The sequence below is a fragment of the Anabrus simplex genome, chromosome 3, assembly GCF_040414725.1.
Source record: "Anabrus simplex isolate iqAnaSimp1 chromosome 3, ASM4041472v1, whole genome shotgun sequence".
Classification (NCBI taxonomy): domain Eukaryota; kingdom Metazoa; phylum Arthropoda; class Insecta; order Orthoptera; family Tettigoniidae; genus Anabrus; species Anabrus simplex.
Window position 1 is genome coordinate 234,538,892 of NC_090267.1, and position 288,358 is coordinate 234,827,249.

Below are 288,358 nucleotides of genomic sequence, written 5' to 3' on the forward strand. Positions count from 1 at the left end.
ATTGTATATGACTATGAACATGAACTAACGAATAGCAGATTTATGTTAGAAGGTGTTAGGAAATAAGATGTAGGTCTACTTAAGTTTCTTTAAAATTCCTGCAGCAAGTAGGTTTTCAAAACATGTATGGAACTTAGCAAAATAAACATGTATGGAACTTAGCAAAATAAAAACACTGTACAACGTTTTGACAAGGTGGAACTATATGTTTTAATTTGAATAAGTGATAGATTAGTTTGAAGTTGATATGGACTGAAATGAATCAAACCATTATGGTTAAAATAATAAATTTTAGTGCAGCCCCTGTAAGGCTCTGATGAAGGTGGTCAGTGTCTGCTGTGCATACAAAACTATGCATTAGTGTGGTGGGTGATAGTGTTGTGGGGAAGTAGGAGACAGCACAAACACCCAGCTGCCTAACCAAGGGCTGAAAGGAAATGTTATAACTTTGAACAATCAAACATGCCAGTATTTGCTGTATCGCAATAGCTATGCCATTTTAAATTACTTGGGGCCGATGACCTTCGATGTTAGGCCCCTTTAAGCATCATCATCATCATTTTAAATGACTTAGTGAGTTTTTCACAACACCTTTTATATCTTAGACCAGAGACTTGCTACGAAAATGCAAAAGGTAGTAGTGTTGAGAATTATATGCACTAAAAATTCTAAAATATGCATGCAAATATGAAGTGTAAATTTTCAAAAATGCACCAAATATGCCCAGATATGTTACATGCCCTCACAAGTGTAAAGAATATGATATGGAAACAAAAGACATTGTATATAACTTATCAATAACACATATAAATTTAACTACAACTAATACTTTAATGCAATTTTTATATATTTAATATATACAAAGGACTTATTATAAGATTACAAAAGCAGTTAATTTTTTAATAGATTTGTTTTGAAAGTTAAATATTTTATAGGGATTGAAATACAATGTTTCTATCTTTTGTCTTTATATTTTTAAAACTTTATATTACTCACATTTGACTCTAAAGAAACTCTTGAAGTGGAAAGAGCATTGACCTACGTTATATTTTATACACGAGTATAGCTACACTGAATTCTGTAATCACACTTAGGGGTGGTTTCTTAGCATACTTTCTGGGAAGCAAAGGCATTGATGATTACAATAATATCCATGGATGACACATTTTTGATAAAGACATTCCAGCATTAAAGAATGATTACCTCAAAATAGTAAACACATGCTCTAACAAACCGACGAATCACAAGCCCGACCCCGCCCCTACTTCTCCAATAGCCATTCCTTCTTCCCCTCCACCTACATCCCCTTCCACAGCTAATATGAGCCCCAAATGCACTCATAGTAGAACACAGCAAGCCTTCAGACATATTGGTATGAGACCTCCACAACAAAAATAGTAAGTACTCTTTCCATATACACACCAGGCATTCCTTCATACACACACTATACTTATATTACCTTATCTTTACAGACTACAACCACATAATGGACATAGACGAGAGAGGTGTCACCACCAACAGCTTCTAAATTCAAACTCAAGACCTGTAGTTTATTATATAATTAAAAATTTACTAGAGTACATCACAGTTGGATACAAAAAAAAAAAAAAAGTCATGACAAAGGTCCATACCAATATGACACATATCAGCCTTAGAACAATCAATTTCGAAGATTACCTCATACAGCTAAGTCAACATGACATAGAAGCAAAGGAACCACACAGAAGATAGAAGAATGGAATCTAAGCAATAGGAACTTAAATTTTAATAAGTGTCTAACTTATAAATACCAAATTTTAATGTGTTAAAACTTTTTAAGTATTTTATATTGTGGCCCATGTGTTTTAATGTGTTCAGTATACTCATGTCCTAACTTATTGTAACCTTCACCTTTGACCACAGATATTTTAACTTCACACTACTGTATGTTATATTTTCATCCCCCATTAGACATCCGGATGTCTAACATAATAACAACTTGTGATTTTGTCTAATGGCTGGAAATTAATCATGTACTAGCTGATGATGGCCGTGAAGGGCCAAAATTGGTACTAGTGTAATCTATTTACAATATATTAAGTATTGATTGGTGGAAAAACACATTTCTTGTCTATACATTGAATCTATCAATACGGAAAATGAAATTTATAAATAATAAAACCAGTAGAACTGGACAGTCCTGGCATTGCGTCAGCCTGCTACTCTGACCTTCAACATTCCTTGTACCTTATCAGCAGTGCAAGCTTGACTTGCAGCCGAAGTGGATGTGTAGTGGTGTGATTTGTTTTTGCAGTGCATAACTTGAAATATCAAGTGGTGCCATTATTGACCCCATGACAGCGTAAGCGTTTGTATGTTACGTTTTTTAACAATGTCTGCACCCATGACACTTCGTGTAATTTTGAGTATTATTTAGTATTGTTCTTTTCTTTTCAGTGGTATTATGGCTTCTACATCTCGTGGACGTATGCCTGTGCTTGATCCTAATTTTCCTGACTTTGTAAACAGTGTGTTAGAACAAGATGAAGGTAGTGATGGAAGTGATCACAAAAACGAAAATGATCCAGATTATAATATTCTGAACATAATACCGATTCTGAACAAGACTATGATTCTGATGATGCTAATAGTGATACAATAAACCAGCCCAATAGCAGAACAGTTAATTTCTTTGATAAAAATAGATACAAATGGTCACTGACTGAAACCACTAGGAATGTGAGAACACCTGCGCCCAACCTGATTATCAAACTTCCTACTGTCAAAGGGCCTGCAAATGCATTGGGGGATTCAAGCAGTCCATTACAAGCATGGGAGTGTTTGTTTAGCACAGATATGTTAGATGTAGTAGTCCAGTGCACTAATGAGAAACTTTCAGTTTTCTGCCCGAAACAGAACTGAACTAAGGGACACCAATGTCACAGAGCTTAGGGCTTTTTTTGAGCTTCTGTATTTCAGTGCTATATTAAAATCTAACCATGAAATTATGGAATCAATGTTTGCCACAGCTGGTACTGGCAGGGATATTTTTCGTGCCATATTATCGAAACAGAGGACCTCGCTTCTCATATATTGTCTAAGATTTTACGATAGTACCACCTGAGATTAAAGGAAGAAAACTGATCCTGCTGCACCAATATCATGGATATTTCAGAGGATGATTGAGAATAGCCAGAATTGTTACAACATAGGTTTGTATGCATGTATAGATGAGATGCTTGTTGGCTTTCAGGGTAGGTGTAAATTTAGGGTGTACATGGCAAGTAAACCAGAAAAATATGGTCTGTAGATCATGATTTTATCTGACGCCCATAAAAATTAACTTCTAAACGCCTGCTTATATACTGGAAAGGACAGTGATGGTGGTGGTTTGACAAATGAAGAAAAGAAGTTCACCAAACCAACTCAGTGCGTATTGAGATTAGCAAAGCCACTTAATGGTCCGAATCATAATATTACAGCCGATAATTATTTTGGATCTATGGAAGTGGTTACAGAGTTGAGGAATCGCAACCTGACATACGTGGGGACACTGCAGAGAAATAAAAAAAGAAATACCACCTGAATTCCAGCCACAAAGGAAATGAATTGTGGGTTCAGCGCAGTACGGATTTACAAATGATCGTACTCTAATTTCTCATGTCCCAACAAAGGGTAAAACTGTCATCTTTGTTTTCAGCATGCATCACTCAAAGAGTACCAATCCTGAAACCGGCAAGGAGGAAATCATTTCATTTTATAACAGTACCAAAAGTGGAGTAGATTCTCTCGACCAGAAGTGTGTTATGTACAGCACAAGTAGACGAACATGTAGATGGCCCCTTGCTATTTTCTATGCCATGCTGAACATAATTGTAGTAAATTGATACATACTACACACATCATTCAAGCAGTACACACCTATTTCTTGATTTGACTTCATAAAAACACTGGCTACACAGCTTTTTGAAACGTATCTCAGTGAAAGACTCCGTATGGTAATTTCCAGAATTTTGAAAAAGCCTTGTCCTAAACAGCAAGTAATTGCTCAAGGATTAAAGAGGAAACTATGTGCATTGTGCCCTCGTTCTACTGAGAAGAAGACCAACCTGTGTTGTGTCAAATGTGATCGCCCAGTCTGCCAAACTTGTCCCTCTGTAGTGTGTACAGAGTGTGGAGATGATATGTCATGAATATTGAACACTTACAAAATCAAGCTAAAAGAGATTTAAATTACATTTCATTATGTGTAACATAACTGCAACTACTTGACATTACTATTAAGATAACATTTTAAAATTTGGTGATAATTATCATATTCATAATATATTTTTAAAATATTCATGTTCTATTGGTTAATTTTCATACAGAGTCATTTTCTAATAGCCTTTAATGTGCCTTCTTTTATGAGAACTTTATTAAAAATGTTACAAATTATTCTGGTGTACATATATTACAACATAATTGATTAATGATTATGATATTTTAAACAAAATGAAGCCTGTTATAAACCATTAATTAACGTGGTATCATTTTCGACCCCACAACAACGTATATTTAACAGATCAGCCACAACAACGTTTGAAGGTTAACACAATAATTTACAAGGAGATGCAACTATCCAACAATTACTCAACATACACACTGCAAACAGACTTTTTTGGTCCATTCTACAAACACATCATGATGTCATCTTTCCCATGGAGAGTGGCATTTGGGTAAAGTTACTTTTTTCACTTCACTTTTTCTGGCAAAGTCTGCAGGCCCTTAAGCTCCGGGCCTGCTTCATCGGAGGCGTTGTAGGCACTGATGTTACAGCTCTGTATGAACTAAATGTAGAGACTGCAAACTTTCTATTGTACAGCATACATGAAAAAAAAAAAAAAAAAAAAAAACCCACTGTCAACATAACGAAAAATTCAAATTTAAAATTTAAACTTAAACACACAATGGAGTGGTTTGTGATTGATATCATATCTACATGTGACCTTGCTGTAGTGGGGAGGCTTGCATGTCCCAGTGAAGCAGGTAGCCAAGCCGCAGGTACAACCATATCGGATGGGTATCTGTCCAGAGACCAGACTAACAAGTTGTTCAACAAAAGTGAGGTAACAGTCTGGATGATTGACTGATATGGCCGTGCAGTAATACTCGCGATGGCTTAGCTGTGTTGATACTGCTACATGACTGAAAGCAACAGGAAACTACAGCTGTAACTGACTTCCAAGGACATGCAGCTCTCTCTGTATGAATGAAGTACTGATGATAGCTTCCTCCCATGTAAAATATTCCAGAGGTAATATAGTCGGATCTCCAGGTGGGGGCTACACGAGAGGGAGCAATAATCAGCATGATGAATACTGGCATTCTGCCAATCAGAGCATGGAATGTTAGAAGTTTGAATTGTGGTAGGTTAGAGAATCTGAAAAGGGTGATGGATAGACTAAAGTTACATGTAGTTGGTATAAGTGAAATACGTTGGCAGGAAGAGCAGGATTTTTGGTTAGGCGACTACACAATTATCAACACAAAATCAAACAGGGGAAATGGTTTAATAATGAATAAGAAAATAGGACAGCGGGTAAGCTACTGCTATCAACATAGTGAAATGATTATTATTGTCAAGATAGACACGAAGCCAGTGCCCACCAAACTAGTGCAGGTCATTATGCCTATTAGTTCAGCGGATGATGAAGAAATCAAAAGAATATACAAAGAGAGAGAAGATAATACAATATGTAAAAGGTGACGAGAATCTAATTTGATGGGAGACTGGAACGCAGTGGTAGCCCAAGGAAGAGAAGGTAATGTAGTAGGAGAATTCGGGTTGGGACAAAGGAATGAATGGTGAAGTCAGCAGGGTGAATTCTGCACTGATCATAATTTAGTCTTTGCAAATACTTGGTTCAAACACCACAAATGATGGCTGTATATGTTGGCAAGATCTGGAGACACTGGAAGATATCAAATAGACTTCATTATGATTAGACAGAGTTTCATAAACTATGTGTTGGATTCAAGACTTTGCCTGACCACAACTTGTTGGTCATGAAATGCCATCTGAAACTGCAGAAATTGAAGAAAGGAGGGAATGCAAGAAGATGAGATCTCAACAAGTTGAAAGAAAAGAGTGAGAGAGATTGATTCAAGGAACATGTTACACAAGGACTAAATGGAAAGGCTGAAGGAAACACAATAGAGGAAGAATGGACAATAGTGAAGACTGAGGTTTCTAGGTCTGCTGAAGAAATGTTGGGAAGAAAGGAAACATCAAGTAAGAATCACTGGCTTTTTCAGGAAATACTAGACGTGATTGAGGGACGATGAAAGTACAAGAATGCAAAAAATGAGGAGGAGAGAAAAGAATACAGGCTATTAAAGAATGAAGTGGATAGAAAGTTCATGACAGCTGAGGAAGAATGGCTGAAAGAGAGTGCAAGGATGGTGAAGTTTGTATGGTCCTAGGAAAGGTAGATGCCGCATACAGAAAAATCAAGGAAACATTTGGAGATAGGAAAACTAGATGTATGATTATTAATAGCTCAGATGGTAAACCAATTATTGGGAAAGAAGACAAGGTAGAAAGATGGCAGGAACATATCCAACAATTGTATAAAGATAAAGACGTAGATGATATGGTTCTAGAACAAGAAGAGACTGTTGATGCTGATGAAATGGGAGATCTAATTTTGAGGTCAGAATTCGACAGAGCTTTGAGAGACTTAAATTGGAACAAGGCACCTAGAACTGATGGCATTCCATCTGAATTTCTAACAGCCTTAAGAGAAACCATCATGGCAAGGTTATTCCATTTAGTGTGTAAGATGTATAAGACAGGAGGAGTGCCATCCCATTTTTGGCACAATGTTGTTATACCTATTATCAAGGCGTTACTAACACGTGTGAAAACTACCACACCATTAAGTTAGTATCTCACACCTGCAAAATTTAACACATATTATTTACAGAAGAATGGGAAGACAAGTTGAAATTGAAATGGGAGAAGATCAGTTTGGCTTCAGAAGAAATGTAGGAACACATAAAGCAATCCTGATTCTACGTCTGATCTTAGAGGATCAAATTAAGAGGGATAAGAAATTGCTGAATGGTATGGACAGAGTCTTGGTTAAGGAGTACAAGATAAAAATAAATAAGTCAAAAACAAAAGTAATGGAGTGCAGTCGAACAAAATCAGATGATGCAGGAAATATTAAATTAGGGAATGAAGTCTTAAAGGAAGTAGATGAATATTGTTACTAACGATGGCAGAAGTAAGGAGGACATAAAATGCAGACTAGCACAAGCAAGGAAGGCCTTTTTTAAGAAAATAAATTTCCTCACTTCGAACATTGATCTAGGAATTAAAAAGATGTTTGTGAAGACTTTCATATCGAGTGTGGCATTATATGGAAGCTCAGAAAGAAAGAGAATTGAAGATTTTGAAATGTGGTTTTACAGAAGAATGCTGAAGGTGAGATGGATAGATCGAATCGCGAATGAAGAGATACTGAATTGAATTGGTGAGAGGAGATCGATATGGCTAAATTTGACGAGAAGAAGAGATAGAATGATAGGACACATTTTAAGACACCCAGGACTTGTTTTCAGTTGGTTTTTGAGAGAAGTGGAGGGGGTAAGAATGATACGGGTGGACCAGGTATGAATATGACAAGCAGTATTCAAACAACAACAACAACAACCATATATACTAGAGTTTGTGAGGTAGGGGTACCTACGATAAGCTTATACACATACATACGACATTAGTCACACAAATACTTTTATTTATTTTACCAAAATTGTTACACTATTTACAATAAAAATACAATAAAAATTGTGATATTTAATTTTAAACTTTGCAAACATTGTGTGATGTTTGTATTAATGTCCCACATGTCCCTGATATTCAGCAGAATTTTTCAACCTTTGGTACCTGAATGCTCAAGCCGGGACCTCCTCTTCGAGTACCAATAGCGTTTTGCTAATTGGCACAAATGTTTCTCGTATGAAGGGCTAACAACTGGTAGGCCTACATGATTTATCTGATTTGACTCGAGAAAAATTTTCTCTATTTTTCCAGGTTATGGCCTTTGTTGGACAGACTATCCAAAAATGGAAACAGTATTGTTAGGATTCAATAACCGAGTACAATATTCCAATAATGGGTGTACCATTGTTACATACGAGTGTTTATAGGTGAGGGAGGTGGGAAGATCTTTTAAATACGTTGTTATCCAACCAAGTCTTTTCAAGGATTTTTTTCTTTTACATATTTGTTCAGTGAGATCATTGAAGTTCTAGATACTTGTGATTAATATGTTTGTTTGTTACTCTAACTTTATCTGAGGAAATTTGATTAACTTCCCACAATTTATAAATCTAGAGAACAACTCAAGTGTATCAACACAATCAATTATATGTTTGTAAGATTCACACAGAGCTTACTGAACTAAATCATGCATAGTAACATGCATGTAGTGTGATAATCAATCAATCAATCAATCACTACTGATCTACATATAGGGCATTTGCCCAGGTGGCAGATTCCCTATCTGTTGTTTTCATAGCTTTGTCTTAAATCATTGCAAAGAAATTGGAAATTTATTGAACACCTCCCTTGGTAAGTTATTCCATTCCTATAAATGAATATTTGCCCCAATTTGTCCTCTTGATTTCCAACTTTATCTTCATATTGTGATCTTTCCTACTTTTAAAGACACCGCTCAAACTTATTTGTCTACTGATGTCATTCCACGCCATCTCTCCACTGACAGCTCGGAACATACCACTTATTAATAAATAATAATCGTATGGCCTCAGCTACCGTGTGCAGACATTTCAATTTGACGCCATCTGGCTGTCTGCTTGTCAATTTCGACGTTCCGTTTTACTCTAGGCCCCCACTAGATGGCAAACCGAGTAAACCGAAACCCTCTTGGGCGTCTGTGGCTGAGATTAATTTGATACAATTAAGTTTATTGAAGTAGTCAACCTTTTCAATACAGTACATTGATGAGAATGTTTTTAAAATATACATGATACTTAAATTGAAGATGGTTTTCTGTAGTTTCCCATTTTCACACCAGGCTGTACCTTAATTAAGGCCATGGTGACGTCCTTCCCAGCCCTAACCCTTTCCTATCCTATCCTCTTTGTCGGTACGATGTAAAGAAACAAATAGTACAGAGAAGCCTCTGTGACAGTGTAGTCTTTCCTTTCCGTCTTGTTTGTTCCCGGGGACTAAGACATTTTATTTTCAGTCGATCATTATTGTGTTAATCCATCTTTGTGAATAGGAAATCTTTCCATCTTTGTTGATAATCATTATAATTTCGTGTGGCTATTTCTAGCCGAGTGCAGCCCTTGTAAGGTGTAAGTAAGTGCGTGTTATTGTGGTGGGGGATAGTGTTATGTGTAGTGTATGTTGGGGACAGCACAAACACCCAGCTCCCTAGCCACTGGAATTAACCAATGAAGGTTAAAATCCCCGACCTGGGCGGGAATCGAACCCGGGACGGGGGACCCTCTGAACCGAAGGCCAGTACGCTGACCATTCAGCCAGCGAGTCGGACATCTTTTTTGATAAGTCGCAGGCAGATAATTCCATAGTTCGTCAACCATTTCCCTGGTCTAAAACATAGGGGCACTGCCCATATGCACTGTCGAGGATCTTAGTCGACACTGGGAGATGTTAATTAAGTGTGGTGTGCTTCATCATCGGGCATTTGAAATTCCAGGCGTGTATAGGAAGTCATTCAGACAGATGCATTACTTCCACCCCACTCAGCTCATAACACAGATAATATGTTTCCTTCATGTTGTGGCCGTCGCACAGCGGCACGCGGACCGGCCAGCCAAGCTGGGTAATCCCGCCGATGGCGGACACCAGTCTCGCTGAAGCCATTGTGGAGTTTGCTTCCTTCGTGCTCGGTGCTTATAAATTACGAGTAATATCACTTATTAAGTCACTAGTGTTATCCGTCCGGGTTTGTACAGTTTTCATGTCTCGACATGATTACACATTACCACAAAGAATTTTTATGTACAATTCGTATGTGATAACAAATTCTTGCAGAGAAGTTAGAAGGCGATTTTCAACACAATTTCCATGTGTACCTTTGCCACACAGAGAAACCGTGCGAAGACTTGTAAACAAATTTAGGGAAACTGGGTCTATTCTCGATAGAAAGCGAAAGGTAAAAAAGCGTGTGTTTACTGAGAAGTTGGACAAAGTTGCGGAACGTGCAGAACATATTCCTCAGAAGTCCCTGCGATGGCTTGCACAAGAAACAGAAATGTCGATGACCTTAGCATGGCGAGCTACTAAAATCCTGAAATTGCAAGGGTGCCTAAATTCGTCCTCTGCCTTGCAAGGTACGACTCCCATTTGCATAATACCTAGAAGTATGTTTCATAACCACAACTGTTTATCTCTTCCATTGCAGATACTTTTTTTACAATTTGCATTAACCCTCGACTGGCGTTGAGGGGTCTTTAAAGATACCAGTGACTTTGTACAACCCTGGCTCTCCCTCCGTATTCCGTTCTGGCTATGGCCGTTCACTGTAGCTATTACTTAGTGCAAGGTCAAATGCTATCTGGAGTTGTAGCGTTTAGTAAATATTGGTTTTCTCAGGAACTTGATTTAGATATTGTGTGGTGCCGTTTACAGCCCCACAACGACGTTTGTGTTACGAAGTTTGTCGTGACTTAAAATTTTGTAAGAGCTCATATTTCATTCGAAGTGCGTGTTTGGTACTTTTTCTTCGTGTAAGCCTTGCTATGGCTTCCATATCTCGCCCTGGAATGTCAGTGTGTGATCCTAGGATCGCAGTGTTTTAGAGGAAGATACCGAAGGAAGTGACGACAGCGATCTCTCAGATGAAAATGATCCAGATTACAATCCCGAGCACGACACGGATTCGGAACAAGAAGAAGGTGAGAAAGACGAACAGGGAAGTTTCACGGACAACCTAGACGTCCATAACCGGCCGTCATCTTTCTCTGGTAGGAACAGATAGAAGTGGTCAGCTACCGAACCGAACAGGCAACTGAGACGTCAAAGTCAGAACATTATTGTCAGACTTCCAGGTGGTGAAAATGACGTAAATTACTGTGAAATTCAAATGTTTTATAAGTTTTGTGTACTATAATATTTAAATGTACCTTTGGATTTGCTTTTGAGCAATGGACATTTAAAGTTTGTTTTCATTTAAGTTTAATTCATGGGAGTGCGATTTTCTTTTAAAATCAGTGACGGTAAAAGAAGTGTACATTATTTCGCAATATATAATCGGTAAAGATATTAATTTCTCATTGTAGGTAATGCAAAAGGTATAAGGAAATATAATTGGCATGTATTTATTTTTGAAACTTAAATAAAGGGTGTTTGAGGTCATCCATTCTATGGTATCATTTTCGACCCCACAATGCAGTTTACGTACCAAAGTTTTCACAACGCCAGGCGAGGGTTAAGTTATTGAATAACTCATTATCCGATGTAATACATTCACATTGTCACAGTGGTGAAGAATGATCAGGTGTTGTACAAAATTACTATACTCTTTCCGAATGACCGTCTGTGCCTCTCACTCGAAGGCATCCCCTTCGATTCTCATCGTATTCAAGAATTTTCAGTGTGGTGTTTGTATGTTCAGTCCTCAGCCCTGAGGCTGGCTGGATCCTCATCAGCTGTCATAGCCTAAGCATCACTGAAGAGGCGTACTAGGGAAATTAGGAGTGAGGTAGTTTCCCGTTGCTTTCCTCACCGAGCCAGAGTTGCTATTATTACATATCAGTCTGCCAAGCTAACTGAAATGCATGCACCAACCAGCCTATGAGCAACATTTTCACACCATTCATAACGGACTGGCTGCATAAGGAATGGCATTACTAGTATCACTCATACCTCAGTCACTTTCATATTGTCAAAGTCAAGGATAAGACAGAGACAGATCTATGAAAGTAACAAAATTGCTCTAGCCTATACCAGAAGACATAGTGCACTGTAAACACTAGGTCCTGCTAGCAAAGGCAGCCTTAAAATGGGTTCATTCAATCATCAGTTTCAAAAGGACTACCGAGGAGCTACCTATTTACAAGAGGCAACAGATGTGATCACGAAAAGTGAAAACAGACCTTAGGAGTCGTCTCGCATATTATGTGCCGTCTAAAGGCGAGTATAGACATGCGCGCCTAACTCTGTAACGTAACCACGTCGCGCCAAGGTTGAACAGGGCTATGTTTTCTATCCCGCAGTGCAGCAGCCTATATTTTTTTGCATTATGCAACCTAACGGAAACCTAGGCGATGGTGGCAAACTCAGCTATATTCACGTAGAACTATACATAGTGGTTCAAATTTGCTGGCTGACATGAAGTTTCAGACAGTTAGTGGGCATTATACAAATGTTACTAGAATGCCACCTACAGACTTTGAAAACCTCATCCCGAATACTGGATACTGGCCGCAATTAAGCGACTGAAGTTATCGAGCTCGGTGAAACTCGTTTTACAACACGAAACATGGTGATGCGTTTCCGTCTTTTCCCACCGGGCGAGTTGGCCATGCGGTTAGAGGCGCGCAGCCCTAAGCTTGCATCCGGGAGATAGTGGGTTCGAATCCCACCGTCGGCAGCCCTGAAGATGGTTTTCCGTGGTCCACAGTAACAAGGAAATGTACTTTTTACTTTTCCGTAATTTCTGTATGTATGTATGTATGTATGCATGTACGCGCATCATGAGAAAACGGCTGAAGAGAATTTAATGAAAATCGGCATGTAAAGTCGGTGAATGAGCCACTATAATCTAAGCTATAAATAATTTTATTCACGCTGAGTGAAATGGTAGTTTAGGGGAAGGCCAAAATTTTCATTCTCAAATATTTATGTTATTAGTGGTCCTATCGATAGATAATACATAACTAAATTTGTGTAGAATTAAATTTCCGATTGTTTATGTCTCATAGATTTTACCGTACCGGCTATGATAACAGATATATTCATGAATTTGTATTTTTGTTGCGAACTCCACATCACGCCGAACCACGAGAAAATGGGTAAAAATAATTTAATGAAAATCGGTATATAGAGTCGGAGAATAAGAAACTACAGTCTGAGCTGTAAACAATTTTATTCACCCTGAATGAAATGGTAGTTTAGTGGAAGGCTCCTAAAATTGATTTTTTTAAAATTCCGATGTTATTGGTCCAATCGAAAAGTACTACACAACAAAAGTTATACATAATATAATTTCCGATCATTTATGTTTTATTCAGTTTTGCCGTACCGACTATGATAAGAGTGGTATTTCAGAGTCGGAAGAAAACTAAATGTTAAGTCGTACAATATCGAAAGCTCATAAAATTAATCAACAATAACATTACATTGACCATTGTTTGTTGTGATATTCTTTGTCTCTTGTGTTGCCCCTCATTTCCAATAGATGGGATTACTGCTGCGTACCGAGTATAACGGCCTGCCTGAATATTGGCAGGAGATAGCTGGAGAGTTAGATAACTTTGTTCTTTAGCATGCCATTCCTCTGGTTCATACATTTTCTGATAATGCTTGTACGTAACAAACTGGTTCATCATAGTACTCCAGTTATTCGACCCCTACTCTGAGGCGCTGATTGGAATGAGCAGCGTCCACACTTAATGGAATAATAGCAGAGGAGTGTTCACGGCTCATGGCTGTCTGCGGTATAGTCATTACAGCTTTGGACTGTTAGATCGGCAGCATAGTAGGCCTACTGTCCGTGTGATTTTTCATTTGATCGAATGTTTCATATGACAGCATAGCTTTTAATCACGAGATCCTACTGACGTCATTGTAATGACCTATATTGATTTCAGTTGGGAAAAACCACTAAGACAGTCTTTCTAAGGATGTAAAAAAAGGCAAGTGTAAAAAAGGACATAAAGGAAAGTGAGTGTCTGCCATTATAATGAAAACTCCCTTGATCGTGACTGATGGTAGGTAAGAGGGCCTGCCATTGCAATTAAAATTCCCTAACCCAGAGTTCATATAAGAAAATATGTTTGGTGACTTCCCCGTCGCGTTTCTGGGGTAACGTTAAGAGCTATGGAATTGAATACAATCCTACTCACAACGTGTACACTACCGGGCGAGTTGGCCGTGCGCGTAGAGGCGCGTGGCTGTGAGCTTGCATCCGGGAGATAGTAGGTTCGAATCCCACTATCGGCAGCCCTGAAGATGGTTTTCCGTGGTTTCCCATTTTCACACCTGACAAATGCTGGGGCTGTACTTTAATTAAGGCCACGGCCGCTTCCTTCCAACTCCTAGGCCTTTCCTATCCCATCGTCGCCATAAGACCTATCTGTGTCGGTGCGACGTAAAGCCCCTAGCAAAAAAAAAAACGTGTACACTACCTATATTCTGTATAATATGTAGAATTCAGTAGCGAAGCACGGGTACATCAGCTAGTACTTCTATAACTTTTATAACGTCGTTGGTATTCGGCTCCATAGCTAAATGGTTAGCATGCTGGCCTTTGTTCCAGAGGGTCCCGGGTTCGATTTCCGGCCAGGTTGGAGATTTTAACCTTGGATCGGGGACTGGGTGTTATTGCTGTCCCCAAAATTCCTGCAACTCACACATAACACTATCCTCCACCGCAATAACACGCAGTTAAAGATGCCGCCCACCCTCATCGGAGGGTCTGACTTACAAGGGCTGCAACCGGCTAGACATAGCCACACAAAATCATTATTATTACGTCGTTGGTAATGTTGACTTCGCAGAAACATTGTAGTGTATTAGTCCTAACAGCTAGGTAGTAGAATTTTGGGAGTGAACCTGTCAGTCATGTGAGAGTCTACTTACTGTATAGGCAATAGCATGCGATCGGTTATGAGAACTCTTCCGTGTTCTCGCAGTAAGGTGGCCGTTATAGTGGGTGAGCCACGGCCATCTTGATATATAGAGGCCTGCTACCAAGAGTTGTGACGTCACGCGTATAGTGCTCAGTCTCAGTCGTCGCGTGTAATTCCTATCTTGCTCATACGATACTTTTTCTCACAATGTGGCAAAAGAAATGCAATAATAAGCCTATAAACACATAACATCGAAGAAACACTATCAAAATAATACATACGACAAATATATGCACTCAAGGTAGTATAGGGTCTGTTACATATCGTAAAATGTTCGACTGAAGGGTCCTCACCTGGACTGTACGCTGATGGTGACTAGGTGAATTGTTTTCTCTCAAAACAATGTCATTATTTTATACTTGTTTGACCACATAATTTTGTTAATTATTTATGAATAACTGTTAAAGAAAATATTTCCCAAAATATCACAGGGTGTTTAGGGGTTGTTAGGGTGTTTAGGGGTTGTAGTAAGGATGTAAAGGAGAGTGCATATAAGTCTCTGGTAAGACCCCAACTAGAGTATGGTTCCAGTGTATGGGACCCTCACCAGGATTACCTGATTCAAGAACTGGAAAAAATCCAAGGAAAAGCAGCTCGATTTGTTCTGGGTGATTTCCGACAAAAGAGTAGCGTTACAAAAATGTTGCAATGTTTGGGTTGGGAAGAATTGAGAGAAAGAAGACGAGCTGCTAGACTAAGTGGTATGTTCCGAGCTGTCAGCGGAGAGATGGCGTGGAATGAGATTAGTAGACGAATAGGTTTGAATGGCGTTTATAAAAGTAGGAAAGATCACGATATGAAGATAAAGTTGGAATTCAAGAGGACAAACTGGGGCAAATATTCATTTATAGGAAGGGGAGTTAGGGATTGGAATAACTTACCAAGGGAGATGTTCAATAAATTTCCAATTTCTTTGAAATCATTTCGGAAAAGGCTAGGAAAGCAACAGATAGGGAATCTGCCACCTGGGCGACTGCCCTAAATGCAGATCAGTATTGATTGATTGATCTTGGTCACAACACTCATTAACTCATCACCACATACCAACACTTGTCACAGGTTTTCCAACTTTCATTATCAAAACATTGAAAGAAACATCCCTACGATTTCTACTGTTTAAAAATGCATCATTGAATCAGGTGCCAAGGTCTCAGTTAACGTGTAGCTCTCCACAACAAATTAAAAATAGTATAATGGTCACTAGGCAAACTGTTGCTGTCTAAAATGACATTATATTACACTTATTTGAGCACATAGTCTTGAAGGTTAGTTCGTCATTCTGCAAAATACCCTCTCTCCTTTCTTCTAGCGATTTTCGTTTGGCAGGTGTCGGTTGAGAAATATATAACGGTTACCCAGGAAATATAGTTGTCCCTGCATCGTCAGTTAATTTTGGCGTTACCCTAGGCATAGTTAAAACTGAACAGTCTGATCTTTTTGCAGTGCCGACTCGAATAATGTGATTTTCGGAAAAATGTTTAATACAGACACAGGCATATACTGGGATCAAAATTAGTTCGGTGTATAGCATGAACCCACTTAGCTCGCTTTTCCTTATGCTAGGAAACGCAAATGTTGAGATAGCCACCTCCTTGTTTGAGCGGTAATTGGATGTACATCCAGGCACACTACGCCTTCGTCCCGTTTTGCAAAAAGGAGCATACACTACACTAACACATTATAATAATAATCATCATAATTAAGTAATAAGCTTTAGAGTACTTAAAATTCATAATAGCTCAGTGAATTCACCTAACCTATCACAAAACCTAGGAATACTTCCTAACACTAGGCTTCTGAAATTACAATGCTATAGTATTTAACACATACTATTGCTGAAAATACGTCTTTTACTGATGCGTTTTCATACAGCTGTCACTTGGAAACACCTCTAATAACGTTGAAATAACAACAACGTGCTACCAAACCACCACGAGAACAAGACTCGTACCTCCATACAATGCACTAAAAGGCTGACGTCATCACTATGGAACTGTCATGTGTAGCAGGCCAGAATTTCGAGTTGGCCGTGGGTGAGCGGATCATGTGTGAAACGTGCGCGCTGCGGAACTCTTCTTCTTCTTCTTCTTCTTCTTCTTCTTCTTGATATTTGGTTGGGCTCTGTATTTAACTAACACCCAGTTCCAATACTTTATAAATGAAACACTTTCGAACACTCAGAAACTTTTAGTTATGGTGACTAATAAATACTTTATCTCACAGGTGTTAAAACTGTGGAATCTGGGAACCACTTGTTTATGATCATGTATGGATTGAACCGTAGCACTATTCAGAAGTACTTTAGTACAAAGATCACTGGTATGGGTGAAAATCTACATCTTGTGGGTGTAAGGTTAATGGACGTAGGAGTAAGCACGTGGACACAAGGTACTATATCTTCACGCCGAAGTGACCCATCTTGGCGTCTTCTACTTTGACATACGGAACGGGTCTACAATTTGGAAGGACAGAGAATAGAACACAACAACTAAAGGATCTAGTATTAAGGATGGGATAACACAAATAGAGGGTTGTAATGTAGATATTGCGCAAAGTGTAATGAAAGCTTACCAATGACGTGTGATATGACGAACGACGTGTTACCCTCTGCGGAACTCAAATGGCAGAGAAGTTTAGCATTGTTTGACATATCGGTTGGTGGGGAGCCCTGCTTAACGGCATTACAGTGCGGGGAGGTATGCAGTCTTTTATGTGACTGGACGCCAAACGCACATGTGTATTTCCGAGTATAGAGTATACAGCCTGCTGGGAAAGCTGAAATGGGAAATAATAGACCTAATTATTCTATTCATCAACGGGTGTTCATTTATGATTCATACGTTCTTACAGAATCTGCACGTACTGTTAGGAGATTATTTGAAGAGAAATTCCCCGGTGTTCGCGTTCCAGGTCTTACTACGGTTCATAACTTGGTAAACAAATTTCGTGCTACTGGAAGTGTTAAAGATAAGAGGCGAAATAGACGACGCACAGTGCTCACGGAAAGAGCTCTGAAGGACATTTCAGGCTGTTTGAAAAACTCCCCAACAAAATCTCTTCGCCGTCTTTCCCGGCAAACGGGAATTTCCTACACATCCGTACGAGCGGCTGTGAAGTTTCTGAAGTCAGTGGGTGAGTACACGGCTTTAAAAGTACAAATGCGGTAGTCATTCTAATGCGCAGGTTTGACTGCGAACTCCTGTTGCCGGCTGCGTGCACGTTTCACTTCAGAAGAACGGCCTGTAGAGGACTGCACCCTCTTACGTCTATGCAGCCTTTCTGTGTTCTGATAGTGAGTAACATGAGTTCACGTCTGTAACTCATGTGGTCCCGTAAATGCACATTAAGTTGTGCCTGTACTAAGAAGCGTGTCACGAACCCTTTGCCTCTTACTACGAACACAAAATCCTTACATAAATAAAGGCGCACAGGAGCTGAAACCCTTTAGTTATAGTAAGTAATATGAATAAATGTGTGATTATAAGGAAATTAACAGAAAACATTGTATTATAGACTCAAAGGGTGCAGTGATACTGCTCGTGTTACAGTTAACTTATTCACGGGGAAGAAAAGCTCGCAATCAAATTATTGTAACATCGAGGATCCATCAGATTTTAAAACTGGGAAATATCTCATCCTTGGCTGGTTTTAGAATTCTCCTTGTGCTGTTCAGAAATAGAAAATCGTGGTGCCCTTAAGACAGCCATAACAAGTTGAGCCGTAGCTATGACCAGACTGCCCTACCATGACTGCTTTGATAAGCAGCTGTCAAATACAAAGCTTACTAAGAAAATGGTTTACAGTATTACAAGCTCACAAAAAGTATATAACCAACAGAATATTAATGCTCCCAGTTATTAAAAATAAAGCATGCCTGTAATAGCTAAAGCCAGCAAATATTTAAAGGTACAAAAATATCTCCTTACTGTTCCGTATCAGAAGCAGCCACAGGCTCGTGTCTCCTGTACGGCGCATTACTGAACAAAACTAATAAAGACATATCCTACTCAGAGTACATAGGAGTTTTAAGTATCGTTAGTGATAGTGCTGCGAACTCAATACCCTTGATAAATTTTGCGTCTAAATGAAATTTTCTCCAAAGTTCACAAAACAATTTGTGATTGTGCATCTTGCTCCTACAGTATGTTAATTCCAGTACTTCTATGAACTCCAGATGGTATTCTTGAGCAGATATTCAGAGAACTATGCGGTCAAGACGACTGAAGGAAAGTGAGTTAACTCACACTGCATGCAAGAAAAAATTATTTTAGTTTGTTTTCTATATATTCATTTTTACAATATATATATTTGTTAAACTGCATTTACCTACGTTTTCCATCACGTGACTATGAATACAATCTAGTTTATCTGCGTCTAAATTAAATTTTCTCTGAAGTTCACAAAACAATTTGTAATTGTTCATTTTTTTTAATTAAGAGAAACATACGGTAATGAAATTAGAAAATATGTCCTTGTTAATGCAGGCCGTAAATACAGTCTAGGGTTATATAAAGTGATTGTCGGAGTTTCGTAATTTTTTGAGGCAGACGATTATTGCCGTTGAAGTGATGGATTAATAAACTCTCGAAGTTTTGTTCTGCATCAACTGTAGTTACCTCAGTTACTGCCAGATGGCATTTATAGTAGTGTTTACAAATTGGCGGTCAGTGGTAAGAAAAAAGCGTTTTGTACTGTTGAATATCATCAACATCAGTACGTTACCATAGTCCAACACCATTTTCGAACAAAATATGGGAAGGATCCACCCTCCGACATCTCGATTCGCAGATGGAACGCGCAGTTTGTGGACATGGGTTGTTTGCGTAAAGGGTGAAGCAATGGGCGTCCCTCCGTGTCAGAAGTGGAAGTGAGCCGGATCAGACAAATTTATCTCTGTAGCCCTAAGAAATTGACTAAAAGAGGCAGTTAGAAACTGAGTGTACCACGAAGTTTTCCGTGGTTTCTCATTTTCACACCAGGAAAATGATGGGACTGTACCTTAATTAAGGCAACGGCCGCTTCCTTCTCGCTCCTAGCCCTTTTCCTATCTCGTCATTGCCATAAGACCTATCTGTCTATCTGTGTCGATGCTATGTAAAGCCAATCGTGAAAAGAATATTCCTTTTACGCATGTTACTGTTGAATGTTGAATGTAATTTCAGTCATTGAACTTTTATCTTTATACACAAGTTCATCAGTGGTTTCCCATTTTTCACACCAGGCAGATGCTGGGGCTATACCTTAGTTAAGGCTACGGCAGCAAGAATATCACAATTATTTATTAACACACATTCGTAATTATTTCAAGGGGAAAATGATTTATTTTCGCAATGTTCCCATAATCCCATTAATTTATCTGAAATCTACAGCGATCATCAAACCAGAGTTCGTGGCAAACTCAAACGAGCCGTGGTGACGAGAAGAAACAAGCTGTATTCTCCAGGTTCCTACCGGTCCTTCCTGGTTGGGGCAGCCGTTGTTGTCTTCAAGAAGGGATTAGGAAGTAGCCTCATTATCATTAAAAACAGGAAAGAAATTAAAAGCAGGCAATGGTTTTCCTTTCCTTGCTTAAGTATTATAACAGCTACTGAAATGTATTTCCATTTTTCCATTTTTTGTTTATACTATTTGTTTTACGCTGCACCGATACTGACAGATCTTGATGGCGCCGGACTGAGTGGTTCAGATGGTTAAGGTGCTGGCCTTCTGATCCCAACTTGGCGGGTTCGATCCTGGCTCAGTCCGGTGGTATTTGAAGGTGCTCAAGTACGCCAGCCTCGTGTCGGTAGATTTACTGGCACGTAAAAGAATTTCAGTGGAACAAAATTCCGGAAAACCGAAATAGTAGTTAGTGGGACGTAAAGCCAATAACATTATAATTTATTAGATCTTATGGCAACGATGGGCTAGGACTGGGAAGGAGCAAACGTGGCTTTAATTCACGTGAAGGCTAAAATTCAAAACAATACTTTTATTTTATCGTTTAATCAGACCTGGCATCCTTGAAGGAAAATCAGTGACATGCGAGGCCTACATATTATTTTCTTTGGCGTTTATTTTGAATGTTAAATAAGTAAAGATGAGGTTAACTTCTCACTCCAAAAATAAAGCAGGTCCTTCGACACCCAGAAAATTAAAACTTTCTGTTAAAACACTCAGGAGGAAACACAAGTATAGGCAGTCGTCGGAGAGTATAGACAGTACAGTATACGCAGTAGCTGTGTCCTGATCCAACATGTGAGGAAAGGGCAAAGTGTATGTTGCATTTTCTTACTTATAGTAATACGTTTCAGTAAAGTATTCCTATTTGATAGTATTGCACGCATTCTATTGAATTTTAGTGTATTTGGGTGAATATTAGTATGTACGGTTTTACGATAAAGAATATGGTTTTTGAATTTCTCTACGGTTTTTCAATTTCCGGAGTTCGGCCATACTGTTGTTGGGATATTGATCTGAAAATGTAATCATTTCATGTACTCCATATGTATCTTTTTTTTTTTACAATTTGTTTTACGTCTTACTGACACAGATGGGTCTTATGGCGACGATGGGATAGGAAAGGCTTAGGAGTGGGAAGGAAGCAGGCGTGGCCTTAATTAAGGTACATCCCCAGCATTTTTCTGGTGTGAAAATGGGAAAACAACGGAAAACTATCTTCAGGCTGCCGATAGTGGGCTCGAACCCACTATCTCCCGGATGCAAGCTCACATCTGCGTGCCCCTAACCGCATGGCCGGTGTGTGTTGTTTCTACAGTCAATCTTGAGTGAATTAGAAACCTCACAAATGGCGTCCTAATTTTCTTTCAACAATGTATTTAGAACTAAAGATATTAATAGGAAAAGCTGTCGCTGAAAGAATTTCGTCTTAGAGATGATTTCTGGTATGGATTTATGCCATGGCAGGCGAGACAAACTGGAACGCAGAACTGAGAAAACAGAACAACGTCCTCGCAAAACGGAATGTTCCTCTGCAGTTTCTCATACCTATTATTTTGGGACGAGAGAGTATTACACTGCAGTGGACATACAGAGCCATAGCACACTGAAAGAATCGTATGCAGTCACGGATCAGTGAGACACAACACGCACGTGGTTCATTATCGGTACACTGGACATTGGAAGCCGAAGTTCCGCTGCAGCGAGACATACAGAACCATAGCACACTGAATCGTACACTATAACGGTCCACCCACTCTCAGCTCATTTGAAAATAATACCCACTTGCATTCACTGTCTTCTTCTTACAGGGAAATTACAATAATACATCGATTTATTTGCAATGTTAAAATGTAGTCAAAACATAATTCCAAAGTACCTAACTAGGAAATAGGTTATTATATTTATTTGTATGAATCAGTATTATAACTTCTTCTTCTTTTCATGGGGCGTCTAAATATTAGTTCCTAATTAGCGTCGACCTATACGATTTTTTGCTACCATATTTTTCCTTCATTCCCACCTAGATATACCTGCTCCCTTCACAAAGGTGCAGGTTGTTCTTATTGGGTCTGCTTGGATTTTTTCTCTGCCTTCACCTGGTAGTCCTAGAGTGGAGAGTCTGATTCTACCCAGCGCCTCACATTCGAAAAGTATGTGTTCAGATGATTCCTCTGCTTCATTGCATTTCCTACATATATTGTCTCTTATTACTCCAATTCTTTGTAGGTGTTTTTTTCAGATGGCAGTGTCGTGTGAACAGTCCTACTATCATCTTATATTTTCTCTGCTGAGTTTCACCAGTTCTTTAGTATGCTTCTTGTTTGGTCCTTTTATCAGTTCCTTTGCAAGCCTGTATCCTGGAGTATTTTTCCAGTTCTCCATTTGTTTATTTTGTGTCCCTTTTCCTATGTAGTGTCGGGCTTGTCCATAGGAAATCCCGCATACAGGTTCTGGGTCTACAAAATGTGTTTCTGCCCCTTTCCTGGCCAGTTTGTCTGCCTTTTCATTTCCTTCTATACCTGCATGCCCTGGTACCCACATTATTTTGACAATGTTGTACTTTGAGAGCTTCAAGAGAAGTGAATGGCAATACCAGACAATTCTGGATATTATCCAGACTGCTTCTAGTGCCTTAATGACCGCTTGGCTGTCCGTAAAAATGAAAATGTTCTTATTCGTTTAGTTCATTTTCAGATTTTCTTCAAGACATGTTGTGATAGCTATCACTTCCATTTGAAAGACTGTAGTGTGTTTGCCCAGGCTCATCTGGATTGATCCCTCAAGTCTTCCCCCGTTGATCCCTCCTCCTGTACCATCCACAGTCTTTGAGCCATTAGTCCACCCCACTATATCTTCTTTTTCAGTATCCATTTGTTGAAATCCCAGTCTTCTTTTTTTTTATTATCTGGGTCTCAAACGGTTTTTCAAAGTTGTACTTTGGTATCACATGATCAGACGGCATGTGTAGAACTTCCTCTGTTATTACTCTGTTAATTTTACAGTGTCCTAGATTGGGTCTTTGTGCATTCCAGCACTCTGATTGTGCCAATCTGTATGAACTCATTCTAGCCTGTCCTTTTATGAAACTGCATAGTGATGGGAGGTCTAGTAAAGTGTTCAAGGCTTCTGTCGGCGTAGTTCTCATAGCCCCAGTTATGGCTATGCATGCCATTCTCTGTAGGCTATCCAATCTTCTGCTGACTTTTCCTTGGCCTACTTTCTGCCACCAGATGATTGCAGCATAGGCCATCAACGGTCTAATGATCATTGTATATATCCACATTACCACTGATGATCTTAGGCCCTATGTCTTCCCGTCAGCTCTTTTACATGCATACAACAAGTTCTTGGGCGGGGTTATGTTCCTTTCTATATATGAATTCCAGGTTAGATTTTTATCTAACACTACACCTAGGTGCAGTGCCTGTTCTTCCATATATGTATATCTTGCCCAAAGAGCTTCAGTGATCTCTTTCCCTCTAATTTTCTCCTTGTAAAATGGACCAGAGTTATCTTGTTCGGGTTGACTAATAGTTGTTCTTCCCCGCACCAGTTCTCCACAAGGTTAAGTGATCTTTGCATGAGGTCCTGGATACAACTCATTACCTTACCTCGTACGAAAATCACTAGGTCATATGCGTATCCTTGTGTATAAAAACCTTGTTCGTTGAGCATAACCATTCTTTTGTTCACCACGAGGTTCCACAGCAGAGGAGAAAGAACTCCTCCCTGAGCACAGCCTCGGGTGGCCCTAACCGTCAGCGTTTCTTCAAACAGGGTTGCTTTTATCTTCCTTCCGTCTAACATGGATTTAATCCATGTGACAGCGGTTATACTTACCTTGCTCTTTTCCAGTGCTTTGATCATAGAGTCATAGGATGTATTGCTGAAGGCTCCTATATATAGAAATGCCGCCAGTGCAATTTCTTTATATTCTAGGCTTTCCACTAGTTTACAATCCAACTGGGGGAATGCTACTTCGGTGGATCTACCAGGTCTATATGCAAACTGATTTTCATATAACGTTGAGTTCAGTTGCACCGTTCTTCTGATATATTTATCCAGAATTTTCTCCATTGGTTTCAGCATGAATGAGGTTAAACATAATGGTCTGTATGCTTTGGCTTGGGCAGAATTTGCCCTTCCAGGTTTAGGTATGAATACTGCTTTTGCTTCAGACCATGATTTCGGCACATACCCTAAAGCTAGACTAGCTCTGAACAGGTCCGTCAGGGCACTGACGAGTATCTCGCGTCCTTCCTGTAGGAGTATCGGAAGTATCTCACCTGGCCTCGGAGCCTTTGTAGGAATTATTTATTCGTATCAGAAGCAATACATCATATAAATTATTAGTTAAGAATGAGAAATAATTAGATAGGCCTAACTGGTAAAAATATACCAGAGGTACATTCAAAGTAACCATTATATCATATCGGACTAGAATTTGGCAAGATCTCGACCATTTGGTGTAGTTTTCACTAAATCTTGCATGGTGCAAACGAGAGGGCAGGAATTGCAATTAAGGAGGTGCGCCGTGGTTTGTTCTCTGCAGACACACGGGTTGACTCCTCAGACAGACCCCACTTCTTCATATTGTTCTTAGATCGACCGACCCCAGACTGTAGCCTGTTCAGACTCTTCCAAGTAGACCACGACTCTTCATAACCGGCTGGAAGAGTTTCAGATGGATCCATCCATCCATTGAGATGAAGGTTTCTGGATCTCCGGGAAGTTTGTCTTGATGATTGAGGTGAATCCGAAAGGCACTCAGTAGAATGAAGAAAACTTCTCGATTTCAGTCGTTGTTGAGCAGGTTGATAATCATGTAATAGATGTGTTTGGGAAATGTCTGCTTTACATTTTTCATGTTTGACAGTTACTTCACGTCTAATATCTGGGAGAGCAATGCCAGCCAAGCAATATACTTTTATCTTAGGCAACCAGTTACAAGCCGGCAAGTTTCATTTAAAGCAATATTCACCTGTTTGGCATGACATGATCTATACCAAACAGGCCATGCATATTCTGCTGCAGGGTAGCTCAGTGCCAAAGCAGTAGTTTTCATTGTTTGAGCTTGCATTCCCCAGCTGGTACCGTATAACTTGCGAAGAATGGAATTTCGCGTAGATACGTTATGTTTCGTGTTAAGACAATGTTGTTCATACGTGAGTGCACGATCCAGAGTCACCCCTAGATATTTAGGTGTTGAGCAATGATCCAAGAGAGCACCGTCCCCGAAAATCTCCAGTTTTCTTCTTCAAATTTCTCCCTACAAATTTTGGGTATTCTTTAAGTGTAAAGCGCAAACTTGCGTGTTTGAGGTGTTGATTTAGATGGTTTTCTCTGTAGTATGGACTGAGTTCATCTAAGGCTTCCATTAGTCTCCTTTCAACACTCTCAAACTGATCACCCTGTGTGACAATAGCTCGATCACCTGCATAAATGAAGCTTTTGGTTCCTTTTGGCAAGGGTTGATCATTTGTGTAAATATTAAATAATATTGGAGACAAAACACTACCTTGGGGTAGGCCATTCCTGAGGTTCTTCCAACGACTATGTCGCCCTTGGAAATCTACAAAGAATCTTCGATTTTCAAGAAGACATAGAAAAAACTCAGCCAGCTTCTTGTCCTTTGTCATCTTATAAGTTTACTCAACAGAATTTGGTGACTAACTGTGTCATAGACCGCAGTTAGGTCGATGAAGACTGCTCCAGTTATTTTCCGATTTTCAAAACCATCTTCAATATATTGGGTCAAATGGAGGATTTGTGATGTGCAGTTCTTTCCTCTTCTAAAACCAGCTTGTTCTGGGATCAAATGTGGTTCAACTATTTTTTAAGCCTTACCAGAATCATTCGTTCTAAGATCTTGTATAAATGACAGAGCAAAGAAATTGGCCTGTAATTTTTAGGATCATGTGGATCTTTTCCTGGTTTGAGGAATGCTATAACTCTAAATTTCCTCCAAATTTTGGGTATTCTGCATGTTCGAATGCAAGTATTAAATAGATTTAGTACCCATTCTCTAGTAACAGGTCCAAAAATTCTTGATTTGTTGAATACAGATTTCATCTACACCCGGAGCCTTTCCGTTTTTACTGATATTTATAGCCTTATTTAGTTATGCCATGGTAAAGGGATTAGAAAGCACACTGGTCTCTAGTATGAATTTTGTTTTAAGGACATCCACTTTTGTTTTAGAACTGGAGTTTACATACTTGCCATTTTGGACGAGTTGGTGAGCAATTTGGTTTGCAGATACATTACAAAGAGATGGTGCTTTATTAATATCATTACTGAGACGCCTGAGTAGCCTCCAGGCCTTCTGACTCCTCCTATCCATGTTAACCTCTTCCATCAATTTTAACCACTGTTCTCGTTTAGTCTCTGAAATAGCAGAGAAAAGTTGTTGTCCGCTTGCAATAGTTTAGCACTAGAAGGATCCCTTTCATACAAATTGAAGTAGTTTTTCAGTAGGGAAAATGTTTCCTGGCAAAGACCTTGTATGTAATTAGTTCTGCATCCTCTTGGAATGGCTTCGTTAGAACACAATCTAATGGCATCAATAAATTGGTCATGTGTCTCTGGTATGGGACTGATCATACTCATCTTTTTATCTAAAGAGGAAGTGAAACATTCCCAGTTTGCCTTTTTGAAATTATATCTTCTCTTAAAGTAAACACTCTGTTGTCTGACTGCGGCTAATATCTGGCATATTATGAGATGATGTTGTGTGTTGGGATTAGGAAGGCAGACAGATTTCATACACTGATGGGCAATCCGCTCACTCACAAAAACAAGGTCTAGATTATATCCACGTTTCCACCTTCCACTGTTGAAGGATGAAGGAAGTTTGTTTTCATGAATAAGGGACAGTTGGTGTGATTCTGCCCAATACATAACAGCTTCTCCATTCTCATCATCATGTGGATAACCCCATATAATGCTGTGGCTGCTGAAAACACCCACAAAGATGGACACTTTTTGCAAATTCATATTATCGGGTAGTCTGAATGAATTGCTTACCTTTGGGGGTTTATAAATGGAAAAAATGATAGAGTTACTCAAATCTATTGCAATAATTTCTATGTCATTTTCATCTGTGATGGAGGTTGCAATAATCCTGATATCTGGTTTAGTGAAGTTGGCACTCCCATATTGGCCATGAGGACGTTCGGCTGCCCATCTCATTCCAGAGATTTTAGGACGTCATTGATTAACATCCGTATGAGTTTCTTGTATACATAAAACATATTTCATGTAAAATATCTTCCTTACAAGAAGACAGTCCTTCATTGTTAAGGGAAATAATTGTTAAATTGGGCCCTGATAAGAGCCTTTCCCTACTAGAATGAATCATTTCAGATAGTACTTTAATGATGCTTCTGGAATGCTGACGTTCAGTTCAGTAACGGAAATTCAATTCCGACTACCTATGCAGGGGCACAGCGAGCAGGAATCAGCTTCACCCCCCTTTATAGGATGAAACGTGTTGAGTGCCCATTTTACTTGGTTATATTTTATTATTCTGTTGACACAGTTCCAGTCTGCTCTTCGAGCTCCGGTCTCTGTTCCAACCATTTCTTCTTCTGTCATCTCCTCAGACTCAGGGAAGTGACACGCCATTAGTATCTCCAGCGCGTCCCTCTCCGCCTGAGTAAATGACCCATCTGGTTTCTCCAGTGTTCCCACTTGATTTATATGGGTTGCTGTCAGAACCTTCTGGAGCTTGCTGTTTCAGTGCGTGATTCCACTTTCTCACAGAACAGTCTCCAAGATTTTCGTTTTGCTTTCCGTATCTCTACATTATACTCAGTGAGTTTCCTATGATATACGACCCACATACCATTTCTAGATGATATTCTATACAACACCCTAACCTCCTTTTTTCATTTCGGCTAGTTTGTTTTTTCACCACCTTACTTTTTGGTGTTTTTCTTTTCTTTGAGATGACAGCTGTCATGGAATAAGACTATAATGGCCTCTTCTAATAGTTCCACTGCCTCACCCAATTCTTTCTGTCCTCTCGCGTTAGTTGGAATTTTTTGTACAGCCTTCCCTAGAACTTCTCTGTATCTGTCCCAATTAGTTCTTTTTGGGTCTCTGTATGTCTCATTCCAACATAGTCTTGCATCTATTGCAAATTGGATGTGCTGGTGCTCTGCCAATGATGGTTCCTCCAGCACCTTCCAGTCTTTAATAAAGTTTGCAATATGCGTAGTGCTTAGTGTAATGTCTATTACCTCCCTACGATTTTTATTTATAAATGTAGGCTTGTTTCCTCATTTCCAATAATCAACTCTAGTAAAGACTCACCTCTTGCATTGTAGTTCGTGCTGCCCCATGCCGTGTGGTATGAATTTGCATCTGCTCCAAGGACTAGCTGTTCACCTTTCCTCTTTGCGTTGCAAATTAGGTTCTCAACTTCTTCTGACGGGGGCAGATTAGTTGAGTCATATGGGAGGCATGCAGAGCCTGTGGTTATTTCTCTGGGTCCCTCCCAATTTCCAAGTTTAATCTTGGCCACGGTTAAGTCCCGTGAACAGTGTTCCTGCAACATAAGACATTCACAAGAAGACATGTTCTGGGTATTTCCGCTGTTGTGTCGTACATAAGCTACCTGCAGATTCCGCCAGTCCCGCTACTCTGCCCTTGACTACCCATGGCTCTTGAATAAGGGCCACGTCAATAGCCTTGGACTTGAACTTCCTGGCGAAATTGGCCTCAGCTGCTTTTTTATGCTAAAAATTGTCGCGAAGGTCCTTTATCAACATTGGGTTTCGTTTTTCCCCTGATGACTTGAAACTTGATCTGCCCAAGTCTGAGCTTAGCCTTAAGACTTCTCTTTTTGAGCTCTTCAAAGTATCTTTCACCAAGGGCTAAAACGACTGTCCTTCCTGTCTTGTCGATTGATGTGGCATTCAGCACTCTCCACTCTTGTGTTAGAAGTTTGGTATCGTGCTGATTGATTCTGACAGCAGTCTGCCCTACTGGAGCTTCTGTTGCCATTCCTCGTTTTGAGTCGGCGACAGCATGTCCAATTGGGACTTCTGTCTCCATTTTTCATCTTGGGCTTGTTCCCGGATCTGTTCTACTGGAGCTTCCTTGGTTTTCCTTGATGTCGAAGTTTTTGAAATTGGTTCTTTATAAGCATCCATATTTCAATCGATCATAGGGTTTTTGCCCCTTCTAGGGTACTGAGTGCCGTTCTCACCATCCGTGGTGAGGCATACAGCCAGTCATTGTCCTGCCGCAACACAGGCTCTCCGTAGCAGACCACGCCCCTCAGTAGTCCATCCAGCGGTCCGCTCCTCGCCCCAACCTAGACAAGTTTGTTCCCCCTTCAGTAGGCCTAATCACGTGGTCTCCTCTTGGCATTATCATGACTGAGTTCACAGCCATGACTTTCACCCTAGGTTGGGATCGACCCTTTCCCAACCCGCGGCTAATCCAGGCTGCGTAAAGCAAAGTGATGTGTTGGTTCCAGTGCCCCGCAGTGAGACTTCACCTCAATCACCAGCCGCACTTCACCTGAACCACCGTATCATCCGCGTGGAGGAACCATGGATGCCTCTCTAGCATGTGTGGGCGAGAGTATTATAACTTACTTGTCATTCGATAATTTATTCAATTCAACTCTCTAGCCTACCCTATAACTATGATTTATGCTCATGACCACTCGAAATTATCTGCTTTATATAGGGAAGAACCGCTCAGTATTCTCTCAGTTCCTATGTCGCATCATTGCACAAGACTTCAATCACCGAATCACGAGATGACCGGTGTAAGTGGACATTGAGAAAGTGAGTCGACAGACGCAATATCTATGTATTGAAACAGGAACGCCCGTAATTTAGCTTAGTGGAGAGCATGGATTAACGCCAAGGCGTGCACGGTTCATGCTAAGAGAGTGTAAGAGAGAAGGGTAGTGCAATGAGTTCATTTGAAAGTGGTACTTGTAGTTTATTCAAGAAAACATAGAAATTATATCACCTTTTACAGATGAATGGTTTGAATGTCCTCAAAGATGTGGAGAGGGCGTCGTCCCTCGGCGTCAGCGTCGTCCCACGGCGGTTGTCAACCCTCGATGTTGAAGGAGACTCGAACCTGGGGCGGTCGTCTGGTGATAGTGCAGCGTGGAATAGTTGATTAGCTTTGTATTCCACCAAAGTCCCATGAAGGGAGTAGAGAAATGTAAGACGTTCGCACAGAATGTCAATAGAATCTGATACGACACTTCTCTACCGCACTGCACTGCAAGGTGTGGCAAGACACTGTTTATTAGCCGAACAAGTTCCACTGAAAATGGTATTGAACGCACATTACTTTTGGAAAAAAAGAAATGGATTCAAAATCACAGTTCTGTGAAAATAATAGAAATTAACACTGTCCATGAACTAGTCACTGGTGAACTTGAAGTGATATGCAACGAAAAATAATCTGGAACGTTCTGAGATTCAACTGTACACAACTTCACTCAATCTCAGTGCGAAGAAGAAAAATAAATTAAGTCCTACGGACTACGTACTGTTCGTAATGTGTACGGAGAAGCAAATGCAAACCTAGCACACACACACTTGGAAATATATTAAAGTTTCTATGAAGAAAGTAAAGAAACAGTTTATGACTCTTAAAACGCGGTCTCTTGAAAAAGAACCGAGTTCCATTACAACACAGTTTTAACCAAAAAAATCACATAGTTTCTCAGAAATAGATTCTCCACTGAGGCACAGTTTTACAAGTCGTTTAACACAACTTCTTGGCAATACATGAAGACACAGTCTTTCACGAGGGGAATTAACATAGTCCCTTGAAAATAAATAAAGGCACCGTATTTCACGAAGCGAATCAACACAGTCTTTGAAAAGAAATGTCGGCACAGTCTTATGAAAGAAAATGTTAGCACGGTTCTACGAAGTGAATTAACACAGTCTTTTGAAAATGAAGGTTGGCACAGTCTTATGAAAAGAAATGTCGACACTGGTTTTCACGGAGTGAATTGACATAGTCTTTGAAAAGAAAGGTTGGCACTGTCCTTCATGAAACAAATTAACACTGTCCTTTAAAAGAAGTGTACTTTCACTAGGGCACAGTTTCACGAAATAACTTAATACAGTCTCTTGGAGAGGAAACAATGTTTCACTAAAGTTGTCTTTACGCCCTAAGCACAGTTTCAAAAATATCTACCGATTATTGTATAGTCTGCAATACAAAATTCACAAGACGAAAATAATGTTAATCAGCTCGACAGATCGATATACCGAGCTCGATAGCTGCAGTCGCTTAAGTGCGGCCATTATCCAGTATTCGGGAGATAGTGGGTTTGAACCCCACTGTCGGCAGCCCTGAAGGTGGTTTTCCGTGGTTTCCCATTTTTACACCAGGCCTTAATTAAGGCCACGGCCGCTTCCCTCCCACTACTAGCCCTTTCCTGTCACATCGTCGCCATAAGACCTATCTGTGTTGGTGCGACGTAAAGCCAATAGCAAAAAAAAAAAAAACAGATCGATATTATAAGTGAATAAGTATTCCGCTTGCACGTGAAGTTAGAGTCCGATGAGAACATGTTCGACACTTGTATCGCGTACTTTCTATCACCGGTCCTTAGCCGGACAGAGTAACGGGTTGTACTACACCAGCTGGCCCGCACGGCGTGACGGCTGTTACACGACGAAAGCACACGCACTGTCTACTCCGGTTTCTTTTCCATTTCGGGGGGGCCCCCGAAGCCCGCTCCCCCCGCGTGACCATCGACTCAATCTACATGGCCTCCGACATGCTATTAGTTCTAAGAAGAATAAGATAGCAGGGAGGAGTGGACGTGTGATACTACAGGAGTATCTGCCTGTCCCCATGCTCAGCATGCTACCAGGCCAGATGTGGTGGTGGGTATCAATAGTGGTGTAATCAGGTAGTAAGGGTCAGGACAAAACCACATAGGCAGAAATAGAAAGGTGCCTACATGTAAAACCTGACATTTTATAGATAGCACATGCAAGGATGTGGGTCTGGAGAGGTCCAGGTAATTGTGTTAGTTGGGAATAGGTATCATGCACAGTCATAAGCTTATTCCTCGCCATGCCAGTTATTCAGGGGATCAGTCCTTCTGGGCACTGCTGTGACTAGCGCGGGCCGTGCCGGTTGCCGAGCCATGCGGCAATAGCCACTAGTGCCCGCCGCACCGCCCGACCCCCTTGAGGTCCCTCGTACCCAGTCTCCTATCCCGGAGAATGAGGCCAAGCCCGCCGAGGCGTGGACATGCTGGATGGTTGTGGGACATGGCGCCGGGCCTCCTTCCTCTCTGCCCGCGCCATGGCCCGGTAGACAGGGCAACTGCGATGGGAGGCCGGGTGGCCCCCCGAGCAGTTGGCGCACACCGGCGCCTCCCTAAGTGCTGCGCAGGCCGTGTAGTGGTGATCACCACCACAGCGGTTGCACCTCACCTCGAGCCCACAGCTGACCTGACGGTGGCCCCACCTCAGACAGCGGAAACACTGCAAGAGCTGCTGAGGGGGACGTTTTACTCTCACCTGACTGCCGCTACCCGCTGAGGTCCTCTCCTGATTGGCTCCTCGGCTGACTGCTGTCCTGGGAGCAGTCTTGGGTTGCGGCTGGGCGGCCATCTCCTGATGGGCCGGCGTCGCCTTCTGCTTCCTGGTCCGGCGTTGTCTTCCTCTTCTTCTTCTTCCCGGGCGTGTCTTCCCGGCAGGGGAAGAGGCCTCGTCCTGGTGGCCCTCCTCCCGGCCTGGTGACCCCGGGGTAGCTGGTGGTTCCGCTGCGTCGCCGTCTTCTTCCTTCTCCTGGCTGGCGGCGGCGGCGTCGGTCGGTGCTAATACTCGACTGCGTTCCCGGTCCTGGGGGGGGGGGGGGCACATCGAGGTCTGCAGCTCGACAGACACGATAGCAGGCTGGGCCTGGGTAGCAGCCTCCGAACGCCATGGGGCGTCCTTTTCCACTGCTGTGCTGCTATCCGCCATCAGGGGCGCCTTGCAGGATTGCGCTCGGGTGACCGGCCCTTCCTGGTAGGCCTGGGTCTGTGACCACTTCGACTGTCTACTCCGGGGCTGGCGACCTCCTTATATTGCTCAAGGTCGGACGGCCAGACTGGAAATATGAGCTTCTTTAAAAATTTATAACTCGGCCATCCTTCCGCCGATTTTCATGAAATTTTGGGCAGTAATATTTGTTGTCCAGGCCTATAAGGTGACGTTCTTCAAATCCCGATCTGACATTCTGTTCGTGATATAATGACATAGAACCGAATGGAACTTTCGGCTTGATGTCCCTTGGCCTTGGATGGTACCCTGCAGCTAGCGATTACTTGCATGCTGTCACCCATGATGCCTGCGCGCTCGGCGCTCGTTTTAAACCCACACAGTCGGGTGTTATTGCGTTCTCCTCAAGAAATACATGAGCGGTGAATGCTGACATGGCATTCCGTTTCATCATAATATAAATGTATGTATGTATGTATGTATGTATGCATGTATGTATGTATGTAAATGGCACGTCTCCTCCTAAACCACTGGAGCAAAATCAAAGAAATTTGGTACACTCATAACTTACTATCTGGAGACGTGGGGGTAAGCCATCCCTAGGACCCTTAGGGGGGTTCAGGGGGGTTATATATATAATTAATAGAAAATAGTGTCGCATACATAATTTTGGAGTTCGCTGACATGAATAGTGACACGCCGGATTTTATAAAAGTCCAAGTCAGCCCCCTTCGTGAAGGGGGCAGGGGGAAGTGATATTTAAAAATAATCGATAATAGCGTTAAGTCCAACATCAGCGCCGTTTGGAGTGGGGGGTCCGAGGGGGAGTGATATATACAAATAATCCAAAATAGTGACGAATCTATAGATTTCGCGGTCGCTGAGGTGAATAGTGACATTCCGGATTTTTTTAAAGTCCAACTTCAGCCCTCTTTGGGGTGGGTGGCGAGGTGTTAGTGATATATGAAAATAATCGAAAATTGTGTCGAATCCATACTTTTCGGGGGTTGCTGAGATGAATAGTGTCACTCAGGATATTTTTAAAGTACAAGTTCGGCCCGCTTTCGGTGGGAGACGTAAAACTATTACCTATTATCTGGAAAATATAACCTATATTAATAAATGGAAGTCGGTTTGGAACGATGTATATACGTAGTATACTGTACTGTACACACTGACTTAGCAAATGTCATGAGATAGTCACCTAATAGCGTGTGGGGCCTCCTCTGGCCCTGCGAACTGCAGTGAGACGCCGTGGAAGTGAGTCGACAAGTCCCTGGTAGTCCTCTGGACGCAGCTGACACCAAATCGTTTGCAGAGCGGCCGCCAATGCTGGTGTGTTCGTGGGTGCAGGATCCATGGCACGGATCCTGCGTTCCAGGACATCCCAGTTATGCTCGATAGGGTTCATGTCGGGGCTTTTGGGTCGCCATGGCAGTCATTGGACCTCCGCTGCATGTTCCTGGAACCATTCCCGGGCGACGTGGGGGCGATGTGGCGGCGCTTTATCATCTTGAAACACCGCAGAACCGTCTGGATGCTGAAAGACCAAAAATGGGTGGATTTGCCTCCGAGCAGCTCAACATACCGCGTACCATTCAAAGTCTCTTCCAGAACAACTAGGGGGCCCATTCCATACCAGGAAAATGCACCCCAGACCATAACAGAGACACCAGCGCCCTTGACTACACCTTCGAGGCAGGCGGGATCCATCGCTTCATGTGGTTTGCGCCATACACGGTGCCTCCCATCGGCATGGTGCAGTTGAAATCGTGATTCGTCCGACCATATCACGCTACGCCATTGTTCCAGTGTCCATCCCTGGTGACTGGCGACGCGTCGTTGTGCCCGATGACGTTGGGTTAACAGTGGTACCCGTGTGCGGCGCCGTCTCCTATACCCGGTAGAACACATGTTCCTACGGATTGTCCACTGGGAGACGTGTCTAGCACGGCCTGTGTTGAATTGATCCGCGATTTGTTGCACGGTTGCCCGTCTGTCACTGTTGGCAATCCGTCTCAGATGTCGCCGGTCTCGGTCATCGAGGGTGGCTGGACGGCCGGTCGTTCGTCTGTTGTGGACGATGACACCCGCATTCAACTATTCACGATACACCATGGACGCGGTTGATCGTGTGAAGCCGAATTCCCGCACCACTTCCGAAATCGCACTTCTCATCCGTCGGGCACCGACCACCATACCCCGTTCGAACGGTGTCAGCTCACGACGACGTTCCATGTTACATACACCTGTCACATGCACAACCACTGATCACAAGGTCTCCTATACAACTGCCGCTGGCACAGGGGGCGTGTGGTGCGCAGACAACACACCTGCGCATCAGTGCTCCGCTATCCCATGACATTTGCTCAGTCATTATATATAACATAGGGTATAAAAATTAAAATAGACATGACTTAATGAGGCACTTCCAGGCATCCTAGAAACTTCAAACTTGGACTTCAGGATCCCTAGAAAAATAGAAAATTTTCAAAATACCCTGAAAGGCCTCGTTGGGAGTCTCAAATTTGGGGCTGAGCATAAGAACGCAGTCGGATATATTTTTATCCTAAACGATAACCTATAGGTTTCATGGGCTTAAAAGTTTCCTGAAAGTCCCTATTTTTAATCGCCTCCCCCATATCAAGATGGCGGCATAATCTGCCAGACGAGCTAGAAAATTGAAATGTAGAAAAATTACAGCTTTTAGTCTGTAACCGACGGAAAAATTACGAGATGTTTAAATTTTTATTTTAACCCCCCAAAAATATCGAAATATGGAGGCAATTTTAAAGACGGCGAGGACCTTCCTTTTGAGGTATTTGGTGGCTAAACGGTAAGTCGTATCGAAGAACATATGGTACATTCTCGGTTCAATTTGGAGTGACCTACATCTTTGGTCCTATGACTTTGTCGTATCTCTATCCCTTATACGTTAAATTTGGCTTTATTTCTGGATTGTAGCCTACGCATTTTTCGCACTTTTTACACGTGTAATTGGTAGTTTGATTCACTTATCCGACAGATAGGATCATCAACTTCTACGTGAACCTTTGCCCACGCAGTAGTTATATGTGTACCAAATTCTATGTATGTAGCTGTCACATATGTGTCCGAAAGGTAATTCACTGTGAGAAAACCTTATCAAAATTTCACTGTATTGAACCTTTCTAACTCAATCTTACCCATAAATAGATGAGTTACGAGAACATATCATAGGACCAACCATTTAGACCGTTATATATGGCGTCTTATCGTAGGTCTACAATCCTTTTGTCGATATGATGTATCTTTTAGAGCAGTTAATCTTCAAATGAAGGTATAAATGCACATACTTTCGTATGTATGTCTATATTTATTCATTGAAGTCGATTTGTAGCGATACAGAAAGGGTGTGCGTGCCTTTGTAATTGATACTTTACAAATCGATAATGACACTCAGCGGGGTGGTGTCTGCTATTGTAATCAGTACTCCCCACATCGACTTTAACTGGCAGTATGAATGGGTTTTTTCTCCAACTCCTGTGTACCATTGTAATGAATACTTTCCTTCTCGATATACTGGCAGAAGGCTAGGGAACATGCAATTTTTTCAAAACTTTTTTACCCGATTGTGTTTAGTAGTAGGCAAGGGGGATCGCCATTATAAACAAATTTACCCGTCTAAAATATGCTTGACGTTAGGCATAGTGGCCTGCTATTATAATGGAAACTCACCAAATCGGTGAGAGTGGCAGTAAGCTGACTGGCATTAGGAAAAAAGGCCTATCATTATATTGATAACAGCACAACTCAATTTTGACTGGCTGTAGGGAAGGTGCCTGCCATTATAATAAAAATTCCTCGATTGTTATCTGTCTGGAAGTAGGAAATGGGGCCTGTCATTGCAACGAAAACTCCCCAAATATATTGTCACCGCGCAGCAGGCAATGGGGCCCGCCATCATAATGAAAATTCCCAAATCGACTGCGAACGGCAGTAAGTAAGTGGACCTGCCGTTACCGTCACAACTCCGCAACGTGCTCTTTACATTAGAAGCAACGTATGTGGACCTCCCTATGCTGATTCTCGGATAACGCTCCGAGATATAGAATTAAAAAGATATCTTATTCACTGCACGTACAGTAATTTACTTCGATATCCGTATACAGTATAGAATACCATAGCGAAGCACGGGTACCTTTGCTAGTAGCTTAAATAAAAAAGATGTTGAATCAGAAAACCAGTGGGCTACTGTACATCTCGAGTAGCCTATGAAAAATGTGACGATTTAAACAATTCTCTGCTGACAGAAAAATATATATTTTCAAAGAAGACCGAGCAAACTGGCCATTCGGTTAGGGTCGCGTAGCTATGAGCTTGCATTCGGGGGATGGTGGATTCGAATCCTACTCTCGGCAACTATTAAGATGGTTTTCCGTGGCTTCCCATTTTCATACCAGGCACATGTTGGTGGTGTACCTTGATTAAGGCCACGGCTGCTTCCTTCCCACTCCTAGCCCTTTCCTATCCCATCGTCGCCGTACGACCTACCTGTGTCGGTGCGACGTAACGCAACTTATTTGATTTATATTTAATATGTAGGCTACTTATTGTGAATACAGGTATTTTTACACCTAATTCTGTATGTATAATAGAGTTGTGACTTTCAGAGAACTGTAAAAAATCGCATGTCTGTGTAGAAAATGTAAGCTGTGTCGATTATTATTATTATTATTATTATTATTATTATTATTATTATTATTATTATTATATTACGTACGTAATTTTTGTACTATGTCTTACTATAAGGAGGTATAGATACACCAGATAGGTATTTTTCATGTGTTCTATTTTAACTTATTCGTCTCATATTAATATGTAGGATAGTTATTGGGAATACCTACACTTATACATCTTAATTCTGTATGTTCATTGGAGTTGTTACTTCCTGAGAACGGCGGAAAACCACAAGTGAATGTATAAAGTTTGAGTTCTGTTAGTTTATTATTATTATTATTATCAACTACGTAAGTTTTGTACTGTAATATAATAAGCATGTATAGTACTGCATTTCATTTTTAAATTTATTTGTTTATTATTATCTACTTACTGTGAATACAATGAAATGTCCATGTACTTTAAAATCGTTAAAGAAAATACTAGGCAAACAATTGATAGGGCATCTCCCACCTGAGAAACAGCTCTAAATGCAGATCATTGATGATTATGTGTACAGATATTTTTTCATCTAATTCGATATACCTCATGGTGTTTTCGCTGTAGGGGAAGGCATTTCATAGAATGAAAATCAGATGGCAGCAGCAAGCACTGAATGTTGTTGCTGCCGTCTTATCAGTACACACTACACAGATGTAATAGGAACGGTGACTCTAATGTGCCGTGAATCGGACAACAGTATCGATTCAGGGACGTGAACGAAATGAAATGAATCGATTCAGTAAAATGAATCGAATATCCCTGTACTAAGTTCTTTTAACATGCCCATACCGGCGAAATCTCCTCTAGCAGCCTTTCTTCAATAGGAGCTTTTCCCATCGTGTGATCGTTTCGTTTCATACACTCATGCTCATAAAAAAGAGAACACCTTGAAAGACTAGAGATAGGAAGTTCATATTCACAGGACATGTTCATTAGTATGTTCTGCAGAAACGATTAGTATTTCAGTCACCTGGGTTCAGCATGTGTCTTGTTATCTAGTAGGCAATGGATCCTCCATGGGCACTGATAACTTGTTGCGTGCGTAAGATGCGAATTGCGTCCTGGGGTATAGCCATCCATGCTGCATTCACTTGGTTCCACAGTTCATCTTTGGTGGTTGGCATCGGGTCGCATTGCCGCACCCGTCGTTTCACCATATCCCACACATTTTCGATTGGCGACAAGTCTGGTGATCGGGTGTGCCAGGGCAACAGTCTGACATCCTGTGACAACAAGAAAGCAAATGTTCAAGCAGCAACATTTGGTCGCGCATTGCCCTGCTGAAATATGGCGTTTGGGATGTCGTGCAGAATGAGTATCGCTACGGATCGCAGGATGTCATTCGCGTAGGTTAAACTGGTCACGGTGCCCTGGACACGCACCAACTGTGATTTGTGGTTGTACCCAATAGCACCCCACACCATAAGCCCTGAGTTGCCGCTGTATGTCTTGTGCGAATGCATTCAATGTGATGCCTCTCCCCCCTGTCTGCGGCGAACCAAAATGCGGCCATCATTTTCAAACGAACAGAACCTGGATTCGTACGAAAACACTATCTGCTGCCATTCCTGTCCCCAGTGACGTCGTTTCGTATACCATTGCAGTCTAGCATGTTGATGCACATTAGTCAAAGGTAGGCGGAGAAGTGGAAGACGCGCCGGTAACCCTGACCTTAATAAACGGTGACGGACTGTCACTCCTGATAGTGTACGATGTGTTACACTATTCCACTGTTGCGCCAGAGCCGAGGAGGACGCAGATCTGTCTTGCAGCGCCATTCGGATGAGGTGTCGATCTTCTCGGGAGGTGGTCTGATTGGTGCGACCAGACCCATCTCGTCGTGTTCTACGGCCTTCTGTGAACCATTCTGTACCCACCCGTTGCAATGCCGACACACTTCATCCCATACGAACAGCAATTTCCCGAATGGATGCATCACGTTCTCTTTTGCCAATAATGTGCCCGCTTTCAAACTCACTCAGTTGAACGGTACAGTTCTTGCATACGTCTGCGAGGCATCCTGCACGTCAGCTCAAGTCACACTGATCCATTACCTTCGGTTTACAGCGACAACGAGAGCCGCAGGCACATTTTACCAGTCGGTGATGGTGCGCTGAGATATCGATGTGGACCTTGAACCTGAGAGCATATGGTTTGGATGCTAATCATTTCTTCAGAAAGTACTAATGAACATGTCGTGTGAATATGGCATTCCTCTCTCTAGTCTTTCAAGGTGTTCTGGTTTTTATGAACATGAGTGTATTTTATCCAGTAGGCTGATTCCCAAAGACCATATAAGTGTACTCATTTCCACTCCTTGCACTTTTTCACCATGGTCAGCACTCGCTCACATACAATGCTGCTGGTCTCACGACAATGTGATGAACCTTGGACTTAATCTTGTTCGTGTCACAAGTACGCTTTTAAGATCCCACCACTTAGGCCATATGTTTCTGTATCTGAACCGTGCATATTCCTTCACCATAAATTCCTGATCCCAAGTGTCTGAGTGAATGTTCTTTAGCAAGGTATCCACCGTCAATTTAGATGGTGCCTTTCTCATTAGCTAGTCAAGGTACTCTGTCTTTTTGATGTTTAGGTCTAGTCCATATATCATCAATATGGGGTTGCCAGATATCCTGTATTTCACGCGAGAAAACTCTACATTATTCAGCACACCTTAGTTGTATCCTTAGTTTTTCACGCTTCGTCAATAGTTTCCTTGTTTTTTAATTGGAATTTCTCCGCTGACAGACCGCATGGGTCCTGTTTGAAGGTTCGCCAGCCCCATGGTATTCGGGTAGCGTGCCTGCTTCTTACCCGGAGGTCCCCCGTTCGATTTTGAGGGCATTCGTTTGAAAAATCGTTTGGGGGACTCACATAAAAGGCCAAGTAAAAGACGTGTCCATCCATATTCACTTACAAGAAAATTCAAAAGACCTCTGAATTTGTATGTTGAGTTCTCAGTCTGAAGGATGGTTGGATCCCCAGCATATACCACCATATCCTGTCATAGATAGCCTAGGCATCACTGAAGAGTTGGACTACGTAAATGAGTGAGGCAGTTTCCTGTTGCCTTCTTCACTGAGCCAGAAGTTGATATTACATGTCATTCTACCAATTTCTCACAATTCGTCACAGGGACTGGCTGCATAAAGAATATTGTTACTAGTATTACTCATACCTCAGTCACATTGTTAAAGCCAAGGATGAGACTGCTACAGGTCAGTGTAACAAATTTGCCCACACCAGAAAGGCATAGTGCACTGGATACGCTTTGTTTAAGGCTGGCAACAGCCAGCACTATTGCTGCCCCAGTCCAACTAAACTCCCTCACTGACTGTCTGTCCAAATGTTACTGTTTGGGCACCCCCCTCGGGGGTGCCTTATTTAATGCCAGTACCGGTGCGCCTGATTGCGCTCCTCTGCTGGCCTGTTCAGAAGAACCGCCTCAAGGGCAGTGTCCTGGAGCTTCAGACTCTTGGTCGGGGATACAACTGGGGAGAATGACCAGTACCTCGCCTAGGCGGCCTCACCTGCTATGCTGAACAGGGGCCTTGTGGAGGGATGGGAAGATTGGAAGGGATAGGCAAGGAAGAGGGAAGGAAGCGGCCGTGGCCTTAAGTTAGGTACCATCCCGGCATTCGCCTGGAGGAGAAGTGGGAAACCACGGAAAACCACTTCCAGGATGGCTGAGGTGGGAATCGAACCCACCTCTACTCAGTTGACCTCCCGAGGCTGAGTGGACCCCGTTCCAGCCCTCGTACCACTTTTCAAATTTCGTGGCAGAGCCGGGAATCGAACCCGGGCCTCCGGGGGTGGCAGCTAATCACGCTAACCACTACACCACAGAGGCTGACATAATAAATTTATAATAGGTGATAATAATAATGATCTTAATAATGATATTGAAGTAAATCATCTGTATTGTGATTTGCGGTAAAGTGAAAATAGGGCAAATCTCGACCCTCGCTTTGTGTGGACCATGGTTGAATAAGTTCTAGGATATCGAATTTTTTACGGACCAGCGGCAAGGGCCGAGCCTGGATGGTGACCCATCCAAACCCTGACCACGCCCGTTGTTGCTTAACTGTATCGGGCCCTGTCGCTGGATTGTTCGCCGGAATGTGTGCATTTAAATCACACATTCGGGTGTGTCGTTATTGGTGACACTGTTTTTAATTTAGAAAACAGCTTGTGAAATTGCAGCAGTTTTTGCGTGCATCCCGCCTAGGCATCCTGTCTGTTTCCAGTGCTTCTTTTTAGGTGGAAGTGATTTCTGTTTTGTGAGGGTGTATTGGATTGATTGAGGGTTTTGACTGTAGTAGGATGTGCGTTGGCTGTTGTAGGAGGAAGTGAGGAGTTTTCGTGGTTCTTACGCTGGACTTGGCGGGGTTGGTTGCTTGGTGGGGGCGGTTACTTGGGGGTGTCATGGTGTTGCGGGGTGGGCGTTGGAAGTGGCCTGGCTTGGGTTGAGATTAGGTTTAGTAGTAATAGCTGGAGCAGGGTGGTTGCGTCTGGGGTGGGTGGGGTGGGGAGAGTAGTGATAGGTCCCGGGTTCGGTTGCGTGGGTGGTGGGATCGGTAGGCTGAGTAGCGGGGGTGGTTGTGTGGTTGGATGTAAATGTCTGGATTGTCTGTAGTGTGCTTTTATTGCGCTCTTGATGAATGGGCAGCCAGGAAACGAGGCGGCATGACTGCCTTGGCAGTTGGCACACTTCGCCTGGTCCCTTGACACCTTACAATCTGTGTGGCGGGGAGGACCACCACACCTATTGCATCTGGTGGATTTAGAGCAGGAACTTGCTACGTGGTTTAATTCCAGGCAATTAAAGCACTGTGTGATGAAGGATGAGTGTGAAGGAACCCGGGTTCGGTGGTGAGGTGGTGCTGTGTGAGCAGGTTTTTTACGTCTGCTCTTTGTGTGTGGGTGTCTGTGAGGGATGGCTGTGGGTTGGTTTGAGCTTCTGTGGATTGGGTGGGTGGTGGCGGTGGTGGATTGGGTGGTGATGGTTCTGGGTCGGTTTGGACTGTTGTAGACTTGACAGGTGTAGGTGGCGGAAGAGTGGGGGTGGGTGGGGGAGGGGTTTCTAGTGGTTTAGTTTGAATTAGTTTAGTCTTGGTTTTCGGGATCGGTTTCTGTTTATCTGTTTGGATGGTTCTGGAGCGGATTGGTGGTTTGGGGTCGGTTAAGGTGCTGGCGTCATGTGTTTCTGGATAAGATGCGCGGGTGAAATTTGGGTTGGATGTGCAGTGGAGGGGGTTGATCATAATGGGTTGCGGGAGTCCTGCATTCTGTATAGTTTCCATGATGATGGAGGTAAATTTGTTCTTGATAGGAGTAATTAGGAGAAGGTTATTGTGGGTTTCTTCAGCGACTGCGATGAGATCTTCCAGGATGGGTTTGATTGACTGTAGTATGGCTTTTCTGGCAAGTGGGACTGGTCCGGATGTTTGGAGTGGTATTATTAGGACGTCACATTTTTCTGAGGTAGGGAATGGGGAGTCAAAACGGACGTAGTGAAACGGGGTTTCATAATCTTCTTCTGTGAGAGGGGGTTCGGTTATGGGACTGGTAGATGATTTCCAGGACCAATTACTGTAATCGAAACTGGAGTCGGTACTCATGATGGGGATGGGAAGGGCCGGGGTTCTGGCTACTCGATCCACCAGAATTATCCCGGCTCAGGATTAGGAACTGTGGCTTGGTAGGGTCAGAGGTGGTGTGAAGCAATGGAAACGGTCAAACTCTTTTGAGGACCTGCGTCTAACTTGGCGCACTCAGTGGGCACCAGTCGTATCAGGTTTAGTTTTAATTGGATCACGCCAAGACAAGATACGAACTAATGACCGTACTGAGCACTAGACAGAATTGCTCGTTTGCCCGTACAATGGTAAGGCAGGCTGGCTGATATGGCTCTTGGTCTTGGTCCTGCCCTCTGATTGGCTGGCAGGCTGAGCGGAGGCTCGGGGTGTCTCTTGGTGGCGGCGAACTGGCTTCTGGCGGGGTGCTGGCTCGCTCCACGTTCGGTTATGTCACGGAGAGCCCAGCACAGCCATTGAGCTAGCACCCTGCACCAGCCAGCTCACCAGCCGCCAAGCGACATCTCAAGCCCCGCTCAGCCTGCCAGCCAATCAGAGGACAGGACCTGACTGTCTGTTCGCGACTAGCTTCCATTTTATATCCTGATCATGGAGTACAAGAAACTTCGGGGCTCGGCTAGAGACGGAACATTCTCGTTAACACCTTCCATAAGACACGCGGGGAAACCAGACGAAACTTCAACGCAAGAAGAGGCCGGCTGGGAGCTCGCCGGTCTGACTCACTAATCCCTTCCAGGAAATATCGAAGGGAGCTACGAGAGAGCTGGCACGTAAGAGTACATATACTGCACGCGGTGTCTGTTAATATTATTGACATTTACAAGTAAGAGGCGGGGACTAGCTGGCCGTAAAACACGTTCAGTTCCTTGTAAGAAGTTGAAAAATGTAAATTCGAGACTCCCGCGTCTGGAGAAGTACGTAGTATGAAAATTCACACAGCCTATACTTGGAATGAGTATCAAGTTAATTCCTGGGGACAAAGGTGTCCGGGCAAACACATAACCACTCTATATCACTTAGTACCAAGGTTACTGATAGTGGAGGTCTTTACCTTCGACTCTTCAACGACCTTCATGGCCTTTATGGAAATGGCTTTGCGCTTACATTTACAAGTGGATTGATCGCATTTTCTTCGTCTTATTCTCCTTAGCTGCTGTGTCCATCATTGATGGGTTAGTCGTATACAATTGCAGCGGTACTGTCATCTTTTTGAAGTGAGTGGCAGCAAAAGAGACAGAACACACTTGAACTAACAACAGTCAGTGTAGTGTAATGTTGTTGTTGGTAGGTTTTAGGGGCTCTGGAATGCGTGCTTGAGCATGTAAAAGCTTATTTTATGAAGAATCTTTAGAGTTACGAAAACATGCATATGACATTTCGAAAAAACCGAATTTTAAGTACGCATTTAAGCAAAAAGAGCAAAGCCATCTCCATACAGGTCGTGAAGACCATTGGAGGTGTGGAAGGTAAGAGCTTCTTCCACTATCCCTAACCTCGGCACTAACGGTAAGTGGTACAGAATTGTTAGCTGTACGCCCAGCAGTCTTTACTCTTAAGTATTAACCTGCTTCTCATTTTTGGAGTAGGCTGGGTGAACCTGAGGGCTATGTGCGCATTCAGAAGTGGAAAATCTCGTTTTTTAATATTTTCTACTTCCTGACGGAGAGTCGAACTCACGTCCTTTCAAAAACGCCTCTACTATCTCGGCTAGGTAACAGCTTTTAATATAGACGGTGAGCTTAATTTTGTAATAAGACTAACCATTTGCCCATTTTGTTTAGCGAATAAAACGTATGCAAGTTCAGCAAATACATATAAATAGCCGTAATTTTGAAAAGATTAATTGTATTGAAAAAGCAGAACAGGCTTTTATTTGAACTGATTTATCTGAGATATATCCATATCAAATTTCAGCTCAATTGGTCCTGTAGTTCAGGCGTCACTGGACGAGAAAGAAACGAACACCATTTCATTTATGGATATTATGCGAATATTTGCGAACAATTTCGCAGATTATTCTCAGATCAATATTGTAAAATAAAACATTGTAATGTGATAGTTCCCTCGGAGAATGTTTGTGCAAAATTTTTATGAAATTCTGCTCAGGGGCGCGATGCTTCAGAAGACAGACAGAGTATTTCCTTTTTATATACAGAACGTATTCTTATTATTATTCTTATTATTCTTATTATGAACCGGGCTGAGTAGCTGAGGCGGTTGATCTCTGACCTGAGCTCAAGTTGGCGGATTCGGTTCAGACTCACTCTGGTAGTATTTGATGGTGCTCTAAACGCCAGCCGTGTGTCGTTATATTTACCGGCACATAAAAGACCTCGTGCTGGACTAAATTCCGACTCCTCGGCGTCTCCAAAAACCGTGAAAGTAGTTAGTGGGACTTAAAAATCAACATTATTGTTTAAATAGAGGGTTGTGGAGGCGCTTCGTTTATTCACAGAACCTAGCAGAATGGACGCTGAGAGGCATGTCTATTAAGCCTTCAGTTTGGATGCTGACTGGATCCTCAAAACGCATCACGAAAAGTTATCGAGAAATTGCAAAAACCGATGGCAGTGCCATCATGAGGTGTACAACGCACGAGAAGGAATAAGGTAGTCTGTCGTTGCTTTCCTCGCTAGGCCAGAAAGTGCTACTGCTGCACGACCGACCCTGTGAGTGGTACCTTTCATAACATCCAGACGCACTAGTCGTGCTTCCAATATCACTACTCAGCACCAGCCATGACCTCAGCAGGTTCCTTACTATCACAGCCATAAATATGATCGAGCTTCAGTGGAAGCTACACTTTATTTTGGACTGTACCAACTGCATCCATAGCCGGGCTCAGACGGTTGAGGCGCTGGCCTTCTGACCCCAACATGGCAGGTTCGATCCTGGCTCAGTCCGGTGGTATTTGAAGGTGCTCAAATACGCCAGCCTCGTGTCGGTAGATTTACTGGCACGTAAAAGAACTCCTGCGGTACTAAATTCCGGCACTCGGCGTCTCCGAAAACCGTAAAAGAAGTTAGTGGGACGTAAAGCAAATAACATTATTATTAACTGCATCCATAAAGAAACTGCGGGCTACTGAAAGGCGTAACAGTCTATAATAATAATAATAATAATAATAATAATAATAATAATAATAATAATAATAATAATAATAATAATAATAATAATGGATTATTTATGGATTTATTAATATATTATTATTATTATTATTATTATTATTATTATTATTATTATTATTATTATTATTATTATTATTCGTCACTACCTGTCAAATTACCACCGGCCGCCACTGGTAAGTTCCCATCTGACTTTTGTCCTCTGAAGTTGTGTAAGATCAGCGCCCTGTTTGGCATTGCAGTATCGGTTCAACCAACCAGTGAGTGGATAGCGCTAGCTGGATTCCAGGGCTTCGTTCGCGCGGTAGGTAGTTGTATGCATTCAAGCAGTCTTTGCCTCGAGGTTGGAGTGTGCGGTGCTTCGCTCGGCTGCGAGCTAGAAATGCTGTGTTGCCGAATACTCGCGTTATGTAACTCCTTTTTGCTCGTTCTGGTTACGGTATGGCTAGAAGTTGCGCAGTACAAACTTTTCTAAAATTTCTTCTAGCTGCTTTTGGATTATTGTGTGTTGTTCACTGCTAAGTAATTGCACTATGTTCGACGTTGTCCAAGAACTAGTGGAAAGGAAACATTTCTCGTTAATGGCTCACGCTGAAAAGGTAAAAGTTATTAAAAATGGAAGACCTAAACCGGCACTTCCAGACCTCAAAAGCGAACAAAAAGAAAAAAATCGAAGTTACACGAGGTGTTTCAACAGTGCTAGTTATAAGAAATTTCCTTGGTTGACTGGTTCCATTTTCTTGAATAGACTTTTTTGTTGGCCATGCTTGCTCTTTTCAACCGAAGTCACTACTTGGACTAAAAATGGTTTCGCAAATTTAAATTATTTTGTTACTGCATGTGAAAAGCACCAAAAGTCTGGTAGTCATTTAAGAGCGTATGCTGCTCTTCAGGTCTTCGATTGTACGGAAAATGATAACGACTTGAATATTCAGAAGAAAGTCGAACATACTTTGCACAATGAAAAAGTTAAAGAGAACAGAATGATCTTAAAAAGGCTGATAGATATTGTGATATATTTAGGTAAACAACTGAGTGTGTGTGATAACTATGATGAGTCCAAGGGCTCGACTAGGACAGGTTTATGCTTAGAACAACTGGAATTTTTGGCGCTGTATGATCCCGTTCTGGCAAATCATTTAAAGACCAGTGTTGTATTCAATGGTGCTTTCCATCTCATTCAGCGTGGCATCATTGATGCTGTGGCTAGTGTTATTACCGACAAAATCAAAGCAGAAATACGACAAACGGATTTTGTTGCAATTCTACTCAATGAAACTTCCGATGTTGCTAATAAAAGCCGGTTATCAACGGTAATAAAATTTGTTGACATTGAAGGGAACTGCCAGGAACGCTTTTTGCATTTCAGAGATGTTAGTACGGAAAGAACTGTGCAAGGATTATTTCAGCATATCACCAGAGTTGTGGAGGATTTACATTGTTCTGAAAAATGTATAGCTCTGGCAATGGATGGAGCCGTTGTTACGGCAAGTGATGTGTTCAGTCTTCAGAAACAAGTGAGAGAGAAATACAAGGCAATAACGTTCATGCACTGTCATGACGACCGACTTAGTTTTCTGATGTCGCAGGCCACCAGTTCAATCAGAGAATGCAGACGATTCTTTATTTCGCTTTCAAGTATATCTGGTTTCTTTTCTAACTCTTCAGGTAGAAGAGATTCTTTAAAGAAATTCATGGCGAAGGAACATTCAGATACCCTAATAGCTAAGTGGAATTTTTCATCAAAACTGGTGAATACAATCAAAGTACATAAGGGTCACCTGATAAATTTTTTCCTCTCCATCGAAGAAGAACCTAGTAACTGGTCACCCGAGGAAGTGATAGCTGCTTCAGGGTTTGTTCGTTTTCTGTCCAGATTTGACACTGCATTCTTTCTAATAGTTTTCCACAAAATATTTCTACTTATGGACAATCTTTACCAGGTATTACTGGATAAGTGGATGGAAATGTCTTTCTGTTATAACAAAGTTTCTGAATTTTTGGAAGCTCTACAGGCAATTCAAGATGAATGTTTTGATCAAATCTGGGCTGAAATTCAAAATGATGTGGACGAAGATGCTGAACCGAAAGTAAAACATCGTAAGAAAGATACTGATTCCTTTAAAGGAATATTTGATGAAATTTTGTGTACTATAAAGAATCAAATTAAAATAAGATTTGAACATCAAAATAATTTAGAATTTATCCGTTTGCTGAATTCAAGCTATTTTCCATCATTTCGAGCAGCATTCCCCGAATGCTTGATGTCAAATCTTTTAGTTTGTTATTCTGGCTATTTTGACCATATCCGTCTTAAGAACGAATTGAAGGTAATTTATACCATGGAGGAATTTAGCAACATGCCAGTAAGTGATATCTCCACGTACTTGAAGTCTAAGAATCTGCACATCGTGTTTACTGAAGTGTATAAATTAGCAGAACTTATTCTAACTTTCCCATTTGCGAATACACAAAGGAAATCTTCTGCTTCTAAGAGAATCAAAACTTACCTCAGAGCAACACAAGGACAAATACATACGAGTGACTTAAGTATTTTATCAATAGAGAAAGATATTCTTGTGGACCTCAGAAACCGCTCTGATGAATCTTTTTATGAAAACATCATTCTCAAGTTCATACAGAAGGAACAGAGGATGGAATTCGTGTACAAGTAATGAGGTAAGCCATAACTATGACTCGGCTTTCTGTGGCATGTTGTATTTTCATCCTGTTCTCTTTTTACAAAAAGTTAATTTCTAGCTTTTGTAAACATGTATTTTATGCCAATAATGTCACGTGATTTTTGTTTGTATCTGGTTTTCATGGATTTCTTTTCCTTACAAATACCGGTATTTTATGTTTAAATGAAGTTTGAAATTAACGGGTTTCACTAGCAGTAGGTTGTGAAAATATAGAGGACAAAACAAAATTAAGAATGTGGCCAGTGTGCTGCTGGTCTTACAAGCATACTTTGGGCAATATTTCATTTCTTTTGTGTCATATTTTGGCTTCGTTTATGGCATATTTCTAGAGTTTGTTGGTCATAGAAATTCTAGGCCTATGGTACCTAGTCAAAACAGTATATTTATGATTTTTGAATCTCTGGAAAAAGCTTTGAGTGGGTAAGTTGTATTTTAAACATTTTGCCCTAGCTTTTGCGTTATAAAACACGAATAATAATAATAATAATATATTATTATTATTATTATTATTATTATTATTATTATTATTATTATTATTATATATATATTATTATATAATTATTATCATTAATATATTATTATTATTATTATTATTATTATTATTATTATTATTATTATTATTATTATTATTATTATTATTATTATTTGCTTTAGGTCCCACTAACTACTTTTACGGTTTTCTGAGACACCGAGGTGCCGGAATTTAGTCCCGCAGGAGTTCTTTTACGTGCCAGTAAATCTACGGACACGAGGCTGACGTATTTGAGCACCTTCAAATACCACCGGACTGAGCCAGGATAGAACCTGCCAAGTTGGGGTCAGAAGGCCAGCGCCTTAACCGTGTGAGCCGCTCAGCCCGGCTAAAACACGAATGCGTCGTGTTAGGGTGGTTCAAGAGGGAATGGTAAATTGGACACAAATCCACATAATCCCGATTTGAGGAACGTACATTAAGTAAAAAGTGCGTGAGGTACGTATATTCCGCAAAGAACTCGAAGCAAAGTTAGTAAATTGAGCAAAATTTTTCCTTGCCACTTCTATATCCAGGTAATAACAAAATTATTCGGACACTTGCTATTTAATACTGCCATTGTCATATATTCAAATACATTTTGTAAACGAAATAAATGTATGTATGTTCAGTCTTCAGCCCTAAGGCTGGTTGGATCCTCAACAGCTCTGCCATCAGCTGTCATAGATGGCCTAGGAATCACTGAAGAGGCGTACTAGGGAAATGAGGAGTGAGGTAGTTTCCCGTTGCTTTCCTCACTGAGCCAGAAGTTGCTATTACATATCAGTCTGCCAAGCCCACTGAAATGCATGCACCGACCAACCCTATGAGCAACATTTTCATACCATTCATAGCAGGGACTGGCTGTACAAGGAATGGCATTACTAGCATCGCTCATACCTCAGTCACTTTCATATTGTCAAAGCCAAGGATAAGTCAGAGACAGATCAATGAAAGTAACAAAATTGCTCAAGCCCATACCAGAAGACATAGTGCACTGTAAACAATAGGTCCTGCCAGCAAAGGCATACAAAATAAATATTTAATGTATTTCATGAACATTTTTTGAACTAACAGTCATGATAAAAAGAAATGACTCATTTTCTCTAATAACCGGAATCTGAAAATAACAATAATTTCCGAACATCAAAATTATTCGGACACATAACAATGAAAATAAAGTTAACTTTAATACTCCCAAATGTATAACTGGTTAGACCACCATTCTGCTTTATAACCTCCTCCAAATGTTGTGGTATGCTGTGCACTAAATGTTTAGTTTTTCTGAGGAGATCCCTTCCCATTCTTCAAAGAGTCCCTTTTTAAGTTGTTCTTTTGTTTTTGGATGTGTAGATTGAACTTTATCAAAAGTTCAGCCCATAGATGTTCGATCGCGTTCATATCTGGAAGAAGTATTAAAACATACCTCTGATAACAATGACATTTACAGGAAGATACCAAAGTTGAAAACTAGAAAAGCAGCTGGAATTGATAAGGTTTCGGGGATGTACTAAAGACAATGGGTTGGGATATAGTACCATATCTGAATTACTTATTTGTTAATTGTTTGCATGAAGGAGCTATACCAAATGAACGGAGAGTTGCTATAGTAGTCCCTGTGTATAAAGGAAAGGGTGATGAACAGCTGAAAATTGCAGGCCACTCAGTTTGACATGCATTGCATGCAAGCTTTGGGAAAGCATTCTGTCTGATTATATTAGACATGTTTGCATAATTAATAACTGGTTTGATAGAAGGCAGTTTGGGTTTAGGAAAGGTTATTCCAATGAAGCTCAACTTGTAGGATTCCAGCAAGATATAGCAGATATCTTGGAAACAGGAGGTCAAATGAACCGTATCGCAACTGACCTCTAAAGCATTTGATAGGGTGGATCAAGGGAGACTACTGGCAAAAATGAGTGCAATTGGACGAGACAGAAGAGTGACTGAATGGGTGGCTATATTTCTGGAAAATAGAACTCAAAGAATTAGGCAAAGTTTTATCTGACCCTGTAATAATTAAGAGAGGAATTTTTCAAGGCAGTATTATTGGACCTTTATGTTTTCTCATATAAGTTTACAGTATATAAATTATATGAGTAAAGAAGTGGTATCAGAGATAAGGCTTTATGCAGATGATGTTCTGTATAAAGTAATAAATAAGTTAAGTTACACGATTGTGAGCAACTGCAAAATGACCTTGATAATATTGTGAGATGGACAGTAGGCAATGGTATGATGATAAATGGGGTTAAAAGTCAGGTAGTGAGTTTCACAAATAGGAAAAGTCCTCTCAGTTTTCATTACTGCGTTGATGGGGTGAAAGTGCCTTTTGGGGATCATTTTAATGCCTACGTGTTAATATAAGGAAAGATCTTCATTGGGTTAATCACATAAATATGATTGTAAATAATGATACAGATCTCTGCACATGGTTATGAGGGTATTTAGGGGTTGTAGTAAGGATGTAAAGGAGAGGGCATATATGTCTCTGGTAAGACCCCAGCTAGAGTATGGTTCCAGTGTATGGGACCCTCACCAGAATTACTTGATTCAAGAACTGGAAAATGTCCAAAGAAAAGCAGCTTGATTTGTTCTGGGTGATTTCCAACAAAATAGTAGCGTTGCAAGAATGTTGCAAATTTTGAGCTGGGAAGACTTGAGAGAAAGGAGACGAGATGCTTGACTAAGTGGTGTGTGATATAGATGTTGATTCCCATAGTGAACCTGAAATATTTGTCCAGCTAACGCATTCCAGGTTGCCAGCATTTCGCCCCAGTGTGCTAAGTTGGGCTCATCAGTTGGTAAATAGCACACCCACCAAGACACATGGCCAGTGCATACTGTGGAGGCCACTGCATAGGCTACTTGGAGCCACCGACAGTGCCAATGCACTGAGAGACTTTGTCTCATTGCCAAAAATTGATGCTGCCTGGCCATCAGATGATATAGATATTGATTCCCATAGGGAACCTGAAATATTTGTCCCGAATGAGTAAATTTATATCAGGGCTTATAAAACGTTGTGCAATGTTTTGCCAAAAGATCATTAATAACGGAGATATCGACACCAGCTTTGTTTTTTATCGACGTGCAAGTCGCCTACGAGCGTCATATAAAATTTTTGAAATATCCTGCACCTGGCGAGCTGGACATGCCCTCGGACACTCCCGACACTAAAATCGTATGCCATTTCAGTTTTGGTTCTTTTATAATGGAACTATAGTAATTTCTGCTCGTAGTATAAAAGTTCAAAAAGTTCAAACTGTTATAAGTTCAGATATGCAATTAATTCATACATCGGACAAATACTTTTTGAAATATCAGTAAAACTTAAACTGCAATTTTTTGTAAATGAGAGCAGGTACTGTTTTCGTATCAGACAATTCGCTGGCGCAAGGTCGTGTTGACTAGACACTCAAGCTGCTTTGTTGTTCAAATCACAGCCACACAACTGATACCGTGTATTCAGGCAGGTCTTGTAAATACAGGGTGATGTATCTCTTGACTTTGCTACCTTTTTATGACAGGCGAACCAAAGACAGAAAACAAGGAGTTGTGTTTCAAAATAAATGCAATAACAGTGTTAATTACAAACATAATAGGCGACATAAATAAAGCTTTATTGCCTCAGTTTTGAGAGTAGGGCCTACTTAATAATTGAGGAGACATGAAAGTAACACAGGAAAACTAAACAGGTCCTGCTAGGAAAGGAAATGATTATCGTTGGAGTTAAGGCTTGTACACACTTGGATATATAATCGAACGATTTCTGTATCTAGACCAGGGCCTCTCAGGGTGCATGCGCGTGGTGCATGCACTGTGCACGGTGCAAAAGACGACTTGGCTTGGTTGACCAGAGTGCAGACCCCCCACTCCTCGATTTGGAGCAATAGCGCTTGCTTTCTCTTTCCTCACGCCTGTCTCGCTCGCTCCGCCTGTCTCCCTCTGCCCCACTTGCGCCGTAGCGCTCCAAATCCGATATGAGTTGAGCCGAGTAGAGCCGAGCTTAGCCGAGTAGCCCAGAGATGAAGCGTTGATCCGAGCCATGCCGAGCGGCACCGGTGCACAGTGCACGGAGCTCTTGCACCTCGATCTGCACGCGTGAGGTTTTGGGCGTTTGAGAGGCCCTGATCTAGACAATGGAACGTTTGCTTTTCCTACTGCAAGGGTCTGAATCAAGAGGTAGCAGAAGCACAGACTTTGACAAGGAAAGAAGCAGTGAATCAGGGAGCAGGGTAAGTACTTTAAAAATATTTTTTTATTTTCAATTTAACTTCTATGCAAGGATATAGACCAGAAAACAATGTTATTAAAATGCAGTGGATAAATATTTATTAATAATAACAAATTGTAAACAGAAAATATTATGTTAGTATAAATATGTGATTGTTTTATAATTTGTCAGCTATTTGGGCTAAAATTTAGTAACAATCATATCGCCATTAAACCTCTCCTTCAGGCAAAAGGTAATAATCTCTGAATTCATTCTGCATTTCATGTAAGCTCATAGTTGACTTTCGGGGTAAATTTTGGAGATCGATCAAAACGGTATTTTCTTTCATTTCTTTCTGCCATGATTCCTTAATCAGGTTTCCATCTGGATCATATGAATTAAAAACACCAGCTGGAGAGTAGTTACTTCTTGATACACTGTTTCTGTGCAAAAATTTATGCAAATAAATGTAAGCTAAAACAATGAACTCTGTTATATTTGGAGCCAGAGCTATCAGTTTCAGTAATACTATAAATTTTGATGACATGATATCAAAAAAATTTGTTCATGCCCTACTCAGTCTGTAGTTGTAGATCCTTTCTGATGTGAATGCATCATCTGCCACAAAAACATATGGGACTGGATATGTTCTTCCAGGTAACATGTCAAAACCTGGCACATTTAGGGAATTTTCTTCTGGTTTTCGGTAGGGGAAGTGTAATTGAATATCCCACTATCCAAAATTCATCTTTGGTATTAAACATCAGCATACATGAAGTTGTAGTTACCATCTGCTACTCCAAGCAGCACAATGCTGATTGTACCTTTGTAATTATAGAATAAGCTACCAGTGTTTTCTGGAGCCACTATTTGAACGTGTTTCCCATCGACACTGCCTAAGCAATGAGGGAAGTTTCATCTAGTATTAAATTGTTCAGCAATAGCTCTCCAATCAGTTTTGGTTTTCGGCAACTGGAACCAACTACAAACACAGGTTCCTTCAATTAATATATAGGTACTATTATTTATTTATTTATTTATTTATTTATTTATTTATTTATTTATTTTATTATTAATTTTTTTTTACAAGTTGCTTTACGTCGCTCCAACACAGATGGTCTTATGGCGACAATGGAACAGGAAAGAGCTAGGAGTGGGTAGGAAGCGGCCGTGGCCTTAATTAAGGTACAGCCCCGGCATTTGCCTGATGTGAAAATGGGAAACCACGGAAAACGATCTTCAAGGCTGCCGACAGCGAACCCACTATCTCCCGAATATCGAGCTCGATGGTACTATTATCTAGTTGTATGGTCTGTTCACTGTGTATGTCCTTCAATATGTATTTCAGATTAGTGAATGCTGATAGTAACGGTAACCATTTCCTTTTTTCAGGACTCCTGTACGAGTAACTCTAAAGAAAACCACAGAAAAGCAAAACCAAAAGCAGTTGAAAGTGACCTACCCCTGTTTAAAATGCCAACTCATGGGAATAAGCGCATGAAAAGAGGTGTCACTCCTGTCGAGGAAGCAATAAATTGGATGAAATCACTTGCCTCATCCAGAGATGAACACAGTGTGTTTGGTGAACTTATTGCAAGCAAGCTGAGGAACTCCAACTGGCCAAAGTTGGGGATATCTTTGGCTCAGCACAATATACTTATATTATACTTTGTTTGTAAATGGGAATATATCGTCGTTGCCGGGACAAAACCTCCTATGTGAAATATTTTAGCTTAGAACTTTGGCCGTTAAGGTTCTGTCATCTAAGGTGCAATATTGTGTGAATATTGTCAAGGCATTCTCGCTCCTCATAATGTATGTGCTGCGGGTCAGTATATCTCCAAAAATATTATCACATAGGAGGTTTTGTCCCGGCAACGACGATATGTTGACCAAGTTCCTAGCATATAGCAACGTCCACTTCGTCCACGACTATCCAGTCTAATTGCTCAGAAAGTTCTGCCAACTGTGTTTCCTTACCTGCCTCTCAACAAAATCATAATTATATCGATCATGTTGTTTTTGATAGTATTTATACCTGCCTAAACACTCTGACTGAATTATAGTTTTTTTTTTTTGAAAATTTTTGGTACTGTAAAAGTAATTTTTACTTTTTCATGTTTTTTGAACTCCATTTATGTTTTTATAAATAAATTTGTATGATTGTTTATCTGTAATTTGTTATTATTATTATTATTATTATTATTATTATTATTATTATTATTATTATTATTATTATTATTATTATTATTATTATTTATGCCGGCCCTGTGGTGCAGGGGTAGAATACTTGCCTCTTACCCGGAGGTCCCGGGTTTGATTCTCGGCCAGGTCTGGGATTTTTACCTGGACCTGAGGGCTGGTTCAAGGTCCACTCAGCCGACGTGATTAGAATTGAGGAGCTATATGACGGTGAGATAGCGGCCCCGCTCTAGAAAACCAAGAATAACGGCTGAGGGTATTTGTGGTGCTGACCACATGACACATCGTAATCAGCAGGCCTTCGGGCTGAGCAGCAGTCGTTTGGTAGGCCAAGGCCCTTCAAGTGCCATGGGGTTTGGGGTTATTATTTATACAAACCTTTACAAATCCTTTTAGAGATTGTAGAAGGGCTTCACACACACTTCAGGCACAATCTATCAATAGATTTCTTCAGTATCTTGAAAGTGTGTATGAGGTTGGTGAACGATTCTCCACTTGCCAGAAAACGCAGCATCACTCTCAATCTCAAAGATGGTGGAATTGTTTCTCTATATCTGCTTTCTCTTTTCTCAGTCATTCTGCCTAAATTGCTGGGGTAATTCTTCAAAATCTCTTCGAGGTCAAACGGGTGAAGATTTGGAAACCTATAGAGTCTTCTAATTTCAGCATTGAAAGTAAATTACAACCAAAACGAGGTCCCGCCATAAAAGTTTCATGCCTCCACCAATGTTTCCTCTTCCAGATTTTTCATTATCCAAAATTATAACTGTGCAAACAGTGATCCCAACAAGGGCAGTCATATTTAACAACTAAGAAGAACAAGGCATTCGAGTGTGTACACACGACGAAGTCTCTAGACTGTCTATATACATTGTCTTTATGCTTGTCTATAGACAGTTCGAGTACATGTCTATAGACAATCGCTCGACTTTCTATCCAAGTGTGTACTACAGTCCTACCAACCAAATCTGGGCATAGGGACATAATACAGAATAGTGTGTTTAATTGTAATTACATTAACACACGTTACAGGCGTTTTAGGCTTTGTGATACAGCCACTCACCCAGATTCTCTACCCGTGGTGAATCGTTAGTCAACTGAAGACGGCAAAATATCAATAATAATTTATAAAATTCATCTAGTTAAAGAGAAAATAATGTAAGGAAATCTTTCCAGCTGTTGATGGTTCTGATGTCAAAAACCATGTGCACAAATTTTCTATGTATTGTGATATCTCTGTGGGTTTGAAAAGAAATATCCTTGATTGATGTAAAAAGACTGAGAATTTGCTGGAAGGTTTCACTGTCAATAAACAATATCAAAAATCACCATTTATGCTGCTTAACTTTCTGTGAATATGTGTTCAAAATTTCTTTGGTATGTCTCAGATGTTGCCAGAAAAGTGGCAAGTCAAAATTTCACAGTCATTCAGTCTTCATCTCCCCTTAAGATGTAAAGGTAGGAATTTGAAAAAAGCTGTTTAGTCTTATAGTTGTGAGGAGCATGAAAATCTGATGCAGATATGGTAATATTTAGTAGGGTATCAGTAATTTAAGTACTGTTGGCTAATAAATGATGTTAATGAAACAAATTTTAAGGTTACTGTACACTTTAAACCAGAACCAGACGATAGCCAAGCCAGTACTGTACGTCAGATGTTAAAGATTTAAAACCTGTGTCATAAAATATGCATGCTCATGGGAGAAGTTTGCTGTATGGGATCATCGTAGTTCAGTAGGTGAACATGACAAGGTGGTACTTGTAATATCCTATTTTCCGTGTTATTAGCTGTATGTGAGTTTCTTGCAAATAGTGTGTGGTTAATTTTTTAAAAGTTATTCAAAGTGAAATAAAACCTTGATTCCATCTCAGTATGTGAAATTACTATGTACTTAAAATGATCCCCAAAAGGAACTTTCACCCCATCAATGCAGTAATTAAAACTGAGAGGACTTTTCCTATTTGTGAAACTCACTACCTGACTTTTAACCCTGTTTATCATCATACCATTGCCTGCTGTCCATCTCACAGCATTATCGAGGTCATTTTGCAGTTGTTCACAAACTTATTTATTTCACTGTGCAGAATAACATCATCCGCAAAAAGCCTTATCTCTGATATCACTTCTTTACTCATATAACCTCCCCCATGGTCTGGTACCTTGACGTGGTGGGGAGGCTTGCGTGCCTCAGTGATCCCGAGAGCGATGCCGGCGGGAGCTTCGGCTCCTGGCAGGGTCACCCTTGCCGGTAAGGTCGAGAATGAGGGGCCAGACTAAATGACAGACCTTCAGCTGTAGGTCCTGAAGGAAGAAAATCTTTGTCTCAGGGAGTAGGGAATGAGAACACCACCAGTCCTGAAGTTGCAGCATGGCAGGGGCAGAGGCCAAAAGAGGGCAGCCCCCTCACTGCCCTATAGGCACTGTGGGCCCATATCTCACATGCCCGAAATAATTCTCATGAAAAGTCAAAACGAGAGATACACCGGACTGCTGAACCCGATGGCAACATGGCGAGGAAAAAGGATTATGAGATTTGGAACATGGAATATAAGAGGATTAGCTGGAAAGGAGAATGAATTAGTGGCAGAATTCGAGAGAGCAAGACTTGTAGTGCTAGGTCAAGGGGTAGATACAATGGTGAACGATCATGTGCTCATTTATAGTGGAGTTAACATCAGATTAAGGGCCAAATCAGGAGTAGCACTACTGATCCACAAGAACTTCAGAAACAAGATTCAGGATTAGAAATTCCACACGGATAGAATTCTAACGGTCAGCATACGATTAGATCCAGAGATGGAGCTGATGACATTTATTGTGGTTTACGGAGTGAACGACGATGTAAGAAAGGAGGAGAAGGATAGGTTCCACGAAGAGCTACAGAATGTGGTGGATGACACTCGAGGGGAAATCATTGTATTAGGAGATCTCAACGGCAGAGTCGGAAACTAGCCAGAGGGAAGTGGCGGAGCTGTTGGCCGGCATGGTGAGCCTGTGGTTAACAACAATGGTGAGAGGATTGTTGATTTCTGCGTTGCCAATAATCTCGTCGCAGTGAACACCATGTTCCCGCATAAGATGATACACATGTACACGAGGGAGGAACCCAGCCGAGATGAGCGCTCCATCATAGATTATGTGTTAGTGAAGAGAGATCACCTCCAGAAGGTGACAGACTGTCGAGTATACCGTGGCTATGAAATAGGAAGTGACCATTTTCCCTTGATAACAACAATGGAAACAACAGCAAAGGTACAGAGGAAACAACCTAAGAACAAGAAGCAAGAAAAGATTAAGGTGTATAAGTTAAGAGAGAACAGGGAGGTACAGAAGCAGTTCACACAGGAAGTGGAGGAGGAGTGTCAGAGGATAGAGGAGAGGATCGAGGAAATGGACCTGGAGGGAAAGTGGAACATGTTCAAGAAGATACTATTAGAAGTGGCAAGTAAAGTATGTGGAACAACAAAGGTGGGGGAGTACAAGAAAAGAACAAGCTGGTGGAATGGTGATATCAAGGAAGAAGTAAGAAAGAAAAAGGAAATGTGGAAGAAATACTTAAGAAGCAAGGATGCTGAGGACCATGAGATGTATAAGGAACAAAGAAGAAAGGTTAAAGACCTAGTGAAAACAGCGAAAAGACAGTCTTGGGAAGAATTCGGACAAAGAATGGAGAAAAATTATAAAGAGAACCAGAAGCTGTTCTATAGAGCACTGAAAAACATGAGAAAGGAGAAACAGTGCCCTCTAAAGTTTATAAAAGATAAGGAAGGGAAAATCTTAACAGAAGAGAAAGAAATAATGGAGAGATGGAAAGAATATTTTAATGATTTACTGAATGGAAATGGGAATGAAGACAGCTCATGGTCAAGTGAGGAAAGAGAGGAGACGGGGGGAGAAGGAGAACAAGAAGAAGGAGAGGACTTAAGGATAAATGAAATGCAGTTGGCTATTAAACAACTCAAGAATGGGAAGGCCCAAGGACATGATGGAATCGCCCCAGAAATGATTAAGAACTTGGGAAAGAAAGCAGGAAACTTTCTATTCAAGATTATGGTGGAGGCCTGGAGAACAAAAAAGGTACCTAGAGATTGGGAAGTAGCAGTCATCATCCCCATCTTTAAGAAAGGAGACAATCGAGAGTGCAGTAATCACCGTGGCATATCCTTGTTATCAGTGCCTGGGAAGGTCTTCTCAAAGATCCTGGAGACTAGATTAAGAAAGGAGGTAGAGGCTAAACTTGAAGAAGCCCAGTGTGGCTTCCGCCCAAATAGAAGCACACAAGATCTCATATTTACTGTTAGGATGGCCAGTGCAAAGCTACTGGAAAAGAACAAGACCCTTCATGCTGCCTTTATTGACCTGAAACAGGCATTTGACAGAGTCCCGAGGTCCAAACTCTGGAAAGTCCTAAAGGAGTATGGAGTTAGCAAGTCACTTTGCAGTTCAATCATGAGTCTGTATAAGAACTGTCGGAATTACGTGCGGACAGGAAATGTGAGGTCAGCAGAGTTCACTACGAGACAAGGAGTCCGGCAGGGCTGCAGTCTTAGCCCTCTTCTTTTCATCGTATACCTCGACCATATTATGAAGCTGTGTCATGAGAAAATCAAGAAATTGACGGTCGGAAATTATCTCATGCGACCAGTACGATTTTCTGACCTGGCATTTGCTGATGACCTGATTGTTGTTGCCTCCAGCGAACAAAACCTGCAGCACAACATCAATGTATGGGTGGAAGAGCTTAAGGAAAAAGGTATGGAGGTGAATGTGGACAAGACAAAGACTATGGTTATCAGCAGGAATGAGGAGAGACACTGTATCATGGTCGATAGTAAACCATTAGAACAAGTCACCAAGTTCAAGTATCTTGGCTCAATCATCAGCTCAGATGGGAAGATGGAGGAAGAAATAACAGAAAGAATAGGAACAGCAGGGCGCTTGTTTAATGCCATCCGAACAAACTTCCTCAACAAGAAGGAGATCTCAAAGGGCACAAAATTAGCCGTTTACAAATCCACCTTTATTCCCACATTGACCTATGGCTGCGAATCCTGGGTGCTAACAGAAAGAACCAAGAGCAGAATCCAGGCGACAGAGATGAGGTACCTCCGGAAAGTAGAGGACAAAACCAGGAGAGACAGGATCAGGAATACAGCCATCCGGAAAGTATTGAATATGAAGCCACTGGAGAAAACCATCCAAGAATATCAATTGAGATGGTTTGGCCATGTCCACCGAATGTCGACAGACCGCTTGCCGAGGTTAATGAGGGAGGTGAGAGTGGAAGGAAGGAAGGCTCGAGGAAGACCACGGAAGACATGGGAGGAGGGGATTAGAGAAGCACTGCAGGAGAGGGGACTCTCGGTACGAGAGGCCGTTGCCATTACCGGAGATAGGAGTAGATGGAGATTTCTCGTATCCTCGACACCTCATGGTACAAGAGGACCGGATTAAGTAAGTAAGTAAGTACTCATATAATTTATAAAGTATATAAGAATACATAAAGGTCCAATAATACTGCCTTGAAAAACTCCCCTCTTAATTCTTACAGGCTCATATAAAACTTTGCCTAATTCTCTGAGTTCTATATTCTAGAAACATGTCTAATATAATCAAAAAGAATGCTTTGCCAAAGATTACATTCAGTGCATATTAAACTGACTGGCCTGTAATTTTCAGCTTTATGTCTATCCCCCACTTCCTTTATACACAGGGGCTACTATAGCAACTCTCCATTCATTTGGTATAACTCCTTTGTGCAAACAATAATCAAATAAGTACTTCAGATATGGGACTATATCCCAACACATTGTCTTTAGTGCATCCCCAGAAATCTTATCAATTCCAGCTGCTTTTCTAGTTTTAATTTTTGTGCCTTATCGTAAATCTGTTATTGTGGGTAAATTTCAATATTTTGTTGGTATTAGTCACCTCCTCTATCTGGACATTATCCTTGTAACCAACAATCTTTACATACCGTACTGCTGACTGAATACTTCTGCCTTTTGAAGATCCTCACATACACACTCCTGTTGTTCACTAATGATTCCTGGAATGTCCTTCTTGGAACCTATTTCTGCCTCAAAGTATCTGTATATTCCCTTCCATTTTTCACTATAATTAGTATGACTGCCAATTATGCTTGCCATCATATTATCTGTAGCTGATTTCCTTGCTAGATTCAGTTTCCTGGTAAGTTCCTTCAATTTCTTCTTACTTCCACAGCCATTTCTAACTCTGTTTCTTTCCAACCTGCACCTTCTTCTTAGTCTCCTTACTTCTCTGTTATAATATAGTGAGTCTTTACCATTCCTTATCAGCTTTAATGGTACAAACCTCATCCCAGAGTCTGTTTACATTTTTATTTACTGTTTTCCACTGATCATAATTAATTTTTAAAACCTCACTCCTGCCTGTTTTGTCAGCCATAAGATACTGCCTATTAGTCCTACTTCTAAGACCTAACTTTCTATCACATTTATTTTCACTACGACGAAAACAGCTTTGTTGTTCGCTAATACCTTCTATTACTTTTGTTTCTCTATAGAGCTCATCTGGTTTTACCAGCACCTCGTCAAGAATATTCTTCCCTCTATTTGGTTCCATCACTTTCTGAATCAGCTGTCCTTCCTATATTAACTTATTTGCCATTTGTTGTTCATGCTTCCTGTCATTTACATTACCTTCCCAATTGACATTCAGTAAATTAAGATCACTCGCTACAATCCCTTTCCTTTCCATATCGTTTTTCACATAGCTGATTATCTTGTCAAATAATTCTGAATCGGCGTCAGCACTAGCCTTTCCCAGTCTGTACACTCCATAGACATCAAGTTGTCTGTTATCTTTAGACATGAGCCTTACACCTAGAATTTCATATTTGTCATCTTTAACTTTTTCGTAGCTTACATTCTTTCACCAGAATGAATAATCCCCCTCCTACCATTCCTATCCTATCTCTACGATACACACTCCAGTTCTGTGAGAATATTTCTGCATCCATTATATCCTTTCTCAGTCATGATTCAACTATTATAATATCTGGTAAGTATGTATCTATTAAATTATTTATTCTATTCCTTTCTTTACAATACTCCTACAGTTCAACACTAACATTTTTATGTAATTCCTACTTGACTTCCAGATCCCTGTATCTTTACACACCCCCTAGACCACCTCGTTTTCCTGAATGTACCTCTCTATAACCCTTCTAAACAAATTTCCTAAGTTATACTTACCACTGCGGTTTAAGTGAAGGTCATCTGAGCACAGATCCTGATCTCCTATCCACCCATTAGGATCTAGAAATCTCACTCCCAGTTTCCCACATACCCACTCCATAGTCTGATGTAAATCCTCAATCACCTTCCAGTCAGTATCCCTCCTACACAGTATTCCACTGATAAACAATCTCTGCTTCCTTAAACTTTACCCATGCTCAACTATGTTGCACTTCTACCTGCTTGCCTTACGTTATTAGTACCAGCGTAAAATACTACCACCTTCTTCTCTCCCTCCTCCTTCTCTTCTCCTTTCCTCAACATCTGCCTTAACCTGATTCTTGGATGACACTCTACTCTGGTTCCCTTTCCTCTACATATCTAACAATGGAATGCCCCATGACCAGAGCCTGAACCCTACCCACCTCATGTTTTCCCGTCCCCTCCTGGTCAGCCGTATCTTCACTGCTGTAGAATCTACTTCCTCCTCTATTTTCTCCCTCCCATGAACCTCTTCCACCTGTCTTTTCCTATCCTCTACTCTACATTTTCCTTTCCAACCTTTTTTCTTTTCCTCCTACTTCCACATTTCTCAGCAACAGTTCCCTGTTGTTCTGTCTGCAGTGACTCGTACTGATTTCTCAAAGAGACCTATTCTGCTTCTGAATAGAGCCCTTATCCTGCAATGTCCTTCCCCTTAAAACATTACACTGCATGTCTTTTACAATTCCCCCCTTTCCTTCCCATCCCTCTTTTACACCTACTGCATCCTGTACATTGTTTGAAGGAGGCCTAACTTCCTTCCTGTCTTCTGAGAGAATCCTAATTATCCCCCTCAAACTCTCCAACTTCTTCCTCTTTGTCATCCTCCTTAATGCCTGGACACACCGACAGTTCCTACACTTGCACTCCTTAGCCATTCTTTATGGAAAAATGAAAAAAAAAGGGAGGAAAGAAATATTGTCTAGGATAGTAGGCCTACACAAAGGTCATTTGACAATAAGGTAAATAATATACTACACTACAATACTACTTAGTCGTACTAAATTCTTATTTTACACCACCCTAACAGGATGAAAACTGCCATTAATTACCGAATATCAAAAGGAATACAAAAAATTACACAATTCTATACTGCAGTTAAGCCAATCCTAATTAAAGCAACAGAATTCTAGTAAGAAAGTTTCTACAGATACTTATACTATACTGCACAAATATTTCACAGTAATAGAATAAGTCACTAATTTCTAATAAGATACTACAATATACAACACTAATTTTAAACTACGTTCAGATGTATCCTAATTACAATAGGTTATTACTAACCAGGTGTTGGATAGCAGAACTTTCCCAGGAGCAGATGTTTACTCTGACCACAACTTGTTGGTCATGAAATGCCACCTGAATTTGAAGAAAGGAATGCAAGGTGGGATCTAGGCAAGTTGAAAGAAAACAGTGTGAGGGACTGTTTCAAGGAACATGTAGCACAAGGGCTAAATGGAAGGGCTGAAGGAAACACAATAGGGGAAGATTGGACAGTCGTGAAGAATGAGGTCTCTAGGTGTGCTGAAGAAATGATAGGAAGAAATGAAAGATCGCCTAAGAATCAAAGTATAACTCCGGAGATACTAGACCTGAGTGATGAAGGATGAAAGTACAAGAATACAAAAAATTAAGAGGGCAAAAAAGAATACAGGTGATTAAAGAATGGAGTGGATAGAAAGTGCAGGACAGCTAAGGAAGAATGGCTGAAGGAGAAGTGCAAGGATGTTGAAGGTTGTATGGTCCTATGAAAGGAGGATGCTGCATACAGGAAAATCAAGGAAACCTTTGGAGAAAGGAAAACTAGATGTATGAATACTGTATTAAGAACTCAGATGGAAAACTACTTCTAGGGGAAGAAGACAAGGCAGGAAGGTGGCAGGAACATATTTAACAGTTGTATCAAGGTAAGGATGTAGATGATATGGTCCTGGAACAAGAAGAGGCTGTTGATGCTGATGAAATGGTGGAACCAATTTTGAGGTCAGAATAGAGTTTTGAGAGACCTAAAAGGAACAAGGCATCTGGAATTGATTATATTCCCTCTGAATTACTGACTGCCTTAGGAGAAACCAGCATGGCAAGGTTATTCCATTTCTTGTGTAAGATGTATGACAGGAAAAGTGCTATTCGATTGTCGGCAAAATGTTATTATATCTGTTCCAAAGAAAGCCGGTGTTGACAAGTGTGAAAACTACTGCACCATTAGTTCAGTATCTTACGCCTGCAAAATTTTAACACGTATTATTTACAGAAGAATGGGAAGACAAATTGAAACTGAGTTGGGAGAAGATCAGTTTGGCTTCAGAAGAAATATGGGAACATGTGAAGCAATCCTGGACTTGCATCTGATCTTAGAGGACAGAATTAAGAAAGACAAGCCCAGGTACATGGCATTCAAAGATCTAGAAAAGGCATTCGATAATGTTGATTGGACCAAGCTGTTTGAGATTGTAAAGGTGATCGGGATCAGATACCGAGAAAAGAGAATTATCTACAATCTATATAAAAATCAGTCTGCAGTGATAAGAATCGAGGGCTTTGAAAAAGAGGCAGCAATCCAGAAAGGAGTGAGGCAAGGCTGCAGTTTGTCCCCTCTCGTTTTCACTGTTTACATAGAACAAGCAATAAATGAAATCAAAGAGGAATTTGGAAAGGGTATCGAAGTTCAAGGAGAGGAAATCAAAACACTGAGATTTGCTGCAATGTTATTGTTATTTTATATGAGACTGCAGAAGATCTGGAGAAATTGCTGAATGGTATGGACAGAGTCTTGGGTAAGGAGTACAAGATGAAAATAAATGAGTCAAAAACAAAAGTAATGGAGTGCAGTTGAACAAAGTCAGGTGATGCAGGTAATATTAGATTAGGAAATGAAGTCATAAAGGAAGTAGATGACTATTGTTACTAGGTTAGTAAATTAATTAACGATGGCAGAAGTAAGAAGGACATAAAATGTAGACTAGCACAAGCAAGGAAGGGCTTTCTTAAGAAAATAAATGTGCTCACTTCAAACACCGATATAGGAATTAGAAAGATGATCTGGAGCATGGCATTGTATGGAAGTGAAACATGGACGATAACTAGCTCAGAAGGAAAGAGAATAGAAGCTTTTGAAATGTGGTGTTACAGAAAAATGCTGAAGGTGAGACTCTGATGAAGAGATACTGAATCAAATTAGTGAGAGAAGGCCGATTTAGCTAAATTTGACGAAAAGGAGAGATAGAATGATATGACACATCTTAAGACACCCAGGACTTGTGCAGTTTGTTTTTGAAGGAAGTGTAGGCAGTAAGAACGGTAGGGGTAGACCAACATATGAATATGACAAGCAGATTAGATCAGGTATAGAATGCGGTAGTAATGTAAAAATGAAAAGATTAGCACAGGATAGGGTGGGATAGAGCGCTACATCAAACCACTCTATGAGCTGATGACTCAAACACAACAATTACTAAGCACAAACAGAAATTGCATTTAAAGTTTGAAATTCGCAGGAACTAAAAGATTACCAACAAAGCTAAATGTGTAGACAGATTATTATTCGTTATTTTTATTTATCGTATGATGAATCTATGTACACACATGTATATAGTTCAGGGTAAATGTGCGTAGTCACAAGTCCGTACAATATTATAACTCTAGGTCTAGCATTTTGACCCAATCAAATGCTTCATCCGATGTGCGGTGAATGTCCATCTGCGTTCCTTTGAAAGCTCGAATTGGGCAGTCAGCAACAATGTGGTGGATTGACTGAGAAGATGCACCACAATCACAATCTGCAGACCTAGTCCAACCCCATTTGCACAAGAGATAACCACATCTGCCTTGTCCAGTTCTTATCCGATTATTATTAGTAGGCTACTAATCTATCCTACTATGCTCTGATAGAAATGAACATTGCCGTTTGGTTTAATACTGAAGTATCGAGAGGGTTATCATACATAAAGATACACACGAATATATCAAGCAAAATACTATATAATATACCGTATTTACACTACAGTTCTCAACTGAAATGTGGTTATGTGATTTTTACAGCTAGTGGATTACTACTATTTTACCGGCGGCGAATGCTGGTCATGAAAGTCAGCCTTGCTCTTCCATTCGTGAAAGTTGGTGGGGTGGGAAATGCATAGTTCTGAATGAATAAAATTTATAAACACAATAATCGCTAAATCACATGAACATTTTAATCATCGGTTGCATGAACATGCATTCAAACTGGTTACGTCACACCTTCAAGAATGGCCAAAAGAATCAGGCACATTTTATAATTATTAACAAATCATGACAAGCCAGTGATTATATAATTTAAACAAGTAAACGTCAAACTATGTACACAGAAAAATTGCAACTATTTATTAGATCTTCCTACTTGAAAACAAACTTTACTCTGCGGCTTCTCTTTACAAAACCATCAATAACTTCATCATAGAAAGAGGACTGTAATCTAATTTTTGCATCAATCCTTTTTCAATCGACAACATAGCTAATGATGATAGCCTCTCCTGACCTTGAGTTGATCTGCAATATGTATTCATGAAAAAGAACGTTCTGCTGAGGATGTACTAGAAGGAATTGTTGCTACAAGTTTGATGAGCTTGAAAATTTCTGGCATACCCATGTACAGTTTATTAGTATGCATAAACTGCATTAAGTCTGAAACACTTTTCTCTTTAAAATCAGAAGATGAATACATCACACTTAATTCGGTTTTTAAGCGAACAATGTCGAAAAATGACCCATAGGTCTTTTCTAGGGCAGTAACATCACTGTCTGGAAACCTATTTCTGTGCTTCTCAAACAAATCACAATCCAACAGCGAGAAGAACACAAATTTCTTTATGCATTTAAAACTCTCTCCTATTTGGACAAATACATTGTCAATAATTTCATTGAATAGACGTTTGTATTTTGATTTTTTTCTAGTTCATCAGTAATTCTTCGATTTTTAGAGCACGACTGCCCTCCATAAACATAAATTTCAGTATCAACATGTCCATACAAACTATCAAAATCTTCATCTCTCATAGACTGGATATTTAAAAAGAGCTACTCAACCTTCTTGCCACAGTACTGAATATCCAGACCTTTTGTTTGTAGAATATTGAACACAGTATCGGAGAATGAAAAAATCTTGGAGAACACTGCCAGCAGAAATCTAGTGTTGAACTTAAGTAAGAAGAACAAAAATCCTTGTGCTTTCAATGTAGTGTCTTCATCCCAGTCGTCTGAAGTATCCTGTACATGTTGAAAGAATTTCACCAGCGTATCATAATATTCCTTCACAGTATTAATAAGATGTGAAGCAAAATTCCATCTCGTTGGTGCTACTGTTGACAACTTCTTATGAACAAAATCTCGAAGAGCAGCTGTTCTCTTTGTAGACTTTGGAAAAAAAAAAAAAAAAGAGCAGCAAGTCCTGACATTGTTTGGAAGAAGTGTACATTCTTTGATTTTTGAAGCAGGCTGCTGTAGTGTTAAATTCAATAGGTGGCTATAACAATGCACAAATGTCGCATATGGATACTGGTCTTGAAGTTAGTTTATTAAGCCCATTCACATGACCGGCTAAAACAGCAGCACCGTCATATGTTTGAGTCACAATCTTTTCCTCGCAACTGAACTCTTGTAAAATAGCACGAACATGATTTTAGAGGGCTCCAGCAGTGCGATATTTACTAAACCAAGAAACCTCTCTTGAATTTCACCACTTTCATCTACAAAACGGAGTAAAGTAGAGAGTTGTGACTTATTAATAATATCGGACGTTTCGTCCAACATTATTGCCACAAAAGTTGCTTGTTTAAGCTCCTCCTTTATTCTTCTCACAATTACTGAACTTACTTCTGCTTTTAAATCATTTTGGATTGTAGACGACGTCCCTCTAAAAATGGTGGAGTCTTTCAGATGAGCTGCCAGAAGAGGATCATATTCACTTATAATTTGTAGAAGTTCGATGTAATTCCCTCTGTTTACGGAATTTGCATACTCGTCATGTCCGCGAAATGGTAGTTCCTGTTTTGCTAAAAAAACACACTGCATCGATCAGTCGTTTAAGTACCTATGTTACGATTTTTCTTTACCTTTTCATTACGAAGTTGGTCACTGATGCGTTTCTGTTCATCCATCTGGTGGTCGATCCTTGTACGCCCAAAACTGCAAAAAACACTTCATATGGTTTGCAGATTTCTCATGTCTTGTAATGGACAGTGTCAAGGTGTTCAAATTGTCAAAGCCACTTTTACACCATACACCGTTATCAGCAGAAAATAGTAAACACGGCCGGCAAAACAGTCTATTCACTTTCTTGGACCCTGCCAACCAATGCGTATTATTATATTGAGATACAGAGAACGAACGTACATATTCTCTATTTTTCTCCCTGTGCTGTGTCTTTAAATCTGGCAGCGCCGGACAGGGCCTGCTATTCTTAATATTGTCTGTTTTCTCTTGGATAGTCCTTCGAGAAAATGGATTTGATAACAAGCTGTCAATAATGCACGGTTCGGAACCCATTGCAGCACGTCAAATCATTCAGAATAGATGATCAGGAACTTACAGTACACTACTCACTGACACAACACACTAATAGATCTGTGGGATCTGTGGATGCTTGCTTGCTTGCTTGCTTGCTTGCTGATGCTTATGGGCTGTGTCTACGACAATCTGTGGATCTGTAGCTCCCAGACCAGAGCTTCCAACTACACATTACACACGTGACAGCTTGCAATCGGTCTTGGAGAGAAGAAACCTGCGCGCGCATACATTTCTCGCTGTGTCGACAGCTCCGCTGAAGCTCCTAAGACACGAGCAAATCTCGCTGGACTCGCCAAGATATATGCAACATGCGATTTGTATAATGCAGATCTGTTACAGATACGGTATATATTGTAATTTGTTTTTACTCGCCTGCTTTAGAAAAATATTGCGCAGCAAGCGTAGCATGCTCGGAGAAATCGCCCCTGTATTTTACCTACTACACGGGACGGAGAATAAAAGTGTCCTTAAATGCTGAAAAATAAGAGATTGTCTACAATAATTTCTCTAAACAATTTTTTTAATCAAAACTTCGCCGGGGACTTGAATTGCGGTTATTGAGATACCGGTATAGGAATTTGATTACGAGCTTTTACTCGATGAATAATCGAAAGTGCAAAGTACAAGGTATGCCGGGGTCTTGCATCTACAAATTATCAGATTACAGTAGGCCTAATCAGCTGATTCTTGTATTTGTTTACTCAACTACCCTCTACTCTTTGATCTCGTCGGAATGCAGCAAACAATCGTCAGCAATCGTGAGTAATTCTCCAGTGAAGTACCGTGTACCTATTCTCCTTAACTTATTTTTCAATCGATGTTTACAAGCGTATTGTGTTATTTAATTTAATAAATTATTACCTTCGTGATAGTCTGAATGGATATCTATCCGAAATACCGTATCTATTGTCTGCTGGAATGTAAAAACTGTGGAAGTTAGAACTCCTTATGATAATCTGTCTCTGTATTATACCTACATATATTTAAATGTTACAAAAGTGAACACTATTACCTAAATTATTTTCTAAACCTAATTTCGAAACCAAGTTTAGCTAGCCTACTTTACCTAAAACACGTAATCTACCGAATTTGATATAAAATTCAAATAAATATCACTACTCCCAATTTCTACCAACAAGCACTAAATACCAATATTTACCTAGCAACAAGTGGATCACACACACACAAAATTAAACAATTACAGTGGGTTTTACCTACTTTATCACTACGTTAATGTAAGAGCACTCACAACAGCCAACCGTTCACAAGCGCGTCCAACAATGGACAGAGAAAGATTCACAAGGAAGACAAGCACCTACTTGAGACCTACCAAAACGCAGAGAGAAGTTTCCATTGAATGTTTTTAAGTAGATATTGTACATTACATTTGAAAATTCAGGGTATTTTACCTAGAACATCTCATGCATGATTTTAACATTTCATTATTCTCTTTGGAACTGTAATGTGATTCTTTAATAGAAAAAAAAAAACAGTGGGCCTTTATGGCTTCCACAACTTTTCCTGGAATTGCATGTGAGGCTCCCTCTAAACCTTTTTTATCAGTAGGACATTGTCCTTCATACAGTAGATTACAGAAACGGCGAACACGGTCATCTCTAATCCCATGTAATATACAAAACGCTTTCTTACAAACAATATACCGTATCGGTACCCAGTTGTCATATTATAAATGAAAGAGTTTTTCTTACAATTGTAGGGTTTTCTTGACGAGGTCTTCTGTTTTGTATTGCAACGGAGAAGATGAGAGACTGTAAATAAGCATCTTATTCATTCTTTGTGGACAACTGTGTTATTCTCATGTGAATTTCTTTCTTGGTATCACTAAGCATGTCAGTACAATCCTTTCTGCATCTAGTATTAAGAACAAATTACGGTACCGGTACATCATAGGTTATATTGGGTATGAAAGACGATATCTTTCACCATTTTCAACATTACAAATTAGAACGGTTGGAGAAGTTATTTTCAATTAAATTTTGCATCATTAGTATGCAAATATTAGGTTAAATATCAAACTTACTTTCAGTGGAGTTTGTTTCACTCTTGCTGTTTGTATTTTGTTACACTTATATAAATTTGTATTTCTAATTCCTTTTTTCTTTTCGACTCCAATGTCATTATCGTCTGAAGAAGACATGATTGCGCAACAATCGGAAACGCTTCTGTAAAAAAACGCAAAACAACGTGCTTCCCGCGATTAGTGAAATTCGTGTTGCCAACAGCTGATGCTGACAGCACACTCTAGCGGTAAAACATTGTTACGTTGAGAAACCCCGCAAGTCAGTGACTTACGGAGTTTTAAAACCAAAACGAATACTGGCGATCCCTTCACGGCCATTGTATACAGCAGACTTACGGGGGTTCCACACAAAATGATATATATACCCTTCATCATTAATTTTGTCATGTACGAAATATATATACGTAAAACTAAATTGTAAAAAAGGTGACCTGTGGGGTTTTAAAACTAACCGATTCAATTAAGGTACAGCGTACAGCCCTGGCATTTGCCTGGTGTGGAAATAGGAAATAACGGAAAACCATCTTTAGAGCTGCCGATGAAGGGATTCGAACCCACTTTGTCCCGAATGCAAGCTCAGCTGCGCAACCCTAACCGCACGGCCAACTCGCTCGGTTTCATATCTTTTTTGTTTTAAAATGCCTTTCCTCATATCAAGCAGTCCAGAAGATGCTAAAGGGATTAGGTACTGGTAATCCAACACCCAAAACATAAACATCGAAGATTGTTTATAATATCAGTGCTATGTCAAATTGTGCAAATTTCATAGTGCAGCAAATTCATTCTTATTCTTGAAAAGTGAATAGCAGAAAAGGAAAATCAAATCTCCCTTTTAGTATCGTTCATGGAAAAGGCTATTTGAAAAATAAAAATTGTTCTTTAAAATGTATATTTTTCATTAAGAGAACTATTTCAAGAGATAGGATAAATAAGTTATGGGTCTTTTTATAATTTGACACATTTTCATCAACACTCAGAGGAAATTAACGCAAATAAGGCCATCCAACATAGACATCTTAGTAACAGCAGATTCCATCTTTCATTCAGTAAACATAAACAAAAGAGGTCAGGGAAATACTTCGCCATTGTTATTCATTTACCTATCAGGGAGAATAAAGTCCTCTACACCTGCTTACTCTCGACCAAATATGTCATAAAACCTTCTCCTTAGGTTCCCTCAAGAAGGAGATCGTAGGGTAAGGATTATGGATATCGATATGGTAGCTGCAGCTCGGGGAGCGTTAGTGAACGTTTGGGCGACGACTTTGAATACGGCCCGAATTCTGAGTCTGTCGGTGACTCTGTTAACATAACTGTAAAAGCTTGTGCTTTCTCTTTTTTTTCTCGATTTTTTTATTTTTTTAAAAATTTGTATTAAGATAATTTAGAGTCACTTTAACCCTAAGGTCTTATCGTGACTTCTAACTGTAGAATTTACATTAAATTACAGTAGGGTGAAGAATGAATGAAGAAGAATGAAAAAATATAAAAGTGGTATTTTAAACTGAACAGTTAAATTTTTGAATGCAGACCAGTATCTTTGAAAAACTTGATAATTTGTTTGCACAGTGAAGGAGATGAGTGTGTCCCCTTAATATCCTTAGGTATACCGTGGTACTGGCGCCATTTGTCATACAGTGAACAGTCTGTTATGATGTGCTTCACAGTCAACACACTATTGCATGTTGTACAGATGGGAGGCAGTTTCTTCCCAAGGAGGTAGCTGTGACTTATCTTGGAGTGGCCAATCCGTATTCTAGTTATTAGGACTTGATCTTGCCTGTGAAGGTTGTGAAAATAGTGTTGTACTGTAGATTCCGTTGTTACTTCGTGGAGTTTTCTGTTCGAAGTTTGAAGCCATTTTATCTTCCACTGTTGGTATAATTTTGTTTTAGCATAGGCAATAATATCAGTGTGAGGGGTAGCTATTGTTAGATCGCCTAGCGGGAGGTAAGTAGCGTCTTTAGCTGCTTGATCAGCAGATTCATTGCCTTGAATACCTCTATGAGAGGGTATCCACACAAGGATGACTTGTTTGCCTTCTTTCATTATGTTGTTAAACAACAGTTGTATTTCTTGTACAAGGATGTGTTTCGATGATGGACTTTCTATTGCGTTTAATGCACTTTTTGAATCAGAAAAAATGATGGAGTTATTACAGGTGCTGGTTTTCAAAATATATAACATAGCCTGCTTTATTGCATACAGCTCATTAGAGAAGACTGTATAGTAGTCAGGCAATCGGTATAGCATGGTACGTTCAGGATATATAATCCCACATCCATTTCTTTCCTCACATTTTGATCCATCAGTATAGATTGCAGTGTGCCTTGGGTATTTATTACAAATTTCAAGAAATAATTGATGGTAGTGAGATCTGTCAGTTTCATCTTTGACACTGTAATTTATTTCAAAGTTAATTTTTGGAAGGGTAATAGTCCATGGTGGGACATTAAGAGAGTTGTCTGTGAGGAGTATTGGAGGGATATTTAAATTTAGTTCTTCAAGAAACTTGGCTATTCTGACATTGAAAGGCTGTGCTTGTGATCCTGATTTAATGAGTGTACCTTGATGCTTGTTAGGAAAAGCATACAACTTAATTCTTGATTCACTCGTAGTTGCTACCTTGAGCGCGTAAGTCAAACTACGTCTACGTCTAATTGTGAGTGGTGCTTCATTTGCTTCTATTTGAATGCTGGCTACTGGACTGGTACGGAAGGCTCCTAGAGCAATTCGAAGAGCTGAGGACTGGATGGAATCAAGGATTTTGAGTGAAGACATTCTTGCGGAATTGTATACAATGCTGCCATAGTCTAATTTAGCCCTAATAATGGCTTTGTACGTGTTCATTAGCACTTGGTAGTCTGCCCCCCAGTTCTTTGCTGCAAGGATCTTCATTATGTTCAGCCTTCGCAAGCAGTCATCTTTAAGGTTTTTCAGGTGAGGTATCCAACTTAACGTAGTGTCGAATAAAACTAAGATTTTCATAGTTGTTACTGTTTCAATTTTGTGATTGTCCATGTACAGCTCAGGGTCTTGTACAGTATGTTTACATTTGGAGAAGAGTATGCATTTGGTTTTAGTTTTGGAAAACTTGAACCCTGTAACTTTAGCCCATTTTTGGATATTATCAATTGATTCTTGAAGTAACTGTTGAGTAGTTAATTTATTTCTTCCTGCACTTAGTATAGTCAAATCATCGGCAAAAAGGCAAGCCTTTACTGGTAGGTGAATGTTGGAGACAATGCCATTTATTGCAACGAGGAATAATGTGACACTGATGACTGATCCTTGGGGAACTCCATTGTCAATGGTTACTTCATGTGAAAGAGTTCCATTTGTCCTGACTTGAATTCGGCGATCTTTAAGGGAGTTATAAATGAAGTGAAGCATGTTTCCTGAAATATTATGTTTCATCAGTGTTTCAATTAGATAGTCTTTCCACACCATGTCATATGCCTTCTCAATGTCTAAACTAACAGCTATGAGGTGCTGATTATTTAGGAAAGCTTCTCGGATTTCTGATTCTAAACATATCAGAGTATCTGTTGTTGAACGTGCTTGGCGAAAACCATTTTGTGCATCACTAAAAAAGTGTATATGTTCCAAATATCAGCGTAATCTCTTGTTAACAATTTTCTCCAGTAGCTTACACATTGTATTTGTCAAGGCGATGGGACGATAATTATCTGGGATCAAAATGTCCTTTCCTGGTTTGAGTATAGGCACTACAATAGCACAACGCCATTGATCTTGAAATAGTTTGGAACTCCATATATAATTGAAAATAGCAAGTAGATAATTGAGTGCACTATGTGGAAGCTGTTTTAAAAATTCATATGGAATGGTGTCTGGGCCAGGACTAGATCTGCCACATTTGTTGAGTTCTGTAACCATTTCTTGTAACTGTAAAGTATCATTATAAGCATAGTTCGGTGTAGGTAGAGTTTCACTTAAGTCTATTGGATCTCGAATTGTTTTCATGCGAAGAAATTCAGGTTCATAATTGTTATCGCTAGAGATTTTTGAAAATGATTTAGCCAGTTGATCAGCTATTTGTTGAGGTTCATTTACAATTGACCCAGCGACTGGATCTCTTAGAGAGGTAATACAGAATTTATTGTATTTGCCACTTATTCTTTGGATTTTATTCCACATAACTTTTTGTGAAGTTTGGCAGGTTAAGGAGGAGACGAATATTAACCAGGAGGTTTTCTTACTTAATTTTATTTTATTTCGTGCTATTGCTCGGTGTTTTTGAAAATTGATTTTATTTTCAGGCGTAGGATTTCTTTTGTATAGGTAGTAAGCACGGTTTTTATTTTTGATAGCCTCTTTACAGGAGTCATTCCACCAGCGAACCGTTTTCTTGAATGGCATAGGAGCTGTTTTTGGGATGCTCTGGTCAGCAGATTTAATTATTACTTCAGTGAAGTCTTGAACAATATCATTGATGTGCTTAGAAGGAAATTTATTTGTTGGAGATAGATCATTTAAATAGTTATTTACAATCTTTCTAAATGATTGCCAATTTGCCTTATTTAAATTCCATTTACAGTATTGGAGTTTTGATGTGTTGTCTGGAGAACTTTGATCATCATTAATTATGATGGGGAAGTGGTCACTTTCTTGTAGAGTTGAATAAATGGACCAGTTAAATAGTGCAGCTATGTCTGGCGTACGTATAGTTAAATCTATGCTACTGTATGTTCCATGTGCCATATCAAAACGAGTTGGAGCAGTTGAGTTCAATAATACTAGAGTAAATTCATCTAGTATCTTCTCTATTTCTTTCCCCCTTGCATCGGTATTGCGACTACCCCATAAACTGTTGTAGCTATTAAAATCACCCATCAAAATGAAGGGTTTGGGGAGTTGGTGTATTAGGTTTCTTAAATCATTAGCGTGAAATGTACTATTCGTAGGAAAATAAACATTACATACACATATAGCTTGTGGAAGGTATAATAAAACTGCGACTGCTTCTAAATCAGTAGTTAAAGGAACCTCTTGATGGTGTAAATTATTTTTAACATAGGTGGCTACGCCTCCACTTGCATGATTTGGATTAATTTGGTTTTTATAATGTACGTTGAACTGTCTTAAATGGGAAACAAAGTTGTCTCTAAAGTTAGTTTCTTGTAGACAGACAACTGAAGGCTGATGTTTATTTAGTAGAAGTTGTAAATACTCTCGCTGTGATCGAAAACTGTTGAGGTTCCATTGAAGTAATGATATAGTCATAAGAATGACAAACAAGTGTAGAGGGAATTTTATCATCATTATGTGAGGGAAGTAGAGTCATCGCTGGAGTAATCTGGAACTAAACTGTCAATTGCTTCACCTCGGTTTTCACTGCTAGCCTTAAGCAGTTTCTTGACTATTCGAGTACTCCTGTTCTTAATGGATTTTTCAGTGTAGTATGGATATAGTTTTTGAAGGGCTTGGGCTAAACCCTCTAGATCTTGGGTGTAATTGGAAGCTATTGCTGCAATGTCATTAACTCCAATACTGTTTTCAAAAAAGGATTGGAGTTGTAAGTAATTGAGGGGAAAGGACTGAGGGTTGGCTTCTAGAACTTGCTTAATTGGCTTAAGCATATCACTAATAGTTGTGCTTTCTTTTTCTGTCTTTGGTTTCTTGTAAGTTTGTTTTGTCTTGTGTTTCCCTGTCTGTACACTTGTCTTAGGTTCAGTTGTAAGGGGAGGTTCCTTATAATCAAGGTCTTTTCTGCCTGTAGTTTCACTGCTAGATAGTGATATTGGTCTCTTCGATCCAGCAAGATGAACACATGAGGGGTTTTGAGGGCATTCCAAATGAGAGGTTAGAGTCGTTTCGCCTGAGGGTAAAGGCCCACAGTTTTGATTTTGAGAACACTGAAGAGATGTAGATGTAGCAGTTGTCTGAACAGTAGTTTGTGAGGGAGTACAGGTAATATTTTCTTGACAGTTTGTTTTAATTTTTTGTGTATCCTCTACTAATTGGGGAAATTCTGTTAGATTGATCTTGCCACGAGAATGACTGTTTTGATTTAATGAGGAGCCTTCATTTATTATTTCATCATTATAAGGACAGTTTCTAGCTAAGTGCCCCTCAGTTTTACAAAGAAAGCAGGTGGGTGTGTCAGAGGATAAATAAATCCAGTAATTGGTACCCTCATATTCGATTTGGAGTGAGTCTGGAAGTTTGTTAAAGTCTTCGTTTTGAATATCAATCTGTCTCCGAAAACTGAGAATGTGAGAAAATCCGGGGATTGTTAAACCTGCTCTAATAGGTGATATCTTTGACATTGGTTTAATGCCGAGTTTGAGAAATACTTCTTCAATAACAATATTAGGAATCACAGGGCAAACATTGGATAGAATAACTCGTTTGTTTTTAGTTAGGAGAGGTCTTATTTCCAAGGAGACATTATTTATGAGAATCTTAGGATGTTTTGAAATTAATTCTTCAACACACTTTTGACTTGCAAGGAAGATACATATTCTTCTATTAGATATCCGTGAGACAAATCGGATGTTACTAGGGCTAGTGACTTTTCCAATTGCTAGTATATAATCTCGGATACTAATACCATCGCAAGATTCAATAACAATAGCTTGATCTTTGGTAGGGTAGGATTGCATTGCTGCAGAGTAACTTAACCTTGGATTGTTAGGAGATTGATTAAGTGTGTTAGGAACAGTAATAGAGGTTGTCATGAGATTACCTGGTTCACCGGTACGGGTGGGAATTATGCTTTCTTTATTCTGTCGATTCATGAGGTTACTTGAGACTTGCTGATTTTCATTATTTAGATTCATTGAGTTAGAAAAAACTTGCCGACCTCCATCAACAGAGGCGGCCATTATCGGTTAGCTAACAAGATGAGGTTATAGGTATGAGATTGATCCTTTAATGAACACTAATCTCCACAACGCAGATTTAAAACCACACTCACTACAAAAGTACTTATCAGCTTCACTCTGGTGCTTCAGACGGTAAATTTTAGCTTCGAATGACCGATTATTCAATAGTTCCAAGCGACAATATTACACGCGAACATCATGTAAGTCACTGCCATCTTGACTGTCTCGAAATTTCTTCCTCCTCTCTACGACGAGAAGTGAATTCTGCTAAATACATCTTGTTTTTGCGGGGAAAAAATAATTCACTTCCCATTTTTTCTTTCAGGGCGAACATTCAGCTGTGGCCAATAGGAGTTAATATTTCCCAAGAAACTCCTTGTAGAATAACAAATATAAAATATCTCAGCAATTTTTTGACAGTAGGATTTATTTTGCGTCATATTACCAAGTTTTATGTCATATTTTGGTAGCTTTTGGCATAACTGCACGCTTATACTGTGTCCTTCCTTCAAGAGTTTACGGTGCAATAAGCGCTGGGGAGATGCGCGGCCTGCTCTCCCCGCGCAGAAATTGCCCCCTCCCGGGCTAGTATGGCTGGTGTTCTTCTGCGATTGAGACGTGTTGATTCGACGCACGATGGTTTAGTGTATACTTACAAGAAGTTTTCATCATGGTTAAATACACGACTGAGCAAAGAGTATTTCTTGTTGAGACATATATCTTAAAGAAGAAATCGTACGACAAGTGTGTGCGAAAATTTCTTCGACGTTTCCCTGGGAGTACACTTCCATCAAAGCCGTATGTCCACGATTTGTTTAAAAAGTGGCGTGAGACGGGTTCTGTTTTAAACAAAAAGAGGCATTATGTAAAGAGAGTCCTTACGGAAGAGATACTTGAAGATATGCGAGCCAGGCTTCAAGAAAACCCCAGTAAACCTTCCAATCGTATAGCAGAGGAATGCGGCATTTCTCCAAGCTCAGCGTTGAGAGGGCTTAAAATCCTTAAATATAATGAAGGTATTAGATTTCAGATATCCAAAGTATTGTGTCTGTCATTACAAACTTCGATCTCACTTGACGAGTACTTGTACCTTTCCACTTATTTGGAGTTCGTACTTCTTTCTTTCAGTGCTGCAGTAGAGTTCTGTAAGAGCATGTGCTGGATAGTACGCCAATAGTGTCAGGCTGATGTAATTACAGAGATCAGGGAGTTAGGGATTGGAATAACTTACCAAGGGAAATGTTCAATAATTTTCCAATTTCTTTGCGATCATTTAAGAAAAGGCTAGGAAAACAACAGATAGGGAGTCTGCCAGCTGGGCGACTGCCCTAAATGCAGATCAGTAGTGATTGACTGATTGATTGATTTGATTGATCATAGTGTTGAGTCATGGTGGTTTAAAACTTTCCATGTTTTGAAAATCCATTCTACATACATTGCCTGTTAATTTAAATGCACAGGTTTAAAATTTCACTTCATGTTTTTCTGTTGTATATCCTTCACTACATTCTTTTAAACTTTTTTCAAACATGTCCCATTTATTATTTTTTTTAAATATACTGTATGTAGTCTGTCCAACTAACGGATATAAACAGTATATAATCTCACCCTATATGGACAGTTTGGGGTAGATATAAAGATAGCATTTCATTCTTAGTAGGCCCAAGAGAAACTATGCAGGGGAATGAGGAACAGGTTAACCACAACTCTAGGAGAAGATGGGTTGTCAGTATGTAACATTCCAATTAATTGGTTTAAAGTTATAGGCCACTATTTGATAGATGTTTTAGTACAAAATTGCATGAAACTCTGTAGAAAGTTACTTGTATTGCATGAAAATGATTTCAATCAGCCTTTTAGAATTTACACATTAAGGTAATGCAATAAACTTTACTAAGTACTGGTACCAGTATTTTGTTTGAACTTTTACATATTAGTAAGTTCACCTACTATACTAGTGGAGTTACAAGATTATACAGCATCTTGTTTGTTATTTAATTTTGAGTAACTTGCAGTAGCATAACTCATCATAGTATTAAATTTTTAGTAAGCCCAAGAGAAATACAGAGAGGGAGGAACCAATACAAATCAAAATCGCTTTATTTGCAAATGAGGTGTCTGACTTGGTGGCAAGTGATACACAAAAATACTTTATTATCAAGCTCTAAATTATCAAAAAAAGAATTTCCTAAAATACAGTACCATACTATACAATTTACACTAACAATTTTTCTATTAAACACACAGCTCATCCTTAATCAATTTATATTATTTACAAAATTCAACTCATATACAGTATGTACAATCATGTCAAATAATACTATACAACTGTTATAATATTTAAATTTTCATTACATTTTTTAAAATTTATTTTTTTACCCATTTTGGTACCTAACATCCAATAGCAGGTTAACAATGATTCTAGGAGAAGAAGATACCTAAGAGTAGAGTTTCCCATCATTTTGCCAACATTTCCCTCATCTGGCAGATTTTTTTTATGACTTGACATTTATAATACTAGATATCAAATCACACACTGTTATAATATTTTAAAACAGTAGTGATATAATAGACACCAATGAACAGAAATTGTTATAATATATCAGCTACCTTCCCATTTCCTCATGCAATAATTCATCCCAATCCTCTTTATTTTTTCCTTTTAGGCCGACCTTCGAATTCACACACGCGCACATACACAATAATAATAATAATAATAATAATAATAATAATAATAATAATAATAATAATAATAATAATAAAAGTTAAAATTCACACTTAGTATTTGATTGTTGCAGTTGACACTAAAAAGTCACTATCACCGACGGTAGAGCGCTGGCCTTCTGTGCCTAACTTGGGAGGTTCGATCCTAGCTCAGTCCGGTGGTATTTAAAGGGGGTTCAAATACCTTAACCTCGTGTCGGTAGATTTACTGGCACGTAAAAGAACTCCTGTGTGACAAAAATCCTGCATCTCGGCGTCTCCGAAAACCGTCAAAATGTAGTTAGTGGGACGTAAAACAAATAACATTATTACCCTATTATTATTATTATTATTATTATTATTATTATTATTATTATTATTATTATTATTATTATTATTATTATTATTATTATTATTATTATTATTATTATTATTATTAAATTACTATCTGACTAGGATGAGCACTCTAATAGTCCCGGCGGCGATATAATACTGTATTCAAAAGTTACTGGTAGATTGCATTGTTATATTAGAATGTCCATTGTTATCATGATAAAAGATTTATTGTTTCATGTTATGCATTCATTATGGTATTAAACATTCTGCAAATACATATTAAATTCATTCAAAATATTTCAATTGTTAAATTATAGAGACTGATGAATGGCTCGCCACATTGTCGTGGACAGTTTAAGGGTTTGAGCCTCAAAATATACTATACAAAACGAAAGTACCCCTCTCATTTTAAGAGAGTAGTTCATTTGTCTAAAGGAAAAAGGAAACTGTGTAGGCCTACTATTTTATGGAACTCATGTTTTTCAGACATTCTTTTTTTTTTTTTTTTCGTTTTCCCTCGCGATTCAGCAATTTTATCCAGTTTTCCCTCGTCCATTGGACATTTCCATCAGACTGCCGACACTGATACTGGTACTGGTAATCATTTTGAAACAGTGGAAGAAAATATGTATATTCAGGTTTCAACAGTGTACAGTTCATACAAATTAGGCTTACAAACTAAATACATATTCATTTCATCATTAGCTACAGTTTAAAAAATTGTGATATCTTTACAAGTTAGGATATTTGGGAAGGGTTAAAAACATTTTATTATCCATATTTTTCCATACCTTCAGCTTTAGTACATATTTTTACATATTTGAGGAAAAATGTCATATAAAATCTCAAATATTTCCAGGATAGGAGTTCTGAAGGCATCCTTCAACAATATGTTGGCTGTCTACCAGCTTCACTGTATTTATTTAATTCAACATTTTATTTTAAAATTGTCCCATATTTTATGGTTTCTGAAATAATTTTAAAATTTATTTTGCTAACATCATTATTTCAAATCTGGTTTCTGGTTCAATGAAATGTTTTGCTATAAGCATATCATTTCCTTTCTTGCTGGCTTTGACCTTGTCACTCAGCATGCTGTACCTAATGGTTAAACTCTTGTTCTATGGCTTTCATTTCAATTCTTACTTACGTGCCTAAGCAATAAATCTTTATCTGTCCTCTCTTTATAAACATGAAATTTAAAACAATACAGATATTCTTGACATTATTTTGCACCTTTTAAAAAAAATTGTCCATACTTTTTGAAAATTTTTAGCTGATATGTATGTAGACATTTAGCCATGGAGAAAAGTTCAGCAGAAGCTTCTACCTAAGGTGGTAACCAATCCACCTTCACCTTGAATGAAGCATGCAGGCTTTTGGATTCTGGGAAGCCTATGCCGACATGCATGAAGGTACCAATATAAATGGTCCGTTATTGGATATTATAAATTTTCCAGCTAACTAATTCCTGGTTGCCAGAACTTTGCCCCAGTGTGCTAAGCCGGGCTCATCAGTTGGCAAATAGCACACCTACCAAGATGCATGGCTAGTGTATACCGTGGAGGCCACTGCGTAGGCTACTTGGAGCCACCGGCAGTGCCAATCCACTATGAGAGACTTTGTCTCGTTACCAAAAATTGATGTCTGCCTGGCCATGAGATGATATAGATGTTGATTCCCGTAGAGAATCTGAAATATTTGTCCCGAATGAGTAAATTTATAATACCATTATAAATGGTCCATTATTGGACATTATAAATTTTCCAGCAAACTCATTCCTGGTTGCCAGTGCTTCACCCCATGGTGCTAAGCCGGGCTCATCAGTCGGCAAAGGTGTGCTAATTAATAATGGTGATTCTATTTTAGCAGAATTCGATTTGCAAGCTGAGAATTTTATTAGTATATTGTTTACTTGATCCTTGTAAAATATCCTAGGCAATATTTCTTTGTTCAGATTTTTTTAATTCACAGAATAAGTTATTTTATTTTTGCTCATTTTTCATTTTTCTGTAAAGAAGAGTAAAGAATGACTAGGGAATGAAGGTGTAGGGACTGTGGGTGCGAGCAAGTATTAAGGAGTCTGAGGGAGGAGTTGGAGAGTTTGAGGGAGATAATTAGGATTCTCACAGAAGACAGGAAGGAGGGCAGATCACCCTCAAACAACATACAGGATATGGTAGGTGTACAGGAGGGATGGGAAGGAAAATGGGAAACTATAGAAGACAGATAATTTGGAAAGGATTTTGAGGGCAAAGGGCTCTGTTCAGGGGCAGAATTCAAGACCTACTTTGAAGGAAAGGAAGGGGAAATGAGGAGTGAAGAATAGGAAGAGGGAGATGAAACAAGGCCTGTGAGGAAGAAAATGGAGGAGAAAGAAGATTCTGCAGCTACCAGAAAAGATAAGGAAGGCCAGGATGGGAGGGGATCAAACAAGGTGGGTGGGGTTGGGGTACTGGTCATGGGGGACTCTATGGTAGGCATGTGGGGAAAGTGTGTGGAGGAAAGGGAACCGGGTTGGAGTGTTAACTAAGAATTAGGTTAAGGCAGATGTTGAAGACAGCAGAAGAGAACAAGGAGAGTAAAGGAGGTGGTAGTTTTCACATTGGTACCAACAATGTAAGGCAAGCAGATATAAGTACCAACATAGTTGGAGATGTGTAGGATCTAGTTAAGGCAGTACAGGAGAAGTTTAAGGAAGCAGAGACTGTTATCAGTGGAATACTGACTGGAAGGTGATCAGGGATTTGAATGAGACGGATATGCGACAAACTGGCAATGAGATTTGTAGCTCCTAAAGGTTGGGTAGGAGATAAGGATCTGCACTCAGATGGTCCGCAGTGGTACGTTAGGAGGTTTGTTTATAAGTGTTATATGGAGGTACATTCAGAGAAACGGGGTGGACTAGGGAGAGTACAGGGATCTGGAGGTCAATATTAAGAATGACATAAAAATGTTAAACTGAAGAATATTGTAAAGAAAGGAATAAAATTAAGTAATTTAATAGACATATTTTTACAAGTGGACTCCGCCACAGAGCGGGAATAATGCTAGGAAGAAGAAGAATACAGTCAAACCTTGATATCTCAAATCGCCTGGGGGGGGGGAGGATTTTATTTTGGGTTATCGAAATTTTGGGATATGGAGGATTCTTCTTTTTGAGCATGTATAGCACATAATTGAATCTGGATCTATTGTTATTTAACCATATAAAAAGAAACTCAAAGTACTTAATCATTTCAATTACAGTACAACCCTTATTATAGCAACTCGTCAAAAACAGAATACCACACTAGAGTAGCATGAAACCTCCATTAACACTTTCTTGTGTGTGTGTGTGTGTGTTTTTAACTCTCAAGCTTGCTCTTTTTTTTTTTTTTTTTTTTTTTTTTTTTTTACAGTTATTGCTTTGAAAACACTATCTGTTACAATCAAAGAGCAGTAATGCCTGATCTGCTGAAGCTAGAGGAGAGTGCTTAACCTGCTCCAACTGCCTATGGTCAGCATACCAGGGGTGGACAGGTAAGCCACTGTGTAAGCAGACCGATGTTGGGGGGGAAGATGTACTGTACAATAAATGCTGTATTGCACAGTTAATGTTGAACAAATTCGAATTACAGAATATTTTCTTCCTCTAGGTAGGAAACTTCAGCTTTGAGAAACTGAAAAATTTGCATAATGGAATTTTGGGTAGCAGAGACATAAATATAGATGGAGAATAGGACTAACGGCCAGGAAATTGAAGTTTCTTAGAGGTACTGAAAATTCGAGTAATGGAGTTTCGAGATATCAAGGTTCGACTGTAGGTATATATTTTCCAGATATTGTAACAGGAGTAGAATCATGGCTGAGAAGTGATATTATGGGTGTGAAAATTTTCTCAGGGAACTGAAGTCTTTTATCACAGAGACAGGGTAGGAATGGAAGGAGGAGGAGCATTCATTCTGGTGAAAGAATAATTTTTAAGCTTCAAAAATGTTAAGGTTAAAAAATATGAAATTCTAGGTGTAAGGCTCATCTCTAAACATAACGGGCAACTTGATGTTTTTGGGGTGTACAGGGCTGCCAAGGTTGGGGGTGATACTGATGTGGAATTAATTGATAAGATAATCAGCTATGTGTGGAACGACACAAAAAAGGAATGTTATTGTAGAGGGCAGTTTCAATTTACCAAATTTCAACTGGGAGGGTAATGTGAACAACACAAAGTATGACTAACAAATGGCAAATAAGTTAACTTGGGAAGGACAGCTGAATCAGAAAGTGATGGAACTACTAGAGGGAAAAGTATTCTGGATGTGGTGCTGGTAAAACCAGATGAGATCTAAAGAGAAACTGAAGAAATTGAATAGATGGTATAAGTGATCACAAAGCTGATTTCATTTGTAGTTAAAAATAAATGTGATAGAAAGGAAGGTTGTAAAAGAAGGACTATTAGACAGTACCAGATGGTTGATAATTCCAGCTTGAGGAAGTTTTTTAAAAGGAGATATGATCTGTAGAAAATGGTAAATAAATATGTAAACAGTGTGTGGGTTGGGTTTAAAGCAATTGTTGAGGAATGTGAAAACAGGAATGTACCTTTAAAGGTAGTTAGGAATAGTTATGACCTGATATAATATAACAGAGAAGTAAAGATACTAAGAAGGAGGTGCAAGTTAGAAAGAAATAGAAATGGTTACAGGGATAATATCCAGATAGAGGAGCTAGCAATCAATAGAGTCCAATGCTTTATGTCAGATGAGTGTATTGGGAAAAGGGATTGTGTTGAAATTGTGCCATGTGTGTGTGGCTTCCTTAAAAACACAGTAGGTGGAAAACCCATGCAGTGAACAAAAGACCATAATTGGTTTGTACGCCGTGTGTACACTGGACATATTGTAGCTATAATCAATCAGTACTTTTTGAACCAAGGCACTCCCAGATGGAGGTAGATAGCATGCGTGTCATTGTTGAAAAACGAGGGGTAACTTGTAACAAATTAGACAAGGGTCTCCAACGTACAGTCGCTCAGAAAAAGAATTAGCAGTTATAAGGTACTCGCAAGTATACATTTCTCAAAAACAGTTGATAAATGTAATATTTGTTCTGGGTATCCTTAGATTTGTATCTACCGGGTGATTTATCCTTCGCTGTACCGCTCCACGCGCAGTTGGCCGAGCTCTGCAGTTCTCGTTTTACACGCCCCGTTCCCACGCTTGAAAGCCGGCCGGGAGTCGGAGGGAACGAGGTCAGTACGAGTTCAACTCTAGGAACGTATGCACGTGTTTTTGTTCTTGTATGTTAATTAAGTGTCCATTAGGTTATTATTTATTAGGTACCGGTAGAATGCATTGTATTAATTAAGTTAATATGGCTCAATTCAGGTATTCTATTCCCCAAAGAGTATTTATTTACGATTCGTATGTGGTTTCAAAATCGGCTCGTGTTGTACGGAAATTGTTTCAAGAGAGATTCCCTGATGTTCAACTTCCAAGTCGAAGTTCCATTCACAGATTGGTAAATAAATTTCGTGAAACGGGAAGTATTCGCGATAAAAAGCGTACACAGCCACGTACAGTACTCACAGAAGAAACTGTAAATAACATTGGGCATGCTCTGGAACGTTCCCCAACAAAATCACTTCGACGTCTTTCTCAGCAAACGGGAATTTCGTATTCCTCTGTTCGAACGGCTACAATATTACTGAAGGGAGGCAGTTCCAACATCCTCTTGCTTGAAAAAGGTGAGTAAATTTATCTTTTAAATGATTATTATTATTAGGAGGAGGAGGAGTAGTAGTAGTAGTAGTAGTAGACATGAAAGTTGCGAAAATAATCGCTGGTACAAACTGATTGGAAGAGTGGTACTCGGAATGAGAAGATAAAGGCTAAGTTACGAATGAACTCGATTGATGAATCTGTACGCATTAACCGGCCTCGGTGGTGGGGTGAAACGAATCGGGGAGGATAGGTTAATAGGAGAATAAGAGAGACCAAGACGGCGGTGTTTGGATTCAGTTTCTCATGATTTGTAGTTAAGAGATCTAGAAGTATACGCGGCCACAGAGCTAGTTACAAATGGAGGATTTTGGCGGCATTTAGTACATTCTGTAACAGTGCTGTGTCACATGAATTGTCGCTATCCCGATCAACAGTTCACAAGATTTTGCGGCGCATTTTACACTGGATCCCTACAAACTTCATACTGATCACAAATTGAAACCCACATATCGCTTCAAGAAACCTTCAGTAACGACCGCATTACCTCTAGGCATTTTCCAGATGCGTGGCCTTCAGTGGCGGCTCGTGGCTGTAAAGTATGGTGAAGAGCTATTACCCGTTCGGTTTCGAGTGACAGATTTAGGAACTTCTTTCCTTCTTTCTTTCTTAATCTGCTTACCCTCCAGGGTTGGTGTTTCCCTCGGACTCAGCGAGGGATTCCACCTCTACCGCCTCAAGGACAGTGTCCTGAAGCTTCAGACTCTGGGTCGGGGGATGTAACTGGGGAGGATGACCAGTACCTCGCCCAGGCGGCCTCACCTGCTATGCTGAACAGGAGCCTTGGTGGGGGATGGGAAGATTGGAAGGGATAGACAAGGAAGAGGGAAGGAAGCGGCCGTGGCCTTAAGTTAGGTACCATCCCGGCATTTGCCTGAAGGAGAAGTGGGAAACCACAGAAAACCACTTCCAGGATGGCTGAGATGGGAATCGAGCTCACCTCTACTCAGTTGATCAACCGAGGCTGAGTGGACCCCGTTCCAGCCATCGTACCACTTTTCAAATTTCGTGGCAGAGCCGGGAATCGAACCCGAGCCTCCGGGGTGACAGCTAATCACACTAACCACTACACCGCAGAGGAAGACAAGATTTAGGAACTACGTGTTGTTTTTGGTTGTTTTGTACTCGTACCTCGTACCTGTGACTGGCGGAGGGTCCAGCACGTGACCACGATTTATTGAATTTAATGTTTCATCATGACCACGAAAAGGTAGTTCTTGCTTACTTAAATAGAGCACTGCATCAATTACCAAGTGAAGGAAAATCCTATTTAAATGTACATTTTCGCTGAACTATACAATTACAATATACAGTCTGGCATTTTCCTTCAGGACATCAGAGATCGTATTTTGGATTGTTTCCAAAGTCTTGAAATCTAGCTGCCGTATTTTATGTTCTGCAGAGTCTGAGTGCTTATGTAAAGAACGTGTTATGTTCAAAAGGGCTGAACATCCTTCTTTATTCCAAACGTTATTTTTATTGATAAAAGGCAAGCAGGCCTAACAAAACAACTTCTGTAGAGCTGGAGAGGAGCACAACCGTGGAAATTCCTTAAACCACGATCGTTTGAAACTAAGATTGTAAGATTTACCGGAATGTTTCACTTCTTTTGTAGCACAACTTCATTCTGATCTTCGTTTCTCCAACGTGAAAATGGTGTTTATAATAAAATGCACAAAACAGCACAACACTACGAATGAATCACGATACGTAAGTATACTTGGGAGATCAGAAGAATGCACATGCCCGGTGAGGCACGGGGCAAAGGGGTTCTCACCAGCAGAGCCAGTGACGCAATGGTTACCATAGCAACTCCGCTACTATCCAGGCGACTTTATATTATCCTCTACTGACAGCTCTTCGCTCTTGTCAGTTGTAATCCAGCAAACTCCAAAGTGTGAGTCAATGTTTTCGTGTAGCAGATACGAGCAGATAAGAGCCGATCTGTCTGGGCAGAACAGGAAGTTCGTGCTCCCAGGCCACATTCCTCATTATTGCATTCTTCTCATCTCTGCATAGTACTCGTACTTCACACAGGATGACGCAGGGAAGACGAAACATTCCGTTCTTCCGACAACTTCTCTAGAACATTCCGCTATGTGGAAAGTACGCGGGTGACGTCACGATTGTCATGGCAACCGCCAAGGCCAAGCGCTAGGAGGGAGCACTTGGGAGGTAGAGGCAGCTGCGGAATCTCTCGTCTTCACTCAGTCTCACGCGCCGTACTGTAGCCGACAGCCGGCGCTTTCGTGAGTTCCCCTGGTTTTCATCAGGTAATGAGGTGCTCCAAACGCCGTACAATAAAACATTTTCTTTCCGTAAAACCAACGAATGTCATAAGAAAAATAAATTTAAGTAATTCATTATGGTAAAAATAGGTGGTGAAGTGGCACTTCACCTACTTCACCTGAAAAGCCACCCCCGGTGGCCTTCGAGGTCCCGTGACCTAAATCCACGAGACTTCTGGTTGTGGGGATATTTGAAAGATCGTGTTCATCAGGGACATATCCGGTCTCTGCCTAGCTGGCTGGCTTACGATGACATCTCGCTCTGATTTCATCTGTTATGCTGTGGGCAACTGTCAACCATGCCGTGTTACGGATGCAGCATGTTGAACTGAGTTCGGAGGCCATATTGAATAGTGTTTGTGACCATAAATGCTAATAAACCTCCCAGAACCACCGTTATCATGTGTTTGATCTTCCCTGCCTTTTTTATGTGACCCCTACCATACTAGGGTTGCCACTCTTTGATACAAGAAATAAGGGACATTTGCCTAAAAATACGCGATTTTTCACCAAAATAAGGAACAGTTCATAAATACTAGGTAATCAAACGTTAGGTACCAATTTCAATTAGGTTGTAATTCGTTTCATTAACAAAATACGATACTTATTGAAATTCGTAAATGAAACGAACTTGCACCCTTTTAGCAGTACATACAGTACAGTGCATCTGACATCTTCGATGAGCTTTGATAATTTCACAATTTAGGCTCTTTTTTTTTAAATGGAAGTCTACGGAAGTACTCGGCTGAAGACGAGGTAAATAACCCAGCATGCTCAGCCTTACCAGGAAATGGCGAACCATCGCGAGATTTCCTTCTTCTGAGGCTCCAAAGAGAAAAAAAACATGGAGCTACTTTGAACTTCAATGGCGCTCAAATCAAATGCGGATTTTTAAATATTTAGAGATAAAAAAGACAAAAGCTCGTTTTTACGGGACAACAGTTCATAATACGGGGCGCAAAATTTTCACCTCAAATACGGGATGTCCCGTACAATACGGGACAGGTGGCAACCCTTTACCATACAGTGACAGTATAATTATGTACAGTGTGGCCAACGAGTGCTTCATTCTGATTGGCTCCGCAATGTTTTAGCCAAATGTCCCGTCATCTGATTTAAACATACGTATTCCGCACTCATTATGCAATTTCAGCGAAGTACAGGAAACCTGTTTTAACTTTAATACTACCAAAAATATTTGTTTATTAAACACAGGGGATTATTTGGTATTATTAGTTTCGAAATGTGTGTGAATTTACGTATTTCTGAGGTCTGAGTTTTGAAGAAAAATATGTCCGGCTGTTGTGCTTCTGGATGCAGAAATAAATCCGGAAAGGGACTGAATTCCGGCACCTTGGCGTCTCCTAAAACCGTAAAAGTTGTTGGTGGGACGTAAAGCCAATAACATTATTAAAATTACGGGTATTTCTTTAAGTGCCCCCTCTACTCCGTCTTTAAAGATGTACTTTGCACCAAGCAGGTCGAGGCTTATTAATGAATTTTTAACATAAAACCAATGTGTAAAAAAATTACTTACGTGGTATTTGCAAGAGAGCTTTTCAATTATTCTAAACACCTGGACGAATTCCCAAGTTACTGGTATGATTATTTAAAACAGCATTTTTAACCATACTGGTTGAACTGTTCCATGCTAAGTCCCATGTCTGTATAAAATTGGAAGGAAAATACTGTCGTGGGGAGACTGATCACCAGGAACATCTGATTTATATTAAATATATGATAATTTCTCTTTCTTTCTTAATCCGTTTACCCTCCAGGGTTGGTTGTTCCCTCGGACTCAGCGAGGGATCCCAGTTCTACCGCCTCAAGGGCAGTGTCCTAGAGCATGGGATACAACTGCGGAGGAGGACAAGTACCTCGCCCAGGTGGCCTCACTGCTATGCTGAACAGAAGCCCGGTGTAGGGGATGGAAAGATTGGAATGGGTAGACAAGGAAGAGGGAAGGAAGCGGCCATGGCCTTAAGTTAGGTTCCATCCCGGCATTTGCCTGGAGGAGACGTGGGAAACCACGGAAAACGACTTCGAGGATGGCTGAGGTGGGAATCGAACCCCCACTCTACTCAGTTGACCTTCCGAGGCTGATTGGACCCGTTCCAGCCCTCGTGACACTTTTCAAATTTCGTGGCAGAGCCGGGAATCGAACCCGGGCCTCCGGGGGTGGCAGATAATTACGGTAACCACTACACCACAGGCGGACAAATATATGATAATACAATACAAAATAATGATTGATGAAAACATGGATGCTTAAAAAATAATTTAAAAATGCAGCGTGAAGTGTTTCTCATAAAATATCTTCTTGTTTCAAACTTAATGAAAAGTGGGCAATATTGTTATGAAATATTCTTGTTAAAAAGCTGGCCCGAATATTTGTCAGGCTAAACTCGGGGGAACTCCTCTCGTTCATATGTGGTGGACAGAGTTTAATTATGGAACAGAGCGCTTCTTATAATAATAAAAAAATGTCAGCATGGAACTCTGATGTCAGTATTACTGGTACTTATTCCTATTTCTGATGGAGTCTAGAAAGAAAGGAAAAACTAAATACGTATGTTGATGGAGAATAAGAAACAAGGTTGAAAAAAACAAATTGTGTAAATTATGATGCAATGTACTCATTCCCCGTCCTTCAGCCTCGTCCTGTCCTCGCAACAGGTGGAAGTTAAAGGTTAAGCATACATAATTCTAGCATGTATTGGTTAATTAGAGTATGGCATGATCGTCAATGTCATAAGTTTCTCTTACCACGGATGGCCACCAAGTGAGGTGATCAGAACTACTCTATTACGTGCAGTTAGTTTTTGTTTATAATACAAAATACTAAAATATTCCAGCTAACAAAATGTTAATGAATTAATATGAGACCAGCTTTGTCAATATATTTGTGTAATGCTATTTACTTCTTCAGTGCATCCTATGCCAGATAGTTTGCTTAGAGCGGCAGTTTCCTGGGGGCGCATTTTCTTTAATATTTCAATTCATATTAAAATTTGTTTTAAAAATATTTGGTGTTAAAACTTTCCATTGTTAAATGCTCGGTTTTTTTTACACGTTGTGATGTAAGACACATATTTTGTTGTCGCATCGTTGCGGTGAGCGTAAAAGAAAGCACGCAGCTGCATGTACTGTAGAACTCGTTCTAAATGAATGCTTTACTCCGGCGCGCGCGGTGTTATTCCTATGGGCGAGCTCCCCGCTCATTCCCGTGCACGGGAAGGGGAAGGCGCGGTATACCATCTCATGTTTTGTTTCATGACCCCGGTCTTTGTTTTGTGTTCGCGCGCATCCCTGCTAGCTGAACTTGTGCACGTTTCCGATGTCGCAGTCGTATTTCAGCCGTTCCCAAGTGTGTATGCATGTGTTCAGTTCTTTTCGTAATTCTGTAATTTGTATTCAAGGATATTATGGTACGTACGTTTACAACGGCACAGCGTGTCTTTATATACGATTCATATGTGTTATGTCAGTCAGCTCGTGAAGTACAGAGACTGTTTCAAGAAACATTCCCAGGTGTGGACGTTCCAAGTCGTAAAACAGTCCATAATCTTTATAATAAATTTCGGGAAACTGGAAGTATCCAGCCTAAGAAACCAAAAAAGCATCGTAGGGTTCTTACAGAAGAAAAATTAGATGACATTGGTCATCGTTTGGAAGATTCTCCTAATAAATCACTTCGTCGTCTTGCACAAGAAGTGGGAATTTCATATGGATCTGTGCAAAAGGCCACTAAATTATTACAAGACGAATCCGCACACCATACAAGAGCTGAAACACCATTCGTCAGGAATTGCCGGGTTTCCTCAACGAGAACTGCAGAGATTGATGAATATTCCTAACAATGTGCCAAAAAATGTGTGGAGAATGAAGGCGAGTAGTTTCAATTGCTCCTAACATAATTTGGTAAGTAATGAACTTCTTAAAAATGTCGCGGAATGGGCCACTACAATCTAGGCTATAAATCATTTTATTCGCGCTGAGTGAAATAGTTTAGAGGAAGCCCTAACATTTAATTCTCAAATATTTATGTTATTAGTGGTCCTATCGATAAATACTACATAAGTAAAATTATATAGAATTAAATATCCGATCATTTATGTCTTAAATAGTTTTATCGTACCGGCTATGATAACAGGGATATTCATGAATTTGTATTTTTGTTCTCAAGTCTATATCAATGCCGAGCCAGGAGAAAATGGGTGAAGGTGGTTGTGGTGATTATTGTTTTAAGAGGAAGTACAACTAGGCAACCATCCTCTATATAACACTAATCAGAGATAAAAGATGGAAGGGGTCCGACACTTCGAAAATTGAAGGTATCGGCCAAAGGAAGACAAGGGCCACGAAGGGCATGAACATGAAATATTCCCTAGGCCTCAATACGTTATACCGTCGCGGTATGAAAAGAACGAGAGTTGACTAAGTGGGGTCGGATAGGATAGATGAAAGTGAGGAGCCTGGCACAAGTAAGTGGAAGCAATGCCAGGACTCAGCTGAGGGCCCCGTAATCGCCAACCCACGCTCCAAAGTTCAGAACCCCTGAGGCCCCTTTTAGTCGTCTTTTACGACAGGCAGGGGATACCGTGGGCGTTATTCTACCGCCCCACCCACAGGGGGACAAAGGTTGAAAGAATTCAATGAAAATCGGTATGTAGAGTCGGGGAATAAAATACAGTCTGTGCTATAAATAATTTTATTCGCCTTGGATGAAATGCCATTTTATGTGAAGGCCCTTAAGTACAGGGTGCCCCAAAAATCACCGACAAAGCTTAGTATGTTGTGCGGGGTGGCGAACTGATCGTTTTTTAAGAAGGAGCCCCTGTCCGGAAATGCTCGGTTCGGGCGCTGGAGAGCGTCGAAGTCTGAGAACGGTTGTGACAGTTTGTTCCGATTTGGTGTCTTAATACGGAAGGTATGCAACCCTTTAACCATCTGTGTACTGTGGATGGACGACATTCCTACGCATGCGCTACATTCCTCCACACAGTCCTTAATGCGCGTCCTACTGCGTTGCTTTTGTACTGTTGTCTGCCAGTGCAGTAACGTTGTTAACAGCAGTGCCGAGCCGAACAGAGCCGAGCTCGGCTCGAACACTGCAGTTTGAGGAGGACATGCGACAATGTTCGAAGAGGTCCTATCTCCCCCAGCACTCGGCAAGAGACACAGGCGCTGCACACAAGTATAAGTGCCGTGTGGCGTGTTTTCCCTGAACAGCAGCTCCATCCATACCATCTGCAGAAAGTCCAGGCATTTCGGGAGGAGGACTACTCACGACGAGTACAGTTTGCTCAGTGGTATTTACACAACAGTGCATACTCCAGCCACAATTCCCGAGCTTGGTGATATTCACGGAAGAATGCACTTTTACCAACATGCACAACATGCATGTTCAACGAACGAAAATCCGCGTACGCACGTGATTCGAAATCACCAACACAGGTTCGGTATTAACATCTGGGCTGGGATAATTGGTGACCATATCATTGGGACATATCTACTGCCAAACAGACTGACAAGACAGCTCTACCTCACATTTACGAGATATGTTTTGCTTTCCATATTGGATGAAGTCCCACTAAATGTTCGGCAGGTAACGTGGCTACAATACGACGAACTCCAGAACACTTTGATGTAAATGTGCGGAATCACCTCGACGTCGCAGATCCAAATCGATGGATTGGTAGAGGAGGATCAATTCCATGGCCAGTACGGTCGCCAGATTTGACATCCCTCGACTACTTTCTCTGGAGTAGTATGAAGAGTATGGTGTATGACAATCCTATAACGTCAGCGGAGGACCTTATTGCTCGAGTCCACGGAGCGACTGAAATTTCTCAAAGACAACCGCTCGTATTGGGTCGTCATGTGCGTGAGGTTCAGCAACGCCGATGTAGGCTCTGCATTGACGTAGGAGGTAGACATTTCGAACCCCATTTGTGATGAGTCCGATGCGCTACTTATGTTGGGTTTATTGACGACAGTCGGAACGCTCACCCATCTCACACTTCAGGCTACAGCGTCCAAGCCCTGCGATTCTGGGTATGGGTTCCTTCTTGAAAACCGATCAGTTCGCCTTCCCGCACAACATACTAAACATTGTCGGTGTTTTTAGGGACACCCTGTATATGCACTAAATACCTGTGTTATTGGTTCCACATAAAATAAGTAATAAAGAATACAATTTCCGATCATTTATGTCTTATTCAGTTTTAACGTCCTGACTATGATAAGAGTGGTATTTCAGAGTCGGAAGAAAACTAAGTGTGAAGGCCTACAATATCTTGTTTTTTTTTTTTTTTGCTAGGGGCTTTACGTCGCACCGACACAGATAGGTCTTATGGCGACGATGGGATGGGAAAGACCTAGGAGTTGGAAGGAAGCGGCCGTGGCCTTAATTAAGGTACAGCCCCAGCATTTGCCTGGTGTGAAAATGGGAAACCACGGAAACCATCTTCAGGGCTGCCTATAATGGGGTTCGAACCTACTATCTCCCGGATGCAAGCTCACAGCCGCGCGCCTCTACGCGCACGGCCAACTCGCCCGGTGCCTACAATATCGAGTGCTCATAAAATTGATCAACAATAGCATTACATTGACCATTGTTTGTTATGATGTTCTTTGTCTCTTCTGCTGCCACTCATGTCCGATATATAGGATTACTGCTGCGTACCGAGTATAGCAGCCTGCCTGAATATTGGCAGGAAATAGCTGAGGATTTAGATAACTTTCTTCTTTAGGATGCCATTCCTCTGGTTCATACATTTTCTGATACTGCTCATGCGTAACACACTGGTTCATCATAGTGTGACTTCTCAAATGAATGTAACGATATATTTGAATGAAATAATAATTAAAATGAAATACAATAGAATGCTTATGAAGTAAAATACTCAATCGTCGGACTATGTACTCACACTTAGTACTTACCTGTTTACTTACACATATATATTGTTGATGGGCGCCAGCTACAAATAGATGTAACGATAATAGAATGAGAGTCTTGAATATCTCTAGGGTGTGAGGTAATAAGTTTACTTTGACAGCATAACATATAGGTTCTGGGAAAAGGAGTTTGGCGTTCGGTTTCCCCATTAAAATTTGAGGTTATATGATCTACTATTGAAGTAAAATAATTTATTTGATACTAAACAAAATATATTTTTTAAATCCTGATTTCAGCGAGTGAGATTTACTGCGATAATTCAAAAGATAATATAAAACTCTGAAATTATAACTGAAGAAATACAGTACCTTCAACACTTTGAGTGTTATTACGACGCATTCCTTTGAACTGGTATCAGCTATAGGTATCTCAAACCTAATTTGGTGATGTATCATGTTAGTTTCACAAATGAGATATAGTATGGCTTGAAACAGTATTTACACTTCACAATCAACTTTACAGGTAATTTGCTGATAACTGTTAGTCTGCATTACGACGACTCAGTATTCGGTTGTCACCGAACTGACACAAGAACTCGACCGAACAGATGCACGAAACACACTCTGAACATAAATCAATTTGGTCACTGACGATTACGTATCCATATCACTGCTCCCCATTCGTCTTCTTCCAATTGACTCCAATTGACTTCATGGCAAATCTCTCCATTCAACTCCTTCCAACCAACTGCTTCCAACCAACTGAACTATCCAACTGACTTCTCCAACTGACTGCCGCTATAGGATACAGCCCATATATGTAGACATAAGTTGTCACATGGTATAACACTCACGTCAGAGCTCAAAATAGATATGATGTCACTCCCACCCAGCTACAAATGTTACATATTGTGTTGAAATAGCCCCAGACGAACTTTGGAATTCCCTAAATATGATCTCATCGCTAAATGCATACAGTGACAGAGCGATGACTCGACAGTTACTGTAACATATTACACCGAATGGAATGTTTTAAAAGGTAGTATCACAAATAATATATCCATATCTGATATTAGGCATCAAGTCTCACTCTACATTATTTTGATGCTAACACACACACAATATAATAAATTAACTACAATGAAGCAAGCGATAATTAATACATAGCGAAATCAGATTATAGAATTGAATCAAACAATAATAATAATTGCAATAATAATAATAACAATACAAATGCAGATATAATAATAATAATAATAATAATAATAATAATAATAATAATAATAATAATAATAATAATAATAATAATAATAATAAAGATGAATGCTTGTAAAGGGATTTGAACCGTTACAATAGTATTTCGGTAATTCGATGCCTACTCTGAGGCGCTGATTGGATTGAGCAGTGTGCACACTCAACGGAATAATGGCAGAGGAATGTTTCACAGCTGTCTGTGGCCTGGTCAGTCCAGCTGTGGAACTTTGGACTGTTAGATCGGCAGCATAGTACAGTTCGTTAAAAGTGAGAAAATGTGTGAATTTTCATTTGATCGATTGTTTCATATGAGAGAATTGCTTTTAATCGCGGAATTCCTATTGATGTCATTATAATAACCTATGTTGATTTCAGTTAGGAAAATCACTAATACATTCTTTCTGAGAATGCAAAAAGGCAGGTGGAGAGTGAGTGTCTGCCATTATAATGAAAACTTCCCAGCTTGGTTGTGACTGATGGCAGGCATGAGGGCCTGGCATTACATTGAAATTGCCTAAACCAGTCTTCACGTGAGAAAAAACGTAAGGTGACTTCCCCGCAAGGTTTCCGGGGTAACTTTAAGAGCTATGCCATTTAATGCAATCTTACTCAAAACGTGTACATTACCTAACCTAGAATTCTGTATACAATATAGAATGTCGTAGCGAAGCACGGGTAGATCAGCTCGTCTTACAATAAATACTACGGGACTCGGGATAATTAGAACATTATCATATAAATACCATATGTAGGGAGATAAAATACAAAATGATAGGGTAATTAGAAAAACTCTTGCATAAATTGATTAACACTCTATAATGTGTGGAAATGCAGAAATAGCATTAGTTACTTTTTGGTATTTATATAATAATGTTCTAATTACCCCGGGTTCCCCTACCGGTATCCATTGTTGGTATCTTCCAGCTTTCTGTTTTAGTTCATTATCATCTTACATATTTTGTTAATTTCAAATTTTTGTAACAGTAATTGCATTTTTTTAACGTCTCTACCGTCGACTTCAGCGGAGCGGTTGATTAGTATGTATGTACAGTATGTATGTATGTATTTATGTATGTATGTATGTGTATGTATGTTGAGTCCTCAGCCCTAAGGCTGGTTGGATCCTCAACGGCTCTGCCATCAGCTGTCATAGATGGCCTAGGCATCACTGAAGAGGCGTACTAGGGAAATGAGGAGTGAGATAGTTTCCCGTTGCTTTCCTCACCAAGCCAGAAGTTGCTATTACATATCAGTCTGCCAAGCTAACTGAAATGCATGTATCAACCAACCCTATGAGCAACATTTTCACACCATTCATAGCAGGGACTGGCTGCATAAGGAATGGCATTACTAGTATCACTATGCCTCAGTCACTTTCATATTGTCAAAGCCAAGGATAAGACTGAGACACGTCAATGAAAGTGACAAAATTGCTCTAGCCTATACCATAAGACATAGTGCACTGTAAACACTAGATCCCGCCAGCAAAGGCATGGTTGGTTAGTCGTTGACTTTATGTTTCCCAGACAGCGGGTTCGATCACAGATGAGGATGCAACAGTTTCCTGTCGTAGGCTTCCTGCGGAACAAATCCCACACCCTGGCATTAGTCTGTTAAAACCATGAATAATTAGGACGGACTTCACTCACATTAATTAATTAATTAATTAATTATTAATTCTAAGGAGCATAATCGTTGGGATAGCCTATACACAATCGACTTTATGTCTGATTTTTTAAAATATGAACTTTCAGCTGGGCCAAATCCAAGACTCCAATAAAATGGTGAAAACGAGAGGAGGAGGTAGAATAATAATAATAATAATAATAATAATAATAATAATAATAATAATAATAATAATAATAATAATAATAATAAGTGTTAGTATTTATATCGAAGTGGGTAAATAAAGGCCTATGCCAGATGGTTTAATTTTTGTCTGTCACATCACGGGAAAACGAATTAGTGGACTTTTATGCAATTTGGTATTACATTTTATAATAAGAGGGAGTAGAACGTTATATAAATACTGTTTTAAGGGATCGGTCGGACGGGGCTTCAGAGGAAGTCTAAAACATAAAACTCGATGCATCTCTTTTAGACTGGTTTTACAGGAAGAGAATTACAGCATTTATTGTTAAGAAAATAATTTCAAACTTTTTTCTTTTTCGATACAGAGAAAAATAAGAGAAATATCAATGGTGGTCGTTTGTTCAGGCCAAGTACTAAGAACCGATAGGCCTAACCATCGCTGTGGAATGTTGCTATGGAGATCATCGCGTCAGCGTTTTCAAGGCATTGTAGGAGAAGTGGTGGTATATACTTTCTAATCACTAGATTGCGTGTCAAAAGCCTGGATTCAGTTTCAAAGCTCTCCGCAGTGTACAGTTTGAATACTAACCTGATACGGGATATTATGTAGTAATTTTGTGATCCGTGTGAAAGGGAAGGGGGGGGGGGGGGACGAGAAGACAAGACGCCCTGAACACAAAGAGAATTAGATGAGCTGAAATCTACGTTTATAATATCACTGCATTATCATTCGCATGCTAAGTTTTGTCCCATCGACGACGGGTAGCCTACAACAAGCTAATATTTTGTTGTGATTTTTGATATCTTCTACCTAATTTTCTCTGAATCACTTTTCACCATTTGGCCATCAACCTTTTTTATAGCGGAATGCGAATTGTGGCTGATTTCTTTTTGGCAAGTTCCTTCACTGAGAAATATATTAATAATTTGGATTTAGAATACGGTAGTTCGTAGTTGTAAGCTGAGAGAACAAAGGACGAGCCTCGGCCAGCAGTTTGTTCCAGGGAGACAAAGCACAAGGGCCTCCTGCTATTAGTGATGACGTCACGTACGCATGACCAGTGTGGCGTGACTCTCCAGCTGGCGTTCTCTACTTGCGGCGTTGCCACGATACGCGGGGATCAAGTTGGCAGACAGGATACGAATGAACGGACATTTTACTGGACATTTCGCATTAAAAAAAAACATTTTCATACAAATACATATAATAATAATAATAATAATAATAATAATAATAATAATAATAATAATGGCGTATGGCTTTTAGTGCTGGGAGTGCCCGAGGACATGTTCGGCTCGCCAGGTGCAAGCCTTTTTATTTGACTCCCGTAGGCGACTTGCGCGTCATGATGAGGATGAAATGATGATGAAGACGACACATACACCCAGCCCCCAGCCCCCGTGCCAGAGAAATTAACCAATTAATTTTAAAATTCGCGACCCTGCCGGGAATCGAACCCGGGACCCCTGTGACTAAAGGCCAGCACGCTAACCATTTAGCCATGGAGCCGGACAATACATATATGTACATGATCGTTAAGATGGCATTATATGTAAGTGGTCTGACACCGTGGTTAGCCGGTTCGAGTCCCATTGGTTAAATAAAAAAAGTCACGATTAGAATGTTGGCCGGCTGGCAGAAGAGGTGGTGGTATACTTTTTCTAATCACTAGATTGCGTGCCAAAAGCCTGGATTCGCTTCCAAAACTCTCCGCAGTGTTCATATGGAATGAGGGCGTATGACGCTGTTAATGATGGTTCGTCCGTCGGATGGAGACGTTAATACATCGTGCTTGGTGTTCGGCTGCGTCCCGGCACCAGGATCCATCCCCTTCTTTCCTGCTAACACGTAGGCGTATTACGTCATCTGCGGAGATTCACTTATTTCATACCCTATCCCGTACAGAAACGCGGCAAGCCTTGAACATACGTACAAAACATACACGATAATAATGTTTTTGGTTTTACGTCCTATTAACTAGTTGTGATGATTTTCGGAGACATCGAGGTGCTGGAGTTTTGTCCCGCAAGGGTTCTTGTATATGCCAATAAATCCATCGACACGAAGCTGGCGTATTTGAGTACCTTCAAATACCAACAGACTGAGCCAGGATCGAAACTGCCATGTTGGAATTCAGAAGTCCAGCGCCTTTAACCGTCTGACCCACTCAGCCCAGCACAATACATACAAAAACATATACTGTATATGGGGGGAAATCAGATTGTACGAATGAGAACTTGTTGAAATATTAGGAAAGTATTCCAAGTAAATAGATCGCTCAATGTAAGAGAAAAGGAATTAATTAACACAACACATTATACAAAATGCAGACATCGATATGACATCTAGCACATTTGTATAACGTCGACAGGACTATGTCCCTAACTTTAGAACACCAGTGAGAATTCCCATTGTATGTGCACCCTTGTCCCGTTTCTCTACGGGGCTGGATATGAAGTGAAATGAATCTGTTAATTATTGGTAGGTAGATAAGAACTAAGGAATAAGGAAAAAATGTACATAAACCTGTTAAAATATCTACATATTTCGTGTTCGTTGTAAACTACCTCACCCTCATCCTGGCTATTATGCCTCATTTTGGCGTCGCCATTGGTTGTTGTCTTTTCTGTATAACTACATAACCTTTGGTGGTGCCTTTTGAGGATCCAACCAACTTTCGGGCTGATGACGTTACAGACAGTAAAATAGTCACAATTTTATTCCTTAACAAGACAAGGCACACTCATCTCTTTCGAAGCGTGGAAGCAGGGATGTTTTTAATAATAATAATAATAATAATAATAATAATAATAAAAACAATAATCTATATAAATAAAATAGCAACGACGGTGTGTCTGTACATTGACTATTTTGGCGAAGTTTTCGTTCAGTTACCCGTTTCAGGCGTAATAATAACAATCTGCATATATAGGGTCTTTATTTATGCTTGGCAAGGACTTTCTCGCTCGACCTTGTCCGTCGATGACAGGCCGCTATCGGCCGCTGACGCTCGCGGTTTTCGACACTTCCTGCAGTTGCTGAGAGCCGAGCTCCGAGATAGGGTGTTCAATGAAGCTACTGTGTACTGTATGTCGTATTGTATAGTGTTTTATTGTGATTGTGTATAGTGCTGTAATGTATGTGAAATATTCGTTACGTGAACGTGTATATCTGTACAATACTTACATTAAGTGCAGAAAATCGTGCGCTAGGACAAGACAAAAGTTTCAAGCGAAATTTCCAGGGAGACCCATTCCTATCAATCGGACAATAAAACAACTGGTCAAGAGATTCAAACGTACAGGTTCATTAAACAATAAAAATAGACGTAAAGGTCGTTATCTCCTTACTGAAGCTAAATTAGATGACATTGGCGAAAGATTGGAACACACACCACAAATATCACTTAAGCGTTTGGCGGAGGAAACTCAGGTATCTCATACTTCTGCCTGGAAGGCTAAAAAATTATTAAAACTGAAACCATACAAGACTAGCGCAGTCCAACATTTACAACCGCTAGATGGTGAGTAAAATGCATGATAATGATTTTGAGCGCCGTATTCTGCCGCACATACGCACGCGCGGTAGCCGGCAACTGAACCGTCACTGGCGGCCAAGGTCGAGCGAGAAAGTCCTTGCCAAGCATAAATTAAGACCCTGTATTTTAGCTTTTGTGTCTGTTTGTCCGAGTTCTTATAATTTGAAAACTACTGGATATAGTTGTACCAAACTTCATATTTAGTACCCACCTGTCCTTGGGTAGGTTTTAGGGCCAATATTGTTTCTAAATCCCTGAACTGACTGGGGGTTTGTACGAAACCGTGATTTTGCACTCTCACAAAATATGCACAACCAAACGTAATGGAAATCTACCTGCTGTCATGTCATTTCAAGGTGGGTTACAGGGCCATTTTACTCTTTTCGATAGAACAGATAATAAGAGAGGTCAACGATTAGTTTCATGAGTGCAGCCACAGCGCCACTCCCGATTTAAGATGAACAACAATATGTGACCGAGAAGTGTGGAGACCTACGCAAAACTTCAGACCAGGAACTGTACCGTTCAGTAAACTCTATGATCATCCTCATTCTGTCTCCACTTGTTTAGTTTATCGTACTTCACGTTAGACTACTGCCACTTGCTTTTGTAGAAGAATAACCAGTTTACATGCCGTATTTAACGTTTGAATACAGGGATGTAACTTCGCATAAATTCATGAAGGAATCGTGAAAGTTATTACCAATTCCCGTTTGAAGAACGGGTACATATATTAATAATAATAATAATAATAATAATAATAATAATAATAATAATAATAATAATAATAATAATAATTTGAATGCTACTTGATCAAGTAGTTGATATAATGCCCACCTGGAAACTCTGGTGTGCAATTCTCTCAATATGCAAACATTCAAATCTGTAGTTTTATGTGTCAGTTGATATTGTGATCATAGTCAAGGGACCCCCAGTTTGACATGGATTCCGAACTACAGGGACCTAACTTTTCATTTTAAAAGTGCATTGTTCAGGATTTGATTTATCGCAGAAACTAACTGATATATGATATCTGGATGTGACCATATTTCTAAAGCTGACAACAAGTCGCTTATCAATACTGAGAGCTTTGCAACCCTAAACTCCTCTTACTCGTTCAACACTACACCCAACCGCAAAGAACTATTTAATTTTATACATTCTCGAAACGCGACGATATTCGTAAACTGTTGATAGCCGATGGCCGAAGAGATAATACACTTGGAAACCTACTATCTCTACAATATGTTCATCCTATTTCAAACTAGAGGATTTTAAAGTAAGTCGTTTTCTGCAGTGGCCGTTTTCTTGTGCGGTTGAGTGTACGGTTATTATTTTAAATTTTAATGCAAACAGAAAACCGTAGGTCTGTTTCTTCTTCTTGTTTCGTTTCGGTCAACTAAGGACCGCGTCATTTCAACTGTTTCCTTTGAGCTCTAATGTTGGTCCAGTATTCCTTCATTCGTAGACGGTGTTGCTCCTTTCGCTCTTTCATCCATGCCTTTCCAGTTTTCAGCTTCGGTTTTGGTCGGAAACTCTGATGTTCTTGGAATTTTTTCTTAAGTGGTTCACGCTCCTGGATATCTTCAAATGAGATCCCAATCTCCTGCAGATCTTTCTGTACCTCATTGAACCATGCCCCCTTTGCCTTTTTCTCTTGGAGGAAAGTGACAATGCGGTTGGTTAACCGTCTTGACTTCATTCGGGCCATGTATCCATAAAAAGTAATCCTCTTTTTCCGCATCACGTCGGTTATTTTCTCCACATGCGAGTACAACTCCTGGTTGTGCCGTCTCCTAAACTCGCCATTGTCTTATTTATTTATTTATTTAATTTATTTATTTATTTATTTATTTATTTATTTATTTATTTATTTATTTATTTATTTATTTATTTATTTATTTATTTATTTATATCCATGTACAGTTAATCAAATTGCAATTGCGTCTGTAGACTTCAAATGTTGGCCTCATACTTCCTATTTATCTTGGGATTAAGTGGACAAAAGTCGAAAATAGGTTCAGTTTTGTGTGCCTGTCTGGGTGTTTGTGTTAACATTACGGGAAACCGGCTTGACAGAATTTCACACTCCCAGTTCTTTCGTCGGCGTTGTGTCGCTAGTCACCGAGGCGCGAAAATTGTGGCCTGTCGACCAGTACCAGTCTTCAGAACCATGTTTTAGTGATTTTATTCCATGACTTCCATTGTTCACAGAATTTCTTGAAACTCGATATTTAAGTTCAGGAATAATCGGAGAGTGTACTAGGCTATCGATGCTGTCATTTTACGAGGAAACTTCGCATCATTCCGCCGCCGCGCCGGCCGACTTCCCGCTCCCCCGGCCGCAACGTAGGAAGCAAGGTGTACGGAACATCCCAGCAGTTAGTTGCTTCTGAGAATTGTACCTTAACGTGTGTGCGACTGTTGCGTGGATTATTGTGTATATTACTTGTGTATCAAGTATTCGATTGCAAAATGAAGTATTCGGTTGAACAACGAATTTATTTGGTGGAATGTTACTTGAAAAGAAAGATCTATAGAAGATGCGTTCGGAGATTTGCTCGTAAATATCCTGACTCTAGCATTCCTACAAAATCTTGCGTTTCGAAATTGATAAAAAAGTGGCGTACAACAGGTTCAGTTTGTGATGCACAGAGAAAGCGGAAAAGACACGTTTTAACTGAGGTTAAACTAGGAGATATTCGGGCGCGGTTAGAGGCAAATCCCAGCAAATCACTTAATCGTCTAGCGCAGGAAACGAACATATCCATGGGGTCGGCTCATAAAGCAACTAGACTGCTGAAATTTCGGCCGTAATAAGGTTTGTGTAGGAATTTCGCAAGACAGATTTCGCTGCAAGAATAAGGGTTCTGTAATTGGTTTTGTGGACGTGTTTACAATGGAAATGAGGATAGCCAGCTAATGTTCGTTTGTTGAGGTATGGTTCCAACTTTCTAGACATGTAATTTCTCGAAATGTGCTAGTGTGGAGAATTGAAAACCTATATATTGTAATTGTACAGGAAGGACCACTGCATCCCATTAAAATATGGGTATGGCTTGAGATAAGGGCGTGGTGGATAATTGAGCCTGTATTTTTCGATGACCGCGTCAATTCAGACGTGTGTGAATAATTTTGCGTCCATTTTTAAAGAACTAACACGCGAAGAAAAGGGATTATGGATATTTTCAACAGGACGTTGTCACAGTCCATACCGCTCTTAATTCTGTAGACAGTCTTCGTACAGTTTTTGATGACCGAATAATTAGTACAAGTTATGGCCTTTCTAGATCAGCTGACCTAAAGTATTGTGATTATCTTTATTGTACCCTCAAGGGATAAGTTTACCTAAATAAATCCTATACTATAGAAGAACTGAGGACTGAAAACACGTGCAATACAATCTATTACCGAAGCGGAATTACAGAAAGTGGCAAATAATTTGTAAACGATGTGAGGCATGTCTTACTGCGGTAGGCCATTTTCAACAGTATCTGAAATAGATGGTGAGTAATAAACCTGTATACTTTTACAGTATTTTTAATAGCATTTAAATTCGTTACTTATTTTATTCTGTAGTTGCTAAACGTTTTCGTTTGATGGTAGTGACGGAACGCACCCCCCGCAGGTGCAAGCAAGACATGCGTGTAAGTGTGAGCCGGGTTCCGTAGTAATATATCTATATCTTTGTTTTGTACTCTTGATTTCCCACGCAGCAGTTTGGAGAGCGTGAAGGCCAGTAGAACGATGCGAAGTTTCTTTGTAAAGTCATTTGATTATTATGCATGATACAGCAATATTAGGGGAACCAAAACAGGAAATGTCAAATGTTTCCGTTAATATTAACTGTATCAAAAAAACTGTAGCCTACATTATAAAAGTTGTGTAAAATAGAATTTCCGATCTCTTTGTGTTTTATGTACTCTTACTTCTCGAATGATATCGGAGATATTCACGATTATTCATTTTTCACAAATCTTCAAATATATGTACAGTCGAATATCGATATCTCGAACCTCCATTACTCGAATTTTCAGTATCTCGAATTAACTGCAATTTCCCAGCCGTTTGTCCTATTCTTCACGTGTATTACTCAAAATTCGGTTACTCGAATTTCTCGATTTCTCGAAGCAAACGTTTCCTCCCTTAAAGCAAAAAATACTCTGTAACTCGAATTTTGTACATTGACTGTGCAATACAGCATTTGTAGTTTGTGAGGAACAGTTAACAAGCACAGCTAATATGACAGTAACCGAAAAACAAACTTGTAGTGATAGGAAAACTGGCGAAGCCTCGTTGTTTTTCGGGTGTGAATTCATTACCTGTCATGTACGGAAGCAATCCTGCAAGTCGCAGATGATAAGCTCCATTTACGAATCTTGGCTGCGTGGTTTCGAACCTATAGGCCTATACAGAGTCATTCGAATGTAAATGACAGTGTTTCTCATAGCAATAAATGTTGTTGAAGAGATGAAGGTTAACAGTAAAAAACGAAAAAGACTAAAGCCTCATTCACAGTGCAAACGTAACGTAACGTAAACTTAAAATTAACGTTAACTCAGACGTTAGCGGCCATCTTATCTAATGGAACCATTCACAATGCGCCCACGTAAACTTAACTGCGAGTCCGTAAAATTAAGGGATTGCAAACTCCAAGCTCTTGCGGTTAATTTTACGTTAACTTTAAGAGCCAGCCAATCAGAGCAGAGGTAAACATTGTATTTTGTGCACGATATAATGACTTCTTTCGACGAAACACTTGTAATTGTCTTTCAAAACAATCTTTGGAGAAAGAATTACAAAGACGCTGTACCGGCCGAAAAATTATAGATGGAAATAAATATCCTGTAGCAATGAAATCTGACGGTAAATAGCGGAAGACAAGCTCACAGCGCTGGCGAACGGACGAGAGACAATCCCTGTCATAAATAAAACAGTGTCCCTGTACATTTCTTAACATTATACGGACTACTAGTTTACGAAAAGAATATCATCCAAACAAATAGATCCAAACATCTCATCGGGGTGTGATAGACAGGGGCATAGATGTCGGTAAAGGAGACCTTACATTTCTTTTTTATTAGAAAAGAGGAAGTAAATCCTAAGAAAGGCAAACAGTTCAGGTTTCATCCACATGTCCAAAACGAACTGATGAGGGTCATTTCTTACATTAGATTACCGAAATCGCACTGAGGTAACCTTCTTTGATTCAAGGGATGAACCCATTTTCTGCACCGTTGTTTAGATCGCCTTTTCCCAGGAGCAAAGCAATAGATGTTTGAAGTAATATGAATTCCGCTACCACGTTGTTTGATTCAATCGAGGTATTGAAATATAAAACTGCGAGATAGTCCAAAACCCGACTTCCGTGCAAAATAACATTGCAGTGTTTTGATTGGCTGCTGTGTACTCTTTACGTTAATGTTACGTTCTTCCATTGTGAATACCACAAATTTTACGTTAATTTTACGGTTATGTTACGTCGTTAAGTTTACGGTTACGTTTGCATGGGCCTAACGATTTTTTTTCCGGTGTTAACGCAGGTATGTTTGTTTCTCTATTGTGTGTACTGTATTCTATCTTCTAAAAAGTTGCCTTAATAAGGGTCATAGTTAAAGTGATGCCGTAAAATATTAGTTGGTTAGTATATTTTTAAATACTGTTAAAAAATACTGTATTCAGTATAAACCCGTAGATACATATGATTCAATTAAGCGCTATACATGCTCAAAAGCAGTATTCTTTATATCTCGAAATTTCGATAACTCGAAATAAAATTTTGCTCTCGAGGTGATTCGAGATATCGAGGCTCCACTGTATATCCGAAAATATTAGTCCTATCTAAAAATAGTACATAATAAAAATGTTCGATATTTTTTACCGTTTGAGATATAATAATGGAGATATTCACGAGATATATATCGCTAAGTCTACCAACTACGAGGATCGCTGACGTGGAAATATTGTCCAATTCTCTTAGTAACGCACTACACAGCAATAGTGGTAGTTACTGCGGTTTTTATAAGGCGAGAAACTGCATGGCCATTAGCCCCTTATTGATCCGGAAGATAGTGAAGAAGATTATCGAAATCAGAAAAAAAGACATGAAGGAACAATCACCCAAAAATGAGGGGGAACGGAATCGTAAAACGGTGTCGTGCCAGATGCGACCGGTGCCACTAGCGACCGCATAATCTGTAACCGTACCGGATGCGACCGATGTTGACAACCCAATTTTCATTTCAATAAGCTATGCCATCATCCAATATAAGGTACCGGTAAGTTAAATCAGAACCAGAAGAGGTTAGAAAATATTCCCAAAAATAATAGCACTGCTTACCGATTGTTCAAATTGCGAACTACTATAACCGCAAACCGTACACAACATTTAATTTCCGTATGCATACTGAACTGGTCGTCGGGAATGCAGCCTATATAAGTCTTTACGGAGAACAATAGCAACATTTCTATGACGAAAGTTTAAATAAAACATGCATGCATTACATCGCATACAAAAGTAATATCTAAAACCAACTTAAAAACTCATTGTTGAAAAATAAATCAGCGTAATGTATGATTTGGAATGCCATAAATCGAGAATTTCCTTCCCCAGAGAAAGTATTGATGGTTCACATAATAATGCAAGAGATAAAAATGGAGGGGGGGGGGGGGGAGAGGAGAAAGTACAATCAGGTAATTCTATACTGAATATTAGAATAACACAACTTCAGTTAGGCGTATATTTTGACGAAGATCTATAGTTACATTTCTTTGGGATTATCACCCGATCAGTCCCTGAATTTTCGGGAAACAGAATGACAGAGCAGCATCTTCCTAAGATGATTTTGAAGAACTTTACTGTGAAGTTTTTTTTTTTTTTTTTTTTTTTTTACAAGTTGCTTTACGTCGCACCGACACAGATATGTCTTATGGCGACGATTTACTGTGAAGTACCAGCATTAAATGCCATGTCAACTGAACCACTCCTAGAAGCAGCTTCTGCCCGTACTGTACGTAACACTCCTGGGGGAGACTGGTAGTTTTTACAACACGACATATGGTGATGCTTTTACATTTTACCTTTCAAAATGTTCATATATGGAGCTGCGTTTCCATGTCAGGGAAAAGGTACCAAACAGGTTATTTGAGTGCGTTATGACACGGCCAGTTATGGCTACTTTGGAAGATGGCTCGGTTTGAATCTCCCGTCGGCCATCCTCAAAAACGTTTTTCTCACACAGCGGTGCATGTAACTCAACCCCCATGTGGTGTCCGGCTCCATGGCTAAATGGTTAGCGTGCTGGCCTTTGGTCACAGGGGTTTCGGGTTCGATGCCCGGCAGGGTCGGGAATTTTAACCATCATTGGTTAATTCCGCTGGCACGGGGGCTGGGTGTATGGGTCGTCTTCATCATCATCATTTCATCCTCATCATGACGCGCAGGTCGCCTACGGGAGTCAAATCAAAAGACCTGCACCTGGCGAGCTGAAGTCCTCAGACACATCCCGGCACTAAAAGCCATACGCCATTTCATTACCACATGTGGTGTACCGGGAAAAGCAGCTACAGAACTAGCTAGCCGAACACTCCACGCACTAAAAGCCGTACGCTAAAATATAAAATTTGAAAACGTTCAAGGTAATCATAAGAAGGGGTAGTATTTATTCAGATACTTCCTGTGATCATGTTACATAATTAAAGCACATTTCAGTATATACTGAGTGGAGTATAACGGATGCACCAAATTAATATAATAGATCTTGGAAAGAGGGTCACAGTGCCGTAATTTTCAGGTCTGTAGCTTACACCGTTATGCTAAGTCTTGGAAGAAGGGAGAGCTGGACGACTAAGCGGTAGATTCCGAGCTGGCAGTGGAGTGGAGTGATAGTGTAGAATGACATTTAGTAGACGAATACGTTTGAGTGGTGCTTTTAAAAGGGGGAAATATCACAATATGAAGATGGATGGAATTCAAGAGGACAAATTGGAGAAAATATTCGTTCATAGGAAGATTTAGGGATTGAAATAAGATACCAAGGGAAATGTTCGATAAATTACCAAATTCTCTGAAATTATATAAGAAAAGACGACATAAAAACCGACAGGACATAAAAGAGCATCTTAATAAATGATCACCCTTTATAGAAGGATCTAAGACAATACAGCATGATTTGGTCGAATACATGTTTCAAGTATAACATGACAAAGTTAAAAAAAAAATGATTTAGCAGTTATAGCAGATGACACAACACATGTTCCTTGTCAGTTTCAATTGTGATGTTAATAACTTACATTATTGGGGGAAAACCCGTAGAATGATTTTGGAAATTTTTGAATTTTTGAGTGCTATTTCAAATTACATTTTACGGAACTCAGCTACTAATCGGTAATAAACCGAATAAACTTATTGCACAAAGTTATGTGATGAGCGGTGACTTAAACGGCGTTCAAGCATTAATCAAAGACAACTATCAGTATGCAAATTTCGTACATTGCTATGCACATGAAGCTAAATATTATGTCTGAAGCAGCGTGTATCAACTGTAAAGCCGGGATATTTTTCTCAAATTTGTCTGAAATTAATGCTTCCTTTTCGAATTCATCACAAAGAACAGATATTCCAGATTCAGTTGTTGAAATGCAGCTACCGCCCGTTTCACATATCAGGTGGAAATTTCAGTCTTGCAGAGTAAGCACTGTCTATAAATACCGGACGAACTTAATCACAGTTATGGAAATAATTGGAAACCAAGGAGATATTACATTAGAAACTACCATCACCCAAGCATATTTATACAAACTATTGCTAAATGATGAGCATTTTGGATTTTGGATTTTTTTCACAAGATTATGCCCTATGAACAAAACCAACTACAAAAAAAAAAAATATGCAGCAATGAAAATAAAACGGCGTATGGCTTTTAATGCCGGGAGTATCCAAGGACATGTTTGGCTCGCCAGGTGCAGGTCTTTTGATTTGACGTCCATAGGCGACCTGCGCATCGTGGTGGTTGTGGTGGTGAATAATAATAATAATAATAATCATAATAATAAGACAACACATACACCCAGCCCCATGCCATTGAAATTAATCAGTGATGGTTAAAATTTCCTACCCTGCCGGGAATCGAACCCGGACCCCTATGACCAAAGGCCAGCACGCTAACCATTTAGTCATGGAGCCAGACAAAATGCACGGTTCAAATCCTGTCAAGGTTCAAGAACAATGTGTATTTTTGAACTTAGTATGGAGTTAGAGACCATGATGACTTTATATTTGAGGAAGTTTAAACCGAACCAGAAAATTGACATGAAGAACCGTCATAAAGAGACGGCGAAATTAAGCAACTGTACTGGTATTGACAAAAAGATACAAGCTTTAGAAGTTTGTGATGCCATTTCCATGCAGATCAAATCTAGGTTTCAATTCAAAGAGCATCTTTTAGCTGCAAGGTTATTCGGTGTAGAAGAATTCGGCCACACAAAGGAGAAATCCCCGCCAGTTACTTCAGTGAAATGTTTAAGAAATATCTATTCTTGGCATAAAGTAAATTGAAAAGCGAACTTAGTGTGCAATGCTAGACCCGAACTGAGGACAGTTTCTAGCGTGATATCTTTGTTTATGCTCTTCATAGATGATGAATTGCATAATGTCTTACAAGAAACAGTCAGACTTCTAAAGTTGTTGTTGCCAGTGTGGACATCAAATGCAGAGAGGTGTTTGTCCATGATACAGATTGAAAACCTGCCCTTGGAATACTATGAAAGAGGAAGGATTGTTGGTGTTGGGTATGCTAACGTGTGAAAAGGCCTTTGTTAATGAAATAGGCAAACTTAACAAAAGAAAAGGATCGACGTGTTTGCAAACAAGAAAGAGCAGTGCATGGATTTCAACTATCATACATTTTAATCAGGCCATCATAAATGTTCACCTGGTAAGGAAATATAGACAATAATTTTATCTTAAATGCAGTACCGTAGGCCTATTTTCATTATAAATTCAGTACATTGTACAGGCCTGTGCGAATGTATATCATATGAAAAACGTAATTAGTTAATTCAATGCTGTAAACACAAGGTTCGATAGTGCGAACGTGTGGTCGACTGACCGGATTGGAATGTGAAGAAGAGTATCACTTTATTGAAGGCTCTGTGCTGTATTGTCAAGACGGTCACTAATGCAGGCACATTCTTTTATCTATGCAGGGGATTGTCACTCGCGCGGTCGCCAGCGCTGCGGGCTTGTCTCCCGGCAAGCACTTTGCCGTAATGCACTTCTCGGCGCCACAAGTTCCCCTCCTTTGCAGTCTGCTGGGAGCTTTATCAGTGTAAGGTTCAGTTTAGTCGCGTGTTTAGTGCTCAGTGTGTTGTTACAGTGTCATTTTCATCACGTTAGCATAATACCTTCCTAACGTGCTAAATCACAGTAACTCAGTGCCGCATTACGGCATTTGAGTGTAGATCCAGGTTGTAAATTATTGTTTGCTGCCATTAACCCGATCACTTTTGAGTAGGCTACCCTTTCCATTCTTTTTTCTAAGCAGTTTCGCCAGGTTAGAGGTAGAGTGTCTGTATGATGGCCCTACTTTTCAAATTCGATCCTGGCCGAGTTAGTTTATTTTTGAAAATCACGCAACTCTACGTCATAAGTATTGGAATATTAAATACCCCTGGTGATGTAATGATTATCCACTTGATAACGTCTCCTTAAAACAATAAATATTACCTACCGACTCGGCCTTAGAAGCCATCTAGTATCGTTCGAGTTAGGAGAGCAGGGCTGTCGGTAGACACCAGCACCACTTCAGAAAAGCAGCAATGCGCTTTCAAGAAATGTGTCTATAGCTTAGGGTTGCAAGCTTTTATTAGGAACAGAAACGGACATGTTCATAATATGAATCTACTCATTTTAATAATAATAATAATAATAATAATAATAATAATAATAATAATAATAATAATAATAATAATAATAATAAATTTATTCTGCACATGTCGTTTTGCAATTCAGAGGTCACCATTTACATCGAACTTGAAACAATCTACCAGTTTATACATTTATTTAATTTTAGGAGGTTTTTGAAGGATGGAGTGGGAGCTGAGCTTATAAAATGAAAATATTCACCGAGGTCAGACCTCTCTACAAAACAGACCAACATTTTAGAATCTATATGATAAGCTTATTTAACTAATTTTGTTTCTATTCTCTGAAACATGTTCTTACTATACCTTGAATAGTTATAAGTTATTAATTTATTTGAACGTCAAGATCGAACCTGCCAAGTAAGGCTCAGAAGGCCGGCGCTCTATCGTCTGAGCTACTCAGCCCGGCGAGAAATTTCTTAAGTTGCAGACTTGCAGGCCAAAGTTGAAGTGAATTAGCTATAACAGCGAGGATAATTCAGAGAAATTCATGAGGAGTATTGTAGAAAAATACTTAAAACTAAAAGTAAAAATACGGTACAATCCTCGTAGACAATGCATTACAGTATTTTCTAACGCAACGAACGCGTTGTGTTAGTGCAGTAGAAAATACGATGCAAATTTGCCGTCATCAGTCGTTTCTAGTTTATAGCTTAACTTCTGTTACAGCTACAGTATACACAACTTTAATTAACTATTTACTGTAGGCCCACTGTATCTGTATTCTATTCTCCTAAATGATCTGTATTCTATTCTGCTAAATGCTGACTTTCTTTAAATACAGAAATTGTGATAAAATGCTACTTTCATATTTCAGATCGGGCTATTTTCACCTCTATCGTGGATTCTGTTCGGATAATCCGATGCTGCGATTTATAAAATAATAAACATTCACTGTTTGACTCACACGCTGGAACTTGTACTAGATAATGTTTATTATTCTTTCAGGAGGTGCCCTTATTGAAATTCACCAGACTCTACACAGAGGGAGCAGTGTCGTTATTTTAAAATTGTGCAAGGTATGCCGTATGCGCGATGCTAGTCTTATGGGTGACCTCACCATGCGTAGCCGTCGTAGCGGAGTTATCTGCACCCCCACGGCGGCAGCAGACATGCGAGCCCAGTGATGTGATGTTAATATGTGAGACTGATAAACGAAGTCTCCTTATTGACTTCTACAAGAGTTTAGTGCCGTTGCCATCACTGTTATTTCATTTGGCAGTATAGCTTCTGTATGAGTGCTTTTTAGTACAGTATTGCCTAGAAAGTGATGTTTACCTTAGAACAACGTGTATTCATTTTGGAGTGCTATACGAGGTATTCCTCGTATCAGGAGTGCCGTTTTCAGTTCATACGCAGATATCCTGGTGCCCGTCTTCCAACTAGGCGTGCTGTACGTAATATAGTGAAAAAGTTCCGGAGCACTGGATCTGTTCTTGACAGAAAGAGAAATAGGAGACGAACTGTGCTAACAGTTGAAAAACTTGGTGAAATAGAAGGTATCTTGGAAAGATGCCCATCTACATCTCTGTCGCGTCTCGCCGCACAGGCCCGTGTGTCACTTTCTTCTGCCCAAAAGGCAACTAAACTGCTAAAATCGAAATCTAAAAAACTCACAGCCGTCCATAATTTAAGTGAACCTGACATAATGCCGAATACCGGTAAGTTAGTCTCTTCATTTCATCAGAAATCCAGTAACTTAGCTTTACATATAATCCTTTGTTTAGGAAACTGACTCTCAACGGGTTTGCCATACGACACAGTATTGTACAGTATTTATTTTTCTAAATAAAATTGTTGCTTAAAAGAAGCACGGATCCATTACTGTAGACGCTGCGGAGGACGTTCGCGTCGAGCGTATTTTACAGGTCAGAAGACGAGTGTCATTGCCGAAACTTACCGTGGCTTGAGTGGTGCCGCACTGTACCTCCGAGCAGCCGGGAATATTTAATATACACATACTATATACATATCCACAAACAGAACGAATCACACCTCGCTTCGATCGGCATATATGTATTGAAAAGAGGCCAGTAACAACTAACATTCTACAAGAATTTCTCACCCCATAGTTGTAATGAAATATTTCACACCGAGCAACTGGCTGTGTGGTTTGGGTCACATACCTATCAGCGTGCATTCGGGAGATAATGGGTTCGAACCCCACTGTTAGCACGTCAGAAGATGGTTTTCCATAGTTTCCCATTTACACACGAGGCAAATACTTGGTATGTAACGTAATTAAGTCCACGGCCGCTTCCTTCCCACTCCTAGCCCTTTCCTATCCTATCGTCGCATAAGACCTATGTTTGTGGCTGCGACGTAAAGCAGATTGTAGTGAGCGTGCTCCTTCCGGTCGACACAGAGAGTAGTCTCGCCGTAGAGTGTACATTAATCTGCACTCGCCCACTTAGTGGCAGGTGGTCACCGGGAACGCACTATGAGGCCTCTGCGGCCGGCAGTGCATTAACTTGAAAGCCCTGTACAGGGAGGTCAAATTATTTTTCGGCCGGAGCTGGCTCAACGTTCGGCGTGGAGCCGAGAAGCAGCGATTTTGAAGGTCACGCCGGTCAATTAACTGGCACCTGGCCTGTTACTTTGTGCGATCAGTTGAGGTGGTGGTGGTGATTATTGTTTAAAGAGGAAGTACAACTAGGCAACCATCCTCTATATAACACTAATCAGAGGGAAATATAGAAGGGATCCGACACTTCGAAAAATGAAGATATCGGTCAAAGAAAGACAAGGGCCACGAAGGGCGTGAAAATGAAAGACTCCCTAGCCCTCGCAAACCTAATAGCGTCGGGGTCGGAAAAGAACAAGAGTTGACCAAGAGAGGTCGGATAGGATAGATGAAAGTGAGGAGCCTGGCACAAGTAAGTGGAAGCAATGCCAGGACTCAGCTGAGGGCCCCGTGGTCGCCAACCCACGCTCCAAAGTTCAGAGCCCCTGGGGCCGATCAGTTGAGTCCGAGGGCTGCTACCACGTAGTTTATTTCATAAGAGTACGTAGACATTACTGCCCGTGTTTCTTATTTGTTATTTCTGTGGATTTTTTCAGTGTAATTGCTACGTGTGTGTTTGTTTTCCTCCTATCGAAATGGCAACCGGAAAGTTTAGAGTAGAACAAAGAATCCTCATGTATGACCCTTATGTAAACATGGAATCATGTCGAGAGATTTGTAGGCAATTTCCACTGAAGAATGAAATGGCATATGGCTTTAGTGCCGGGAGTGTATCCGAGGACATGTTCGGCTCGCCAGGTGCAGGTCTTTTTACTTGACTCCTGTAGACGACTTGCGCGTCATGATGAGGATGATGACGACGACACATACACCCAGCCCTCGTGCCAGCGACATTAAACAATCATGGTTAACATTCCCGACCCTGCCGGGAATCGAACCCGGAACCCCTGTGGCCAAAGGCCAACACGCTAGCCATTTAGTAATGGAGCCGGACATTCCACTGAAATTCCCTGGTGTTCAAGTTCCGAACCGAGATACTGTTAGACGATTGGTTCTTAGATTTACAAAGACTGGTTCGCTAAACAGGGGCTGCCTGGCCAAGGCGGTAAAGGCGTGCTCGGTTCGCCCGGAAGGACGTGGGTTCGAATCCCCGTCAGGAAGTCATAAAATTTAAGAAACGAGATTTCCACTTCCGGAGGTGCATATGGCCCTGAGGTTCACTCAGCCTATACCAAAAATGAGTGCCAGGTTAATTCCTGCCGGCAAAGACGGCCGGGCGTAGAGCTAACCACTCTACCCCGTCACGTGCCGAGGTTAACAATGGTGGAAGCCTTTACCTTCCACTCCTCCAAGGGCCTTCATGGCCTGTACGGAGGTGACTGCTTTTTTTTGGTTCGCTAAACGCTAGAATCCGTAGACGAAAGCGAATAACGGAAGAAAAACTGGCCAAAACTGAGGCAACATTGGAACGCTCGCTAACAAAATCCCTAACTCGTCTGTCGCAGGAAGTAAGCATTTCAGTAGGATCAGTCCATGCGGCAGATAAATTGTTAAAACGGAAACGACAGCGTGTTTCCATTTTGGACATATGTAAAATCAGCCTGTATGATATCCAGTACACTATAGTTTCATATTAATGCATGAGATAACATATTTCTTCAACTTACTACAATAACGATTTTTCAGATTGTATGGCATTTCGGTTTATTTCGATGTAGGGTCGGGTTAAATTGTTTTCCTCTGGTGATGTTTCTATTTTATTTCATGTTGCTGCTTTATGGCAAATGATCCCCTGTGGGTGGGGTTGGTAGATTTAACATACACGGTATCCCCCTGTCTGCCGTAAAAGTCGACTAAAAGGGGCCCAAAGGCCTCATAACATGGTTGCGTGGGTTGGTGACCACGGGGCCCTTGGCTGAGTCGTGGCGTAGCTTCCACTTACTTGTTCCAGGTTCCTCGCTTTCATCTATCTTATCCGGCCTCCCTTGGTCAATTTTGTTCTTTTCCGACTCCGACGGTAGTAGGTCCCGAGGCCTAGGGAGTCTTACATTTTCACGCCCTACATAGTCCTTGTCTTTCTTTGACCGATACCTTTATTTTTCGAAATGCTGGAGGCCATTCCATTTTTCCCTCTGATTAATATTAATGGAGGATGGCTGCCCAGTTGTACTTTCTCTTAAAACAGCAACCACCACCGCCTCTTTCATGACAATTGAACAGTATGTATGGTAATAACAAAATGGCGTTTTTCATGGCTATATCTTTCTGCTGTTCTTACGTCGCATCGATACAGACAAGCCTTATGGCGACGATGATGTAGGGCAGGGCTAGTACTGAGAAGGAAACGACCGTGACCATAATTAAGATATAAACCCTGCATTTGCCGGGTGTGAAAATTAGAAACCACGGTAACATATTCTCAGGGCTTCCGACAGTGGGGTTCAAACCTACCATCTGCCAATGCAAGCTCACAGCTGCGTGACCCAAACTCTTAGTCAACTCACTCGGTCAGAGTGGTATCATTTTTGACCATTTATGTCACAATGCCGTTTGAGATTTAATAAATAACCCCTGTGCTCGTGGCTGTTACATCAAGCAACACATCGTATAAGTTAATCTCAATCATAATCTTTTTCCTGGCCTTTTTCCGAATTTCTTGGTGTCGACACTTCATGTGGATTTGGTCCAGTTTTACGGGGTGACACCCTTCCTGATATCAACCCTATGTGGAGGGATGTATTCAGTTTCTTTGGTGATTAGTAATGAGTGTATTTTGTGCAGATTAATGGAAGTATATTGAGACTAGCACGAGCACCCAATCCTCGAGCTAGAGGAATTAGCCATATAGAATTAAAATCCTCGGCCCGGCCAGAAAACTCGAACTCGGAATCTTGGGAACCGAAGGTGAGTTCGCTGACATTTCAGCCAAGGAGCGGAAATTTGTGAATCGCAGTACCCGGGGAAAATCATATTGAATCCATAGATACTAAAATTGCCGTTATGCGAGTGCAAGCGCCCCTCAAACAAGGGAGTTCAAGTATTGCGTTTAGTACCGGTTTTGTTATGCAGGGAGTTATTTTTTGCCTTCGTCCACAGCTCAGCGCAAGCCACGTCAGCAGTGCATCTCTCGTCTCTCCCTGTCACGGACGGGTTGTCGTGGTGAGTGTAAACGGTGGAAAGTGTGTTCAAGTAAATTGTGCTGCAGTGAATTGGAATGTTAACTCTGGAACACAGAATTTTTATGTATGACACTTATGTGACTACAAACTCTTGTAGGGAGGTGTGCAGGAAATTTTTACGGAGATTTCCTGGAGAGCCAGTACCACATCGGGATACTGTAAGAAGACTTGTTGTTAGATTTAGGGAAACAGGAAATCTAAATGATAGAATACCTAAGCGAAAGCCATATGTTTTAACAGATGAAAAACTCAGTGAAATTAAAAGAATATTAGAACATTGTCCGAAGAAATCCCTGCGTCATATTGCAGAGGAAACAGGTGTTTCAAAATTCACAGCTTATAAAGCCACTAAGCTTTTAGCTGTTCGCTCGGACGCCGCTTCGAATAGCTCTCCCAACACAGGTAAGTTCCTAGGATGATATACAGTAGACCTAAACCTTAAAAAACGTGAATAGGATTATTCAGATAACTGTTCGGTCAAAAGCGATACATAGACAGCTTTGTCAACAACCGTATAACGTTGGTGTGTACTTTGTCGTAGTCATAGTTACCATATATCATTGTTTAGTATAACTTCAGGGTGTGAAAATATGTAAGACTACTTGTCTATTTAATAATTGTGCAATATCAATGAAGCAATGACCTTTGAGCCAGGTCTGGTCACGCTCCCTGAATTATTTGCGGCAGCGATCATTTTGGGACCAAAGCTCTCTACTTGCTGTTGTTTGCGCGTTAGCCAATGCAATGATTTAAAGTTATAATGGGTTATTGTGTCGCTGCGTCACTCACCTAAAGGGACTAGATTATTTAGCTTCCCGAAAGATAATAGGAGGGGAAAATGGGTGCAGAATTGCTGACGTCAAATGGCAGCCAGCGTAACATTCACAGCTGTGTGAGGTTAGTAAAAATCTTGCTATAGAAAAATGAAATAATAATCCCAAGTTTATTCTGTTGGCTTTTGTAAAATGCTTGTCTGTCAAAGATTTTTTCTGACCATATCTTGATTTGAATCTTTTCCTGCAGTTTCGTTTTGAGGGATACCAATTCGAAGTAAAGATAGCAGATATAAGGAAGCTGCTAAAATGGAATAAATGGAATGCCATATCTACTCTCTTCGACCTTCCTGTAGGTGGGCCGGCAAAAGGTTGCACTTGACAGTTGTAATTCATGTTGGCACCACTACAAAAACGAAGTGAAGAACGTCACCCGTCAATCAGAATGACCAATGTACTACTTTTTACGTCAGATGCGGTTACGCATTTTATTCATATTAATTCGTATTTAATTCCGTATAGTGCTTATAATCTTTTATTTGCTTTCAAAAATATGATAATTTAAAAAATATTATAAGGTTTAAACGAGCCACAAAATAAATACGAACTATTTTCATTTGATTGTTGTTGGCAATATTTATAGTATAGTGGTGCCATCTATAACTAGCTTGACTATCGTATGGGAGTGTTGCCGTTTTGCCTGTCGCTGCTAGCACGTGGTCAGGTGTGATTCGCACGTTTATGAAAGTTTTGTTTTCTTTGTGAGGTAATTGTGAAATTTTATTTTAACGAGTGCAGTGCGATGTCACGGAAACGACAACATAGTCATGAACCGCGAAGTGAAAATTCTTTGCGCCGCGGAGTGGCCCTTAATAGTCAGGCATTAGAAAAAGTTAGCCATGTCGCAACATTTATTAACTCTGCAATGGCATTATATGGCATCATCAGGGACTGTCAGGAGTTGATGATCTGTCTAGACGAAGACGACGACAATGACAACGAAGGCAACGGTAGTGATGCCTTCCAGTATCGACCCTCTACCAGTGTGAATTAGGTATGAAAATGTTTCTGAAATTTCGCAAATTTAATACATTTTACTTGAACCTTGTGTGTTAGCACCAGTATATGTTATTGTAACATTTATTGGTGTATTTATAGTAAGATTCTTGTCGGCCGATTTCTTCTGTACCTATTTTCTAGTATGATAATAAGAACTTCGTAGTAGAATTATCTCATATCATTTTGTGTGATGAAATATTTTATTGAAAACTTAATCGGTGTGTTGAAAGTTCGATTTTTGCCGGCCGATTTCATTTGTATTATGTATCATCGCGATGACATTATAAGCATTTCTCCCGTGTTTAAAACAAAAACACATGTCCTGCAATCAGCTGTTGTTACAGCGGCAACATCGCTTCGTGTGCCATTGCAGTGCAACCAACATTGTGCACAGCTGTCATGTGCAACCTTACGAAGGCCCACCTATAATCACCCAAAATCTTTCTCAAGAAGGCAGTGTATCAATTTACTGGAATGGTAATTTATTGCAATATTCTTTCTTTCTTAATACGTTTTGAAAACTATGCAAATATATATACTTTTTTCCCTTCTTAATCTGTTTACCCTCCGGGTTGGTTGTTCCCTCGGACTCAGCGCGGAATCCCACCTCTACCGCCTCAAGAACAATGTCTTGGAGCCTGCGACTTTGGGTCGGGGATACAACTGAGAAAGAGGATCAGGACCTAGTCCAAGTGACCTCACCTGCTACGCTGAACAGGGGCCTTGTGGGGGGGGGGGGGGATGGGAAGATTGGAAGGGATAGACAAGGAAGAGGGAAGGAAGCGGCCGTGGCCTTAAGTTATTTGCCTGAAGGAGAAGTGGGAAACTACGGGAAACTACTTCGAAGATGGCGGAGGTGTGAATCCAACACCCTCTACTCAGTTAACCTTCCGAGGCTGAGTGGATCCTGTTCCAGCCCTCGTACTTTTTCTTTTAATTTCTTGGCACAGCCAGGAATCAAACCCGGGCTTCCGGGGTTGGCGGACAATAATTTTAATCATTTTCTAAATTCATGGTAATCAATGACCTGTCATATTATTTCATATTTAAGCACGGTTTTTCTTGATGATAGCAATGTAAAATTTCCATAACTTATTTAATATATATATATAATAGTTTTGTCTGTACATTGCTCAGAATTTAAAAAGGATGGTATTTCTGGATCAGTCGTGTCCAAAGTAAAAAGGAAATGCACTTTTTAATTTTTCGTAATTTCTGTCTGTCTGTCTGTCCGTATGTACACGCATCACGAGAAAACGGCTGAAGAGAATTTAATGAAAATCGGTATGCAAAGTCGAGGAATAAGTCGCTACAATCTAGGCCTTACGTTATTGTATTCACGCTTAATGAAATTTCCCGAGAACTATTTCTGACAATTCTGTCGAGCATATTATCTACAATATAATGGTCGGTGCGACGTAAAAAAAAAAAAGAACCAATATAATGCATTGGATAAAATAGGCTTCTTTAATATACAGTCATACGGCGTTAGATAGGCGATTATACTCCAAATAGGCACAAACTATTTAAATAGGCATTTATAGGCACAGTACAATCGACGAATTCTAGCTAAAACGACCGTGAAAGGGACTTATATCTCAAAATCCTACGTTTCTGAACACACGAATAAAATAGACAAATCCCCATCTTTTATTATTATTATTATTATTATTATTATTATTATTATTATTATTATTAACCGGCCACACTTTTTTGATCATTATATTACTTCGTTCATTTAAGTACCCTAAGTTAGGTCTACTAGCTCAAAAATGATTATGAAAATTATGTCATATAGTCTGGTTTTAATTCCATTGCAGCTGTTCACAATTTATGGAACCCGAGATCTTATAGATAGCAAAATAGATATCTTATTATATCACAATTCGCAGGTTGTAGGAAAGCTATTACATGTTGTCCGGGGCAAATAAAACTAAATTTAGCAGCTTTTATGTTCTTAAACACATTTTTTAAATCCGACGTTCGCCTATATGCAACATGGACATGCTGCAGTTATCGTCCACATTGAGTCCCAAAATAACGGATCCATAAGTAACATTCGTGTCCTGAACTGTGTATATAGACCTTGGGTTCCGGGGTTTGATTCCCGGTCGGATCAAGTATTTTAATTGTGTCTGGTTTGTCCCAATCCACACAACACACCACACTGCCAACCGCAAAAGAAACACGTTAGTGTTTGTCCCAGAACACACCACACTATCGAGCGTAACAGAAACACGCAATAATGAATACATTCCTTCACATAGAGTTGGCGTCAGGAAAGACGGGGCCAGATTCTCATGTGGAACATTGTTCGCATCCGCGACCCAACCAGATAAGGGGCAAGCGGTAGGAGGAGAGAGAATAAACTATGGTAAATAAGTTCATTTACATGTTTGTGTCTTCATTATTATTAAAAATTCCCGCTCTATGCCTAAATGGTTAGCGTGCTGGCCTTTGGTCACAGGGGTCCCGGGTTCTATTCCCGGCAGGGTCGGGAATTGTAACCATAATTGGTTAATTCCGCTGGTAACGGGGCTCATCACGACGCGCGGGTCGCCAATGGGCGTCAGATCACAAGACCTGCATCCGGCGAATCGAACCTGTTCACGAACACTTCTGGCACTAAAAGCCATACGCCATTTCATGTCATTATTAAAAACCGTAATCTACTCACCTTTTATACAGAGCGAATTGGCTACGCGGTTACGGTCTCGGGTGTTGGTGGATTCGAAGCCCTCCGTCGTTAGACCCGAAGAAGGTTTTCCATGTTATCCCGTTTTCATTCCAGGTACATTAATTAGGACCACGTCTGCTTCTTTTCCTATACCATTGTTGCCTAAAGACCTAATTGAGTCGGTGAGACTTTAAAACACGTCTTGTGAATGTGAAAAAAAATAGACAGGGCAATGACTTGGCTATCTGCTGTACACCCGGAAGTCAGAGATTCGAATCCCAGTTGATTCTGGATTGAAATTATCACATGAAAAATAACGTGCCATCAGGTAGGGTATCCAGCATTAAAACTCCGGCTAAAACCAGTCAATCCTAGAATTACCTGAGATAAGTTGAGTTTTTCGCCCTAGTGGTTTAAAGTCGAGTCGCACGAATACAAAGAACACATTAAAGGGCTTTTGGTGACGCAAGGATGAAAAAGAGCCAGGACTGAAAAGGTAGTGGCTATAGACTTAATTTGGGTTGAGCTCAGCAAGCTCGTAAGCTACTAAAAGCGCGTTCAAGGACGGCTCTAGGGATAGTGACATGTCGCTCCCTAGATTAGGTGGCTGCGCGGTTTGGGTCACGTAGCTGTCAGCTTGCATTCCGGAGATAGTGGATTCGAACCCCATTCTCGGCAGTCCTGAAGATGGTTTTCCGTGGTTTCCATTTTCACTCCAGGCAAATGCTGGCCACGGACGCTTCCTTCTCACTCCTAGCCCTCTCATATCCCGTCGTCGTCATAAGACCTATCTGTGTCAGTGCGACGTAAGACAAATTATTTAAAGAAAATGTTAATGAAAAAAGAAAATAGCCATTTGTAGTAGTTAAAATTAATACCACAGTGTTAATACGACATCGTTGGGGGGTGAAGTAATTAGCGAGTTCTGAGAACCCAGTAGTCAGCGAAGATGCGATAACAAAGATATCCTCCTTATCTAAACTCTAAATACTGAACCGTCGAGCCTGTTTAAGTCTCGGCAGTCAGTGTAGCTAAGCAGGCTTACGATGGACGGTTGAGTTGTAAATTATTTGGTCCGGTGGGCCGGCGTAAGGTTGCACATGACAGCTGCGCACAATATTGGTCACACTGCAATGGCGCACGAAGCGATGTTGCCCCCGTAACAACAGCTGATTGCACGACACATGGGTTTTTAAAAACATGGGAGAAATGTTTTTAATGTCATCGCGATGATATACAATACAAATGAAATCTGCCGACAAAAATTGAACTTTCAACTCACCGATTATTCATCACACAAAATTATACGGGATAAATATACTACGAAGTTCTTATTATCGCGATGTTAGAAAACACGGAAGAAATCGGCCGACAAGGATCTCACTTCATTTACACCAATAAATGTTAGAATAATATACACCGGTGCTAACACAAAATGTTTCAAGTAAAATCTATAAAATTTACGAAAATTCAGAAACCTTATTTTCATACCTGATTCACAAAGGCAGAGGCTCGATACCCTCCAGTTCACTGCCATCACTACCGTCGCCTTCGTTGTCATTATCATCGTCTAGTCGGATCATCAACTCCTGAGAGTCACTGATGATGCCATGTATTGCCATTGCGAATTAATGAATGCTGCGACATGGCTAAATTTCTTCCTGCACAAAGTCGCATCCATTCGAGCAATACTCTCCCGCCCCCGGAACAGTCCTTCCATTTCAGTGACTGTGAAGGACTTGTTATAAGTGGGTACGTAATGTTTTGCTTCGCCCCATACCGTACCAACTCAATGAGGTTGAAGTGACAGTGGTACGGCGGCAACCTAATAACCTCGTGCCCTTGTTCCTTCGCTACCTCGTCGACTATTTATTTATTTATTTATTTATGTGCTGTTTGCTTTACATCGCACCGACACAGATAGGTTTTATAGCGACGATAGTGGGTTCGAGCCCCACTGTCGGCAGCCCTGAAGATGGTTTTCCTTGGTTTCCCATTTTCACACCAGGCAAATGCCGGGGCTGTACCTTAATTAAGGCCACGGCCGCTTCCTTCCAATTCCTAGGCCATTCCTATCCCATCGTCGCCGTAAGGCATATAACTGTGTCGGTGCGACGTAAAGCAAATAGCAAAAGAAAAATTCTTAACATTGTAACGGTCAGCGTGTTTTGGTTACTATAATCGGAATATGCAGTGTGTGTGTGTGTGTGTGTGTGTGTGTGTGTGTGTGTGTGTGTGTGTGTGTGTGTGTTCGGACCATATAAGTGTATTATTTTAATTCCTTCGGATTTGAGAACCATATGTTATTATTATTATTATTATTATTATTATTATTATTATTATTATTATTATTATTATTATTATTATTATCATTGCGTCGGTGTAGTTCATTGTAATAATGTCCGGCTTCATGGCTAAATGGTTAGCGTGCTGGCCTTCGGTCACAAGGGTCCCGGGTTCGAATTCCCGGCAGGGTCGGAAATTTTAACCATCATTGGTTAATTTCGCTGGCACGGAGGCTGGGTGTATGTGTCGTCTTCGTCATCATTTCATCCTCATCACGACCTGAAGGGTACCTACGGGCGTCAAATCAAAAGACCTGCACCTCGCGAACTGAACTTGTCTTCGGACACTGCCGGCACTAAAAGCCATACGCCATTTCATTTCATTGTAATAATATACAACCCTGTACTATGAAATAAACGTGTAACTTTCCTTGTCGGGAAACGAGGGGCCCATTTTCAATTATTGCGGGGGGGAGGGCTTCTTAGTGCCGCTACTGTCTATTTATCTATCAACTTGAAGTGTATGAAGAACCGCAATTAGATACTGTATATGGCTGTAAAGTGAAAATGCGTCTTTTTGTTTCCCGTATATACTTTTTGAGGAGACTCATCCTGGTCAAATACCGATCTTGTGCATCTGTGCGACAAAATGAAAAAGCACGAGGAATCAAATGAACATACGAACAATGTACAATGAATTTTTTTTCCATGGCGGCTAGAGTAAATATACAAAGTCGTCTTGAAATAGTTATATTACCTACTGACTCGGCCTTAGAAACCATCCAGTATCGTTCGAGTTAGGACAGCAGGGCTGTCGGAAGGCAACACGACTACTCAGAAAAGCAGCAGTGCGCTGTCAATGAAATGTGTCTCTAGCTTAGGGTTGCAAATTTTTATTACGTAGAACCAGAAGCGGACATGTTCATAATATGGAATCTACTCATTTTAATAATAATAATAATAATAATAATAATAATAATAATAATAATAATAATAATAATAATTTATTCTGCACATTTCATTTTGCAATTCAGTCGTACAAATAATTCAGCTACAACTTTTAGTCTGTTTTAATAGTAGTACTGCTTGAAGATGTTCGGTTCGTTGGAACACTGCTTGAAAAAGAAAAACCTCACCCACTTCTGTGAAAAATTGGTGTCCAGTGATTCGTTAATGGCAGTCAAGACATCGTTTAAAATACGCATTTCAGGAAAAAGGTCACCATTTATATCGAACTTGAAATAATCTACCAATTTAAAAGGTCAGACCTCTCTACAAGACAGCCTGACATTCTAGAATCTATATGATAAGCTTCTTTAACTTTATTCTTTATTCTCTGAAACATTTTCTTAGTATACCTTGAATAGCTACAAGTTATTATTTTATTTGAGCTCCATCAAATGCCACGGGCCTGAGCCAGGATCGAACCTGCCAAGTAAGACTCAGAAGGCCTGCGCTCTATCATCTGAGCTACTCATTCCGGTGAGAAATTCCTTATTTTGCAGACCTCCAGGCCAACGTCAAGTGGATTAGCTATAACAGCGAGGATAACTTAGAGAAATTAATTAAGGGATATTGTAGAAAAATACTTGAACTAAGAGTAAAAATACAGTATCCTTAAACAGTGCATAAACAAATATTGTAATGCAACAAACGCTTTTTGTTCGTACAGTAGAGAATACGATGCAAATTTGCTTTCAATAGTCGTCGACTTCTACAGGGTCTTTTTTTAGCTGGCTCCGCAGCACCACGCAGAGCAATATATCTCTCGGCAAATGAGTCACCCGGCTATCGCCTTCCGTGCGTGTTCCCCTGACACACGGAGCAAGCCATAAAAAAGACCCTGGTGCCCTTAAATGAGATTCACCAGACTCTACACAGAGGGAGCAGTGTCGTTATTTCAAAATTGTGCAAGGTATGCCGTATGCGCGATGCTAGTCTTATGGGTGACCTCACCGTGTGTAGCCGTCGTAGCGGAGTTATCTGCAGCCTCAGGGCAGCAGCAGATATGCGAGCCCAGTGATGTGATGTTAATATGTGAGACTGATAAACGAAGTCTTCTTATTGACTTCGACAAGAGTTTAGTGCCGTTGCCATCACTGTAATTTCATTTGGCAGTATAGCTTCTGTATGAGTGCTTATTAGTACAGTATTGCCTAGAAAGTGATGTTAACCATAGAACAACGTGTATTCATTTTGGAGTGCTATACGAGGTATTCCTCGTATCAGGAGTGCCGTTTTAGGTTCATACGCAGATACCCTGGTGCCCGTCTTCCACATAGGAGTACGATACGTAGAATAGTGAAGAAGTTCCGGAGCACTGGATCTGTTCTTGACAGAAAGTCAAAAAGGAGACGAACTGTGCTAACATTTGAAAAACTTGGTGAAATAGAAGGTATCTTGGAAAGATGCCCATCTACATCTCTGTCGCGTCTCGCCGCACAGGCCCGTGTGTCACTTTCTTCTGCCCAAAAGGCAACTAAACTGCTAAAAGCGAAATCCAACAAACTCTCAGCCGTCCACAATTTAACTGAGCCTGAGATAATGCCGAATACCGGTAAGTTATATAGTCTCTTCCTTTAATCAGAAATCCAGTAGCTTTACATATAATCCTTTGTTTAGGAAACTGGCCCTCAACGAGTTTGCCATAAGACACAGTACTGTACAATTTTTGTTTCTGGATATAAATTGTTGTTTTAAAGAAGCACAGATCCATTGCTGTAGACGCTGCGGAGTACGTACGCGTCGAGCGTACTGTATTTTACCGGTCAGGGGACGAGTGTCATTGCCGAAACTTACCGTGGCTTTAGTGGTGCCGCACTGTACCTCCGAGCAGCTGGGAATAAACCACGGCCGACTGGATCCCTCGCTGTGCTCCTTATACCAGCCTTGACAATCGCTTGCCATGCCCAGCATAAAGCTGTAATTGGAAAGTTGCACCATCATGGCGCTGGAGCGCTGGCTTCCTAAGTCACAGAGAAGAACTCTGTACCGCGAATTACCTCATTTCCAGTTGAATTTATATTGTTTTGCTGTTGTAAGTGTTGGTAATGTGTTCGAAATGAGGTGTTTGTTGGCTTGTTATTGAGAGTTGATAGTTATGCGCTAATTAGTTATTTTTTTTATTGTGTAGTGATTTGATTTTTTAAACTGTGTTTATAATACAAATCTTGGAATATGTGATATTGTTGTGCGCCTTTTTGTACTTCGAAGAGAAATTGTCTGCAAAGAAGAACAATTGTAATGAGTGGCTCAAAGTGATTTCTCGCCGTAACTTCGTCCTAAATATGAATTCTAATTTATGCGCTGATCCTTTTTTAAATTTTTATTGTGTAGTGCAGTGATTTGTTTTTCTTAACTGTGTTTGGAAATATTGGAAAATGTATTGCTGTGTGCCTTTTTGTACTTCGAACAGCAAAAAGAGCAAAGGTTCACTTATAATTTCACGAATTCCCTGCAGACCAGGACAAAACTAAGGACTGGCTCAATTCTCGCGATAACTTTGTCCCCAACACTAATTCTGCTTCTTCTGTTGTCTGTTGCCTTCATTTCAGGAAATCACTTCAGAGTTTTTGCATTTTTCAGAAATTTATTGCCTCCCACCACAACTAACAAGCTGAGAATACTATGTTGAAATCTATGAAGATAATATCTGATGAATTGTGATATTGATTGAGATTTACTTACAAATTCATTTTCAAATGTCATTTTCACTGTAGAATAACTAGCATAAAATGGAGATGTCTGAAGGAGAAATGACATTACAACACAAGGATTTTTTTTTACAATTTGTTTTACGTCGCACCGATACAGATAGGTTTTATGGCGACGATGGGAGAGGAAAGGCTTAGGAATGGAAAGGAAGCGACCATGGCCTTACTGAAGGTACATCCCCAGCATTTGCCTGGTGTGAAAATGGGAAACAACGGAAAACCATCTTCAGGACTACCGATAGTGGGGCTCGAATCCACTATCTCCCGGATGCAAGCTCACCGCTGCGCCACCCTAACCGCACGGCCAACTCACCCGGTAGCACAAGGATGACTGAAAGACCTAAGTTTGTATTATATCTCGCCTCAACCATCCTTGAATCAGCACTTTCATCTTAGTTTTCCGTTTTTATTTTCGGGCGTTCATTACCTCTAAATTTTCTTTCATTGAACATTCCTTCAGGTGGAGTCATATTTGCCACATGACGACAACAAAACACATTTGTTCCAAGATAATTTGAATTTTCATATTTAAACACTGACAAATAGGAACCATTAATGATATGACAGTAATAATAATAATTTCGTGTGGCTATTTCTAGCCGGGTGCAGCCCTTGTAAGGCAGACCCTCCGATGAGGGTGGGCGGCATCTGCCATGTGCAGGCAACTACATGTTATTGTGGTGGAGGATAGTGTTATGTGTGGTGTGTGAGTTGCAGGGATGTTGGGGACAGCACAAATACCCAGTCCCCGAGCCATTGGAATTAACCATTGAAGGTTAAAATCCTTGACCCGGCCGGGAATCGAACCCGGGACCCTCTGAACCGAAGGCCAGTACGCTGACCATTCAGCCAACGAGTTGGACAAAAGTAAACTCGTGTCCTCATCCCGAGGTGGTGCAGCTCTTTTCAGGCACACCCCCAATGGAGGTGAACTGCATGTACCACTTCAACCACATACCAGCCCTTCTGCAATTTCTGCCAGTACCGGGAATTGAACCCGGGCCCCCGAGGACGGCAGCTAATAACACTAACCGTTACGCTACGGAAGCGGACGTTATGACAGTGAGACCGACGTATGAAGCTAAATGTTACCGTTGCCGGGAGTGTCCGAGGACAAGTTCGGCTCGCCAGATGCAGGTTTTTTGATTTGACGGCCGTAGGCGACCTGCGCTTCGTGATGAGGATGAAATGATGATAAAGACGACACATACACCCAGCCCCCTTGCCAGCGAAATTAACCAATTATGGTTAAAATTCCGGATCCTGCCGGGAATTATGGTTAAAATCCCCGACCCTGCCGGGAATCGAACACGGGACCCCTGTGACCAAAGGCCAGCAAGCTAACCATTTAGCCATGGAGCCGGACACCTGTGCAATGATCAGTTTACTCAAAACACTTTTCTCTCACTGAATTTTTATTGAAAATTCTAGTGCAAGGTAGGAATTAAATGTAATCTGAAACTACAGTATGTAGCCTATATATTGAAATTAAACATTTTTGAGTGAAAATATTTGTTATCTATACACCGAATATGGTACTCATTGACCCTCCCTCCATACAGCCATTTTCAAGAACATTTTGGAAAAAAATTATTGGCCCATACGAAAGTATGTTTTATCTAGAATAGAATATTTATTTATCACCTACAGGATGTCTCAATAAAAAAAAATAGAATAATTAAGTAAAATAAAAAATAAATTAAATAATATACATACAAATTATACAAGTATACAAATAGATAGAAATCTTCACATGTTTTCTACAGATTATTTACATAATTTACAAAATTATCACGTTCCATCCTTGAGAAGAACTATACGAATTGCAGTGGAAGGGTGGTGGAAAATGTCGAGTGACCCTTCCAGCTGATTTATTGCCCTAAGGGCTTGCATGAGCCAAGAATTTTCATGCGTAACCGTCCTACATTTGGGCAGGTGGAATGTACATTTCTGCCTTGTTCGTCTGCTTGGAACATGAAGTGGGATCGACCCCAGTATAGCGGGCAGTCCACTTCACTCTTCAAGCATTTAATCGCTAACATTGCGTTCGCACATTTTCGGCTTGTTTCCAGCGTATTCATTCCAAGAATGTTTACCTGCTTGAAGAGAGTGGCATGCGCGGGAATACGAAACTAATCCACTTCATGAACCTCATCTGTCCTCTCTCGAGATGGTGTATATGGCCTTTCTGATACGGGAGCCGAGGAGGTATTCTTATTTCTAGAAATTATTAATGAATTCGATCTCAATCAGATTTGTGATTTCCCTACTAGGAATGATAATTTTCTAGACTTAATTTTAGTCTCAAACGAATTACTTCAGAGTGGAGAGTGCGTCGAAACTGAAAATGTAATTCACTCTGATCACCAAGCCATCGAAATCTTCCTGCCTATGCCAAGGACATTTCGCTTCAAGGAGCAAAACAAAGTCATATTTGCATGGAAGAAAGCTGATTTTTCTTTAATGAGGGACCTTTTATCCCTGTGCCCCTGGGATATGATTAAGGAGACCCACTCTGTGGATGAAGCTGTGAGCACTTTTTATGACTTCCTATATGCGGTCATAAAAGACAGCGTACCATTTCGAAAAATTAACATCAACAAATATCCTTCTTGGTACGACTCAGAACTAATCCAGAAACTGAAGGAAAAAGAAAGGGCGAGAAGGAAGTACAAAAGATCAGGCCAAGAGTGCGACTATGTGCAGTTTTCCATATTACGAAGTGAATGTAAAAATCTGCAGCGTGCTAAGTACAGGGACTACGTTAGGTCGGTAGAAGATGATGTCATCACAAACTCTAGGCGCTTTTGGAATTTCATTAATAATGAAAGAAAATCTTCCCGTCTGCCTCCCACTATGCTAATAAACGGAACTGAAATCCACGAAAAAGATAAAATTCTAAACACATTTGCGCAAACTTTCGTGAAGTACCATTCTCCTGCCGAGCCCTGCAACTCAACTTTTTCTCCCCTATTTTCAATATATCCAGTGTCTATTCAAACTTCTGTGGCAGAAGTGACAATAAATCATTTAAGAGTGGGTGTTTTCCAGCTGAGTGGAAAACGTGTTATGTAATCCCTGTCTTTAAGAAAGGTGATAAGGTGTTGTTCGATAATTATAGACCAGTAGTACTGCTCTCACTTTTATCGAAGGTGGCGGAGAAAGTCATATATAATCGCCTGTATGACTCTTTTAGTCAGTACATAGACCCTTCACAGCATGGATTTGTTAAAGGAAGGTCAACTGTTACCAATCTGGCAGTTTATTTATCTTCAATTTCCGATGCATTGGACAAAGGTAAACAGTTTGATGTGATATATACTGATTTCTACAAAGCCTTTGACTCTTTACAACACGAAGCCTTGTTGAGAAAGATGTCAGCGTATGGAGTGTTCGGGAGTATTTTCGAGTGGCTAAAGAGCTACTTGACAAAACGAATATGTTATGTCAAGTCCGAGGGTTTGATCTCTAACCCCTATGAACCTTCATCTGGCGTCCCACAGGGATCACTGTTAGGGCCTCTTCTATTTGCTTTGTTCCTAAATGATATTACTACAGCCGTTCAGAGCAGTGAATATCTCTTGTACGCTCATGACTTGAAACTATACAAAGGCATAGAAGAAGACAGTGATGGTGATTATCTACAAGAGGATCTGAAGCAAATATGCGAGTGGTGTGATAAGTGGTCCCATAAAGTGAATAGATTCAAGTGTTGTGTCATGTCATTTGCTCGGAAATTAACACCTGTATTTTACAGATATAAAATCAGTGGAGAAAGTTTACATCATGTGGAGGAGTTTAATGATCTAGGTGTAATTCTTAGCAACAGGAATGGCTTATCCTTTAAGAAGCATATTGATGGCAATATAAAGAAATCTTTCAGACTCCTGGGGTTCATCAAAAGGAATAGTAAAGATTACAGTAATATTGCATGTGTCAAAACTCTGTTTTGTTCCCTGGTGAGACCCTGTCTCGAGTATGGTTGTGAGGTGTGGCTTCCAGAAATGTATAATTTATACATGTTTTCTTGTTATTTAGCTTATTTATATACATTTAAACGATTGGTGCGCACGTGTTTCAGCAGGTGTCACTTTGACAACTTGACGTTTCTGGCTTGATATTTCAATATTATTTCATTCAAATTACGGGATGTGTTTGAACGCTTTATTTCTCACTAGCATGTGCACACGGCTTTGCCCGCGTTTATTAATTCAACTTTAAGATGTTACTACACATTTATTTAACAGCAAATTTAAACATTATATTTATTACCTCACATAATTTTGACGTAAATTGTAAGAAATACTTTATTTTATTTTTGATACTTTCAATACAGACCATGTTATATAGTACAGAATCTATTATTTCCTTATAGAGATTCGGGATAAACTATATTAGTGTCCTTCCATTTGGAGGTAAAAATGTATAATGTGTTTGCCTTTCCAACTCTTGAACAATCCACGTACAGCTGACAGTGGCAAAAGCACCGTTTTCGAAGATGAAATCCTACAACTTAAGCGATTGTCCTTGTACCTTGTTGATGCACATAGCGAAATTCAAACAAACAGAGGAAACTGCAGACATCTCAGTTGAATCAATATATCCGAAGGAATTATGTGAATCTGCGGAGTGAATATCACTTCGCGCGTGGCATGTCCAGTCATGAGAGTGGCTTTGATATTATTCGGGATCAGTTTCTGGAATGGGAGTCATGTTCCGTTGCAGAGGGAAGCAGGATTCATATTCCTGAAGATAGTCGGTGCCACATTGATCCGCTCCAAGATGTTTGAGGGTGCTGGAAGTGACTCCAAGTTGTTCAAAAGCTTTGTCGTGAAGTTGACAGCCTCATCTGCATTACATAGTTTGTCCATTGACTTGTAAATTTGTAGAACACTGTGTAACGCAGTTTAAACATTATTATAGTGTGGTATAGTAACTTATTAGAAATTAGAATGCCTATTCTATTATTTTGGGTAGTTTTGCAAATTTTGAACTTAAATGTTAATTTTCTTTTCTGTTTGTTCTTGGTAATAACCTGTTGTAATTAGAATACATTTGAACATAGTTCAAAATTATTGTAGTGTATTGTACTATCTGAACTTAGCCTGAACATTGTTTAAAATTATTGTAGTGTATTATAATATCTTATTAGAAAATAGTGTGTTTATTCTATTACTGTGAAATATTTGTGTAGTATAGTACCATCTCTGGGGTATCTGTAGTAACTCTCTTACTAGAATTCTGTTGTAGTAATTAGGGTAGACATAACTGCAGTTAAGAATTGTGTAATTCTTGTGTATTATTCTCTGTTTCCAGTAATTAACAACAATTTTCATCCTGTTAGGGTGTTGTAGGAATAAAAAAATTGTACAATTAAGTAGTATTGTAGTGTAGTAGTAGCCTATATTAATTAACTTATTGTCGTGTGATCTTTGTGAACTATCCTAGACAATATTTCTTTCCCTTCATTTTTATTTTGCACATAATAAGTTATCTTATTTTTCTTTTCTTTTCATTATTCAGTAAAGAATGGATAATGTGTGCAAGTGTAGGAACTGCGGGTGTGGCCAGGCATTAAAGAGTGTGAGGGAGGAGTTGGAGAACTAGAGGGAGATAATTAGGATTCTCTCAGAGGACAGGAAGGAAAGTAGGCCTCCCTCAAACAATGTAAAGATACAGTAATAATTCAAGATGTCCCAAGTTATCCCAAATCATTCATTTGCTTATGAAATCTCACTTATATACTATAGACTATCAGATATCAGCTCAATATATTGTTGTTACATTTAATAAATTCTAGGTTATGCGGGACACGAATAAACTGGTTTTAGTGTTAAGTTAATTTAGGTCTCCTTGCTATATGAAGTTTTAGAAGGTTACTAAGGCAAACGGAACAAATAATGAAACTAAATCACAACTACTATCTACATAGCTCAACTTATAAAGCTTGAATAAGGTTAGACAGTGTGCCTGAAACATTCACTTCAGCTGAGAATAACAAAAACACTATTAGCATTATATGCAGGGTAGGTAATTTTAACCAACATAAATATACACAAAATTGTCCCTGGTTTCCCTCCAGTACCAAGTATCCCCACTCGACGGTATATCAATGATATGTGTAAAGAAGTGGAATTAGAGATAAGGCTTTTTGCAGATGATGTTATTCTGTACAGAGTAATAAATAAGTTACAAGATTGTGAGCAACTGCAAAATGACCTAGATAATGTTGTGAGATGGACAGTAGGCAATGGCATGATGATAAACGGGGTTAAAAGTCAGGTTGTGGTTTTCATAAATAGGAAATGTCCTCTCAGTTTTAATGACTGCGTTGATGGGGTGAAAGTTCCCTTTGGGGATCATTAATATAAGGAAAGATCTTCATTGGGGTAATCACATAAATACAATTGTAAATAAAGGGTACAGGTCTCTGCACATGGTTATGAGGGTATTGAGAGGTTGTAGTAAGGATGTAGAGGAGAGGGCATATAAGTCTCTGGTAAGACCCCAACTAGAGTATGGTTCCAGTGTATGGGACCCTCACCAGGATTAGGTTACTTGATTCAAGAACTGGAAAAAATCCAAAGAAAAGCAGCTTGATTTGTTCTGGGCGATTTCCGACAAGAGAGTAGCGTTACAAAAATGTTGCATAGTTTGGGCTGGGAAGACTTAGGAGAAAGGATACTAGCTACTCGACCAAGTGGTATATTCCGAGCTGTCAGTGGAGAGATGGCATGGGAGGACATCAGTAGACGAATAAGTTTGAGTGGTGTCTTCAATAGAAGGAAAGATCACAATATAGAGATAAAGTTGAAATTCAAGAGGACAAATTGGGGCAAATATTCGTGTATAGGAAGGGGAGTTAGGGATTGGATTAACTTGGAATAACTTACCAATTTCCAATTTCTTTGCAATCACTTAAGAAAAGGCTAGGAAAACAACAGATAGGGAATCTGCCACCTGGGCGACTGCCCTAAATGCAGATCAGTAGTGATTGATTTAATTCTTGTAAAAGTTGCTTGTTGATGACGTTGAAAGCTTCTTGGAGCAATAATTGCTCTTTTACACAGCCATGCATAATTGGTGATATGCTCCTCTCGAATAGCTCAAGATTTTACGTTTCCATCCGACGGACATACCATCATCAAGAGCGTCATATGCCTGCACTCCATATAAGACCTAAAATGGCTTCCTACGCCATGAATGTAAAATGGCTCCTTGACTTGTATTAGGCCTACATATCTTCTTTACGGTACGTTGCCTAGCGACAGTAAATTTATGCATTTAATCTTGGTGACAGCACGTTGGATTGTCATATCCCAATACACGTTTACAGATGGTTTTTCGTTCATAACTCACCAACGAAAGCGAAAATTCCGGCTTCGAGGTGCATTCGGACCCCCTTCGATCTACCTTTCAAAATTTCAGATCTCTGCATGCTGCCGATTTTGCCGGGCATCGCGCACACTCAAAACACAGACAGACAAACAAACACTTCCTTTTATTATAATATAATAGATAGATACAGGGGGGGCCTCTTCCCGCATCGCACTCGCTTGTTTCTCTCCCTGGTCGCCTTCTGCGTGACGTCATGTGATATGAGACAGCGCTCGCCCGTCCTGTTGACACGTATTACCACTACAGCCTAAAATGGTCATAACTTCTGAACCATTCATGCAAATAATGTCCTGACAATGTTATGTAATCCTTATAAAATACTGGAGGAGGTCAAACAATTTATTTTGATGGGGAACTCGAGGATAATATCGAAATATTTATTTCATTTTAAGGAGTTATATTTTTTACCGCGGTAGCATTAAATCGCTTCTAGAGTGCAGTCGGTTGGAAATAGGTATGTGCCATCGCGGACTTTTTTTTTTGTAGAGATTTCTATTCTCTACATTTCATACGCTTACAGTTGGGGTCTATCGTTGATGGTTCACGCAGCGTAAGCCAAGAAAGCAAGTGACTTATCGACCGACCGACCGACCGACCGACATTTTTGTCTCTTTCTACGTATTTACTGTATATCAGATCACGGATACATAATCATTTTATAGTGGTTCATTACGTGAACAGTGTTCGTGTTGTCAGTATCTGAAGTAGAACCACTGTACTGATTAAAATGCAGTCAACATATTATGGAAACGTGTGCGGCGCTATAAATTGTCGGTACGTAAAAGAACTCCCGTGGGACGAAATTACGGCACCTCGAGTTTCAGAAAACCGTAAATGTTGTTAGTGAGACGTAACACAAATAACTTTATTATTATTTTGCATATTATAAAGACAGTAACGACAACAACCATCATAGCCAGTTAGTTTGCTATGGTGATGGCAGCAATGCTTGGTTGTTGAAACACTTTGTAATAAACTCTTGAGTATCTCCATTATTACAGGTCGTACGGCAAAAAGGTGTGAGATATAAATGACTGAATGAAAATCATATTTTCTATAATTATTGTTATGTGCTAATAGCCGGGCTGAGTAGCAACTCAAATGGTAGAGCGCTGGCCTTCTTAGCCCAACTTGGCAGGTTCGATCCTGTCTCAGTCCGGTGGTGAAGGTGCTCAAATACATAGTTAGTGGGACGTAAAATCCAATAACATTAACATGATTATGAGCTAATAACTTATATTTCTGAATATATTTCGAATCTCATGAAATAATACAGTATCCGTGATCCGATATACAGTAAATACGAAGAAAGAGACAAAAATGTCGTGCGAGAAAGTGACCTGTTACCGGATCTCGGTTATTACAAAAGGGGACCTCATACATCTCAGTCATGAGTGGTTAAAAAACATAGCCCAGTTCGAAATTTCATTTGGTGTGTTTCACGGTAAGACTGTATCCAGATGCAAAAACGAAATGAAAACTCTTATTTCTATTATTAAGTCAAAATTTCCAGTATTCCATGACAAAATAATTTGTCTCTACGTAAGGACCAGGACATTTATTAGGATATGGTATTTTAATGCAAAGAGTAAGGAACTAGCACTGAGAAAATATGCCAATAAGAAGGCTAAGCTTTGGGCTGGTTCATCAAGTAATTAAGTCTCCTGACACGTACGTTTTAATAATTTAATATAATTCCATAAAGGTCGATATAATGTATATTTTCCTATGCCATTTGATATTAATATTTACTTCATCAAGAAATAAATTTTTTGAGGTGCATGGCAATATTTTATTTCTTATCGTATTATATGTAATGTACGAGTATTTGATAGTTGATGTTCTACCTGCTCAGCATGTGACGAAATTTAATGCATTTTCACGTTTTAAAATCTATTGGAAGTGCCGTTACATATCGAATCGGACTAAACCAGACTATTATTTGATGAAGGACTGAGATGTTTCACAGGCACGATAACTTATAGGCTTGCTGTACTGCGACTGTGTATCTTAGGCCACTATTAGCCGTGGGCGACTAGTGGCGCAACTAGTTGCTCTGGCGAGTCACAGACCATTGGATCAAATGGAGCCTATTAGCCGCGGGCGACTAATGGCGCAACTGAACAACTAGTTGCCGGCCGTCATCTGAGGCCGCTATTAGCCGTGGGCGACTAGTGGCGCAACGTTGCGCCACTAGTTGCCAGTGGATTTAAGTACCGGGCGATCAGTGGCGCAACTTGTGAATACTTGTTCGGTTCATACAGGGGAATAGCCAGTTGAGAGAATGGCGTCCTACGAAGAACTTCTTCTTCTTGAGCATCTATTAAAAAGGAAAAACCGAAGGGTTAGGAAAGTGCGGAAACATTCTATATTTGTTTCTCGGCTGACTAGAGGATTATATTATACATTGTTTGACGATCTAAATGGGGATGACAGTAAATTGTTCAATTACCTGCGCATGTCAAAGTCGTCATTTTGCGAACTGCTTGGCCACATAAAAGAAGAAATAACGGGAAACGACATACGACTAAACAAGTGTTTCCCAGTTGAGCTTTAATTCACTAATAGAGCCATATAATGGATCAATGGTACTTGTAAATGTAAATGATTATTGAATTTATATGGGCATTGCATACTGTATTTCCATATAAGAGTAGTAAACGTTTTTTATACTCACACACCGGGAGAGTTGGCTGTGCGGTTAGGAGCGCGCAGCTGTGAGCTTGCATCCGGGAGATAGTGGGTTCGGATCCCAGAGTCGGCAGCCCTAAAGATGGTTTTCCGTGGTTTCCCATTTTCACACCAGGCAAATTCTGGGACTGTACCTTAATAAAGGCCACGGCCGCTTCCTTCCAACTCTTGACCCTTTCCTATCCCCTCGTCCCCATAAGACCTATCTGTGTCGGTGCGACGTAAAGCCTCTAGCAAAAAAAAAAAATACTCACCTCAAGGTCTTTAAAATGCTGTTCCAAGAATTCAGTGTTTTTATTTTGTCAGTGTAGGCCTAAGCTTCAGTTCTGGAATCCCAAGTGACCGGTTTTCATTCTAAGTCAAAAATGGTCTTCATTATTTATTTGATTTTCAAATTATTTTGCCATCTCCTTCATTTGCTGTTGTAGTTTATTTGATGTCTCCATCTTCAATAAATAAACTATCACAATAAGTAAAATATTCACTCTGCCACAGCACGATACCAAACAAGGTAATGAAGAAAGATAATGGTTAGGTGGATCGCTGATTCAATTGCGTTCCATCGTTCGCATTACGTCAAGCTGGTGTGATAACACGAACTTGAGTGACGTTTCCGTATGCGCGGGGAGGTACATCCGGCGACTAGTTGCGCCACTAGTCGCCCACGGCTAATAGGCTACATTTACTGCAATGCCCCGACACGCAGTTGAGCAACTAAAAGTCGCCAGAGCAGTTGCCGGCTCAGATGACGGCCGGCAACTAGTTGCTCAGTTGCGCCAATAGTCGCCCGCGGCTAATAGGCTCCATTTGATCCAATGGTCCGTGACTCGCCAGAGCAACTAGTTGCGCCACTAGTCGCCCACGGCTAATAGCGGCCTGAGCCGGCAACTGCTTTGGCGACTTTTAGTTGCTCAACTGCGTGACGGGGCATTGCAGTAAATGTAGCCTATTAGCCGTGGGCGACTAGTGGCGCAACTAGTCGCCGGATGTACCTTCCCGCGCATACGGAAACGTCACTCAAGTTCGTGTTCTCACACCAGCTTGACGTAATGCGGACGATGGAACGCAATTGAATCAGCGATCCACCTAACCATTATCTTTCTTCATTACCTTGTTTGGTCTCGTGCTGTGGCAGAGTGAATATTTTACTTATTGTGATAGTTTATTTATTGAACATGGAGACAAAATAATTTGAAAGTCAAATAAATAATGAAGACCATTTTTGACTTAGAATGAAAACCGGTCACTTAGGATTCCAGAACTGAAGATTGGGTCTACACTGACAAAATAAAAACACTGAATTCTTGGAACAGCATTTTAAAGAACTTGAGGTGAGTATTATATATATTTGCTAGTGGCTTTACGTCGCACCGACACAGATAGGTCTTATGGGGACGAGGGGATAGGAAAGGGTCAAGAGTTGGAAGGAAGCGGCCGTGGCCTTTATTAAGGTACAGTCCCAGAATTTGCCTGGTGTGACAATGGGAAACCACGGAAAACCATCTTCAGGGCTGCCGACTCTGGGTTTCGAACCCACTATCTCCCGGATGCAAGCTCACAGCTGCGCGCTCCTAACCGCACAGCCAACTCGCCCGGTGTGTGAGTATTATAAAACGTTTACTATTATATGGAAATACAGTATGTAATGCCCATATAAATTCTATAATCGTTTACATTTACAAGTACCATTGATCCATTATATGGCTCTATTAGTGAATTACAGCTCAACTGGGAAACACTTGTTTAGTCGTATGTCGTTTCCCGTTATTTCTTCTTTTATGTGGCCAAGCAGTTCGCAAAATAACGACTTTGACATGCGCAGGCAATTGAAAAATTTACTGTCATTCTCATTTAGATCGTCAAACAATGTATAATATAATCCTCTAGTCAGCCGAGAAACAAATATAGGATGTTTCCGTACTTTCCTAACCCTTCGGTTTTTCCTTTTTAATAGATGCTCAAGAAGAAGAAGTTCTTCGTAGGACGCCATTCTCTCAACTGGCTATTCCCCGGTATGAACCGAGCAAGTATTCACAAGTTGCGCCACTGATCGCCCGGTACTTAAAGTCACTGGCAACTAGTGGCGCAACTACGGCTAATAGCGGCCTTACTCGCTGTCGTTCATATCGCGTGACGTCATAGCGCTCCAGCCAATGGAAGTTTCAACCGCCGGAATAGCCTACCTTTTATTCTAGTTACCTTGAGATAGATACTCAGAAGTTTTTTCCTGGCGGGCAGCAGATGGAAGCGCTAACTATGTTGTGTTCTTTGACTAAAGGAAGAACGTCTTTCTTTCTTGCCATGTGGTCATGTGAGTGATATTTATTTTGTAAGAAATCACGCGTGTTTCAAGGGAATCAATACGCTAAGACACCTACGGAATTTGAAAATAACAGTGTTACTGATAGAGCAAATAATCGTGTGCCAAAAAGTGATTCACATAGGTTAGGTTCAGACATTTTAGATACTGATGTATTTAGTGATGTTAATTTTTGTTCTGGGAACGTTCTGTTTGATTTAGAATGTCTACGCTCTACGATTTCATTTGAAGTTGACATGTGGTAGTTTAGTTATAAACGAAGTAGATAATAAGAGATTGGGTTGGGCCATTTCTATATTATTATGTAAGATGTGTGGCTATCAAACACAAGACATTTGTTCCTAAAAAAAAAGGGACAAGTTCCTGATGTAAACAGGAGATTGGTGTACAGCATGCGTGCTGTCGGTTGTGGTCAGGCAGATGCCAAGAAATTCTCTTATTTAATGAATATGCCCCCACCACCGACCAAATTCATTTCAGAGTCATGCCAGTTTCTTTAGTGACATCGTTACTGACGTAGCTGAATAAAGGATGCAGTCAGCTGCACAGAAAGTTAGAGAAATCACTGGTGGGGAATGTGGGGTGTCAGTTGATGGATCATGGCATCGTCGTGGGTTTACATCGTCTTTAGGTGTGGTGACAGCTATATCAATAGACACTGGTAAGGTAATTGATACTGAAATATCAACAACGAATTGTGCTGGCTGCAAGAAACACATGAAATGGGATAAAAATTCTCCTGCTTTCCAGGCTTGGGAAGTGGAACTCAAACATAAATGTGATGCTAACTACGAGGGTTCTTCACCTAGTATGGAATCTGTGGGTGCTGCTAGAATCTTCCTTCGTTCCAAGGCAAATAGGAATTTGGAATATCTGAAGTACTTAGGTAATGGGGATTCTAAAAGTTTTAAATGTGTCCATGATGTGAATCCATTTCCTAATGGTAAAGAAATAGTGAAGCTGGAGTTTGTAGGACACTTAACAGAAAAGACTCGTACTGCACTCCGAAAACTAGCTTCTGAGAAGAAGCTTGGTGGCAAGGGAAAGCTCACGAGTGTAATGATTGATAGACTGCAAAATTATTTTGGCATTGCACTGAGGTCGAACACCAGCAGCATACAGGCTATGCCAAAGGCAATTTGGGCAACACTGTTTCATCTAAGTGCCAGTCTCGATCTTCACGGCAAGTGCCCAGAAGGTCCAGAAAGCTGGTGTTCATTTCAGGGGGCAGTGGCTTATGGTAAGCGTGCTTCCTATGAACATAAGCATGGTTTGCCATTAGAAATTGTACGCATTATAAAGCCTGTATATGAGAAACTTACTGCTCCTGACATGCTGGCAAAATGCTTACATGGGAAAACACAGAATCCCAATGAATCGCTCAACGGCATGATTTGGCAACGTTGCCCTAAGGATGTGTACGTAGCACGAAAAACCCTACAACTTAGAGTAATGGACAGAATTTGCCACTTTAACAACGGCTGTACGTCAGAACTGGACATCCCCAAGAAGACTGGCATCAATCCAGGCAAGTATAAAGTGTCCGGCGTAGGTGCCGCAGATAAGGAGCACCCTACTGTGGCTCTGAAGCAGTGTACTCCAGAGAAAAAACAACGTCGGACATACGGGCGAGGAGGAAGCACAGGATTGTCCTAAAATCCCAAGAAGGCGGCACTACCTATGCATCAGGAGGCTTTTAGGAGCATAGAAGTAAATGTGTATCTCAACTTAAGGAACATTTTCTCACGTTTCATTTTTTTCAGTATTTGTCATTACTTTGGCAAATGAAATCTACACTTAGAATAGAGATATTAACTTCATTTAAAAACTAAATTGTAGCTAAATAATGCAGCTATGTTGTATAGCAGAATGATACAATTACATTGATATTAAGAGTCCGGGCCCCTGCAATTAAATTATTTTTCTCTATGAGAATAATTAAATTTATAGAAAAACATTAATAAAATTGGCGCTAAGAAAGCTACGAAAACTATTCTGCTATACAACACTCAGAACATATTGCAAAGAAATGTGAAACAACGAGTCTTTTATGTTGAACAGGAGCAGATATATTACGTCTCAAAAATACTTGTATTTTTTTCAAAATTTCTTTGAAAAAAAAACCAAATTCATTTTGGATTATTTTATGCCAGAAATCCACTAGTTTATACCCTTAGAATCCGTGATATAAGTTTCAAGAAAATAGAATAACTTTGCTGAAATTTCATCACTAGTGTCGTTGAGTACCTGTAGAAACAAATAAGACTTTTATGTTTTGACCCCGCCCCTTCCTGACAGCAGCACTTGAAGAATTTTAAATCTATAATTGAACAATGACTTTTAATCTCAAGATTAACATCAGAAGACAAAAGGATTGTGGTAAATTCTGCTATGTATCCAAATGCTATGGATAATAAAAGTAATTACTATTATTCCTCACAGTTAAGGAACGTCAGTTGGACTACTCCATCTCTCTGCACCGAGCTCGATAGCTGTAGTCGCTTAAGTGCGGCTGGTATCCAGTATTCGGGAGACAGTGGGTTCGAACTCCACTGTTGGCAGCCCTGAGGTGATTTTCAGTGGTTTCCCATTTTCATGCCAGGCAAATGCTGGGGCTGTACCTCAATTAAGGCCACGGCCGCTTCCTTCCCACTCCTAGTCCTTTCCTGTCCCATCGTCGCCATAAGACCTATCTTTGTCGGTGTGACGTAAAGCAAATAGCAAAAATGAAAAAAAAAAAAATCTCTCTGCAGTTTAATTTCAGGAAGTTATTTTAGCAAATATCAACGAAGCCTTTAGGATTAATCATTTTAACAGTATTAATCAATGTAACATACTCCTTCGTTCCTCTAAAGTAAGATAAATCGGCAATCAAAATCAATATCAGAACGTCAGCTGGACTACACCACCTCTCCGCAGTTTCATTTCACAACATTATTTTGGCTAATATCAACGAAAGTAGTCTTTAGGATTAATCATTTTAACAGTATTACCCTATGTAAGAATCTCCATACATCTAAATTGCTATAAATCGGTAATCAAATTCAATATCTTTTCCACAGAGGAGGCATTTCTACCGCAAAAACGTAGGCCGCCAGCGCCACGTGCCAAGCTATGCAATTACTCAGATTACAGTGCGTGGACCCAACTGTCAAGGCCGGTAAGGAGATAACTAGAGCGACGCAACAAGTCTGCCGTGATTTAACATACACATACTATAGTAGGGCCCACGAGAGTTGAAGTCTGACAGGTGAGCGGCGAAAGCTGTAACTACGAAGTACGCTGCGTTGTCATAGTTACCTCCATTTGCAGCCTACCACCCTTTCAGACAGGCTGAGTGTTTAATAAAACATGTAGGCCTAGGCCTAATACAATTCATTTACCCTTGACCGGTTCCTAAGCTAGTGTTAATAATTCCAGCATTTAAGACAGAACACGACATTATCGATATATATAAAAGATTTCATAATCACTAACAAAATCATCAGTTTCTGACAATAACCTCAACAAATGCACATGTTAATCACAGAATAGAACAACACTACCCACATTGATAGTTTTTTATTATTTAACTCGGATTGTTAACGGTACCTGTACAATTCAGGAATAAACTACGGTATAATAAACACAATAGGAAGACGATACTTCATCGAGAAAAGAAATCAGTCAGAATATGAACGACAAAAGTGACTGAGAGCAAGCCAATCCACGTGATTATAGCGTCCTAAAATGTTGCAACTCTGTTATCTTTGCCATAGCAACAGGCCATTTTCGAGCAGCGTTAGTCAACTTTTTCTCGCCGGTGGCGCTAAACGTCAGACTTCAACTCTCGTGGGCCCTACTGTACATATCCACAAACCGAACGAAATACACCTCGCTTGGATTGGCATGTATGTATTGAAATCAGGCCAGTAACATCTAACATTCTACAAGAATTCCCCACCCCATAGTTTTAATGAAATATTTCACACCGAGCAACTGGCTGTGTGGTTTGGGTCACATACCTATCAGCTTGCATTCGGGAGATAGTGGGTTCGAACCCCACTGTTGGCAGGCCTGAAGATGGTTTTCCGTGGTTTGCCATTTACACACCAGGCAAATGCTTAGTATAAACCTTAATTACGGCCACGGCCGCTTCCTTCCCACTCCTAGCCCTTTCATATCCTATCGTCGCATAAGACCTATGTTTGTGGCTGCGACGTAAAGCAGATTGTAGTGAGCGTGCTCCTCCCGGTCGACACAGAGAGTAGTCTCGCCGTAGAGTGTACATTAGTCTGCACTCGCCCACTTAGTGGCAGGTGGTCACCGGGAACGCACTATGAGGCCTCTGCGGCCGGCAGTGCATTAATTTGAAAGCCCTGTACAGCGAGGTCAAATTATCTTTCGGCCGGAGCTGGCTCAACGTTCGGCGTGGAGCCGAGAAGCAGCGGTTTTGAAGGTCACGCCGGTCAATTAACTGGCACCTGGCCGGTTACTTTGTGTGATCAGTTGAGTCCGAGGGCTGCTACCACGTGGTTTATTTCATAAGAGTACGTAGATATTACTGCCAGTGTTTCTTATTCGTTATTTCTGTGGATTTTTTCAGTGTTATTGCTACGTGTGTGTTTGTTATCCTCCTATGAAATGGCAACCGGAAAGTTTACATTAGAACAAAGACTTTTCATGTATGACTCATATGTGAAAACCGAATCATGTCGAGAGATTTGTAGGCAATTTCCACTAAAATTCCCTGGTGTTCGAGTTCCGAACAGAGACACTGTTAGGCGATTGGTTCTTAGATTTAGAGAGACTGGTTCGCTAAACGCTAGAATCCGTAGACGAAAGCGAACAGCAATAACGGAAGAAAAACTGGCCAAAATTGAGGCAACACTGGAACACTCGCCAACAAAATCCCTAACTCATCTGTCGCAGGAAGTAGGCATTTCAGTAGGATCAGTCCACGCGGCAGTTAAAATGTTAAAACAGAAACGACAACGTAAGTGTTTCCATTTTGGTTTGAATTTTGGATATTTGTAAAATCAGTCTGTATGATATCCGGTACGCTATAGTTTCATATTAATGCTTGCGATTACTCATTTCTTACTACAATAATGATTTTTCAGATTGTATGGCATTTCGGTTTATTTCGATGTAGGGTCGGTTTAAATTGTTTTCATCTGGTGACTTTTCTATTTTATTTCATATTGTTGCTTTATGACAAATGATCCCCTGTGGGTGGGGTTGTTAGATTTAACATCCACGGTATCCCCTGTCTGCCGTAAAATTCGATTAAAAGGGGCCCCAAGGCCTCATAACTTGGGAGCGCGGGTTGGCGACCACGGGGCCATAGTGGTGGTGATTATTGTTTTAAGAGGAAGTACAACTAGGCAACCATCCTCTATATAACACTAATCAGAGAAAAAATGGAAGGGGTCGGACACTTCAGAAATGAAAGTATCGGCCAAAAGAAGACAAGTGCCACGAAGGGCATGAAAATTAAACACTCCCTAGGTCTCCATACGTAAAGGTCAGAAAATAACAAGAGTTGACCAAGGGAAGTCGAATAGGATAGATTAAAGTGAGGAGCCTGGCACAAGTAAGTGGAAGCAATGTCAGGACTGAGCTGAGGGCCCCTTGGTCGCCGACCCACGCTCCATAATACAGAGCCCTTGGGGCACCACGGGGCCCTAGACTGAGTCGTGACGTAGCTTCCACTTACTTGTTCTAGGCTCCTCACTTTCATCTATCTCATCCGGCCTCCCTTGGTCAACTTTTGTTCTTTTCCGACTCCGACGGTATTAGGTCCCGAGGCCTAGGGAGTCTTACATTTTCATGCCCTACGTAGTCCTTGTCCTTCTTTGACTGATACCTTTATTTTTCGAAGTGTCCGAGGCCTTCCAATTTTCCCTCTGATTAATGTTAATAGAGGATGGCTGCCCAGTTGTACTTTCTCTTAATACAGAAATCACCATTGCCTCTTTCATGACAATTGATCAGTATGTATGGTAATAACAAAATGGCGTTTTTCATGGCTACATCTTTCTGCTGTTCTTACGTCGCACCGATACAGACAAGTCTTATGGCGACGATGATGTAGGTCAGGCTAGGACTGAGAAGGAAACGACCGTGACCATAATTAAGATATAAACCCTGCATTTGCCGGGTGTAAAAACGAGAAACCATGGTAACCTATCGTCAGGGCTTCGGACAGTAAGGTTCAAACCTACCATCTGCCAATGCAAGCTCACAGCTGCGTGACCCAAACTCTTAGTCAACTCACTCGGTCAGAGTGGTATCATTTTTGACCATTTATGTCACAATGCCGTTTGAGATTTAATAAATAACCCCTGTGCTCGTGGCTGTTACATCAAGCAACACATCGTATAAGTTAATCTCAATCATAATCTTTTTCCTGGCCTTTTTCCGAATTTCTTGGTGTCGACACTTCATGTGGATTTGGTTCAGTTTTACGGGGTGACACCCTTCCTGATATCAACCCTATGTGGAGGGATGTATTCAGTTTCTTTGGTGATTAGTAATGAGTGTATTTTGTCCAGATTATTAGAAGTATATTGAGACTAGCATGAGGACCTAATCCTCGAGCTAGAGGAATTAGCCATACAAAATTAAAATCCTTGGTCCGACCTGAAATCTTGAACCCGGAGTCTTAGGAACCGAAGGTGAGTTCGCTGACATTTCAGCCAAGGAGCGGAAATTTGTGAATCGCAGTACCCAGGGAAAATCATATTGAATCCATAGATACTAAAATTGCCGTTATGCGAGTGCAAGCGCCCCTCAAACAAGGGAGTTCAAGTATTGCGTTTAGTACCGGTTTTGTTATGCAGGGAGTTATTTTTTGCCTTCGTCCACAGCTCAGCGCAAGCCACGTCAGCAGTGCATCTCTCGTCTCTCCCTGTCACGGACGGGTTGTCGTGGTGAGTGTAAACGGTGGAAAGTGTGTTCAAGTAAATTGTGCTGCAGTGAATTGGAATGTTAACTCTGGAACACAGAATTTTTATGTATGACACTTATGTGACTACAAACTCTTGTAGGGAGGTGTGCAGGAAATTTTTACGGAGATTTCCCGGAGAGCCAGTACCACATCGGGATACTGTAAGAAGACTTGTTGTTAGATTTAGGGAAACAGGAAATCTAAATGATAAAATACCTAAGCGAAAGCCATATGTTTTAACAGATGAAAAACTCAGTGAAATTAAAAGAATATTAGAACATTGTCCGAAGAAATCCCTGCGTCATATTGCAGAGGAAACAGGTGTTTCAAAATTCACAGCTTATAAAGCCACTAAGCTTTTAGCTGTTCGCTCGGACGCCGCTTCGAATAGCTCTCCCAACACAGGTAAGTTCCTAGGATGTTATACAGTAGACCAAACCCTTTAAAAAAAAAAAAAAAAAAAAAAAAAAAAAAAAAAAAAAACGTGGAATAGGATTATTCAGAGAACTGCTTGGTCAGAAGCGATACATACACAGCTTTGTCAACAGCCATATAACGCATGCGTGTACTTTGCCGTAGTCATAGTTACCATATATCATTGTTTAGTATGTCCGGCTCCATGGCTAAGTGGTTAGCGTGCTGGGCTTTGGTCACAGGGGTCCGGGGTTCGATTCTCGGCAGGGTCGGGAATTTTAACCGTCATTGGTTAATTTCCCTGGCACGGGGTCTGGGTGTATGTGTCTTTTCAACATCAATTCATCCTCATCACGACGCGCAGGTCGCCTACGGGAGTCAAATCAAAAGACCTGCACCTGGCAAGCCGAACCCGTCCAGAGATCTCCCAGCACTAAAAGCCATACGCCATTTAATTTCATTGTTTAGTATAACTTCAGAGTGTGAAGATATGTAAGCCTACTTGTCTGTTTAATAATTGTGCAATATCAATGAAGCAATGACGTCCGAGCCAGGTCTGGTCACGCTCCCTGAATTATTTGCGGTAGCGGCCAGTTTCCTCAGTGAAATGTTTAAGAAATATCCATTCTTGGCAGAAAGTAAATTGAAAAGCGAACTTTGTGTGCAGTGCGAGACCCGAACTGAGGACAGTTTCTGGTGCGATATCTTTGTTGATGCTCTTTATAGATACGTGATACCTTACAAGAAATAGTAAATCTTCTAAAGTTGTTGCCAGTAGGGACATCAAATGCAGAGAGGTGTTTGTCCACGATGAAAATATTGAAAACTTGCCTACCGTATGGAATACTATGAGAAAAGCAGTGGTGTAATGAAATATGCAAACTTAACAAAAGAAAAGGATCGACGTGTTTGCAAACAAGAAAGAGCAGTGCATGGATTTCAACTATCGTACTTTTTAATTAGGCCATCATAAATGTTCACCTGGTAAGGAAATTTAGACAAAAATTTTATCTTACATGCAGTACCGTAGGCCTATTTTCATTGTATAGGCCTGTGCGAATGTATATCATATAAAAAACGTAATTAATTAATTCAGTGCTGTAAACACAAGGTTCGATAGTGCGAACGTGTGGTCGACTGGCCGGATTGGAATGTGAAGAAGAGTATCACTTTATTGAAGACTCTGCGCTGTGTTGTCAAGTCGGTCACTAATGCAGGGACATTCTTTTATCTATGCAGGGGATTGTCACTCGCGCGGTCGCCAGCGCTGCGGGCTTGTCTCCCGACAAGCACTTTGCCGTAAAGCACTTCTCGGCGCTACAAGTTCCCCTCCTTTGCAGTCTGCTGGGAGCTTTATCAGTGTAAGGTTCAGTTTAGTCACGTGTTTAGTGCTCAGTGTGTTGTTACAGTGCAATTTTCATCACGTTAGCATAATACCTTCCTAACGTGCGAAATCACAGTAACTCAGTGCCGCATTACGGCATTTGAGTGTAGATCCAGGTTATAAATTATTGTTTGCTGCCATTAACCCGATCACTTTTGAGTAGGCTACCCTTTCCATTCTTTTTTCTAAGCAGTTTCGCCAGGTTAGAGGTAGAGTGTCTGTATGATGGCCCGAACTTTTCAAGTTCGATCCTGCTCGAGTTAGTTTATTTTTGAAAATCACGCAACTCTACGTCATAAGTATCGAAATATTAAATACCTCTGGTGATGTACTGAGTATTCACTTGATAACGTCTCCTTAAAACAATAAATATTACCTACCGACTCGGCCTTAGAAATCATCCAGTATCGTTCGAGTTAGGACAGCAGGGCTGTCGATAAGCAACACCACTACTCAGAAAAGCAGCAATGCCCTTTCAAGAAATGTGTCTATAGCTTAGGGTTGCAAACTTTTGTTAGAAACAGAAACGGGCATGTTCATAATATGAAATCTACTCATTTTATTATTATTATTATTATTATTATTATTATTATTATTATTATTGTTATTATTATTATTATTATTATTATTATTATTATTATTATTATTATTATTATTATTATTATTATTATTATTATTATTATTATTATTTATTCTCCACATTTCGTTTTGCAATGCAAGTGTACAAAAAATTCAACTACAACTTTTAGTCTGTTTCATTGTTACCAATACAGATACTTTGCATAACCCCAAAGACGTTTTCTGCAGAAGAATTCGATAGTAGTAGTGCTTGAAGATGTTAGGTTCGTTGGAACACTGGTTGAAAAAATAAAATAAATAAACACCCACATCTGTGAAATATTAGTGTCCAATGATTCGTTAATGGCAGTCAAGGCATCGTTTAAATTAGACGTTTCAGAACAGAGTTCACCATTTACATTGAACTTGAAATAATCTACCAATTTACACGGTTATTTCATTTTAGGAAGTTCTTCAAGGATCAAGTGGGAGCTGAGCTTGTAAAAGGAAATAAGAAATAAAATGTCCGCCTCTGTGGTGTAGTATTTAGTGTGATTAGCTGCCACCACCGGAGGCCTAGGTTCGATTCCCGGCTCGGCCACGAAATTTGAAAAGTGGTACTGGGACTGGAACGGGGTCCACTGAGCTCCGCGAGGTCAACTGAGTAGAGGTGGGTTCGATTCCCACCTCAGCTATCCTCGAAATGGTTTTCCGTGGTTTCCCATTTCTCCTCCAGGCACATTCCGGTATGGTGCCTAACTATCCTTCCCTCGTCCTTGTCTACCCCTTCCAATCTCCCCATCCCCCCACAAGGCCCCTGTTCATCATAGCAGGTGTGGTCGCCTAGGCGAGGTCCTGGTCCTTCTTCCCTGTTGTGTCCCGCGACCTAAAGTCTCACGTTCCAAGACACTGCCCTTGTGGCGGTAGAGATGGGATCCCTCGCTGAGTCCGAGGGAAAAAAACAACCCTTGAGGGTAAACTGATTAAGAAAGAAAGGTGATTATAAAATATAATAAAAATTCACTGAGGTCAGACCTCTGTACAAGACAGCCCAACATTGTACAATGTATATTATGAGCGTATTTAACTATTTTTTGATACTCTGTAAAATGTTTCAGTTCTTACTATACTCTACCTTGAATTGCTTCATGTTATTTTATTTGAGTGCCTTCAAATACCACAAGTCTGAGCCAGGATGGAACCTTCCAAGTAAGACTCAACAGGTCAGCGCTCTACCGGCTGAACTACTCAGTCTGGCGAGAAATTCCTTATGTTGCAGACTTGCAGGCGGAAGTTCAAGTGAATTCACTATAACAGCGACAGTAACTCAGAGAATTTGATTAAGGGATATTGTAGAAAAATACTTAAAGTAAGAGTAGAAATACAGTATTCTTAGACAGTGCATTAAAAATATTGTAATGCAGCAAACGCTTTTTGTTAGTACAGTAGAGTATACGATGCAAATTTGCTTTCAGGAGTTGTCTTCTATTACACTACAGTACACAACATTTTAATTAACAATTTACTGTAGGCCGACTGTATCTGTATTCTATTCTGATAAATGCTGGCTTCAATTATCATTTTTAATACAGAAATTGCGATAAAATGCTAACTTCATATTGCAGATCGTGCTTTTTCCCCCCTCTATCATGGATTCCGTTCGGATAATCCAACGCTGCGAATTATAAAATAATAAACATTCACTGTTTGAATCACACGCTGGAACTTGTACTAGATAATGTTATTTATTCTTCCAGGAGGTGTCCTTAATGAGATTCACCAGACTACACAGAGGGAGCAGTGTCGATTTTTTTTAAATTATCAAGGTATGCGCGATGCTAGTCTTACTGGTGACCTCACGATGTGTTGCCGCCGTAGCGGCAGCAGCTGACATTTTGAGCCCAGTGGTGTGATGTTAATATGTGAGACTGATAAACGAAGTCTCCTAACTCTCCTTATTGATTTCGATAAAAGTTTAGTGCCGTTGCTATCACTGTAGTTTAATTTGGCAGTGTAGCTTCTGTATGAGTGCTTTTTAGTAGTGTTGTCCGGCTCCATGGCTAAATGGTTAGCGTGCTGGCCTTTGGTCACAGGGCTCCTGGGTTCGATTCCTGGCAGGGTCGGGAATTTTAACCATCTTTGGTTAACTCCGGTGACACGGGGGCTGGGTGCATGCGTCGTCTTTATCCTAATTGCATCCTCATCACGACGCGCAGGTCGCCTAAGGGAGTCAAATCAAGAGACCTGCACCTGGCGAGCCGAACATGTCCTCGGACACTCCTGGCACAAAAAGCCATACGCCATTTAATTTTTTAATTCAGTGCAGTGTTGCCTATAAAGTGATGTTTACGTTAGAACGTGTTCTCATTTGGGAGTGCTAGACGAGGTATTCGTTTTTAATTCATGCTCAGATATCCTGATGCCCGTCTTCCCAATAGGAGACGAACTGTGCTAACAGACGAAAAATTGGTCCAGCTAGTTATAATGGAAGAAGTTTTATTTTCATCTCATTATTCTCGTTCATTCTTTTTAATACTTTTCTAGGATTATTCCCTTATATCTTTAGCTTGAACTCTCACCTTGGCCCTTCCACTATGATTATATGGATGAATCAACCAGACAACTTACATATTTGCCCATATCGTACCACAGGAAACTCCCCCTATCCTAATACCTTTTGTGGTATATATTTGAAACAATTAGTAACATTATTCGTCCAGGAACATTAGCCGTCCGTTTAGCAGCTAATATAATTGCCGGTCATTTCCTTTTAACCCTTCTTGGTAGTACTAGTCCCTCCTTAGTTCTCTCAACACTTTCTATCCTACTTATTGCTCAAATACTTTTAATAACATTAGAATGAGCAGTAGCAATTATCCAATCATATGTCTTTTCTATTCTAGCCACCCTTTTCTCTAGAGAAGTAAATTATGGTAACACATTCAAATCACCCTTATTATCTTGGAAAGATGCCCATCTACATCTCTGTCGCGTCTCGCCGCGCAGGCTAGTGTGTCACTTTCTTCTGCCCAAAAGGCAACTAAATTGTTAAAAGCGAAATACAACAAACTCACAGCTGTCCATAATTTAAGTGCGCCTGACATAATGCCGAATACCGGTAAGTTACTTAGTCTTTTAGTTTCATCACAAATGCAGTAGCGTTCTGTAACTTACTAGATGCCCTTACTCATTTTACCGGCCATGGGACGAGTGTCATTGGCGAAACTTACCGTGGCTTGAGTGGTGTTGCACAGTAAAATAAAGACACTGTACCTCTGACCAGCCGGGAATATTTCATATACACATACATCCACATACCTGAATGAAATATAAAACCTTATGCCTCGCTTCGATCGGCATATACTGTATGTATTGAAAGCAGACCAATACAGTCTAAAATTCTACAAGAATCCCTACCCCCATAGTTGTAATGAAATGGAATTATACTAAGGATTATAATGCGAAAGTCGACATTCTCCAACATATTGGTTCATCCAATTATCTTGGAACCGGGGCGGCTGCTGGGTCTGACTAAACAGACAGCTGCGCGGGAGGGAGGGGAGCCTGCGGGGATTACCTATTTTGGCTTTGTCTCGCAACGCAGTTTGTTTTGTGTTTCAGTGAGAGCAACACCGGTGTGCAAAGTGAACTGATAATAAATGGAAAATAATAATAATAGGCCTAATTATTCTATTCCACATCGAGTGTTTATTTACGATTCGTATGTCCGTACAGAATCCCCCCATGCGGTTAAGAGATTATTTCAACAAAAATTCCCGGGCTTTCGAGTTCCATGTCGGGAAACTGTTCATAAAGTGGTTAATAAATTTCGTTCAACGGGAAGTGTTCACGATAAGAAGCGATTTAGACGACGTACAGTACTGACAGAAGAAAATCTCGATGAAATTGCATACCTTATCGAAAGTTCTTCCCAGAATTCTCTTAGCCGTCTTTCTAAGCAAACTGGGATTTCTTACAGTTCTATTCAAAAGGCTACAAAGTTACTTGGGCTGAAGACAGGCAGTTCCAGCACATCCTTGCGTGATATTGGTGAGTACGAGACTTTTTTAAGGGTATTGGAATTTATCAGACTTTTACTTTGGTGCTGCTACAAGTGACTCTTGTAATATCAAAGTCGCTGACCAGAAATATTTGTTTAAAAATATCCGAGATAGTCACAAAAACTGCATTCTAATGAAAGAATAATCATCTTGGGTAACTATAACATTAATAAGACTATCATAGAGGAATTTTTGCTACCATGGAATTACTTTAAATTTCCCCTGTTCTAGGACCGTATCTTTTGTATAAATTAAATAAGGTAATGATCTTTCTGTTCAGATTTTCGCTTCACATCTCGTATTTAACTTAGATTTGGTGTACGAAATGGAAAGGAAGTCGTGTTCAGTGTTTGTATGTGTTTGTTACATCACGGGAAAACGACTTAACTGAATTTGTACATTCAACCGCGCAAAAATTGGCCGGCAAAGAAATACTTTATTTTATACATTGTTGAAACGCGAAGATATACTTTGTATGACAGCTGGAGGCCGGAGTGAGTATACTAGAATCCTACCACTTGTACAATATGCTCATCCGTCGCCTGCGTGAGGCAACGATTCATCCTATTTCAAGTAAGATGATTGTGGTAGCTAATTTTGGCGCGGTTGAGTGTACATGGGGCTCACTGTTTTTCTATAGCCTCGATATTTCTGCTTAGAATTGTGGTTAAATATTAGTACATTATGGAAACTCACCATTTAATAATAAAAATCTTATTGGTTTTGCGTCCCACTAAATACTTTTACGGTTTCCAGAGATGCCGAGGCGCCGTCATTTAGTCCCGTAGGAGTTATGTTACGTGCCACTAAATCCACCGACACGAGGCTGACGTATTTGAGCACCTTCATATACCTCGAAACTCGCGCACTAGGTTGTGGGGTCAACAAGTTGGTGGTGGTTGAAGTTTGGGATGCTCTTCTATGTGGCCTTCCACTTTTGGACCATGTGTAAAAATGCTGCAATTACTTGCACTACCGTCACATTCACAGTCGATAGAACACAGCAATTAATAGTCAATCCCAAACATGCGGCAAGCCACATTTTAACCCGCCATCGGTATCGTTGTCCGCACTTACGCGAGAGGTAGCGTGTATAGGGGCTCCCTAACATCGGCTTGGTATATGATTTTAGTTCTTATACGAGCTCTTCTCGGCAGTTTGAATAAATTATACTAGTATTTGGTTATTTAGTATATATACTTACATATTTGTATATATCCACAATTGTTTATTACCTAAATATTTGCTACTACAATTTCGACTCGTACACTGTTTTCGTTCTTTTAGAAGGTAATTATAATTTTGTTTTAACAGACTGGTTTTATGTTAACTATTTATATAAATTTACATAACTATTACTAAATATTATGAAAAATAACAAAAATCCTTGGCATTACAAATACATTACAGTACAAAACAAATGTTAACATGATTTGTAGACCACATTATTTTGTATCATTGTCCTGTTCACTAATTTCTTTCAACTTCTTGCGAAAAACGTTCACTGCATACTACTTTTGTTAGTCCAGTGTGCTCTTTGCACGTTGAGCGTTTGCACGCATCACAGCAAGCTGACGTAAATCGTTTTTTTCGAACTGGGAGTAGGCAGATCTTGATTTCCGCCCGGAAACGTCTGAAAATATATACAGTAAACACCATAGCTTTTTTTGGTAATGATTATAAGCAAGTTTTACAAAGTGTTCAATTAGATACTAGTAAAAATGGAGAAGTGAGAATTGTTAGCAATACTTACCTGGGGCTGCTGGTGTCGCATTTCTGACGGGAAGTTCTTGTCCAAAGATATTTTTTATGGAAATTCTGAGACCAGTTGACAGAACATCGACTAAAGCACGTCTCTACAGATGTGGCTTTACGATTTCCAGGGCAAGATTCTTCAATCCAGCTCAAAATAACAGATTCACTAGGCCTATTAGACATTATAATTTCACTGTGATACTGTTTACTAAAACAGTACACCAGCACGGAATGCGCAAAAATTGTGACGCCAAAGGTATCGAGGCTAGAATGTGCCTAACACTGCCTGTGACGCGACCGGTATCGTAGCGAGGCGCGGACTAACACTCCAGACAGAACGCACTTCCCCCACTCCTCCACGTGACACGTGTGCGTGAATCATCGCGTAACGAAGGAAAACATGTGACTCATAAACTCATTTGAGAATACCTGGAGTTTGAAAAGTGTGAGTCTTAAAGCAAAAAACTTTTCTTAATAAGGAATGTTTTTGTTAGGGGCTACCTAACAACGATACCGATGGCGGGTTAAGCGTCATATCGGTTGTTCACTGTGTGTGTTAGCCCAACACCTTAATCAAATGCCTACATGTACGTGCTGCTCATTCACTTCTAACTTTAACGTAGCCACACAGACGCACACGAAATGCTGTCAGTTGGTACAATACTTTTATTTACACATTCTCAAATTAATACACACATAACCTTGAACACAGTACCACAACACAAAAACACTTCACTTGTAGAATATCAACAAGCCGCCATATTTAAACAGTTGACAACTGACACCGAATACCACAGAGGTTACACTTTGAAAAACAGTTGAAAACAGATAACTACTGATCTATTCAACATGGAGACTGCCGTAACTCGCATGTCATCCACGCGCTACAATAACTTCCAAACCGGGTCGATGACTTTCGATATTAGGCCCCTTTAAACAACAAGCAAGCAGCATCAACTTCCAAACCACAACTTCAGTAATAACTAACAGTAACTAACTTCACCGTCAATATCGTCTCCTTATATATGCTGTATATGTATCTGGCCATGTTTCCAGAAAGATACCTTACGAAGAAACTACCTTCTTGAATATTCCAGAGAGTCCACTACATAGATTACAACACTGCCTTCGTGATGTACAGGCCATACTGTAGCTCCGATGACGTCACACAAAGAGGCGAACTGTTTCCTCCATCCGACCCGTGCAATGCAAGGACATGATATGTCTGTACCTTGTTATTATGAAATATTCACAAATGTTGTATTAATATTACAGGTGAGATCATTAACACCTCTAAACGCATCATAACTCGTAAGTCAGGTCTTTGTAATTTTAGGAGAAATAGGTTTGAAGTGCGATCTACGCGGTCGAAACTTGAGTGTTTTACTCGTCAATTACCCAACAAATAATGATTATGCATTAATACAAATATGGAGACAACAAGCGTACAACCATAACATTAATAATAACAATAAACTTTACTTCCATAGCTCTAGATGGCCATAAACACATTATCTTTCTTGGGTTCTTTTTCTTGACAATTCTGTTACTATCCTTCGAAGACTTTATTGAGACCCATTCTTCCATACAAACATTTGTATCATTTTTTGTTTTGGGATAGTCCATGTTTTCCCAAATATTAATGCACTGACCAGCAAGATCTATTTGTTACTTACCACATTCACGGAAATTGCCGAGGAATTGTTTTTACACGCATTAAGTTTGGGGAGAAAAGGCAGCGCGTACTCAACATTTCTAACCCAAGAAATAACCATATGTAGGTTCAATGGGTTACTGTCCACTTTTGTAATTGTTCTGTATCAACAATAAAACACCCGCTATAAAACTGTGTAACAAGAAAGTCAAAAGCAGAACTCATCATCAGCTCTGGAAAATGAGTGAAACATACTCCTTTATTCTTCGTAAGAGGTATTTTTTTCGGTTGAGATTTTCGTTTCTAATAAAAGTAACCTGCCCTCATACGAAGTAAATGAAAATATTGATGTATATTTACTTGTATAGTTGTATTTTCGCCGTGGTACGCAGAAATTCTTAGCATTGTGGCAACTGCAGACTTTCACACACTGTATTTAAATTTGCAGCACATTATATTTTCACAAAAACGTGCTATACGATAACAATTAAATGAATAAATTTCACGAGAAATATTACGGCCCTTGAATTTACTTTACTCACCACGTGGAGATACCATACCTTACCTAAACTATGAGATCGCATTGTCTTAACAACAGCTGTTTACGTAAATCCGGATGCGATAAATTTAAAGAAAAAACATGCGATACACTTAAATATAAATTTCTGTCTATCATCAGTCACAATTATCCAAAGAATGCCCCAAATCCTTATGAATTACATTCACAAGCACAACTTGTAACATTGGCTTAGCTCGCCTCAATTGATCAGCTGATGGTCTTGGCGCGCTTTCTACAGTACGGCCTGTATATTACGAAGGCAGTGATTACAGTGTATCAGGGGCGATTTCTCCGGGCATGCTACGCTTGCTGCGCAAGCGCAATATTTTTCTAAAGCAGGCGAGTTAAAAAATACAATATGTACGGTACCGTATCTGTAATAGATCTGCAATTTACAAATCGCATGTTGCATATATCTTGGCGAGTCCAGCGAGGCTTGCTCGTGTCTCAGGAGCTTCAGCGGAGCTGTCGATACAGCGGGAAATGTATGCGCGCGCAGGTTTCTTCTCTCCAAGACCGATTGCAAGCTGCCACGTTTGTAATGTGTAGTTGGAAGCTCTGGTCTGAGAGCTACAGATCTAGTGTGTTGTGTCAGTGAGTAGTGTACTGTAAGTTCCTGATCATCTATTCTGAATGATTTGACGTGCTGCAATGGGTTCCGAACCGTGCATTATTGACAGCTTGTTATCAAATCCATTTTCTCGGAGGACTATCCAAGAGAAAACAGATCCTGTCCGGCGCTGCCAGATTTAAAGACACAGCACAGGGAGAAAGATAGAGAATATGTACGTTCGTTCTCTGTATCTCAATATAATAATATGCACTGGTTTACAGGGTCCAAGAAACTGAATAGATTGTTTTGCTGGCCGTGTTTACTATTTTCTGCTGATAACGGTGTATGGTGTAAAAGTGGCTTTGACGATTTGAACACCTTGACAGACATGAGAAATCTGCAAACCATATAAAGTGTTTCTTGCAGTTAAATAGCTTTGGGCGTACAAGGATCGACCACCAGCTGGATGAACAGAAACGCATCAGCGACCAATTTCATAATGAACAGGCAAAGAAAAATCGTGACATACTTAAACGACTGATCGATGCAGTGTGTTTTTTAGCAAAACAGGAACTACTATTTCGCGGACATGACGAGTCTGCATCTTCCGTAAACAGAGGGAATTACATCGAACTACAAATTACAAGTGAATATGATCCTCTTCTGGCAGCTCATCTGAAAGACTCCGCCATTTTTAGAGGGACGTCGCGCCTGCAATCCAAAATATTTTAATAGCAGAAATAAGTTCAGTAAACAAGCAACTTTTGTGGCAGTAATGTTGGACGAAACGTCCGATATTATTAATGTCACAACTCTCTACTTTACTCCGTTTTGTAGATGAAAGTGGTGAAATTCAAGAGAGGTTTCTTGGTTTTGCTGACGTTAGTAAAGATCGCACTGCTGGAGCCCTCTTTAATAATGTTCGTGCTATTTTAAAAGAGTTCAGTTGTGAGGAAAAGATTGTGGCTCAAACATATGACGGTGCTGCTGTCTTAGCCGGTCATGTGAATGGGCTTAATAAACTACTTCAAGACCAGTATCAATATGCGACATTTGTGCATTGTTATAGCCACCTATTGAAATTAACACTACAGCAGTCTGCTTCAAAAATGAAAGAACGTACAATTTTCTTCCAAACTATGTCAGGACTTGCTGTTTTTTTTTTTTTTTTTTTTTTCAAAGTCTACAAAGAGAACAACTGCTTTTCGAGATTTTGTTCAGAAGTTGCCAAGAATAGCACCAACGAGATGGAATTTTGCTTCACGTCTTATTAATACTATGAAGGAATATTATGATACGCTGGTGAAATTCTTTCAACATGTACAGGATACTTCAGACGACTGGGATGAAGACACTACATTGAAAGCACAAGGATTTTTGTTCTTCTTACATAAGTTCAATACTAGATTTCTTCTCCAAGATTTTTTCATTCTCCAATACAGTGTTCAATATTTTACAAACAAAAAGTCTGGATATTCAATACTGTGGCAAGAAGGTTGAGTAGCTCTTTTTAAATATCCAGTCTATGAGAGATGAAGATTTTGATAGTTTGTATGGACATGTTGATACTGAAATTGATGTTTATGGAGGACAGCCGTGCTCTAAAAATCGAAGAATTAGTGATGAACCAGAAACATCAAAATACAAACGTCTATTCAATGAAATTATTGACAATGTACTTGTCCAAATAGGAGAGCGTATTAAATGCGTACAGAAATTTGTGTTCTTTTCGCTGTTGGATTGTGATTTGTTTGAGAAGCACAGAAATAGGTTTCCAGACAGTGATGTTACTGCCCTAGAAAAGGCCTATGGTTCATTTTTCGACATTGTTCGCTTAAAAACTGAATTAAGTGTGATGTATTCATCTTCTGATTTTAAAGAGAAAAGTGTTTCAGACTTAATGCAGTTTATGCATGTTAATAAATTGTACATGGGTATGCCAGAAATTTTCAAGCTCATCAAACTTGTAGCAACAATTCCTGCTACTACATCCTCTGCAGAACGTTCTTTTTCAACACTGAGACGCATTAATACATATTGCAGATCGACTCAAGGTCAGGAGAGGCTATCATCATTAGCTATGTTGTCGATTGAAAAAGGATTGCTTGCGAAAATTAGATTACGGTCCTCTTTCTATGATGAAGTTATTGATGGTTTTGTAAAGAGAAGCCGCAGAGTAGCGTTTGTTTTCAAGTAGGAAGATCTAATAAATAGTTGCAATTTTTCTGTGTACATAGTTTGACGTTTACTTGTTTAAATTATATATTCACTGGCTTGTCATGATTTGTTAATAATTGTAAAATGTGTCTGATTGTTATTATTTTGGCCATTCTTGAAGGTGTGACGTAATCAGTTTGAATGCATGTTCTTGTAACCGATGATTAAAAGGTTCATGTGATTTAGCGATTATTGGGTTTATAAATTTTATTCATTCAGAACTATGAATGTCCCACCCCACCAACTTTCACGAATGGAAGAGCGAGCCTGACTTTCATGACCAGCATTCGCCCCTGCAATGTATAGAATATTTTCCGCCATTCCATTGCCTTATTACCATTCTGGAAGTTATAGTGTGTCTCACAATTATGGATTACAGTTTATATGTACAGGTAAGAATAAATTATAATATTCATTTACATTAACGGAACTGATATAAATGTCTATGTACATGACGTAACCTTACACACAATACGATCATTCAACTACGTAAATAGTGATAACAGTAATACTAAAATACTAAATGGATGTACAATTCATAACAATCGTAAAATAATAATAATGGGAATAATAATCAAAATCGTATAATAATAATAATAATAATAATAATAATAATAATAATAATAATAATAATAATAATAATAATAATAATAATAATAATTCGAGCTCGATACTTGTATCAGTTACCCATGGGTGAGAGAACATTGTTTTCAAGTTATACCTATTATCGCACTTGCGTCAAGTTAAATGAGCAGTATCCTTTCTTGGAAAGCAGATTAGGTTAATACCATATATGGTCCTAGTCTCCTTCGCAGAACTACGACTAACACTCGTGAGCACCGAATCAGGACTATTTGGTCGAGTATCAGTGCTACTTATGCTCGCTTGAGGATCGTTTGTGTGTACTAGCAGATTTAATTCAGGATCTTATGGTGCGTTAATTTCTAAGTTTGATTCCTACTACCTTAACACTGACATGAATCTAAGTGAAAAGCAATACACTTCACAAATATTAATTAATGAAACAGATATTACAAGACTTTCAAATAGCGAACAAAGCACGTGCGAATTATTAGAGCTGTAAAAAAGAGACACGTCTACTTAATAAGAGGTGCATTGGTAACGGAGCTGTGAGGATTTCTGTTGGAGAATGAGAACTTCCGTTTTAAAGCCCACCACCGTCATAAATTATTTTCCATTCTGTTGTAATTCATGCGTTTTTATCATTGAGCAATAAAAACGGAAACATTCCTGATTGTTATATTTTTAACAAGCTTGCAGTAGCTGTGGCAATGTTAGTTCTCTTACATAACAGTAATTATATAAAATTTGATTTCTAATCGATAAGCGTGTGACATTGGCGAATATGTAAATTGACGGCGATCTTCGCTGTCGTGGAATGTCATATTTACGAATCACTGGCGATGTTGTTGGTTATTATCGTGATTGTTTTTATAAGCTGTAAACCACGTGATCACCAGGAAGTCTATATTATGTCTATATTAAGTTATGTTATTATTATATTATATACAGTGTGTTAAGTTTGAATATTAAGTTTGTATTCAGTATCAAGCCGCATAATGTGGTTAAGTGTAAGAGAGGGCCAAGAGCCCTAACTTCGCCACAAATAAATAAATAAATAAATAAATAAATAAATAAATAAATAAATAAATAAAATAAGACAATGAAGGATGGCTGTCGGAAAGCGCGAAGAAACAGTTACTCGAAGAATTATGTAAAAAGGAATTGAAAGCCCTAATACCGCTGAGCTTGAATAAACAAAATCTGGTGACATGCAATGTCCTAAACCCCCAAAATCGTTGAACAATAACATTACACTGACTACTATCGTTAGTCGAGCTGTGCTTAGTCTCTTCTGCTGCCACTCATCTCCAGTATATGGCATTATTGCGCCAATTAAAAACTAAGTTGTCGACGATGGGTACATTGAAGATGACTAAAAAATATTAGTGAAATATAACCTCATGACGTTAACTTTAATTAAGTATATTCTGTCGTTTATGAGCGAACTGTATTACAATATGCGCGAACCCACCATACGTCGTATGTCCCCGTAATTTATTATTGTCGGGATGCGTGGAAGTCCCGTATTTTAAACAATGCTTTTTACAATGAAGTTTACTTCATAAACTTGGGATGGAGTTATTGTTTTGACTTGAAAGTGTGTTTTCAAGGGCCTTATGTAATGGCAATACATGTATTTTTTTGCTTAATGGCTTTACGTCGCACCGACACAGATAGATCTTACGGCGATGATGGGATAGGAAAGGCCTAGGAGTTGGAAGGAAGCGGCCGTGGCCTTAATTAAGGTACAGTCCCAGCATGTGCCTCGTGTGAAAAAGGGAAACTACGAAACCCGGGACCCTCTGGTGCAAAGGCCAGCACGCTAACCATTTAGCCATGGAGCCGGACAATATACAGATAATATATATAGTTATCTATGAGTAGGCTAAAGATTGATACTCAGCATCTGAATCCACTCTACTGATCTTGGCGTGGCATCTATCGGTTCATTCTGCGTTCTTTTTTAATGCTTCTTAGGGCATTCTTCAGTAATGTCTGTTCCCACTGTCTGTTGTGAGAATCAACTCTCCTCATTTATGGAGTGTTGCCTTAGTCAAGGCATGACCATTTCTCAAACAATTCAATCAGCACCAATTTCCTCAGGGTAACTGAAGCCCTGGTAGATGTGCAGGGTCAACAAGTCGTTGGTTGAAGTTTAGGATGCTCTACTATGTGGCCTTCCGCTTTCGGACCATGTGTAAAAATGCTGCAATTACTTGCAGTGCCGTCACATTCACAGTCGATAAAAGCAATTAATATTGATCTCAAACAAGCAGCAAGCCACATTTTAAGCGTAATTGCGATTGTTCACTCGTGTGTTAGTCCAACACATTAATCAAATGCCTGCATGTGCTCATTAACTTCTAAGTTAAAGGAGCAGTATCCTTTCTTGGAAAGCGGAAGATTATGGGTAAAACAACTTCGACACAACACCATGTTTGCCTGTTCATCTTTAAAATCTGAATGACAGTTGTTAGATTTGGAAGCCAGTATTTCAGTAAACAAGATGTAGGTAATGATGAAATTGACAATTCAACTTTGATGAATTTTGCATGGCTAAAGCTGTTGTTCTAGAAAAGGTACCGTACGTGAATGGAATTCTAACCATATACAAGTACAAGGTACATGGTTGGCAATTTTCAAAATATTGAAGGGCAAGAACCTTTCTCTTGTAATAACTGAACTTCTCAATATTGTAGAGTTTATCCTTTGCCTTCTGGGATCAAATGCTTCTATAGAACATGTCCCAGTATTTTCAAAGATGAATAATTACTTGTCAGAAAATCAGTAGTCTTGGATGCACTGTTGGAAATGCTTTAATCCTACAGAGTGATTTCAATTTTTCCTGTACAGAAATAAATTGTTGGATAACAGCGTGCAAACATCTTACTGCATGTGACAAAGAAATGAACATCACAAATATACCCTGTGTGAAAGGTACTGTGAGGCAGAGCATTTAAAAAAATGAAGGAGTATAAAAACATTTTCTCCATTAAACATTGTTAAGTAACTTGTTTCAGGTTTATTTAATTGCTCTACACTTTTCATGAACTACTGATTCCAATTTCCTTAGAAAACAGTTATAGAATGTACTGTATCTCGTATTTTGAAGATGATGATGATGATGCTGATGCTTGTTGTTTTAAGGGGCCTAACATCGAAGGTCATCGGCCCGTATTTTGAAGAAAGGATTGTAGTAGGCTGGCATATGTTCAAAACAATATATATATTCAGACTAACCATAGAATGTGGCCTGGATTTACTGATAAAGGCAAAACTACAACATAAGAAGAGTACGGGTATAATCTCCATATAAGACTCTTCAAAAGGGTACGTCAGGTTACAGTATCTACACGCCGTTTGCGATCGTTTCGGCCTTTTGGCGTGGCGGCAAATTTGCGCTTTAAGCTCAGTCTTGCGTTTGCCTTAACTTGCTGTGTGTTTGTGAACCATTTCAGCAATCTCCCTGAAAATCCCTGGCTGTGCAAAGTGAGGCTTCATATTGCCCTATACGGCGGGCGTTAAAAAAACTGAAATGAGGTAAGTTTTATAGTTTTTCTGTCCTTTTAAAAATCCGATTATCCATTCAATTCTGCGGACGTAGGGGACCGGTGAGACGGTAGCCGCGCTGTCGTTTACCGGCATGCGTGAAGAACAGCACCCCTTGAGGGATGAGATTAAACAACGTTGCTACATAGTATGAAATTATTTCTCACGAATGTAAACATTTAACATATTTAAATAAAACAACATAGAAGTTTAGCTTGTCTCCTTGTTCGTAGAGTTTGTTTCTGTGTTAAATATTTTAGAAATGCCGGTATTGAGATGGATGAGCCTGCTTTTTTTAGTATTTCATAGACACTGATGGAAGAATAAGACTCTTCAAGCAAACAAATCGCGGCAACCTCTATTACGAAATGCGTTTCAACAGAGTTCTTCAAAAAGCCAAAATTTGAAGGAATTAAACATTGATTTGTGTGCAGTTCTTACACAAGCAGGAATTCCACTCAATAAGGTGAACCATTCAGCCTTCCAGGGATTTCTTGAAAAATACATAAAGATGTCATTGCCCGATGAGAGTACTTTAAGAAAAAAATACATGGAGCCTGTTTACCAAGAAACTATACAAAGAATCAAGGAGAAAGTGTCCATTCATGGTTTCGGCTGTTAACCAATTGAAACCTTTATTTCCTAAGTTGAAGCATGTGACATGCTTGGTTCATGCCCTTCACAGGGTTTGAGAATCCATAAGGAACGAATACGACATCACAAATCAATTCACCTCTGCCCTGAAGAAGATTCTACTGAAAGCTCCGAGTCGTGTTTTTGCCTACATGGAAACCACTGGCCTGCCCCTTCCAAATTTCTCGGTCATTTCGTGGATTGAGTGTGCTGCTATGTTGTGTGAGAATTTTGACAAAATTAGAGTTTGTGCTTTCTTTGGATCCAGCCGACGCAGAAGCAAATTCCAAGGCACAACCACTTCTGTTACCGGAGGAGAAAATACATAATTTGCATACAGGACTATTCTGTGTTCAAGTTACAAGTACCCGACTGCAGTTATTAAACGATTAGAAGAACAAGGTCTGGAAAAGGAAAAACATTGGGATATTTTACTTCCATCAGGGAGCAGTTAGATGGCTTTGCTAAAGACCAACGTGAGTCTAGTCTGCAGAAGAATCCAGACATTGAGGAATTCGCCACATCTGTAGAGTTTCCATTCCGAGTGAATACAAGGTTTGCCCCACTGGTTTCTGTGGATCTCGAAAGAAGCTTTAGCATCTACAAAGATATTCTATCTCCTAATAGAAAGAGATTTTTTTTAAAATGTAGAGATGCTTAATGTCTTGAAGTACAACAGCGATGTACTTGTTTGTAATTCAATAGACTAGAATAGAGGAAAGAGAAATCGTTGAATTAGTCGAATAAACCAGCACCTTATTTGAGCACCTTTTCCTTTCTTTTTTTCATCTGAAATTTGCACCTAAAAATCCCAACCCTGATGATGACATAGCTTATTAACATGAAAACTGGGTTGTCAACATGGTCGCAGCCGGCAGGGTTACAGATTATGCCGTCGCTAATGGCACCAGACACCAGAAAAATAACCTACGAGATGGGAATTACAGGTTAGTGCACAACTTCATTGCTATGAATGGACTCGTGACAAAGTGCGAAAACACATTTTCAAGGGTTTAAGATTACCAGCGGAATACAATACAGCAATCTGTAACGAATCGCCAGATAACACGTTACTACACAACACCCTTCGCTTGTCTGGCGATGTTTTGTTCATGTTTTACACCTTAGTCCCGTTTTCTGATATGAGGTGAGATGAAATTTTAAAATTCCTGCCGCAAACCTCAACTTGAGCTAATGAAGGTGAAATGAATTATGGTGAAAGAAATTGGGTAAGGAGATGGAAGGAAACGGCTGTTACCTATGAATAGGAGCTGTACCGGAATTTTTCTGGAAGTGAAAATGGGAAACCACAGAAAACCGTTCTCAGGACATCCCACGCTGGGGTACGAACACAGTCGTCTCCCGAATGCAGAGCTTGATTACATAGCCGTAGAGCGCTAAAACGCGTGGCCACTCCGTTCGGTAACAATAGTTGTAATGAAATGAGCAGATTTCATGTTATGAACATGTGCGGTTCTGTTTCTCATACTAGTTGAACGCAGTGTCTCCCCATAAGTATATCAGTGTACAGTGAGAGCACTTGAACTAAGAACCAGCCGCTCCATGTTTTTCATTTCGGGGACACGACAGCCACCTGCCGAGTTCAGTGCGCTGTAGGTGCTCGCGCATCTGTCCTGGCCTTGAGTGCAAGGCAAGCTTGTTGAGTGAGTGCCTGCTTGCCGCAAGACGCGTAACTTGCGAGTTGTGTGCTGTTTTGTTTCGTGTGTTGAATAGAAGTGTTTCATGGCTCAGTATATGTTTACTACTGCACAACGTGTGTTTATTTATGAATCATATGTGTTAACTCAATCAGCCCGTCAAGTCCAAATACGATTTCAAGAAAGATTCCCGGGTGTAAAAGTTCCAGGTCGAACAACAATTCATGCTCTTTATAAAAAATTTCGGGCTACGGGAAGTGTCCAGAAGAAACCAGACAGACACCCTAGAGTTCTCACCAAAGAAAAATTGGAGGACATTGGTCATCGTTTGGAAAATTCTCCAAAGAAGTCCCTTAGGTATCTTTCAAAACAAGTAGGAATTTCTTATGGCTCTGCACGAAGGGCTACTAGATTGTTATTGTTAAAACGTCATAAAGTTGGTAAGTAACAATTTTTTTGAAATAGTTCATGATACTGTTGTATGGTTGCATCACCCGCTGAATTCTACCGATACACAAAAGTACTTGGATGGAATTCTGACTCCAAAGGTTTCACTTATTGTCATGGACTTGATAGCTATTGGATGACCGGAATTTTACGCGCAAAGCACGACTATCGCTGAAAGTGATCGACATTTTTGCCATTTGCATTAGCGTTATGTATCATAATTCCCAAACTACATTCGTAAAGCAATAACCAATATTAACATAAGGGGCATTTACAAATACTACAGTGTGTCCCGCTCCCAGCGGGGCCGGCGGTCGACATCCACATGCACGCTCCGAGGGGTGTATTCATAACCTCATGCTGACTCACTGCATAGCCTCGAGGCGGTCAGGTATTCGAGTTTGTATCTCGTGGGAAGCCGTGAAGTGATACGTGCTTAAGAGCACGTGTGGCTGAATTACAGTGGAATTAATTAGATTAATTACATTATTACTCCATTGAAATGCCAGTGAAATTCACGCTTGAACAAAGAGTATTTTTATGTAACAACCGAGTCATGTAGAGAAGTGTGTGTGAGATTTCCCGGGGTTTCAATACCAGGTAGAGAAACAGGTAGATGCCTCGTGAATAAATTAAGAACAACGGGATCACTTAATGCTGTTATTCCTAAACCGAAACGAAGGGTTCTGTCGGAAGAAAAAATCGACGACATTAACACATCATTTGTACGATCTCCCACTAAATCTGTACGACGTGTTGCACAAGAAGTCGGAATCTCAAAATCCTCAGTACATAGGGCTACTAAAACATTGAATCATGACAAAAGCTGTTGGGTGCGTAAATAATCAATACATGTGATAATATTGGTAATAGAATACGCGGGAGGTTATGAATGTATGTTGTCCCCCTCCTACTTCTTGTGCTTATCGGTTTCGGATGTTGGCGATCGCATGGCAACAAATACAAATGTAACAGAAGGAATAATATAGGCCGAACTATTAATAATAAGTAGCAATGAAATCTTCTTACGAAAGAGTGTGAATTCATACATACTTATTATTCATGCTCATAATTTTCATGCAGTGACACTACAAAACCACAGTACAGCATGATTATTTTTCGACAGTCAGTGAACGAATTATTCATATTTCGAACTTTCAACAACTGACACTGGCCAAGAAGGAAGTATAGAATTCAGTACAGCTGTTGTAAAATTCAATTTACACCTTGTGTTAACATATTATAATTATTGAGAACACGTTTGCCATTAATTTTCGGCATAGTCACGATCGCTCCCTGATCAAACCAGATTTAGGACTACTCTTCTCTGACGTGGCTGACAAGTTGGTGATTTCATGGAAAATGAAGCAGGAAATGTTTCATATTCAATCTCCACCACGGAGAACAGATAAAACAGAAAGCAGCTCATTGTTCTGACACTTCATGAAATTTCATGGCTAAAATACTATATTTTGCAGGAGATAAGCAAATCTTCTACTTTATGCGGACGGCAGGATATTGGTTAGAAATGAGTATACTGCAAAAATTTGGTCGTTTGGTCACCGTAGGTAGCTATTTATATGAATATAAAATAAGTTAATCTGTATTGCGTCGAGTAGTCTTGTACCGCACTCACCCACATGATTGCGTTCTATCTTCCTACCTGCTTCTACAAGCTTTCTTGTTTGATGTATAGAAAATGATGTCTGTATGGAAAGCCAAAAAGCACCTGTTAAACCGCAAATAATGATAAATGCGTACTTTAATGTTGTACTAGCTCTGCTCTGTCAATTCTGATACCATATTTGATGGCAGAGTGGTTGTTTTCACAGTGAGCTTTGTTTAGCGAGTTCGATCGCGGCTCAGTCCGGTGCAGTTGCTTACATAGGCCTCCGTCAGTTTCGTATCAGTAGGTTTACCAACACGCCTACATTATTATTATTATTATTATTATTATTATTATTATTATTATTATTATTATTGGTTTAACATCGTACTAACAAATCGAAGATTTTCGGCGACACACGACCAACTCCCTCTGTTATTATTATTATTAGCCGCCTCTGTGGTGTAGTGGTTAGCGTGATTAGCTGCCATCCCCGGAGGTCCGGGTTCGATTCCCGGCTCTGCCACGAAATTTGAAAAGTGGTACGAGGGCTGGAACGGGGTCCACTCAGCCTCGGGAGGTCAACTGAGTAGAGGTGGGTTCGATTCCCACCTCAGCCATCCTCGAAGTGGTTTTCCGTGGTTTCCCACTTCACCTCCAGGCGAATGCCGGGATGGTCCCTCACTTAAGGCCACGGCCGCTTCCTTCCCTCTTCCTTGCCTATCCCTTCCAATCTTCCCATCCCCCTACAAGGCCCCTGTTCACCATAGCAGGTGAGGCCGCCTGGGCGAGGTACTGGTCATACTCCCCAGTTGTATCCCACGACCAAGAGAGTCTGAAGCTCCAGGACACTGCCCTTGAGGCGGTAGAGGTGGGATCCCTCGCTGAGTCCGAGGGAAAAACCGAACCTGGAGGGTAAACAGATGATGATGATGATGATGATGATGATGATGATTATTATTATTATTATTATTATTATTATTATTATTATTATTATTATTATTATTATTATTAACGAATGGCATATTTACCTGCGCCTTTAGATGTACGGGTAATAGAGTACAGCCTATCACACGTTTAATTTCATTCGAGCTGATATTCCCAAACGAGAATTTTTTTCAGAATGCTTTCGATACAAAGGTGATGCATTTTCAGGGGAAGAGGTAAAAGTTATTGTGCGAAATGATTATTTAAAGTGTTGTTGTTGCTTTTGTTTGAGTCATTAGTCCATAGACTGGTTTTATGCAGCCGTCCATGCCTCCCTATCGTGTGCTAACCTTTGTCATATTCATACCTTGATCTACCCTTACCGTTCTTAGCATCTACACTTCCCTCAAAAACCAACTGAACAGTTCCTGGCTGTCGTAAGATGTGTTCTATCATTCTGTCTCTTGTCGTCGAATTTAGGCAAATCGATCGCCACTCACCAATTCTATTCAGTATCTCTTAATTCGTGGTTCGATCTACCCATCTCCCCTTCAGCATTCTGCTGTAACCGCACATTTCAGAAGCTTCTATTCTCTTTCTTTCTGAGGTAGTTATCGTCCATGTTTCACTTCCATACAATGCCACGCTCCAGACGAAAATCTTCAAAAGTGTCTGATTCCTACATCAGTGTTCGCAGTGAACAAGAAAGGCGTTCCTTGATTGTGCTAGTCTACATTTTATGTCCTCCTTACTTCTGTCTTCGTTACTTATTTTACTACCCAAGTAACGATATTTATCTACTTCCTGTAAGACTTCATTTCGTACCGGGTCAGTTGGCCGTGCGGTTAGCGGCGCGCAGCTGTTAAGCTTGCATACTGAGATAGTGGGTTCAAACCCCACTGTCGGCAGCCCTGAATATGGTTTTCCATGGTTTCCCATTTTCACACCAGGAAAATGCTGGGGCTGTACCTTAATTGATGCCACGGCCACTTCCTTTCCACTCCTAGCCATCTGTGTCAGTGCGACGTAAAGCAAGTTGTAAAAAACTTAATTTCCTAATCTAATGTTTCCTGCATCACTTGAATACGTTCAACAGCACTCCATTACTTTTGTTTTGGACTTTTTATTTTCATCTTGTACTCCTTTCCCATCCCCCTGTGGGGGGGGGGGCAGTAGAATAACACCCACGGTATCCCGTGCCTGTCGTAAGAGGGGACTAAAAGGGGCCCCAGGGGCTCTGAACTTTGGAGCGTGGGTTGGCGACCACGGGGCCCTCAGCTGAGTCCTGGCATTGCTTCCACTTACTTGTGTCAGGCTCCTCACTTTCATCTGTCCTATTCGACCTCCCTTGGTCAACTCTTGTTCTTTTCCGACCCCGACGCTATTAGGTTTACGAGGGCTAGGGAGTCTTTCATTTTCACGCCCTTCGTGGCCCTTGTCTTCCTTTGGCCGATATATTCATTTTTCGAAGTGACGGACCCCTTCCATACTTTCCCTCTGATTAGTGTTATATAGAGGATGGTTGCCTAGTTGTACTTCCTCTTAAAACAATAATCACCACCACCACTCCTTTCCCAAGGCTCTGTCTATATATAAATCTCAGGGTTTTCATTTCCTTTCGTTGGATTGTAACTCCCTTTTCAAATTTCTCTTTGATTTCCTTTACCGCCTTCTCTATATAAACATTGAAACGGTGATGGTAGGGGGTGGGGGTGGGAGGCAAACTGCAGTCTTGCCTCACTCCTTTCTGGATTGTTGCTTCCTTTCCCAAACCCTCGATTCGTATCACTGCAGATTATTAGGTACATGTTGTAGATAATTCTTTTTTCTCGGTATCTGATCCCGATCACCTTCAGAATCTCATAGATTCCTCTTTGATTTCCTCTACCGCCTCTTCTATGTAAACATTGAAACGGAGATGGTGGGGGTGGGGGGAAAGCTGCAGTCTTGCTTCCTTTTCCAAACCCTCGATTTATCTCTCATGAGCTAGGCATAGGATTTTAGGCTCTAGAAATTAGTTTTAGACACCTAAAATAGGCTTTTGAAAGAGAATATATGCACTAAAACGTGTTTTAAAATGTGTAAATAGACAGAAAATAGAACTTTGAAATAGAATATACACTTAAACTCTAAAGTGATTTTTTTAAAATTTTAAATCTGCTATAGGCCTACCTATTCTTAACAGAAATAACTACAAAAAGAGACAGAATTAAACAGACATTTGTAAAAAACTCTTAACGATTATGTGAAAAATTATAATCAGTACTGAAATAAAAACCTTAATACTGAAGTCACTGATTAAAATTACATCACTGTAGGTATCTTATAACGGTGTAAACGTGACCGAATATGTGTTTATTTATTTGTGTGGAACATTCCTACAGCACTTTCATTCGTAGTTTGCTTTACAGTACATAACAAGAATCTTCTCCAAATTTTCCACAGTTAGACTGTGTTTTTTGTCTGTTGAAATTATTTTGAAGGCAGAAAAAAGAATACTCCACACTTACAGATGTTAGAGGGGCATAGGAAAATTTACTTATATTTTTCAGTTCAATTTCACTACGTAAGTCTACCTTTTCCCCATCCATTACCTGAGGTACCCTTTTCAGCATTGAATAACCTGAATTCTTCCACAGTGGACTAGCCCACTTGTCTCTTATTTTATTCCCTAAAACCCAACCTCTGCTGTTCTGCTCTTGAGGGATGTACATTATATAATTATAAAAATTACATATAATTTTATTTTAAATGTACAGTGTAGGCATTTTAGGTACTAAAATAGTAAAGTAGCCTCTAAAGGTACAAATAGGTATTTTAGGGCACTATAAAACTCTTATAAATGTAAGGGATTCATTGTGAAACGTCAATATACACTGACTGACAGAGCAAGTGCAACACCAAGAAGGAGTGGTCAGAACTTCATGCCAATTGCAGGGTAGACTGACATCACTGAGGTATGCTCATGATGTGAAATGCGCCGCTGTGCTGCGCACGTAGCGAACGATAAATGGGACACGGCGTTGGCGAATGGCCCACTTCGTACCGTGATTTCTCAGCCGACAGTCATTGTAGAACGTGTTGTCGTGTGCCACAGGACACGCGTATAGCTAAGAACGCCAGGCCGCCGTCAACGGAGGCATTTCCAGCAGACAGACGACTTTACGAGGGGTATGGTGATCGGGCTGAGAAGGGCAGGTTGGTCGCTTCGTCAAATCGCAGCCGATACCCATAGGGATGTGTCCACGGTGCAGCGCCTGTGGCGAAGTTGGTTGGCGCAGGGACACGTGGCACGTGCGAGGGGTCCAGGCGCAGCCCGAGTGACGTCAGCACGCGAGGATCGGCGCATCCGCCGCCAAGCGGTGGCAGCCCCGCACGCCACGTCAACCGCCATTCTTCAGCATGTGCAAGACACCCTGGCTGTTCTAATATCGACCAGAACAATTTCCCGTCGATTGGTTGAAGGAGGCCTGCACTCCCGGCGTCCGCTCAGAAGACTACCATTTACTCCACAGCATAGACGTGCACGCCTGGCATGGTGCCGGGCTAGAGCGACTTGGATGAGGGAATGGCGGAACGTCGTGTTCTCCGATGAGTCACGCTTCTGTTCTGTCAGTGATAGTCACCGCAGACGAGTGTGGCCTCGGCGTGGAGAACGGTCAAATCCGGCAGTAACTGTGGAGCGCCCTACCGCTAGACAACGCGGCATCATGGTTTGGGGCGCTATTGCGTATGATTCCACGTCGTCTCTAGTGCGTATTCAAGGCACGTTAAATGCCCACCGCTACGTGCAGCATGTGCTGCGGCCGGTGGCACTCCCGTGCCTTCAGGGGCTGCCCAATGCTCTGTTTCAGCAGGATAATGCCCGCCCACACACTGCTCGCATCTCCCAACAGGTTCTACGAGGTGTACAGATGCTTCCGTGGCCAGCGTACTCTCCGGATCTCTCACCAATCGAACACGTGTGGGATCTCATTGGACGCCGTTTGCAAACTCTGCCCCAGCCTCGTACGGACGACCAACTGTGGCAAATGGTTGACAGAGAATGGAGAACCATCCCTCAGGATACCATCCGCACTCTTATTGACTCTGTACCTCGACGTGTTTCTGCGTGCATCGCCGCTCGCGGTGGTCTTACATCCTACTGAGTCGATGCCGTGCGCATTGTGTAACCTGCATATCGGTTTGAAATAAACATCAATTATTCGTCCGTGCCGTCTCTGTTTTTTCCCCAACTTTCATCCCTTTCGAACCACTCCTCCTTGGTGTTGCATTTGCTCTGTCAGTCAGTGTATTTTAAAATGTTAATGTTATTTCTTCTTCTTCTTCTTCTTCTTCTTCTTAATCTTTTTACCAGTCGCTTAAGTGCGCCCAGTATCCAGTATTCGCGAGATAGTAGGTTCGAACCCAACTGTCGGCAGCCCTGAAAATGGTTTTCCGTGGTTTCCCATTTTCACACCAGGCAAATGCTGGGGCTGTACCTTCATTAAGGCCACGGCCGCTTCCTTCCCATTCCTAGCCCTTCCCTGTCCCATCGTCGCCATAAGACCTATCTGTGTCGGTGCGACGTAAAGCAACTAGCAAAAAAATCTTTTTATCCTCCAGGGTTGGTTTTCCCTCGGATTCAGCGAGGAATTCCACCTCTACCGCCTTAAGGGCAGTGTCCTGGAGCGTGAGACATTGGGTCGGGGGACACAACTGGGGAGAATGACCAGTACCTCGCCCAGGCGCCTCACCTGCTATGCTGAACACGGGTCTTGTTGGGGGATGGGGAGATTGGAAGGGATAGACAAGGAAGAGGAAAGGAAGCGGCTGTAGCCTTAAGTTTGGTACCATCCCGGCATTTGCCTAGAGAAGTGGGAAACCACGGAAAACCACTTCCAGGATGGCTGAGGTGGGAATCGAACCCACATCTACTCATTTGACCTCCCGAGGCTGAGTGGACCCCGTTCCAGCCCTCGTACCACTTTTAAAATTTCGTGGCAGAGCCTGGAATCGAACATGGGCCTCTGGGGGTGGCAGCTAAATCACACTAACCACTACACCACAGAGGCGGACAATGTTATTTCTTAAGGAGCAAAGTAGACATTTGCCTTAAAATCCCAGGTTTAGTAATGAAAGTAATGACTAATGAGAGAGCCCAGGTCCTTTAGCTAACTGTGTAAGCGCTGTAAGAGCAAATATCAGCTGACTTCTAATAGTTTGTGCTCTAAAGATTAGATGGCGACATGCGGATTCAAGGCGCAAGCAAAGCCACAGCATTGGTCCTGGCTGAGTATATCGTCGCTGCCGGGACAAAACTTCGTATGTGAAATACAGTATTTTAGCTTAGAACTTTGGCCTGTAAGGTTCTGACATCTAAGGTGCAATATTGTCAAGGCATTCTCGCGCTTCATAATGTATGTGCTGCGGATCAGTATATCTCCAAATATATTATCACATAGGAGAGAGGTTTTGTCCCGGCAGCGACGATATTATGTTTAAGCAATACAAACGTACAGTTCGCTCGTTCGTTGTGAGAGTCTTCTGGATCAGCACTGATGAATTCGTGGATGGGATGGGGACTAAATGCTCTCAGGGCTCTATCCTCATTTTGAGACGTCACCTCTTCTTATCAGAATAAGATCAACTGGCCTCAAGTCCGAATTATATTTTAAGTTTTGTAGGAATTATTACTTGAGTTGTTCTTTTAACTTTAATGTTTTTGGAGCCTAATTGTTTTTAGAATTGTTTATAATCGTAGACCCAGTTTCACAATGTTTCGAATTCTTTACAATCTATTTCTTGTTTAATCAATATTCACTGTATTGTATATTCTTCGTCTTCGGGTAGCCTCTAGGTGGAGGAAGAATTTATAATAAAAATGTTGTATTCCTATACAAGCTTTTATATTGGGCTCAAGTATTTACATGACTACTGGTAGTAAGTAGTCAACGGAGTATTTACTTATTACATGTCAAAATAACTAATTCTCTTTCCTATGCACATGGCGTTTGTTTGTATACATTATACACAAAACGTATTTCCTCACCATAATCGCACGCACTGAATAGAACGAGAGATTAGGAACAATAAGACTGTTAAAGTTTAAATCGGTTTTGATACGCGTCCCTTCTCTAGTTGTAACTCTTCCTCTAAATAGTCCTTGTACTTTACCTGCCTGAGTTGGCACTGCTCATTGACTCCAATATTGTGCCCGCCATTGATTTAAAGCTTCAAGCGATATGCTTGGCACATGTTATACAGCTTTACCTATATCTATCGCACAGGTACCGGTATGTAATTTACTCTGTTTTGTCCTGGATTTTTATTTTTTATTAGTTCCTGAAAGTAATTATTTTTAGAATTTATAATTAACTGCTAGGTTCAGTTTCTCAGAATCCTGTACCGCCAGAAATCATGCCTGTCTCCTGTAGCGACTGCTGTCGCTCGAGCGGTAAATGTCTCTACTGTATTTGATATGGTTGAAGTTGAAATTACCGACGTATTTGTCATGCGTCTGCCTGTATCGTCTGGCGCAGTAATCTGTCCGTGCTTAATTGCTTTCTGAGGCTGAGTTGTCACAAGAGGATCAATTAAAGTATAACTTGTGCGGCCGGTGTAATTAACGTGATTAGTACAGCCCGGATTTCCATGCAAATGCATGTTTTTAAATAAGCTGGTTACACTTCTTAAACTTTGTAAATATTCGTTTTATGACTTAACGGTTCCAAATAATCGTTCTTTTTCCTTGCATGTTTTAACTCTTTTAGGGGAAAATTCATGCATAATGCATATTTTGAAGATTTTTAAATTTTCTTCTTCTTCTTAATCTGTTTACCCCCCAGGGTCGGTTTTTCCCTCGGACTCAACGAGGGATTCCACCTCTACCGCCTCACTGGCAGTGTCCTGGAGCTTCAGACTCTGGGTCGGGGATACAACTGGGGAGGATGACCAGTACCTCGCCCAGGCGGCCTCACCTGCTATGCTGAACAGGGGCCTTGTGGGGGGATGGGAAGATTGGAAGAGATAGATAAGGAAGATAGGCCGTGGCCTTAAGTTACGTACCATCCCGGCATTTGCCTGGAGGAGAAGTGGGAAACCGCGGAAAACCACTTCCAGGATGGCTGAGGTGGGAATCGAACCCACCTTTACTCATTTGACCTCCCGAGGCTGAGTGGACCCCGTTCCAGTCCTCGTAGCACTTTTCAAATTTCGTGGCAGAGCCGGGAATCGAACCCGGGCCTCCGGGAGTGGCAGCTAATCACACTAACCACTACACCACAGAGGCGGACCGATTTTGAATTTAATATTGAGTATTGGGACGTTCATGTTGCATAATATGACTTTTCTTCTGACTTTGGCGAAGACAACAAAGACAAAGACACCTCCCTACAGGCCATGAAGGCCCTTGGAGGAGTGGAAGGTAAAGGCTTCCACCATTGTTAACTGCGGCACGTGATGGGGTAGAGTGGTTAGCTCTACGCCTGGCCGCCTTTGCCCCCAGGAATTAACCTGGTACTCATTTTTGGTGTAGGCTGACTGCCTGACGGGGATTCGAACCCACGTCCTTCCGGGCGAACCGAGCACGCCTTTACCGCTTCGGCCAGGCAGCCCCTTTTCTGACTTTGGAGCATATATAATTTTAAGTTGCATGATAGTGTCTTTTATGAACATTGGTTTGCAGAATTTGGGATCGGTTTTCCACATTATATTTCTATTTTTGAGAGACGGAAAGAAAAAGAAAGTATTCCTGGGATACTACCTGACAAAGTTACTGACAAAGTTAGTACATACGCTAGAGATCCTAACGAACGTAATGCCACTGATTTGGCGAATATCACTTAATTGACTTATTTTTTCGGTTTTAGGTAGTAGACTAGACGTTGTCCTAGTAGATAATTCTGCTTGCATTAAATATGTACAAGTGGCATTCAGCAAAAACTAATGCGGAGCAAGACTTAATGTATATAAAATCAGATTTTGGCAAATTGCCTCCTGCCTTAACAAAGTTGGAAGGTACAGGTCCTCCCTTGTCGAATCTTTAGTAGGTATTGAAGACATTTAAATGTGTGTGCAATCATCGCACAGAGAAGTAGCTACGGCAACTACAGATAACCTGAACAAAGCGATAACCTTGACCAATTCAAAATCAGGATTTGAACGGGTCAAGATTATAAAAGACTCATTGTGTAGTGAAAGTGCAAAAGACTTACAATTTGACCTCACTATGTCGTAAATATCTTCATTTATGCGTGCACCTGTCGCTTCTTGTGAGGTAGAAAGATCATTTGCGGTGTTAAAGAATGTGCTCACAGATAACGGATGAGCGTAAATGAAGACAGTCTCGAGAAATTAGTTGTTTTACAGTGTTTCAAAAGGAAACGAAAATGTAACCATGTTGAATTGAATTTTGATAGTACATATTTTCCAGTATAATGTGCATGTTTTGCCGTATGGTATTGCATGAATGCATGCATAGTTTGAGATTTTTTAGTGCATGGAAATCCGGGCTCTAGTGATTAGTAGCGTTTAGGGTTGAAATCGTGATATTTGTGGCGAGAAATAAATTCCTTAGGTTGTTGCCTTCACTAGTCTGCCTTGAAAGTCACAGTGTCTTTATTTGCCGAGATAATATTTGTTTAAAACCTCTTCAAAAAATAATTAGTCTGTCTTGTTTTACGTGGCTTTTATACAAACCTTATTAATATCTGTTTATGGCAGTCTAATTCTGCAAACAATATTTTCTGGTCACGGTGTAATTGTTGGGTGAGAAGTGCAAATGATTTTACATTTCAGGAGTAGCTTGCCTATTACCTGATCTTGTTACCGTACTTGATTGTCGTGTTCGTTATATTTTATTATAAAAATTTGCGTTTGTTAATTCGTATGTTATCAGTGCAAGTGAGAGGTGCTCAGTACAGTTGTATGTTTTGCTTTGTGAATAGATACACAGTACGCGTTTATCTGAGAATGCCTTACAAAAATAGAATTGTGACGTAGTCTCCATCTGGTTTCAACCCCTCTCCACATTTTGTAGGCCTATCTTATCAAATACTGTATTTCAGTTCCCTTCCATACTGCCAAATTCCGAGCAGTTCTCTTTGGAACAACTTCACTGCGTCTGGAATGCGCACCGGAAAAGTGGCAACATAGGAGAACTCGTGAGACGAAGCTCAACGCACGTAGGCAGGTTGGGTGTAGGTCATCCTTTGAAAAGAGCAGCACTCATGGACCTTGAAAAAAAAGAAAGAAAGAAAGAAAAAAAGTCCTCCCTCAGCAAAATACAGGACTGTGTGGGGTGACCGAAGTTCAATACGTTTTTTTGTTCGTCTCAGATTTGGTGTTAGTCTTTGAGTCAGAAGTAAATGTTCTCGTTCATTATAACAATATAAATGAAAACATTTATAAATAGCCTCCGTGGCTCAGGCGGCAGCGCGTCGGCCTCTCACCACTAGGTTCTGTGGTTCAAATCCCCGTCACTCCATGTGAGATTTGTGCTGGACAAAGCGGAGGCGGGACAGGTTTTTCTCCTGGTAATCCGGTTTTCCTTGTCATCTTTCATTCCAGCAACACTCTCCAATATCATGTCATTTCATTTGTCAGTCATTAATCATTGCGCCAGAGGAGTGCGACAGGCTTCGGCAGCCGGCACAATTCCTATCCTCACAGGTAGATGGGGCTTCGTTCATTCCATTCCTGACCCGGTCAAATGACTGGAAACAGGCTGTGGATTTTCATTTTTTATTTTCACATTTATAAATAAAATACAGTAGTTGTAATCTACCGTATACGACATTTTAATTTACTATGTAATGTACTATATTTTGATTCTGTTATGCTAAATGCTACCGTAAAAAGTATTTTTACCGAGCTCGATAGCTGCAGTCGCTTAAATGCGCCCAGTATCCATTATTCGGGAGATAGTGGGTTCGTATCCCACTGTCGGCAGCCCTGAATATGGTTTTCCGTGGTTTTTCATTTTCACATCAGGCAAATGCTGGGGCTGTACCTTAAGGTCACGGCCGCTTTTTCCCCACTCCTAGCTCGTTCCTGTCCCATCGTCGCCATAAGACCTATCTGTGCCGGTGCGACGTAAAACAAATTGTAAAAATATGTATGGTATTTTAAAAAAAATCCTCGCAGACTGAACGTTGAAAGGCATAACAGTCTATAATGCAGATCTATGTGTGATGACAAATAGTCCTAGATAGAGATACAAGGATTTAAATCTGGACTTAAGGTAGGTCAAAACATTCCCTGTATGATTGCACTGTGGGTAGCGATGGGACCCGATCACATGATAATCAGAAAATCCTGTAGGTTACATTAATCAAAGTATGTGCCGTACCGGAAAGTCTTCAGGAATACGTTCTGTTTCGCATTGAACATGTGGTAATAATGGACTGTATTTTCAAGGACTAGTGTACCTGTGGGTGAAGAATAAACGTCTTTCATAATCTATATACATAAAATAACAAGTCCTGACTGACAGATTCATCATAGCCGAGCCAAAACTACTGGACATAATGAAATGAAATTTTGGGGATACATTTATACCAGAGTGTAGGTGCTTACTAAGGGAGGGTTTTTGTATATTCCGTCGCTAAGGGGGTGAATTGTTCAAATGAGTATCCTCAAAAACTTAACATTTTACAGACGTAAAAATTAGTATTTGAAATTTCCTTTAAAAATAAAGAAACGTGTGTTTTTTGTTTCCGGAAAATCCTATTAAAGGGGGGTGACAAAAGGTGAAAAGTGGTTAAATACATTTTATGAGGACACATATCTAAAAAAACTGAAGATGTTACAGACATGAAAATTGGTAGACATGATATAGGCTTTTGGGCTTATGCCGTGTCAAGAAAATATGGTGAAATTCTTTACGTTTCGCAGAAACTTCCGCTTCGAACACTAGCGCTGTACCGCGTCTGGGCAGCCATCTGGTGACGAATGAACGTACCATTTCCACTTCTATTATAACGTCTAAATTTCAAAGCTCATTGTTTAAGAAGCCTTTCTCGTGGACAGTCGAGATTTTCTTCTGATGACGCAGAGCACAGTTCTCTGCGAAACGTAAAGAATTTCACCTTATTTTCTTGGCATGGCATAAGCCCAAAAGCCTGTATCATGTTTATAAGTACGGGCCGTGAAAGCATCAATGGCAACATGAAAATTGGTATTTGGAATCTCCTTTAAAAATAAAGAAACACGTTTTTGTTTTGTTTTTGGGAAATCCCAATTAATAGGGGGGTGAACAGTAGTGACAAAAGGGAGTGAATTTAAAAAAAGACTATATCTACAGTAGGCCTACTGTATATCCCAGAAATGTAACGTGTTACAAACGTGAAAAATGGACTCCCGTTAAAGTAAAGTAATAGAATATTTGTTTTCGGAAAATCCACTTAAGGGGAACTGAAAAAGGGGGTGAATGTTTAAAATGAGCATATCTACCGCATATCTCAAAAACTGAATATGTTACAGACATAAAAATGGGTACTTGGTGTCGCCTATAAAAATTAATACTTTTTTTGTTTTCGGAAACTCCACTTAAGAGGAGGGGGGGGGGGTTGAAATAATTCAAAAATTAGTTGAATTCTTTGTATGCGGATACTTGTATGTATGTTCCGTCCTCAGAACTAAGGCTGGTTGGTTCCTCTACAGCTCCGCCATCAGCTATCATAGGCATCACTGAAGAGGCGTACTAAGGAAATGAGGAGTGAGGTAGTGCCCCGTTGCTTTCCTCACCGAGCCAGGAGTTGCGATTACATACCAGTCTCCCAAGCCCACTGAAATGCATGCACCAACTGACCCTATGAGCAACATTTTGACACCATTCATACCAGGGACTGGCTGCATAAGGAATCGCTCATACCTCAGTCACTTTCATATTGTCAAAACCAAGGATAAGACAGAGACAGATTAATTAAAGTAACAAAATTGCTCTAGCCTATACCAGAAGACATAAGTGCACTGTAAACACTAGGTCCTGCCAGCAAAGGCATATGCGGATACTTACATCTAAATAAAATAAAGATGTTACAGACGTGAAAATTGGTATTTCGAAATCCTTTAAAAATAAAGAAACATGAATTTTTGGGGGGAAAATCAATTGGGGGGGGGGGGCAGTGAAAAAAGGAATTTAATTCTTTTTATGAGGATACATATATCTCGAGATCTGAAGATGATAATTTGTAGCCTATTTGGAATATCCTTTATAAATAAACACGTACTTTTTTGTTTTCGGAAAAATTTCTTAAAGGGAGGGTGAAAGGAAGTGAAAGAAAATGAATTCTTTGTATGGTGATACTTATATTGAAAACTGGTTACAGTCGTGAAAATTTGTATTTGGAAAGTTCTTTAAAAATACTTGAACATGTAACTTTTTTGTTTTCGGAAAAGGCATTTAACGGGGGTGAAAAGAAGTGAAAAAAGAGTTTAATTATTTTTATGAGGATACTTATATCTCAAAACTAAAGATGTTACAAACGTGAAAATTGGTATTTGGAATCTCCTTTAAAAAGGAATATGTATTTTTTGTTTTTGGAAAATCCACTTAGGTGGGGGTGGGGGAAGTACTGATAAAGGGGTTGAATTATCTTTATGGGGATACTTATATCTAAAAAAACGAAGATGTTACAGACGTAGAAATAGGTATTTGGGTGGGGTTTTTCTTCCTGATTTGAGGTAAGACTGTTTCTCACGTGGACAGTTCCGTGCCCCACGGTCATCTTAGCCCCAAAAGGCAATACCACAAACATGGTTTACAAAGAGTAAATTAAACTCATTATTTCGGTGAGGTTTTATGCTTTAGGGTTTGTCAGATAATTCAGAGTACAGTATCGAGGAACGATTACATTCATATATCAAATTATGAAATCCACGCGAGCGAAGCTGCAGGCAATTGCTAGTATGTTATATGAATAAATATCTTCCTACAACACTTGCAGGCTGCCACGAGGACAAATATTACTTTAACCAATATATATTATTTAACAAAAAATGTTTTAATACTTGAATGACAACAGGGTAGCTTCAAGGTGGTTGTTATTGTCTATAGCCATAGGTAAGGTTTCTGAAGAAGGCTATCGACCCCTTTAATGCGGTGTCACAATTGAGTGGCACTTAGTCCAAATCTTTTCAAGAAGTCCACGAGTAGCCGGAGAGTGGTCCCTTGAGCACCGATCATGAGGTCAGTGATGTTCAATGGACTTACGATAATATTAAATGTGGCAACTATTCGTGCATCACCCTGTACGAACACATATAGGCATATATACTGTATATATATATAAAATAACAAGTCCTGACTGACTGACTGACTTTCATCATCGTCGAGCCAAAACTACTGAACATAAAGAAATGAAATTTTGAGGATACATTTATGTTACAATGTAGGTGCTTGTTAAGGGAGGATTTTCGGATATTCCGTTGCTAAGGGGGTGAAAAGAGGGGTGTTGGGAATTGATAGACACTACTCGAGATCATTCTTTGGACTGTGCTATGTTTTATATCTTTATTTAATATCATTGTGTCATAAGTATTATATCTTAGATTTTTAGATTTTTTGATAACAATAATAAATAGAAAAGAAACGAGACTAGTGTGTTTACTTGACCGTTCTTCCAATATCACGATATAATTTTGGTGCCGGAAACACGGGAAGAGGTGGTGGTGGTGGTGATTAATGTTTTAAGAGGAAGTACAACTAGGCAACCATCCTCTATATAACACTAATTAGAGGAAAAAAAAAAGGAAGGGATCCGACACTTCGAAAAATGAAGATATCGGCCAAAGAAAGACAAGGGCCACGAAGGGTGTGAAAATGAAAGACTCCCTAGCCCTCGCAAACCTAATAGCGTCGGGGTCTGAAAAGAACAAGAGTTGACCAAGAGAGGTCGGATAGGATAGATGAAAGTGAGGAGCCTGGCACAAGTAAGTGGAAGCAATGCCAGGACTCAGCTAAGGGCCCCGTGGTCGCCAACCCACGCTCCAAAGTTCAGAGCCCCTGGGGCCCCCTTTTAGTCGCCTCTTACGACAGGCAGGGGATACCGTGGGTGTTATTCTACTGCCCCCACCCACAGGGGGAAAAACACGGGAAGAACTACACTCCAGCGCGAATGGGCAATATACTAGAAGACTAAATAGGTAATCATTGGTTTACTACACGTTCCGTAAGGAGACTACGGGAAAATTGCTGCCGTGGAAATAAAACCTATCACGCCAAGCCATCAACGTACGGTAACATTTCTCAGATGTGTAATTTTGTTCCTGTTAATATCTGAAATACTTAAGGAACTTCCAAATACCGCATAAAGCATAGTACGATAAAAAGGGGTATAAGTAGTATTTGTAGTGCAAACGCATAGATAGTTTATTGGTTAAGCTGGAAGGGTAGCCATATTGTTTATTTACATCACTTGGAGAAGACGTCACGCACGACTAAGTGACCAGTGCTGCCATCTGCTGGCTTTCCTTGAACTACGTCGCAATACATCGGAGTACGATTAATAATAGATCAAGTAACGAAATATTTCCCACGCTATTACGAAGTCCCTATCAAATACACTATTTTACTATAGCAAATTCACGTCTAGAGGTCCAGTATGGAAGGCGGTAACGCGAACACACGACTACACCAATTGAAAAGAAGACGTGCTAGGGAAAGGGCAAACATCACACGTCTCGTGGAGAAAGCACAAGAGTTTACTGAGTCTACCTCTCCCGAGGATTACGAGTACTGTAAGGATAGGTTACAAGAGACTTTGGATAAATTAAGAGCCCTGGACGATGAGGTTCACGACCTCCTGGATGACACCGCGTACGCTGATGACATAAGTACATGTGAGGAATATATAGAGAACGCCAAGCGCGCTATCATTCGCATTTCACATGGGATGGAGAAAAAACTTGAAAGCGCGATGTCGAATCTTAGACTCACGAACACACAGACGGTACCAACACTTGCCTCAGCTGTTCCCTCAACCACGTTAAGACTCCCCCCAATAAGACTAGAACCCTTCTCAGGTAATATAGAAACATGGGCACGTTTCTGGGAACAGTTCGAACAGTCAATCGATAAGGACACGTCACTCTCTACTATTAATAAACATATATTTCTGAGGGGTTATTTAGAGGGGGAACCGAAGCACTTGATTGACGGCATCGCAGTGACGGCCGAGACTTATGAAGAGACTAAGAAAATTCTTGAAGCTCGCTACGGTGACAAGAATAGAATCATACAGGCACACTTGGACAACATAGAATGTATTAAGCCCATCCAGTTTGCCACACCGGTCGCACTTAATTCTACGTTTATTGACTGCAATCGCCGCATTCAAGCTCTGCGCGCTCTTGGGGAAGATGTGAACGCCTATGGCCGAGTACTTGCACCCAAGATCCTCCGAGCATTTCCAGAAGATATATGCCGTCGCTGGATCATTCACGCAAAGCGAAAAGACCTTTCGGAGGGTAACATCCTCAAACTAATGGAGTTTCTCGGTGAGAAAGTTGACGGAGCGCTTACTACACAAAAGATTCGTGGTGAAACCTCCATATCATCAAGTTACCCCACTACGGCGGAAGCTCTTCACGTCCGTGCCGATCCTAAAGGCTTAGCAGGAAAAGAGGTTAAGGGGCCGGAACCATTTTGCGTCTTTTGTGAATCAAAAGGTCACTGGGCTCAGGACTGTAAGAAAATCACAAACGTTACGGAGCGAAAGGAGAGGCTGAAGAGAGCTAACCGGTGCTTCCTGTGCCTCAATCGAGGGCATACGGCGTTCAATTGTCGAAAGAAAGGAAAGGCACAGTGTGCTAACTGCAAGAAGTCGCACCATAAATCCCTTTGCGACAACGGAAGGAGTCACAAGACCTCAGAAGATCAGGCCAACACAGCTTCTGTAGGAAAAATAGATATCACCACACCAGGTTTCACATTCTTGCAGACAGCTCAAGTAAGAATCACTGGACCTACAGGGATAAGCCGACTTACTCGATGTATACTAGACAGTGGAAGTCAGGCAACATTTATATCAAGATCACTGATAGACGACCTACAGCTACTAACCACCGACAAAAGAGAACTGACTGTTTGCACATTTGAGTCCCAGACTTACCCATTATGTCCGCGCAGAGTTGTCAGGTTCAGTATGAAAGGAGTTTACACCAACTTTACGGTTTCCATGAAAGCTTACGAAAGTGCACACTCACTTTCACCTCAACCAGCAGCTCCACAAGACATCAAAACTTGGGCGCACGTACGCAAATTGCAGTTAGCAGACCCTAGGTCTGATTCGAAAGAAAACCTGCCCGTGGAGATCTTAATTGGCAGTGACCAATATTGGAAAATAGTGAAGGACGGTTCACCGATTCGAATATCTGAATCGATCGTTCTGATTCCAACAATTTTTGGATGGATCTTAAATGTAAGCCGATCAGGGACTTGTGTGAATTCTACTGTTGTGAACTTCATTCGACAAGCTAGCTCACCTTCGGATGATGAACTAAGAAAATTCTGGGATCTAGAGACAATGGGAATAGTTGCAAATCAAAATCGAGACCTAACTGAGAAAGACTCTGCCATTCTTCAAGAATTCAAGGCAACCTATCGCGTTGAAGGTCGCCGGAGAGTGGTCTGCCTACCAAGAAAGCAGGATGTTCTTCCTTCAAGTAACAAGATAAACGCGGAACTTCGATTTGATAACTTGATCAAAAGACTTCAAAACAATAGCACTCTAAAGGAGGTGTACTACAACCAAATGCTGGATCATATCATGAAAGGACAAATAGAAGTCACACCTACTGGAGATCCAAAGAACACCACGTTTTATCTCCCCCACCAAGCTGTAAAGAAGGAGAAACTGGGAAAAACAAAATGGAGAATAGTTTTCGACGCATCTTCTCACGAAACCAACTCACCGTCTCTCAACGATGCTTTAGAGGCAGGTCCAAATCTGCTACCGGAGACACTGGCTATTCTACTACGATTCAGGCTACATCCCATGGCCATCATTACTGATATTACACAGGCATTTCTTCAGCTGATCTTGCACGAGGATTACAGGGACTTGACCAGATTCTTGTGGTACAGGGTCACCCAGGACGGTAACGGAAGTTACCACACGACGGACGAGGTAGTGACCTATCGCTTCACTAGGCTCCCATTCGGCCTGACTTACAGTCCGTTCTTGCTTTCAGCAACACTGAGGGAACTTGCCGACAGATACAAGACGACATTTCCTATTGCAGCACCCCTCATAGATGACAATACCTTTATGGACGACTTCGTATCCGGCGCAGAGAATGACAATGGTGTGATTGCCCTGTATTACGAACTTACTGCACTGATGAAATTGATGAACTTCCACCTAGCGAAATGGGCCACTAATTCAGACTTGCTAAAGGCCATCTGGAGAGCAGAAGGTCAAGAGATCAACGTAGAGACGCAGGTACTAGGCGTTTACTGGAATACAGAAACGGATTACCTTTACATTAACCCAGAGGAGATCACCAAGGCTTTACCTGAAGGACCAATCACCAAGAGGAAGTTATTACAGATTACGACTAGATTCTATGATCCACTCGGACTGTTATCCCCCGTATCCCTCCTCAGTAAGCTGTTATTCCAGGATACGTGGAACAGGGGAATTGACTGGGACGAGTTGCTACCTCTTGATATCGGAGCATCATGGAACAAATTCCGCGGTGGCTAGCTACTTCAACGGCGGGCAAAGTTCAGATCCACGTATTTTGTGATGCTTCAGAAAGAGCACATGGGGCGGTTTTGTACATTCGCACGAACGAGGGAAGCAACGTACTCGTCCATCTGGCCTGCAGCAAGAACAGACTCACCCCGATCAAGAAGGTAACCTTGCCAAGACTCGAACTACTAGCAGCGCTAGTGGGAGCACGATTACTGTCCTATTTCTGTGCAGCTACAGGCCACGATATCATTCAGGCAATACTATGGACGGATTCTAATGTCACCTTGGGTTGGATACACAGTGACCCAAACAGATGGAAAACCTTCGTCTGCAACAGAGTAACGGAGATTCAATCGTACTCAACTCCAAGTCAGTGGAGGCATTGCCCTGGACATGAGAACCCGGCTGACCATCTTACACGAGGACTTCGTGGTGACCATATACGGAATGAGCGCAAGTGGTGGAATGGACCCACATGGCTTGCACATCGTGAGGAATGTTGGCCATCTGGTGCTCAAACCCCAAGCGAGCAACTTCCCGAGGAGAAGAAGAGAAACATAAAACATGTAATGACAACGACCACATATTCCAGCGTTATAGACAGTTCGAAGTTCAGTTCCTACTGGAAACTGATGCGTATTACTGGTTGGATTCTTCGCTTTACACACAACACTCGCAATCGAGAGAAGCTGACAGTAGAACTAACAGCGGTGCAGCTCGCAAAGGCACGTAGATACTGGATAGTAGCTGTTCAACGAGAATGTTTTGCTCTAGAACTTCAAGCACTCCAAGACGGTCGCCCAATTCCTAAAGAATCCAAAATAGGACCCTTCAACCCCTTCATTGAAGGCGGACTCCTCCGCCTCGGGGGTCGATTGCACTGTGCGGACCTCGCTAAGGAGCGACGACACCCAATACTTCTAGACGGCTCTCATCGATTCACGCATCTACTCATTCGGCAAACACACATCAGACTACATCATTTTGGAGTTCGGGTAATACTGTCGGAGCTCCGAAAAGAGTTCTGGATCCTTAGAGCTCGTCAAACTGTTAAGAGGGTCTTGCACGCCTGCCTCCCATGCAGAATCATGAAGAACCCTAGAGGGCAGCAAATCGAAGCTCCACTACCTGCGGATAGGGTGAGACCGTCGAAACCCTTTGCAATTACCGGGATAGACTTCGCCGGTCCCCTCTATATCAAAATAGGCATGACGATGGAAAAGGCTTACATAGCGTTATTCACTTGTGCTGTTACACGTGCGGTGCATTTAGAGTTATGCTCCAGTATGACCACTGACACATTCCTTATGACCCTTCAAAGGTTTGCTGGTAGGCGTGGACTGCCACATACTATATATACAGACAACGCAAGAACATTTCAGGCCACCAATGCAGAACTGTCGGAACTTTGGAAGGCACTGTCATCTTCGGAGACCCATCGATTCCTCTCCAAAGACGGTATATCTTGGAAGTTCATCGCCCCACGGGCAGCTTGGTGGGGAGGATGGTGGGAGAGAATGGTAGGCACAGTTAAGCGATGCCTAAGAAAGGTGCTGGGACTATCAAGACTTACAGAAGAACAGCTTAACCCCACTGTAGTCAATATTGAAGCTGCGGTAAATTCAAGACCGATCTCCCATGGAGATGACGCTGAACCCCTGACGCCGGCACACTTTCTTGTTGGTAAAGGACTCATGACCGTGCCAACAGGTTCTGACTACCAGACTTGCCTTGACAAGATAATTCAGACTGAGACAAAAACTTTCAGACGACTTTTGGAGAAGATGGACCAAGGAGTACCTCTTAGAACTCAAGAGCTTTCATGAAGCTCGAGGTGTGTCTGGGAGATCCATTGAGTTTCGACCCGGAGATCTGGCGTTGATTCAAGAAGATGGACGACCACGCCAATTGTGGAAAAGGGCAAGAATAGAGAGGTTACTAGAAGGAAGGGACCAGAAGATAAGGACTGTGATTCTTCGAACCCCACAGGGACATAAAATAGCCCGACCAATTCAGCTGGTCATCCCCCTAGAGGTTGACCAGGGTGGGGAGAATGTTGGGAATTGATAGACACTACTCGAGATCATTCTTTGGACTGTGCTATGTTTTATATCTTTATTTAATATCATTGTGTCATAAGTATTATATCTTAGATTTTTAGATTTTTTGATAACAATAATAAATAGAAAAGAAACGAGACTAGTGTGTTTACTTGACCGTTCTTCCAATATCACGATAAGGGGTAATTTTTAAAATGAGTGTATCTGTATCTCAAACACTTGACAGCTTAACGACGTGAGAATAGGTATTTAAAATCTTTAAAAATAAGGAAATACGTATTTTCGTTTTCGGAAAATCCTCTTAAGGGGTGTGAAAAAAGATGAAAACCGGATTGAGTCCCTATTATGAGGATACATATATCTCAAAAACTGAAAGTGTTAAAGTCTTGAAAATTGGTATATGAAATCTCCTTTAAAAATAAGGAAATCCGTTTTTTTTTCTTCTTTTGGAAAATCTTCTTAAGAGTGGATAAACAGGAGTCACAAATGAGGTAATTTTTTAATGAGTATATCTAAGATATATCTCAAAAACGTGACACGTTACACACGTGAAAATTGGTGTTTGTAATCTCCTGTAAAAATAAAGGAACACACGCAATTTGTTTTTTGAAAATCCACTTAAGGCGAAGTGTTAAAGGGGGTGAATTTTTAAAATGAGCAATCTGTATTATATCTTAAAACCTTAACATGTTACAGACGTTAAAATTGGTATTTTAAATCTCTTTTAAAAATAAAGTAACACGTATTATTTGCTTTCGGAAAAACACTTAAGTGGGGAGGTAAAATTACTGAAAAAGGGATTGAGTTATTTTTATTAGGATACTGGTATCTCCAAAACTGAAAATAAAGACACGCGTATTTTGTGGCGGGGGAAGGGGGGTGGTGGAATTAAATTAAGGGGTGTAAAAGTATTTGAATTATTTTTATGAGGATACAAATAAGAAGTGGACTTAATACACCCCTAAGGGGGTTTTGTCTGCGGGGTGAGGAATGATGACAAAAATATGCATTTATATGAAACCATTTCAATTAGGAAGTTAAAATTTCAAATGATATCCTAGGCGTTAAATAACAGAAGGTTTGAAACAAATTTAACCCATCAGAGAGTTAAATGGGGGTTAAGATCCGAAAACAAATACTGTATATTCATTCCTTCCTCCAAAATGGTTTAACGCACGAAGACAAAATTTCAATTTCAAATCCTAAGTATGAAATAAGAAATAATTTTTAACGTTCCAACCCTAAAGTGTTAAATGAGGTTAGCTCCGTAAACGAAATTATTCATCCCTCCAAAACTGTTTGACGTACAAAGTTGTAATTTTACGAGAAGGGTGTTCTTTTATGTCCTAGGTGTAAAATATCGTATACTTCAAAATATTTCTCCCCTAAGGGATTTAGATAGTGGTTGACTCTCAAAACAAAATATCCATTCTTCCTAAACCGTTTCAGGCACGAACTATTTTTTTAAAAATGAAGGATGGTTGGTGTTCTGTATCCTAGATGTTAATGCATATTTTAAAACATGCACCCGTTAAAAATATTCATTCCTCTAATACTGTTTGACGTACAAAATCAAAATTTCACAGGTTGGTTTGTTTGCATCCTAGATGTTAAATGAGGTAGGGTTTAAAACATTCAAATTCTTCCGTATGGGATTCAAATGAGTGAAAGATTAGAAAATAAATAATTATTCCCCCCAAACCGTTTGACGTACGAACTGAGGGCGTATTTTACAGGCTCAGTGGTCTCTCCAAAATGTAAACATTTGAATAATAACTTTCAGTTTAAAACCGTTGCGAAGCACGGGTATCTTGCTAGTAATACAGTATAAGTTAATATATATATTTTAATAAGTTCCGTAAGGTTATCACATGAGAAGGTATGGCGTTGAAAAAGGTACTAATGATCGCATTGTGACGACGTGACGGTTACTAAAGCAAAACCTGTCCTTTTTCCGTTCCCAGACCATTTAATTAAATTTGAGATAATTGTTGCCACGTTATGCATATCCATTTCATTGTGAGTTAAGTTCGTGTTCTGTTTTTCAAGAGGTTTGAATAAAATGTTAAAAAAACAGTAACAACTTAGAATTGGTCATTTAAAATCCACTGCCCTAGGCAGCTGCCTAGTCTGACTATGTCTAAATACACTTCATATCTAAACTTGTGATAAGTCTTAGACATTTTAAATATACACTGTCACGTTACAAAGAAAAAGCCTAACAAAAGGAAGGAAGCTGAAATAAACTGTAATATTCAGATAGGTGAGTTTGGAATTAAAAATAAATAAATAAATAAATAAATAAATAAATTAAAAAACCAGTGTAATATTGTTGTAATGTTGGTTCTAATTTGGAGTTCCTTGTCTACCTGACCCATGTACCAATTATAGCCGGTAATTCAAAGCGTGCTTCATGAAAAATGTTCATTTTTCCTTTATGGGTTATCAGAAGGAAACTTGTAATTTGTTTTTCTATTCTTCTAATAGGATAATGCCAATAATTGTCCTCATGTTCTTTGCTTTGTTTGTGACTACCGTGAGTTTCTCTCAGCGGTCGACTGGCGGGCGCTAGGGGACCGGCCTGCCTGCCGTTGAGTCGTAACTCCTTCCTCGGCGACATAGCAACGAGCACGGCAGTTCCGAGTTCACTTTCTCAGTTGTGCTCCGTGTTTAGAACGTTTAACAAGCGTAGATCTGGTGCTCCAACTGATCTCGAGTTATGAAGTGTTAGTTCGGGGTATAATTTTCATAATGCCTCCTTCACATCTGTACACTGTACAGGAAAGGGTATTTATGTACGATAGTTATGTAAAAACAGAGTCTTGCAGAGATGTCGTTAGACGATTCATAATACAATTTCCAGGTGTACGCCCTCCACATAGAGATACCGTGCGTAAAACTCGTAAAGAAATTGAGAGAAACGGGTTCTTTACTCGATAAGAAGCGGAGGGTAAAAAAACGTGTACTTAATGAAGAGAAAGTAAATGAAATCGCAGAAAAATTAGAATATACGCCTACAAAATCCCTGCAACAACTTGGACAAGAAACCGGGGTTTCGAAGAGCTCAGCATGGAGAGCTATGAAGCATTTCCGAAGAGAAAAATAGCCTCAATTACGGAAGACGGATTAATGTGTGTGAAGCCGAGTTCCCTAACACGATGCCAAAAATTTGTGGATGTTAAAGTATTCCAACTTGTCCTATCATAAAGGTACGAGATTTATTCTTCATAATTTTAATATTATGTCACGAACGGACAAAGTGATGAAGTGTCGTGCTAGTTGCTGTGCCGCAGAGCAAGTCGACTGCAAGCACGCAGGTACCGACTGAAGGGATTGTTATGTATTATCAAGTGACAAAATATCTACATAAATGTGTGAAACGATACCAAAATATGTAATATCACATATTTAATATAAACTTACCATTCTGTCAGTTACAACACACAAAACACGCTTGATATTACACTTTGTAGCACAGTGAACAATTATGTATTTTTAATACACTCACAGAGAACCTTTATACATTACATTTTGTAGTACAATGAACAGTTATGAATTTTTCAATGTTCTTCGAGGTCACTGAAAGATGTTTGTCACTCAGGATGATCTAACATGCAGTCAATATCACATGATGTAACTGGGGTAATTTTAATAGGGGGATTTTTGCTGGTAAAAGGTTCTTGGGTGGATCAACATCATCTCTATTTAGACTTCGAGGCTCGCTGCGAAATGTTGAGTAACAAGGGTTTCTCTTCAACACTTTTTGCAATTCACTCAATCCACTTGCAGTAGTATCCTCTATGGCAGCAATAGAATCTTGCAGTGGCAGTCTTGATGTTTCTAGACGTTTGATGCCTTTTGGAAGCTGGTTGAAGTTGCCGCTGATGCAGGCAATTGAGGAGACCGCTGTGGAATCACTAAAGGCAGTTTGTGATTCACAAATTGATACAGCACTTTCAGAATCAAAAGTATCCACAACAGTCTTTATAGCTTCTACAGTAGGTGGTCACTATAGAAGTTAACTGCTTCCATCCTCGTTCCCCACGTCGTTAAGACTGGTTCCGAGGGCAGTGGTATCTCTGGCAGTTGCTGTTTGTAAGATAGTACTCAGGCTTTATAAAAAACCTTTTTTGGTGCTGAAATTAATCTATTCACTTTTGGACACTTACAGTAGCTTTAATATCTTGGTAACACGTTGCACTCCATGAGCCAAGCACGTAAGAGTATATATGGATAAAATACTTCCAGAGCAGTTGCAGCTTTAAACATATATGCTGTAGCATCATAATTAGGTCCCAGATTTTGTTCTAAAATGCTAAAAAAACCTATAAAATAACTTCAAAATTCACAAATAATGTCCTGCAAACTAACACAAATGTTCTAAAACACCAAGGGCCGATTGCAGAAACGGTGTTTAGACGATGTCTACTGTTAAACAGTGTCTACGTATGGCTACCGCATTGCAAAGACGTTATTTATGACTTAGACACTGTCTAAAACCGATGTTCAACCGGCCATGTTTAAACACTGCCGACAAAACTGTTTAACCTAAAATGTGAGGAGTGAATCACAATCAGAGGTTATGTACCATAAACTATATAATTTGCATTATCATGTTCAGATGATTGGGGAAGAAAGGTTAGTCCGACGGCCTCTCTGTGGGTCGTCTGCTGCGAATTCGCAGCAGTTCATTTGAAATGTACAGGGAGGTACAGTTTAAAATTTGTTTCTTGAGACTGACACAAGGGACAGTCCGGTAACTGTCAACTTGACTACATTTCTTGACAACCGATGTACGTATTCTATTATACATGGGATAATTTCCCTGGAATTATACGTCGCTTCGACTACATCCATATTAGAATTACCGGTATTTGTCCCGATCGTCAGAGGGCTGTCGCATACATCAGCCGTTAGGGATGCGGTTATATTATATATATATTGCTAGTGGCTTTACGTCGCACTGACATAGATAGGTCTTATGGCGACGATAGGATAGGAAAGGCCTAGAAGTTGGAAGGAAACGGCCGTGGCCTTAATTAAGATACAGCCCCAGCATTTGCCTGGTGTGAAAATGGAAAACCATGGATAACCATCTTCAGGGCTGCCGACAGTGGGATTCGAACTGCTATCTCCCGGAAGCAAGCTCACAGCCGCGCGCCCCTAACCGCACGGCCAACCCGCCCGGTATATATTATATTTACTGCCAAGTAGGCACACATAATATTGACAACTAAGAAGTAGGTTGTGTGTGTTTTTAATATATAACAGGTGGCTCGCGAGCGCCGTACTTTCTACTTATAAGTGTCCCGCATGCACTAATGATGAATGGGATATCTAATAATTGATTTTCACAGGGGCACTACTGCCAACAGGGAGATTACGTCAGACTATAAGGAGGTAACAACCGGACAGTCGCTCGCAGCATGTTCCTCAGCGCTACCCGTCTAAACCTCGTAAACATCGTTTTATACCGCATAATACCAGGCTGGTGTATGGTACTGCAGCACTACATTTGCTGTTTACATATCGGCAATGGCTAGTGTGTTCAGCAACGACGAATACACACACATTTTAATCTATGGAGAATCTGGTCGGAATGCAGCCGAAGCTCGCAGACGGTATGCACAGGAGTTTCCAAACAGTGAGAAGGTGCTAGCATTAGGGCCTAGGAAAATAGGAACTTGCCCAGAGAGGAAGCTAGGTGGATCGAGGTTAGGGAGCTTTCCATCTGTAAATCCATTTGTCTTTTATTCACTGACAACAACATATGTACAACATTATGTATAACATTATAGCTGAAACACTCTTTAAAGGTAAACCAATAAACTTCTATTGGCCTCTTACGTATAAGACAGAACAGGAGATCTGTTATCCCCAGAAAATAAAATAGAGACAAGTAGTTAACATTAAAGAAAAGGCCTTCAACTGGCCATAGGCCCCTGGACTACGAACCCGGCCCATCCAAACAGCACAGCACACACAGAAGCACAACTCAAATCCACTTACACACACCCATTCGCGGCCACAAGCATTAACCTTTCACTCAATACACACACATACAACATTCACTCACGACTTACGCTCCGATGTTCGCAGCCCAGAAGCCTTGGGTTCGAAAGGAAACTCCCAGTAGTTGCTCAAGAGAGCGACAAATAATTAGTGAGAGTCTAACGCTGGATGCAACCAGCCACCAAGACTACGTTTGAGAAGGGAAGGGGAAGGGACAGGAGGGGGAACAACCAATGTAGAAACTCACTCACAGCGCAGGCGCACTTCAAGTGTCTGTAAGAGTCTTGTGAGAGAGCGTAATAGAAGTTTCTCGTAACACAATTTCTTAAATATAAAATGAAAATATTTCTTAAATGAAAATATCTGTGATAACAGACATCTGCCTTCTATACACGTATTTCGCCGAACATAGCTGCAATTAAGAGCTAATGGTTCGTTCAAGGCACGTATGAGCAGGGACAGACTCATCTGCGACGATGCTCGTGTTGTGCAGAATGTACCGCAATACTTTGAACGCAATCTTTTACACGGTAAGTTGAACTTCCCCTTACTGTGATAATAATAATATACAAACCATAATCGTTATAACATGCACATGTTTTATATTACTTACGAGCTGGGGATGGGCTGGGAGTATCCAGAAGTTCAATACACAGGATCCTGAAGGAGACAGAATGGCACCCATATAAGGTACACGTACATCAGCAACTCTACGGAGATGATTTTGACCGTAGGGTAACATATTGCCTGAGAATGGTCGCGGCATTACAGCAGGATGCAAATTTTATCAGGAATATCTTGTGGAGCAATGAATGTTACTTTTCGAATGATTCTATCATTAACACTCATAATCTCCATTATTGGGCTCCATAAAAACCCACACTGGGTTTTGAGCACAGCATATGCAACTCCAGTGGTGGTGGTGGTGGAGGTGGGGGGTTAATGCGTGGTGCAGTATTCTGGGAGACTGGATAATTGGCCCTGTTTTTATAGCACCTAGGCTCACCGATAGGAGCTATCTGGAATTTTTAGGGACCGACTTGTCTCTAGAAAACCTTCTAGAAGATATTCCACTGCAGCTAGTATTGCAACATTGGTTCCAGCATGATGGTGCACCGCCACTGAGCCAGAAAATGCTGAAAAATTACAACAACGAATTCGTGAGCCTTGTGCTGCAGTGGCACCTGAAATGTTGAGACATATCCATGCAGACACTGCGAGACGTGTTCAGCACTGCCTGCACCATCAAGGACATGTTTTTGAGCATAGTTATTATGAGTAGTTGTAGAAGGAAACGTTCTGGTAGATCCAAGTGTGGCATTTTAATTTTCTGAGCTTTGAAGCTATAATAATATGTATTAGTCTTTGTTTCAATCAAACAGCTCTTTTATAAAGTGGATGTCTACACGTGTATAAGTTAATAAGCTATTACATTTTCTTATGCATCTTTGGCGCATTTGAAAATACACACTGTTACAGAACGTGTGTAATAAAATGAATGCTATTTGTTTCACAACATCCGAAATACAGCACATTGTCGCTCCTTCCAAAACAAGTGATTAGGCATCCCATGCATCAATGGTGCATATGGAACATTTTAAGTAGAAAGTACGGCGGTCGCGGGCCGCCTGGTTTAATCGTCGCGCTAATTCAGATAAGTTTTTCGCACTATGAGATTGAAGGCAAGGACTGGAAAAGAAGATCCGTGCCCGTAACAACAGCCCCAGTATTTGTCTAGTGTAAAAATGGAGAAATTACGGTAAGCAATCCTCAGGGGGCTGCTGATGATGCGTTTCAAACCTATGATCTCCAAAATTTAAGCTACATGTATATGGCCCATACAGCTCATTCGGTTACACAGTACTATAGTTTCACCTTCCCTTCGCCGAAGCTATTTAGATTACACTCACCATAACAACACTATAATCAAAGTTACACTTCCTCGTACAGTGGCGTGTCGCTTTAGTGTCATTATACAGGGTCTTTTTTGCTCGCTCCGTTTGTCAGAAGAACATGCACGGAAGGCGATAGCGCGGCCGGGTGACTCATTTGCCGAGAGATACCGTATACTGCTTCATGACCGGCTAAGATGATCTAATGCAGTACGGTAGCGATAACTATTGCTTCACAGCAATAGTTTAGTTTAACATATGTGGATTTGGCAGCGTGTTCAATGTGTTCCCTTTAAAATAGCGTAGTTTCTGTAGGAATCAAGTAATCGTGTGTTTAATGAGTGATGTATACAGTAGAACAGCGTGTATTCATTGTGTTATGATATGCGAAGCATTCTTCTTATACAGAATGCCGCTTTCGATTCATTCGCAAAGTTCCTGGCATCTTCCCTCCCCATAGGAGTACGGTATGTAAATTAGTAAAAATGTTCCGCACCACCGGGTCCATTCTTAACAAGAAATCACCACAGGAGACGAATCGTTTTAATAGAGGAAAAGCTTGGAAAGAACTCCAACAAATCCCTGTCGCGTCTCGCCGTACAAGCAGATGTGTCATTGTCTTCTGCCTACAGAGCAACAAAACTGTTAAAAGCAAAACCTTACAAACCCACCCCTGCCCAATATTTAAGAGGACCTGACAGTTTCGCTAGGGTTCGTATTGTAACTGGTTACTTCAGTTATTTCACGATGGGTATGTTGACCCAGAATTTTTATTTTATAGTGATGAAGCATGGCTACACTTATGTGGTTATGCAAATAGTCAAAACAATCGCTACTGGTGTGCAGAAAATCCCCCCCCCCCCGCAGCTGCATGTCCGTCCACTTCATGATGTAAAGATAGGAGTTTGGTGCGAAATAAGTGCTCGCAGAATTATAGGGCCTATATTTTTCCGTGAAACAAAAAATGCTGATCGATATATAGACTTCATTCTCAGACGATTCTTTCAAGAGTTGACGGAAGAAGAAAGGAGTAATGGTTGCTCTATGCAAGATAATGCGACGGCACACACTGCTATTCGGTCTATGGAGGTAATACGGGACAGGGGGAAAAAGCTCTGTCGACAACACAGGAGGGCAAGAGGCGAGGAGATACACTACACAGCACGCATCGCTTCTTCGTCTCCTCCTTTATTTTTGATCGGCCGAGGGGACGCCACATCTATACTTCGTCCTTCGCCGAGCTAATTAGCATATCGGCTGTCCCCAAGTTGGGTTGACGGCCATCCCCAGCCATGTATACTCTCCTAGTCAGTGATGTTGACCCAGCTCTATCGGTTGAAGACATTGCTACTGAACTTCGCCCGCTCGGTGTCTTCAGTGTCACTCGTCTTTATTACGGCTCTGTTCCCGCACCGGAGATACTTCTTCACTTCCACTCTGCCAGTACATGCAACTCTGTCCAAACTATCGGCGTGGTTATCCAGCGCAGACGTCATCGAGTATCGCCTGCCCCAGCAAACATCAGCGCTCAAACACCTGCTCCACCTGCCACTCGCTTGCCTCCTCCATATAATCCACCCCCACTTCCATCGCCTTCTTGTTGCCTCACTACCATTTCTCCCAACATTTCGCCTACCGTACCGGTCCCTACCACGACAACTCCCACTATCACTGTTACTTCTACGCAACTTTATCCCATCATTTCTACTACTACTACTACCTCGTCCCATCCATCTCCTCTCCTGACCTCTCTTCCTCTCCCTCCCAACTCTGAGCAGACAAGTCACCAGGAAACGTCTCAACCACCATCTACCGAGGGAACTTCTACCGATCCTTCTGAAAATGCGGCACATCCATCTTCGCCATTACCGCCATCTGATCGTACCTCAACTTACAGCTGTGTTCTGCGCGGTATGGACCCTAACGTACCGCCTGCTGCCATCACACGTGCACTTCGCCAGGCAGGAGTACCTGTCAAGCAAGCATCCCGTATTTATAACTCCGACGGTCCCACATTTCTGGTGAGACTCCAGCTGCCGACGCACGCCGACGTTCAGCGCCTCATCGATCAAGGAATCCACATCTATGGCCGCTATCGTCGGGTTGAACCCTCCCATTCTTCTCCACTCCCTTCGCACCGTATGCCCACGCCACGCGGCCGTCCTCGGCCCGTTCCATCACCCCAATCTCCTCGTCCTCATCTCACCACTCCACCACCTCTCAACTACTTTACGCCTCCCTTACCCAACCCGGACCTTTTCACCCTTATCCTCACTTCCCTTCTTAACTTCTCCTCTTTTTACAATCTTCTAGCCCTCCATCTTTTCCGTCACACCGTCATGTAAAGCTCTGTATCTAATATATTGTATCTTTGTCAATAAAGCACAGCAAATGCAAATCTGCCAATAAAGCGCTAGAGAACCTACACTTCCTTTATCCCATCTCCTTTACTATTTCAAACCACCTTTTCCCCATCTCCCTCTTTTTTCACTCCTTCTCAACCCCGTCATCTCTCCTGGCCAGAGAGAGGGCGACACCCTCTAGGTGGCCCGCCCCACCCCTTCAGGGTGGGGAATGAAAACATTGAAGCAGCAGCAGTAATACGGGAAGTTTCGAAGATCGTGTGGTTTAATTATCCCCTAGATCTCCTGATTTATATCCTGGTGTTTATTACCTGTGGCGGGTGCTGAAGGGATAAGTGTATGTGAACAACCCTCATACAAGAACTATACAAGCGAACATTACACAAGTTATTTCGAACATCACACGGGCCGAGATTCGCCGAATGTCTGTAAACTTATTCACGAGGTGTTACGCGTTTTTGAAAGCTGAGCGACATTTTTAACATCAAATGTAATACCACGTAGGTTTTAGAGTAATAGTTTCACAAGAAATGGATTTCTATAAGTGTGAATTGCCGTGAGTAGTGGGGCGGAAAAGCGCGCATTATACCGGCTAGCGACGGAGTGTCATTGCGGCAGCCGTTGCAGCGGAGCGAGCTAAAAAAAAAAGAGACCCTGTATTATATTTCACTTCTACCGAAGGCTGACTAACGTTTGGCGCGCGCACCGACGAATTTCATTGGTTGCGACAAGCAAAGAGTTGCATGAAAGATACCTACTTCTATTTCCATTTTCGAACCAGTATAGAAAATTTAAACGACTTCTAGCTAAAAACCGAATGAACATTGTTTATGCAATAGAAGATCGTGCGCAACTTAGACGTTGTTTAGGTGGATGTTGTCTAAGGCTTAAAACTAGTCATCGTTTCTGCAATCGGCCCAACTGTTTATTGTTAAAAACTAAATGTTATACATTTTTAAGTATGCGCAGTATACATAACATACTTTTTTGGTAATTTTTACGTTACAATATTTCAGTTCTTTGTTATGGAATATCCGATTTCGCGGACCGTGGGATAGGGGTTAAAAAAAGAAAGAGTTCCGTATCCTGTCAAAAACTGCGCATTTGGTCACTGTATAGTTATTCTTGCGAATATAAAATATTTTTGCATTGCACAGAGTAAACTCGTACCGCGCTTATCCACATCACTGTGTGTTTTAGAGGGCGTTCAGAACCTAGCGCCACGCATGCTCCGCGGGGTCCAACATCTAGCGGTTGACCGACAATGCGGGTGGTCTCAAGGCCAAGCTGTATCACACCGTGTGTTAGTTGCGGTAGAGTGGGGTTATATGAACGTGTTAGACCTAGACGTGGGATAACAGTGATGCGATACACTAGACAGCAGCGGATATTTCTCATTGAGACATATATTTTAAAGAAGAAATCGTATGAAAAATGTTTGCGCAAATTTTACCGTCGTTATCCAGAGGCTACTTGGCCATCGAAAAGTACAGTAATGCGGTTGTTTAAGAAGTGGAGGGAAACAGGCTCTGTTTCCGATAGGAAGAAGCGTTGTCCTAAACGAGCTCTCACCGAGGAGCGGCTTCAAGATATCCGAGCGAGGATGGAACTGAATCCGAAAAAATCGATCCGGCGGCTCTCCCAGGAATGTGGCATGTCTATAGGCTCTGCGTGTAAAGGCCTTAAAATGATCAGGTTTCAAGTAGGTAAGAATAAACTACACAGTACTAGAGGTTTCAGTCAGCCACCGGCTCCCTTTCCATGCTGCATCTGCGTGGTTGTCCTCGTTTTCCGCGAGGCGTCCGAGGACGGGCCCTGCATGCGTGGCGCTAGGTTCTGTAGCAGTAATATTCTTATCCGCTTTTACAAGATTTCTTGTCTGATGTATACAGTTGTCATTACCGAGAGCCAGAAAACAAACAATGCTTAAATTTATGCTAGCACAACCGAACTTCTGCTCTGTCAATTCTAATATCGTAACATCCATATTTGATAGTAGAGATGGTATGCTGAAGTTTATAGCCCTGGTGGACAATTGCCATTTCTTCACTTGGTACACTTTTACTGTTTTAAGTATCTTTGTTGGGTTTTCAGCGAAGCAGTTTTGTGAGGCGACATGCCTCTTCATGTGGCTAGTGTTGTGAGATTTTCCTTCTCATAACAAATGCGGCACAGTTATCACTAATAGGATCCAATTGAAAAAAAAAAAAGTTCCACAAATCGCTCATATTATCGACAGGTGGTAGTTCACGAAAAGCACCGGCTTCTGTCACTTCAAAATAAACACTGACTTGAAATTTTAAAACGGTAATCTAAAATCAAAATCAGGTTTAATGCTAAAAGTGCTGACATTTTTACAATAAGTTTCTGTCTTGTGATTTGAGTGTTTGAATAGGATTTGTTTACTGAAACTCTCTGTTATTGGTTACACTCAGAATTAGGTTTTTGTAGGTGGAGCGTGGATTTTCCATAGGCATCCAATTTGAAAATAAATAATACTACAAATTAGTGCAATATCACATTTGAAATCATCTTCCTCAAGCTACATTTCGGCAGGTTTCCTGGTACGTGACTTTTAGGCCCGGTTGTATAAAACATTGTATTTCGGACATACTGGCACCCTTTTGTTATGGTAGGTATCTTTTTTTTTACAATTTGTTTTACGTCGCACCGGCACAGATAGGTCTTATGGCGACGTTGGGATAGGAAAGGCGTAGGAGTGGGAAGGAAGCGGCCGTGGCCTTAGTTAAGGTACATCCCCACCATTTTCCTGGTGTGAAAATGGGAAACCACGAAAAACCATCTTCAGGGCTGCCGACAGTGGGATTCGAACCCACTATCTCCCGGATGGAAGCTCACAGCTGCGCGCCCCTAACCGCATGGCCAACTCGCTCGTTGTTATGCTACCAGTAGAGCTATAAAAGAGCCCAATTTCTTGCTATTCCTTCTGCCTGCATTTTGATACATGTGAGTTGAAACATATGCTCCTTGCGGCCACTTTAAAATCTGCTACTTCTGACAATTTGCTAATACTATTGAAAAAAAAATTCGATATTGAAAAAATAATAGAATGCTTTTAACATAATATTGGGGTCATCTGTAGTAGTATCATTCGATAATAATATTTCTGAATACCGAGCCGGGACATAACATTAGGGCCTGCAATGCAGGCACGCGTGGGACTGTAAGGGGCCCCCACAAATTTTGCTGAACATTTAACTTTTGTCACGCCTTTATTGGACAACAATATATAATACCAAAAAGAAGTCGGAGTAGTAGCAATCAATCAACTCATTTTTGGACGAGGTCTCTCTGCACAAATTTAATCATAAATTTGGCCTACGAGTTGTGCAGTTTGATATTTTTCAAACTTTATTTGAACAGTTTTTTGTTTGTTTTTGTAATTGACTAAATTATTATACCCAAGACTTCAGTATCAATTACAGAGTATACGGTACTTCTGTAGTTACTGAAAAATGAAACCAATTAAAGTTGAGTTTAAACATCTGTTGGTGCATGGATGGCAGTTTAGCAGCTCATCCGTAAACCATGGAGGCAGTCAGATAAAACCTATTAAACATTATCTTTTAATAATCATAAGATAATGAATATTCACTTTGTTCATATGACTTGACAGTATATTACTTCTACCTGCTGTAATTAAATTTATTTTAGTTATTCACTGGTTTTTACATTTGTTACGCCCCTGGTAGCGATAATCCATCTACAGTTTTTAATTGTAAAGGGTGTAGAACTAAACAAGACTACAGAGCTGGTTACAAATAGAGAATTGTGGAGGTGCATAACTTAATTAATGCATAGAGGGTAACAGACTGAATGCTGGAAAGTGGTAACAGTTTATAATGTAATGTATTATCAGCAAGATCGAAGTTCAATTTAAACCGTGCTGGTGACATTATAATTTCTTTCCTGTAGTGCACTATTTAACTCAGAATTTTTGAGTATATCTTACATAGCATATCCTTCTTAAGGCTGATAGTATTGTTGTTTTATCTCGTGGAACAAGAATAGTCAGTTGATCACAAAACCATTTAAAATAACTGTGAACATGTGGCATATACAACAGGTGCGACCCTCTTGTAGCAATAAACCGTTCTGTATTCACAGATACTTGCAGGCAGTAGTGGCTTGTGAAGTTCGGTGATAAGAATCATAGGTTTTATTTTATTTCATTTCAGTGTCACATTTTTTATAGCTTACAGAAATAAGGATATTAACATACATTCAGGCCATAAAAATAAAACACAACTTCACCTAAGCCAAAAACGTGGAAGTTGGTGGAGTTGCTGAATATTTATAGCAAAAATAAATTTGAGGCTTGAATACTCTACTAAATGATTTATATTTACAAATTCTAGCCTGAGACATGTTCAGAAGCAAAAGTGGTCTTTCCAAAGCCTTGATTTCAATGCTTTTTTCTTGTAATGGAAGAGCTGAAAATTTAAGTTTCCTGGAGAAACCTAATACAGTTTTTGCCATTAGAAAACCCACTATTTAGGCTGTTACTGTAAAAAGTATAACATACTGACAGTAACAGTGGTTTGCACGAGTAAATAGAAATCTGTTCCACAGGAAAGCAACCCTGCAACTAACTTGCTAGTGACAACAGTTTTCTTGATGTAGATGTTGATTCCCATAGGGAACCTGAAATATTTGTCCTGAATGACTAAATTTATAATAATAATAATAATAATAATAATAATAATAATAATATAAATGGTCCGTCATTGGACATTATAAATTTTCCAGCTAACTCATTCTTGGTTGCCAGCGTTTCGCCCCCGTGTGCTAAGTTGGGCTCATCATTTGGTACTTAGCACACCCACCAAGACGCATTGCTAATGTATACCATGCAGGCCACTGCATAGGCTATTTGGAGCCACCGGCAGTGCCAGTGCACTATGAGAGACTTTGTCTCATTACCAAAAATGGTACCATGGTTTCCCATTTTCACACCAGGCAAATGCTGTGCCTTAATTAAAGCCATGGTCGCTTCCTTCCAACTCCTAGCCCTTTCCTATCTCATCGTCACCATAAGACCTATCTGGCTCGGTGCCACATAAAGCAAAAATTGTTTCACGATAATAATTTGTTGGTTTGGACAGATCTGAGGATGGAGCAAACTGACTTTGAAAACAACTATTGAATCGTTGTCATCCTCTTTGTGGGAAGACAATGCTCCGAAGAAAACGTGGATCATCCAAGTAGAGCAGAGGTCAAGCCAGTGACGTATACTGAGGGCTACCAAGGCTATCAGTGGAGCCCAAACCTCAAATGCAAATGATGGAAATCTAAAGCACATTATAATGTAAGCATCTGACACATTGTTCCATTTACAAAACTTGAAAGCAATGAGAAAAAACGTTGCACGTATTTCTGAGAACAAGGCTTCGGAGACTGATATTGCAGCCCAGACTCTCGCCCCTCTCACCTTGACTCACCTCAGGCGGCTTGCTGCTGTATATTGGATAGGAGCGGGGACCAGGGGGGATAGGTGTGCTAGGCTTTGGTCTGTCAGAGTGCCACTGCTAACTATCAACCATGCATTACTCATCGTATATACTTCCTCACCTCATCCTTCTAACAAAATAATATAGATAATAGAGTGCTGGTATTTCACTTCCCTTTTACTTCTACATCTTTGTAGGAAGACACTGCAGGGCTGCTGTTATAGGAGTAATATAGTTTTATTTTTATAGGTAGATCTGATAAAACGGAATGCAATCATTCTGTTTAGTGTTCTCTTTTGTTGGTTGGAATCGAACCCGTGATCATGGGTCGGACACCACCACTGATCTCCCGAGGAAGCTAATTAACCCGTGAACGATGGGTACAACTGCTCTAATATTCAACATTTTTATTTATTAATAATAATAATAATAATGGCGGCATCTGTATAGGCTTGGTGGTGACCTAATGAGGATAAAATGAATGGCAAAGACATCATAAACAACCAATCTCCAAGCCAGCAGGAATTAACAGTATAACGGAGTTGATTCTGAAAATTGAACCGGGGCCATCGGACCAAAGGCAAACATTCTATCCATTTAGCCACAAAGCCGGACTTCAATTTGGTAAACCTTAGGCTACCATCTCCACTGATCAAGTGTTGAGTAACAGGTAACAAATTCAGAAATACTGTGGAAGAAATAATAATTTGTTGTTAGTACAATGAGGAAAATATGATTCATTACATGTGCTATTGTTTGAAATTTTGTGATACAAGGTAGGCCTACATTGGAGACTTTTACATATCCTGATGTAAAGAGACATTTCTACATTTACTAGGGGCCGGTAACCTAGATGTTAGGCCCTTTTAAACAACAAGCATCATCATAAATTTACTACTGAAAGACTTATGATATGCTCAAAAGATACCTTCCTTAAAATGTCACATTCTAAGCTCATAATAACCAGATAATCAAGTCTCTCTTCATTCATGATGGTTCAAAGCCCAATTTTATTTCATTTTTAAGAATTTTAATATTGTGGCGAGGTCCCCTAGCCTGAAGCCTAGATAGCCATACCACAAAATCCGGTCCTGCAACCAGTTGTAGCTTCTCATTAGGTTCAACGGTTCACCATCGCTAAGAAGGCAGTAATTTTTCTGGGTATTATTTTTCTAAGGGTAAAATCAGGGAGGATATTGATTATTTGGTTAGCTAGCCTAGCTGGCTGGTTCATTCTGCTGAGCGAACAAACAAAATATTCTAAAACAGACCTAGGCAGGGTATAAGTAGCGAGAGGTATAAGGAAAGCGTTCATCTCTGTTTCATAAACTCTTAAAAGAGGGTAGAGGAGAAATAGCTAATGTACTTCTAAGAAAACTGTTATATGTTATCAATTTCATTTCCATACTGATAGTTCAACAGTTCACAATTGTAGGTTTGGCATTCTCCGCCTAATCAATACTTGTATAGTGTTAATTATATGTATTTCAGGGACGGTGTGTGGTATTGTTGCAGTGTTGCACAACTCCCAATAATTGTACACTTCATTTGTCATCTTTTCTTCATTTAATAAACCTAACGTATATTCTAAAACATGTTAAAATCAACCATCTTTGATCGTTCGCTGCATTAATGCTTCGTAAAGGACCAATAAACGTTGCTGGCTTTGAATCAAACTCAGGGGATTTTCTTTCATACGGCAACTCCCTAGAGGACAACGCAGTGCAATGTATCTCAGGAATGATGAGCCTAAGCCTGTATAACATCAGGTAGCATGCTCGCCAGTATCGGTCTCGGGGAGTTGCACGAGGCTAGCAAGTCCTCTATCGAGAAGCAGTTCCAAATGTCCCCGTTAGATTGCGCTACTCTGTGGAGATGTTTTTTCATTTTTGACTTAGTTAATCTATAACAGTCATGTGGCAGTTTCAACTGACTGAAAAATGTCAGTTACAAACAAAGCAACAGAGTTACAATCCGACCATCAAGCTGTAGAATTCACTTTATCTTGACTGCAAGTTATGTGGCCAGTGCCATAGAGGACATTAATGTTCGCGTGGGCTAAGGCTAATTTTCCTTGAATGAGAGATCTTCTTTTGTTACGACCTAGGAGTTTAATCGAAGATTCCTCCTCCGTAAATGAGGCTTTAACCCTTTTTTAAAGACTGACACCAGGGTATTTTTCGTGCGAGTGAAAGAAAGGTTACATCATACAAGTGTTCACAAATGGAGACAAAACTGTGTTCAATAACTCTAGGCCTGTTGAAAGTGGCAGAGAGTATCGTATACAGTCGAACCTCCCTTCTGCGGACAGCGTCGGTTCAGAGGAAAATTGTCCGTTACAAGAGGTGTCTGCTAAAACATATTTGTAAAAATAATCGAACATTTTAACGGCAAAGAACATCCACCTTAAATATAAACATACATATCTTAATTTTTATTATTCTAAGTCATTTCTGTGTTAGTATTTCATAGAGAGTTATTATAAGTGATTTTACATTATTTACAAACATTACAGCTTCATGAAGTAATCGTGAAGCTTCGTCTGTGTAAATTTAACACATGTTTTCTTAACTGCGATATTCTCGAAAACGGAATAAAATTTCTTAAATGGTTCCATAGTTTTTCCACCGTACTCGCGGTCCAGCGTGACACACAAATCAGAGTTATGTATAGAATGATGCAAGAAGGGAAGAAAATCCCCAGGTAACTTGTGAGTCAACAGTCTCTGGCAGCATTTCTGGGCGATTAGAATTATCGGAATAGGCCTATACACCACTAGGTAGAACTGCATTCCAATGTACCTTCTCTCCCCTTGCACTCAGAATAGCACAAAGGGATTTCCTAATGTTTGAAGAATGGTTTTAAAAGAAGGGATGACATGTAGTCAAGCGTAATAAATTGTCCTGCAACGTGTAAAGTGTCCGCTTAATTCATGTGGATGGGACAAATGGCTATGTCCGCTGTCCGTAGTTCGAGGTGTCTGCTTAAATGAGGCCAATATAATACTTGCCTTATGTAAAATAAAATTGGTTCCGAGGAAAATTGTCCGTGTAGGGAGGTGTCCGTTGAATAAGGGTGTCCGTTAGGGCAGGTTCGACTGTATACGTACAGTTCAGTTTTGCAGTATATTAATGTAGCTCAGCACAGTTTCGTACAGAATCTCTTTACCGTGTCCAGTATTGCAGTATATGTAAACTTCATTTCGGTATCTGTGGATAGGAGGCAACTAGTGGATGCTGTTTATTATGGACTTCTCCAAATTGATTCAGTTCAACATAACACTTTGCTCATCAAATTGTTGGTATACAAAATAGGAGGAAGTGGAGTGAATTAGAAGTTATCTAACTAATAGGGTTTGCATTGTAAAATCTGATGGTATTGTGTCGAAGCCATACCACTCTACTTCCGGTGTCCCCAGGCTGACCAACTATTGTAGGAATTGTAGTCAAAAAGGGTGAATATTCCACAATTTTGGGAAACAAGTACATTTTTAGCTCTATTTTTAAAACTACAAACATTTCTTTTCCAGCCTGTGGGTTGAAGACCCTTCATATAAATGAAAACATACAAAAGTCAACAAATTCTGAAATAATAAAATAAGTAGGTCTATTGAACATTTTATAGTCTAAATGTTATCAGAAGTTTTTTAAAAACTGCAAATACAGGAAAAATTACATATTCATGGCACTTCTTAGTTTTATCAGTTACATGAAATATTTTGGAACAGCACTTGTTGGGCTGATGACCTAGATGTTTGGTAAATTTAAACAACAAGCAAACAAGCATCAGCACTTATTCTAAATTTGAACCTCTAGTTATAACTGCTAAGTATAGCAATACTGAAAACCTCAACATAAGTAAAACTGTTGCATCAGTTGTCTTGCTTGAAACTTCTTGCACAAGCCAAAATTTCTTTGTCATTCAGTAGATCCGGAACACATCTCCAAAGATGCTATAACCTGCTTCTTTACACTTTCAGATACCATGCTGCTGGCAACAGTTATGCTATGTTTAGTTGAAGTTAGGCAAGAGTACAGTATTGTGAATATTTGTACTGACGACAATAACACAAAATTTCGTTCAGATAGGAAATGAGACATTTACGAGAGAAAAATACAAAAATACAAAATACCTTAAAATGCGAGACAATGGGCCACCCTAGGTGTCCCCCAAGGTTCTTTATGGATCCTGTTTTATTTTTGTAATATTCTTAAATGATATAACAACATTCATACAACATAGCAATTACCTTCTCTTTGCTGATGATCTGAAGAGCTTAGGGTGATAATTAGTGAGTTGGACTGAAATCTGCTACAGTCTGATGTAAATCTCCTAAGTAACAGGTGTCAAAAGTAGGTACTTAATTGGGATATTTTGAAATGCAATGCAGTTACTTTTTCACGTGAGTTGGAACTATTAAATTACCCTCTTCATTTATGTAATTTTAAACTAGCTTGTGTGAATGAAATAAATGATCTTGGTGTGACACTTTCAGATTGTTAGGGTCTTTCTTTTGAGAAACGTTTAGGCAAGATTTCTAGGAAAGAGTTTAAATTACTCGGCTTTCTGTGGCGTATTTGTTTTTCCTAGGACTTTGAAAACTTTGTTTTGTACTCTAATCAGGCCATCATTAGAATACTGGTGCAAGGTGTGGCTACCTTCTCAGCAGTAAGTAATACATAACCTGGAAGGAGTCTAAATAAGGTTCTTGAAATGGATCGGATACAAAGATTGGAGTGTTTCTCTATCTTCATCCAATTAAGAATCTATTCTGACTACGAGTATGAGGACATTGTACTTACGTCGCACATGTGCTAGTGTCCTCTTTATAAGTGTCTGATGACATTGTTGGGGTTGATTCCATTACATGTTCCTCACCACAGTATTAATTAAGGAATATTCTCCATTGACCTAAAACAAGAACTGTGGCTCGGGCAAACTCATGACTGCCAAGGACTCTAAAATCACTAAATGAAGTGGGTGAATCAATGGACATTTATCACTCACCACCTTCCAAAATTAGACGTGCCGTAATGACCACGAGAGGGTAAGGTTCTCTCTGTGTAAAAATGTAAATATGTCTCTAGTTTCATTTTGAATATGGTAGTTATTTTAGGAGATTTGTATATATTTATGTAACGTGTATTTGTTATACATAATGTTTTACTGAATCATTTGTAATTGAGAACATATCCTGTTGATGATAAATAAATCTATCTTTGTATCTATCTATAATTGAACTTCATTCCCATCTGCACAGATGCACTTCATCATTTGAACATTGTTTATCAGTACTAGTTGCTCATATCCTCCAGCAATGTTTGAGCTGATGGCTCGGTTTCTTCCATTATAATTATATTGTCGCCATAATTTGCATTTTTGAACAAGCTTCCGTTAACTTCAACTTAACAGACAGTACCATCGTAGTTGTCACATATGATATTTGCTATCTTGTTTGGTATGCCAGTAGCAAGCGTAACATTCCATATCAAGTTCCTGTGAATGGTATCAAAATCACTTTTGAAATCAATAAATACTGCAACAGTTCTTTCGCTTCATTCTATGCTGTTTTTCAGAACCTGTCAAAGGGTGAATGTTTGATTAGTGCAAACTCTGCTGAGCGTAAAGCCACATTGTTGTTCTCTGCTAGCTTCTTCACGCATTGTCTGCAGATGAGGTTTTTATATCTGAGCCATGACCTTTCTTGAAGAGTGGGACACTACTTGCCAGTTTCCAGTATGATGGTACCTTTTCTTTTCTTAAACCCAGATTATGGTGAATGGCTTGTGTGATAAATCCACCACTCCAGGATAGTTACACAGATTAGTAAAAATATGGTTATATTCACCACAATTGGCATGGCTCGTCTTGTATCTACATATTCTTAAAATTATACTCAACTAGCATCAAACCTTTCACTGAATCTGTGTTCTGGTAATTCCTTTCATATGTCCACTGTGTTGAAATTAAGGAGTTACTAACGCTAATACAGTGAAATGCTTGCTGTGATGTCATGCTAAATGCAGCTAACAGCGACCTGTAATTTTATCACATGAATGGTGAGCAGCGCATGGCTAGTTTGCAGACAGAAAAATTGGAAAATATGATTGACATGCCATCTTATGGCAGAGTTTCTAAAAATAGTGCTTTGAAAGCAAATTGCCTAAATATCGAAATTGAAATTACTGTTCTCTGAAATGGAGGATGTCTTGTCTCGCTGGATGAGGGTCAATGATAATTTCCAAACAAAAACCAAACCTTCTGGTGCAAACAGCCCCAAAGGGCCCAGGCCTACCAAGTGACTGCTGCTCAGCCCAAAGGCCTGCAGATTATGAGGTGTCGTGTGGTCAGCACAACAAATCTTCTCGGCCATTATTCTCGGCTTTCTAGACCATGTCCGCTATCTCACTCTCGGTTAGCTCCTCAGTTGTAATGACGTAGGCTGAGCGGACCTCGAACCGGCCCTCAAATCCAGGTAAAAATCTCTTAACTTACCAGGAATCAAACCCGGGGCCTCCAGGTAAGAGTCAGGCACGCTACCCCTACACTGCGGGGCCGGCTCAAGGATAATCTGTAGTTCTAATACCTGCAAGCACTTCGGCTGAGCAGTAGGCGTACATCCTTTTACTAAAGCTATTTATTTGTGTTATTCATTCAAGGCAGTAGGAGTTTTATTTTCATTTTGAGAATGTAACCTTAGGTCTGTGCTTTGTGGAACATCACAGTTAAATTGAAATAACAAATAACGTAGTTCAGCCTATTCAATACATCTGTTTTTGTTTTTTCAGGCAAAGCAACTACTACATCAGCAGGGAGTTCCAGTGACATGGCACAGGAACCTGTTAGCAGTGTCGCTGCTCCTGCTGACAGTGCAGAGACTCGAAGTTTGGTGGATGAAGCTGCGGAGGATCATGACGAACATAAAGATTGTGAGGCACAGGTTGCTGCTGATTGACAATGGTGGAGTAAGAGGATTCCAGAATATTGCGATGTGCAAGGAGAAATTGAATCTGTGATAATGTGCAAACGGTGACCTGAAGTTCCTATGTATCTTACATCCAGAGATTTCTTTGGAATAGTTTAGCAGTTAAGTACGTAAGCTAGTGGTGTTCAAGATATTTATTTTTTGAATGCCAGTACTTTCATTTGTTGCCATTATAAATATCATTAAAATAAGTTGCATATCATTTTCAGTGAATAGTTGATATAGGAATGGACAGAGAACATGGTAGAAGAGTTCAGGATGAGCCTACATCTTGATCAAGTTTTCTTTGAAGACTGAAACTATGATTATTATTTTGTGCCCTTCATTGTTCACAAATGCTGTATTTATCTGCATTGCCATCGCATAGGATGTGATTCTGTTTTCCAAGACTTATATTTCTGCAGTGTTTTAAGAAATTCAAAAGATACCTTTTTCAAATTTAAGTAGGTTGAACCATAATATGTGAATAGGTACAGTGAGGTCAGATTATCTTTTAGCAGAGTTTGGTACAATCCTTGGTTGGGAGCCGGTACACAGTCATTTTAAGGTTAAATCAGTCATGTTAATGGCACCTGGCTGGCTGCTTTTTGCTATCAGTTGAGGCCTAGAGCTGTAATCATGTTTCTTAATAATCTTTTCTATGTGGTTTTTGTAGTACTCTTGTGGTGTGTGTGTGTTTGTTTGTTACTTATCATTGAAATGGCAGCCAGAATGTTTTCATGTATGAGACATACGTAAAAACTAAATCATGTTGAGAGGTCTGTAGGCAGTTCCTACAGAAATTCCCTGGCGTTCAAGTTCCAAACAGAGATACCGTTAGGCAATTAGTTCTTAGATTTAGAGAAACTGGTTCATTAAACACTAGAATTTGCAGGCAAAAACCAACTGTGCTAACAGAAGTAAAACTAGCTGAAATCGGGGCAACATTTGAACACTCTCCAACAAAATCCCTGAATTGTTAGTCCCAGGAAGTAGGCATTTTAAAATGATCAGCCCACACATCTAAACTTTAAAAACTGAAACAGAAAGGAATGGAGTGAAAATCCTGACAGTCAGGCGCTGCAGTAGACGACCAGTCTGCTTATGGCTGAGAAAGATGATCTGACCTCACTGTACTTCTCTGAAGTAATTTGCCTTTAATGTTCCATCAAGGCTACAATGCTACACAGATGAGATATCTATCTTCCAGAAATACAGAGATCTCTAGCAAGTAGATTCATTGGTGGAATTCCATAGTTGGTCCTTGAAATACACTTGTACCAAAATTTTCTGAATTGGCTTGAAATAATTAGACCTACAGTATTATACTCTTTAGATTATATGCAGTTCAATTTCCAGTTATATATTTTAAAAAATGTAAACAGAGGGATGTAATTTTACATAAGAGATATTTTGCTTCATTGTAGAATAGCATTATTTAGGGGATCACTGTTTTGAAACGGTTGGCTCATCAAAATGTCCCCCCTCTAGTTCTCTTCCCAAAAGTAGAATGTGGTCATGGCAGTACAACGTAAAGGCTCAGAAGAAAACATTAGTATGAATAATTTTAAATTTTATTCTGCAGTGTAGGCAAATACAGTCTAATTCTACAAACAATGTCAGTTCCATGGACAAATGTCGATTTCTAGAGAGGTCCCCTGAAGCAAGGTTGTAAAAATTAATTGAACAATTTAATGGCAAAGAAGCATCCATCTTAAATATAAGCATAGATCTTAATTTTGATTATTCTACACCATTTCTAACTAAGTATTTGCATGGGAGACATTAAAGTGATCTGTACAGCCTTTACAAACATTACAGCTTCGGGAAGTAATCATTCAGCTTTGTCTGTGTAAATTTAGAAAAAAAAATTTTTCCTGTGATATTTGCAAAAAAGGAATAGAGTCTAGCCATCCCCATCCTCATACTCATGATCCTGTATGACACAAATTGTTAATAATCTTAATTGAAAAATAATTTTTAGTTCTTTTTAAGATTTTCATTTTGCTTGTAGTTGGAATCTGGGAGAGAAATTTGCCGATATGAAGTGTCAATTCTCAAGTGATGATATATTGTTGTTACTATTGGACAACAATAAGTTCATGTTTGCGGGATGAGGAAGCGGCATGCGGAGGAAAAGTAGCTTGAAGGCAGGGTCAGATTTGTCTCCACTACTGAACATTAGATGCAACTAGTTTCAGAAATTTGATCACCACACTCCTCTTAGTTCAGGTAGTGCAGGTATAGAAAGCGAAACAAAATGAAGAGTGAATCTGTATTATGCAAATCACATAAGCAAGAACTGTAGGAACACAATTTCTCATTGCACCAGTATAAAATTTAGCTAGTTCTTAATCACATGGAGATCAAAATAATCTAAAACTTCCTCCACATGTTCCTGTCGAAACTGTTCCTTTGCTGGACTAGATTAAATTTGCTGTTCAAACACCTTTCAAGCTCTCTCTTAATATCACAATGTTTTGGATATATTTGCATGTAGTGCAGCTGTAACGATTGACACCAAAATCTGCTTGGGTTTTGACTCTTCCACACACACTCTTATTATATTCACAGTTGCATTGCGAGCTTGACTATGAATAACTTGTCCATGTTTCCTTGACTACAATATTCTATACCCAAATACTGACAATAGGAAACTAATTGCCTTTACATACACTACTGTAGGGACTAGGATTATTTTGACGGTTGAGAGCAATACTACCGTAACTAGCATTTTTCTCATCTTACACTAAAGCAAATGAAATTTCCCGTGTATGCCGGAAATCACCGTGGATGCTTATGGCTGTCAATATTGCATAGATCGCTGAGAGCTATGAGTCTAATATTCCAAATCATACAGATAATGTTGGTATATGCTGTAGATCCTGTACTCTTATATTATTTTGCCATCTGAAAGTAATTTGTAATATTGTTGATTATACGCCTAATATTTTTCAAAATATTGTTTAAAACCGGGTGAATTATCTTTAAGTAGTTATAGTACTGTAAATTGCTGGATAGACCTTTTATTATAATATTGTTGGCTTAAGTGGCCATTTCGTATTCTGACCAAGGACCAGCCAGTTAAGAGGATGTTCACTGTTGTCAAATTTTGTTTTCAATTGTTAATTGCTTTTTTCCCTGCTGAATATGGACATTTAATCATATTTATGTTCCCATGTTGAGAATTCTTGTTCAGTTTATTTTAGTCAACTGTAAATATCTCATAATGCAGTAATATATGTTACTGCAAGCATCCGTGTTTTATTCTTTATCTTTTATGTTCTTTATCTGGGTTGGACCCTTCTGTTGTTCTATGTATAGATTGCCTATGTTTCAAATATATTAGGCATCAGTTGCCTTGATAAAGAATCTAGTAATGTATTTGAATCGTTGGCAACCTATTCATAATGTTAGTTGAATGAATGTATGGTCCAACCCAGACCAAAACATTCTTTTAGTTCAAGAGATCATGGAAGCTTCAAATGAAAGATAAGCTACTCCTTGTATTTATTGTTTTTTTATATTTGTGGATTTCACACTTTTATGAGATTTTAAAAATTGTAGTTTTATGAAAACTGAAGAGGCTCGATTGTTGTAAAATACTGGTACCTCTTTTGATTTGTTACAAATTTCAGAATTGTGTTAATGAAGAAAATCTTTTTCCATTTATGTAATATTTTTTTATTTATACTGTAAATATATATTCAACAATACAGTACATTTTCTCATTAATTAGTGTGTTTATTTTATTAATAATAACAATGTTATTGGTCTTAAATCCCCACTAACTACTTTTATGGTTTATGGGGATGTTGAGCTGCCAGAATGTTGTCCTGCAGGAGTTCTCTTGTATACCAGAAAATCTACCACATGAGGCTGACAAATTTGAGCACCTTCAGATTAGTGATGGGCAACGCTCTCGCTCGCGACTCTCGAGACTGACGTCACAGATCTCGAGACTCTCGCGAGAATCTCGAGACCGATCCTCCTGTAGTGCAAGCTGTGCGACGTACCAGTAACTACGACTATAAACTTGATAGTATAATATAGTACGGTATATCATTGGCAGTTATTGCGTGAAATATCGTTCTCATATGAAAACGTGTGAGCCAATACATTTTGTCAAAAGCCTGGAAAAGTACTGCATGTTGAACTATGAGCTCCTTAATACCATTAACAAGAGTGAAGATATAATGCCAGTATCTTAAACTGTTCACGACATATTTGGGGTGGACATCTTAGCTGAATAACCCTCTATACTTGTTAATAACTGTAGATAGAATGTACACCTACTTGGATACTAGAGGCGTCATTATTCGAATTTGAGAAGGGAAGATGTGATTTGCTACACATGCAACCCCCATTACACATGAGTGGAACGTGTAATCTAAAATGCCCGACTTTGCTCCAACTCTTTCAGCAGGGGTGATGGGCAACACTCTCGAGACCAATTCTCGTGCACTGCGAGTTGCGCGACGCGACGTTCCAGTAACTACGAGTGTAAGCTTGATATTTATCATCAGTAGTGCTCATATGGAAACGTGTGTGACGGTAAATTTTGTCATAAGCCTAGGAACTATGTTGAACTATGAGCTCCTTAATACCATTAACGAAAGTGAAGACATAATGCCAGTATCTTAAACCGTACACGATTTATTTCAGGTGAAATTCTTAGCTGAATAACTCGTAGAATTGGTTAATAACTGTTATTAGGATGTTTTATTTGCTAGTTGCTTTACGTCGCACTGACACAGATAGGTCTAATGGCGACGATGGGCCAGGAAAGGGCTAGGAGTGGGAATGAAGCGGCCGTGGCCTTAATTAAGGTACATCCCCAGCATTTGCTTGGTGTGAAAATGGGTAACCACGGAAAACCATCTTCAGGGGTGCCGACAGTGGGGTTCGAAACTACTGTCTCCCGAATACTAGATACTGGCCGCACTTAAGCGACTGTAGCTATCACGCTAGGTTTATTAGGATGTAAACATACCTGGATGCCTCAAAATCGTTGTCGGCAGGGTGGCTTCTTGTGATTCAGACCGGGCCGGAGGTGTTCTGTGACTATTCCTCTTAATTTATATTATGTGTTTTTAAGTGTCGGATCATCCCAGTATTTCTGCCGACGTATTCTGCTGTGCTGTGTGGCATCTCTTCAACCGACAACTACGACTTACGTTGCATTTCGGACATCGTCTTCAAGTTGTCGCGTACAACTAGACGCAATTACACATTGCACTGTCATATACCGAAGTACCTAATTATGACGAGAATACTCTATGACATTGTAAGGAATTGTTTCCTTCGTCACTAAAATATCGACAAGGACAAGCAATGGTCATATGTTCATGAATGTGGGGTCTGATAACGCTGTACACCTACCAGTCGAAAGAAATTGGAGCAAACTGAAGCATTTTAGATTACACATTCCACTCATGCGTAATGGTGGTTTCATATGCAGCAAGGCGCATCCTGCCTTGTCTCGAGTTCGAATAATGCACGCCTTGAGTATCCAGGTACGTGTACCTACAGTAGCCGTGATATTTCGTGCTTAAACCACTCATTCGTGTACTTGCCAGTGCATACAATGCCAGAATGCGTTACCTTTATAATGATGTTATACTGTGTCAAAATATACCTCGGTAGAAACGAACGCCCTAGTCGCTTGTTGACACGAATTTACGAAATGGAGAAGGCTCGTGGTTGGCTATTCGCATACTCGGCACAAACAACATTCAGCTCCGACTACCTGTAGGCCTACGACACGTTGCTCGCCGCACAATGAGCGGACAACGCTCTCGAGATATCTCGAAATTTCTCGCGAGAAATAGTGCCTGTGCTAGTCTCGAGAAATCCCGAGAAATCTCGAGACCTAGTCTCAGACTGCCCATCACTACTTCAGATCATCGGACTCCATGATCAAACCTGCCACCTGGAGCTCAGAAGGCTAGCGCTCTACTGACTGAATTTTTCAGCCCGACATTTATTTGTTTTAACCTAAATTATGAGTGGGAAGATATGTGGAAAATATTTTTTTCCTTCCAGTTTCTTTTTTATAGGAGTTGAACAAAAATCCACATTTTTTCCATGTACATTTCTACATTATATTGCAGATAGTTATTATTAGGGTAGCCAGCTTTCCTGTGCAAAACAGGAAATGTCTTAACCACCACCAACACCGTCACCTCTTCCCCTCCCATGTGTTTAACACTCGCAAATGTATTGTGGTGGTTTCCAAACAAATACGATGGAGATAATGTGTACTCTGATTATAAACTTCATTATTTTGGTGTTATCACCGTATGATGGATAGCTTTTACACAGGACCATTGACAAGTGGTGTTTCTTACAATTCTGTTTTGTGTAAGGAATGGAAAATGCCTTGTTAATTAAAATGTGAACATTTGATTATTATGAGTTGTGTTTGCAAAATATGTATATATATTTATTATACGGCGTTTCAAAAAACCACAGCATAATTGCAGGGGTAGATTCCTCACATATAGAGAAAGAAAAACGTGTACATACATGTGTCCGGAAACGCGTATTTTCCGAGATATAAGTTATTAGAGCTGGCATCATGTTTGCTGCACTTTCGTAGTGCGACACTCATCTAACACTAATTAACTGTATTATTGTTGCTAAATAGACCAATGCGTAATGGAATCTGTTAACACCTGCAAATGGATTATGGTGGTTTCCAAGCAAACACGATGGAGACGGTGTTAACATTTGTGCTCCTGGAGACAGGTTAGAGGATTGATGGCTGCTGTTGATGTATGGTAGTAAGTGTTCATATGCTTCTTAAGTTTCTTAGTGGCTGTTACTCATTCAGCTGTGTTGTTTTCCAGGCAATGTACAGGTTTTCCAATGCCAAGTATGCGGACATGGATTTTGTGTATGAGTTGATGGATGGAAACTCGGTGGAGGCATGTCGTTTCTACCAAGAACAATATCCAAATCGTCATTGCCCTGATAGAAAAACATTTGAAGGTGTCCATAGCGACCTACAGCTTTACACCTGCACCCGGCATCAGAGAACGGCCAATATCCACTAACCCTGCCACTGTTCAAGCGGTTCTCGAGGCTGTACACTAGAATCGTTGTGTCAGCACAAGGAATTTATGGAGGCAGATGCATCTTCCTCATTCCAGTATCTGGTGACTTTTTGGGAAAACACCAACTGTATCTGTACTATCTACAGCGGGTCCAAGCCCTGGCACCGGGGGGGTTTTCCTGCATGACTAACGTTCTGCCAGTGGTTCCTCCGACAGTGTGTTCCGTGGCCACATTTTCCAGCATTGGTATTATGATCCGAAGAGGCAACGATCACATGTGATGACATTCAGAACTTCCAAAAGCAATAGGTATAGGCATATATCAATCCATGTGCCACTGTTGAAGGGGATCACCAACAAAGGTTCTCCATTAACATCTGGGCCAGCGTCCTTGGTGAGTGGTGGTGGTGATTATTGTTTTAAGAGGAAGTACAACTTGGCAACCATCCTCTATATAACACTAATCAGAGGGAAAAATGGAAGGGAACCGACACTTCGAAAATTGAAGATATCGGACAAAGAAAGACAAAGGCCACGAAGGGCGTGAAAAATGAAAGACTCCCTAGTCCTCGCAAACCTAATAGCGTCGGGGTCGGAAAAGAACAAGAGTTGACCAAGGGAGGTCGGATAGGATAGATGAAAGTGAGGAGCCTGGTACAAGTGCGTCCTTGGTGACTGCTTGCTGGGACCCTCTGTACTTCCCAACCGCCTGACAGGGGAGGCCTACAGGCAATTCTTATGCGCCACAGTACTTGCTCTTTTAGAGGACGTGCCACTACAAATATGTCAGGAGATGTACTTCATGCACGACGGCGCCCCTGCACATTTTAGACGCAGTGTCAGTGAACACCTTAAAGTACACCACCCTGGTCACTGGATAGGTGAGGTGGACCAATTGCTTGACCTCCCTGATCATCTGATCTTAATCCGATGTAATTCCTTGTGTAGGGTTACGCAAAGTTGTTGGTGTACAACTGTGGAGGATGAAGCAACACTTTACTGCAGAATTTTAAGGGCCTTACAAACCATACGTATAACACTGGGCATACTCCAGGGAGTGCGTAACTCCTTGCGAAAACGAGCAGAAGCGTGCATTATGGCAGAAGGCAGGCATTTTGAACACCACGTGTAAGATGGTGCCTGGCATACATCCGTAAAAAAAAATCACCAACACCATTTAAGCTAGTCCACAACACTTGAGGTTCTAGCCCGTGACAGAGTCCGATATCTTGGAAAATACACTTTTCCAGACACATATGTATACCGTATTTACGCGTGTATATGCCACACTTCTATTACTAAAAAGAGGTAGTTAAAATGGGGTGTGGCTTGTATTGGAATTTTTAAAGTAAATACAGTAAACTCCCTGTAGTTTAGAACACTTTACTAGTATACTAGTATCTTACATCATATTGTATCCAAACGTGATTAAAATAGTTCATCATTACTTGACACTTCATCACTGTCAGTGCTGTTATCAGATGATGCGCCCCACATTGCATCATCTTCGATCCCATCCATTGCGTGGGAAATTGATGTTTTGAAGCTCTTGGCTACTAACTCTGCTGGGATTAATTTCCATGCATCCAGGATCCATTTACACATTTGAGTAATAGAAGGCTTCTTGAGACGTCCACTTGGTGTCATTTCGTTAGAATTGCACCTTCATTCACGATAGAAACGCCGCAAATGTGCCTTAAAAGGCAGGTTGATGTAGACATCTAGGGTATCGCGTACTTTCGAAGAGGTATACCACAATAGTATTTGCACGACCAGGAGCAGTAAGATCAAGGATATTAAATAAATGTAATACACTTACCAAGGTAACCCAAACCGAAGGTCGTGACAATGCGTGGAAGTTACTTGAGCCTCGCCAAGGTTAGGTGGATTAAATAATAAATAAATTACTGCAGAGTAAAAATAAGTTGCTACTGAGTAAAAATAACTTACTACTGACAAAATAAAAATAACAGATTTAAGTTAAACAGGAACTTTAATAATAGGAAAGAAAAGGTTGACACAAAACAAATAATATGTCCCGCATGTAAGATACAGAGAAGATTACATTAAATTAGGAAGCCTGGGACATTAAGTTAGATTAAAATTAAAATTAAAAGAAACTGCTTTCGCTATTCAAATCGTAGGATAAATCTGGAATATATTTCAGAATAAATTAGGAAACGTAGCACTTAATGAAAGTTCCAACTCCAAGATTTTGGTTCCGTTACACTATGAGAGTAGAGTAGAAAAATGTTTTTCTATGACTACTTCAAACGTCATTCAACATAAATCAGGAAAGCTTAGTTACAGATCCCAAAATGCATAAAGAGCAGATCAGGGGCGCGTAATTAAAATAAAACATAGGAGAGAAATAAGTAATGAAAAGCCACCAAGTTAAATAATTATTTAGTTTTAACATATTAATACAATAGAACACCAAGAACCGCAGAAATACGAAGCACATGCTCAAACTCGCGTACTACAACTAGAACAAAACATTCAATCAACAGACGTCATATGTCCACCAGCAACAGTCGAATCAGACGTCAAATGTCAAAATATAATAATTACATACACCAACCATAGGTTGAGAATGTAACCAAGGTAACCGGTCACATGACTTAAGAAAGATAAAATGGCTACCTCACAAGATAATCAACCAAGGCTAGAACCAGTCATTTAAAAACAATTTTCCACTCGGACATTCCCCCATTTTCACACAATGTTTCGGATAGTAAGATATTAAAAATTTTCCAGGCAGGATTAATGCATAATAAATTTAAAAAAATTAAGACGTACCCTCGAAGGTATAGAAGTATGGAGACGAACTTGTCATAACAACATCTTCAAATGCATTAATTTTCGTTTTAAGAGAACATTTCCAGAGTGATTAACAACCCAAAATCATTCTGTGAATAATCACATTAAAGCCCCACGAAATATTGATAACCCATTCACAATAAGGATAACCAGAAAGTCAGTCTCTTTGGTTAATCAAAAATTTCACTAACAGTGATAATTGAATTTTACTTAGTACAATTTAGGTGTAGATATACCCGACGACACAGAACAATTCGCTGATACTTACTGTTATCACATACATATACTTCAAGGATCAAGACGATGAGTGTTGCTGCTTACAGTTTTATCAAGTTGACAAATAAAATACATCAAAAACTGGTTGGTGGCTATCATCACACAGCGATAGAATTACCCCGAATCAAAAGGGTATATTTTCCTCCTTTTTCTCTGCCAAGACGTAATTTAAAGATCCAACACCAAGAGCAAGATTTTTCTTCTTCTATCATCCATTCAGAAAAATTAACCTCAGGGTTTTATAATTGATACCCGGATATTTCGCTAGCAAGTTTTTGACTGAGGCTAGGGCGGCCCACCCTCTGCTCCTCGCCCTCCTAATATGCCTTTACTATTAATGACTCCTAGATATTCTAACTTGCTTACCAGTTCCAGCCTTTCTCCCTGCACAACCCATTTCCCGTCATCCCTTCTTCCTTTGTGTGTCTAGGATATTAGCATTTTAGATTTATTCCCATTAATTTTCAAGGCCCATTTCTTCTCAAAATCCGACACTGCATTTAAAGCCTTCTGCATCCCTCCTGGGGTTAGAGTAATCGAAATCACATCATCAGCAAAAATCAATCCTGGGACCGCCACCCCATTAATTACCGGCACTGCCCAATTGCTTGCTCCATGCCCCTCCATGATATCGTTACAACGACTTGTTCAGCTCAAATATTCGTTGCCAACCAGTGTTTCCTGTTTGCTCTATACAACCCGACTCCTAATTTAATTGCTACAATTAAAAAAAAATCTTGATGGTTCCAACCTGACTATATGGACCTTTTAAATATTCTTTTTTTCCAGTACAGCCTAAGCGACCGACAAGCGCGGACGTGTTGAGTGGAGGGTCCCGGTAGAGAAGGAGTGGAGTGCAGAAAGGAAGTAAAGAGTTTATAGATAATGATTGGTGTGGAGCAATAAAGGGCGATCATAGGAAGATGGCAGGGAAGAAAGAAGAGGAAGTGAAACTAGGAGGGTGTATAGTGGAAATGAGAATGAAGGAAGAGATGATGCTGACAGCGGCGGTGATTATAGTAATGCTATGGATTGGGGGAGTTGAACTGAACCCCGGTCCGAATTCCAGTGGAAGCATGAGTTGGGAAGACGTGGAAGTAATGAGGAGGGTAGTAAAAGAGGTGGCTGAAGAAGTCTGCCCTTTCGAGCAACTCAAAAATATGATAAAGAGCAAACGAGGGAGTTCGACAAAATAAAGAAATGGTTCCGAGAAAGGGCAGACAACACAACATCCCAAGGGATGAACAATGCAGAAGAAGTTGCTGGGTTAAGGGAGAAAATAGGACGATTAGAAGAGGAGGCGCTGAAAATTAAAGCAGAAGTGGAAGCCAGTATTCAAAATCGCAGAAATAAATGTCTGTTTATATATTTATATATGGTGTGCCTGAGGAGAAGAGGGAGGACAAAGTGCTCACAATTTACATAGTGGTGGACTTAATTCAGGGGAAAATGAAAATCAATTTTAGCGATGTTGATATAGACGTTGTGCAGAGAATAGGGAATGTTAAAGGTAACAGGCCTATTAGAGTTAAACTGTTATCCACGGTGATGGCCGATATTGTGATTGGAAATGCGGGTAATATCCAGAGGGAGAAACTACGGATTAAGAGGGACGTGGGAAATGAAGGGATCAGGAATGCAAAAATTCTCAAGAAACATATGGTACGAGCTAGACACCAAGTATTGAGAGCATTTATAAGGGAGAAGAACTAGTAGACACAAATGGCAGCTGGAGTAGAACTTGCCCTGTGACTAAATTGAAGGACCTAGAAGAAAAGATGAAACAAGAGGAAGTAACGGAGAGGAGTATAGTGATTAGTGGGGAAGATAGACAAGCTATAGACAGTAATGTTGGAGAAGACGGGGAAGCTGGTAAGGAAAATACCAAGAGAAACAGTAAGCTGAGTGAAGAAAGGAGGGAGAGGTGCTAAGTGTAAGTGTGATCATAAACAGTGATAAGAAAGGAGTAGTGGATAATGGGGCGAGAATAGGAAGGTCTAGGAATACAGCTATGTACATGGCCAGAGACAAGGGAAGTCAGAGAAGTGGATGCAGTGAGGAAGCCGATGCTCAGAGGAAAAAAGGAATGGACAGAGGTAACCATGAAGAGAATAGAGCTGTGTGTGAACGGAGGGAGGAACAGAAGGTTAAGGGACATGTGCGGAATAAGAAGAAATGATGAGGTATTGTCACAAGAAGCAAAAACGCTAATAAATGTAGAAGTAAGCGAATAAGTGCCGAATGCGGGGCGGGAACATAAGGAGTGAGAGTGGTATCTTTACGTTAGTTGTGTAACTTGTAATTGGTTTGTAGTGTGCAAGATGAAATTAGTAAGCTGTATTTTGTTTGTAGTATGTGTGTTTATTTATTATAGTAGTTGTAATGGAAATAAGAGTATGGTATTTTAGTGAATATGATTTTGAGTCCGAAGATATAGTGTGGTCTGTGTTTGTATGGTGAAATTATTGGTGAATGTTTGGTATAGCAGGTATAACGAATTGATGGAGTAAGTTGTAATGGGTAAGTAGTGTATTTATTTAGTATAGTAGTTGTAACGGAAATGTATAAGGAGGCAGTATTGGGGTGCGGAGTTGGAGTTTTAAAGTAACGGTAAAATGTATTTTGGAGGTGTGTTTACGGCCATAAGAAGGTATGGTTTTTGAGGGAATATAGTTTTGAGTCCGGAGTCAAATGTATTTTAGAGGTGTGTTTATGGTTATAGTTTAAAGAGTATATGGTGACATGTGAAGAAGCTATAAGGAAGGAGAGGATATGACACGGTCAAAGAAGGGCATGGTATTGAGTGAATATGGGTCTGAGTTCGGAGATACATTTTTGTTTGTGTTTGTAAGGTGAAATTATTGGTGAAATGTATTTAGGATGTATGTTTGTGGTCAGAGAGAGGATAAGTATGAGGTGAAACCGATGGTTGTAATGGAAATTTTATAATGGAGGTGAGGATATATTACGGTCTAAAGAAGGGTATGGATTTGAGTGAATATGGGTTTGAGTTCGGAGAAACATTTTGGTTTGTGTTTGTAGGGTGAAATTATTGGTGAAATGTATTTTGGAGGTATGTTTTATGCCAGAGAGAGGATAAGTATGAGGTAAAGTCGATGGTTGTAATGGAAAATTTATAATGGAGGTGAGGATATGTTATGGATTTGAGTGAACATGGTTTTGAGTCCGAAGATACATGTGGTTTATGTATGTAGGGTGAAATTGTTGGTGAGATATATTTTGGAGGTATGTTCGAGGCCAGAGAGACGAAAACAAGAATGAGGTGGAGCCGATGCTTGTAATGAAAATGGTTTTGAGCCTGGAGATGCATGGTGGTTTGTGTTGGCATGGTGAAATTATTGGTGAAATGAATTTTGGAGGTAAGAATGAAGGTGGTTATGAGTTCGGAGATACATTGATTTATAGTGGAGAAGGTGGATGTTAGTGTGGAGGATAATTATGAGAAAGCTGTATTGAAGAATATCTAGTTGGTGAGGTAGAGGAGAATGTGCATTATGTAGTGCGTGTTGGTCTATTATGCAAGATGCAATCGGGAAAGAATTTAAAAGTGCAGTTAGTATCTTTATGTTGCGTAACCTTACAGGCTACGTAACATTTCCGAGTTAATTGGTTAACACCAAGCCTCTCCGTAGTTAGTACTACTGGGAGGAATTCTACTACTATCCTCTTAATATACATTTTTATGGAGTCTCGTGAGCATCCTCGCGCATCCTGGTATCACATACATCTGGTTTGCACCAGATTCATGCGCGCGGTGGGCATTTCTTGGTTGGCGTATTGTTGTACGTGAAGTAGCCATGCCGTACTAGGCCCTGCCGGGTAATGGTCACTTCGTGAGGGGTACACTATCTGATCATAGTTGTACAGTGAGTCTTTCACAGGGCCAGAGGCACTCCGGTTGTGTGTTGACCGTTGGCCATTTATTCCCAATATATTAAATCCTCTTTTCATTCAATGTCTATATGGTGTTGGTGGCTCAGGCTATGATGTAATGAATTCTGTATTGGGCGAAGGGCTGTTTGGGTTCAATAAATATATGCATTTAAAATTTATGTATGTAAATATTCTCTTTTCAATTATTTGTGTTGTACGCTCCCGACTCCACTAGTGTATCCGATACAATTATTTGTGTTTTCTATTCCCCTTATGTTGATGTTTCTGGCGCATATCCACCAATCCTGATACGTTTTACACTCTGCTGGACTTACTCACTACGCTTATATTATTCATGGTATAAGATATTGTTCTGGCCCCTATACGGAAACCTGTAAACATCAATATAAGAAGACTTTCTTTGTGAATACGTGTGTGACATCCCTCTAAGGTATTATTACTGTATTTTTCTATGTCTTATATGGATTCATAAGTGAAGTGATTCCATTTGAAACACATATATCGTTAGTGTTCATCATTAGCCCAAGACATATGACTGGGCAAAATGATCAGAGCCCAAAAACATAACGAAGAAGAAGAAGAAGACTAGACCATCCAGACGAATACCCTTGTTCAGCCCCTATCCTTACCAGTCCAGACCAATGGTCTAGTCCATGCCCTACCCTAACCAGTCCAGACCCATGGTCTTGGCAGTGGAATCGACTGGCCTAAGGCCGCTTCGCGGCTCTAATCTGGTGGCTTACGCCTCCAGACCCCTTTTGGTTGTCCTCATATGGCTGGTCTATCCAGACCAATGCCCTTGTCCAGTCCCTATCCTAACCAGCCCAGACCAATGGTCTAGTCCAGGCCCTACCCCATGCAGTCTAGACCAATGGTCTAGTCCAGCCCCTACCTGAACCCAGTAGCGGCGTTTTGGAGTTAGAAGTGGGGGGGGGATGTATAAACAACAAAAAAGTACCCGGGTCTAGGGCTGTAGCGGGAGGAGATCAACAAAATGTTCAAAAATCTACAAAATGGTAAGTATTTTGTAGCTCTCTGAGCACATTTCGATAGAGACGTAAAGGTTGAGTCTACCAAATTTTGTACAGTATAATAGTATGTACAATAAAACTTTCATCAAAGAACAATAATTACACATGTATTAAAATTAAATAGAAGTTAGACGTGATTATACAGTTAAAGTGTCATTTAGTATTTGGCTACACACTAACAAAGTAACAGATACTAGATAGAATTACACAGACACATTGAATGGGTGAGACTAGCAGACTGACGAATGTACGTGGCAAGCGGGTGAATCATACCTCAGTGTCCATGACCTTGGAAAAAATATTCCCCCGCTACCCTTCCTCACAGCACATGCTACACGCTGCTGCGCGTGTCTCCACTACTTGCCTACTATTTGCTGTGACGCTGTACGAATCGTTTAGCCGCAACGAAGGACATATTTGCGTATTTCCGCTAAGTCTAATTCTCAATAATTAAAGAAATTAAACGCAGGAATTAGCTAAAACAATAGGGATTTCTCGTAATTTTACTGTTGTCCACTTATCTCGTTATGATTTTACCTCTTCATGCTCCGTAGGTTCATCTTCTTCGGTGCGTTCATTGATACGCCAAGCTTCATGGATTCTCTCGTCAAGTGTAAAAAGTCGTTCGGTGTTATCTTCGAGTAGCTTAAAACTGGTGAAAACATCTTCCTGCGTCACATTTTCCTCAGCAATCTTGTTTTGGAATATGTTGGACGTTCCTGTAAATAAACGACGTAACTCTGTTCTTTCTTTAAATAACACATTTACCGTACTGCAGCCATGTCTTTACATCGGTCGAAATCGAAAAGTGTATCCTAGGCAAGCATTCTCTTAGTTTACCTTCATAGGATTATTACACGCCCAGAATGATCCTGTCACGTTCGCCAGATGTTAATACTTTAACATAATACATAACATGTCGTGCAATAATTACGTATCACAATCTATATAATACGATACACAGACTCGCGAATACTTCAAGGACTATCCGACTTTATTCTTCTTTACAACAATGCCCGTTGTGCCGCCAATGTCACAAAATTACAATTCATAGTAAAACATGGCCAACACCAAAACATCAAACATCTCAACAGCTAGTTTGATCCTCCACAGCTCCACCAACAGCTGTCAGAGGTAGCTTAGGTGTCACTGAAAAGGCATGTTAGGGACATGAGGAGTGAGGCAGTTTACCGTTGCTTTTCTCGCTGAGCTGGATGTTGCTATTACATATCAGTCTGCCAAGCCCACTGAAATGCATGCACCAACCGACACTATGAGCGATATTTTCACACCATTCAAAACATGGACTGGATGCATAAAGAATGTTATTACTAACATCGCTCATACCTCGGTCACTTTCATATTGTCAAAGCCAAGGATGTGACTGACACAGATCAATGAACGTAACACATTTATTCTAGCACATACAGTACCTGAAGACACAGTGCACTGTAAACGCTACATCTCGAAAGCAAAGGCATAGAATTAGAGTAGGTGAAGCTATATTGATCCCGTGATTATCAACAAGGAGCGGGAGTAGGGGGTGGGGTTTCTGCGAGACAATATTATTGGAACTTTGTTTTCTTATCCTTATAAATTACATGAGTAAAGAACTCGAATCAGAGGTAAAGCTGTTTGTGGATGATGTTTTACGGTAGAGATCAGTAAATAAGTTACATGTTTTTCAGTAACTGCAGAAAACTCAACAAAGTTTAAAATGGATAGAAGAAAATGGTATGATGGTAAACGGGATGAAAAGTCAGCTTGTGATTTTCACAAAGAGGAAACGTCTTTTCAGTTTTAACTACTGCGTTGATGGGGTGAAATTTCCTTATGGGGATCACTTAAGTTCTTAGGTGTTAATACAAGGAAAGATCTCAGTTGGGGTAATCACATAAACGGATCGTTAATGAAGGATAGACATCTCTTCACATGGTTATAAAGCAGTGGCGTATGCAGGGATCAAGACGCGGGCTACCACTAGACTTAGGCTACCCCTTTTCGATAGTTAATTTAGTGAACGTGAAGCGTTTTGAGCTGCAGCCAATAGCCAAAGGAGAAGCCTGCTGTGTTGTCAAGGCTGCTTCACAGGCTACTGCGCCGGCCTCTGCCACTGCCAAAACTCAACACCTAATCAGTCCAGATGGTAGCCTAAGGTTTAGCTTTGCAGCTAAATGGATAAAATGCTTGCCTTTGGTCCGATGACCCCGGTTCAATTTTCAGAATCAAGCCCCTCATACTGTTAATTCCCCTGGTTTTGGGACTGGGTGTTTATGACGTCTTTGCCATTCATTTCATCCTCATTAGGTCACCACCTAGCTTTTACAGATGCCATACACCATTATTATCATCATTAAATAAAAATGTTGAATTTGACAGCAGTCGTACCTATCGTTCACTGGTGAATTATCTTCTTCGGGAGATCAGTGGTTCCATTCCAACCTACAAAAGAGAACTCTAAACCTGAAAGACTGCACTTCATTTTAGCAGATCTACCTATAAAAATCAAATTACCGGTATATTACTCCTATGACAGCAGCCCTGCAGTGCCTTCCTAGGGGAGTAAAATATCAGCACTCTGTTATGTATATAATTATGTCAGAAGGACGAGGTGAGGGGGTATATACGATGAGTAACGCGTGGTTGATAGTTATGAGAGGCGATCTGACGTACCGAAGCCTAGCACACCTATCTCCCCCCGGTCCCTGCGCCTGTCAGGCATATAGTAGCAAGCCGCTGGAGGCGAATCGAGGGGAGTGAGACGAGTCTGGGCTGCAATATCAGTCTCCGACGCCTTGTTCTCAGAAATACGTGCGACGTTTTTTCTCGTTGCTTTCAAGGTTTGTAAATGGAACAGTGTGTTAGATGCCTACATTATAATGTGCTTGTGCGAAATCGGTACGAGTCACTCCAGGTAGAACAACAGAGGGAAGATGAGGGACAGGGAACTGTTGCTGAGATGCGTGGAAGTAGGAGGAAGGGAAAAGGTAGGAAAGGGAAATGTAGAGTAGAGGATAGGAAAAGACAGGTGGAACAGGGTTATGGGAAGGAGAAAAGGGAGGAGGAAGTAGCTTCTGCAGCAGTGAGAGAAGATAGGGCTGACCAGGAGAGGAGGGGATCAGATGAGGTGGGGAGGGTTGAGGCTCTGGTCATGGGGGATTCCATCGTTAGACACGTGGGGAAAGTGTGTGGAGGAAAAGGAACCAGGGTAGAGTGTTATCCAGAAATTAGGTTTAGGCAGATGTTGAGGAAAGTAGAAGAGAAGAAATAGGGAAAGGAGAAGGTGGTAGTGTTTCATGTTGGTACCAACAATGTAAGGCAAGCAGGTACAGTATAAGTACCAACATAGTTGGACATGTGTGGGATCTGGTAAATGCAGCACGGGTGAAGTTTAAGAAAGCGGAGATTGTTATTTGTGGAATACTGTGTAGGAGGGATACTGACTGGAGCAGTAGCGTAGCCAGGATTTCAGTTTGGGGGGAGGGCCCATTCATCCAGAAATTTTTTTTATAGGTGTCCAAACTTCCAGAATTTAGGTGGTGTAGAATACCTAAAAAGATCCAGTAAGAGTGGCGGATTCGTGCGGATTCCGGAAGCGAATAGTATTTTTCTTCTTCTCCTCCTTCTTCTTTGTATTCTTCTTCTTCTTCCCCGATTTTCCCACACCTGTGGTGTCGTGGGTACGAAGTGTGTCGCACATGGGGATTTGGCCCTGTTTTACGGCCGGATGCCCTTCCCGACACCAACCCTATATGGAGGGATGTAATCACTGTTGTGTCTTTCTTTGGTGGTTGGTAGAGTAGTATGTTGACTGAATATGAAGAGGAAAGTGTTGGGCAAACACCCAGTCCACGAACCAGAAGAATTAATCAAACGCGATTAAAATTCCCGAACCGGCCTGGAATCGAACCCGGGACCCTCTGAACCGAAGGCCTCAACACTGATCATTCAACCAATGAGTTGGACTCCAGAAGCTAATATTAATATACCGGTATATTATATATAAAATGTTTAATAAAAGTACATTCGTTAAAACTCCTGGGGTGTCTGGACTCCTTGGACGAACCCCCCCCCCCAGGGTACCTATGTTACTCCCATCCAAATATAACTGCAGCATTTTATATATTCCGAGTACAAGTGAAATGAATGCAAAAATAAACAGTTTGAATAAAGATGCAATATGCTGGGTTAGAATAAATGCGGTAATGTTATTATAATAATGGTCATGTGATAAGCAATAAAGAAGTGACATTTTATACAAATAATACGGCAAAGAAAAAATACACACACACACACACGCGCGCGCGCGCGCGCGAATACAGGTTTCTCGCCTTTCTTGTCCAGGCTAGATGATGAAGCCAAGAGAATGATGGCCCACCGTGACTCGTTATTTCAACATTATAAACAAACCCTAGATGACACAGACTTCGAATCTTACCGCATCTTAAGAAATCGCAGAAAGCAGTTAATCAGAAATAAAAAATGTATATATCTCCGGAATTTAGCTAACAACTTACATTTTAATCGCGCATGGGACCAACTTATTAGTAATTGCCACGTAAGGAAATACCCCAGAAAGTAAATATCGCCGCCCGATGCTCTTCTTTTCTCTTTTTTGTAATGGCTGATCACTGCTGCCAACCTGCCTGGTTACATATTAAAATCATCAGACATAACCATAACAAACTAACCTCAATGTAAACACCGATAATGAATGTTTCCCTACCCTAGTAAATGATAAAAGATAAGATGAAATAAATCAAGATAATTATGAATATCTCCTCAATGAGGAATTAAGGAAATAAACACACTTTCTCACTTAAATTATCTGTCTTTATTTTGACATACAGTAGGCGTACTATAACCATATTCTTGAAAAGAGGGGCGTGTTAAACGATGCAATTTATTTAATAAGTCTTTGCAGTGTGATTTTCGAAAGTTCCAGACATCCAATGACTTCCCTTTCTTTTGCGCGAATATTTCCTTCTCTCTTCAATACCGGTAACCAGTAAGGAGAGAGATTGTTGGGCATATTTTCAGCCTGCAGGCTGGTTATATCTTCAAGCTTATCAGGAAACATATAGGAATACTAATGTGCCAAGCTCCGTGAACGGAATTTAGGTCAGCTTTCAAGTTCACTGCGGATTTGAAAATAATAATGTTATAAGTTCTACTGCCAAAATTTCGTCCCGCAAGAGTTATTTCATGTACCGGTAGATCTAGACATGAGACTGACGTATTTGAGCACTTTCATCATTTCACACAAACTATGTTATTAAATGCATTATCCGAACATGCCACAATCCTACTTACCTGGTATTAGCCAAATAGATTTACAATCCCACAGAAAAAAAAAAAAAAAAAAAAAAAAGCTTTAAATATTCTCGCAAATGTATCACTAGTGACTTTAACGGCAATGCGGTGGCAACACGCACTTCACGCTAGAGCAGTGATTGAACGTTGCCAACGTGCCAGATTAACGGTAAATGTAAGACGTCGTATCGGCAAGTAGGGTCCCTAAACTGTATGGTTACCGACACTGAAAAAGACCCAACAGCAAGAAAAATAACCATAAATCAATATCTTAATATTACAGGGGAGAAAGGGTAAGGTTGCACCCTTAGGGTACGTCCTTACACGGAGAGGTCTGGGAACAGGAAAACATCAACAGAGACAGACAACTCCTGACATTCCACTTGACGAACTGAACGATTACACTACCTACCCCAATGAACTGCACCGACTCTCCGCCCTCCCCTCCAGCCAATCCGCCATTTACATTTCACAATGTCAGAGAAAATCAGGTTAAAAAGGCTTTGTACTCGATTGAATCAAAGACTACTTTTATACATAACATTATGGGTGCTGTCCTGCCTATACTGACGCAAATACTGAACTACTGTTTACTAAACGGAACTTTCCCTCCCGTCTAGAAAACAGCCAATATTATACCGGTACCGGTACCTAAGAGTTTAGACCCACAATCAACCTCTGACTATCGTCCTATGTCCATACTCCCTGCGCCTTTGGACGTTTAGTATACGAGCAAGTTCTGGAATACCTAAATAAAAATGCTCTTTTGGACCCCTTGCAATCTGGATTGAAGAAGAGTCACGGTACCGCGACAGCACTTTTGAAGGTTACTGAAGACATTAGAAACAAAGCAAAGTCATCTCCGTACAGGCCATGAAGGCCCTTGGAGGGTTGGAAAGTAAAGGCTTCCACTGTCCGTAACCTCGGCACTTGATGGGGTAGAGTGATTAGCTCTACGCCCAGCCGCCTTTGCCCCCAGGAATTAACCTGTTACTCATTTTTGGTGTAGGCTGAGTGAACCTCAGGGCCATATGCACCTCCGGAAGTGGAAGACTCATTTCTTAAGTGTTACGACTTCTTGACGGGGATTCGAACCCACGTCCTTCCGGGCGAGCCGATCACGCCTTTACCGCCTCGGCCAGGCAGCCCCTAGATATTAGAAACGCTATGTACAAACGACTGCTCACTATACTTATCCTTCTTGACTTCAGTAGCGTCTTTAACACTATAGTAATTTCGACTATGATAAAGAAAATGGAACTGCTAAATTTCGACCTGGCCGCGCTTAAGGTTTTTAGTTCTTATTTGAGTAACCGTCAACAGCGTGTAGCAGTAAACGACAAAGCCTCTAAATGGAAAATGAAACTTAGTGTTACCCCACAGGGTAGTATTCCAAGGCCCCTAATTTTTTTGTATTTATATCAATGACACACCATCTGTGACACGAAATAACACACACCTATGCTTACTATCTTCAAATATATCGACACTGCAAGGCAAGATATTAGCAATCACCTCCGACGACTCAGTGTATATGCACAACGAAACTCTTTTATACTAAACTGCACAAAATATCAGGCAATCACAATTGGATCAGGAAAATTACTGTGCTGCTCAAACAATGTCGAGATCCCGCCTATCCTACTGAATGGTAACATTATTCCCTACAGTAAAACGGTTACAAATCTCGGCGTAATGATGGATGGAACAGTTGATTGGTCTGATCACACGAAAGAAAGACGTAAAAAGATTTTTGGGGTTCTTCACCCTCTTAAACGGCAGAGGGATGTATTTCCATTTGAGCTACAGGCCAAACGAATACAGACACTCATTCTCCCTATTCTTGATTATTGTGATGTTGTTTTAGTTGACATGACGAGAGAATAAACACTTAAACGAGCACTGAATTCCTGCCTGCGATTTATTTACAATATCGGGTACGATGTTCATATCACCCCATACTATCAGGCTGTCTCATAGCTTATATCTGATAAACGTCGGCAGCTACACACTTTAACGATGGTCTTTAGAGTGGTAGCTGAAAGTCAGCTACTGTATATTTCTTCTAAATTCATCTTTTTATCATCATTTCACAACTTAAATACACGTCCTAGATTCATTTCTATTCCACTGCACCGCACAAATAAAATTAATAGATCATTTGTGGTGACTGTCGCCAGATTGTGGAATACCCTACCAGCTCAGGTCAGAGAAAGTAACTTCTTTTTTATCACGATTTAAGGTCACCTGCCGCGACTACCTGATGAGGAGAGCTGAGTGAATGGTTGAAGTATGAATGTGTGCGTGCCTGAGGATTAGTCATTTTAAGAGTTTTTAGTATTAATTAGTTTTAATATTAATTTAGTTAGTAATTTATTTAAATTTACTTTCAATTCTATTAATTTATGTAGTTTTAACTATTTTAAGTATCTCAGTATTATATTTTTCCGATTAGTATGTGATTAATTGTACGAGGGGCCCTGGAGCCCTAACTTCGCCACTGTACAGAAGGCACTAATAAATAAATAAATAAACAAACAAATAAATCATCATCATCATCTGTTTACCCTCCAGGTTCGGCTTTTCCCTCGGACTGAGCGAGGGATCCCACCTCTACCGCCTCAAGGGCAGTGTCCTGGAGCTTCAGACTCTTGGTCGGGGGATACAACTAGGGAGTATGACCAGTACCTCGCCCAGGCGGCCTCACCTGCTATAGTGAACAGGGGCCTAGTAGGGGGATGGGAAGATTGGAAGGGATAGGCAAGGATGAGGGAAGGAAGCGGCCGTGGCCTTAAGATAGGTACCATCCCGGCATTTGCCTGGAGGTGAAGTGGGAAACCACAGAAAACCACTTCGAGGATGGCTGAGGTGGGAATCGAACCCGTCTCTACTCAGTTGACCTCCCGAGGCTGAGTGGACCCCGTTCCAGCCCTCGTACCACTTTTCAAATTTCGTGGCAGAGCCGGGAATCGAACCCGGACCTCCGGGGGTGGCAGCTAATCACGCTAACCACTACACCACAGAGGCGGCGATAACAAATAAATAAATACATAAATATAGAATGGAGCGTATGCATATAGATACGTATTTTGTTAGTTGTTAAAGAAAAATACACGTCACAACATATGCTAGGTAGAGTTTACCTTCTCCTATTAGTTTCCCTCGCGGTTAGGGCCACACAGTTGTGAGCTTGCATCCGGGAGATAGTAAATTCGAACCCCACTGATGGCAGCCCTGAAAATGGTTTCCCGTGGTTTCCCATTTTCACACCAAGCAAATTCTGGGGCTGTATCTTAATTATTAAGGCCACGGCCGCTTCCTTCCCACTCCTACGCCTTTCCTATCCCACAGTCGCCATAAGACCTATCTGCGTCGGTGCGACGTAAAGCAAAAGCACCGTAGTATAAAGTCACAGTTTTGTGACGCTAATATTTGTATCTATAATTTTTATTAACGTGCCAGAAACCAACGACATGGAGCTGTTGCAATTTCAACACCGTTTTAAGGGCCACCGACCCAAGCCGGGATTTGAACCTGGAAACTTGGTCTCAGAATGACAGCGACTCAACCAACTGAGCCACATGAAAAGGAAACGTTTGTGATTATTGTTGTAAATAGATGCAGTTAGTATTTTTACAATGGTTTTATGAGGAGCATTTATTAAGGCGTACGTTTTCTAACTGTCCTAAATGCACGAGGCCGGACAGAAGAACTAGCTGGAAGCTAAAGAGGCCTGCAGGGGTGTCGCTTCCTTCTCTGTTCACTTTTCTAAACCAAACTCCATGGCGTAACAGCCCCGAAGGGCCATCGCCTACCAAGCGACCGCTGTTCAGCCCGGAGGCCTGCAGATTACGAGGTGTCGTGTGGTCAGCACGACGAATCCTCTCCGCCGTTATTCTAGGCTTTCTAGACCGGGGCCGCCATCTCACCATCAGATAGCTTCTCAATTATAAACACGTGGGCTGAGAGTACCTCGAACCAGGCCTCAGATCCAGGTAAAAATCCCTGACCTGGCCGGGAATCGAACCCGGGTCCTCCGGTAAGAGGCAGGCACGCTACCCCTACACCGCGGGGCCGGCTGGTTACTTTCAGGTCTTCTTATTTTAGAATTTGACTTAAGGCATCCTGCATTCGATTCCCGGCACTGACGGAGTTAAGAAAGGCATGGGATGGGGAAGATAACGGGGCTTGTTTGTGGTGGCAATAGAGTGGGACATAGTCTCCCGCAATCGAAATATCTACGACCTGGAAGGTAGTCAGCTTCACGGGGTGTAGTACCAAAGTGGCTTCTTTTTATAAGAAGACAAATTCAATGAAGATTCTACTTCCTCACAAACGAAGAACGATATTATTAATTTTACGAACAGTTTCAATAATGCAGCCGGTTTATGTTAAGAGTACAGAAGCTATGATTGTACATGGTAACAATCAAAACCATCAGTATCTACTGAAGATCCGTCACCACACTCGGTGTCCGGCTCCATGGCTAAATGGTTAGCGTGCTGGCCTTTGGTCACAGGGGTCGTTGGTTCGATTCCCGGCAGGGTCGGGAATTTTAACCACCAGTGGTTAATTTCGCTGACACAGGGGCTGGGTGTGTGTGTTGTCTTCATCATCATTTCATCCTCATCATGACGCGCAGGTCGCCTACGGGAGTCAAATCAAAAGACCTGCACCTGGTGAGCCGAACATGTTTTCGGACACTCCCGGCACTAAAAACCATACGCCATTTCATTTTTACCGTAATCAGTAGGACAAGCTTTCTTTTCATATCCACCAGGCGAGTTGGCCGTGCGGTTAGGGGTGCACAGCTGTGTGCTTGCATCCGGGAGTAGTGGGTTCAAACCCCATTGTCGGCAGCCCTGAAGATGGTTCACCGTGATTTCCCATTTTCACACCAGGCAAACGCTGGGGCTGTAACTTAATTAAGGCCACGGCCGTTTCCTTTCCACTCTTAGCCCTTTCCTTTCCCATCGTCGCCATAAGACCTACGGTGCGACGTAAAGCAAATTCTAAATAAAAATTTAAAAAATATTTTCACAACCCCTTCCAAGGATAAGTTGTATCAACGCTACTGGCCTGGACTTACACCCCACCAACTGAAATTATGTTGTGGGTACGCCACTGCATCCACTCACCATTTAAGGTACAAGGTAAGCCAGAAGAATGGTTGGATACTCAAGATACACCACCGTAAATTATGGGATTATGGCTCAAAAGTATAAAGAAAGGTAAGGGACGGGATCTAGTGTTTTAAGTAGAATCCGTATCAATAGAACGTGACTTCCCATTTTTAAAATGTGTCATGCATCGACTGCGATTCAAGCCTGGGCCGTCCTGGTGAGAAGATAAAACCATTTGAACTAAGTTATCACGCCCGCCAATTACAAAATAGTTACCCGCACTTTTGATAGCGCCATTTGAGGTTCCAATCCGTTCCCGGGCATTTGACAAAATTATGGGCCTACCTATCGAACTTAGGCACGAATCCGCGATTGTCTTGCTACTGTTAGAATTAAAAAAAAAAAAAAAAAAAAAAAAAAAAAAACATTTTCATAACTTACCAAGGATGCGCATAGTTCTGGCTTCTCAGCGACAAAAACGGCCCCACTTCAAAAAATAAGGAACTAAGTGCAGATCACAATCCTTTCACAGTCTTCCCAACGCTGCAACTTAAACACAGCACATCTCTCAACCACGGCACAACCCGAGGATCCCTAGGACATTGTTGTTTCCGGGAACCGATGTGCAAAAGCTGACACGATGTTGTAAGCTTGCAGCTGTTTAAGGCCGAGGACCCCGTTTTCTCGGTGATCACGTTCTGGCCCCCTACTGAATAATCCCTTGCTAATTGCCCCTTTACTCATGTCTTGACATTTATGAACACACCGTTACATTCCCAATACTGAGGCCTCTACAGGGAAATATCCCCGCGCATCACAATCCTAAGTGTTTTCCTTTCATTCAAGCAGTACCAATATTGAGAATTATGTACGGCCCCACTGAGCCTTGCTAGTAGATTCTTTGTCGCTACGTTAATTTAACATTTCGGCGTAAGTTTTAAAGTTGTTCGTACCGTACGTAAAACAACGGCTGATCCTCGCTCTAGTTTCAGGAAACATTTGGGGGGGGGGGGCCCGGCCCCCCTGGGCCCCCCCCCTTGGCTACGCCAGTGGACTGGAGGGTGATTGGGGACTTTTTTTTTTTTTGCTAGGGGCTTTACGTCGCACCGACACAGATAGGTTTTATGGCGACGATGGGAGACGAAAGGCCTAGGAGTTGGAAGGAAGCGGCCGTGGCCTTAATTAAGGTACAGCCCCAGCATTTGCCTGGTGTGAAAATGGGAAACCACGGAAAACCATTTTCAGGGCTGCCGATAGTGGGATTCGAACCTACTATCTCCCGGATGCAAGATTGGGGATTTAAATGAGACTATGGAGTGGGTATGTGGGAAACTGGGAGTGAAATTTCTAGATCCTAATGGGTGGGTAGGAGGTAGGGATCTGCGCTCAGATGGCCTTCATTTAAACCGCAGTGGTACATATAAGTTAGGAAATTTGTTTGGAAGGGTAATAGGGAGGTACATTCAGAGAAACGGGATGGCCTAGGGAGCGGTGATAAGGGAACAGGGAACTGGAAATCAAGTAGGGATGACATAAAATTGTTAGTGTTGAACTGTAGAAGTATTGTAAAGAAAGGAATAGAATTAAGTAATTTAATAGATATATATTTACCAGATATTGTAATAGGAGTTGAAGCATGGCTGAGAAATAATATAATGGATGCAGAAATTTTCTCACGGCACTGGAGTGTGTATCGTAGAGATAGGATAGGAATGGTGGGAGGGGGAGTTTTCATTCTGGTGAAAGAAGAATTTGTAAGCTACGAAAAAGTTAAAGATGAGACATATGAAATTCTAGGCGTAAGGCTCATTTCTAAAGATAATAGGCAACTTGATATATTTGGAGTGTACAGATCGGGAAAGGGTAGCACTGACGCGGATTCGGAATTATTTGATAGGATAGTCAGCTATGTGGGAAACGACATGGAAAGAAGTGTGATTGTAGCGGGAGATCTGAATTTGCCAGATGTAAATTGGGAAGGAAAGGCGAATGACAGGAAGCATGACCAACAAATGGCAAATAAGTTAATATGGGAAGGACAGCTGATTCAGAAAGTGATGGAACCAACTAGAGGGAAAAATATCCTGGATGTGGTGCTGATAAAACCAGATGAGCTCTATAGGGAAACTGAAGTAATAGATGGTATTAGTGATCATAAAGCTGTTTTGTGGTAGTTAAAAATAAATGTGATAGAAAGGAAGGTCTTAAAAGTAGGACTGTTAGGCAGTACCATATGGCTGATAAAGCAGGCATGAGGCAGTTTTTAAAATAACTATGATCGGTGGAAAACGGTAAATAAAAATGTAAACAGTCTCTGGGATGCGTTTAGAGCAATTGTTGAGGAATGTGAAAACAGGTTTGTACCTTTAAAGGTGCTAAGAAATGGTAAAGACCCACCTTATTATAATAGAGAAATAAAGAGACTAAGAAGGAGGTGCAGACTGGAAAGAAATAGAGTCAGAAATGGCTCTGGAAGTAAGGAGAAATTCAAGGAACTTACTAGGGAATTGAATCTAGCAAAGAAGGCAGCAAAGAATAACATGATGGCAAGCATATTTTTGGCAGTCATACAAATTTTAGTGAAAAATGGAAGGGTATGTATAGGTATTTTAAGGCAGAAACAGGTTCCAAGAAGGACATTCCAGGAATAATTAATGAACAAGGGGAGTGTGTATGTGAAGATCTTCAAAAGGCAGAAGTATTCAGTCAGCAGTATGTAAAGATTGTTGGTTTCAAGGATAATGTCGAGATAGAGGAGGAGACTAAGGCCAAAGAAGTAATATTATTTATATGATAAAAATGATATTTACAATAAGATACAAAAGTTGAAAACTAGAAAAGCGGCTGGAATTGATCAGATTTTTTTTTTTTTTGCTAGCGGCTTTACGTCGCACCGACACAGATAGGTCTTATGGCGACGATGGGATAGGAAAGGTCTAGGAGTTGGAAGGAAGCGGCCGTGGCCTTAATTAAGGTACAGCCCCAGCATTTGCCTGGTGTGAAAATGGGAAACCACGGAAAACCATCTTCAGGGCTGCCGATAGTGGGATTCGAACCTACTATCTCCCGGATGCAAGCTCACAGCCGCGCGCCTCTACGCGCACGGCCAACTCGCCCGGTTTGATCAGATTTCTGGGGATATACTAAAGACAATGGGTTGGGATATAGTACCATATCTGAAGTACTTATTTGATTATTGTTTGGTCGGAGGAGCTATACCAGATGAATGGAGAGTTGCTATAGTATCCCCTGTGTATAAAGGAAAGGGCGATAGACATAAAGCTGAAAATTACAGGCCAGTAAGTTTGACATGCATTGTAGGTAAGCTTTGGGAAGGCATTCTTTCTGATTATATTAGACATGTTTGTGAAATTATTAACTGGTTCGATAGAAGCCAATTCGGTTTTAGGAAAGATTATTCCACTGAAGCTCAACTTGTAGGATTCCAGCAAGATATAGCAGATATCTTGGATTCTGGAGGTCAAATGGACTGTATCGCGATTGACCTGTCTAAAGCATTTGATAGGGTGGATCATGGGAGACTACTGGCAAAAATGAGTGCAATTGGACTAGACAAAAGAGTGACTGAATGGTTGCTGTATTTCTAGGAAATAGATCTCAGAGAGTTAGAGTAGGTGAATTTTTGTCTGACCCTGTAATAGTTGAGAGAGGAATTCCTCAGGGCAGTGTTATCGGACCTTTATGTTTTCTTATATGTATAAATGATATAAGTAAAGGAGTGGAATCGGAGGTAAGGCTTTTTGCGGACGATGTTATTCTCTATAGAGTGATAAATAAGTTACAAGATTGTGAGCAACTGCAACGTGACCTCGAAAATGTTGTGAGATGGACAGCAGGCAATGGAATGTTGATAAACGGGGTTAAAAGTCAGGTTGTGAGTTTCACAAATAGGAAAAGTCCTCTCAGTTTTAATTACTGCGTTGATGGGGTGAAAGTTCCTTTTGGGGATCATTGTAAGTATCTAGGTGTTAATATAAGGAAAGATCTTCATTGGGGTAATCACATAAATGGGATTGTAAATAAAGGGTACTGATCTCTGCACATGGTTATGAGGGTGTTTAGGGGTTGTAGTAAGGATGTAAAGGAGAGGGCATATAAGTCTCTGGTAAGACCCCAAGTAGAGTATGGTTCCAGTGTATGGGACCCTCACCAGGATTACCTGATTCAAGAACTGGAAAAAATCCAAAGAAAAGCAGGTCGATTTGTTCTGAGTGATTTCCGACAAAAGAGTAGCGTTACAAAAATGTTGCAATGTTTGGGTTGGGAAGAATTGGGAGAAAGAAGAAGAGCTGCTCGTCTAAGTGGTATGTTCCGAGCTGTCAGCGGAGAGATGGCGTGGAATGACATTAGAAGACGAATAAGTTTGAATGGCGTTTATAAAAGTAGGAAAGATCACAGTATGAAGATAAAGTTGGACTTCAAGGGGACAAACTGGGCCAAATATTCGTTTATAGGAAGTGGAGTTAGGGATTGGAATAACTTACCAAGGGAGATGTTCAATAAATTTCCAATATCTTTGAAATCATTTCGGAAAAGTCTAGGAAAGCAACAGATAGGGAATCTGCCACCTGGGCGACTGCCCTAAATGCAGATCAGTATTGATTGATTGATTGATTGAACCTAGTCATATGCCTCAAAAACCTTACTTTATAGATTGAAACAAATTCTGCATTTTAACTGAAGTCCACCCAGTGTCATGTTTTCCATATTTACAATCAATGGTGCCTCAACCATTCGAACATTTACGTCCGGATGTGTAAGGCCGAATGATTTCGTTACAATACACAGGACCGGTTGCATAAAGCATTTGATCTTGTATCAGAGACGAAACTGATCTCCGGTCAGATGTCTTTGTGCAACCGGGCCCCAGAGTTTCAAATGTATTTAGTTTAACATTTTATGTTCTCACTTGAAACAATCTTGAGTATTTAAGTAAATTCTGGGGAAATAATTCATGAAGTCAATAAAGTAAATGGGAGAGGATAGAATGAATGATATTAATCAAATTTTATAATGTAAGATGACGACCCTTGTTTGAAATGTGTTACTGTTGTGTCTCCACCATTGGCAGCCGCGTCTAACGTAGGGTATAAATAGAACAGTTATACCAAAACCAAAACAAACATAGCGCAATAACCCCGAAGTGCCATGGCCTACCTAGCGAGCGCTGCTCAGCCCGAAGAGCTGTAAATTATGAGGTATCGTGTGGTCAGGACAACTATGCCTCTCGGCGGTTATTCTTGTCTTTTTAGACCGGGGTCGCTATCTCACTTTCATATAGCACGTCAGATGTAATCACGTAGGCTGAGTGGACCTCGAACCAGCCCTCAGTGGAGGTAAACGTCCCTGTCTTGGCTGGGAATCAAACCCGGGGACTCCGGGTAAGATGCAGGCACGCTTCCACTACACCGCTGGGCGAGCAGTCATAAAGTAGGATACAATATAATAAATGTGTACAGTAATTAAAGAATATGATTATCTGTTTTACGAAATAACTCGAATACGGTATACAACGAGATAAGAAGATATTACAGAACGTGCCAATTGATGATAACAAGAAGCGTATTAGAGACCTTCATGTGAGAAGTACATAATTGTTAACCACGCGAACTAAACAAGAATGGCTTTGATAAAAACAGTTCACAAGTATGCAAATCAAAAGATGATGAATTACAGAACTTCCTCCAATGTAAAGATAGCGAAGAAACTGCTCTGAGAGCTGAACAGTTGATTAATGGAAAATAAATGAATGTGAAAGTATTTCCCTAGAGGGAGGAGAGCATGAATAAGTTCAGTTATGAGACATCACGCACATTGATAAATTTATGAGCTCTACAGTAATTTTGCTGAAAATGGAAATGGTGACTTGCGCCCGAAAATTCGTGATTTCGATAAACTATAGGATCTCACAGTGGAGTATGCAGAATTTTGTCAAGGGATGGGTTTATTTTTAAGACTAGTTATTGCAACAAAGTTTAACGGTATCCCCCCTGTGGATGGGAACGCAGACGAAGAATACACACACGGCATCCTCTGCCTGTCGTAAGAGGCGACGAAAAGGGGCGACCAAGGAATGATTGTAGTAGAACCATGAAACTACTTGCGATTAGTACCATCACGCGAGGAAAAACATGGGTAGCTTTTACTTGCGCGTAGTACCACTATGTTCTGTACGAAATAGATTTGTGATGAGTGATTAGTAGCAAGAGAATGCGCTGTCGGCTTTTACAGTATCTGTGATTAGTACCGCTATATGAGCAACACCGTGGGTGAGCGACACCATTGTTCTGGCTTGCCTATGATTAGTACCCGCAATATGAGGAACACCACGAGATAGTACGAGTCCCTGTGGTTGGTACACTTATGTGATGAACACAATAGTTTTGCATTGCCTGTAAGTGGCGCCGCAATGTGCGAAACACCATAGGCCTGTGTTACGTGTGCGAATTTCATTACCTGTGAGTAGTACCATAATGCGTGGAATACCGCGAGTCTATGCCAATTTTTATTAGTACCGCAACATAACAAATACCATGGTTCTACTTTCTTAGCGATAAGCACCATTATGAGGGGCCGGTGACTTGGATGTTGGACCCCTTTCGTCTACAAGCGTCAACGATTCAGTTTTGTGCTATAGAAGCAGTTCCTTGGTCAGTAATACTATTGTTTTACACCAGTTTCTGTGAATGTGAGGCATTGCGGGTCGGATCCACTGATTGTTTTAAACTGATATCCATCCATTCATTCTTAGACCCCCGTTTTCAATTCTGGTCAGTGGAGAATTTTGGACTTTTAATTGTCATTCCATTTCGTCTCATTTCGTACCATAAAGCTGTTGATGTAATCAAACTTTTGTACACTGTGCATAGGTATAGATTTTCGTCACAATGCAATGTCCAAACCACGACTTTTCTTGATTAATTATTTCAACGCAACTTCTAACAGAGCACAGTTTGAAACAGTGGAAAGAAATATGTATACTTTCCTAGAATACCTCTCAAGCTGTTACAGTGAAAACACATAAGGCAAAACCCTACAAAGGCGCAGCTGTGTGCCTTTCACCTGAGAAATAAGCAAGCATATCGTAAGTTCAATGTAATATGGTCAGATATTGAACTACAGAGCTGTGACTTTCCATAACATCTGAGAGTAATGATTGACAGAACCTTCACATTTAAGAAGTACTGCATGAATTGCAAAATGAAAATTTCCGTACGAAACAGCCTGTTGCGTAAATTCGCTGGATCACTGTGGGGAAGCCAACCACAAATTATCCGCTCATCAGCTAAGGCCCTTCGTTACTTCGTCACAGAATATGCATGTCCAATTTGGTATTCATCATCTCGTGACAAACAGGTGGACGTCGCCCTCTTTGAGACCTGTACGTTAGTGACACTGCCGCTAACAAGGTAGCAAATACGTGGTTACAGCCAAAAACTCTTTTAAATACAGTTCTAGTAAGTCGAAAAAAGTATGCAAATTTCTTGGCGGTAAGGGAGAAGTGCCTGGAGGGAGAGGGTAGTGCCTATAAAATAAGAAGGGATGCCATATTGAAACCCCGACATTTGTATCATTGAAGCGTGAGAGAGAGGGTTGAACTGTGCAAGTAAATCGTTCGTCAAAGAGTAGACTAAGTACTACAAACCTAGATTCTGCCGATGTGGCTGGGTCTTGACTCCACGTGGAGATAGTTGTTCGGAGCAGTAGTAATCTGATAAAAGACGGTCAAGATACCGTAGTAGTTTTTGTAAAATTTGTAATATTGTGAATAGAAGTAATTCGTGTGCGGGCAACAAATACAATCAGTCGACTTCGGTCAACGAAACGCCGAGTGAAGGGCATTTCTTTTTATGCTTTGTTTTCAGGAAAGATGAATCAAACAAAGTCTGAAACCCTAAGTGTAACCATGAAAAAATAAAATATAGAATGGGTACTGGTGAGCCCAATAATGGAAGCTTACGTAAAATTGAGGTAGGTGAAAATACCATCTTACCGCCTACTATATCTTGTTTTACGATGTCAAACTTATATATATTTCTAATGGGTATTTATAACGCACTTAATCACCCATATGTTTTTGTGAATGTCAGGAATATGACGAAAGGTCATTTGTTTTATTTTCTGCTTGGATATTTTTTATAAAGTATTGCGAGTGCTCTGTAACACACTGTAAAAAGTTATTAGTGAGGGTTTCGAAGTGATATCACGTCCAAAGTAGATCGTCATTTCCGTGAATTAATTGCCTATATTTTGTGATGTCAAATTAAGATGTTTATTCGACGAAAAATTTTCTGTTTGAATTTTGATGGAATTGGTGCAAAAGAAATCCGTGGTTACCCATTTTCAATCGGATGGAAGCGCGCTGTCGTGTTGAGTAATCCAGATCGGTGAATTTTGTCACGAAGTGTAATACTATACTGTGTCTGAGTGACAATAAATAACAGTAAAGTTTGTCAGTCATTTATGTGAAAATCCAGTTTTAAAATACGAGATCATTTTATGCGAGGTCGTTCTTTATTCAAGTATTTGTGCGTAGTTATGCGTCGTGGATTCTAAGTATTATTATTATTCCAGTTCTTTAGTCAGTGAGAGTCGTCGAGTTTGAGACAAGAGGTTAGATTTTTCGTATGAGTTGAGATGGGATTTGTGAATCAGGTGATTGGAAGCCTGTAGTGAGCCCGGGAATTTTTTGTGAGCCCGAGGAAGATTTTGTATAATGTTTGGGATGGAAAGTGCGAGAGAACCCACACAGATATTAATTTGCGTCGTGTACAATTATTGTAGGATATTTAAAAGTAAAATCTATGTGCATATCTGTTTGGTCAGGAATATCGTCCTGTAATTCTATTTGCGAAGTCGAAGGTTTCATTCTTAGAGGCCAGTCAAGCATGACCTCAACATGTGTTTCATATTAAAACTGACAGGGTGAGGGTCGCTTGTCGATACCGCCAGATGATTGAGAGGGGGCAGTTGGAGTAACGGAAGTTGTGTAGTGTGTAACTTAGAAATTTAGATGTGGGCCCATTACCTAGTCGCAGGTCACATCGATTCAATTCAGGGTCCATGCCGTACAGCCACTGTATTGCGCACACCGATTGGACTGCCTTAATTATACCCAGAGTCCAGAGTTCGTGTTTCGAGGGCTGGACCATCAAGAATCATTATGATGGTACATGCAGATTCACATGGAAGCCGAATTTAAGGATCTCCAGACTTTCTTTTCTTCATTAATATGAGACAATGGTTTCTAGTAAGGATGCCCATCGGGCAGTTAAGTCAAAGCCTCAATCAGTATTCCGCTCCTTTCTGTTAAATTATTGTGTGTCAAGTGGACAAGGTAGAGTCCAAATTATATTGAGTTTTAAATGATTATTTTCTTCAGTAAATTTTTCCAAAATAAAATAAAAATATTTTATGAATAGACCTTTCATTTGAGTAGATAGATTAGGATTACTTAACTCTACCTTTTACCTCAGCAAGTGACGAAGAACTCGAAATGACCCAAGAGACAGATCTCATGAAATTTGCTGATAGGTAAGGAAGGTAGGTATCCTTTATGATGGCCCAAGGGTTCAGTATGTATGTATGTATGTACGTATGTATGTATGTATGTATGTATGTATGTATGTATGTATGTATGTATGTATGCATGTATGTATGTATGTATGTATGTATGTATGTATGTATGTATGTATGTCCATCCCTTATCCCATTTCTCTGAGGGGTCTATTATGAAGTGAGATGAAATTTCGTAGCGAAGTTTTACGACCAGATGCTCTTCCTGACTTTTACCCCATCAGAGGAGTTAAGGAGATGAAGTGAATATTAATGGGAAAGGAGAGAGTGGAGTTCGGTGCCGGCACATAGCCTACTCCTATCGAGTGGCACCAAGCGGTCTGCTCAAGGTTTAACGTCTCCATCCGAACGAATCACCATCAACAGCGTCAAATGCCCACACGCCACATGAACTCTGCGGAGAGGTTTGGAATTGAATTCAGGCTTTCGGTATGCAGTCTAGTGACCTGGTATTGTATACCACTACCTCTCCTATCCTCCGGACAACAACCTTTTGGCGAAAGTGGCTTCGACTAATGGAAATCGAACCGGCTAATCACGGCGGGCAGTAAACTTGAAACAAATTAAAAACTGCAATGCAGAAATAAAACTGACAAGTGACCTTCCTCCTCTTCCCAACCCGCTCACTTTTAGGCACCCCTTTGAGGTTCCAGTTTTAACACTAATTGTATATTCTCAGTTGTCGCAATATAAGGCTTGAAACGAAGTGGCTTGTCATGAATTTTTAATTCGGCACTAGTCATATAGATAGTGCAGGCTGGCACGGGAGTTAAATACATTGTTTGTTAACAACTTCTTCATTCCACGGCCCACTACTGGCTACTGTGCTATAACCCACCGTAAACATTTGAAACAATGTGCTTACTCTTCCAGTTGAGCTTATCTCCATTTTTGTTCTCTGTGATCAGTGGTGTAGCCAGAAATGGGAACGTGCAAGTGACTACTAGCCCTGAAAGTGGCGGAAGAGCAAGGTAGTGTGTAGCCCATGCTGGTTCAAGTAACGCACAAGTCTGGCGTTAACTGACGGAAAGATTTATTTGTTATTTGCTTCTATGATATTATAGGATATTGTAACACGTAATTTACATCTAGGGGCAATATGAAACGTTCCCGTCGTGCAAAACGATACTGCTGTTCCGTGAACTGCCATAATTCAGAACTTTATTACGATCCTAGTGTTAACACGTTGAGTGCCAGTCCGATTTTCATAGGATTGCCGTCTAGTGCCGTGAGCTAATAACATCGAGTTACTCCCTGGTGCCAAAACGTTCACAGGCTTAACCAAGCAAATGATCGCTGAAATGAGGATGTATTTATGATATATTAGGTTAAATTATTATGTATATTAGCTAAAATATTGCGACCCCATATGGGGTCGTATTGGTCATTACGAACTGTACACGTACACGCGCCCCCATATGGGGTCGTACTTATACAGTAGTTACTGACACGAACCTGGGTAATATTTACCTTTTCCTTTGCAGGGACGCATTAAATGCTGTTGATGTGTTAGCTTGTTCATACTGGAGCCGTAAAAATGTACGATTCCCAATTTTAGGTGAGGAATTGTTTGTAAATGACGATCTTGCGATTTTAGGTTAGGAAATTTTCGTATAGAATATAGTTATATAAAGTAATGAAAATCATGTGAATTTGGTAAATTAGGATGTAACAGAATAATATTATAAGAAGAATTAGTAGTTAACTAATACAGAACAAGTATATAATTTAGTTTGTATAAATTTTGAGTAAGAGAACCTAGCAGTGATGATTGTGCAACATGGGAAACCAGTGACTATATCGTTGAAGACGATCATAATTTTTGCAACAGCTGGCTTAGAAACCTGGATTACAATGGGGATACGTATGCTGAAGACAGTAACATCAATGTGGATGAACGTGCGAGATCGCTATTTGCTCAGTACTGGGTTCAAAATCACTGTAACTATATACTTCGTCTACATCATCATTGTCCAACTTGTTCGATATATCGTCCAGACTATCTGCACTAAATCTCTTACTGTTCGATTTACTCGTAACGACTTAAAAAGGAAAGGAAACTCACAGCACTGCACACTTACATAAACAATCCGTGCGCGAGATAGACAATGACGTTGTCATCCTACAAAGCACTTTGAAGTACTCATATGGGGTCGCGCCAAAACAGGAATTGAGGAATGGAAGGTGGACTATGCACCCACTTAAATAGACGACCAGCAGATGGCAGGAAGAGACTTTACAGAGCTTCGAAACACATACTTACTGCGCACCCAAATGGGTTCGCACAGTTCTCGAGTTAGAACGAACGTACGACCCCATATGGGGACGTGAAGTTCAAAAACTTTACTACTCTCACGTACCCAAATGGGGTCGCATGGCACTCAACGTGTATTTCGCGTTCCCATGGAAGGAATACGAAAAATAAATATGACAACAATGGATCTTGGCATTGAACCGAGAAAGTATGCGTCGTGAAATAATATCACAAATATTTAATTCACACGTAATTGATCCCCTTGAGAATGGCAGTGGTGCAAGTCATTAATAAAGCAGACATTAATAACATCTCGCAATTTCCTTGTTCCTTTTTTTATAACGCTGAATTCATATCATCCGAAAATTAGTTTTGTACTGATTCCAGATTATTTCACTATTTCTGTAAATAATTCCGAATTCTCACCTGCGAAATATTTACTGAATTTTGGAAACTTCTTCGGTTTTGATTTAGGTTTCACGTTAAGGTAGAATTAAACACATATTTTACCGAATTAGAGTTAGATGTATTGGTTCAAACTTTTTTTACAGTTTTCATTTATACAGTTCTAGTAAGGTACCCATGTTTTGGTACGGTTTTAAGTTGAAAATTAACTTTCAAAGCATTAAATTTTAGCGAGTCCACTGTCCAATAGCACATGCAATACAGTGGAATACGTCCTCAGTTCGTATGTCAAACCGGTTTGGAAGATGTTCTTTCCGGACCTAACAATTATTTGAGTCCCATACAATTGGAGCGTTTTAAAGTCCTATGTTATTTAACATATAGGCCTTAGATGCGACCAATCAGTGAAATTTTGTCTTCGTACGACGAACAATAATGTAGGAATGTTTTATTTTAGGGGTAGAGTCTTTTAAAATTCTTTCTCTAGGATATGAAAGGAAAACGTTCATGTACATTTTGAAGCCGAGCTGAGTGGCTCAGATGGTTAAAGCGGTGACGTTTGTTTAGTAGTGAGATAACACCTGACATTGCAAAAATATTTTAATTCTACATTACAAGTTCAAATATATGTCTTGTCAACAATTTAAGAAATATGTGAAAGCAATGCTAACATTGTTGAGTAAAATAGGATCATCTGATAAATATGATTGGGCAAAAACTAAATATGAACTGCCTGTATACTGTCTTGGACCGATGACCTACCTGTTAGCCTGCTTTAGAAGACGACCATCATGTACTCTATAAACTGTATCTTGAGGTATATTTGGGAAAAGTTTAATTCATTTCCATTTCATTTAATTGTCATTTAAACGTTATTGAAGAAATTTACGACGAAGCAATTTCGGTTGGATATTTGGAAAGCATGATATAATAATAATAATAATAATAATAATAATAATAATAATAATAATAATAATAATAATAATAAATGTATTAATAATAATAATACATTTGGGTTTAAAGCAATTGTTGAGGAATGTGAAATAGGTTTGTACCTTTAAAGGTGGTAAGGATTGGTCAACATCCACTATATTATAACAGCGAAGTAAAGAGATTAAGAAGGAGGTGTAGTTTGGAACGAAATAGAGTTAGAAATGGTTGTGGAAGTAAGGAGAAATTGAAGGAACTTACAAGGAAAATGAATCTAACAAAGAAGGCAGCTAAGGATAAAATGATGGCAAGCATAATTTGTGGTCATACAAATTTTAGTGAAAATAGAAGGGTATGCAAGGTAGATATTTTAAGGCAGAAACAAGTTAAAAGATAGACATTAAGCAATCATTAATGAACAAGGGGAGTGTGTATGCGAGGATCTTCAAAAGACAGAAGTATTCAGTCAGCAGTATGTAAAGCTTGTTTGTTACAAGGATAATGTCCCGACAGGGGAGATGAGTAATACTAAAGAAGTATTCAAATTTACCTATGATGACAATGACATTTACAGTAAGATACAAAAGTTGAAAACTAGAAAAGCGCCTGGAATTGATAAGATTTCTGGGGATATACTAATGGTTGGGATATACTACCATATCTGAAATACTTATTTGATTATTGTTTGTTTGAAGGAGCTATACCAAATGAATGGAGAGTTGCTATAGTAGCCCCTGTGTATAAAGGAAAGGGTGATAGACATAAAGCTTAAAATTACAGGCCAGTCAGTTTGAAATGCATTGCATGTAAGCTTTGGGAAAGCATTCTTTCTGATTATATTAGACATGTTTGCGAAATTAATAATTGATTTGACAGAAGGCAGTTTGGATTTAGGAAAGGTTATTCCACTGAAGCTCAGCTTGTAGGTTTTCAGCAAGATATAGCAGATATCCTGGATTCAGGAGGCCAAATGGACTGTATTGCGATTGACCTATCTAAGGCACTTGATAGGATAGATCATGGAAGACTACTGGCAAAAATGAGTACTATTGGACTAGAAAAAAGAGTGACTGAATGGGTGGCTATATTTCTAGAAAATAGAACTCAGAGAATTAGAGTAGGCGAAGCTTTATCTGACCCTGCAATAATTAAGAGGGGAATTCCTTAAGGCAGTATTATTGGATCTTTATGTCCGACTCGTTGGCTGAACGGTCTGCGTACTGGCCTTCGGTTTAGAGGATCCCGGGTTCGATTTCCGGCCGGGTCCGGGATTTTAACCTTAATTGGTTAATTCCAGTGGCACGGGGGCTGGGTGTATATGTTGTCCTCATCATAATTTCATCCTCATCACGACGCGCAGGTCGCCTACGGGAGTCAAATAGAAAGACCTGCACCTGGCGAGAGGAAATATCACAATATGAAGATAATGTTGGAATTCAAGAGGACAAATTGGGGCAAATATTCGTTTATAGGAAGGGGAGTTAGGGATTGGAATAACTTACCAAGGGAAATGTTGAAAAATTTTCCAATTTCTTTGCGATCATTTAAGAAAAGGCTAGGAAAACAACAGATAGGGAATCTGCCACCCGGGCGACTGCCCTAAATGCAGATCGGTAGTAATTGATTGATTGGTTGATTGATTGATTGATTGATTGATTGATTGATTGATTGATTGATTGAATTACTCATTATACAAAATACAGGAAGAACTGAACAAAACTCATTTAGAGTATGTTCTCCCTTGAGGTCAAATATCTTTTTGAGGAGCAGCTATTAGGTTAAAATTCCAATTGTGCCTTTAGATACGCGTACGATATCAATGAAATCTTTACACAATGACCTTTAACGAGGGCTAATCCCATTTTAACAGTTTGGGAAAATGCAAGATGTAAAATCTTAACACAGAGAAAGAAAAGGGGGAGATAATAAAATCTCAACACAGAGGCACAATTAACTTGCTTCTGTACTAAAATCACTTCTAGTAAAGAGCACAGATTGAACCTGCTTGTTGTATTAAGTGAAGCTGGACTGCGGGAGGCAAACCCGAGGGACACTTAATTTACATGTTCGTTACAGGGTTTCTAAAAAAAAGGAAAATGGAATTGCCTCTAAAGGTTACATAGTGATGCTTAGCTGAAAAGCTAAGTCATTTCGATGATTAAATGGCAAATATGAATTCCGAGGGTAAACTCCTGCGCACTAAGGAATAATTAAATTTAAATTAAGTGAACGTCCGAAAAAAGGAAGAAATAGTGCGTACCCCGAGGCCTTCTTGCCATAACGGGACTGAAGCAGGAGCGCGATCGCTCGCAATTCTGGTTCGAAGCAAAAGACGCGGATGAAAGCTTCGCCCCCACGAAGGAGCGGAAGAGATCGAGAAGCCGGCAAAGACGCAAGCACAAGATAAATAATCAGGCTACAGCATTTTATTCTCGACAGTCACATTCACCAATTAAACGTTTTCTTATTTCGACCAAATAAATGTCTCTTCATTTCTGCTGCTGAATGTTCGAGATATCTCTTTTACGCAACACTATTTTCGCCACTAAAACGGCACGTGTGAATCTATAGTCTGTTTTACAAGTTAGGTACATAATTGTGAAACTCACAACTACATAATTGAAACACAAATATTTTTTAAAACCTAATTCTTCTAATGTTCAAACGTCGAATGTTCAAATGTCAAAAAAGACATCTTATACAACACCACAAATGAAAATTTCCAAAACGTTAAATCAATTTTTCAAAATATGAATTCAAGAGACTTTAGTCATTTTCCCACCGCTGTTCAAACTCCGGTCACATGCACCACCTCACAATCACGAACTACGCTCGAAACTGACAAACTTTGATTTTTAAATTAACTAGAGATTTGCCACACGTCACATCCTCCCCCGCTTAAAATTGAGCCTGGGCTCAATAAAAAACTAAATTTTCGGGACCAAGGAGCACACAACACAACACTGATAGCTTGATGCCATTCTTAACTTGAACCTCCATTATGCATCGAAGTATTCCATCCTGACCTCTGGTTTCGCTGACTTATGTAGATGTCGACACCGGCCGGCTGCCAACGAACACGCATACACTTTCAGTCCAACCACCATAAATGCAGGAACATTCTGACCACTCGATCCCAGTATTGGACCGTTGCGACCAGATAGTTTTGTGCGACCTCCAAACAGGCACAGTAGTTTGCCCACCAGATGTGCCAAAGTTTCTGCAGCAACTGCAACAGAAACAGATACACAGCAGAAAAGGGAAGTAGATGAGGCGAGGCCAGCGTCCAATCATTCTGAAGTGTTTTGATGAAGAACTGAAGTCAAGGTTATTTATTTTACTTTAGTAATTAAAGTAGCGTCATCCAAACGGTGGCTCAATAAAAGCTCCATTAGGAGACTCCCTCCCATACTTGGGATTTGGGATACCAGAAGCCAAGGGCAAGCACTATTCATTGAGTTTAAGAGAAAGTAAAAAATAAAAATGAAAAATTTCAGGAGTTTAGCCCCGAGCCTGAAAGGTTACTGTTAGAATTTCCTAAGCTGTGACCATAAATACAGAATCTTATTATTATAACCTAATCATCATACAAAACCCATTACATTTAGAACAAACAATTACCTAAGGGGAATACCTAATGCAGTCACAAATGACAACTCCTATTCCTAAACGTACTGAAATTGATCATACTTAAAATATATATACAGGGATAACATGTATATCGGCTGGCGAGAGCAGACATTTCTTGCAACTAAATCATAAATGGTCACAGATCCAGGAATATACGTAACTTTTATTTGCGATAAATGCCCTCTACTGATCCTCTTCCTTTCAGGATCACTTACCAACAAGGATACTGGAGTATGACATTTCAAAATCGTGCAGGGATCTAGAAATTTTGGGGCTAACTTACTAATAACATAGTCCGCAGCACTACTGACAGGATGATTTTTATCAAAGACCTTTGCACCTACAGGCCGATTGTGCTGTCTTCGGCCGCAATTGTAGTTACGTTGAACTTTAGCGCTATAAACCTTCAAATGTTTATGCGCACGATATCAAGTTGCACGGATCGTTTCTGGGTTGGCGACGTCAGGAAGGAGATCGTTAGTGGGCCATAGGTTCGAAAGTGGAGAATTAGGATTTTTGGCTAGCATAAATGAAGAAAATGTTTGCTTATGACTCTCATGGACAGCAGTATTAAATGCAAATGACAGTCAATTGAGCGATGAATTCCACTTAGCATGGACAGCAGAGAATTAGGCAATACGAACATCTAAGATTTCGATTAACTCTTTCGGCGTAATTTGGCCTCGGATTATACAGGGTGGTTGTTACATGAGAAACGGACAAAACGAAACAGAAATTACGGAACTGAACAGAGGTAAAAGCTCTGGCATTGTCACTCACTAAAATGGACAAGGTCCAAAGGAAGCAAAGTTCTGTTTCAAACGTGATATGGTAGCACTAGCATTAGCCATACGAGTAGGGAACAGCCACATAAAACGCGAGAAGGCGTCAACACACACAGGTATCAATCGTTGGCCGGTCCGTGACCTCGGGAAAGGACAATGTAATCTATGAATAACCTCTCCAAAGTACGAGAAGCTTGCTAAGATGACAACAGACCTAGGCGAGTATTAGGTGCAGGTTTACTAATGTTATATGTTTTGCAAGATTTAACAAGAGCATGGATTTCACCGTCCATGGATTTCCAAATGAAATGTTTACGGATTTTCTCTCTAGTTTTGAAGTCAACAAGATGACCACCAATTGGGGATTCATGAAAATATTTGAAAAGAGCAGGGACTAGGTTAGAGGGAACAACAATTTTGGGGTCTCTTCTTCACCGAGCAGGACAACATAGAACAACATTCTTAAGAACATAAGGTTTAACATGTTCGCCAGATTTAATCCTAGCAATAATAGCATTTAATTCTGCATTATCTTCCGGATGTTTGGAAGTATGGTTGAAAGCAAAAGGCGAGTTAGAAGTACATTCACAATGGAGAAGCATCGGAATGCTCTGATTGAGGAAAAAATATACCTGGATAGAACATTCTACCGAGTCTATCAGCCACAACATTTTCAATGCCACGAATGTGACGAGCTTCGAACTGAAATGCCGAGATGCGCACTGCCCGGCGCGCAAGACTACCGGTACCTCTTGGTTTGTCCAATATCCAACTCTATGCCTGATTATCAGTTTCAAGATCGAAAGGGAGATATTCAAGGCACATTCTGAAACGTTCTAAAGAAAAACAAAAGCTAAGGCTTCCAATTCATAAATAGATTAGTTTCGCTCAGTAGGATTTAGATTACGTGAAGCATAAGATATGGGACGACGTCCATCTTCAAATTCCTGAAGGAGAGTACGAGATATACCTGTCGAAGAGGCATCGGCTTGGAGAATTAAACGTCTAAAAAAATCTGGGTTTGCCAGAACAGGAGCGTTATATAAGGCAGATTTAAAATCATAAAAGGCTTCAAATTGGGCATCACCCCACCGGAATTTTGCATTTTTCATTCTCAAGGCATTTAACGGAGCTGCTCTTTCATCAAATTAGGGGATGAATTTACGAAGGAAATTGACCATGCCAATGAATCTGGCTACAGCTTTGACATCTTTAGGGGTGGGAAAATATTGGATGGCAGTTTTACGAAATTGATCAATGGAGACACCTTTCTCTCTCACAATATGCCCCAAGAAGGGTTAGGTCTGTTTTTGCAGTCTTTCAAAGATTTCATTGCGATGGATAAGGCGCTTTTCAAACGTTTAACTGAAATTGACCAAATCGTTAAGTTAATTGTACACAAACTTGAATTTGGTATCTGACAGAACCGAGTAAGGACAGCTACGCCCGTACTCAACCGAACGGCACACTTTCAAATTCATAGAGTTTCCAATCAGTGGCAAAAGCAGTGAGGTGCTTGAATTCCTCAGCCGGAGGTATCTGATAATATGCCTGATTGAAATCAAAAGTAGTAAACATTTTGGCATTAGCATACCAAGAAAAACAAGAGTGAAGGTCAGGAAGGGGAACAGATTGAAGGACGACTTTCTTGTTCAACATCCGATAATCAACGACCGGACGAAAACCGCCCTGCAGTTTAGGGACAAGAAACATGGGAGAAGAATGAGCAGATTTAGAAAAACGTATTACACCGTCAGCAAGCATTTAGTCAATAATGGCTTCAAGGAGTTTCATTTTGGGTAGAGGCAGGCGAAACGGATAAAAGCGAACAGGGATGTTATCAGTGACTTCAATTTTGTACTCTAAACCATTAGTTACACTTAACTTGTCGGTAAATTTATCTGGAAATTTATCGCAGAGATTATTAAGTTGGTTGGCCTGATCATAAGGCAAGTGATCAAAATCAAAGGCTTTGGGTTCACCAGTATCTCAAGGAATAGCGTTGACATGGCAAGGCAGAATAGGGGAGCGATTACACAGCTTATAGATATTTATGGAAAATTTAAAATGGAATTTATTGACCTGCAGGTCCAAAATAATACCATTTTAGCAATAAAATGTGCACCTTAAATGAAAGGATAAGATACATATTTTTTGCTAGTTGCTTTACGTCGCACCGAGACAGATAGGTCTTATGGCGACGATGGGACAGGAAAGGGTTGGGAGTGAGAAGGAAGCGGCCGTGGCCTTAATTAAGGTACAGCCCCAGCATTTGCCTGGTGTGAAAATGAGAAACCACGGAAAACCATCAACAGGGCTGCCGACAGTGAGGTTCGAAACTACTATCTCCCGAATACTGGATACTGGCCGCACTTAAGCGACTGCAGCTATCGAGCTCGGTACCATTCAACACAGAAGTTCACAAACACATGCTATTCACAACAAAGTAATGTGCTAAACCTTATGCCACAGCCTATGCAGCTGAATGCTTCAGTCATATCTTGTAGGGCAAAACAGGTAACTAGAGCATGCCATAGGTAGGCGTGCATAGTTCTGAGACACCAACGGGGAGAGGTACTGTACAAGTCGACTGAGGGGAAGAGACACTGCGCTTACGGCGGGCAACCTTTGAAACACGTGATATAGAAGTGCTCTACATCAAAATTCACTCAACTTAGATTGAAGCAAATTCGTTGGGTGCTGTAAAACATTCAGATGTTTTAACCAATCTTAACGAACGCATATTGAATCAGCACGCTGTATAAATATGAAAGGTTTCACGACACTGAAGAACCTCACTTTTCATTAGGGTAAAGTCAACTTTTGTGATTAGTGCAGTTAAAACGGATTAAAAATATGATACAGAAACAAGTGAAGGAATTAAAAAATGAGAAAATGGATCCAGAAAAAACCGACGAAACAAAGACCAAAGTTGGGAACAACGAGGGGAAATTGTGTTACTCAGAGGGAAAATAAGAAATATGGAAGAGAAAATGTTGAAGCTGAAGATAGAAATAGAATACAGTAATCAGGAACGGAGGAAGAAATGCTTATTTATATATGGAGTGCGGGAAGAAAAGGGAGAGGACAAAGTAGGGACATTTTATAAAGTTTTGGACGTCATTCAGAAAAAAATGAAAATTAACTTCAACGAAGTAGATATAGATGACCGGAAAGAATATGTAAAGCGCATGATAACAGGCCTATAAAAGTAGTCATCCACATTGATGTCTGAAATAGTGATAAGAAATGCGGGAACCTACAGAGTGAAAACATTTGGATTAAAAGAGACATGAAGAGAAGGGAACACGAATATGAAAATACTAAAGAAACATTTAGTGAGGGCCAGATTTCAAGGGTGCAGCAATTATAGGTAACTAATGGCAGATGGGTAAGATTTTGGAATGTGACGAAATTACGGGCATTAAAGGAGGGCCTGATACAGGATGCGGTGACGGGGAAAAGAGTGGATGAAAGGCAGGTAATAGAAAGCAGCGCTGGAGAAGATGAGCATGGTGACAGGGAAAGATCAAATGGAAGCAGTGAGTTGCGTGAGCTAAGTATAGCCTCGAAATCGGAGGAAAGTCAGACGAGAGGAGCACGGAGGAGGAGTGAGATCATAGAGTCGATGGTAGAAGGAATCAGTGAAGTGCTGGTGAAGAGAAAAATGCAAGAAATGGCAAGTGGACACACGCGTAGTGAAAATAATGGTTTGAGGGAAGAAGCAGATGTAAGAGAAACTATGACTAAAGGGAGAAACATGAGTTTAAAGGAACCAAGGGGTAAGAAAGTTGAAAGTGATGAAGGTATAGTAATGACAAGTAAAAAGTCAGGTAGTATTAGTAAGTAAGCTAGGTAATAATGAAAGGTGATTCGGTCTGTAAACAATTAGATTGGAAGACGTTAAGAAGTCAAATTTGGCTGTGGGTAAGTGTGTATGGTAAAGGCTTAAAGAGGTGGTGTAAATTGAGTTTAGTTAAGCATATCAGAATTAAGAGAGATGGTATAGGCATTAACAGGTGGCTTTAGTGGTGTACAGTGTAGAACATCAGAATAATAAGTGACGGTAATAGTGATGATGATTAGGAGGTTGATTCGGTGGTGTATAAAAGTGAGTAATTAATGAATATTGGATGAAAGGGAGTTTGGTCTTGGAGTGCTTTGAGTGATTAGAGTTATTGTTAAGAAGTCGAATAGGGTAAGTGGTGGTGTGTGTTTGTTATTTGTATAAGAGTAAGTAAATTAATGCCGGACATGTATAGTTATTTGTAAGAGGTAGAGTTGGTGGTGTGTAAGAGTCATTAATTATTGATGTTGGCGATGTAATAAAGGGTGGATGTAAGGTGGTTGGAGGTTGGCATTAGAGAGATTAGCATTAATGGGTTGATTTGGTGGTATGCGAGGGTGATTAAGTTATTTAATGTGCAATTTAATGTGGAGTTTGGGTCATTGTATATTGGGCAATATAATATGACCTGATGAAAGATGGTTAGTGGGAAGAGTGATGTATTGGAAGAGAAAGTTGATATTGCAGTTGTTGTATCATCACTGTTTGTAAGTAATATTAGCAAGTAAGTTAAGTAATGGTGTTGATGTCAGTTTAAAGGGGATGGGAATGAAAATAAGTGGAAAGTTTGTTGGTGAAATAGTATAGAGTGACTGTAAATAACATGAAGTGGCGACGTAAGTTGTATGGCTAGTAAAAGTGTGATTATGAGATTGATGAGGATGGCGGGTTGGTTGTTAGGTGTGATTATGCTAAGAGTGGTTATTGTAAATTTGAAATGAATGGTGAACTTAATGCGGAATATTTGATTGAGAACAGGGTGGTGGTCGTTAAGTGTGATTATGCTAAGAGTGAATGTATTTATTAATTGTGCAAGTTAATAGGAGAGTGGGTATAGAGTGATTGTAAAAAATGTGAGGTGGTAAGGTTGGTGAAGAGTGGTTAAGTGATAGAAATGGTTGCGATTGTATTGGAGGTTTGGTACAGAGTGATAGAAAAGTGATGGTAGGATATGGATTTGATGGATATAACTGTAAGAGTGATTAAGCTATAGAGAGTTATAGAGTTTGATGATATGAATGAATGCAATATAATATTAGACTTGAAGCTATAGGGTAAAGTGTCCGTGATTAATGTTGTAACATAGGTAGTCACAACTCAGCAGATTGAGTGAGAGTACCTAGGGAAAGAGGGTGACGCCCTCTCTCTGGCCAGGATAGGTGACGTTGTGAAGTGTTGATGAAGTTAGGAGATGGGCAAAGGAAAAGATATTATTAAGGAGATGTAAAGATGTGGCGAGTGAGAGGTCAGTTGGTGTCAGCAAGCCTGAGGCAGTAATATAGGTCATGATATGAGGAAACAGACGGGTTGAATATTGACAGCGGCTGCTCACTCAGATGTGTGACGTGAGAGGGGCAAAGTATAGCCGGGTTTCGCTGACGTTACAGGATGAGGGAAGGTACATTAACCTTCCATAGTATGCCGGTGTGACATTCTTATGGTTTTGTTTTGCCGGAAGGTATTTCTTTTACTTTTGCTGTGTTGCCAGCTACTGTTTCTCCTAATAGGACATTAATTTTAGTTTTGTTTTGCCGTTGTTCAGTTGTTGCCTTATTCTATGTTGTCATGTAACTTTGTAATTACAGTTATTCAAATTTTGTTTTGTTATGTTAGTTTAGTGACGTATTGCCATGGCGGGCAGATCTTCATCAGGAGCTGGCCAGGGGCCATTTTGCCGTGGTGACGATTATTTATTTTATTTTGTTAGTCCGCTTATTTAATTTAATTTAATATAATTTAATTTCATGTTAGTGTTAATAATATATAGATTAGGTTGGAGTTATTGTATTCACTGGAAGGATCGATTGGTTTAATTACTGTAAGATCCGAGGAAGTAAATAACAATAAAGACAATGTTTATACACCAGCGTAAGTTTTGAATGTTTTCAGACTTTTGCTTCATGAGTGATTACAAGACATGTAAAGTGGACTCTGGAAATTGCATCTTCACACCTGAATATGAACTGCAATTCTGAACTGAAAAATTTAACATGCAATCAAACAACTGCTTTGATTGCGGCATTTCAACAGTAAGTTAAGCATTTCAGGTATGACCAATTATTTTCACTTAGCAGTGACACAATAAACCGGAATGTTAAACAGTTGAAAGCTTCATCAGACGCCAGTCAAGAGTGTATGAGATGAATTACCGGTACCATAGAACAAGCAAAGGCAACACAGACGCCTCTGTACCCTGGATATTAGGTAAGGCAAAACATTCATTTGTCAGGTCTGAAAATGTGAAAGAATGTCTTGTTGAAACGATCTGGATGTTATTTTCACGTGATGAGAAAGTGATTAAAGCCGCTGCATACTGCTACAAATGTGAGTAGGGAAGAATTATTATCAGTAGATGTTCGTACCAAACTCAAACAAGAAATGAGTGATGTTCTCTGTGCTCTGCGGTTCTGGACGAATCTTCTGTAAACAGGAACCAGTCGCGGTAAGTCCAACACATGCCTTACTCAACCAAATATTTGGTCCCCACAGCCCACTTTATTGCAATATTAGGATCAGTCTGGGCCCCCAGGAAAGAATACTTGAAGAGTCCTGATCTATACTATTAATAAATAAGAGCTGGTGTGTTTGTTTGTTTGTTTGTTCCGGATAGGTTCGAAAACTACTGGATCGATTGAGAGGAAATTTGGTAAGGACATGGCTTGAAGTCCCGAGTCACGCAAGGGATACTTTCGACTTTTATATATTTCACTGTTTCGAACTAGTGGGGAATTTTATGAATTTTTACGATTTGTTTTTACGTCTCACCGACACGGATAGGTTTTATGGCGATGATGGGGTAGGAAAGGGCTAAGAGTGAGGAGGAAATGGCCATTGCCTTAATTAATGTACAGTCAGAATATTCACCTGTTATTTTAATTGATGGAAGACAATTGCACACATTTGGGACATACCCCATTAAAATCTACATAGAGAAAACCATCTTCACCGAGCGAGTTGGCCGTGTGGTTAGGAGCGCGCAGCTGTGAGCTTGCATCCGGGAGATAGTGGGTTCGAACCCTACTGTCGGCAGCCCTGAAGATGGTTTTTCGTGGTTTCCCATTTTTACTCCAGGCAAATGCTGGAGCTGCCTGTTGACATTGCGTGGTGATGGACGTGAGTGAGTGAGGCTCCACAGTAATCAAGTGATTTGAAGGTGTTATACAGCAGTGAAAGTGACAAAAATGTGCGGAAGTGTAACATTTATATTTACCAATCAATATACACACACGTTTTGTTGGTATTGATCTTCTTTTTCTTCAAAATTCGCATTGTAAAGAAAATGGGTCGCCGAAACAACGGAGTTGGAAGCTCAGCCATTACCAGTGCTGCCAACGTAGACCGCCTCGTGAAGTGCGCGCTGGACGACTTCATTAACTCGGACAGCTTCCTTGAAAAAATTATGCAGGCCATTTCGACCCGCAAAACAGAAGTGGTCATAAAAGAACTTGAAAAAAGTTTAAAATTTAATATCGAAGCGTTGTCAGAGTTAACTGAAAAACTTGATAAGAAGGAGGCGGAAATCCGCAAACTGAAGGAGGATATGGACGCTAAGTGTGATTCATTGGAGCAATATAGCAGGAGAAATAATGTAAGAATTTTCGGCATTCCTGAAAGTTCGAACGAAAACTGCGATGAACTAGTGCTCAACGTGTGCAAAGCAGTAGGTGCAGATGTGAGACTTAATGACATCGATAGGTGTCACAGAGTAGGACCTCGATCTCCAGGAAAAACGCGACCTATCCTAGTGAAATTTGTGTCTTATCGCTCACAGCAGGACGTTTTCACGAAGAAAAGGAAACTGAAAGGATCATCTACAACAATCCGTGAAGATCTTACGGCTGTCAGAATGTCCATCTTGAAGACAGCAATCCAGCGTTTTGGACTTACAAACACTTGGACTGATTCAGGAGACATCATAGTCAAGAAGGCGGGCGGGATGAAATTAAGAGCTTGCCAGTTAAAGGAACTTCCTATGGCATAAGGTTCTGTTGCAGTGCTGCTTTATCACTTGACAATGTGATTCTTCCCATCCTTTACCGTAAGTCGCAGCCGAGAAGCTATCTTTTTATTTAGTTTAAGAAAATTTATCTATCTATCTATTTATCTATCTATCTATCTATCTATCTATCTATCTATCTATCTATCTATCTATCTATCTATCTATCTATCTATCTATCTATCTATCTATCTATCTATCATCTGTCTATCTATCTATCCATGCATTTACCGTATAAATTGATCTAAATATCGATTAGCTTATCTGTCTTCTTATCCTACCATCTGTCGATTGATTGACTTACTCTTTAATCACTTTCCTAACTGGTTCAAATTTAAATCAGGCCCCCGTATTTACGTCTACATAGATCTAACATCTACACTACGTAGAATAAGCTCCTGCTCGAGTTATTCTGTACGCGTAATCTGCTGTTGCACGTTACTATTATTATTATTATTATTATTATTATTATTATTATTATTATTATTATTATTATAGACAATTTAGCTATCTAAAATACGTAAATTGCTGATTATTCATTGGATGTATTCGCATGCTGTGTTCTACTTCTAGTTAGTTTTCATTTTAGCAATTGGCAATGCATACCACTAACAGCAGTAATACCTCTGACCATTGCAGATTGCAATACTTTTCCTTGTCACACTTCCCCTTCCCCGCCCAGCCCTTCAACCTGTCTACCTGCTAGTCCATTGACCCGAACCCCACCCCTTGAAGCTACAACACACATTCTCCAGTCAGCTCTAAATAGACATAAAAGCGCACTTCACATATGTCACCTTAATGCCCAGAGTTTAGTTTCTCAAACTCGTATAGATGAACTAAAAGCGATTTTCATTCCACTGTCCTTTGATATCATCTTATGCAGTGAAAGTTGGTTGAAAGTCAAACATCAAGCTAAGAAACTTGAATTACCTGGCTACTGCCTTCTGAGGAATGACAGACTTGGCAAAGGGGGAGGTGGGGTCTGTGCTTTTGTCTCTTCGCGCTTGAAACCTCAAATTATCTGTCAGTCGCCTCAACAGTGCGAGCGTAAACCTGAGTACATGTTCATAGAGATACAGGTCGCTACTGTTAAATGCTTGGTAGGTGTAGTATACAAACTGCCTAAAGCTCGCCGTCTGAATGACTTAGAGACTGATATTAACAGACTGTTACCTATGTACGAACATTTTATAATGATGGGAGATTTTAATACAAATCTTCTAGATCCAGATTCTTCCGAAGCCACCCATCTATTGAATACGCTTCAGGTATGCAGCATGGCGGTCCTCCCACTTTCTCCCACTCACCACACTAAAACTTCACACACGCTACTGGACCTAACAGTAACGAACAACCCTGACAGAGTATTACATCACGGCCAGACATCTGCTCCCGGACTGTCAGCCCATGACATCATCTTTATGTCTTACGCACTGCAATGCCCTAAACATAAACCTAAGTACGTGACTTACCGAGACTATAGCCGTATTAACAACGAAAAATTATTGGAAGACGCTTTTTCGATGCCGTGGCAGGAGATAACTCACAAAACGAATATTGACGATATGGTCACCACTTTCAATAACATGATACTACAAATTTTTGACAAACATGCCCCTATACGAACAGCACGCGTCTGTAAAAGACTCTCCCCGTGGCTAAATGATGATATTAGAGCAATGATGGCTAAGCGGGATGCAGCTCATAGGAAATATAAACATTACCCGACAGAGGAAAACTTTATCTATTACAAACGACTACGTAATAAAACGACTCAGACAGTAAGAAACGCTCGACTACGATACGCCCATGACCTTATAAAACCTGACGTAAGACCCGCTACTTTATCGAAGTCAATCCGCCATTTTGGACTAAATAAACCGGACAAGGTAGACGATTTGGAAGTTTCTCTTGATGAATTGGATAATCACTTCGTATCCTCCCATGTACAATTAAACGAAGAAGCAAAAGAAAATCTTTTGTGTGCAAATTACAACACACCACCCGTAGGCAGAGACAAATTTTATTTTAATTATGTCTCACCCCTTCAAGTGAAAGCGGCTATCATGCGAATCAAAACTAAATCCACAGGGGTGGACAATATATGTATTATAATGCTAAAGAAAATTATCGACGCTATTATTCCAGTATTGACATTCATATACAATTTCTCCCTTCAAAATAGTGTATTTCCAACTGTCTGGAAAATGGCCCTGGTGCATCCTTTACCAAAGATAAAATCTCCTAGACTAAACAGTGACTACAGACCTATAAATATACTGTCAATAGTAGCCAAGGGACTCGAACACATAGTGCATAATCAAATCACCAACTATCTCAACGACCACGACATATTAGACCCACACCAGTCAGGTTTCCGACGCAATCACAGTACATGTACTGCCTTACTAAGCGTGACTGACGATATAAGACAGGCTATTGACGAGCAAAAACTGACTATCCTAGTATTATTGGACTTCAGCAAAGCATTTGACTCTGTAGACCATGAGTTGCTCCTATCCAAATTTTATCACCTAGGGTTCTCCTACAGTACTCTGAGATGGTTGGGAGCTTATTTACACGAACGTCAACAACGTGTCACCAATCAAGGTGCATTTTCTTCGTGGCAATATGTAAAACGAGGTGTCCCACAAGGGTCAACCCTTGCTCCTTTGCTATTTTCTCTCTATATCAACGACCTAGGTAAACAGCTGACACATTGTAAACGTCACACGTATGCTGATGACGTACAATTGTACATCCATGCAAAACCAACAGATGTTTTGACAGCAATCGAGAAAATTAACATGGATCTAGAGGCCATAAGAAAATGGTCTTACCAGCATGGACTTATTTTGAACCCAAAAAAGTCCCAAACTGTAGTAATTGCCCACCCAAGACTTATTTCCGACAATTTCCGCATGTCCATCTCCGACGTAGAACTTCAAAATCAAGTTTTGCCCTTTTGCAAGAGCGTAAAAAATCTCGGAGTAACCATTGACCAGCACCTCTCGTGGACGGATCAGATAATATCTGTGAGTAGACGAGTTTTTGCTACGTTGCACACATTAAACAATTTCAAATTTACTTTTCCGTTCAGTTTAAAGAAGAAACTAGTTAAAACCCTCGTTCTTCCAATATTCGATTATTGTAACGTAGTTTACAAAGATGTGAAAACCGAGCTTCGAGATAAACTACAATGTGCACAGAATGCCTGTGTAAGATTTATATGTAATCTGAAATTTTCAGATCATGTTACCCAGTCTTACGTCGACCTCGGATGGCTACGCCTTGAAGACAGACGCAAGCTGCATACCCTGACTTCATTGCACTGAATCCTTACCTTACAATCCCCATCTTACCTGTATGAACGATTTCGTAGCCTTTCTGAACACCATGATAAAAACACCAGAGCGCTGAGCTCGACATTGCTCGCTATTCCTAAAGCATAAATCCTCAACCTACGACAATTCCTTCACTGTTGTGGCCAGCCGTGAATGGAACTTCCTTCCGCAGCAGGTCAGAGGGATATCAAACCACGGAAGATTTAAAAGTATGTGTTCAAAATATCTCTATGAAACGAGCTCGTAGTGCGACAGTCTTCTTCTTCTTCTTCTTCTTCTTCTTCTTCTTCTTCTTCTTCTTCTTCTTCTTCTTCTTCTTCTTCCCATGGTCCTTCTTCTTCTTCTTCTTTATTATTATTATTATTATTATTATTATTATTATTATTATTATTATTATTATTATTATTATTCAGTAGTGTTAGAAAGTACTGAGCTGTGGTTTTCCTGCATAGTTATCCTTATCCCTATCCCCATTTTGCAATGTTTTTCACCGACAGTAAACACATGAAAACTGAACATTCGTCAAAGTGATTTACTTCTGGAATTGGACAAATTAATTGTAAATATTAGTAGGTTTATCTATGTTATTGTTATTATTATTATTATTATTATTATTATTATTATTATTATTATTATTATTATTATTATTATTGAAATTGTAATTCGTTCTTTGTTGTATGTTAATTTCTTCGCAGGAAGCAAAATGTTAATTTATATTGTGTATTATAATAGTTATTTTTATGTACAGCAGGATAGCATAGTACCGTAGTAATTTGTTTCAGTCTCTTTTTTCTTTTATTCAGTATGTTATATATTTTTATGTTAATTATGTATTTCACTGGTTAAGTGTAAGACAGGGACACGTGTCCCTAACTTTGCCAGTTAAAATAAATCATGTCTATCTATCTATCTTAATTAAGGTCACGGCTCCTTCCTTACCACTCCCAACCCTTGCCCATCCCATCGTCACCATAAGACCTATCTTTGTCGGTGCGACGTAAAGCAACTAGCAAAAAAAGAATGGAAACTATTTTCTGGGCTGCCAGCAGCGGGGTGCGAACCCACTTTCTCCCGAATGTAAACTCACAACTGCGCGGCCCTAACCGCACGGCCAAATTGCTCGGTGTGGGAGGGGTTGGGGGTTTTACCGGGGTATGCCCCATATGTGGACAATTCTCCTACATCAATTAAAATAACGGGTAAGCGGTTGGCCCTAACGAAAAATGAAGTGCAAAGTGTGGATTCGAAATTAAATTTTCTACAAGAAATGTCATATGCAGTCTTCGTAACTAATGATTTTCAAGAAAATTCAGCTTTCTTGTGTTTTTGGTTGTGGTCCACGGCGAAGCAACTACAATAAGGGGTAAACGGTTGGCCTCATCGAAAAATGAAGTGTACCATGTGGCTTTGTGATTACATTTCTTCTTTCTTTCTTTATCTCTTAACCCTCCAAGGTTGTTTTTTCCCTCGGACTAAGCGAGAGATCCCACCTCTACCACCTCAAGGGCAGTGTCCTGGAGCTTCAGACTCTGGGTTGGAGATACACCTGGGGAGGAGGACCAGTGCCTCGCCCAGGCGTCCTCAACTGCTACGCTGAAAAGGGGCCTTATGGGGGTGGGAAGATGGGAAGGGATCGACAAGGAAGAGGGAAGGAAGCGGCCGTGGCCTTAAGTTAGTGACCATCCCGGTATTTGCCTGGAGGAGAAGTGAGAAACCACGGAAAACCACTTCCAGGATGGTTGAGGTAGGAATCGAACCCACCTCTACTCAGCTGACCTCCCGAGGCTGAGTGGATCCCATTTCAGCCCTCGTACCACTTTTCAAATTTCGTGGCAGAGCCGGGAATCGAACCCGGGCCTCCGCGAGTGGCAGCTAATCACACTAACCGCTACACCACAGAGGCGGACTCATAGTATTGTATTTATATTCCGTGTTTCTCTCTTTTTAATATTGTGTACGTTTAGAATTCACCCAGTGTTTCAGTCACGGCCAGCTTTATGTGTCGAGGGGCATAACCTACATATTTAGCCTATGTACTCAATGGGAAGGTCGTAAATATTGTCAACAAGGGCGTGTTTTAAGATACACACATACTGCCAAACCACTTAATTTAACCACTTAAACCTTTGCTCATAAATCCTTACGAAGAATGTGTACTTTCAATCAATCAATCAATCAATCAATCAATCAATCAATCAATCAATCAATCAATCAATCAATCAATCAATCAATCAATCAATCAATCAATCAATCAATCAATCAATCAATCAATCAATCAATCAATCAATCAATCAATCATAACGATCTGCATTTAAGACTGTCGCCCAGGTAGCTGATTACTTGTTGTTTACTTAATGTTTTCAATGAACTTGGACATTTATCAAAGATTTCCCTTGATAACACCGGCCTGCGTAGATTTTCCGGCAAAAGTAATTGTATGTGATATACGTTACATTTAGTGTCCTTATGTAAAAAATAATACCAGTTGTTTCGTATCACGTACAGATTTGTCACAAGTCCGTCTCACTTTTATGCTAATGGAGCTTCGTTGTTGTAAATGAGGTTTGGATTGGTTGTATGGAATGCAGGTATTGACATATCTTAGAGAAAATGTTGTATGTGCTCTGTTTTGGAAGAGAGTAGTTAATCGTTCAGGAACACCGAAAGAACAATTAGAACATTTGCAGTTCGTGCATTGCCAGACAAGTTCAAAACGCCAATATTCCGTTTCTCCGTAGTCTGAGAAGAGAATCTGAGAACGTGTGTCACGCCTTTATCTACAAGTTACAACGTGCACTTGAAGTCGATTGAGTGAATACGTGAGTTAGTTTGTGTTAAAATGGCTAGTGGGAGTGCACTGGCGTATCCTGGATTAGCCACCGAGGCATGCAACTAGTACCAATGCAGTAATACAATGTAGTACCGTGAGTAAATTCCAATTCTACTCACCCTAATTACATGTAGCTGATCTCCAACCAGCGATTTTCGTTGCAGAATTCCTTGATGAAGTCACTGCAGAAGTCCTCACGTGATTTCATTTCAGCAAGAAGATCCTTTTCTATAGATATCATTCCTAATGCAGAGAGACGACTCTGACTTATAAAGTTCGAGAAGACCGCTGTGGAGACCACTGGTCAATAGTAATTTCTGGATTAAAGCCACAATCTTATCTTTGAACTGTTCCGAAGTGAACATTGACCTCAATTCGGATTTAAGTCGTACTATATCTATATCAAAATATTTACCATAGACTTCAATCAATTTTCTGAATTTCTCTTTAGGTAAATCGCCAGAAAAGTTAAAAAAATTCTTACAGTCAAGCATTTCAGTGAAGGACATATCTCCTAATTAACAGAAGCGATATTTTAACGGTGCTAGAATAATATCGTGTATTTCCAGTTAAACCCTCCTATACTCATCTTTAACCGAAAATGTTTTTTTACTTTCTTCTTTTCATTGATGGATCAAATGTCTCTTTTGTCCTGTCCTAGGAATGAGCTAATCCACTGTTTCGCATTATTGACACTTTAGTTTCTAATGAATTCACTTGGCTGGTGGAAAATGCAATGTCTAGGGTCTTAGATTGAAGGATGTTAGGCCTCTATGTGACATCAGTCAATGAAAGCATTTCATTAAAATATTCAGGAAATTGAACTGAAATTCCGTTAACTTCGCAAGAAACCCACTTGCATCATTGGTTTTAATGCTATCCCAGTTCCCAGGTTTCTCCAAAATACTTTTGTAAAGCTCTTGGAGAGGAGCACGATATTCTGCGATGGTCTATACTAATCGGCTGGAATAGCAAATCCAGTAGAGACAATACGCGACACTCAGCAAGATATCGAGGGACAGCTATTAGAGCTCTCTCTAGCGGATTGACCTGAGAACTACTGATTCTGTCATAAGAGCATGTATATTTGTGTGTGAAGTTTTTGGTGTTATTTATGCGTTTTCAGTGAGTTGACATAATTAAATAGTAGCGTGTCATTCCTTGATATCTCCTCTCTACATTAGGGGAAAGGTATGTGCTGTGTTTGGCTGCAGTAACTATGAAGTGGAGAAGAATACGCGGTCTTTCTTCCGTTTCACTCGTGACAAGAAGACGTAAGTAATATTGTGTCTGCATATATATTCTTCCAGTGATAAAGTTATTTTTATAGTACTTCATAATCTTCTGACCTGCTCGACCCATATTTTAACTGGCTTAAAATATAATACGCATATTTTATTGTATAGTGCAGCAGTTAAACTTCAATACCGATGTGTTGTTGTAGGTGTGATCTGTGGGTTTGTTTTAATTCAGGAAAATACATATGCATATTAGTGTGGCTGGTTGTGTTCCAAGTTACCTCATTTGGAATGCCGTAATGCGTTGTCAAGCACTGAAGAAAATCTGGCTGATTTAAGAAATGTACATATTTTGTTGAAACAATATGATGATGCAAATTTGCTTTATCCTAATGTAATGGCATTATGGCAAGTATTGCTTATAGGGAAGTTTTAATGTTTTTAAGACTAAATTTTTAGATTTTCTTACTGTTAGTAGGCTTCAAGTTAAAAGGAAAATTGTCCAGCTCTTAAATTTAAATTCATTGAATCATGTGTGTAAGGAATGTGCCGATATTTTTGTTAACAATTGTTTTGATATGATGATACAATGCTTTTAAAGGAGAAGAAAGAAAAATCTAGCCGTGAACGTTCAGGAGGGAATTCTAAAGCTAAAAATGTAATGCACAAATGAAAGATCAAGCCCTTTCACAGCTGTCCATTTCACATCTTGATTATATGTCTAATTTCAGTCTTTCAGCGACTTGTCTCCTATTTTAACAAGGCTAAATCCGGAAGTGTTGCGTATTGTCTCTACTGTATTTGGGAATAGTTCCACCTTGTTGGAGCTAGCTTAGGAAACCGTTTCTTGAGGACACGTTCCAGCAGGTTAGTTCTTTTAGAAGAACTGCTAAAAATGTTGCAAAATCACTCATCGTTGCGAAGAACAATACGACATTCTTTCGCGCATGACACATCTTGACAAAGAATTAAATTAATTTTGTGCGCATAGCAGTGGGTGAATACAGCCTCAGGAACCACTTCCTTTAATTTAGCTTGCACACCATTCAATTGACCTGCAAGCACCGCCGCCCTATCGAAAATCTGCGCAACTAATTTTTCACGGCAGTCAAAGTTATCCAGACACTCAATCGCAAGTGTCACCAATGCATTCGCTGTCCAATCATAACTCACATTATAGGAACCAAGCAATCTTTCAACAACATGAACGTATCTGAGGGCCAAGCACTTTTACTGTAAGTTTCTGGATTGAACGTGCGAACACAAGTCTTGTTTTCTGTTTTGTAATTAAAACGTTAAATTTTCATCAAACGAACGGATTGTAAAAGGCTTTTCAGAGACCCTTTCTTTCTTTCTTTCTTTCTTTCTTTCTTTCTTTCTTTCTTAATCCGTTTACCCTCCAGGGCTGGCGTTTCCCTAGGACTCAGCGAAGGATCCCAACTCTACTGCCTCAAGGACAGTGCCCTGGAGCGTGAGACATTTAGTCGGGGATACAACTGGGAAAGAGGATTAGTACCTCGCCCAGGTGGCCTCACCTGATATGCTGAACAGGAGGCCTTGTGGGGGAAAGGAAGCAGCCGTGGCATTAACTTAGGTTCCATCCGGTATTTGCCTGGAGGAGAAGTGGGGAAACACGGAACACTACTTCAAGGATGGCCGAGATGGGAATCATACTCAGTTGACCTCCCAAGGCTGAGTGCACTCCGTTCCACTCCTCGTACGACTTTTCAAATTTCGTGGCAGAGCCGGGAATCGATCCACCCGGGTTCCGGTGCTGGCAAGTAATCACACTAACCACTACACCACAGGGACTCATCCATCGTTAATACATAAAAAAACGAACAAGAGCAATAGCACAGAAACAACACACAATTAATGAGTTCACTAATAAACACAACACACAATGAACGAACTCCCTAGTCAGCCACTACTCAAGCACTACTAGTAAATCACCCCAGTGACAGTGGACACTTTCGTCACGTTGGGTTGTCGCTGGGGTAATCAGTGGTTCCCGCTCGCTGTAAGCTTGGACATGCCGACTTTCTCCAAGTTGTTAACATATGACATAGGGTAGCAATGGATGGTGACCAAATTTCAATTGCAGCGACATCATTCGGAGGGTTTGAGAACTACATCTGCCACCGAATGCAATTTAAAGATGGAATGCGTTACGACCTGAACTTCTCCATTCCTTTCTCTTTCTATCTATATTGGATTAGATGGCGAGACTACACCAGTACCAACGTAGTCAAGCAACGGAACTAGTGCACTTGCGTGGAACTTTTGAACTTCTGAGAAATGAAATTGTGAATACTTGACTTGAAACAACCTCAAATCGTACTTCAGATAGTTCTTCGCCCTATCACAATGCACGCAATGAATGCCTTGCATGCAAGGAGAATACGCCCCTGTAACAGTAATGTTCGGAGGAGAAAATGTGTGAATAATCCCAACTCTTTCTGTTATATATGTGGCAGGTATACAATTAAAGGCCAGAAGCGAAATATTACGCCATTTATGAAGGTGATGTCCCATCACTCATCCGACAGCTTACTGACTTCCCTCCCGGGGCGAGCCTCGCTTTTATAGGCTTTCGAGGCTCGCGTGTACTGTTGCCAGGACTTCCCGGGATGGCGCATGCTCCGGATTATCGGCTGAGGCGATGGGACACCAAGAGAGGCGCATTCCCTTCTGTGCAACGTTATTTATCAAGTCAATATACAAATAGATTACAAGGGAATTATCATGGAGGACAACGCCGCGGCCCGACTACAAGGTATACCGGGCCACGGCGCTGTCCGTATATACAAGAATGTGATCAAAGTGGTGACTGGCTGGTTCTTAGAGCAGATGATGGACGGCGACTACCGCTGCGGTCGTCTCGGCGACGTTGATGGTATGCAGATGCTGGAAGGTCTGGGCCCAGGCAGTTCCCAACTGCGGGCAGACGGCAGCGACCGACTGGGGGTGGCATCCTTGTTGATTCGTAGCTGGTGGTGTCCTGACGATATGCGACGAGGTGTGGCGAGGAGCGTCGGGGTGAGCAATCGACGAGCCCAGAAGAACACGCCTGTAAGTAAGTGATGAGCAGGGAAGACCGGCCATCCCGTGACCCAGCTGAGCCAGAAGAGGTAGCAGACCGCCTGTTGGAGTTGAGATGTTGAGAAGGTGTGAAGATCGCGCACAATGAGGCAGCCGCGTTGTTGAGTTGCGTAGTGCATGGTCACCTCCTGACTCGGAATATCGATGGTGACTCCCAGATACGCGAGGATGGGCGTCGGGTGCAACACCGACTTGGTGTACTTGATGGTGATGCCAAGAATGTGAGTCTGGTGGGTGTCGATCTGCTGCATGAAAGCAGAAGTCAGATTGGGGCTCTGAATGAGCCAGTCGTCTAGATAGGGGATCATCTGGACACCGAACTCCTGGGAGAGAAGCTGTTGCACGGCGGTGGCCCAGCGTTACCAGGATATGCCCCATCGGCAGGCGGGTCCAGCGATAGCATACCCCACGGCAGAGGATAAGGATGACGCGTATCCCTGGCTATCGGGATCTGAAAGAATCCTGAGCGTAAGTCGAGCTTGCACGCCAGGTGATCCGGTGGTATCGAAGTGAGAGCCTGCGCACGGCCTTGGAGTGAGAAAGATGGATGGATGATGCGAGGGGTCTAGACGCTCAGACCATAGATGACCCGAGCAGCCCCTGATTCCTTGGGGACGAGAAACAGGGCAAGGCTGACGAACACTCACCCCGTTCGATGATGCCAGCTTGATGAATATCAGCCACCAACTGCCAGAAATTTGGTTGCCGCAGGAGCTAAACATTACATTTCCTGGAAAGTCGTCTGGATTATTTTCCTGCAAATTTAGAAGCATTCAGCAAGGTATATGGCGAGTGGTTCCATCAGGATCACCTTCCATCAGGTTTTCACAATCTGTTGGCAGTTGACATCTTTAACATTACCCAGGAACATCCTAGAAACATCCTTGAATGATTCCCACGCCTGAAGCTGTGTTTCGTTCATCGTAGTACTGAATGCCGGAACCTGCATAAGGTTCCAAATTTGGGGGCCGTCAAAAACACCTTCCTTAATTTTGGCATCCGAAAGTCCTGGAAATTTCTGACAGAGGTACCGAAAGGAGGGACTGCCTCTATCCAAACTCTTCACGTACTGCTTCATAATTACCAATTTAATGTGTAAAGGGTGCAATAACACACTTTGAGGCTCAATTAAGGGACGATTTACAATTGTTTCTTTCTCCAGACACGAACTGTTTCCTCTCGGGCCACTCAGACACTAACCAGTGACGATCCCCGTCCCGAGAATCTCACTCACACAGAAAACACGGGAACTTTGTATATCCTCCTTACTGCCCTAATATGATACTGCACACTTTTAAATCACAGCGCAGTAACCATCTGTGTTAGTAGTATAATAAGCGGGTTCGGGCGCCACCACCCCCACCGGCTCCCAGAGGCCACCTCCACCACCACCACAGCCAGAGGCCTCCCAGATGCCTCCTCCACCACCACCACAGACAGAGGCCTCCCAGAGGTCTCCTCCACCACCCGCGGGAAATTTGAATTTGTAAACAAAGCCATGTGCTTTTTGACAGCTGTCATCGACAACAACGCATCGCTAACCTCACTGCTGCCATCTTGACGGGCCTAAACCTCAGTAGTGCCAACTTAACCTAACTAGCGTGAGGTAAACAAAGCCACGTGTTTTTTGACAGCAACGTGCTTTTTGACAGACAACAACGCATCGCTAACCTCAGTACTGCCATCTTGACGGGCCTAAACCTCAGTAGTGCCAACTTAACCTAACTAGCGTGAGGTAAACAAAGCCACGTGTTTTTTGACAGCAACGTGCTTTTTGACAGACAACAACGCATCGCTAACCTCAGTACTGCCATCTTGACGGGCCTAAACCTCAGTAGTACCAACTTAACCTAACTAGCGCATGGTAAACAAAGCCACGTGCTTTTTGACAGCCACGTGCTTTTTTGACAGCTGTCATCCGCCATCTTTAAACCACAGAGCACCGTGCTGCCCTCTTTATCGTAGTAGATGTAAATTCGTCACCTGTCATCGGCAGTGCTGCCATCTTGGCGGGCCTAAACCTTAGTGCTACCAACTTAACCTCACTAGCGTGAGATAAACAAATCCACGTGCAGCTGTCATCCGCCATCTTTAATCTATAGAGCACAGTGCTCCCCTCTTTAGCTACTTACCTTTGAAATGTGGTGGTGGATAATTTGAAAAATGCGTATTGACAGCAGCCATCTTTGAGCACCGTGCTGCCCTCTGTAGCTACTTACCTTTGAAATGTGGTGGCGGTAAATTCCACGTGCTTTACAAACCTATATGCTTTTCTGACAGCTGTCATCCGCCATCTTTAATCCAGAGAGAACAGTGCTGCAATCTTTAGTTGAAATGTGGTGGCGGCAAATTCCACGTGCTCTTGTTTGGAAACAAATCAACATGCTTTTTTGACAGCTGTCAACCGCCATCTTTAATCACCGTGCTGCTCTATTTAGCTACTTACCTTTGAAATGTGGTGGCGGTAAATTCCACGTGCTTTACAAACCTATATGCTTTTCTGACAGCTGTCATCCGCCATCTTTAATCCAGAGAGAACAGTGCGGCAATCTTTAGTTGAAATGTGGTGGCGGCAAATTCCACGTGCTCTTGTTTGGAAACAAATCAACATGCTTTTTTGACAGCTGTCAACCACCATCTTTAATCAAAGTGCTGCCCTCTTTAGCTACTTACCTTTGAAATGTAGTGGCGGTAAATTACACGTGCTTTACAAACCTATATGCTTTGCTGACAGCTGTCATCCGCCATCTTTAATCCAGAGAGAACAGTGCTGCAATCTTTAGTTGAAATGTGGTGGCGGCTAATTCCACGTGCTCTTGTTTGGAAACAAATCAACATGCTTTTTTGACAGCTGTCATCCGCCATCTTTAATCACCGTGCCGCACTCTTGCGTCAGCTGTCATCCGCCCAGCAATTCTCTTTCTATATAATAATTTCGTGTGGCTATTTCTAGCCAAGTGCAGTCTAAAAAAATAAATCCTAGTCTTGTTGTATCAGGAAGGGTAACTGGCTAAATCCCGGTCTTTCAGCGTCAGGAAGGGCAACCGGCCATACCGTGAAACGATAGTGTATGATGTAAGAGGCTAGATACTGATTTTTAAAATCTAAGAAGAGCATCTAGCTGTAAAACCCCGATTCTCGTGTTAGAAATGGCAACTAGTTGTAAAACAGATTCTTAATCCCAGTTCTTTGACGTCAGGAAGGGCAACGGGTCGAAAACAATAGTGTATGATGTAAGAGGCTAGATACTGCCAGTTTTGCGTCAGGAAGGGCGACTAGTCTTAAAACAAATTCTTGCGATTTAAAATCTCGCGTCAGGAAGGGCATCCGGCTGTAAAACAATAGTTCGTGATACAGCGATTTAAAATCTAAGAAGAGCATCTAGCTGTAAATATCCGATTCTCGTGTTAAAAAGAGCATCTAGTTGCAAAACAGATTCTTAATCCGAGTTCTTTGACGTCAGGAAGGGCAACCGTTCGAAAACAATAGTGTATGATGTAAGAGGCTAGATACTGCCAGTTTTGCGTCAGGAAGGGCAACTAGTATTAAAACAAATTCTTCTGATTTAAAATCTTAGTTTTGCGTCAGGAAGGGCATCCGGCTGCAAAACAATAGTTCGCGATACAGCGATTTAAAATCTAAGAAGAGCATCTAGCTGTAAATGTCCGATTCTCGTGTTAAAAAGAGCATCTAGTTGTAAAACAGATTCTTAATCCGAGTTCTTTGACGTCAGGAAGGGCAACCGGTCGAAAACAATAGTGTATGATGTAAGAGGCTAGATACTGCCAGTTTTGCGTCAGGAAGGACAACTAGTCTTAAAACAAATTCTTGCGATTTAAAATCTTAGTTTTGCGTCAGGAAGGGCATCCGGCTGTAAAACAATAGTTCGTGATACAGCGATTTAAAATCTAAGACGAGCATCTAGCTGTAAATCCCCGATTCTCGTGTTAGAAAGGGCAAGTAGTTGTAAAACAGATTCTTAATCCGAGTTCTTTGACGTCAGGAAGGGCAACCGGTCGAAAACAATAGTGTATGATGTAAGAGGCTAGATACTGCCAGTTTTGCATCAGGAAGGGCAACTAGTCTTAAATCAAATTCTTGCGATTTAAAATCTTAGTTTTGCGTCAGGAAGGGCATCCGGCTGTAAAACAATAGTTCGTGATACAGCGATTTAAAATCTAAGAAGTGCATCTAGCTCTAAAACCCCGATTCTCGTGTTAAAAAGAGCATCTAGTTGTAAAACATTCTTAATCCGAGTTCTTTGACGTCAGGAAGGGCAACCGGTCGAAAACAATAGTGTATGATGTAAGAGGCTAGATACTGCCAGTTTTGCGTCAGGAAGGACAACTATTCTTAAAACAAATTCTTGCGATTTAAAATCTTAGTTTTGCGTCAGGAAGGGCATCCGGCTGTAAAACAATAGTTCGTGATACAGCGATTTAAAATCTTAGTTCCAGCACTAAGAAGAGCATCTAGCTGTAAATCCCCGATTCTCGTGTTAGAAAGGGTAAGTAGTTGTAAAACAGATTCTTAATCCCAGTTCTTTGACGTCAGGAAGGGCAACCGGTCGAAAACAATAGTGTATGATGTAAGAGGCTAGATACTGCCAGTTTTGCGTCAGAAAGGGCAACTAGTCTTAAAACAAATTCTTCTGATTTAAAATCTTAGTTTTGCGTCAGGAAGGGCATCCGGCTGTAAAACAATAGTTCGTGATACAGCGATTTAAAATCTAAGAAGTGCATCTAGCTGTAAAACCCCGATTCTCGTGTTAGAAAGGGCAAGTAGTTGTAAAACAGATTCTTAATCCGAGTTCTTTGACGTCAGGAAGGGCAACCGGTCGAAAACAATAGTGTATGATGTAAGAGGCTAGATACTGCCCGTTTTGCGTCAGGAAGGGCAACTAGTCTTCAACCAAATTCTTGCGATTTAAAATCTGTAAAATAAAATTTTTATTCCCAAGAGAATCGAACCCGAGACTGCCGGGTGAGAGGCAAGCACACTAAACCAAACTGTAGGCTATAGGTTACATTTTTTTTGTTCTACAGTCTTTGAAGTTGTACCGGCGCAGTCATTCAGAGCGAGGTGCGGAATGTATGTGTTGGCTGAAATTGTACACGCATCTTCCGGCTGTAGTAACCTTGAACGAAGACACGGTGTGCTGATAAGCCACTTGTAACACACGGAACGTCTTCTTAGCTGTGTGTAGCATTTAGCCCGTGTAAGTTCCTAACTTAAAATATCATGATTGTACGGAGAGGTTAAAACACAGTGCCAGCATATAGCCCACTCCTACCGAAAGAGCCTGCCCGGCGCCGGCATGTAGGCTTCTCCTGTTGAAGGAGCCTGTACAAGGTTTAATACCACTCCAAAACAGCCCTTACTTAATGCTGGCTTTTTGCATGCCCTCGAAACTACCTAAGAATGTAATATACTACCGTAGGCAGAGGGTAAAACCCAGTGCTGGTACATAGCCTACTCCTACCGAGGAAGTCTGCACACAGCTTAACGCCTCCATCCGACAAATGAATCACCCTCAACACTCTTGTACTCACAATCATTTTCGAAGGAGTTTGCATAAGGTTTAACGTCCCCATCAACAGCCCTTACTTAATGCTAGCTTTTTTGCACACCCTGCCTCTTAGATCATACACCATAGTTTTACGACCGGTTACCCTTCCTGACTAGGATTTTAAATCGCAGTATACGCGATAAATTTGTTCTAGCGGGTTTTATAACTAGATATCCCGGTACCGGCACATAGCCTACTCCTACCGAAGAAGCCTGCACAAGGCTTATTGCCTCCATCCGACAGATGAATCACCATCAACGTCTTGTACTCACAATCATTTTCGAAGGAGCCTGCACAAGGTTTAACGCCCCCTATCAACAGCCCTTACTTAATGCTGGCTTTTTTGCACACCCCGCCTCTTAGATCATACGACATAGTTTTACGACCGGTTACCCTTCCTGACTAGGATTTTAAATCGCAGCATACGCGACAAATCAGTTGTAGCGGGTTTTATAACTAGATGTCCCGGTACCGGCACATAGCCTACTCCTACCGAAGAAGCCTGCACAAGGCTTATCACCTCCATCCGACAAATGAATCACCCTCAACACTCTTCAATCATTCTCGCTACTTCGGAAGATAGCGGGTTCTGAACTTCTACTGTTGGAAGCCGGAAAAAATAGCAAATGCTAGGCGAGTGGCCTGCGCGATCGTCATAACTTGTAATTACATGATCTAGCTAAATGTAGTTTTAGCTCAATACTTTTAAGTGCCTACAGGTAAGGAATACCGCCGATGTAGCTTAGTACCCTCCCGTTTAAGTCCAGAGGTCGAGGATCGCGCGCTAACTTTCCAAGGCTCGATCCGCTGCAGAACTCTTAAATTCTGACACCTCGGCATCAACAGCAGGTTCGATTCCGGCTTAAATACGTCAGCCTGCAGAACTCAGCGTAAGACTCTCAGGAGAGCTCTTGTTGCATAAACATTTAGTTCCAACTGTACTGCAGTTGTCAGCGACTTTCACATCCGCTTGGTAACAAGCAGCATATTTACTCGCTGCAGTCTGCGTGAAGCGCCCACAGTTCTCTGTATGCGTTTATTACGTACACATCTCCCGTCTAAGTACTGTCTGCTGTGAATATTATTCTTCAGCCTTTATCTTAAGGTAAGCCTGAACTGCTGGTTACTGTTTGCAAAGCAACTTCTACGCTAAGTAATAAACATCTACATTCATATATGTTTGTTCTTTTCTTTTTTAGGTACCGTTCGAGTTACAGGCTTGAAAGTACGCATTTTATTCATCCGAGTAACAGTCTGCAGCACGTGCATTTTTTTAAGGTATGTTTTCGAACTTTGAGTTGTAAAGATAGCTAGGCTAGCTGATGTACTACACCCTACCGGGCTTCGAATGGATGACCCACGCAAGAATGCCTCCACGTAACGGGGTAAACACCCACGGATGAGATTTGATTGAGGAGCGGGTCGAATTGCTTAACGAGCTTCGAACCGCTCCCCTTCCTACTTTCTGTGCCGGCCCGGCAGCCTGAGCACTTGGGGAAGTGGTACGTTCAAAGAAAAACAACAAATACTTAAGATGGAGCCTTATGTCTATAATATGAAAGTAGGATCTCTGGGTTCAAATGCCTATTGGATACTGCTTAACACTGCTACAAATGACAAGAATCATTAAATAGGGGTTACGAATATGAATTTATTCAAAACATGACAATTTAAAGAAGTTGATACAGCTCTCTATACAATGACTATCCACATATGGGAGGAAAAGAAAATAATAATCTCTTTAAAATACGAATCGCCCATGGGCGTCGTCTGCATAGCGGTATGATTGAGGTTTTGCGACTTGCTATCGTTCATTTTTCCTCATTAATTCATACCGTTCATGAAATTTGTACATTATTCTGTCGATCACACCGTGAGATGATCTGATGTCCCTATACACAAATATTACTAGCTGTTCTAAGCACGAACATAACCGGGGCCTACACTACATAATATCATATTAAAAGACACATTTGCATAATGCACAAACAAACACAAATACCATTTTTGGCTAAACCCCGGACTACTCATCTATCACCAAGACCACACAACGTGCACATAGGTTCTGTTTGAACTCAAAAATATGTGCACATAATTACGAAACATACACAAAATATATGGATATATACAATTCATGCACACAGGAGAACCATTCCTAGAAAAGAAACAGCATGGTTATCACTGTCTCCGGCCCAAAGCGCAAGTTTGGAGCAGCTCGCCCAAGGGCGCCACCATAATCCGGAGTCGAACTGGCAGACTCCCGACCGAGAGGTACTGTGGGTTTCTGTAGATCCCTAGAATAGTTACAATCTCATCTCGCCGGATATCTGGGGGAGATCCCTACTCATTTATTAAATACCTTTAAAAGAGGTTACCGTGATATTATCATTATACAAGTATTCTTAGCTAAGCCATTTAACCCAAACAAAAGAACGCGGGCAGACCCGGGCTCCAAGCCCTAACACAATGGGATACGGGACCCTTTTGTCACGAGGGCGAGAGCTAGACATTCACAAAAAAAGAAAGCCGGCCATTCACTTCGCACGGCCATTCAGATTCTTCTCTCCCTCAAACGTTCACCCTCTCGTCTCGGGGACACATCCTTGGCCCATTTCATTTGCTTATTTATATTATCGTGGAATTCCCATAAAATACTCTTTTTATTCACTCCCTTCTCATTATTATCACTGAGACTGGGGCACGATCACTTCTCAATCATCTCATCGTAAATTCCTATTCGGCCTTCTCACTACGTCTCATATCGCGTATCTTCTTCCCTTGGGCCTATGGCTCTCATGGCTCCTCCTTCATACCATATAAATACACTTATATTTAAACCTTCTGACCAAAGATTAAGGGCTCCTGCCCTGGGTCTCCCCCCGGCTATAGATAAAAAAAACACTCCAAACCATTATGGCCAATTAATCAAAAATCACGGGAGACTTGCACATGGTTTCTCACACTTATCTAAATCACACAATATGTACCTCTCCCGGTCGGGATCTTCTTCTTTCTTGCAGTCCATGCACTGATTATATCTGTAAGCTAGGCATGCATTGTCTGACTGACCCATGAGTTTCCCTGGCATATTTGACAACCTCGTGGGACAGTGACTACCAATACTTCGACATGTTTCCCTGCTTGCCAACACCATTTTTCCAACCTCCCCTACGGGAAACTCAAATATTCTCCTAACCTTGTTCCCACATTTGCTAGGACATTCTACATTTTACTAAAAATATAACCCTCACGATAAGCTAATCATTAAGAAAGAAATATGAGTCGTCCGGGAATTTAGCTCCCTTGAATTTTACTTCAACATTATAAAAATCAATAAAAATTCCATATAGGACATGCATTAACTTACAACATTTGATATTTACAAAAGAACGCTAATCCTATCCCCGGGTTATGTCAGGCTTAGAAATTAAATTTGGACATCACTCATCTGTTTGGTGGCCGTTGTTTATCCTTCCACGGGAGACCCATGGTGAAGTTCTTAGTACTCCATGACCACTCGGTAGGTGGCGGGCGTGCAGTCCTTCATCCCTGGTCCATACAAGTCCGACATCCTGGGGGACTCGTCACAGCTGAAATCTTACAGTAATCCAAGTGGGTACACTTTTACACTCGTCACACGTCCTCTATTTCAGAGTTTACACCCGCGTTCCCAGTAAGAATCGGGTAGCTCACGAGACTCGAGCCCCTGATTCGAAGTAACACTTTGGGTGATACCGAATTATGAATTTCACTGACTCATTAAACCGGCAGTTTCTCAGCCGAATTCTAATACTTGTTCGTAAAATATGCTCGCGGTTTTTACTAGTTTGACACGCAGCACAGAAACAATACACCTAGGCTCGTTTGGCCTCCCGTTCACTACACAAAAGCTTTTGTACACAAGAACACTTCTTTGTACGCGGTCAAGGGTTGCTGACTGCAACACCGCGGGACATAGTATCCGTCTCAACGACCCGTGAAAGAACAACTGCCTCTGCCATGGCCTGCCCGGCCTATATTATCTTGCCCGCCGGAAGCTCGGGGGCGTCAACGTTCACGGTTCATTAAGAACAAGAGCTCCTTTCGTACCAAGAATTGACGATATTTGAATAGTGCATCTTGTGGCCCTCTGTCTCCTCTTTCATTTGAGCCAGGCGTGCTGGACCTACGATCAGCAGTTTTTATCTAATTTGCTTCCCGCCTTTGATTAATTCATAGCGTCCTTTGGGGGGTGGAGCTATCTTCTAAGCGCGACTCTTGGCTTGGGTGACGCCGCTGTATCCACATGTGTTAGCGATATGTTACATCTTGACAGCTGGTGACCTCATTTCTTCCCCTGCATAAGTTATTACATATTTTTAGTCTGGGGAACGCAGAAAATTCCGCTCTATTCAATGGTGTGTCTCACATAATTTTCCTATGTCTGGATTAAAATATCATTCCATTGTTTACGCGCCAAAGTCCGACGTTGGCACCCGTGACACGTGCATAAAAACCGGAAGTTCCTTATGTTCGTTTGGAACTCTGGGAAGCTAAGCCCCACCTCGGGGCGTATCTGACTACTCCAGCATCGCGTCCCCTTCTATCTCTCTCTGCAAGTTGAGAGCGTATTTCCGCGGGGGCTTGGCTGTTGCTTTGTCTTTCCTTTGTCTGGCAAGTGCTCTTTTCGCGGGTTCCATTCTGGCCGGACGCCGCTCGATCCCCTTCGCCCATACTGCTACCAATGGCGCGACCTTTAGGAGTAATTTTAATGGAGTATAAGGGCCCATATCATTCCCATGAGCTGTACAGGACACTGTACGGTTTCAGTACCTACACTACATTCATATATGTTTGTTCTTTTCTTTTTAGGTACAACTAGAATATTATCATTCGAGTTACAGGCTTGAAAGTAAGCATTTTATTTTTCCGAGTAACAGTCTGCAGCGTGAAGATTTTAAGGTATGTCTGACCTCTATACGTTGAAACTTGGTTTCTTCCGAACATCGTAACTTTAGTCTATTGATAAATAGTCGTTCTCTTCAATCCTTATGCTATGGACGAGGTTAATTTTCTAATTTCAAACACACACATAGCTATGTCTGACCTCAACAGGCTGAAACTTGGTTTCTTCTAAAACATCGTAACTTTAGTTTATTGATAAATAGTTATTTTCTTTAATCTGCATGTCATAGAAGAGGTTAATCTTATAATTTCAAACTCACTGCAATATCCGACCTCTATACGATGAAACTTGGTTTCTTCCGAACATCGTAACTTTAAGCTAATCATAAATAGTTGTTCTCTTCAATCCTCATGCTATAGACGAGGTTAATTTTATAATTTCAAACACAAACATTGCTATGTCTGTCCTCAACAGGCTGAAACTTGGTTTCTTCTAAAACATCATAACTTTAGCCGTTCTCTTCAATCCTCATGCTATAGACGAGGTTAATCTTATAATTTCAAACTCACAGCAATGTCTGTCCTCAACAGGCTGAAACTTGGTTTCTTCTAAAACATCGTAACTTCAGTCTATTGATAAATAGTCGTTCTCTTCAATCCTCATGCTATAGACGAGGTTAATTTTCTAATTTCAAACACACACAGCCTTGTCTGTCCTCAACAGGCTGAAACTTGGTTTCTTCTAAAACATCGTAACTTTAGTCGTTCTCTTCAATCCTCATGTCATAGAAGAGGTTAATCTTATAACTTCAAACTCACAGCAATATCCGACCTCTATACGTTGAAACTTGGTTTCTTCCGAACATCGTAACTTTAGTCTATTGATAAATAGTCGTTCTCTTCAATCCTCATGCTATAGACGAGGTTAATTCTATAATTTCAAACACACACATAGCTATGTCTGACCTCTATACGTTGAAACTTGGTTTCTTCCGAACATCGTAACTTTAAGCTAATCATAAATTGTCGTTCTCTTCAATCCTCATGCTATAGACGAGGTTAATTTTATAATTTCAAACACACATAGCTATGTCTGACCTCTATACGTTGAAACT

The 288,358-nt window shown here is 40.5% G+C and overlaps 1 protein-coding gene across 1 annotated transcript; it reads left to right on the top strand.

Moving 5' to 3' along the window:
* The first annotated feature begins 59,926 nt into the window (after positions 1 to 59,926).
* LOC136866182 (LINE-1 retrotransposable element ORF2 protein) lies at positions 59,927 to 215,517 on the top strand. Its single transcript, XM_068226642.1, has 2 exons — positions 59,927 to 61,834; positions 214,898 to 215,517. Exon 1 carries the CDS (start codon positions 59,958 to 59,960, stop codon positions 61,824 to 61,826), a length of 1,869 nt encoding a protein of 622 aa, XP_068082743.1. The 5' UTR covers positions 59,927 to 59,957; the 3' UTR covers positions 61,827 to 61,834; positions 214,898 to 215,517.
* The last annotated feature ends 72,841 nt before the right edge of the window (positions 215,518 to 288,358 follow it).

Bases quoted from the DNA above. Each gene is read 5' to 3' on its own strand.
- LOC136866182 (XM_068226642.1), top strand. From the start codon at position 59,958: ATGTATAAGGAACAAAGAAGAAAGGTTAAAGACCTAGTGAAAACAGCG.